Here is a 244,592-nt window from a genome sequence, read left to right as displayed (position 1 = left end):
AGATCAAAATCTGGGACAAAAATTCACCTGAAGGACAATGATCCAAAGCGCAAGGCCAAAAAGTGGCCTATAGTACGAATAAGAAAGTGAATGCCCTTTAGCGGCCCAGTCAAAGTCCTGACTTAGATCCTATTGAGAATCTGTGGAAAGACTTGAAAACAGCAGTTCTTAAGTGATCCTAAAGCAAATGAGAGGGATTGAACAAATCTGCTAAGAGGAAACGGCAACCTTGCACCAAGCTATTATGCAAAGCTGGAAGAAATGTACCTAAAAAGACTAAAAGCCTAAAGGTTCTTCCACCATTATATTGAGCCGACAGGCCTGAATGTTTATGTGACCAATGTATTTAATTTTTCTCTTCAGTTTTTGCTGGCATTTGCTGTAACTTATCTTATCCTTAGAATGTCGAATACTCTTCAATTTGAGCATTCAGGTATTGAATCAAATATTTTATTAATCAAATAAAAGTTTAACAGAGTGTTGTATTTCATTTTTATTCATTATATAGTTTCACAGAAATGCGACACCAAAGGAATGGTGTGAACACTTTTGCAAGGCACTGTAGTTCACATACAATTAAGATCTGATACACTAACCAAACAAGGATACTGTCTGACCTCTATTTTCTTCTCAAGCTTACAGCACCTCTGTCTTAAGAACCGCTCCACTGGTTTAATCAGACTTGGCCGGCACCAAAAGCTGCTTCAGAATTGCAGCTCACAAGTTGGGTTCATTTTCCCACCCTCATCAACTGTTTGGCAAGATGCTGCCTCTTACACAAACTGCTCCAGTTCCTCAACTGCTCGCCCATTAGCTCCACACATTGCAGGCATCGTTCTAATAAAAGCATCATTTCTAATATGGTGAAACAGCAAAAAAGAAGGAGGTCTGCCACTTTGTTCTCAAAATTCAAACTGCTGCTGTCTCAGAAACTGTTTAAACTTTGTCAGTCTTGTTGTACTGAAGGTTTCACCAGACTTTCAGCTCACATGTTTCAGTGACAATTTACATAGCTAAAGCAGCTTCATACCTGCTTGGTAGTACATGGCCCATGCTGCAATTTTCTGACTAATGAACTCCAATCTTATTGGGTCTCATATTAGTCCCCCCTTAGTTTAGTCCACTCGCACTGCTAAACTAAGTGGGTTGGGACTTGCTTAGAATCCCTCAAAACTGCTTGCCATTTTCTACTTTTTATTTGTACCACACTGCTGGGTATCTGATGAGATTAGAATGTGCAAGACATCAGTTAAGATGTTGCTTTAACACTGTGCAATCCTGCTCTTTCACATTTGTATTGTAAATTTATGTTGCCAGTCTCAGTTCATTACAATACAATGCAAACTAATAAAATACTCATATATTTACTGTTCCTTGCGTAAACCTAAAGCACAAGCCATCAAATGTATACTGTCAATTATAGCTATAGTTTGTTATGTGATTCACAGTAAAAAAAAAATAGGCATACACAATGTAATTATTTTTAATAGCAATTAAGATGTTCTGTTGGTTGTCAACTGAAAGTGGGGTACTTTAGGCCTATACTCTCTAAGAATACCATGATGTCACGGTCTATTAATACTAAACTTTACTTAAAGTAAAAAGTATTACTTAATTTGGAAAAACAATCTTTAAAAAAGAGCCATCATTGAGCCAAGCACATTTTCCAGTTTGGGAAAATCCTATCCAAATGCTTTAATTCCTTTAAATACATTGAATTTTTTAAATTCATTTCATTCAAATGCAACTACTCTCTTGCAGACAATACAAAACAGTCACAGGGGGGTATCTTTCTCAAATACGCAAGACTTTGAAAAGTGAAGATGTTGAAAAGCTAGCATCAGAGTGAAAATAAAGACTGAACAAAAGTGTCAGCTGTATTGTTACAGCAAAGGCCAGGCAGTGAAGCTGGCAAATGGTCCTGCAGCAGCAGTCAGGGGGAAATAAATATCCGAGTATCAATTTCATGTACAAATACCGGTCAATAACCGCATGAGTGCAAAGAACTGGAGCAGAAGAGGACAGCAGTCAGGTTCCAGCTTTTATACTGCAAGGAGCCCAATATAAATCATTGCTTTCATTACCATATTTGGACACTTCTGCATTCATCTGTTTAAGATCTGCTGTCTGTGTCTGTTCTTACTGCCCTGTCACCTCTCCATCAGCTTTTCCTATTGGCAAAAAAAGGAGAGAGCTAATCCTGATGGCCATCGAGATTTTAGATGGTATTGATTCACCCCCATTAATGACATTTGCCTTGCCTCCATTTAGCCATTAACCTTTGAAACCTGTACTGGATCTTGACAAAATAATGCAAGCACCGAAAGATCAAACAGCAGAAATGCTTTACACAGTTAGCCAAATAAATATTACTCATAGCTGCACAGTGGAAAAAAGATGAAGTAGTATTTGATGCTTATCCCAGGAGCAGTATGTTCTGCCTGTGGCAGCAATTAGCAATTAGGCATTGAATCAGCTAGTTACATCTTGTGTCACATTTTACTACATTGAGACTCTTTTAGCCCAGTTAGTCATTCTAGAGCTCCGTGAAGTTGCCCCCCCCCCGACAAACAGCACAAACGATTAAACCCCCCTCATCAACCGTTTGTGTCAGTTTTTGCAGTTGAAAGTAGAGTTTGTGCAGCTTTCATTTCCGAGATATAGCGCCTTGTTTTTTCAGGGTCATGACGTCACTCAGCCCCCCTACAACATCCTAGGGGAACCGGACCGTCTCACTTGTCAGTGCTGTGTTTGTGCCATATGAGGGGGGTTTTAATCGCTTGTGCTGTTTGTAGGGGCGCCAACTTCACGGAGCTTCATTCTAGTAGACCTGGGCTGTGACCATGCCCATCTAGGTGGCTGGGAGACCTGTAGACTTTTGCTGTTTCACCATTTTAGAAATCATGCTGTTATTAGAACGATGCCTGCAATGTGTGGAGCTAATGGGCGAGCAGTTGAGGAACTGGAGCAGTTTGTGTAAGAGGCAGCATCTTGCCAAACAGTTGATGAGGGTGGGAAAATGAACCCAACTTGTGAGCTGCAATTCTGAAGCAGCTTTTGGTGCCGGCCAAGTCTGATTAAACCAGTGGAGCGTTCTTAAGACAGAGGTGCCTGGAGAGGTGTAGGTGGTCTGTAGCTCAAGATGGTGTCAAGAGGCAGCTGTGAAGAAGTAAAATGTACCTCAAGCTGGTGAATTTCTGTACTTTGCATAAACTGTATGCATAAACCATGCACTGTATACACAAACCAGCTAATCTACTGGGATAATGTCTATTATTTTACGGGCTTACATTGCTTACTAGCATCTTAACTTGTATGATTTTTTTTTCTGTTTACACTGTTTTTTGTTTCTGAGAAAAATTATGAGAAACCCCCACCCCCCCAAAGATGAACCAGTTTGTACTGAAAAGAAGTGCAGTACTGAGAAGCCCAAATATGCGTTTCTAACACTGTTTGTATACCTGTGCATGAGTCTATGTAAATATACTACTTTATGTTTTCGTCTTTCCACCTTTCATCACCCCCTTTTGTGCTGGTTGCACAATGCAAACAATAAACCTTAAGTGCCAGCACTAGGACGGACAACTCAACCAAAACACTGAGTCCCACAGGCTCCCAGCCAGCTACAAAGAGTCACTGTTGCACAGCAAGCCAAGGATGCCCAATGCCAACTCCACCTCGCCCAATCCTGCAGAGATCAGCTGACCCGCGGAGCTCCCAGCTGACAGTGAAAAGGAAGGGTGTAGCTAGCACTCTCTTCGAGAGGTTAAATGTCACTGCTGCGGTTAGCATTGAATACAAATCCTCCCAATTATCTGATACAGAACCTAATATGATATTTCTTCCAGCACACATACTGTGTAAAGATTCATATGTGTATGATTTATATAAAAACATATTTACAGTATCTGCAATCAGGTGACAACTCCTTTTCCTGCGACCATGCGCTGATTGGCAAAGTATTGGCATGGACAGTGGCTCATGACAGTGAGAATATCTGTGCCCTTTGCCCGGCATTTCCGTGTCAGAACACTGGCAGGGCATTGTGATTCTTTTTGATCTCAAGCGAGCCTTTAATTGACTGTGGCTCTTTTCGGCAGTGGAATTTGGAGCATTTAGATGTTTTTTCCACCCCCGTCAGCTTGTGTTCACGCTGGGCAGCCCCTGAAACCAAAGGGGTCTGAAGAATTTGTGGGCACACTCAAATTGGCAAACGATCGCGGTGGTTCAAAATTCATGGAAACGCATTCTGGGGACACAATCTAGGCACTTACAGTACATGAGTAAATTGTACGGCAAAAAATGTTGCATAATTTGCCAGCAATATCGTCAGTGCCTTACAACTTAATTACATGAGCTCTGTAGTTCAAACATATGTGATATTCAAACACTCGTTTTTGTCTTCAGTGTCTGCAGTACCCAAAAGCACTACTTAAATCACAATCTCTTATGAGAACAAAAAATGTGGTGCAATTGTGAACCAATCCAGTTGGTGCAGACCCTGGGAGACGTTGGTTTGGTAATTAATGCTGCTCATGTTGTATTTTTACTTAAGTTGTCAAATTCTCTGGTCAAAGTCATTCTCTCTTTCTGTGAGTGAAGTTCACAGCCGGATATTCCATAACATTTTATTTGATAGTATTTTTTTACAGTCTTGGTTGTTTCTGATATACTTTCGGCTCTCTTACACATTGCAGGTACAATCAGCCAATTGTGTGCCAGAAGTCCTTCTTGTTACCTCTAAAGATAATGAGAAAAGAAAGAAGGCTGCCTTCTCACATTCTTTTTGGCACATTCCAAGCCATACCTCATTTAACTCATCCAAAACAGTTGGATTGTCTGCCTCTGCATACAAATAATTCTTACATGAAGTTTTCTAAATCCTCTAAAAGCACCTACAGTATTGAGGCAGCTGTTTTCAGTAAATACTCAACTGGCAACAATCCTGAATTGTTTGGATTTGCATCCTTCTCCATTATAACACAACTACACAGAGGCAGCTATCGTTCCGTCAAGACATCAGCAACAGGAGCTCAAAATATAACTGTGAATACCTACTGCTGGCCTGCACAAACATCATCTCAGTAATCCGGGAATTACTGGAGAAAATGCCTTGCAGCATTGTTTCTGGGTATGTGAGGGAAAAGTTGTCAAAACACTGGAGCTGTTGAAAGAAGTTTGCATGATAAAATAATTGTATGCACCATAATTGTGCCTTCTTTTTACATTTTTATTTTTATAATCAGCATCTGTTTTCAGTGTGTTCCATTGTGGCCTATCAAAACAGGCTTACGTTATGATTGAGTGATTCTAATTTTTCAAAAAAGCAAGATAAATGCACAGGGATTTTTGTTAATGTCTCAAGAAGTTGCTGGCTTATACAAATTTGTGTTGCATCTACATGCTTTACATGCTACATTACTCAGATATATTGACCTTTATCAACTGAATGGAGGCTAGCCAGCAACAGCAGTACCTCTTTGTGCCATTCAGTCCATTTCTGATATCCGAGCTATAATGTCTGGCTTGCATTCCTTTATCAGCCTCACATCAATGTACAGTATGTGCCAGGATGAAAAAGACATCAACTGCAATTGACATTGAGTTATAATGAAAATGCGAGGGTCTTGTCATTTGAATTTGGCTGATAGAGGATTCTTTAGTGAGGACAGGGTAGGGCACCTATCAGAAGAAGTCCTGAGTTAGCTGAGGTGGAATTGAGATACAGGGAGTGCTGTTAGTACACTATTAGAACACATCATCAGTGTTTAAATACTCCAGGCTTAAATTATGTTTATTCCTGAGCAATATACTCCAGAAATCCAATGGTGATACCTGCCAAAGAGGACTTCAATAAACATACTGTAGTTTGAAGAACTCATTTGATTAACTGTATCTTGCAGTGGCAAGTGCAAAGATAAATCACGTCAAAGCATTTTAATAGAACCATTGACTTTTTTCATCTTTTTGGATGTCTACCTACAAAACCATTAAACAGAACTTGATTTTTTTTTACAAAAATCAAACTGAATTAGGATTGTAGGACAGTATGTCCATGTGAAAGAAATGTGAACTTATTGTAACTTTTGCAACAAGCGAATGGAAAAAATGTTGCATAATTTGCCAAAAAATATCATCAATACCTTACATAATTACATATAAACAGAGAATTCATTGAAGTTTCTCCCTCCTCCTTCTACCTGATATTTTTTTATGTGACGACCTGACACATTCTTGGATGACAATTCAAAAGTTTTCCAGGTAACTTTCTTCATAAGTAAGCTCCCTCCAGAGCTCCATTAATAAAGTTATTTTTTCTTCGTTTTCTTCTAGGATAAGTTTGCTGGACTTCATTTTTTAATTGTTACACCATTTTTATAGGTCTGTGCAACCTGATACGTGCAATAATTTAAAAATGACTTCTGTATGGTACAAAATAGCTATAATTAGTAACGACTGCATTCAGGCTGTATATCTAGCATGACTTTCATGTCTGATGTGTTTATATCACAGTGAAATCAGATTTTCTTGAAGAGCCTTTGAAAATCAGGTGTGTAATAATGGCCGCCTTTTTTTTTGGGATTGTGTTGACAGGTTTGGCATGTCATCACACTGACAACATTCACTGTCCTGCTTTTTGTTTGAAATGTCGTCTGTAGTGATCAGCGACACCTGTCTAATTCTCCTCTCTTTTATATTATTAGGTATTCCATTTGTCATTGCAGGGAAAGGTGATTTAACCATTTTGGTAATAGAGACATAAGAAATCTAGACCGTTTGTTTTTTCAGTCACTCCTCGATTCAAGGATGTCATCTGGCTACTTCTCGAAAGAAGCCAGGGTTGAGGGCTGTAAAAATGTGACTGGGTATTTAGCCTATTACAACCCTCTGTGTAAAATGAAAAGATGAATTGGAAAATGCCTATTGCATTTTATGAAGGGGTTTTAGGGGTGTACTCATGATGAAGAATTAAGTGTTCGGTACATGCTTCCGACAGCTTTGATGTTGCCTCCTTGTAGGAAGTTACCTTCAATAGCAAATAATGAAACAGGGATGACCAGAATTAGCTGGAGCAGAGGTTAGGTATGGCAGGTACTGTAACTATCATTGCCAGAGGGAGATGACATGATTTTAAAAGCTACTGGGTAATCAATGTGTTTGTACTCGCATAATGTAGTCCAGGACATGGTTAAGTGATCTGTTGTTGGGAGTGTCTAAACACCCCTTACAAATACACCATCGGAAAAACCATGTGACATTTTGCAATATCATGATAGAAATTGATTTTATTGAGCAAAATATAAAAAACAAAACCATCTAACCATCTAATGGTAGGTTTTCAAAGAACTTTAGGGAAGGGAACATAATTTAACAGAACTATCAAAGGCTTAAACTAATCATGTTCTGCTTGTTTGCTAGGGAATGTCTGTCTGCAGGGATTGCAGAGATTATACCAGTCAGATGAAACTGTTGCACAGAATAAATTAAGTCTCGACCACTATTGTTCTGCGTCTGGGGCTTTGCATGTTGCTGGTTGTTAACGTCTTCCAACTCATTTAACAAAACCCTAATTCTCTTTACCATTTACACCATTGTACTTCGCCAACATTTGTACGTATACATTAAACACGAACTTACTAATGGCGGGCCTTCATGTTGTATTCAGATTTTATCACGGTTTTTCTCCTTAAAAACCATTAGCGTAGTCAGGAAATTAAAAGAACAGAAAAAGTTTACCAGGGCATGGAGAATGTAAAAAATCCCCCCAAAAGTAGAGGAAGCTGAAACATTAAACCTCTAAAAGCCCCATCTTTGTCCTTTTTTTCCACAGAGTGCTTTAAGACCCATGTGATACAGAGGTGTGAGGCTTTCCCAGTGCTAGCGCTGAAGGTATTTTCAGGTATCCATTTCCTTCTGAAATGCATTGGCCTGTTGCCTACTGCCCAGGTATTCAGGGAGCTCCGGGCACAATAGGGGGGTTGCGTGTAACGATCTCTTATAAAGTCCCTGCACTTCATTCTTTTCCCACATCCAGATATCGGCACACTATTCCTCTGCCTTTTTATGCACTGTGGGAGCTCGCTGTCTCCGGATAGTGTTCCAGCAGCATGAGAAAAGGAAACGCTTTTTTTATTTTGCCAAAGAGGAAACCAGAAAAAAAAAGAGTTTAACAATCGAAAACTCATAAAAACGTAAGAGCAGGCCATTGGGCCCTTTGAGCTCATTTGGTTGCTAGTGGCCGGAGGATCTCATCCAGTCGTTTAGTGAAAGGAAGCTGGGGGCGCCAAGCTTCAACTACTCCGCCGAGTACCTCGTTTCAGAATCTTGCGACGCTTTCAGGAGAAAACCAACTGCGGTTTTCAGTTTAAATCCCCCGTAAGGAAATTAACAGGAGCATATCTTGCATTTTCAAAAGGATCATTTAAAATGCTGATAGCTTTGTATCATCACATCTGTGCTTTCATTGTAAAAACGATTTTTCAAAACATAAGTAGGACAATATTGTAATTGCAATAATGCACATCTAGCCCTTGCAAAACCTGTAATGAGTATGTACACACTCTGAAAGAATATTCTTGTGAGCATCTGAGGGGATCACCCTTAGGGCTATCATCTACTGTAATCAGAAGTGATTTTTTTAGCTAAATATAGATGTGGTATAAAATGTATTTAACAGTTCTCACTTTGTATAAATCAAAACTAAAAGTGCTGAGATGTGGAGCATACCCATTTTTCCCAAGTGGTATTCTTATCAGTGTGTAAAATTTCAACTAATCAGAAATGAGTGCGAACTGTCATCTTTACTGTGAAAGTGTGCACGTTAGCAACGCAATAACCTGAATCCTTTTGAAAGGCACTCTTATATTCCTTTTAAACCCATCTTCTGTACAGTTGTAAGCAGCAGCTCCATCTACTGGAGTCTTCATACCTTTGATGGCACTTTTATTTAAACTGTACTACACGAGTGAAATAATTACCTTCAAAACCAGGATCAGGAAACCTATTATATAAATAACTCCCAAAGTGGAACGGGATTTTTATTTTAAACCTGTCGTATCGGTGTTGCAGACAATTTAAGTCAAAGCAGGAGTAAATTAAAGGAAACTTGTGCTGGTCAATTTTAAAGCGTGATTATAACCCACGCTTTAACCCAGGTACAGGATTTACCACTCCAATCATACCAAATGCACGAGGACGAAATGTTGCTTATTTTTATATAAACATTTGCATCACGTTACCTTTACAGCTGATTAAGAAACAACTACCCATATTTATAAATACGATGGTGAATTAATAATCTCATAAAATAGAACAAGACTTTTCAATGTTCTATTAAACTTGCAACACAAGTAAAAACGTACATTTTTACGCTTTATCTAGAACAAACCAAACGGTCTACGGAAATAACACTATTGGCCTAGAGGCGATCATGTGACGGTTGTATGCTTGTCCTGTAGTAGTCACGTGACAGGGGTGGGTGTACGATAGTTAATGCCTGTGGAGGATTGTGCTGGAGTTTCTGGTGTATTGTTTTGTGTTTTTGGGTCTGAATCATGTCCCTGGAGGTGGAATCGGCGGAGTAAGTTACTTAAAATCTGACCTGTTTTTTGGGGGGGAAATTAAGGCATTGTGATTTTAAGTTTAAAAATGTGTTTACACGGTAATCGTTACAGTGTTTGCAGTAAGGTTTTTAGGCCTAGCTAGACCGGTGCTTCAGAGGATACTGCATTGCTGGCAGTTTGTTTTAATGCCTTAATCTTTGATTGAAAAGTGTATAATCACACTTAAGGTTCGTTCTTGTTGCCTAATTTGTAGTGTTAATCCAAAGGCGAAATGCAACGGCGCGCATTAACGTACTAGTGCATCTATGGGTGTAACTTTACAGTCACAAAACGTGTGCTTATTGTAGGTGGATTTCCTTTGCTTGTTGAACTCCGACCTCCATGATAGCAGCTAAAATGTTGTCTATTTGATGGTTAACTGCAAAAACAGCTTGTTACAAACAAAAACACTCTTAACGGTATGATATTTTAATTAGTCGATGTGTAGTTCTTTCAGCACATCGTATAAGTATGTACTCACATCAGGAATGACAGCGAAATCCTGTGCAAGTATTTATACATGTTTGTAACTTGCGAATTGTAACTGCTAGGAATTCTAAGGGTACTTTTCATTTCTGTATTTGTAAAAGCTCCTTATGTGTTGTCTGAATAGGCTGCGTATTTTGAACGAAAAAATAATTAAGAAGCGAGGCAAAAAAAACAAAACCTTAACTATTGCCATACAATTTCTCACAAAGCATGGGTTCCAACTTAAACGAAATGTTTCAATAAGTCTGGTATTCTTATTTTTTCGTCAGTAATACTCTTTAAGTAGTACCTCTCCTTTATGATAATGGAGTCCTATGAAAGTGCTTTGCATTTCGAGTCTTCCATTTAAATTAGATTTTAGCATTTAAATTCCAGATGTGTAACCTCATTCCCCCTTTCTGCCTTATTAAAACAATAGCAATATGGATCCAGACAATGTATCAATTTATAGAGTTAAGATACCATAAGGGTTAAGACTTGAAAGAGCCAAGTGTACTTTCACCTGTGCGGTTGGACTTAACCTATTGCTAGAGCCTTTCCTTACCAGCAGTCATATCACCCTGCACTCACAACTGGCAGCCCACTGAAGCTAAGCAGGCGTGAGCCTGGTCTGTACCTGGATGGGAGACCTCCTGGGAAAAACTAAGGTTGCTGCTGGAGGAGGTGTTAGTGGGGCCAGCAGGGGGCACTCACCCTGTGGCTCATGTGGGTCCTAATGCCCCAGTGCAGTGACGGGGACACTATACTGTAAACAGGCGCCGTCCTTCGGATGAGATGTAAAACCGAGATCCTGACTCTCTGTGGTCACTAAAAATCCCAGGGCGTTCCTCGAAAAGAGTAGGGGTGTACTCCTGCGTCCTGGCCAAATTTCCCATCGGCCTTTATCAATCATGGCCTCCTAACAATCCCCCTCTATGAATTGGCTTCATTACTCTGCTCTCCTCCCCACTGATAGCTGATGTGTGGTGAGCATTTGGGCGCACTATGGTGGATGCTGTACATTGATGGTGGTGGAGGGGAGTCCCCATTACCTGTAAAGCGCTTTGAGTGGAGTGTCCAGAAAAGTGCTATATAAGTATATAATAATAATAATATATAAGTATATAATAATAATAATATTATTTCCTAGTGGTTTGCAAAGAACAGTTGTGTTTGAAATTGTTCGTGTTTGAGTTTAAAGGGTGGCTTGGTTCATTCATATAATTTTGCCTTAGTATTGCCAATTTCGGGCAAAAAGAAAAGACAATTGTGAAGTTGTCGTTACAATATAATTTTTTGATTAGTGTTAATTGTTCTATTAGTGTTTTCATTAACTGGGCGTTGAATGGCTTTTCAGCGTGATCCGCCTGATAATGCAGTATCTGAAGGAGAACAATCTTCACCGGACCCTGGCCACACTGCAAGAGGAGACCACGGTGTCACTCAATACAGTGGACAGCATTGAGAGCTTTGTGGCTGACATAAACAGTGGTCACTGGGACACTGTTTTACAGGCCATTCAGTCTCTTAAGCTGCCAGACAAGACACTTATTGATCTCTATGAGCAGGTACGTTTTTGCAGGTTGATGTATTTCTTAATTTCTTTTGTTTACATGTTTTCTTATGTTGTTTTATTTTTCAGTCAAGTTTACCATTAACTATTAACTATAAAGACATCCAAAAAGAGCAAGATGGGAAACAGGCCTGTGTGAGGAAAAACAAAACAGAGACACCTTCTTAACATCATTGAACCCGTCACTCTAGAAATGCTGTTAGAAACTACTTCGTCTCACAAAGAGTAGTTCTTCAGCTGTCTGATTCCCAACTACTCTGCCCCTAAACACTCGACACATTTAAAAAGGGCAGTCCCCACTCCTGAAATAAGAGGAGATCTGTAACGCTGACGGTACAAACACAGTATTCACATTCACACCTGAACCGGATCAAAGAAGACAAAGCAAGTAAAAAATTCTACTTATATTCATACAAGGCATGTGTGTGATATTGGAGGTATTTTTTTTATGGGGAATTGTTCTGTGTGAAAATTGCGTGAATTTTGAAGTGTTTGATGCTAATTAAGTCCCTCCTCCCTTATCTTGGTCTCTGTGTGGGAGTGAGCCAGGAGCCCACCTCATTACCCTGCCCTGTCATGAGGGGCTGTGGTGCCTTTCTGTCCTGTACCCAGGTTGCTTGTATGCTTGGAAGAATGGACTTTCGTTCCTTATCCTGAGTATATGAATAGCAGAATGTTATGAGTTTTTCATGACGCACAGTTTGCACTCACAACTGTGAAACCTTTTAAAACTTTCTAAAGCCAATACAGTCCAATAACACCGGCAGGTAGTGTGTGGCAAGTTAACCTCTAGATGAACCTCTTCCAACCCTGGGTCTTGCCGCTAACAGGTGGTGTTGGAGCTCATCGAGCTGCGAGAGCTGGGAGCGGCCAGATCCCTGCTGAGGCAAACGGACCCCATGATCATGCTGAAGCAGACTCAGCCAGAGCGGTACATCCACCTGGAGAACCTGCTGGCGAGGTCCTACTTCGACCCTCGAGAGGTGAGGAGCTGGGGTTGCTCTCGGGGAAGTGGAAATCAATCCTGAATTTGACCCTGCGGTCGTCGGTAACAGCAAGTGCTGAAATACGCGCAGGCCGCCGTGGGCCCAGCCTTTTCAAAGAGAACCCAGCCCGCCAGCTGACTCTGAACGGGGCAAAGTGAGAATTCTTGGCCTGAACGTCGCCAGGCAAGGTTCATGTTTGGAGCCAGGGTGAACAGATTTTGCGAGATTCAAGCTGTTGGTGTGTCTTGAGGAACACATCCTTGTGAGGTAAACGGCCGATCAGACTGTCTCACTCTGCCTCCGTCCGCTCAGGCCTACCCCGACGGCAGCAGCAAGGAGAAGCGGCGAGTGGCTATTGCCCAGGCGCTGGCCGGTGAGGTCAGCGTGGTCCCTCCCTCTCGTCTCATGGCTTTGCTGGCACAGGTGAGTGTGGTCTCTGATGCAGCGACTCCTCTGAGCTCATTAGGATCTGTCAACTCTTACACAGATTAGCCCACTGTGATGTAGTATCAGGGAGGTGGGGGGATATGTTCATAACGGCAGCCGCTCTGTGCCTGTTGATTTTTTTTCCGATCATATTAGCTTGGCCTTTTCAACGGAAGTGAAGTAGAACCTACTGTTCCAAGGCAAAGGAGGAGCACACCTGTCTTAGCTTAGCAGGCTGGCTGGATTGTTAAGTGCTAAATCCTATCTAACTGATGGAAATAGTTTATTCTCTGGTCTTAAAAATAGTAGGCCTAAATGCGTAAGGGTTCCATGCTGTGTTTCAGGTATTTGGATGATTTATAATAATAATAATAATAATAATAATAATAATTGCTTACACTTATATAGCGCTTTTCTGGACACTCCACTCAAAGCGCTTTACAGGTAATGGGGACTCCCCTCCACCACCACCAATGTGTAGCATCCACCTTACCAAAACGCTCACCACACATCAGCTATCGGTGGGGAGGAGAGCAGAGTAATGTAGCCAATTCATAGATGGTAATTATTAGGAGGCCATGATTGGTAAGGACCAATGGGAAATTTGGCCAGGACGCCGGGGTTACACCCCTACTCTTTTCGAGAAACACCCTGGGATTTTTAATGACCACAGAGAGTCAGGACCTCGGTTTTACGTCTCATCCGAACAGTATAGTGTCCCCGTCACTATACTGGGGCATTAGGACCCACACGGACTGCAGGGCGAGCGCCCCCTGCTGGCCCCACTAACACCTCTTCCAGCAGCAACCTTAGTTTTTCCCAGGAGGTCTCCCATCCAGGTACTGACCAGGCTCACACCTGCTTAGCTTCAGTGGGATGCCAGTTGTGAGTTGCGGGGTGATATGGCTGCTTATTTATGGCACGTTAGCACCTTTATGTTGTGAGATTTTGTCAATATTTAATTTTTTTCTTCAGTCTTAAATTGGCAGGATTTTAAATCCTAGTGGTGCAAAGCCTTCCTAAAACCATCCTTAAAAAGCTCCAGGAAAACGTGAGCATGACTGATCCTTGAATCTTTGTTGGTGAAACCCTTTCACTCACAGTCTCTGAAGTGGCAGCAACACCAGGGCTTGCTGCCCCCAGGCATGACCATCGACTTGTTCAGAGGCAAAGCCGCAGTGAAGGACGTGGAGGAGGAGAAGTTTCCCACGCAGCTCAGCAGGCACATCAAGGTATGCTCGGTAGCTCCGCTGCGTTTCGTCTTGCCGCGGTCATTGGGGGTGGCTCATTTCTGGCCAAATTATAGGTACTCCCCAACTTCAGTAAAGGTAAAATTCTCCTATAGCCTTTAAAAAGCTGAAATTCATGCAAGATGGAATGCACTCTTCTGCGGTGCACATGCACAACAATTATTATTACAGCCCTGCAATACAAAATTACACTTTATTATTGCACTATACAGTAGCTTAATAATGAAACTGTTCTTTTGCAAGGTGATTGTATGGTGCTTTTTTTGTAGCCCCGGCACTTGGTGTCCCCCAGGGCTCAATACTGGGCCCCTTGCTCTTCAGCATTTACATGTTCCCACTTGGTCAGCTTTTAAGATCACATAGCCTCAGCTTTCATTTTTACACTGACGATACTCAAATATATATCCATACCAAACCTGACACTGATGTGGCTGTCTCTATTCTATCTAATTGCATCTCTGACATAAAAATTTGGATGACTCAAAACTTCCTTCATCTTAACTGCGACAAGACTGAAGTCATGCTTATTGGTACCCCCCATCAACTTCGTAAAGCCAGTCCTGTAACCCTATCTGTAGATGGCTCTGTACTTGAGCTTCAATCAAAATTGAAAAACCTTGGGGTTATATTCGATTCTGGCTTAACATTTGACCCACATGTGCAGCATACTGTCAAAACATCTTTTTTTCACCTTGGAAATATCGCAAGACTACTGCCTATGCTATCATTAACTGTGGCTGAAAAGCTGATCAACATATTTGTTTTCTCTCGAATTGACTACTGCAATGCTTTACTCGCTGGGGTATCTAAATCTACTCTGAACAAACTGCAGTATGTCCAAAATTCAGCAGCCAGAATCCTGACCAGGTCTAGTGCAAGTGTTCACATTACTTCTATCCTGGAGTCCTTGTACTGGCTTCCAGTCAAATTCCGCGTAGACTTTAAAATCCTCATGCTCACCTATAAGCCTCTACATGGCTTGGCACCTCAATACCTGTCTGAACTATTATCGCCCTACTCCCCACCTCGCAACCTCCGCTCTTCAAATTCTGCCCTCCTTACTTTCCCCCAAGCCCGTCTACATTGTATGGGTGACAGGGCCTTCTCCTGTTATGCCCTCAAGTTCTGGAACTCTCTCCCCAAGGATATCAGAGAGTCACCTTCTCTAAACTCCTTCAGTTCCAGACTCAAAACCTTCTTCTTTAGAAGAGCCTTTACTTAACTGGTTCCATTCTTCACCCCTCTGCTCTTCTTAGTACCACCTTCCACGGTCTCCTCTGTTGTTATTGTTGTAATTGTAATTGTGTCTTATCTTGTGAATTCTTCTTATTTATTGTTGTATTCTTCTTATTTTTTGTTATTGTCATCCTGTAAAGCGCTTAGAGAAGCCACCTTTAAAGGCGCTCTATAAAATAAAGTTTATTATTATTATTATTATTATTATTATTATTATTATTATTTGTATATCACTAGAACACTTTTCAGCTAGTACTGAAAGGGTAGCATTGCAAACACACAGCAGGCGGTCTTCCACACAACACGCATGTAATTGCAGATACTCACATAAGGCAGTGCTGAACAAGACTGAGGCTGTACCTTTAGAATAATGGGAATTTTTTTAAGGGTTCACATAGTTCTCCTTTGTTTCGGAGCTAGTAAATATGGCCAAAGATTCAAAGGGTATAAAAACAGGTAATAATTGATCATTCAGGCCAAACTAATTCTTTATAAGTTCTGTTAGCTCTCTTAGAACATAAATATTAAATAGTGACCAGAGCCATTGTCATTGAGGTCATTAAGACAGTTTCAAGTCAGCAATAGGACATCAAACATACGGAGGGAACTAAGGGGAAAGAGCAAAGGACAGAGTGAGGAAGAGTCATAGAGTAAGACTGAAGGAGAGAGAGGACCTTTGTTCCACAGACTGTGTAACTGGAGCCCTGAAACAGTACTGGACTCGGGTTTAGTCCTGATTAGGATCCATGTTAATTGGGACACAGGTTCCCTTCTTGTCTTCATGGTTTTTATCAGTTACAGGGAGAATTCTGTGTTTCACAGCATTGGAAATATCTGTACATAGCTACAACGTCTGTGTGTGGTGTATTTTGTGGTGCATATCTGCATTATTATGTTTGCCACCTTTTTGTGAGTCTTTTATCAAACTGTACTGAAGAAAAACAAAATCAAGTGCTGTCACACTCGTTTTTTTTCCTTACCCTTATTCATAACGGCATCCATTATGACATTGTTTTGTAGCGTTACAATGCAATTGTAATATACTGTGGCACGTGCTAATTTTAGCATGTTTTTCAGGAATTGTAATCATTATTATAAGTGTATACATTATGCAGGCAGTGTTGTATATACATATACTTTGATGTAACGTATAGTTTCTTCCATCTGTTTTCACTGTCTTTTTGTAATCTTTCTTGGCTGACTGCCAGTCCAATCTCCATAACTATTCACAAAAGCATTTTAGTCCGAGTCCTGGAAAATAGAATGAACCAATTAACCACAAACCAAGAAATGCTTGTTTTTATTTTATCTGTAACAGTTTGGACAGAAGTCCCATGTTGAATGTGCACGCTTCTCTCCAGACGGGCAGTATCTGGTCACTGGTTCAGTGGATGGATTCATTGAGGTGTGGAATTTCACTACTGGCAAAATCCGAAAGGTAGGTTGATGTTAGCCAAGCTGCATAAAAGGTTTTTAGATCTTATGTTAATCTCGCTGGAATTCAAAGTTACGTGGCTTCTTGAGATTTTGAAATCAGTCCTGGTAAAACGTAAATGTAGGCTAAACCCAAAACTATGACTTTAAGTCCTCAGTAGTATCCTATACTTTCATAAGCAGTGAAACACTTTCAGGAATGCACACAGAGGTGTCATATAGTGAATTGTTGCTGTTCTTAAATCAAGCAAGAGAGTAGCTGTGTCAGTGTGCAGTACTGAAGCCTTGTTCCTAATCTCTGCCCTGTTCTAGTAGATAAGATCTGTTGCAGACGAGAGGAGACCTATTCCCCATCTTACTCGTTTGGTAGTTTAGTAGCTAAGTAACGGTGTGGTATCAAGGGACATTTCTCATCTTTTCTTTAGGATCTGAAGTACCAGGCCCAGGACAACTTCATGATGATGGACGACGCTGTGTTGTGTATGTGTTTCAGCCGGGACACCGAGATGTTGGCCACAGGCTCCCAGGATGGAAGGATAAAGGTGACGCTGAGAATTTTCTTTTCCCCAGTCATACGAACTCTAAGCTGCATGTAGTGTATTGTGTTTAGAGATTTGGAGCCTCATGTATAATGACAATTTCAACCAAACTTGTAATCCTTCTGAATATGTTCTGAGCCTGTGATTGTATGTTGTCAGTTTTTAACACTGACCAGCGTACAAAAGAATTTGGGAATTGTGTATCAAACCTGTACAGGTAACCTTTGTATTTAGTGCTACATAAGGTTTTGAAATCGTCCCATTAATGGGTGTTTATTCTGCGTCCAATGTGAGGATTAGTGGTTAGTGCTCTGGACTTCAGCCTAGAGGTTTGTGGGTTCAATCCTGAGTGGGACACTGTTTTTGAATTCTTGACTGAAGTACCTTGCTCAGATTTTTCCACTTAATGACTTGCTGTATAAATGAATACTCTCTGTGGGTCACTGTTTATTGTTTGTTTTTTCGCTTAAATTGATTGACCTAGTTTATATAAAAGAATCCATTCAAAAAGGTAATCTGATTTGGCAAGTTCTTTACCAAATACTAGTGGGTCAGATTGAAGGTAGTATGTTTCTTGAGTCTCCTAAGTACTTTTATGCCTTTATAACAGCTCATAAGTGTGTTATAGCTGCAGTGACCAGTGAAATGTGTGAATAAATGTGGCTCTATATTAAAATAATTAGGGGTGCCAATGGCTTCACGTCATAATGTATTGTGTATTTTATATTTTATTATAATTTAAACCTAATACCACAGTAATGTTGCCAATGCAGGAAATGTGCAGTCAATTAAAGGTAGCTGCAAGTGCAAGAACTGTCAAAGATGAGATGAGATAAAGCTATTCTAAAGATTCTGATCAGAATGTTTTTTGCAAGCTTTGTCATCTTGATCTTGACTCTGTAATCAGCATTTTCAGAGATGGACGTGCAGTTCTTCTTGAATTGATCACCTGTTTCAGTAAAGATGATTCCTCCAACTCCGTTTCCTCCTGAATCTCAGGTGTGGAAGATCCAGAGCGGCCAGTGTCTGAGGAGGTTTGAGAGGGCTCACAGCAAAGGAGTCACTTGTCTGAGCTTCTGTAAAGACAGCAGCCAGCTCCTCAGTGCCTCTTTTGATCAGACCATCAGGTATAACCACAGCTGTTTCTACCCCTCTACCAATACATGTTTTGCATATTCTATTCTCCTGAACATAACATTTCCGTTTTTCTTCTCATAAAGTCATCTTGACAGTAGGAGCCTAGTAGTGAATGTTTTATGAACTTGCACACACATGCCTGATTTCTTATAGATTCCACTTGAGTCCTCTGGTTCATGTTTCGCTGTATATTCTTACAAGATCTTACGAAATGAAATATGACTGTATCTGCTTCTTAAAAATTAGTATTAACAAAAATGAGCATCTTGACTTATCCCAAACTAAACCTTTTGTTTGTAGACCTCGGAGCTCAAAAAAGCATTAGTTTTTTAGTTTCGCGTTGAGCTTGAGATGCTGCTTTTGTGAAGGTCGAAGCTTTTAAAAAAAAAAAAATGGCATGCAATGTGTGTTTTTCAGAGTCCATGGGCTGAAGTCTGGCAAGACCCTGAAGGAGTTCCGTGGTCATTCGTCATTCGTGAACGAAGCCACTTTCACACAGGATGGGCATTACATAATCAGCGCTTCTTCTGATGGCACAGTTAAGGTAGAGTCACTAGTAGTTTGTCATTTCCCTGGGGCAAAGTAAGGGCTGTGTTCCGGGGGGGATCTTTAGACCAGGTATAGTCTAGAGTTTGAAGAGCTAGACCCTTATTACCCTTCAGTGAAATGCTGAAACTATACATCTCTTTTGTTCTTTAGTTGGTATATAATCGCATGCATTAAGTTGAGGTTGATTTGAAGGTTAAAGGTGGTTTGCAAAGCGTGTGTCATGATGGGCTAAGCTCCAAGAGCTTTTCTGTCAACGAGCAGTGACTCCCATCTCAGACATGGCAGATCTCTCAGACTCTGCATATCGGTCAGGAGTCGCTGGCTTCACAGGAGCATCTCTACTTTCTTCCTGCCTGCCTTTCCTGTTTGATGTAAGCTCAAACAGCAAAAAATGTGGAAACTTAGGTGAATGTTTTTGCAGGGCCACTGTAAACTTTCTCCTGCTCATTCAATACTGATGTGAGGGCGAATCGCCTTTCTTACGGTTCAATTTCATTACAAGAAGTACATTAAAATAATTTGCTGTAACTAATGCTTTTCTTGTATAAGACCTCCAAAATGCTCATAAGAACAATAAAATGATTGTTTTAAAAATAGCTTTTAATGTGTTCAGGCTGTAGAGAATGTCCAGTTAATTTTGCTTCCAGACTTGGTATATTATTGCTATATTTTAGCAGGAATTCTTACCCCGAGTTTCCCTATACGCAAGAGCAGGCAGAACTTTGGGATAGATGACAGAGGATATCATTTCAGAAACTGAGTGAAATCCAGTTCTTTTTTGCTGAGCATTGTCAGCCTATTTCTAACATTAGTTCTCATCCTCAGGTCTGGAACATGAAGACCACAGAGTGTGTCAATACTTTCAAGTCACTGGGCACTACAGCTGGCACTGACATCACTGTTAACAACGTCATCTTGCTGCCAAAGAACCCTGAACACTTTGTGGTGTGCAACAGGTCCAACACAGTGGTCATCATGAACATGCAGGGCCAGGTGAGACATCACAATATCCAGGAGAAAAGTAGAAGGAAACTTCAAATTCCTTCCTTAAAATTATTATATTTAATTTCATAGCTGCTGGTCTTGTTTTACAAATTGATGAATATGGTCCTTTTTGATTTATGAATTTCACACAGAGGCATACTGTATGTCTCATGGGCAGACATGGAACAGGGTTATTCCAATACTGGGGTGGGACAGCAGGAGTAGAGGGAAATGAGTAACTTTCAGATACTGACAGAATGAGTTGGGTAATTAGTGTCTTATGTGATAAACTCCCTACATATTACAGGTGGTCCCTGTTAAATGTTGCGATGGATAGCGAAACGATGTATGAAGGGAAATTGTTCCCTATAAGAACAACATGGAGGGTTCTGGACTGTAAGAGTGCAAGTTTTGCTAATGTGACTTAAAGTTACAGGTCTTTTAATTATGATGGGTGTGTGTTCCACTTGTAACCACATACAGTGCAGAGGGCCCTGTTGTAAGTCCAGGTTACATTCCTAAATAATGCAACCTAAGGGGAAATGGTTTTGGAGAATTAATATCCGTAAGGAGTAATTAGTCTTGAGGTATGTTCCCAACTAACTTCAGACGTGGGTATATACAATTAATGTACTTGTAACCCTTAAAAAAACTGAAGTAGATGGCATCACCAGCTGCCTTAGAATAGCTGTCTCATTGAAAACACCCATTTTGCTGCTTCATTGCAGATTTGTTCATCCATTCATAATGTTAGCGATCAAACCTTGATTCTTTGGTTAGATCAGCGACTTACTGCGTGGGGGTAAGAACTCTAACTTAATGTTAGGGTGTACTGATCCATAATGTAACCCAAGTGTTAACGGCTTTCTCTACAAGAAAAACATTTTATTAAGTGAGATTGTGCTCTTTGCAATTTTTTTCATTTCCTGGCCAAAATAATGCACACACCACCAACCATGCCTGCTTTTGGTACCTTGAAAAACTACACAAGAGTGGGAATTGAAGCTCGTCGATTCATAAACAACTTAAACGCGAAACGATGTAAAGCATGGTCACTTGTAGCGTCTCGGCAAGGCATTTTCCAGTGACGTGGGCTGTTCCTTTCTCCCAGATTGTAAGGAGCTTCAGCTCTGGTAAGAGGGAAGGTGGTGACTTTGTGTGCTGCACGCTGTCGCCTCGTGGAGAGTGGATCTACTGTGTGGGAGAGGACTTCGTGCTGTACTGCTTCAGCACTGTCACTGGGAAGCTGGAGAGAACTCTGACGGTAAGCGCCCCCCCTCTGCCGCCTGCGTCACGCGGAAGATGCTGTCTGTGTTGACATCAGCTGCACTGCAGTATACTTGGAAGCCAGAGGATAAAAGAGACCTCATCAGCACAGCATAGAGCAGTCACTCCAGCTACAGTTCTGCTTAGCCCTAATAAGTACAGTTTAACTTCATATGATTGGTGTTGAGCTCAGCGCTTAATGTTTTAAATGTTCTATACGTGATACTGAAATGTGACTATTGGGAAAGTACCACCGCAGTTCCAATCTGAGTTCATTTAATTACTGCTCGAAAACCAACTTCAGCCTTTCTGGTGGTGCCAAAAGAATTTGGCATTATCATTTGTTTGACATATGGTGAACGTTGTAGTGAAGTAAAAATGGTAAGGCTTGTGAAAACTAAAGAAATGGTCTTTTAGATGCTGTAGTGCTCAAGGCAGTGGTCATCATTCAGTCTGTGTGTATTGGCAGGTCCACGAGAAGGATGTCATTGGCATTGCGCACCACCCTCATCAGAACCTTATTGGCACATACAGTGAAGATGGGCTGCTGAAACTCTGGAAACCTTAGCTGGGCTCTTTCTCGGACTAGTGGCGGGTGGGGGGCCCTGCTTTATATTTTCATCTTTTTCTGTTTTTGTAGGATAAGATCTGGTTAGATGTTCTTCTGTTCCCACATAGGAGATGCATGACTATTTTATAACAGATATCAAAGGATGCATACAATCTCTTTGATTTTCATGTTTTTTTTACAAACCCATGTGTCCATTTCTCGCAAACTGATGGGGTAATGTTCCTCTTTTTGTTGTAATATATGAGCCGAAGTGCATGACTTTTTACAAGATAAAAATGACAGGATGTCTCAGTGGCTTCTTAAACTCTGTAACTCATTTCTCTGCCCATTCCAGAAATTCAGTTTTATTGATTCTTGCTTTAGTGTTGTAATGTGTGAAGCCTTTAAAGTTAACTTAAATTACCAACATTGTCATGCAATTAAAATCTGACCAGACGTATTTTAATGCTTTCAGAATGTGATTATTTTTCTCCTGCTCACAAACTACATTGCTGATAGATGTGTTAATTACTTCAGATTTACTTTAGTATACATTTCCGGAACACATGCTATAGAACATTTAAGGTTTAAAGAGCTGTTTAAGAGGCAGAATTAATTTTCTGATTGCCAAATGCTCAAGCTCTTAAAGCAGCAGGAAGTGTGGAGAATTACTTCAGTCAACCATGGTTTTGTTTTTCTAATGAGGACTGTGAGAAAGTTTAGTTGTGTAAGGCCTTATCTATTGTGACTTAAAACATGGAATTACGTTGGTACAGTTTTAGGTACTTTCAGATAATATGTACATTAGATAACCATATGTTTGTTGAATGTTCAATTTCTGGTACTTGACAAAATAACCTGAGTCTGAAATCTTTGTGTCTGAACAAGTATCCTTCCTATTTCAAGGGAAGGATACTATTTCTCTATTCCTCTTTTACCCTTTCCTATGCCTATTCAATATGCCCTTTCCCCAGCTCACTACTTGGTTTCCTGCTGGACGTGGAACTGTCCAGTTACTGTAACACATTAAGCTGAGACGGTGCTCTGGTATTTTTTTGCACTTAAAAGCTATTTGAGCAGTTCTAGGGGAAGTGGCTTATTTGTGGAACAGCAGTGGAATATAGCATATTAATCAGTGCATTTTCAGCAGAAGCTAAAACCAGTCATTAAAGCTCTTCCAATTTCATCTGAGTAATGCAAAGCAGGGAAATGCCCATGGATGCCTACCAACAGTTAGAAAAGGAATTAGGGGCTGAAGGTGACTTCCTTAAGCCACAACTTCAGAGCAGTGGATTATGTCCTCCAAATATTCTGTTCACAGAGCTGGTCAGGTGAGTTGTTCCTAGAAACCCTAGGTGCATCATTCTGCACTTAACACAGTAATTGTGATACCTCAGTAAACAGTTCTTTATGGCAATATGAGGGACAGCTTTTGAAATGTGTATCTATCAAGAAATATTTGTATTGAAGTTTGATCTGTGGTAGTCAAAAAAGAACACTGGAGGGTCAGATGCCAGATAAGTTTTCACAGTATCAACTGTTCAACTTGTACACCATGAGCTATAGTCCACAAAAAATTGAATTACTATATACACCCCATCCCTTCTCTGTGTATTAGGCAATGAGTGGCCTTATTTTACCACAGATGTCAGAAGTGTCAGCCAATTTACATGGGCATTAATATTTTCACTTTGTAAAAGACCAGACATGGAATAAACTGTGCTTAATTTTAATTAGAATTATATACAAATCCAAACAATGAAATACTCGGTCCTACCTAAAGCTGACAAATTCTGTGATACAGCAGAGCTTAGAAACAGTTCTTACTTATCAAGTAAGAATTCACAAGGCCATTCAAGCTGGTAAGATAAAACATTTTTGAACTGTAAGTTCAACTTCCACTCCAGTACTCCACAAATCAAGACCTGTTAGAAGTGATAAAGCACAATTCAGCACCTCCATTGCTTAAAGAAGAGACATTAACCTTACACCATTCATATTTCATGGAGAACAGTGTGTAAACTTGAAAAAATAACATTTAAAACCACTCAAGTCTAATTTACAAGGACAGAATAAAAATTAAGACCTGTTTCCAAGCACTCTATCACATATTCTTGAAGAAGTTAAGCATAATCTCAGACCCTGAAGCCTGCCACACATCTACTTTAAGACAAGGGCATCCACATCTGGACTAAAGATGGAAATAAAAGTACATAATTAAAATAAGTAATTTGTGTGACATACATATTACTCAAGGGGAGCAAAACTGAAAAGCTCTTAAATGATTAACTGTGATATCTATATTCTTAGTACAAAAAAGAGCATTTCCAGCTTAGTTTTACAAATGTAATTCTCACACTTATGCACATCTGACTGGCATTTTGCAATATGGTTAAAATAAAAAGTGTTATTGCATGAACAAAGATTTGGCACTAGATTTAGTACCCAAATGCATCCAATGGTTTAAGGAACAAGAATGTGATATTTAGAATAAATGCCTGCTAAAGTGTTACCTTGAAAAACCTAAAACAATGTCCACTATCCTTGGACTATACCGATAACCTCGGGCTCACATTAGATCTCACTTGCAAGATGAAATGGATTTATGACACAAGAATGTCTTATAAGAAATGCTTTCTGCCTGAAGCACACAATCATAGAGGCAGGGACAGTCCATTGTACAGCTTCAGCTCTACCTACCTTCCCCAGTTAATGGAACACGGGGCCCCATTCTTCTCCCTACCAAATAAGCAGCCAGGAGATTCTTATTGCAGCATTTCGTAGTCTACCCCAACATGTACCTTGTCTTGGGTATCAATCTTAGAAGTTACTTAAAAAGAATATGATGCATCCTGTTAGCTTAACCTACAGCAATACTCAGACATATGACTAAATTCCCATCAGGCATTTGAAACCAAGGTCAGGGACCTAACATGAATAAAATAATTGATTTTTTATGTCCATGGCAATTGATGGGACATCATACAGTGCAACTTCCACCATATGTAGTTTAAAAAAAAAATCTTAAAAAATGTGGTAACTCTGACTTATTTTCCTTTACAAAAAAGGTAGAAGTTACACATTCGTGCCATTTCTGCGACAATTATGTTATGTTTCATTTTGTCCTTCACTGAACATCCATAAAGTATAGCTGACAGGAGGGTTAAGCCAGTTCTCCAATGGCGGTCTTGACGTATGCCTCAAGAGGTTTGGCACTGCACACCTCCAGAGGAATGGTATTCATCGTCATCAAAGTGTGGCCTTTCTTGTGACAAATCACAGTCCTCCAGGTCTGCATAGATATAGAGATCGTCCATGTTCTCGGTGTCATCAGTCTCTTCCCTCTCAGGTAAATATCTCTCCAGCTGTGTCAGTTTGTCCAGTGGGAGAAAGTTCTCTTCTGGAAAGTTCACCTAATTTAAAACACCAGAAAGTAACACATACTGGATTCAAAATGTGGTATATATGCACAACACAATACAAATCATTTTAATATTGAAATTTCTCTTGACATTTGTTTGTAAGGTATTACTTGTATAGTAAATAAGGACTTGCATAAAACATGACAATGAGGTGTATTTTTATCCCATCTTTCCTGTTTGGTAGTTTAGCAGTTAAAGTTCATTTCAGAAAAGAGACTTAAGTTTTGCAATTAATGATGTGCCTGGGAAGCCTGTTTACTATAAAGACCTGTCCCCCCCCCCCCAATTCACCACTTTAATTTTTAATTATGATCCTTATGTCCATGGTTCACAACAGAAAATGAAATAGTTAATTTATACCCCCTAGGATCTTACTTTACTCAAAACATCTCTTCTAGATTGAAGTATACCAATCCCCTGAGAGCCGGGATCATTCTTGCTGCTCTGTTTTGAGCAAAGTAAGCAATTTGCATTACAAGATGCTTTGTAAGGGATGTGCATGATGATGATGATGATGCACAATTGGGGAAAAAAAGTCACCCCCATCAAATGCTAACCAATGCACACAGTGGTGCGATCTGCACCACTGGAGTTTGTATGTTTAATGCAGATAGCGCCACATCCATACAAATGGATGTTTATATTCACTATAGCTACCAATTAAGCTATAAACTGTGTCAAAGTCCAATACTAACAAGAATTGAAAGGTCAGCATTTGACTGTATTGCATATTTCTTGCACCTCTAGTTTTCTGTATTTTTTCCACATTGACTCAGGCAGCAACAAAGTTTAAAATTTTCACATACCGTGAAGAGAACAATGAGACGACCCTTCTCAAAAGGTCTGCGGTGAAATGGCATTCCCTCATTCATAATGCACTTGCGATCGCCAGGTCTAATTACCTCACCTGCAGATTGTGGGCAAGAAGTTGGCAAACATGGGTAATCGGTTTACATTCATCACATTTTGCAGCATACCCAATTTAGGGCTTTTCAGAAATGGGTACAAACACAATATCACAAAATCAATCTGAACTAGCTTGCAACTGGTTACAGAACAAAGGCTCTGAGGTTACATCTCAGCTACAGACATAGGAGTTAGAAAAACTGACAAAAACCATATCGACATCACACTGCAGCAAACGTACTGTTGGGCTGTCCAGGACACTGCTTTACTCGGAGCCAATGCTGGCTACTTGCCTAAGTAAAAGTTATGCAATGACTTCTCCCAACGAGGGATACATGACTTGGGGTCAAAACGTTACCTGTTGTTGAGGCTTGTTTTCCAGTGGCTAAGTGAATGTCAGCTATTTTTTTAAAGACTAATTCCATCAAACTGCGAGTGGAGGACGAAATGTCATCTTGTCTATTACTGCACAAAAGTAGTGACACACCCTGTTCTATCATTCTGAGCAGGCTCAACTCGAAATGGGTGAAGTAAACTAAGGAAACCTTGGCAATACCACTGTTAATTCAAAGCTTAGAACTACTAAATGGATTTCATGTCATCTGCCCCAGTATAAAAATGACAGTATGAGGAACATAACATGTTCAAAGTAAACTAAATAAGGTCAACTTAGCAATACCTCAAAGCTTTGTATTATTAAATATTCCATGAACAAAAGTTGAAATGAGGTGATGGAATAAACATTTGTTAAAACTTCGTACCTAAAATACATACAGTAGTCCAATGATATGTTTTACATAAGATGAGTTTTAAAAGTTAAAATTTTACTAACAATCGGATTTTATTCACCCTGGCAACTTCTCTCCACTTTGACGTGCTAGAGAATGAAACATCACCATTCTACATAGAATTGTTGGTAATTCCCTTTAATAATGTCCGCTCTGATGCGGACTTCAGAGAAGGTGATCATGAATACAAATTTAGAAATGGGACACCCCAAGCCCTTGCAGACTTAAATGGGAAAATGCATATGAAGGGCACAACATTGGATATTGCATATTGGGACACTGCTTCAGTTTTTCAGGTTTCTTCTGAGGCCGATTTACTGGTGTGACCTAAGCATTGAAGATTCTATCAACAGAATCACATTTTATATTAGCTAAATATGTGCAGTCAACTGTCATGTTCAAACTGGAATGACAGTGTTTGGGGGAATCAAATTGGAATCCCTGGCATCAGCAATCCTGACTAAAAAGGTTGGAATGCTTCCTTATTCCTTACATAAAAGGAACTGGATCTATTTTTTCTAGATTAGAAAATCTAGATACGCTTTCTAAAGTTCTTGACACCGTTGGGCCCCCATGGAACATGATCTTCAGTTCATCTTTTACCACTGTCAGCAATGGTTTGTAACAAATCAGTCATTAAGACGTAATCCAAAGTATTATCGTTTTTTTGCATAACTCTTTCACAAGAAAAGAACCTTAAGGAAGCAGTCTGGGAATCATAGAAAGTGCATATGTGGGAATGAGGACTCTGCTGCCACAGATAAGTGTGACCAACAGAAGCAACTGGCACTTACCTGGATGTGAGGTTAGTAGAAGAATTCTGTCATCTAGGGTTTTAATGGGTTTTTGGAAACCACAGAGTGCCTCTACTAACTTTATCTCAAGGTTCATGATCAAGTCTTCTCCTTGCCTGGAAACAGAAATATTTCTCACTCATAAAGCATGCTTAAAGACCAGCATCTTTCACATGAGTTGCGATAAGGTTACCCTGCAGTTTTCCCACTCCAGCTAAAGGGAAAACACACAAACAAGGTTCCTTTAAAAGGTTTAAGGTTTTTGTGATAGAGGATGCAACTAGGTTCCATTCTGGAAGTTCACAATTGTCCACCTGAAATGTAAACCAGGCCATCATTTCAAAACTGTGTATATACGGTATAGGGGTCAATACTATATTTTACAACTTGTTTGGAAACTGATGGCAGTTTTCAATGGATTCAAATGCTTCTTTCCTCCCATTTATCATGGCTAAAAAGACCCAATCTCTTCACAGGCATATGCATAGATCATTGAACTTGACAAAAATCTAAATCCTTCCTGCAAATAAAGGAAGTCAAGGAGGCTCACCATCTCTGAAGAGACAAGAACCTCAAATCATGCTTGTTATTTTGATAGCTTCAATGATGTCCCTTATGAAGTGCTCAGACATCAAAAGTATTGCACATTCAAGAGTATGAGTGATGAGAATGACATTCAAATCACCTCCAGTCACCTATTTACCTTGTATATACAGGGTGCACTTTCTGATCCAGGACAATGATGATGTCTCCTGGCTCCAACCCCGGCTCTTGATCGCCCTCCCCATGGAAGGTGATCTTCTGCCCATCCTTCATGCCTGTCAACAATAGCTCGTTATTAGTTAATCTGGGCTAAAGACTACTTTGCAGGTTGATTGGCAAGAAGGCTCCTGGAAAGACTGTATGGAACAGTGAATCAACAGAACAAGTACAAAACTAGAACCGAGCCTCCATTCCCAAATAATATAGCAGATCGTGTTCCTCTCCTTACTGCAAGCGTGAACAGCAGAAGTGATCGGATCTGCACCGAGGTTCACTACACTTGCCAGAATCCTGTGCGCTTTTTCTCAACCCAGCTCCAAAGAATTGCAAGGCTCATTTCCACAAAGGAGCTGGTGTTAAGAGACCAAGACCGATTGACTGGTCGGTTAACACTGGGACCCAATGCATAACAGGTTTGATTCCAGACCAGAGTGATGCTAGTGGTCCAGCAGGTATCCTCTGGGTTGCTACCACCCTTACCAGGGTGCTCACCAGTAGCTTTCTGACAATGGTCAGATTCAACTAGCACAGTTTAGATAAGGAGGGGGTTATTGTGGATCCTAGAGGAGGCTGGTGCATCAGAAGGATTTCATTCCAGCTCCAATCAGAACTGGAGTAACAGGACCAAAGCTTTATCAATATTTTCAGTTTTTCGGGTACTGCTGCTTTAAAGAAACTAGAAAATCTGCAAGCATACCAGCCCAACAGAACCAGGATTACCCAGCCTTGGTCCAAAATTTGGCAGGTACAACTACTCACACAATAATCAATTATCACTATGAATTACAAACAAAAAAAGTGACTGTTAAGACCACTACAGTAAAACATTTAAGCTTTTAATATACAGAGAAAAAATACCTTTGGCTTTTTAAAACTGAAGTCTAATGACCAATTGTGTTAAATGCAAGCTTTGTTTTCCAGATTACAGTGGAGACAAGTGAACAGAGTAACCACCAAAATCTGGTTTATACTACACCAGGCTCTGCACAAGCTGCTCAAATTGTATGATTCTGTGCTGCTACATTCCACACACAAGGCACTTTCCTTGGAATTCATTTTACAATAGTTAATGTCTCATCCTTTATGGCTATCAGAATTCACAGGTTGGACATGTCCATTTAAGATAAAGCTTATTTACTTAGATAAGATAAGACACCCAATTGCCAAAATACTAGACTACTTAAAGGTAAAAGAAGAGACAATAATGTTACACTTCCAACACCACTACTATACAAAACAATCCTCAGATCTCAGTACTACCAAGATGCAGTTCAGTGCTATGAATTATCACACGCTTCACCAAGGTAATCCTGCTAAAAAAAAAACACAAAACAACTACATTGCATACATTACAGAACCTCATGCAATGGATACCATAGCACATTCAAGCTGGTATTGCTGCTCAAAAAAACATTCAGTGATGGTTTCCAGCATTGTGGCCAGTGAGTACTTGGGTCTATTAAAATGGGAGCACTCATTGGAAAAGGATTTGTTTTACTAGCTTTCCCAAAACTTCTAAGCTTTATGATTAGTGATACTAAAATATTTTTTGCACACATTTACTTAATAAAAGGGGACATTAGGTCCCACTTCAACTATAAAAATTGAAGAGTTTAAATCTTAGTCTGAGTGTTACACTTCTTACTGCCACAACAAATTGTGGCAGATGTTTAAACAATGTTTAAGACTTGGACATAGGTTAGAAGGGTTGTTACACCCATTCAAGCAGATTCCAACGTTTTCAACACCAAAACACTAATGTGATGCAAGAGGACTAGTTACAGAGGTGTCAGTTGTTGAAGCATCCACTTTACTTATATTAATATTAGTAGAATGCAGCCACAAATTTCACATCTTAGCTATGCTGGATAAGCAACCCTGAAAGCTGTATCTAACTACTCTCCAACATAACGGAGGCTGGCAGGCGGGGTGGGGAAACCGCCATTTCTAAAATGTGTAACCAAGTTCTCCATCTGCAAAATAGATGAACAATTCACCTTTACCTTAGGGAACAACTGGAGCAGCTCTACTAGCATTTCCATCCACTGGCAGCAGGTAGGTCTGTCTGCTATTGGACGCTGACAAGGTCATAGGCTCTCCCATGTCATACTTTCAACACACCTTCCTTGCAATAAAAGACGCGCCTAAATGCAAGTTGCACTATATTATACAGGATAAAGGAAAGGATAAAATACAGACACAATTAGCACCCGTGTCTATAAAAGTGAAGAAAAGATTAGCTCAGAGGAGTAAACAACTCATGAGCCTATGTTGTTTGTGAAGTCAAAGAAAGCCTTCAGGTGCATGTTACATGACTCTCGGGTACAAGCTGCATCACACTATAAATTCACAGTAATCGTGAAAATCTGAAGACTCGATACCCTCAAGCTTCTACTCAAAGTCATACCTTTGTCGATGTGCACTTCCAGGATCTTCTTCTGCCGCACGATCTTCCTTGCATTGCAGGCCTTGCACCGGTCTTTCTGGCTGATGCGCTGGCCCTGGCCTTGGCAGCCCACACATATCGTGGAGATCTGCTGCACCATCCCTGGCCCAATCTGGTGGAGCCGCACCTGCATGCCTGACCCGCGGCACATGGGGCAGCACTCCACTACCCCTCTCCTGCCCCCGCGTCCTGAAACACAGAGCGGGACACACCAGTCCAACAGCTGGTCTGCACCATGCAAGAATCCCACACGTCCCACCGCGCCTGCCCAACGTGCGCCTACCTTCACATCTGTCACAGATGACATTCTTCTGCACAGCAAGCTTCCTTGTGGCTCCGTTATAGAGGTCTTCCAAAGAAACCGTCAGCTGATGAACCACATTTTTCCCTGTCAAGGTGAACAGTTAGCTTTAGCAACCCAACAGTGCAATCCTGACCCTTACAAATTCATTGAGAATTCACTTCAACTAAGCATCTGAGCACCATTGTTTCACCCATGACCGAAGGTACAAAGAAAGTATGCAATAAGTAAAAGGGCTTTAGGTGATAATTAGCTTTATATGATCTTCAGTCTTACATACTACATGGCAAGCAGCAACCCGAGACAAGTACCTCTCCTCTCCCTGTGCATTCTTCCGCCTCCCCCGAAGAACATGTCAAAGATGTCCATTGGCGAGCCGAATCCACCGCCGCCCATTCCTCCCTCTTTGATGGCCTGTTCACCTCCACGGTCATACAGCTCTCTCTTTTTGGAATCTGACAGAACTTCATATGCCTGGGAAATCTGTTTGAACTGTACAGATGCACACAAAAAAAAATGGCGACGACATCACTTTGTGCCTACCAATACAAATGTTTTTACTTTGTATTTCTACAAAGAAGGAACAGTTTGCTCATTCATTGACATTTGCCCTGACATTTTGATGTGTAATTACTTATGTAAACTAAATGGCAGCTAGAATCACAATAAGTATGGAACAACAGTACTGTAAAATATTGAGATACCAGGGACTCTTACTGCACCGACTGGCAGATGAACACTGGACTCCTTTTAAAACAGACTTAACTACCTCAGATCCTTAAAGTTCAGATTATTGCACTGGCAAAATCAGGACATCTAGTGGCCCTGCAATAGAAGTGTACTCTCAACCTAGGCCCCTTGGTACAGCAATCTGATCTCAGATTCAGCTGTTTGGAACAACTTGCAGCCATACTTTCTTCAAAGTTAAACAAAACAATATTATCTTTAATGAGCTTGACCTTGCATGTCCTGAAAATACAAGATTAGGTTGGGCAAACAGCCTGACATTACACGAGGAGACTCCACTGCAGTGCTTTAACATCTTCTGGAGGTTTGTGGGACACTCCCACACTTGAAATGGGCTGCAAACGGAGGCGCTTGCTGCCAATACCAGTCTTGGACAGCTGACTGGGACAAAGAATCTTCTGACAGATGGACAGCTAGCATCACTTTTCTAAGAGTCTTCAAGAAAAGTGTTTGTACATCACATCCACCCACCTTCTCTCCTTCGTTCGGGTTCTTATCTGGGTGATACTTCAGCGCCAGCTTCCTGTAGGCTTTTTTCAGCTCGTCAGCACTGGCATTGGGTTTAACACCCAGCACGTCATAATACCCGGTTTCTTTCACCATTGCTGCCTTACTGTGCAGGATCTGCAGAAGAGGAAAATGTGGCACATTTCCTGCATCAGAAATGTATATCAGTAGATTTATACAGCCCTTAAAAATGATTATTTCCACACTGTGTTATAAAAATGTGCAGTCTGGGATTTTCAACTATGTAAGCCCACATTTAGTGCATCAATCCAAATCCTAGCTACTGGTCTGTTATACAATTTGATAATACTGACAATGCACTGTATGGAGAAAACGTGCACAATAAAGTCTGCAGCGATTTAAATAATTAATCAACACTGATATCAAATAGTCTCCTAAACTGGATGTGGGATTTACAGTTGATTCTGCACACCTGTTCATCTTTATATACATGCAGGCAGGGTAGGAAGGTTTGTACCATGAAAACAAAAACTAACAAGAGCAGAATAAGCCCACCATGCAGACAATGAACACAGCCTTACTTCATATGCAAACAAACAGGGAGGAATCTGTTGCGAAACAATTTTCATAACCTCTCCAAGGCACATAACGAGCTCTTTGCTTTGCATTAGCAAATCTTCCAGATAACCACAAGTTTACTGTACATGGATAACCATGTGAGAGCACAATTCAACTCGGACTGTCCGCAGGTAGTTCGTCATCCCTGGGTTTCCTGACGACCTGGGTCTAGACTCCCATCAGCCGATGGAAATCTGGTGAATTCTACCCGTCGGGCAGTTACTAAGCGACAGTGACATATGTGACCTCGTACTGTATTTAAGATTTCTAGAGCCCGGAAGAAACAGCTTTCCACGCCTGGACATAACGCGCAACGCGAGAGAGGGGACTAATTTACCTTGAAAAACCTTCGAGAACCCTCTTGCGCAACAACATCAACCCCACCACCTCCACCTCCCACCCGGACCGCTCTCTCTAACCCGATTTGCTTAAAGACACCTAGGAGTTTAAAACGGACATTAAAATTCAAAATATGTACAACACTTGCGCTAAGAATAGAAGAAATTTAAACATTTTAGAAGAGGGCCATAAAGACACTAGCCATACACCCTGCCCATTTGTAATATTATTTTATTAAAATGTCATTAATACTGTAAATGTAATACTCACACTTAGAATTAAGCATATACAAAGAATATATGTCACTGTCATCTCAAATGTACCTACTGTAACTGCGAACGGAACAAGTATACTCACACTTTATAATTCAGGCACTTTTCCCAAGGAATCCAAAACGCGGAGCGTTACACCACACGTTTCCTATTAGAATATACACTTCAAGAAAACTGTACGTGCGCTATAAACCTTTGGTTTAATCGACTTACAAATTAAAGTTGGACTCTCCCCCCTCCTCCACCCTGGCAACGAAGTTCCAGAACCTTCTCCTTCCCTCCTTCCGCCGACACCCGGATTTTGTAACACAATGGTTCGTGACGTAACCGGCCGCACCGCCCACAACACGTAGGGGTCTGTGCTGATATGCTTGTGCCGGGCTCTGATTCTGCAGCAGTTTTTCATTTTAGTGTGTGCAGACATATCGTATAGCAATATCCAAGCCACTTTTGCTAGGTTATTTCGCTTTTAAATCATTGTGATCATTTTAGACCCTAAAACTACCCACCAATACTCACAACGCATCCTCCAACTGGGTGGCCCAGGCTCGATTTTTATGTCTGGTTTGTTCGTCATTAAATAAAATCGCAAACTTTTACTTTACTGACTGTAATTTTAGGTTGACCACGACTGCACTCCGCGTTCAAAGGGACATTTCGAATCAGGACGGGATTGTAAAAATGGATTGAAAACTAATGACGTGGACCTCAAAATTGTGCACTAAACGCTTTGGTGAGATGAATAATACCGTCGTTTACTAATCGTGTGCATTAAATTCACAACGCCTACCAGCAGCTACTAATTTGTTCTGGATAGTAACTAAGTTGACTCTTAAATACAATATTGCATGACTAAAGCTAAAGCTTTATCGTATTACTACAAATTATACAAGCAGTAAAAATAACATAAAATTTACAATAATATACTTCTGAAACATTTCTTCAGTTATTGTCCTTTGGTCAATTAAGGTAAAGTTTAAGTCTAGAAACCCATCCCAACCAGATGCGTACTATAGGAATGGAACTGTAATTAAGTAATGAGAAATAACTCTTAAGAGGGCTTTAACTTGTATTATCAGTACTATCGCTTCGACTACTGTAGTAGTGGATTTTAATTTCTGCACAAGCGTTGTCAGGTTGTTTTTAGTGTAGTTTGTCCTTCTTCGCGTGTTGTACATTGACGTCATCCGCGTTTGCTGACGTTGATTTGCAGTTCCAGTTTTCTCAGAGGAAAAAGTGCTACTCGTACATTAAAGGTATTTATTTTTTACTAAATCACTGTTATAGACAGTCTGTGAATGAATGTTTTATAAAATAGGAGAACATTATTCCGATTTTGCTTTTGAAGTGTTTAAAAATCCTCAGAAAATGATGATTTGGTAATGCCGTTCATGGTACCTGCTGAGGTTTAACTTGGTATCTTATGCTGTATAATGTATGCTGCTTCAAATATGTAAATAGTAGGGTAAAAATGACTAGGATGCTGTAGTGGTGGTTTCCAGTTACTTTGATGGATTTGGAAAGATACAATGGAGACCGATATTATTTATTCAATTTCAAACTACCACCGAAAATATTCGCCATTAATATTTAGTACAGAAACTTTTAGAAGAGTATCCAGCTCTCGCCTTAGTTTTACTGAAATGTTTTGTATACCATTTAAAATGGAATCAATCCGGTTTTGCTAGTTATTAACCTGTGTTTTAGATGCGATGCCAGTGTCAGATCAGCCGAAATACCCCATGTACAGTAAATTCTTAAATGCTGAGCTGCATTTTATGCAATAATGGGATCAACTAGAAAAAAGAACCCTAAAACATATGCAAGTTTGTAAAGAATGTCTGATATTCTTGAAGAATAATGACAGCATGTCTGATTGATGAGCACTGACAAAATATAAGTCCTTTGAAAATACTTATATGTAATGCTTATGTCATGTCATTTGCCAAACCGCTTTATAACACACGGTGTCGCGGGAAGCCGGAGCCTAACCAGCAGGCAACGAGCACAAGTCAGGGCACACCCTGCCCGGTGCGCCAGTCCATCGCAGGGCAGGTGCAAACCAATCACACATGGGGACACTTTGGAGGCATATAATAATAACAAACTTTAAAAAATGTAGTGATTAGCTTAACAAGACTTGCTTGCCAGTAGGATTCTATGGGACAATCAGAATTCTTTCAACACGTATAAGCAGAGCTGGACACAAACTAGGAATAAGATGTGTGTGTATATATATAGTATGTTTAGATTTAGAAGGAGTTTGAGAGTATTCTGCCAAAGAAGATATAATATATCATTATAAATCATATATCATATAAATATAACATTTAAATAGAAGGTTGTTTTATTAAAATTGTACAATACGCTAGTAAGATCTTATTTAGAATATTGTGAGTTTAACAGGTCCGCTTAGGTCTTCACAGCCCTCAGGTATTAAAAAGAAACCAAAGGTGTAGCAGATTGAAGGAATAGCAAGCAAGGGTCTCAGCAGTGCAGTAGCTGCTAAAATTACTGGGAGTCTTAAGAATAGTATCATAAGTGGTCACTGAGTCTCTTTGTGTACCACAGACCATGAATTGTCAGCATGTCTTACAGTTGTACATTTTTGTCACCCTCTCTAAAGGACAGGGAGATAATGCGGGTTTGCTGGCTTGTGAGGAAAGATGGATGCCACGCACCTATCAGATTGCCACATCTGCAAACGGTGATCCTAGGTCGGGGCCCAGAAACGACGATAGTAGACAAGAAATGCTCGAGAGAACAAGGTAACGTAAGTAACTCAAGCCGGCCTTTCCACTCTTCTTTCCCCGAATTCCACACCCATGATTTCAGTCAGCATGTTAATCAGATCAGTAAACGTAAACTTGCTGGTTTTGTGAATTTCACAGTGTGTTGTGTCAGCAGTTGTAGGGTAGTGTCGAGTCTATAGTCAGATCTGCCAAAGGCGGCAGACATCCAAGCACTGGATATATTGATCTCAAATGAGTGTTAACCCCATTTTTCTAAAAGACTGGCTCATTGAATGCTTTTTACACTGAGAGACATGATGTCAGCAAAGGTGTCCTGCTACAGTAGGGTGTTACGATGCACAGCCTCACACAGGACTGCCAAAATATCTTCCCTGTGCAACTGCTTTCCTCAAATCTAACCCAGAATTTGGCTTCTAACCCAATCCATTGGATGTGGTTGTTGCCATAGCTGTTCGGGAAAGTTGCAAATGAACAAAGAGGATAATCCTCCACTGAAAATGTTTCTTATTTTCGTCTGTCAACCCTCAGATAAGACATCAACAGTAAGCAAGTAAAAAACATTCTCCCCAATTTCTAATTATTCCACTTATTAGACGGAACGGTATATTAAATTAGTGATTCTTTTTGTAAATAATTTTAAAGATACTAAACAGCTGAAAATTTGCGTTATTACATTTATTTTGGGGGCTACTACCCAGAACAGAGTTAGATTGGTGTCTCCAAAGGCTCGGGTGTTTGTTTCTTATCATGGACACCTGGAGAGGTGAGACACAGACTTCCATCATTGTTTAGGTAGTCTAGTTCGTCAGGGGAAAAGAGCTACAGTCACAAGCTGAGTTGTATGTTGCTCATGATGTTGCAGATATAAAGTATTTCCCATCTGACATTATTTAAACTGTGCTTTCACATGGTGTGTAATGTCTTTTGAGTTATTAGGTATTTCTTGTTCCCCTGCATTCTATCACAAGGGAGATTTAAAACATGTTTTTCCTCTAAGAAATGCAGTTAGCAATCTGCTGACTGCATGAAAAGCTCTATCTGATATTACTCCCTCTTTAGTTTAGTTTGGGGAAACATTTTGTTTGATCTTTGTGAATTCAACTTTTGTTTTTCCATTTTTGTGTACTTTTAGTTCATCTCAGGGCAGATTACAACAAAGGATACATCACTGTGAAGCAGGTGGGTGCCTAACGTACAAGAGTGATTTAAAAGGTTTGACTAGTTGAAATGCCTTCTTCTTAGAAACTGATTGCTCCAAACCCACATGGAACAGTGGACTCATTGGGGATCATTTTCAAATTGAAGAAGCTTGATGTGACACTTCAGTTAAATAGAACTTGAAAGTTAATCCTGTATATTTCGCATGCCTCTGAAGTGTTTTCTACTGAATTGTAATAGTTGTGTTCCTCTATTGCTTGTTATCTCTTAAGTGTGTAGTATTTGTTTGGTTTATTCATTAGTGCATCTTGCTGTATGTGTGCAAGTATATTCACCTGTTTATGTGTGTTTTTATGTTGCTTCAAATACATGCTGGGGAATGACCAATGTCCAATACATAAGTATACTGGAATTTTATGTAAACCATGTGTACTTATGTGCCATCTCTGCACTTATTTATTTTATCCAACAAGAGACATCTTTCTTGAATATATTATAGTCTTTACCATGAGTGTTACCTTAATCACCTAAATAAACCTAATGAAAGGTAACAGGTAGGAGGAGGCTATGCAGCCAAATCGTTAGTAACTTGTTGATTTAAGGATCCAGCCGTGGCTTGAAATAAACCAGGGTATCAGCTTCAATAGCATGGCTGGTCAGCTTGTTCCATACCCCCACCACCCTCTGGGTAAAGAAGTGCTTCTTGTTCTTTGTTTTAAATGCGCAACCACGTAGTTTCAATTTGTGCTCTCTGGGTCTTGATTCAGTGCTCTTTCTTGGTTGACTTTTTCAGTGTCTTGCAGAATGTTGAGTACTTGAATTCAAATTCAAGTATCTGAACAGTGGTCCGTCATTAAGAATTCACTGCATTTCTGTGAATGGTCGCTTTTTTTTTACTAAAGCACTGATGCACAGCTCTGCTCCAGGGTTACTTTCTTTAGGTTTTATTTTTTCAAAAGCCATTGTCATTTATTTTAATTAAGGCATTTACTGTAATTAGAAGTGCAACTGGAACTGCCAACAGGAAGCACTGTAATCTGGGAGGATGAGAGCCGTTCACCACTGATAGTGGTGCTTGTACTCAGCATTTCTGTGCAGTGTCGTGGGGCGGATGGTCCTAGGGAGGTATAAATATTTCATTTTTTCATTTTCATTGTTTTCTCTTGCAGCTTGGTGTAAATCCCACTAGTGTGGACTTGGTGGAGGTGGGCAGAGGAAATGAGGTCAGTTTTCGGCCTGGGCAGCTACTGCACGTTGTCAATCAGCTGTACGCCTACACAGTGCAGTTCAGTAAGGAGACCTCAGACAGCACACCCTCTCCTGGCCCGGAGGGGACGTCAGGCTCGAAGAGGCCACACCAGCCTAGAGTAGAAAACAGAACCTCAGATGGCAGAGCCCCCAGCAGGAAGATTCCCAGGACAGGCGAGCCAGAGGAGAACTCTGATCCCAGCAGCTATGAGAGGCTGCATGTCTCGCCTGCTCCTAAAAACCCAGCTGACGCCCCAGAAAAGAAGGTGAATGTCCTTGTAGAGCCAGTGAAGAGGAGAACTGTCCAAGCAGTTCCTGAATTTACAGATGTAGAGGAGAGAGTGGATTCTGGGTCCGCTCCCAGCGAGAGAGTTGAACCCTGAGATAAAAGCAATTACATACGTTCATGTCAGATGATTATATAGTTGTACTAAAAGGCATTTTTCAACTAAATGTTTGTTAATGATGAATAATTTCAATTAGTAATTAAATTAGTAATTGTTATCAGTGGTCGTGCATATAAAATGCACAGCTCTTCAATCATGTTCCTCTCACTGAGCCTTTTCAATGCCATTTATTTTAAAGTCTAGTGACATTACCTATATCTTTTTTTCATTTTTTTAGGTTTTTAGTTGATTCTTATTTGTAGACTAATTTTTTTATTGAACTATTTTTTTGAATGAATTTAAATAAGCAAAGTTGTGCTCACAAATTATTTGCATTGAACATGCAGTTTTTGATGATATTCTTTTCCACTTGTTTTGGTTTAATTTTAGATTGTGTATAGTTTAAACACAAGGTACAGGCTGAGGCAAAGACCCTGTGTAGATTTGTGCAGTACACATGAGACGATGGGAGCTGAGTGGTAGGTGTCTCACTGTTTGAGACAGATGCATCGGTTACCCAAGCTCTACTAATATTCTCTGTACATAACTGGTATGTGAAGTGTATACTGTCTCGGACACACTGTCAAGCTACCTGTTGCTGGCCATGCCAAACTAATTTGTCTTAATTTTAGAAGCAGTATATATTACTGAGATGCGTTAAACCAAAAGCACACAAATTAAGAGCACAGAAATAGAGAGCAGCCTATACTGTTACTGATAAACTAAAGTATATTTGTGTATCCCAGGCTTTTCTCTTTAAACCCCCTGAAAAGTGTTCCTTGTAGGACCTGTTTCTAACTATAATTTTAGAGATGTGGTCTTTTAGACCTTTTAATATTTCTTTATTAAAGGCAAAAAAATAAATGATCGTGTCCCATTGAAATTTTACTGGGCTTGTTAGGGTGATGTCAATCAAATACTGTTAGCACAGAAATACATCACCTGACACTGTAGCATAATCACCAATTTTCATTTTTACAGCAGATTCAGGGACATTGGAGTCAAGGACTAAAAGCTTCCATGCAAGACCCAAAAATGCAGGTAATGCAATTAACCTAGATATTTACTTTTATATTGTTTTTTAGCAGATAATAAGCTTGTTACATACTCATGCAAAGTTGCTGTTAAAGCTGATGCTTGGGCTTCCTTCAAAAAAACAGCTGAATGAGATCCCTAAGTAACTAACTGCCAAACACATTGGATTGGCTGAATGGCCTACTCTTGCTTGTCACCTTTCTTAAGAATGGCAGCAGACAAGAGGAACCTGTGGGTGTAGAACATTGAAGCATCTGAAAAGGTTTGAAGCCCACTCGCTGACACAGCTCCCTGCTAGAATCAAATAATAAATATATAATACTGTATTTTCATAAGCCACAAAGAAATCTTACAAATAAGACTGACCTTTTTATGAAGCCATGTATACTATGTCCAAAAATCACTCTACCATATAATCCCGTGCTATATCACTGTTCGGTGTTGAGCTATTGAAATACGTGTTTGTTGCTGCAGGTGTACAAAGATGAGAAAGTGGTTGTCATAAAGGATAAATACCCTAAGGCCAGGTATCACTGGCTGGTGCTGCCCTGGGAGTCCATTTCTAGCCTGAAAGCCCTGAGGAGGGAGCACGCAGGTCTGCTGAGGCATATGCACAGCGTGGCAGAGAAGATGGTGCGGGACTGTCCCGACTCTGGCAGCCTGCAGTTTCGTCTGGGGTACCATGCTATTCCCAGTATGAGGTAAAGCTCTGGTGGAGAGTGATGTGCCACGCTTGGCAACACAACCAGCCTTTCACTGTCATTGAACAACTCGTGGGATTTGTTTTCAAAATGAAGTTTAATTGACGGCGTTGCGAACTATTACAGGAACAGAGAAACGTCTTTCGGCTATTCCAAAAGGCTCTGTAACTACTTCAGATTTGTACACTTCATTTGTAAATGTATCTCGGTGTATCTGAGCTGGACATGAGATTTTTTTAATATTATCTCAACTTGCTATAAATAATTTCTCACATTATTTTGTCAAGTCAGACTCTGGGAAAGCATATTTGTTGCTTCTCAAGGAATTAACCCCTTTACTGTTGTTTTACAGCCACGTTCACCTTCATGTAATTAGCCAAGACTTTGACTCCCCTTGCTTGAAAAACAAAAAACACTGGAATTCCTTTACAACTGCCTATTTTCTTGAATCCCAAGGTAAGATTGTTTCATATGTACTGTATAGCACACGCTGTAATGGATAGCCATTAAATGATATGCTATAAAGTACCGATTGCATCTGCCTAATTCCCAAGAAACTAGAAATGTAAATTTCATTTGTGCTATAAATTGTTTTATTTCAAACTGGACTAATTTGTTTTGAGTCTCCTGCTCTGCTCTTTTCATATCTTATATGGGGATGGAAGTTGAATACTTGCAAAAACTAACTGCAATTCTTATGAATCTGTCACATCCTTACTTATGTGATTAGGATGTTGTTTTATATTGATTGTTTAAGCAGGCGTTTGTCCAGCTAGATGGTTCAATTGAAGGGCACAGCTGCTGCCACTATGGTATGGTGAATGTGCCCCACATTATCAGTTCCTTTACGAAGCCACTCCTTTTGTCCTTCCCAATAGAAGGACATGGTATCCACTGGAGACAACTACATACAGAAGAGCTTTGCATTTGGTTGAATAAGTAAAGTAGCTGGAGGTGTCACAGAAGGAAAAAATATTTTTTTTAAAAAGGAGAGCTATCAAAAGGTCCAAGCTGGAAGGAGTTCTGCACGGGATGAGTGCAGCTCTCCTTGCCTCTGTGGGCTCGGAGCACATACAGGGGATAACTACACTGTCCAGATTTCAGAGGGGGTGGGGTCATCACTTCTGCACCTTGCTCAGTGCTCTGTTATACCACCGTCACTACACCATAGGACAGGACACTGAGACACAATTATACTTGATTTCATTACATTGTTTTTTTTTTGCTGAAGTTTAATTAGCAGAGGAAAAAAATGAGTATCAGCACTATTTGAAGTGCCTCTTCTGTAATGGCATTACTAAAACACGCCGTTCTCATCGGCTGTCTTAAATGCTTATTGGATTTTGTGCTGCAGCCGTCATGGAAATGCTGGAGCAGAATGGGACAGTAACAGTACAGGATGGGATCAGTGAGTTACTGAAACTGCCACTCCGGTGTCACGTCTGCCAGAAAGACATGCCTACAATCCCTCAGATGAAACTACACTTGAAATCTCACCTGCCCCGCTGAGCAGGGAAGGGATGGAGAAAGTACTGACACAGATGCGGGCAGTCACAGCAGCTGTGAGCCGGTGACTGCGGTGGAGACAAAGGAGACAGGGACTGTCCTTCTTCTAGGGTGTAAGCTGAGGCCTTAATCCCATGACTTGGAAGAGATCTTAGCATGTCTTACAGATGATGTTGGAAACTGTATGTTCTTCTGTCAAATGGAAATTTACAATAGTTCTGTATTACACAAACACAAAAGGCACTGGTTATGTGCGTGTTAACTGACTTTCAGGAAAGGAGGACTGCTTTTGATCACTTAAAGTTTCTGTTTGTGGTAGGTTCCCATTGTCTTCAGTTTTTTTTGTTTTTCTACCACTAGATGTTAAGAGGGAGCAGTCAATATATTCTGCTTTGGAAAACAAATATTGGTTATAAAACATTTGCAGAGTCCAAAATTGGTCTTTTTTGTCATTTGTCTCATTTTCCTGAATTCATCTGCATTGTAGCTACCAACATATTTCCTGTGCATATGACACAATCATATTTTCATGTAGTATAGTGCTCTGTATGAACTTAGATTTTTCTCTGGAATTTCTGGATAAGAAATTTATCAGGAACATCACATTTTGCCTGTATAAACCTAAATTAGGTAAAACGTATTAGGCAGTAATTGTGTGGTAACAAAATAGTTACACTTAACGGCTAATATAGATATCCTGCATACCAAGCTGTTTCTTCAGTACAGAAACCTGTTTCTGAAACATGTTTACGTTTTTGGCTGCAGTACTATTGCCATTACCTTGACTTGAATGACTTAAAATATAAAACATTTTAGTACTGTAAAATAGCAGTAACGTTACATGGGTCTTAAATTTGAGTGTGGGGCATATACAGTTTTCACATAGTGTAAAACAGTTTCCCAATTGTATTACAGTATATACTTATAGAAATTGTAAAAATGTAAAACAAAATTAACATAAATGTAATAAACAGTGATGTATAAGGAAAAAGTTGAACTCTTAACTGTCAGCTTTTATCCGTGGGAAACTCGCACAGCGTTTTAAAACAAACCCGCACAGCCTTATTGACCTCCATTGTTACATTGCACCAACGCAAATTTAATTCGTCATAAAGGATCATCATCTGTTGTATTGACAACCGTATTTATCTCAAATCTCGGTATGGATCAGATATTTACACATTGTGTGAAGCTTTAACTTCGAAGATGTAAAAATGTCGGAACTCGATCAAAGAGACGGCCTGATGGACCCTATTACTCCAACTAAAGGTCCTGCGAAAGTCGCTAAATTGATCAAGATAAATTCCAATGAAGGCCCAAGCGCTCCGGACAAACACCCAATACCCAAATCCCAACAACGCGTCGTCGTTAAGCGCACCAAGGCCGTGATCATAGATTTGGGAACAGGATACCTAAAGGCTGGCTTCGCAGGACAGCCCGGACCTTCCTGTGTGATTCCCAGTGCGGAGGGGGTAACGCGCCGGAGATCGGACGTGGCCGGGTTCAGCCGCCGAGAGAGCTTTGTTGGAAAGGAGCTCCTGCAGAGACCGGACTTGGAGTGGACGGCGCCTCTGCAGCACGGCATTGTGACCGACTGGGAGGCGGTTGAACGCCTGTGGGAGTATGTCTTCCAACAAGAGCTGCAGGTCCCATTCGAAGAGCATGCGGTGCTCGTTTCCGATCCCCCCCTGAGCCCCACAACCAACAGGGAGAAATTCGCAGAACTGATGTTCGAGACATTCAGCATTCCTGCTATTCACATTGCCTACCAGTCCGTATTGTCCGTGTACTCGTACGGCAGAACCACGGGCATCGTTTTAGAGAGCGGGCACGGCTGCTCTTACGCGGTTCCCATTCACGACGGCTATCACATGCCAAGCCACACCGGGCGAGTGGACTACGGCGGCCAGAGTCTCGACGCTTACCTGCTGAGCATGCTACAAGATTCGGGTAAGACGATCCCAGACAATCTACACAGCATTGTGGAAGATATCAAGAAGAAATGTTGCTATATCTCGCTTGACACAGACCACGAAATGTCTTTGGATAAAAATGATTGCGCAGTGGACTACGAGCTCCCAGACGGGCATTTAATTTCTATTGGCAAAGAGCGATTCGCTTGCCCAGAAGCCTTGTTTCAGCCCATCGCGTTAGGTTCCAGGGAACCCGGACTGCAGACAATGGTAATGAACTGCATCAACAAGTGTGACATTCAAATTAAGAAGGATTTGCTCAAGAATATTGTCGTCTGTGGCGGTTCAACAATGTTCCCGGGATTCCCCGAACGCCTGCAGTACGAACTTGACAAAATTGCTCCCAGAAGCGAAGCCGCGGTCGTGGCGGTACCTGAGCGCAATTACGCAGTGTGGAGAGGGGGCTCCATTCTCGCTTCGCTCCAGGCTTTTCAGTCACTCTGGGTTCGTAAGGAAGAGTACGAGGAGAGGGGACCTTTTATCATCTATCGAAAATGTTTTTAAAAGTTTCCACAAAATTGTATGGCGACAAGTTAAAGTTACAAAGTCTTTAGAGTTAAGTAAACGAGAAAGAAAAGAATGTCCAAGGACTTCATCTTAAAATTCGCTGAACAAAAACCAAATCGTTTCTTGTTACCCGTTATCGTTTGCTTTCAGTAGAGAAAAAAAAAACAACTTGGGCATCCATGTCCTACCAGGTAACAAGTTCATACCTTTTCTATACACTTTGAGTAGCTGGTTAATATAATGTATCAGCATAAGCCCTAATTAATTATACTGGAAAATGTCAAGCTAATGTAAAGTCAAGAAAAATGATAAATTGGTAAATCGACCTCCCGGGATTTAAAATAAATGTATTTAAAATTAAACAGGAAAGACTGAAAAGTATGTTTGTGCAGTATGTCACTTACTCCTTCATGCCATTTTCGTGATGCGTTTAGCGGTACAAAATAGTTTTTATTAAAAAGAAACGATAAAGACAAAAATTATATAGCAAGTGAAGCATGTTAATAGTGTTACAATATGTAGCACCACCTTTGACAAACATGACTCGCTTGCTACTTGAGGTAGCAATGGTTTATCATATTCACCAATAGCTGAGCATTCCAGAGAATATCAGATGTTTTTACTGTACTATAATACTTGCAGAATCGGCGGGATTAATGAGTTATTACTTAACCAGGGATCTCCAGCCTTGCTTCCGGAGATCCCCAATCCAGTTTATTTTACAGGACACCTAAATCACCTATTAATTAAAAATGAGAAACCCTCGTTTAACAAATTGATCATTTAAACAAGTAATGATTGAATGAAGGGAACACTGAGGGCTAACGGGTAGTCTGATTTTGTTATTGGTGATCTCTTAACTACATAAATTAACACGTCATCTTATTTATCTAATCATAGTTAAATTGTTTCAGGGCTTTGGAAGTTAATCATTTAAAATCTACCTATAAAATCCTCTGGACAAGCGCTGTCTTGTACCAGGGTTGGAGTCTGTACTTTTGAGTCAAGACTTCTGAGAAGCAACACTCAAAACAGTGAAACTTAAACGTTTATTGATGCTTTATTGTGCCTGGCGTTTTAAATACAAATGTGTCAATGTGGCCCTGTACAGGTAGTCTACTGCAGGAGATTAAGCTTCCATTTCATGTTCTTTTTCATTTTTGGAGGAAAAAAGATCTCTGCATCTAAAAAAAGAAAATATAAAATATGAGAGACCTACATTCAATGATGTGATGTATATTGTACACTAGCTTTTAAGAAGAAAAAGAGCAAACGCAAATCTACTGAGGCTGCACAATGGAATGACCTTAATGAAGCTTTTTAAACAGGACTCCCAAATAAATCTGTTACATATCTAACATAGATCCAGAACTGACTATACTGGAGATTGCAAGTCAGCCATGAGTTTCAAATTGTGTCTTACACAACACTGTATTTTTGTGTATACATGTCTATTAAATGTTTTGATCTAAATCTAAAGATGCATCTTGAAAGGCACTATTTCAAGATGCAGCATTATTAATCTTCCTTAAAAAACAACTTGGGACTGTAACAAGATATTTAAAATACCCTTTGGTAGGAGTTTGAAATAGAAGCTCCACAAATCCTGCTCGACTTCCTACTGCACATTCCTTCAAAACAAAGTGGTAATACATACCCTGATGTAATGGTGTGGATGCTCTCTGCTGCTGGTATGAAGCCATGATGCTGTTTGCTGTTGAATTAGGTCCCAGGACCTTAAAGCACAACATTTACATTTTCTTAGCATTTATCCATTGTGACGTACTGTACAATCACATCCAATCATGATAACAGCAGGGAAAAAAAAGAATGAAAACATAACTCAAAGACCGTGAGGATTCCTGCACTGCAAACTGACAAAAATATCAAAAAGCCTACACAAAGGAGGGCGTAATTCATCCTTCAAATATTGCCGACGAAGGAATGCAAAATTAAGTTATTTGGACAATAATTCTATAACTACTAAAAAGATGACAATATGAAAACATGAGAATCAATCACTCATAAAGGAAAGGCTGTGCCAACTCTAACAGGAGGCGGAAGAAAATAAGCAACTATTTTTAGGAAATTAAGTGCAAATCCTTGCAAGCCAGATATGGCAAGGCACAGCTTCCTAGCAAAAAGACTCTGGAAATGATCCTTCAGCACAGATCACAAGTATGCCATAGCCTATGTATGAATTCAGGACTGCACAACCTGTCACAATGGTCCTATATATGCTATTGCATTGCTGTGTCATTTTTCTTCTGCCTATTCCCCAGTCTTCCATCATTCTGAATGGTGAAACATGATGTGTTGTTTGAGTACAGACCTTCCCTTCACACAAGCAGCCAACACTTACAGAGAGTGAAAACCATGTTACTTAAATCACCATAATTCTAACCCATAACCACACTGGAAAATGTTAATAGTATAAAATGGAAAGGGGAGATGTATGATTATTGTTTTCATTATTTGAAACATCCAATAATAAAATATAATTCGATGCACTCTAATAATAGCAGGAAAACATTTATTACTGTGTGACAACTGCTGACTTCAACTACAATCATACCAACTACACCCACCCTTGCAGTCACAAGCTTGAGTTTTACTGCGGTGGGTGCTATTTATATGACAGAGGTGATAGCCATGAGAAATACTACCCACGTTTAGGATCGCATTCCTCTGCTCCTGCTCAAATCCAGTTTCTCTGATTTTTGTCCATGTACAGTAAGTGACCTCATCAACGAATCCTTGAAATTAGTACCTTGTACCTGCAAGCTTAAAGTCTGCTGTCCTTGTGTTGAAACAAATCTGGTCTGCACTCTGAAGTAATTAATAACCACTGTGCAAATTCCAATTAACCCTTTCCTGCTTAAACTGTGGGACAGATGAGTTCAGTTCAATTGCAATATCGTCTTGCATTTAATAACCTGGTGAACCTTTCTTCCTGGGTCAAGAACAAACTCTGTACTGAAACAGAGTATGATTTGCTGGTGAATAAAAATAAAGAATATTCTGGTCAGGTTAATTTTCTTCTCCTGTTCTAATGTGTAAATACTGATTCTATCAATCATGGTTATTTTATTGGAGCAAATGAAATACCTGAGAGTTACTGGCAAGTCCTTTTGATGTCTCTTATCGCAACAGACAATTTCTAAATCTTGGCTGTTTTCAGTCTGTTGATGTCCCAGTTAACCTGGGTGCTTAACCGGGTTCTCTGTGCTGGGACCTAAACTATTTAGCATTTACACATTGCCTCTAACTCGGATTATTCACCATCATCAGCTTGGATTACATTGGCAAACTGATGACACAGGGACGTATTAGCCAAATAAATCAGATACAACTGCTGTGGTTTCTTCAAATTACAGCTGCCTGTGATTAAGATATAGATGCTGAGCAATTTTTCTGTGATGCTGACACTTCTGAATTGGAACCCTTATCTGAAGTTACCTTAGTGTTTCCGACACTGTAGTGTCATTCAAATCCCTGAAATGGTAACAAAGAAAGAAAATCGAAAAAAGACGAATTCCTAATGCAAGAAACTGTATATGGCTAATAAAGTGATCTTATCTTATCTTACTTCCCAGTTGAGGTCTTTGTTCTGTGGGATGCTGAAAACCTGCTACAGGCTTTTATTTAATCATATCGATTACTTGATTACTGGAAAATCGAATCTCCATGGCTTCTGACTCTTGTGCACTGTGCTTATGTTATTGTTTTCACATTGCTGGTAATTTATATAAATTGCATCTCCAAAGTGTGTTATGATCTACTACTTATTGCGCAAATAACACAAGCTCTTTTTTTTTGTCAACAATATAGTACAGATACTATACTATGTAGCCAAATAATATATTCAATAGCTACTAAACACATGCCACACTGTAATCAATAAAATTTCCTTTTTAATTTCACATTATTACTGTCAGGTATATTATTAAATACAACACTCAAGCTGTGCATGGGCAGCGGATGAAATGGCAACAGTCAGATGCTGAGTTTTGAGGTATGGCCTTCTCTAGGCTGTGTCTGGGTGGTGTGATGCAGCTTCCACTACTTGATTATTGAGCCATCAGTGCTCACTGAGATATCCAAACACTTTGATGTTTTTTACCCTTTTCTTAACCTATGTATTCTAATCACTTTATCTCTGACTTCCTTAAAATACTCTTCATTTTCGTACATTTCCTTCAGATTCACTACCTTATCAATGATCCCTAAACTGGTGTTTTTATCCAGTAAATGTGACAGTCACTTCAATAGTGCATAGGCAGAAGCCAATGGTAAGGCACTTATATCCTTTTTAGGGCAAATTCTTTCACCTTTCTTCAGCTTAGAGCTACCAGAGCACAGGGGTCTGGATAATTACGCAAGCAGCCAATTTCAGTTTTTGACAAACTAATTCTGTCTTTAACATTTTTATGTTTGATCATGCAAATTTGTAATAAAAATCCTGACTGGAAAAAGATGTGTATACATATCACTTTTAATCCAACACCATTTAAATACTATTGCAAGGCACTGTACTGTATATTTAGTCCAGTACTGTGCCAAGAAACAGCGAACCCTTTAAGTTTGGTCTGTATTATTATTGATTTTAGACCTAAAATGTAATTATATCTTCATGAAAGTCTTAATAAAAGATTCAACCGTGTATTAATGTTAACCATTAGCCAGCTGTCAGAGGCATTCAATTTCTGGCACCAAACCTTGCAGTAGACAGCGCCAACTCAGGATCTCTCTCTCATGTCCCTGCAAGTCTACATGAGGTCACAGCAGTTACTGTCGCTTGCCAAAATCCACAAGTTCTGGTTGTCTCATGCCAGCCTAACCCTGGCCATCAGCTTTATTGTGTAGTGTCCCTTGGGGTGTCCTGGTTACAGCTGGTTAGGGTCATGACCCCGACTAAAACTGGTAACAGCAACCAGTGCTCGAAGCCAAGTAGCAAAGAATTCAGCTTTACGAACTGTGATCTCCCTGCCATGTGGTTTACTGAAGGCGTGTGACAAGACTGCGGGCTCACCGGAGTGCTGTCCTGCTGGAGACCCTCCCGCCAGATCTCGGGGATGGCTCTGTCCATCAGCTGCAGCGATTCTTCATACTCCTGCTGCAGCTTCATGGCCCTGTCATCATAGCCAAACAGGACCAGCACTTTCAGTAGGCTGTGCACTTCATCTGGACAGAAGCAACAGAAACCCAGCATGGATTAAATCAAAGTCACTGCACGGCTTTCATTGCAGTTAAAAATTGTGAGAAAACAAATAAGAGACGTACTGTAAGTTAAATTTTAAGCAAGGCTTCAGGTACTTTTTGCTCAGTTTAAATACTGTACATCCTATGCATGTGTGTTTTGAAAGCAGTATTTGAATTATGTGGAATTCACCCACACTACCAAGAATTATATGAGTACTGTTCACTTTCTGTACAAATCAGTCATAGCAACTTGATGGCATAAATAATTATAACATTAAAATATCAAAAAAAACTGTGGCCTATATGAAAAATACAGGTACAAAACATACAGTAAGTTAATATTTTATTTTTTAGATTTCAATAGATATGTTGAGTATAATCTTTTATAAAACTAAGCAAGAATACTGCATATACTTTGTGATCTGTACATGTAAATCAGAGATATCAATATCTTTTCCTGCGGCATTTGCCTTTGTAAGGCGATATATCTCTTACAGAAAACTACACAAACATCCATCTATTAAAAAATAGTTTCCTTCGGTTTTTAATTTACACAAGATCTCAGATGTGTTTTCATCAAAACTGTAACTGTACTTTCTAAGTACTTTTCTAACTGTACTAAGTTGTCATTTCTACATGTACCAAACTCTTCAGACTCACGATCAGACAGTTTTACAGTAATAAGCCATGATCTGACGTCCACGCCAGCTCATACACACCGCTGGGTGATGAAAAAAGAGCAAGCAAAGCGAAAAAAAAGGGGAGGAGGCAATATAAAGTCAAACATAAAACAACTATGTACAGCAAATGATACACGATCTAATGAATAAATGTCAAAATAAAAAATAGGGGTAACAAAAAACAAATCTGATTCATTGATTTGCTTTTTTCAACACGTATTTTTATTTCATTACATTTTTTTTCCCCGTTTATTCATTCGCCTACGTGCCTCTCCAGGACAGCTCACCTGTGAGCTTGTCCACAGCGTGGATGATCTCAGCCAGGGCGCGCAGCAGTGCCAGATCCTCCAGTGGGCTGCCCTCTTTCAGGCTGTGCTTCTTGCGTTCGGCTTTCCGGCGATTCTTAGAGGATCTCCTACAGACAGGCCGAGATGGATTCAAGCATACCAGGGCAGACTGTGGTTTGTCCACGGGTTCAACTCAAAGACTGCCTGCTTTGTGGCACGCCACTTCATAGGATTGTCCAGTATTCGCCAGTTTAGAGTTTCAAATGTTACGGACATTTAATTATATTGAGACAAGTGCTATCCTTTGATACTTTTTATAAAACCAGCTAACTTTTACTCCGGCTTGTAAATTTAATAGGTAGCTCAGCAGAAACAACATCAAAGAGGAGACACAAGTCAAGACATCGTCCATAAAAGAGTTCTTGGCACGTACGCAGAGATCCTGGAGTTGCTATGGGAGTATTTGGAGCTCAGGTTGCTAGCTGTCATCACACTGCTCGCCTCGGAGAACAGCTCTGCATCAGGGCAGTCGGGAGCTTCTTCATCTGAATTCAGCACAGATGACAGTCAGGATATTTAAACAGCATTTCTGGCCCGTTCAAGATCTAAGGTCATGGCAAACACACTGCTCCTGTCCTTCAACTTTGGAGCTGTTCAGTTCTGGCATGCACTGTATACATTAGGTATAGTAGATTAGATATAATACAAGACAGCAAAATATATATTTCACAGGATAAGACGCTTTCCAGATTATATGACTAGAAATGGTAAAACAATGTAAACCCAGCCATATCAGAAACAGTTCTTAGTCTGGAACTGTTTTCCAGACAATAATGCCAATCACTTTGTCAGAAATACCAGAAAAATTGTGCTCACAAACACAATACTTAAAATGAAAGTTCAACGCTAAATCTCAAGTATAACTTAAGCTCTCTTAAGCATCCATGCACAAAGGAGCCCTGGCCTCTGTATTTGAAGGGTTTACTTCTGAGGGGATTTTGATCATGTCTGCTTTGCAATAGTTTGTGAAAGACTGAAAATAATTTGGAAAAGGCATGACAAGTGTCAAAAGTAAATATTAGCAAATAATGAAGTGCTTGACAAGAAAGTGCATACAGGTATATTGCAAGAGCTGGCACTTTCTACAAACACAACAACAGAATTGTAATGCTTCCAAATATGTTAGTTATCTTAGTCTGTGCCCTTGTTAAATCAATAGGTAGAAATAGAAATATGTTTTAAATCGTATTTCCGGCCTGGTTTAACAAGGACTAGGTAAATATGGAACACCTTCAGTGAACAGAATAACTCAGACATCTTCATTTGGGTGTCATGAATCTGTGCCTTAAAGCAAACGCATCAGGATTGGATTGAATTACCCAGGAGCTCCAGCCTAGCCTTCTCTTTCAGTTCCCGTACGACAGCCAGGCGTGTTTGATGACGTATGAATAAGGACCTCTGAGACTCCAGGAAGGCCATCTGATTATTGTGAGCTGCAAGTTACATTCCCCCAAAACAGAGAAGAAATAAAATGATCAATATACTTTAGTTTTTATGCATATAGAGTATGTTTACCTATTACAGGATAAAAGAATAAAAGACATGCTACAGCAGTGCTGCAGTAAAGACTTGATCAGCAACTTCATGGGCTTTACCTTCCAGAAGAGCAGGCTTCAGATTTGTCTCCATCATGTCCAGTCTGTTATATAAATAAACCTACATTAAATGGAAATAATACGTTGTTTTTAAAATACAGTCAATACAATTGTTTTGAAGAGTTCAAAGTGCGTTTTGCTCAGAAAGAAAATGAAATGCCACACATTTTGCAACAATGTACAATACTGAACTGCAACTGTAACGACTTTGGCACCCACATGTGCAGTAACGCACTGCCACTGCTATTGATGAGCAAGTTATGTCTTAAGAAATCGTACCAGACATTTCTTAATTTTAACCTGTACAGCAAGCATACTTTTATTTGAGAAAATCGGAATAGCGATTTGGTGCGCTCAATTACAGGAAGAATGAACTTACAAAAACAGTCACAAGAGATGCTATTTCAGATTTCAGAAGAAAGGTGAGGAACTGTATAGTTTATAGAGGAATAAAGCTGGAGGTGAGAAACAGGAAAAGATCTAGTCAATTTCAGGCTGGAAGACTTTTGCACTCTGATAACACTCTTCCCAATGCAACGTATTAGAATGGACGTTTACAAAAATGGTCTCTGATGTTGCTGGCTGGGATAGGCTCCAGCTCCCCTGTCAGTTGGAAGGGTTATCCATGATAGTTTTCTTACCCTACAAAGCCAGAAAATGTGTGCTACTCAAAAAATACATCAAATAAACGGTTACCAGTCTCAGAGCCTCCTCCCAGGCTGCACCCTCAATTAGAGCAGAGATGGCTTCCTCACAGTCCTGAAACAACAGCAGGGAGCTCCATCAACAACAACCTTTCAGCCTTTTTTCCCACCCAATACAATACGATAGGGTCTGGGCATCTGGGAACTTAACATTCCCAAACTCACTTATTCACAATTTGGTTTCGTTGACGGGTCTTGGACGGAAGAAGGGAAAAACGGGATGTAATCGAGCTGAAGGTTGTTAACTGCCAAGATCAAATTCATGGCACCACAGTGTAGGACTGCGAGACAAATGTACTGTAGCTGAGTGAGCCTCTCCCTGCCCCCTGCCCAGAGTACCCACTACCCAGCACCCACATCTCAGCATGGACAGCTTTTTACTAGATTGTAACAAACACTCCTGGTCCTGAGTTGGGGTGAGGGGGACAGTTACTTATGTCTTTTTACAGCACGTACTTCACACATAGCAAGTAATGGTCCACGTTCTTTCAGTCAGTCTTAGTCAAGTTGATTAAAATCTCTATTAGATACAGCCACATCTTAGTAACATACATTTTAGTCAGTCTAGTCAAGTAAAATCACCCTTTTAGTTGACTAAAACTGAATTAGTTTTAGTTGCATTTTAGTTACGCAGATTCTTTTCATAATTGAAACATCTACCAAATAATTACTTGATTTCATTCACGTGATAACGGTCTATCAAAAAGCACAATGCAAAGTGCATTGATCCTCAAAGGTAAAGGTAAAATAGTATTTCTTGTATTTGATCTTACACAGATATTACACAAGTCTTTCCTTATAAGAACATCTATTTTGGCACTCTTAACATAATTCCTTTATATACTGTAAGTATTTTTATATAGGAATTTCAAAGCACTCAAAGCAATATTATTATTATAGTTAATTTATCCAGCAGAGGCCCCTGGCAATACTGGACTACAATAACAATAGGGAAATTACTGCATGAGTTTAAAGAATATAATAAAAACTGGACAGGACAAGCAATCCATATATCCCTTAGCTCACTGGCATTATTAATAACTAACCCTTTTGACTTTGTCTTATTTTATTTTAAAAACTTCCATAGTATAAGAGCAATTTTAACTGTCCTCTTGTCACCTATCCCTGTGGTCACTGTGTGATGTGTGATATGCTAGTGACGCTGTGCTGGCATCGTGCTGACAAAGTGACAGTCCTGTGCTTCAGGTCTTTCACAGCGCTTTCACTCCACAGACAATAGAAATAGAAATAGGAAGGAATGCCTGCATGTGCTACAGAATGTTGGCGTGACAATAATATTTTCCCATAAAACATCCAGCTACACAATCAAACTAAATGGAAATTACAAAACATTATTTTCTTATGACTATAATTCAAATTGTCTTTCTTCATGTACCCTGTAAATGGTCTCATTTAAAGTTGAACTGTAATGCAATTCTTGTATTTATATAAATATATATATGATATATATACACATATATACAGTATTTATAGATGTCATAGATTATATTTTGGTGTTATGAGTGCATCTCAAACCAGAACAAAAGTCACACCTCCAATTTACATAACAAAATAGACAAAATTTCCAGGTATGCAAAGCACCATGTTCTGTGATTCAGAACGAGGCAACAAAACTGGAGGTGACGTGAAGCAGCCCTATTACATTGTAAACAAGCACTTGTGAATACATCTTTTAACTATTTTTAACTCTTTTATCACTTTTAAATGGAACTTACAGTATGTTAACTCTACATGCAGATTGCTTTGGAAACTTACTGTGGTGAAATATTTGCTGCACAACCTGTACTTATTTGCTTGTACTGTACATCACGTTACATCAGTTATTACAGTGACTAGTGAGCAGGAAGGGCCACTCCACGTCACTATTTGTGGGAACTCCTGCTCTCGCCCATGGTGAGACCAGGGGTTTGAGACAACATGGCGACTTACAGTACTTTCACTAAGTTCATGATTTTGTGCTTAATTCGAAATTTGAGAATTTTTCTATACCGTCAATGAATTTATTGTGATACTGAGATTTAATAACCAGTCTGAGAAATAGGGACTGCAGTTCCCTTTAGGTGTAGATCCACACACTCGTTTAGAACCCATGTTGTAAAAAAAAAAAAACATTTGTCATCCCCTAATTGTTTTTAGATCCTCAGAGGCAGTCCAAGCTTTAATGAGATTTATCTGCTTTACATCATCACTCAGGGAGTTACGTCATACATCATACCTTTGCGTACTGCTCCAGCAGCAGGGCTGCCTCTGTGTGTCTGTGGAGCTCCAGCAGTTTCCCTGCAACAGGAAGGACACAGACCGGTCAGAGGCATTATCTTCCACCTAGTGAGATGGCACTTTATTCTATACGCCCTGCAGGGGAATATGGTGTTTCTCCTATTCTCATCACGGAATTTCTATTTGTGTCTTCTGCTCCTGAACTTTGTATTGAGCTTGAATTGGCAGTTTGTAAAGGATTTTCTCAACTGCAAACTTAGCAAATGTCACTATGTTGCAGTCAAACGGGACCCCGTGCTTTAAAATAGGATACACCCTTTCAGTTCTGCCTTTTTCCGTATTTGCCCTAATTTGCAGTGCCCAGAGTTGCGCTGTTCCTTTTGTGATGTGGGCACGCGTGCCATGTCCAGCTGCAGTTCAGAATTATTTTCAATTTTACGTCTCATCAAACAGACATATAGATCAATATTAACCTATAGTACACATTCCTGAGCATTTAGGATGTGGTATATCACAACAGGATAATTGTTTAATACATGGCTTTAGAAGAGACTATACTGTCCTCTTAGTGCTAGAGGACTATAATACGGATTTGAATACTAATCAAGGAAAGGCCCTAACAATAGTATACATATAGCTTAGTCTACTTATACCAGCCATTTTGGTTGCTGCTAGTTTAAAGAAACTAATAGGTTGGTTTAACAGGCTTAATCTTTTCTGAACTCAAATGTGTACAAATGTGACACTATTGAGGAATTCTCCATCTATATTCAGCAGTATATCAGAAACTCCACAAATTTAGTATAGCTAAACCTTTGTAAGAACTCACAAAGTGTGAAAGTTCATTATTACTTCTCTAAAAATGATTTCAAACCAGCACCTTAGCAAGGCAATAAAATCCATCAAAACTAAGGAGAACAGGACCGTCTCTGGCCCTGTGCTGTGCTCTGTACCTGCTAACGTGCGGGCCAGGCCAGCCAGCTGGTCGGGGGTGAACTGGAGCTGGGTGGCCATGCACAAGGCGTGCCGCCAACTGCTGCTGGACACAAAGGCCTCCAGCGCCCTCCGGGGCTGCCCGCAGCGGGAGAAGAGCAGGCCGGCCTGCTCGGGGAGCTGCTGCTCCAGGAGGTGCTCTGCGTAGGCCCAGCCCACTTCCTGCACGCGGGACACAGCGGTTAGTATCTCTGACTGCTGAGGCTCCACAACGACGAGCCCCGCCGACCCCTACCGCCTGCTCATACACACAGCGCTTTGCAAATGTAGAGCAAAGAAGAAGCGTAAAGCCAAGTGAAAACTGCCCCAGTTTTCCCAGTGAAGCTGGTACAGACGTATCCAAGAAGACTTGAATGCTTGGCTATAACTGCTGCCAATGGTGCTTGCCCCAGGCCCTGACTCCTGGGGGCGAACACTTACACAGTCAGCAGCAGAGTTTAGTGTCACATTGTTCTATGCAGTGTTTGCCGACTTCTTTTACTCACAGAAGTATTCCGTTTAGGGGCTCAGGTTCCGATTAAAAGCATTCGCTTCAACATGAGCATACATATTTGGAATTCAATAAAACTGAGTAGGCACTTCATGTGACACACACTTTCAGAGGAGCAATCCTCTGTTGGAAGACCCCACCCCACCTCCTTGTTACAGACCAACATCAAAATGTTTGAATAGGAAGAAAGACTGGTAATAACTGCTTGCTATGTCCTTCAAATGAGTGGGGTAACCTGGTATTAGAAAATAAGAAACAAAAATGCTGCACCTACCCTGTACTGCTGGCTGTCCAATGGATACAGCTTAAGAGCCTCACTGTACAACCTCTGGTCCTTCACCAGGTTTAAAAATTCGGCAAAGTGTTCTGGTCCTAGGATGTAATAGCAACAGGGGATTACAATTAAGCTAAGAAAGGCAGAGGATCCCATCCAACATGCTAGAAATACAAGAATTAAAATACAAGAATTAAAATAACCTGGCTTCTTTATTTTAGGAGCTTTACAGAAAAATCTCAGAATTCTGAATATGATTTTTCCCTCTTTAAGCCACACTATACTTTAAGCTCTGCGTGCTTTAACTGACATAAAACCAAATGATGTGTCTGTGGCTAAATCACCTGGGTGGATGAGTAGGGGTCACAAAACAGGCAAGAAGCAAACATGAAGTGCAAAACCTGTCACCGTTTAGTGATGTGCTCCTCTGCACAAACATACCCACACGCAGCAACCAAAGGTATAACAAAAATAACAAAACTGTGGTTTCTTCGGTGAATGTGTGTTTGTTCAAATCTATTTTTGTCCAATGCTAACACTTTTAGGAACACCAGGCCTACAACAAACCCCGCTGTGATACAGCACAGAGAGAAGGTTACACTAATTAGCCGGATCAAGAGATAAAGTGACTGTGACACTATGAGTGCCCCGGATAATATTCTGTCTAATCTCCACCCCGGACTCATCATGAAGGACAGGTAAGAATCCATGTACACCAGAGCTGAGTTGGAGCCAGTCAATAAAAAAGCCAAATAGATGTCTCTTCCTTCACATGTGTTGATAGATGACAACAAGAGGTCGAGCAACAGTGCTGTGTCACAGAGTCATGGCACAGATCTGTTGGACACAATCACATTTTATTTCAATAATGAAAGACAAGACTTGTCTTAATCACACAGTGATTCTGACATTTAGGAGAGCTGTAACAGTTGCAAAGAGGAAAAGGATAATGTGGCTCATTTTTCTCATTTATCACAATTAAGAGGGCACCCACTTGGTTGAACACTTGCCTTGCTTTACTTTTCTGCACTAATACATACATGATTATTTAAAGACCATCTAATTAACTATTAAAGTGCACACAGAGTTGACCCTTACCACACTTGCTGAGGTGTTGTAAAGCTTTTTTGTATCTTTTCAAATGCTTGTCTATTGTGTATCTCTGGTAGTTGGTTTCCATTCTCTTCAAAGTGTTCAGAAAAGGTAGATATTCCTTTGGATCCTTCAGCGGTAGAGAGATACTTAATGGTTAGAAGAATAATCAAAGTGAAAAAATAAAAGTCAATTCAATACAGGATTAAAGTGCTGTACTCTTCCCTCTTCTTCGGCTTTCGTCACTGTCTAAGCAGAAACTAACAAAAATAAATTGCAGACTACAAACAGAATTGGGACCTGACTACTCCCAAAAAAGATCAAAATCCATGTGACCTTTTCCTACACAGGATTAAAATATAGGAAAATAGACATCAATTCAATAATGTCCTCTGTCCTTCATCCTCATAGGCCGATAACATTAAATAACCAATAAAAAACACAAAATATTATATATGCTCTTGTCAAAGCTTTCAAAATACACAAACTGGCTAGTTAAAACCTAACGGGTCAAACAGAGACTCATAAAACAATATGAATCCTACATACTGGGACTTGCAGGACAAAAATCAAGGGAACTGATGACAGTGGGCACAGGAGCTAGCACTGCACATCATAAAAGCAATAGCAGGTGAGATAAGTCCTAAAGACAAAGCGTAGCGCATTCAATAAAACAAGAGGAAAGACAAGCCGTTAAAAATAATGACAAAGGAAATCAAAGCTGTGAAATGGAAAACGTTAGGCACAAAGAGGTCTTGCCGTATTGCGAGAGGCTAGGACAGCACCTAACTACTGCTGGGCCCCTCCCTACCCACCTTCTGGGACTTCTCCGCCACCATGAGCACCAAGTCGAAGTCGTAGGTCCCCAGGGAATGCTCGTACAGCTCGTTGACGTTCACCAGAAACAGCAGGTATTTCAGAGCCTCCTCCGCACTCACTGCACTGGCTATGCTGGGGGGGCTGACTGAGAACACAGGGAAGCAACTGGGATGGACTGCAAACCACATATTCCTACACCCACAAAACCAACTGTACCCCCCTCAATGCTCAAATCCTGAAGAGTTTATTACCACTTCAGGTCCACAGGAGGGGGTATAAGAGCTTCTTACTGATCCGCTCGGTTCAGTTTGGCTACAGATTGCATGACAGACTGAAGCGGTGATCATGCATGTGTCTTTTTATTTGATTATATCGGTACAGAAAAGGGCAGCATACAATTTGTGTTTGCATCATGAAAATAAAATTAGTATTTGAGGCAGTCCAGGAAAATTCAAATCAAATACAACACTGTATAAAAAAGCCCCTATCGGGCTGTTGAAACACAGAGGCAAAATAAGAACCAGCTTTTTGTCCTTTCTATTTGAGTTTCAAAAGAGAATATATTTACCTCGAAGCTCGTGGACTTTCTGTAGTGCAGTTTCCAGTTCTGGGACGCTTTTTTTCACATGTGAAGTTAGAATGGATAAATAGTACCTGTTGCAAAAATAAAATATAAACGATTAAAAAACTGGTGCGGTCAAAATTCATTCCACAACAGTGCAATAAAACAATCTGCAGAAATAAGAAGAATTGACTTGCTTGTTTGGATCAACACTCTCCATAGCCGCTCTCAAGGCATCACAGACAATGTCTACTTTCTTCCCACAGGCCCCTGAGGCAGTCTGAGGAGCACTGGATGAAGGAAAAGGGTACATGGTCTTTGTGGTGTCTTCTTCCCTGCAACAAACAGAGAACAGGTACATTTTTTAACACAGGCAATACACAAATGTCTTCATGTTTCACAAATACTTCCTATTGTGGTTTAAATGTTAGACATTACTAGTATTATTTGGGAATTCTTAGATCTTGCTTTAGATTTTTCCTAGACAAGGACTTCATACCCTGGAGACCAGCTTGTCAGCAAATCCCACCTTCACCACTACATGACAACAAAATGAACATAAAACACATTCAAAGTTCACTTTGAAAATTTTCCCTACAAGGGTGACAAGAGACACTCGACACTCTGAAAAAAGAAGGCACTACCTTCTCTGGAACGAAAGCATCTCAGACTCAACTTTGAACAAACGGTTTGGTTCTGCTGCGCCATGCTGGAGAGATGAGGGCTGAGTGACATCACATCCCCAGAGAAATGAGGCTCTGTGTTCCGGGAACTAAAGCACCACAAACGCCACATCTAACAGCACAAATGGAGCCCAAACAAATGTGGTGGGATTCATTGCGAGTGCTTTTTGCAGGGGGCGGAGGGGGCAGCTTCATGAAGCTCCAGATGATGACACATCGAGTTGAATATTTACTACATACAGTCCACACGTCTTACTGCAATTTAAAAATGAGCAGAGATTGTCTCACCTGAGCTCTGTCAAGAACAGGTTGATGTGGTTTACTGAGTCTATCTGCTTCAGGAACATCTCAACATTTTCCAGAAACACCTGATAAGGGAAATAGGAGCCTCTTAGAAAAGTGCTTATAAGCCTGTTTAAGAGCAACAAAGAACCAATAAGGCTGCATATTTCAAATGATCAGTGCTTATGGTTACAGCAAAGGGATGTGTTAAAGTTTGTGCTCCTAATACCTGTAACCCAGTATATTTGCCTTTATTTTTCTGAGAACTGCATTTCCCCACCACTTCACATGCTTAATAAGCATAATCACAGGTATGTACACAAAACAACAACACACACTAGACAGGAGTTGAATGCATTATTTTCTTTCAGTGTAAAAGTAAAAAGCACTAAAGCAGCTGACCAGTCTCAGCTACTGTAATACTTTGTGCTCTTAGGTCTGAAAGGCCCTCACACGTCAAACGATATGTAGCAATGCCTACAATTTTCCATGAAGTTACTGTCACGAAATAACTTGTAAATACAATGTAAAGATAAAAACAGGAACCTTGGGATTGTGGTCATACATCAGGTTGAGGTTAATTCTTAGTTTTCTCATGCACTCAAAGGCATCTTTGAACATTAGCCTGCAAAAAAAAGAACCTGCTTAAACACTAAAATGCAAACAACAAGCATCTTATAACAGAAATACCACAAATTATATATATATTCTTATTAGATTTATTGCTATATTAACATTTGTGTCTGAAAATACCACATCCCTATTTAATGTGAAGTGCCAACAACTGATGACAGTCTAAATTTAACGGACATCCCAACCTCGACCCAAAAAACTCAGTTCTAACCATCATCTGAAAACCTAACATAAACAGGTCCCAACATATTGTGATTGGGAATTGTGGAAAATGATCTATGCATGCAACCCTAACACACAAGTGATCACTAAAACTGCCTCTAAGACCAGCTCCAACACCATATTTAATCTCAGTTTATCATCAACCTAGCTTTGGAACTCCAAAACTAATCCATTACTGAATCTTAACACTAAGAGTACTTCAACACTGGGCACTAGGTGGGCAATAAACTGAATTGGGTGCCCCAGCTTTACCCTGGACAATACTACCATCGATTTGTGTTTATTTGTGCGTTCTCCTCTGTTATGTGTCCTAAGAGCACTTTCTGGGGCTCTCTTCTGTTTTAACCATGCAGTTAATCCCACAATGAGAACCTACCTGTCCAGCCACTTCCTGACCTGTGCCAGGACCAGCGCACGATGATGGATGGTTTCAAGGTTGCCCCGAGGCATCTATGGAGTTCCGGCAATTAAATGAGCAGAGGAAGGGAGTTTTGTCTTAGTAGCGGCATTATGTTTTCCCCAGAACATCAACAAAAAATACGCTGTACGTTAGCGGAAAGATTTGGCCTCTCTTCAGTTTAAGTTGTAACGGATTTCTTTTGAGCACCAAAAATACACCGTAAACCGCACATCCACTTTCAGTAAGAGAGTGGTTAAAGAACATCATGAACACAGTTCAACTTGAAATATGTAAAAAAAGATTTATTATACTATTCAACTGAACAGCGATTGTAAACACAAGCCTGCTGAAACACCTGAATACTATTAAGATCAATTTCTCTTTTTGATAATTAATAATAATTCCTTACACATATATATAGAGCTTTTCTGGAAACTCCACTCGTGCTTTAGAAGTAATGGGGGCTCCCCTCCACCACCACCAATGTGCAGCCCCATCTGGATGATGTGACGACAGCCATAGTGCACCAGTACACTCACCACACATAAGCTATCAGTGGGGAGAACAGAGTGAAGAAGCCAATTCGTAGATGGGGATTATTAGGAGGCCATGATTGGCAAAGGCCAGGGAGAAATTTGGGCAGGACAGTGGGGTAACACCTCTACTCTTCGAGAAACACCAGGGATTTTTAATGACCACAGAGAGCCAGAACCTCGGTTTTACGTCTCATCCAAAGGACAGCGCCTTTTTATAGTGTCCCCATCACTATACTGGGGCATTAGGACCCACACAGACCACAGGGTGAGCGCCACCGACTGGCCCAACTAACACCTCTTCCAGCAGCAACCTTACCTTTCCCAGGAGGTCTCCCATCCAGGTACTGAGCAGACTGACTGGATTGATGTCGGCACCTTAGATACTTCTCCAGCAATGAGTCCTGTATCCCTAACCTTCCAGTTCTAGTGTAGAGCTGTACGCACCACTCCGCGCCTGCAGCCCTTTAAAGCTGTGTGTGTAGTGGTGTCAAGTACAGAGATAGGGGCTGACTTGCCTGCAGGATGAGTTTTGTATCCTGGGGGACTACAGTGACAATGCGGGAGCCCCTCTCCACCCGGCGCAGTGTTTCATCGTTCTGCCCGGCCTCAGAGCTCAGCGCAGACTGCAGCCCTGAGAGACCACACACACACACAAAGATTATTTCTTTAAAAAATTATTTCATAATGAACTGTACAATAATAAAAAAAAAACATAAATTGTAACTCAATGAAAGAAACATTAATTTAATTTAATGTTGTAAATTAAAAACCCACTGTGGCCTACAAAGGATCATACTTCCATTTGTTTTTTTCTCATATCCACCTCCAGTTTAGGGAAGAGGTAGAATTTACAAGTGAAAGAATGGACGACAACCTGATATCAAAATATAACAGAATATGCCTTATAACATGTCATTCCCCCACCTTCAACATGAAATAATAACCAACCCATCTTAAATAGTTAAAAAAGGAGCCAATTTTACCTTTTACTGAGGTTTCGTGTAAATTGAAACACCTGCAGGTATGCGAGTGTGTTGTAAGCAGGAGAAAGTTGTCGTACAGAACAAAAGATGAGATATTTGAGGATATCTGGAAGAAAGGAATGAGCACAGACTCTAATCTCAATTTTCTGTGGTGTCAAAACACATTCAAGAATTCTCAAGATACGAAATTGATTATTTATAATCATCCCTAATCAAACTAATCATGTCCCATGTCCAAACAGTCTCCCTCCCACCCAAGGAAATCCCACGTGCACGAAACATGGATGGAATTATGCATGCACCATAATTAATTTTTAATTTAATTTCTGCATGCACCCAGAAGAAAAATAAAAGTTTAAGCAAATACTGAAAAAATTCTTTAATAAATATCACTAGGCAATTTCTATTGACATCCTTCTCTTTCCTGCATGCCTCGAGTTTACCTAAGCTTTCTATTCCATTTCACGTTTTGACATCTTGTTAACATTTGCAGCTCTTCTGAAGATGCCTTTAATATATTTGGCTGATGAGTTTAGCAATTTATATGGGAGGACTAGCTGAGCCACCCTGAACCTTGTTCAAGGGTACAGCAACGGTGTTCCAGATGGGATTTAAACCTGAAATCTAGAGCTCCAATAACTAAGCCACACTGCAACCTCTTGACTATGCTGCTTCCAGTAACAGTACTGAGAAATACTCTACCAATATCAATTGACCCGAAAAGAATAACAAGGTACACAATTACATTGGGCATGCAGTTCAGAAAACCCTACTCATTTCAATTACACGTGTCAGTCGTACTGAAGCTCGTAACTTCAGCCCTTCCTGTTTAACTGTACCCTGTGCATAAGACTGTGCTGAAAACAAAGAGAATAAAAAGTTAACTGCACCTCTGTATCACCGATGGAAAAACGTGACCTGTCACTGAGTCCCAATAATTGCTCCTGTGAAAACATGGCACCAAATATAAGCACGTTTCCCTATGAATTAACAAAAACACTCCATATTTGCTTGGAGACAGAATTCCTTGAGAAAGGGCAATTCGTCAATTGACAGTACATGATTTGTAGGTCATAGTTATACAGTGAAAGAGTTGCACTTGTATAACCGAAATAAGGTTTATCATTAAATGATATATGTAGCATTTATAATACCCACATGCACCTAGTGTTTAAAAATTCATTAGTTGGGTAATATTCTCAGAAGTTACAGTATGTTGGGATAGATATATCTTAACTACTTGATCAGTACTGCAAGCACAGTATTTACATACCTCCCCAGCAATGGTGCACAAGGCTGTCTGCACACAGGGCTGAGGGAACCGCAGGGCACCGCCACTGGAGGTTTGCCATTCCCCGACACAAGGATCTGAGGACTCTGCACACAACACAAACAAGTTAAAACCCCTTTTGCCACATTCATGATCTGTTTTCTGCTTTGTGTTTATACTGCCAATTCCTTTGATCTTTTTGGCAGTTCCATTTCCTTACTACACGGCTAACATGGTTGAAGTTCGAACATGGCCCCCTTGATAATTTTTCCAAGAAGAATATAAATAATGCGACATGATCTGGGCCTGACTGACCCCAGAGGAACCTCTTGATCTGGCCGTCCTCCAGCTGCAGGGCCACAGTCTCACTCTTCTGGCTGGGACACACGCTGATCACATGTCCTTCCACAAGGACGGAGCACCTGGGGATCAGCAACAAGCTGTGAATTCCCTGTGCCTTGCTTCCTTTAAATTCACAATCACCGGTGACCTTTGCTTGTTTTATCCCCCACCTGCTATCCTATTTAGATACAAGTTGATATTTAATTGATACCTAAATATCAACTTGTGCGCCAACTTGGGAGTAATGGAGACAACACATATACTTTGACTTATAATCCACACTAAGTTCTCTGTTGTTACACAGAAATTGTTTTGAAGGATCACATCTGAACATTCTAAATTGTACACAGATATCCATCCAAGATCACCAAGCTCTTTATCGGCCTGCTTGGGATATCAGTCCATCACACACACGTGCATGCAAACACACGCACGCATCCATTCACACAGAGATGCCAGTTAAAGCCAACAGCATGTCTCTGGACCGTGAGCAGACACCAGAGACCCTCTGAGACTCAAATTCCAACACAAAACTCTGGAGCTGTGAAGCAACAGCACTGACCACTGTGGCACCCTGGTTTTATAATCAAAATTAAAATTTGATGGGTCTTGGCCTCCCCCTTCACAGTTGTACCAAAAATGTTATTTATACATTTTGGCTTACACAAAATGTCCTTCTGGACTTTCCAGTCCTGCAGGCTAAAGGGAAGCGAACGGCATCATGCCCACACCTCTTTTTTGCCACCTTAGAAGGCTTAAACAGCAATATTTAAACATCACAGGAAATGGTCAGATTAGAATACAATTTGCAAAAACTGCCTTCATCTGGATTAATGCGGAAGTACTCTGACAGGGAACATGTGCCAGTGGGAGAGATTACTGTAGGACAGCAAGGAGAGAAAGCAGGATGGTTCAGGCCAGAGGCTCGGCCGCAGTACCTGGTCTTCAGGCTGTGTGGCGGGCTCTCCTCCCCTGCAGGAGCCAGCATGAGCAGGCGGGACTGAGAGGGCCGTTCCCCACCACTCACCACCAGGAAAGTGTCGTCCCTCAGCCAGGTGAGCAGCCGCAGGCCGAGGGGCTGCAGGTCCTCCCCCAGCGCCACGCTGCACGGGAACAAGGGGGCACATGAAGTCACCTGTACCGACTTCCGGAATACTAGGAGGACACTGAATGAGTCAACACACCTGAGCGAGTTAATGAGGTTAGAAAGAATCAACATTGATGAGTGCATTTCAAACCACATTAACAGTAAAATGTACACAGTGACTTGTAAAACCCCCAATTTACATGACAAAACAGATGAAATCTCCAGGTATGCCCAGCACCATATTCTGAGATTCAGAACAAGGCAACAAAACTTGAGGTTATGTGCTGCAGCGCTATGACACTGTAAACAAGCAGGCTTGTGAATACATCTCTTTTATTCCAATACAAATATTGCTCTCAATTTCGAGATGGTTTTGCTGAGAAAAACTACCTGTGAAATATCTGCTGCACAACCTTAACTTATTCGCTCATACTTGCATTATATTAGTCATTACAGTGACTAGTGAGCAGGAAGGGCCACATCACATTCGTGGGAACTCTTGCTCTCGACTGTGGAGAGACCAGGGGTTTGCGACATCGTGGCGACTTACAGCACTTTCACAGAGTACACGATTGTGTCTTTAATTAAAAAACCATCCAATTTTTCTATAAACACAATGAATTAATGACATCAATGATTTTGAGATTAAATAACCGGTCTGAGAAATTGGAGCTGCAGTTCCCCTTTAAACACGCTGGTATTTTGTATATGTCAGAAAAAAATGCTGTCTGGGTAGAAATTGATTAAATCTAAGACAACGCCCTCACTAATAGTGTATACACATGGACATGTGGACATGTGAAATTTCACTCATCCATCACACAGCCAGAAATCATGGGGAAGTAGATACAGGAGATAGACTGCTTGCCAATTTCATTGTCTGGTCCTTTGATACGTTCTGAGACCAGCAAATCAGGCTCTCTGTGAGCAGGAATGACGGCAGAAAGCCAGCTGCCTTTCCAAGCAACTCATACTTCCAACATAATGTGGTTTATAAAGACTTTTCATGAGTTCTTTATTTGTTTGAGTTTGGTAGTATGTCAGATATATACAAATGTTTCATTAGTGCAAACAACAAGACAGCTTTGAATGTGTAGTGGGCAACAATTTTAAGATAAGAGAGATCACTTTATTGACCATATACAATTTCCAATTTCCTGTATTAGAAATTTGTCTTTTCGCATACCCCAACTTGCTCTCCATAAGACACACGGACAGAGAGAGAAGCTTGGGGTCAGAGCACAGGGTCAGCTATTTATACGGCACCCCTAGAGCAGTTGGGCCTTGCGCAGGGGCCCAACAGAGTAGGATTCCTCTGCCGGCCGTGGGATACGAACCGGCAACTTTCCAGCCACAGGCGCAGATCCTTAGCCACAGAGCCACCACACCGTAATTTACAGCCTGTCCATTCAAGGCAATTCCAGTCTTTTGCTCGATAGTTCAGATGTCGAGACACAGACCTTAAACCCTGTGATACTGTAAAGCCAAAGTCATCTGGTAAGAGAAGTGAACACTTTTCAAGCAAGGGGATGGTACTTTCATCCTTCTCAGTGATATACATCCTGAAAACAAGGTTTAGCACCTAAATCTTTACTTTTTGGTAAACAATGGAATGAAACCCACTCAGAACTTCAAAAACAAACCCAACATGGAAAAAAAGAGAAAGATGGCAAGGCAAGAGGAAATGGCAAGTAACACAATTCTGACCTGCTATTTAGCGCTATTTGGAAAAACTGGTGTCAAATGACCATGTGTGGAGTTCAACCACTCCTAGTTTCTTTTATATTGAAGGCTAAACATAGGAAACTGCAGCGTTTGATCTCTGTATGTGAAAGGCTTCATTCTAAATTTAGTTAAGATCAGGAAAATTGATTATGCTGAAGACAACTGATAGATACCTGTTGTGTTAAATGTTCTGAAAGAATATCTGACATTTCAGAGCAAATTGAAGGCAAGGACAAGTGTTTCAAGCATATGGCAATTTTCATGTGTAGTCTAAATACATACGTAAGAATCTAATTGTCCTAAACACAATATTTATTGTAACAGAAAAGACTGATCAGGGGTGTACACATATCAAAACCCTTTGACAATGACTGTATTCAGAGTGTAGCAAGCAAACACTGGTGGTTTGTTCTTATTTTCTCTGTAAAGTCCTTTCGACATGAAATAAACACATTTCAAAAGTTCACCAACCTGTCCGAGACTTCTTGCATCCCTACAAAATACAGCCTCCACTACTATTACAACTTCTCCTACACGCAATTATAACAATTATTCAAACTGCACCTGTATGTTTTCTTCAGCGCAGGTGTCTGTGCAGTAACTTTAAACCCTGGGCCTCCAACCGCCCCAACTTTAACTGTTGGATCCTCATGGCTGGCAGCCCCTACAAGGAAGCACAAACCTTTTTTTAATCACACCTAGAAAATACTGCTGGGATATGAGTTATGAACATAGGACTGGACAAGACAGAACAGGGCTCCATGATCAATCTCGGGCTTTGATTACAATTACAAAGTCAGATGGGACTAAAAACTCTTCCAGAAATTGCACTTACAGAAACATGACATAACATGACATTATTCTTCATGAATAATATTCATAAGAACTAAACAATATGTACTTTTATATTAATGTATGTGGCTACACTCATTAAATGGAGATTTAGTACTTCAAAATGCTTTAAAAAAGAGTTTGCACACAGAAATCTAATGAAAACTGGGGGAGGGCTCACCTTGGCTGTAGATTGAGATGTGGCCACTGGCGGTGAGAACAGCCAGGTCATTGGTCTTCCCTGGCTCGGGGTGAAAGGTCACCTGATTGGCAGCAGTGGGCAGCTGAAGCTGGTATGTGCACATGGGTGGGGGCACCACACCATGCCGGAAGGTGGTCACCAGAACCCTGTCTGAAAAACACAAGAGGTAGCCACATTAACATTTTTTCCCCACACTTTACAGCGGACACCAGGAGGGGGCCAGAAACAGCAAACAGAACATCTCCTTCTCATCTGTGTCCTCTTTAACAGACAGGCAGCTCTGTCAGGGGCGACATGTCCGTCTCTCGCATGACCTTACCTCCATCAATGACCGCCACATTGGCAGTATCCCGCGAGTCCGCCCCCGCGCTGCGATCCACGCTCCAGGTCCAGTCATAGCACAGGTACCGCCACCCCTGGCACAGGGCATGCAGCCGGAGAGGCAGCTCTGGGTCCCAGGCCACGCACACTGGCGCCTTGAGCGGGTCGTCGCCGAAGTGCAGGCTCTGCTTCAGGTACCAGTGATAGTTCCCCACGGTCCACAGCTGAACTGCAAAAGCACGAACCCAGGATCCGACATGAAACCAGGGACACAGGCCTCTCCTTCCAGGAGCTGCCGCTTTCTCTTCAAAACAAACTTTTGAATGCTTTGGTGACAATAAATAACCGACCGGTAGAAAGAAGCAATATGGCAAGTTGGTCTCTAAGTCACAACGGGAAAGTGTCCATGGCTCTTCTTCAGAAACTACTTTTCGTAGTCTTACTAGAATACAAGAACTTCGGCAAAATGGAGCTGAAGTACATTGCAAGTTGGCTGGACAGGAGCCGCCAGGAGGAAAGTTCTTAATTCAAGGGTACACCGCCCATGTCCACTCTGGGGTCTCAATCCACCATCTTCCTGGAACAACTCCAGAGCCCTAACTCTCACATGTTACACTGCTGAATGAACAGTGAACACTGCTGTTCACCGACTACTTCCAGAAGACAAATACAGTCCCAAACTTTAAATCTGTTCTGTCGCTTTCACACAAGTACTGGGTTTGTCTTGTGTCTTATTAAGTAGTTGAAAGTCAGACAAATGTAAACTTATGGAGAAGGCAGGTCAATTCTTGTCTAGCTGCTTGTATTATTGTAACTGGGCGTCTGCTGCACCTTGTAACTGTGTGTCTGATGTACAGAACATGGCATTTTTTATCACTTTTCTTAGAAGGGGCAACACCTCTCAAATTATTCATAAGGAAATCTCAGTTCATCTGGCAAAAGCAGCTACAGTTCTCATAAGCTACATAAATCAGAGAGTTCAGAACAAACTAAGACAAAAACAAATAAAAAACCTATTTCCATACATGTACTTAACTTAATGTCACAGATGCATCACGATCTCCCTGTGATATTCAAATCTTCCAAAAAGACACCATGATATATGCTAAAGGTCATCCTATCGTCTGAGAGTTAGAGAGTGGACACTAGAGAGTGCTGTAAAAATTGCCTGCTGTTGAAACGATGGATACACTAGAGTGCATCAGTGCTGAGGTAACAAGAGAAAGGCTCATACTGTAGGTGTTGGGCTGGTGGTCTCCATCAGAGATTATGTCCTCCAGCCAGACAGCCAGCACGGTGGAGTCAGCGTTCCAGAGCAGCTCCTTCACCTGCGAGCAGAGGAACAGAAGCATGAAAACTCACCCACAACTTTGGACTCCTAGTCACAGAGTCTGCACGTAACTTCAATGATTGAGCTTTTTGGAAATTGACTAAATTGACTAAGTCTCTTTGCATTTATCTACAACAACTGCAACCCTTAAGAGTGAACTGGACCAAAGAATTCTAACAAAAAACTGAAAGGCCTTTTCTTTAGCATTGTTCTTTAAAAGTGATACTACTAACATTTGAATCTAGGTTTTGATTTAACACACGAGCTCCATAACACAATTTATAAAGTTAGTATTTTTTGGATGTATTACAGTCTTCACCGGTGCAACCTTCTGAGCAGAGCATTCTTGAATTATGGGGTATCACAGTAACAATGTTGTTCTCTCATGTTTAAAGCACAGAAATCTTAAGCACATACTGAACCTGGAGGACACCAGTTTGGGTCTCGAGGACATTTTATAGGACCAGGGAGTCTCAAAGGCATGAAGTGCTCGAATTCTCTCTCGCCTACCTTGACCTTCTCCGGTTTGAAGGGTAGAGAGAACTCTCCATGCAGGAGCCCATTTTTCTCCAGAAAAACCACATCATGTTTGTTGGGCTTCCTCTGCGTCGATGCAATCAAACTTCCCGAGGGTCTGAAACAGGACACACTGGTCAAACGGCCTAATTTCAAGCTCTTTCGCACTCTGGGGACAAAGAAAATTGCTGCTGCTGAAAGCACATCTTGCTGTTTAATCAGTTTTTATCCCAAGGCCATTGGGGTGTTTCTTATAAACTACAACATCCTGTATCACGCAGTCTCACCATCAGTACTGCTCTCTGTATCGGAATTGCTGATGAGGGCTGACCCGACCTTGCATCTGATTTTAAAGGGTCACTGAACGTTAGCTCATAGAACTTATTCATGTTATATTAAAACAAACCATGTTTTCCTTAACATTAGAACGGTTGTATGTCACTTGTTTGCTTTATCACGTTCTGAAACTCCATTTTAAAAAATAGGAATGTCTGAAAAGTGTCTAAATGGTATACAATCTCTTTGAGCTTTGTGAACAGGACTCTATCTGTTTCTCTTCACGTTACACTCACACACTTTAATGTCGCATTTAAAGCTCTCCTAGAAACACAGGTTTATATTAGCGGTTTCTGTAAGAGGTACTGCTGTGTACGTGGCCATGACAGAACAACAGGGTCCATTTTCCATTCCTGCTCATAAGCAGGCCTGTAGAGAGATTTGTTTAGGGCCTAGGGCAAGAATCGGTACTTGTAAAGGTAAAAAATCATGGCTTTAAGTCTGGTGGTTGTTTAATTTCAGAAACAGGCTTGAGGAAGTCTATACAGTAAATTACATAATTAACCCATCGTAAAAACTGATTCCAATCCAGTGTCAAGAAAACATTTTTGAATACTGTAGGTTGATCCATATTCTGTTATATTTTACACATAAAGTTTAATATAGGATTTCACTTACTTCATATAGACTGATTCTTAATTATTCATGTTTTACAAGGGTGAGACGTGCTATTTGCATTGGTAAATATAAACCCTTTCTTGTTAGAAATTAATCTTCAGAACATGATAAAACAAACTTCACCGTACCCTAAATACTGGTAGGTTAAATGAAAATATTAAACATTTAATATTAAACACAACAAGTGTTTAATGTCCAAAAAGTACACAAGTACAGTTCAGAAAGGCAGCTTACTTCCAACAGAGAGCTTGCTCTAGGCCATTAACCACCTCACTGGTTGACTGCAAGACACACTCTCTGTTCCACACTCTCACCTTCCTGGCACCTGAAACAACACAGAATAACACAACGTAATTTTCCTGTCACTCCCAAAATCCCCATCTCCCTCTGGCACATAGTTCACACAAGTCAAAACGGGAAACCTGAGCCAAGAGGAAAAAAAAAAGGTCTCACATTTGTGCATAGCACATGGTTATGTAATGTAACAGAAGAATGTGACAGAAGATTAAATGGCATAAACACTGACAAGAGGCAAAGGGAATGGGGAGGAAACTTAATGATGACCAAGTTTCAGATAACAATGCATTCTGTAGTTCAGGCTTTTATTTCAGTAAACTGAAAGCTTTAACTTTTAGCTAACCCAGAAAGCTGACTATGCCTCTCTTGACAGAACACCAGAACTAAGTAAATAGATTAAAGCAGAGAGCTAACTAACACCAACCCTAGCCCTCCATGTCTTTACAGTCATGATAGTTTAGATTTAATTTAAGCCATAAACCAGGCTTCTACTGTATAAACTTCTAGCGATATTACAAAGTATTTGAGGGGACATCATATCAGGCAGAAATTGATTTAGATTTTTTCCCAGAAGTGTTAAAGATATCCATGTGATTTATTGTCTCAATTCAGAGAAAGCTGACAAAGTGTGCAACTGACTATTTTGCAGTTATTAAAGATCATACTAAAAAAAATATTTCAATCTTTCATACAGTATCTAGAAAAATAAAGGTCCTAACACTGCAATGTTCATCAAAGAAAAAGGAAATTATTTGGTCTGTAGAGACAAAACATTTATCTTCACACTACGGCCAGGTCCACAGTACGTAATGAGCCGCTGCCTTTCCAAGTTCAGCTTTCTAAGGGAGAAACAACAGGGCTCCCTGTGCTCAGCGTCCTTCTTCATGCAGGCTTGTCTCGGTCCCTGGCCAACATTCAGGTTCTGGGAATAATCGTTCTCAGTAATAAAACTGAATGAGGAGCCTGTCTCTTACCTGTCAGTGGACACACTGCACTCACGGCAAAGAACTGCCCGTCCCCCCTCCATGAGATCCGGGGCCGGCGATCATCCCAGGACACAGCAGGCTGCACCTCCTTGCACAAAGAGGGAACATGATGAATTTGTTGCTCAGGAACCCCACGTGAACAGCACAGCACTTACAGCATGACTTACTGCTGTCTTGCGCCGAGCAGCCTGCTTCCCTTCTGAACCATGGAACTGGGTCTCCTTCTTTCCCCACCCCACAGTGATGAACTTCCCTGAAAGAGATCGGTGAAGCCTGGGTGAGACAGTGGGACACTACAAGTCCACAATTAAACACAAGCTGCTGTCTATGGCTGTACATGCTTTGAGGGGAAATACTAACTACAGTAGAGTCTTGATTATCCGACCTTCGACTCTCCGACATAGCCAATCAACATGCCATATATTGTAGGCGTGCGCATGCATAATATTGTAGCGCCGGATGCTTTAGAGGGGCACCGTCCCCAGCCTGCCGTGTTTGTGCATAGCTAAGGGACGATGCAGCCACTAAAGCATTTGGCAAGGGCGCTTCAATATGTTGCCCAATCCCACGCTGCTTTGTCTCTCAGTGCGTCACAAACTGCCATTGAAGTAGCTTTGCTTGCTCGTTTGCGCTCGTGATTCATTTTTGTACTGTAAATACAGTGATTGTGTTTTATTTTTCCTACTGTATTTTCCCTTAATATAATCATATTATTTGAGAAACATGACAAGTGACAAGATTAATAAACCAGATTTTATACATATACTGCACTTCCATTAATCTACGATTTGTCTATTCAGTTTCCGCATTATCTGACATTTCCGATTATCCGACATACTGTACTATCGGTCCCGTTTAGGTCAGATAATCGGGAGTCTACTGTACCTGATTGTAAATTGTCCTAGATCCAAACAAATGTTAACCTGAAACATTCTTATTCTCAGCATTTATCCAAATCGGCTGTAATAGCCAAAGATGTAATAGGCGCTTTAGGTTAACGCAAGTCAACACATACTCCTGTTGAATGTATGTTCTCTAGTGTGTCCTAGCTGTACACAACCACCTAGAAACAATCACTGTCATACTGTCTGAAGTGGAACAAAATTGTATTGTCCCATATAAGGGACACACATTTCTGAATCAGCTCAGGCTAATTCAAAAAGCAAGACAAAAATGTTCATAGGTCGCCATGGCACGCGAGTACATACCTTCGCCGAAGTCGTCCTGGTGGATATTGATTTCAGTTATTGGTTCAAAGTCCTTTGTCATCATGATGAGAGTCTCCTGTCCTGCAGTCACACAATTTACACACAACTTGACACAGGACACGTCATGTCTGTCTTAACATTTAAGAATGGCATGTCTACCAAGTTATAAAATAAAAATTAGTTTACGCAAATAATGACCTTAGACAGGTTTTTTTTCAACCTAAAATGTTGCATCTCTTAAGACAGTGTGGGACAGTATGACATGCCTGCAAGCACATGGGAGGCCACAGGGGCACTGTTTCAAAGAGAGCCCAGTCCTAACTAATCACAGCCTTCCCACTGCAGTTTGGAGACTTTCTATAGCATTTATGGAAGAGAGGCAGACACAAAGGGGATCCTGACTGCTTGTCTTAAAAAAAAATTATCAAATGAGAAAAGTGCCTTGAAGATCCCTCGGGAGGGGGATCAGAATACCTCCTGGGTATCCCTGCCTGTCGTAAGAGGTGACTAAAAGGGTTGCATCAGTCAGGGCATCCGACGTAAAACCATCTTGCCAAAACCATGGTTGCAAAGAACACAAAGCACATAACAGATTGGTCGGGGGCCAGGGTTAACAAAGGCCGCCATTAGTGCTGTGTCCCAACAGGGTACTATTGGAAATTATGCTACTGTGGGGAAAACTGTAGAGTGGGGGCTACATAAAAGAAACAAGGTGAAGGGGCCTGGAAGGAATGTTAAGTCTATGAGAGTGGGGAGTTGGAATGTTGGTACCATGACAGGGAGAGGGAGAGAATTGGTTGAAACTATGGCAAGGAGAAAACTGGAGATCTTGTGTGTGAAAGAAACCAAGTGGAAAGGAAACAGCTCAAGACACCTAGGAGACGGATACAAGATTCTATACGCTGGAAAGAGTACAAAAATGAATGGAGTGGGTGTGATAGTGTGCAAAAACCTAGCAGACAAGATAGTGAGGGTGGTTAGACACTCAGACAGGATTATCAATGTACAGGTGGCTTTTGAGAGTGGGTTGTGGAATATCATCTCTGTATATGCACCACAGGTAGGAAGACCACAGGAGGAAAAGGATAGCTTCTTGGAAGATCTCGAAGAAGTTGTTAGCAGAATCCCAAGAAATGAAATGTTGGTAATTGGAGGAGACTTCAGTGCACATTTAGGAGAGAAATGCCCAGATTATCCAGATGAACATGGTCAGAGAGGGCTAGGAGAGAGAAATGAAGAAGGAGGAAGGCTACTAGAAACACTCCCAGCTCTTAAATTGTTTGCAGTGAACACAGGGTTCACGAAGAATTATGAGCAAAAGGTGACATACAGGAGTGGAGGCCATGATACCCAAATAGACTACATATTAGTGAGAAGAATTGATAGAGCGAAAGTCCAAGATGCTAAAGTCCTGCCCTATGAGGCTGTTACCAGAAAACACAGGCTACTGGTGATGGACATCACAATATTGAAGGAGCGAAGAATAAGGCAGAGGAAACACCCAGCACGAACAGAAGTGTTGAAAATGAGAGAAAACAAAGTAGATTTCAACAGGCTGGTGAGGGAAATGAAAAACAACACAGAGGAAACAGAGGAGCCTTCAGTTGAAGAAGAGTGGACTGAGATGAGCCACATCCTAGAAGAGGCTGCTACCAGGGTTTGTGGAAAGACAAGAGGAGGCAGACCGAGGGAAAATGAAGAGTGGTGGTGGGATATGGAAGTTCAGGAAACACTGAAGGAAAAGAAAAAAGCATACAAGGCACTGAAAGATGGGACTGGAGAATTACAAGAATATAAGAGACTAAAGAAGGTAGCAAAAAGAAGTGTAGCAAGAGCAAAGGAAAGAGCCTGGAAAGAATGGTATGAGAAACTTGAAACAAAGGAAGGAGAGGACCAAATCTACAAGATTGCTAAACATAGAGCAAGACAGAAAAAAGATATTATCCGGGTGGCAGTACTCAAGGATGGAGGAGGCAGAGTCTTGATTAAAGAAGAACACATCAAGCAAAGATGGCTGGAGTACTTCAAAAATCTGTTAAATGTAGAAAATGAGAGGGAGAACCTAGTGGAGGCAGACATGGTGTGTGGACCAATCCAAGAAATTTCAGTAAAGGAAGTGACAGAAGCTATCAAAGAGATGAAAGTGGGCAAAGCAACTGGACCATCAGGAATAGCAGCAGAACACTTTAAGAACCTCGATGAAGAGGGGATTCAGTGGCTGACGAGATTGCTAAACAATATTGGAAAGGAAGAGAGAATTCCAGAAGAATGGACAAAAAGCAGTATGGTTACCATCTACAAGGAGAAAGGAGACCCAATGGAGTGTAAAAACTATAGAGGAATAAAACGTCTGGAACATGGATTGAAAATCCTGGAAAGAATTCTGGACAAGAGACTCAGAAAGATAGCCAGGATCCACAACTCACAATTTGGATTCTCAGTGGGGAAAAGCACAACAGATGCCATTTTTGTGATGAGACAGTTACAGGAGAAGACACTAGAGTAAGGGAAAAAGCTGTATGTGGCCTTTCTGGACTTGGAGAAGGCATATGACCGTGTGCCCAGAGAGGTGGTGTATTGGTGCTTGAGGAAGAAAGGAGTACCAGAAAGCATGGTGAAGTTAGTTCAAGCAACCTATAGAGATGCAACTATGAAGATGATAACACAACTGGGAGAGACAAAAGAGTTTGAAATCACAGTTGAAATACACCAAGGATCAGCACTAAGTCCTTTTCTTTTCATAAACATTATTGACACACTGACAGAGGAGGTAAGAACAGAAGTGCCTTGGGAACTCATCTTTGCTGATGATGTGGCACTGATGGCAGATTCAGAAGTAGAACTACAGGAGAAAGTGTTCAAATGGCAGAGGACTCTGGAAAAGGGTGGACTGAAAATGAATGCAGAAAAATCTGAAATAATGGTAATGGAGAGAAGAGGAGATACTATGACCAATGTTGAGGAGACAAATGGAGGAAAACTGAAACAAGTTGATGGCTTTAAATACCTTGGATCAAAACTGGTAAAGGGAGGAGAAACACTGGAGGCAGTAAAACAGAGTGAAAGCTGGATGGAACAAGAAATAACTGAGAAATAACTGGAATAATCTGTGACAGGAAAATTCCTAGAAAGTTAAAGTGCAAAATGTACAAGACTGTGATTAGACCTGTACTACTATATGGAGCTGAATGCTTGGCAGTTGGAAAGAGAACTTGATGAGAAGAACTGAAATGAGGATGTTGAGATGGATTCTGCAGATTTCAATGAAGGATAAGATCAGAAATGAAGAAATCCGTAGATGATGTAGGGTGGTGGATGTGGTTGAGAAGATGCAAGAGGCGAGATTACGGTGGTATGGACATATCATGAGGAGGGATGTTGAGGAAGTAACAAAGAGGGTAATGGAATTTGAGGTGGAAGGTAACAGAGGAAGAGGCAGGCCTAGAAAGAGATGGATAGATTGTGTGAAAAAAGATATGGAGGTATGTGAAGTGAGTGAGGAAGATGTGCTCGACAGAGACAAGGGGAGAAGAGCAACCAAAGCAGCTGAACCCAGGACAGTCTGGAACTAAGGCTGTGAAAAAGAAGAAGAAGAAGACAAGCGCCTTGAACACTTTGCTGCTGGTATAGAGATCGGATGCTCACTGTAAGCTTAAAATTAACCACTGTGACAGGATGGGCGAGATATGAAAGAGAACTATTTACTTTATCAATTTACTGTCAGTAAATTCCGAATCTACTAACCTGTGGAGAGGGCAACGAGCTCCTGGTCTGGACTCCAGCTCATTCCTGTTAGTCCACTGTCCACACTGCCAACACACTCCAGCTGACAAACACACACAAGCAGAGCTCCAGCTTACAAGACAAATTCTATGTACGCATTTCCATGCACTGAAGACAGAGTGCAAGCAGTTCATTTGCGATGTTTTAATTTTTTTCACATTACCAAATACCCTTAAAAATCAGACAAAGAACTTGAACTTGAACTTTACTGCCATATGTAACCAGTACATGTACTGGTACAATGGAATTCTTACTTACAGAAAGTCTCTCGATTGTTAAAACAAGTGTAAAAACACAAAGTGCAGACAGTGCATCAAGACAAAATACAAACAAACAGTAGACAATGTAGAAGTAAACAGTTTAAATGTAAACAATGCAGATGTGTAAAGAATGACTGGAGATACGCAATAAATATGAAATCATGATGAGGTAGAGGGTGTCGGTGTGGTCCGAGGGGCATGGCTAAATGTGTTCACCAATCGCACTGCTTGTGGATAGAAGCTATTGAAGAATCTAGTGGTCAGTGTCCGTATGTTCTTGGTTTCTTTAACGTACTGTAACATGTTCTTCCATTTGTTGTTTTTAATTAAAAAACGGGAAGAATTCACAGATTTCACAGGACAGCACTAACTTTTGAAGCCCTGCAGACATCTCCGGTGAACACATTCAAAGAAAGCCGTTTTGCTCCTGGAGAGGCACAGCTGGTGGCACTGCAGTTACCTGGTTAGCGCTGAGGTTATACAAAACAACATCACCACTTGCTGTTGCCACACACACAGACTCCTGGTCAGGTAAGTCCTGGATGCCCACAATGGAGCCACTGCCATCTTCAGGGAGGTAGTTATCGGAAGTCAGCGAAACCTCATTCACGAACTGCACATGGAGAAAACAGGCGGGATAAAACACACATTACATAACTTAGGTACCTTTACTAGGATAAAGCAAGCAGAAAGTTTTCATTATCCCAGTCATGTTACTCTTATTTTATAAGTCCAATGTTTAATGGTAAGGCTAATGTGATCCTCATTAAGAAAATGGTTTGCTAATCACTCTGTTAACAGACAGTCAGGCGCAGTTTCCATCATTTTTTTTGTCTTTCTGAGAAACGGCCGAGGCCAGCAAGCGATTCTTGGGGTGTACCTGTCTCCCCCGGGGGTCAAGCTCTGTGACGGCCTGGTCTGACCCCAGGAACACCGTGCCTGTGTCTGTCCGTACTGACAAGCACTGCGGCCGGCCCTTTCCCTGCAGCTCCGAGCAACACAGGCTCCTCAACAGCTTCAGGTTTCTCATGTCGCCTGCAAAGCAAACACCAGGAAGTGAATCCAGACGCTGACAGCTCTCCAGGGGGCTGCTGTCTCATCAAGGAATGAACTTTCTTCAGTGTGGGAACTGTTAAGCACAATGACAGCTAATTAGGCTGTTAGAAGCAGAAATAAAATCTGTCAGAATGCTGGTTGCAAACAATCGGTAATATTTCAGCCATCGAGCAAGATCCCAAAATGTCCAAATTCTGACTAAAAATTCCCTTCTTGACCCAACAAGTCTGCACGGAAGAGTGTGCTTTACAACTAAGCTAATGTGATTTTTAGGTTTTATTACTAAAGTCTGTCATGGTGTGGATTTTTGCTGCTAGGTCACACTGTTTAGAAATGTTCCACGTTTTTGGAAGCACTATGCCCGTTTTTCTCAGAACTGAAAAGGGTGTCACATCCAAAACAATCTTATACAGACTTTCACCAAAATCCGATAAGTATGGACACATTGTCACAAAAGTGCGGTTTTGATTTGACACTGTATAGCTTTTCACAGTAACATGCAAGATCCGGTAACTAAACTTATTAAAATGTAACAAAATCGGTCTCAGGAAGGCAATATGCAACAGCGGGAAGAACTAAAAACAAAATCAAGGACACTGTGAACCAATAACGATCCAATTCCATGTCCAAAACACAATAGGTTTTACACCATACTTTCTGTATGCTTTGTGAAAGCTTGCCTGCGACTGTTTACATTCATACGCCGTTAATATAGCATATGATGAAATGATTATTTAAAACAGAGAGCACTTTTATATAAAAAAGGGTTGTAAAAGCACCTGGGTAACCAATTGTACTGTCAAAGATGATACCCTCGCTTATTTCAAGAAGAAACTGATGAGTGAGACCATCCGATCAATTAGGAACTACCAAAGGAACTATAGTACATCGGTGAAATGGCTTCTTCTCGTTTGTACCCTCTTGTAGTCTTCAAATATATACAATCGTTCTGTGTCTTTGGTAAAAATGTACAGTTTATATAATGCATGATGTCTTGTGATATAAATAAATGATTAGGTACAAGAGAGAAACTATTTACAAACTACTCAGAACATTCTTATTTTTAAAACGTCAGTCGTCTTAGGTGTCAGATTTGTTAATGTTATAGATCTAAATATGCAGGACAATATAAACAATGGAAATACCCAGCCCTATGATCTTTTAATAAATCGCACACTTCAAGCAGAGAACAATCCAGTAAACTTTCTACGATAAACACTCATGTAAAGCAGCATTACTAATATAAAGCTGGACAATAAAATACAAATATTCTCCATTTGACATACAGCTCTATTATTTTTCCAGCTTTTACACCAGATGCTAATTCGTCTCCTAAACAACAATCCATACCTGAAATTTTAATATAATTCCTTTAAACGTAGACCACCACCTCATAACACAACAACCACGCTGACAACCTCACTGACTATGAACTCTAACCTTTTCGTGACGTAAGGAAAATCTCTTAAGGGAAAGGCTAAAAGTGTGCAATAGCTCCCTCACTTGTCTGGAGGTGAAAATCAAGTCGCTCTGGATGTACTGTAGGGTCTGCGCCTGTTGTTAATCGTGTTTTTAAAATATCGTGATGCGGATTAAAGTCATAGAGAGGCAGCGTCAGTCCTTTATTGTTCATTTTTATATTATTATTATTATTATTATTATTATTATTATTATTATTATAAAAAATGAAGAGAGCCAATACCGAAATAATGCATACTGGATACTGCAGACAGATTAACTGCATTATTACGTTTTCAATTATGTCTGTTGTGCTTGTTTGCTAGCATTTGCGTAGTTAGATCAAACTGTAAAAAACGAAACTCGCATCCCGGAAACATTACGAGCTATTAAAGAAAGATCAAAGTCTTTATGTTAATTACCCAAGAGTCCGTAAGAAAGATAACAGAAATTATGTACAAACCCAACTATAAACAATTCTGTGGATGGCATTGTGAAACTGGAAAAAAAAACCTGGATGGTTCTGTTTTTATCTAACAAAACAACGATTATTTAAAAATGAAAAGTTTTTTTTTTTAAAAAACAGAACATTTGTCGTGCTTTAAAAGACACCATGCTGCAGACATATTTAAAAGAACACTGTTTACAGTACATAGTTAAAGTGGCGACGGAATATGTTTCAAGTTCAAACAATTTTTCTTCGGGTAGTTACTGTACCAGACTAATAGGAACTGAACCCAAGAAGTTCAAATATCAATTAACCAACATCTTCACGTTGCCACATTATTATTTTTCATAATCTTGGGAGTTTCAAGCATGACTTAAAAACACGTAACTTTGTACTTGTAGAAAACAGAGGAGGTTGGTTTAACAGTTATGTATTTAAAGTGTCAGATAGCTATCCAAGAGTTAACAAATTATGCAATCACTAAGGCATAAATATAAAGATCTGTAGTCTTTCCAAGAGAGTACATGACAAATTTCCACTTCTTTAAAGAAGCAACTTTTGTTAATGTGTTATAGTGTGAATCAAAGACCGAAACCCATGAAACAAATCAAAATCCAGACTGTAAACATATGGAGAGGCAAGTAAAGGTTTATTCCATGCTGAAAAGAGAATAAAAGAAACACAACGTTGTGTTTCTTTTCTTCTCCTTTCAGCATGAAATAAACCTTTACTTGTTCCTTTGCAGCCTACGCAAGCTGATGCAGCTACCTACTTGAAGTACTGTAAACATGTGGGCTTTAATGATCTTTTCATATCTTATATGCTGAGCAGATCTATCCAGACCATATAGATTGGATGATTTGTAACTATTACAAATAGTAGATTTAAATAAAAAAGGCCCATAACACATACAATGAACAAAAAAATCAATAGCATCATGAGCCATAATATTAATATTATAATTCATCACATAACAAAACCGCTTCTCACGAAAGTCTGAAGGCAGGCGGTTAGGGAGTAATTGAGCTGGGGAAGTGTGCCTTAGTGCTATGAGTTCTAATTCATTCGTACCACTTTTAAACCATTGAGCAATATTAATTTGCTTCCCCGTGAAAGGCTTCACGTGTTCTGTAGATGCACATCATTACACAAGTTGCGTTTTGCCGGACTTGTTTAAACAGCGCGCAAAACAATATAAGACATTCTTTCAGACGGTACCAAGAGTATAAGAATGCCTGGGAAGTTTATTATCGGGTAAATATTCTTTTTTCTCTCTTCGGTTAAGTGATGTTGTAATAAAAATATAGATTTTGCCGGTACTGATTAATACAACTGATTAAAGAGTCCCAACCTTATCGTATAATCGTTTTAAAACTAAATTAATGTTTACTTTTTGTACCGGGGCTTAAAAATCGTTTAGCAATCAATGTTTTTGTCAACGTTATTATAGTTGTTCTACTCTGATTTTTTAAGTGTAGAATGTTATCAATAAAACTGCCTGCATACTCTTTCCTAACCCAACTACATTTTTCTCAAAAACAGTTTACATTGAGAAAACGTTTTTTAAAACACGTGTTTTTCTCATACAATCTGATTGTCTATTCTTGGAAAGTACAGCTCAACAGCTTCTTGGCCTGCGTCCCATAGCTAAGTACTCAAAGAAAAGCTTCGCTTCTTGTATCACTTTAGAAGCAAACCTGTGGTGACTTTCTCTTTACGATGGCTGAGCAAACATGGACTAAAGCTAAAATATGCGCCGCAGTCGGCCGGTTGACATTTCGTTAACATTACATTTACTATAGTTAGTAAATCACATGAAGTTCGGTCACAAGCTGGTGGAGGTGTGTACGACGGGGAGAGCAAACCACTCTCTCTCTCCTGACGGGTGAACTGAGGTGTTCAGCGAAGGCGGTCTTCTGATCAGCCAGTGCAAACCTGGCGACTCAGGTTTCTGGAGTACAGCCCGCTTCGTAGCGCACTTCAGTGCAAGTCGGCAAGACAGGAGGAATGGACTTGTAGCCAATGTAGTCAGAAGCTGCTTTTAGTGTTAATTTTGAGATCGTCAGCGGCGAAGTCCGTTCCGAAACCCACCCCGAGCCCATTGAGTGCGGAATAAAGACGGGCAGAAGCTGAGAAATTATCAATTTGCCTCTGATGTTTGAGAAACTGCTGGGAAATTCCGGCTTTTCCTCCTTTTGACTAGCTGCAGTGGGATTAGCAGCACAATGCGACCGCAACTGGGAAGTTACAAATTAGGCGATTCAGGTAAGATCCACCGATTATTGTGTGGTGTAGCTTCTCGAGGGGGAAATGTAAAGTTGTTTTTTGGAAAGGTGAGTTAAAGGAGTGCTCTACACACGAGCGTTATTTTAGAGGTGGACCATCGTTTGAGTGTGACATTGTACGTAAACGTAATTAAGTGATCACAATTTTACTGTTCGTTGATAGTAAAGTGCTGAATGTGCCTTTGCCTTTATGGAACAACTGCGATCTGAAGTTATGTTATTCCTAAACATACATTATAAACATATTTGCATATCAAATGCAAATACGCATTTGGTATGAATATTTGGTAAATAGCATAGGCGAGTACTGCATTTTATCTTACCGGACAATAAATGGGTATTCATTTAGTATAGTACAAGTAAATTATTTTATAGTCTGCTGTGAATAGAAATAATCAAAAGTAGTCCGTTTTTTAATTAATTGAATTTGTATATTTTATGAGTGTATTTATAATTTTGCAACTTCTTAAATGTTGGCAATTAGAAAAGGATTTCGAAAATGGAGAGTGAACCTACAGAATATAATTTAAAATATATTTATACTTTGGAAATATATTCCTGACAGGAATACCTATACCTGTTATGCCTATATATAATTTTATAGAAATAGGCTGCTCGATATTGTACAAAAGTAACCACATTAGGCTAACAGGGAAGTACAATGTAGTTGTCTGTTTATCTGGTAGCACTGCTAGAAGATTATCACAGAGGAACTGTGACATGGGTTACACATAAGACATTAGAATAAAACTTGTGTAAGTTTGTTCCTGAAACCTGAAATATTTCTACAGGAAACATGTGTATTGTGCACTAATTCAAGTGGTTTTGCTGTGTTGGTAAATAAGTAAAATAAACGTTTTTATTTTCAACTTTTTAGCCAAACAATATTAAAAGCCAAGCACGCGTCGGGACTTGACTGTTGATATTTCTTTGCTGTGATTTATGTGATCATGCTGTGTCATTAACAGATCCACATTGTTCAAACAAGTGTGCAGGGCCAACCGCCAAGGGAATACTAGGGATGTGTCTTCAAATCGGTTGATCGAATCCCAACATTTTAAACTGAATTTCTAGAAGCAGTCAAAAAGTGAGCACGACGATATGAAAGGTATTCAAAGGAGGGAGTGAATGTAGGATGGCAGCTTTAGACAGCAGGTTTCTCCACTGTCTGTTCTTGTACGTTTCTTGCTGTCTCAAGTTGAGGCCTGACAGCTTCCATGCCTTCTCATTGTGGACGTAAAGCTGCTCTCTCTTCAAAAAGCTCCTCGTCATCTGCTGTCCTCTCTTGCTTAGCCCGTGCCTTGCCGTGATGGGTGACAAAGTGGAAGCGCGCCACCGCGGCTCTGCCTTGGTCGGTCCCGATGGGATTTCCGCTGGCGGGGCCGAAGGTGATGCCGAGGAAGGAGGTCGGCGCTCCCCGCCGAGGGGCCAGGGCATCGACGGTGTTCCGGAAACAGACGCTGTTACTCAGGAGGGCAGCTCCACCAAGCTGTGCGGATACCTCCACAAGCTGGGCGGGCCTCTCAGAGCCTGGAAGTCCCGCTGGTTTGCCTACGAGGACAAGAAGTGCCAGCTGTACTACTACCGAACTCCCCAGGACATAAACCCTCTCGGCAGCATAGACCTGACCAGCGCCACCTACAGGTACCCTCTCCGGGCGGAGGAAGGCACTTTCCACATCCAAACCCCGGAGAAGCTTTTTGTGCTGAAGGTAAACTTTGTGTCAGTGTGTTACTTAATAATCACCATTGTTATTTCATATAGAGCCCTCACAAGTGGCTTCTCAAAGCACTTTACTGTAAGGAAAAAAGCACACAAGGAGAAGAAACAGCAGAATTATATAGCTACAGCAAAGGGTTTGGAATGAAGAAGGAAAACAAAGGTGCAGACACAGAACCAGTAAAATGAAGGAGCTTGGGGAAGGTGACTCCTTCATATCCTTAGGGATAGAGTTCCAGAGCTTTGGGGCACAGCAGGAGAAGGCCCTGTCACCCATAGAGTTTAGATTGGATTGGGGAGCAGACAGGAGACCAGAATTAGACAAATGAAGACTGCGAGGTGGGGAGTAGGATTATCGTAAATCAGACAGGTACTGAGGTGCTAAAACATTTAGAGCCTTATAGGTGAGCATGAAGTCCACACAAAACCTGATAGGAAGCCAGTGCAATGTCTCCATGACAGAAGTAATGCAACCACGGGCACAAGACCTTATCATGATTCTGGCTGCTGAATTCTGGACATACTGGATAGGTCTCTCAGGCTCAGGATTTGAAGATACCTAGCTTCTGAAGCATGCAGCTTTATAGTTCTTCAAAATCAGAATGTCACTACTGTAGGCCAATTTGAAAGCTCTGCAGTTTTACTGGAAATCTGGGAAATATTTAGACAAAAAAAACTGGATCTGAAAAAAATAAAAATAGGATTCAAACAAAAAATGGATTCAAAAACATCACTTCCAACATCACTTTTCTATAGTTTACGCTCCTATTTGGTTATTTTTAGTTAGCCTGTATTATGTAACACAAGGGAATTTCCCTGTTTTTTAATGTTAAATGCTTTTCAGATTTCACTGCTCTCCTAAAGATCTCCTAAAGGACAGGCATATCACAATGACTGGCAAGAAAGTGTGTCACACTTGCAACAATACTTCTGCTGTGATTAACTCTTTTTAATACATGTTTTTCAATTGAATACTTCATGCCGGAAGTTCAGTGCTCACTGAATAATGTACCCTTGGTTTTATTCATTTACACTGGCTATTTATTATATACAGAGGTTATTTCCTGTCCATAAATTCTAAAACAAAATCCTAAATCTTTTGAACTAGTTTAGAAGGTTCCATAAGGACTACAACTTTTAAAAAAGATGTTCCATGCTGTGAGATGCAGGCTCCTGTGGAAAGAGATTCAAGTGTTTTTTTTACTGGATTGAAAAATAACAGAGCTAATAAAATCCCCAGAAAAGAGCCAGCAGGAAGTGCCACACGTATCAAAGCCATTGAAACAGATATTGCACAACTCTGGGAAATTCTGTCCTATATACCCTATTGCTTAATTCAGCCAGAAGATTGCAGTGTTGTAATGAGATTTCATGCTTCATTCACACTTTGTTTGATCTCAGTGTATTAGCGTATAAGTAGGTCAATATCCTATCATTCCACTGCTGCTGCTGCAGAAAGGTTAAGTGGCAGTGATGGCCAAGAGAGTGATAAAGATTAGTGAACTGACGGGTAAGGACCTAACTTCACCTGTGTGAGTAGTAGGTTGAGTGTTGTAGAGTGTGGTCATTCCTATGAATATGTTACCTGAAGGAATGGAGGGCATATATAGCAGGGGTGGCCAGCTCTTATCGCAGAGAGACACAGCGCAGTGGGTTTTATAGCTCACCCTATAGCAGGTGATTTGTTTACTTAAGTATATATCCTTTAAACCCAGATGCCACAAGCTAGTCCTATGGTGCTCATCAAACTTGTTTGTCTTTTTGTTAGCTAACTGAATCTTAATTTCTTCAAGAGCCTCACCCAGCTGGTTGGGATCCCTGTTCTGTACAGTATGTCCTCAACAACTTTGTGTGGATAATAATAATTCCCTTTTATTTTCCAGTCGTAACCTTGTTTCACTCCTGAAACCTGAGAACTGCCCTGGAATGGCACTTTTGATATCTTTTAGGCTTTCTTGCCCTTGGATTAAATCTCCTTTGTTCTAGGTAGAAGAGATGTCTCTACTTTACACAGTTTGTATCTATCCATCCCCTGAGACCAGGAATAATTCTAGTTTCTCTCTTTGAAAGCTTTCTAAGGAAGTATTATCCTGTTTGTGGTGTTGTGAATCACGAATTGCATCCAAGTTTCAGAGCTGAACACAAGAGCAGTTACAGAGCAGGACAATCTGCACGGGACCTTCCATGCAGCTTCTTCCTCGGGGTGACGGCACTAATGAGCAGGGTTGATGGGCATGGAAGAACACATTTTGAAAGAGTGGCAATGTCACAGAAGTGAACAGAGTTGGGCTTGGTGGTTATATTTTATTATAGAATAGTATATAGTAATGTACAAATAAAATATTATGGTTTGCACAACACTGTTCCAATAAATGCATATTATGGTGTTCAAATATTATTGCGAGCACCACCATGTATAAGCACTGTAAACTGTAAAATCTGTAAAATCCATTGTGAAAGAAATGCACATCTTTTCCACCTAAAGGAAAGCAACAAAGCACCAGGACAACCACTCCACCCTGGAAAGGAAAATGTTAATTCCACCACACCCAGAATGCTTTGCACCGAGTGCCAGCCAGGAACACACCCTGGGCAGTCGTACAGAGACACAGACACAAACTCGCGCACACTCGCGCACCAGGGCCAGTTTTCCTAGAAGCCAGTTAACCTACTGTACCTGTATGTAGTTGGACTGTAGGAAGAAACTAGGGCCGAGGAAACCCTTGCGAACACAAGGAAAACAAACTCCATGGAGAAAGCACCCCAAGTCTGGAATTGAACACAGTTTTCTATGATACAAACAAATTCCTATGAAACAAACTGTGATCTGTTATATACTGTATGAAGTACACAGTACACTTAATCATCATTGTACTGTGCTGCTCAGTCTTCTAGCCACTTTAATGAGATTTTAACATTTTCATGTGTAACATAATAAATCTGTTATTTTTTACTATACCACTTTATAAAGTTGCCCTGATATCTTTTATGGGTTGACTTAAAATTCCGTGACCCAGGATTTCTAATGAGAGAAGTGAAAACAGGACTTTTTCATGCAAGTACAAGAGGAAGGTATTCTGAGCAGGATCCCCTGACTTTTCTCTTGGCTCACTCCATAGAGATCTGTGAGGCGACAAGATCACTTAATCCAGTTGTTCCTGTTGAGCAGTACAGTACCATACCAAGCTGCAGTCCTGAAAAACTTTCTTCATTTGTTTGGCGAAACATTTCTCGTCTTTCTTGTTTTTCTGTATGCCTGCCTTTGCAGCATGACTGGGTTCCTTTTTTCTGCCGACTTTACTCACTTTTATTTTCTCTTTCATTACTTCATTCGCTCTTTGATACCTATTAGGAAAGTGTTTTGAAATGTTATATTTCCCACAATCATGGGGACCCATTTTGCAAATGTGCCTTCTTGCTCCTCATTCTCCGAGCCGACGTCTGAGGAACATTTTCCCATTTTCATAGTTTCTGTTACGGTCACCTTATGTTGACATTTTCCCTTTCATTCCAGTTGTGAAATTTTTTTTTTGTGTGATCAACAGCGCATATCGTTGCCGGAAAGAAAAAATATGAAAATATCAGGAAGACGTGGAACTGCTGTGTACAATATACGCAAGAGCTCATTAATGAATACAGGAAATGAATACAATTATTTCATGTTTCTTAAAATAGTTCTGTGTACAACTTTGTGTATTTGTGTGTCTGAATTAAAAGTACATTAATGAGTGTGTCAGACGAAAATATCATGGTAGTTGGATATCCAAAATGACATCTAAAGCACCCAATTCTTTTTAAAACATAGGATTGTTTGTTAGTATTTATCCGTTGGCATTAAAGCATAAGCAAGCCCAGCCAATTACTCAGAGAATAAAAAGTGCAAACTAAATGATTTAGGTTTTCGCCTGCACATTCCTAAACAGACTGCAAGTATGACCAATAATTCAAGCCCTGACCTATCCTGGCAAGCAACGGGCTCAAGGCAGCAAATTTATCTGTATGACATGACTGTTTGACATGACTTCGTGCTCTTCAGGATCGTTTCTGGGGTATACTGTAGGAACTCCCTGTCCCAGGCCTGACCTCTGTCCCAGCTGTGCTGAAGTCTCAATGGAGGCTTTTGTCTTTGTAGGCATTGAACCGCGAGGCCATGATGTACTGGCTGCAACAGCTGCAGCTGAGACGCTTGCAGCACAGTGGCAAACTCACCAGAGAGCCCGCCAAGCTGTCTGAGGTCCCACTGCCGGACAGCGAGCCACATGTCCTGTCAAACAGCGGAGGTAAGCCGGGCAAATAGGAACAGCGCTGTCTGTGACTTCACTTTATCACGAGACTAAGACAAAGTGCAGTAAGAGGCAAAACAGCTGCATGGACAAATGACATTATCACGTCTTACATGGCACAGGGCAGTCTACACATTTAATGCTTGCACAGTGGCTGTCGTGTCCTTTCCTTTTTAGGTTTTTCATTCAAATCCAATGAAACAGCACAACAGTTAGATGGTAGATTGTGGATGGCTACAATTTATAGTAGTTCTGTTTGTTGAAGCAGTGCCATATGGGAAAGGGTTAATATAAGATAAGTTCACTTTATTAGCCATATACAATTTCTTGCATTAGGAATTTGTTTTTTTGCATACCCCAGCTTGCTCTCCATGAGACACACAGACACAAGAGACAGGGAGAGAAGCTTGGGGTCAGAGCACAGGGTCAGCCATTTATACTGCACCCCTGGAGCAGTTGGGGTTGAGGGCCTTGCTCAAGGGCCCAACGGAGTAGGATTCCTCTGCTGGCTGTGGGATTTGAACCAGCAACCTCTGCCCCGACTATAAGGAGTAATTTTGAACTACCCACACATTAGAGGGTTGATAAGTTGGGGGCGGTGCCGTGGGCGGGGGGATGGGGTGTTAGCATGATGAATTCTGTATGAAAAGTTGGGGTTTAAAGTCCTATATTTACATCCTACAGTACCGGTGAGTGCTAGGAATTGGGGTTTCGTCCAGGTCCTGTACTTTTAGTAAGAACATAAGGTTACAAACAAGAGGAGGCCATTAGGCCCACCTAGCCTGTTTCGTAGTTAGTATCTACTTGATCCAAAAATCTCAACTAGCTGTTTCATGAAGGGAATTAAGGTGCCTCTTATTCTGAGCTCTAGTAATGCGGAGTTCTTAGATAATGTATATATATATAGCTAGTTGAATGTAAAGCATTTTTTATTTAATTGGATGCTTTTTCAGTTGCATTTCCGACATCGCAGTTGAGGATTCAATCAGATTTTCTCATTCGAGTGGTGTAGTCACTTTCATGGTTTAACAAATAGCTTTTCTTAGGACTGTGACAAACTAGACAGATGTGGAAAAAATGTGAAACCTTCGTGGTTCGTGTCATACGTTTCAGGTTTCTGGTAGTCGATTTCAAAGGGAATAGCCATATCTATTTTAGCAGACCTTAGTGTGAAAAATACGAAGTACTTTGTAATATTGCACGTAGTTTAAATTGCTATGGTTATAGCATCGGATCAGTAACAGGTTAGATCTTGTGTTGTGAGGGATAGACAGGTTGACACACTCATTTGAGAGTCTACAGATTACATAAAAGAAGCAGCTTTTGATGTCTGCGTGTTTAAACAGGGTAAGTGATTCAGGCAGGAAAAGGGAATATTTTTCCTTTTCTTCTTAAGCTAAAACTCTCTGAGTTTGAAATATCTGAATTCAGGGAACAAGTAAAAGAACAAAAAAGGTTTCACCAACGATACCCAGTAATATTTATTGGTTATTATTCTCTTTTGTATTTTTGTACCAAACATAAGAATAAATATATCCCCACTTTCTTATGTTTTTAGTAGACTTGATGCACAAACATACTTGTTATAATTCAGATGGTAGGCTTAAAAAATCTAGAGCTGTCTATAAATGAAATTGTACAGGAATTGTACTTTTAATAAACACATATATAAGGAATAGACAGATTTGTCAAATTGATTTCCATCCCTTATATGACATTTTCTAATTTGTGTATATTAAAAAGACTGTCAATAAATAGTAAACATATTATTTTCTTTTTTTCAAAGATTGAACTTTTTAAGCAATATAATCTGATACATAGTTCCATTTTTTAAATTTTGAATAGTGCTGAATAGTGGTATTTTGAATAGCCTCATCTCAAAGTACTTAACAAGACGTAGAAAATGAACAGTTCAAGTGTTGTAACCTAATGAAATTTCAAATAAACTAAAATCATACAAACAATTTTCAGCTAACAAACCATGTTATAAATGCTCAGTGTTTGTAAATTGTTTCTAAAAAATGAAAAAAGGCTGAAATGTGTGAACAAGGTCTCCTTCATTTTCACAGTTTGGGATGATTTACAAGGAGAGAATGGCTTACAAGAAGTGATCAGATACAGTCTAGAGAACAAGTCTAAACACTGACATTAGAAGAACCTGCCTTATCTGGACGACACATGAACACTTACTTTGTTGAACAGCCATATGAAAGCCAGTTGTGCTAGACAGCATTAATATTGCTGGATTTGATCCCTGCTATGCTTTGTCTCAAGCATGGCATGCACATTCCAGATTTTCAAACTGTGTCTCTATCAGATTTCAACATGCCTGTCTCTTTACATGTGTTGTTTTAATAACTTAGGAAATGTACTGTATTAGCACACCACTGAAGTGGGAAACAGCTTCATCTTTTAAAACTTTCTACAAAAAGGGGGGTTTCATGCTATAACTGTTCCATGTAATATGTCCATGCTTTCATATACTCATATATACAGTATAGAGCAGCTTGTACAGTATATATCGTGATTATTAAACGAATATAAAAAAACAGATGCTGACAATAGTTTGTTATGCAAGCAAATTATAAAGATTAATAATTTCACACCGAAACAAAACCAAGCAGTTTTTTTTTATTTTCTGGTATACCTTAATAATATGGTAATAATCAGGATCAAACATAGACAATCCAAATATCTCCTAATAATAATATACATACAGTATCTTTACAACTAGTTCAGGTGGGTAGCTGGGTCAGCATGCGTAGGCTGCAAAGGAACAAGTAATAGGTTTATTCCTTACAACTATATACAGGAGACCTAGAATATTACAGAATTCTGTCCTATAACTAAATATACAATACCATAAAACTCCTTAATAGGTCAACAGGCCTATGTCCTAATGAAAATGGGTCTTACCTAGTAGTAAATCTCCCATTTAAACCACAGACACAAATTCCCCTGTTTTCACAATATAGGAAATTAAAATTTCCTAACATAATTAGCAAGATGAGGTGCTTGGTGTCCGACAGAATGTGGTCGTAAGACTGTTGGACTGATTGGGGAAAAAAGAATTCTCCCACGTCTCAGCTTTGGTGTTTTGATGATTTGATGATTTGATGAAGGATGTTTCTCCTTCACCCTTTTTCCTTTTCTGTTCTTTCTCCCTAATACTGTATCTCTTCTCCTGTGCTTATGCTGTGGTCCAGTCTTATGGAGGCTGGCTTAATAACCAGTGGCGACCATTGAACATTTATTATTTAAAATGGTGGTCTTAATAATTTACCTGAGTAGTTAAGAACTCCCTTCTCATCTGGTCTTCTTCCATGTTTACTTTCCACTTGGCCCACGAATGGGTATATAAATATTAAAATATTGCAACACAATATTCATTGTTACCAGCCCTCTGCGTAAGATAGTCAAGTTTCAACTTTGCTGAAACTCAGCAGCCTCCCCCCCAGTCACGATAATATTGTATTTTTTCAAAGGAAAGCTTTGTAGGTGTACTTTTCCTAGGCTTAAACCAATGTATTCCAACATTTGAGACATTGCTGAATATACTTGCAATTTAACATAGACTTCTACTGTTCTATTTAAAAATGTTTGGCATAAAACACTGTGTTATGTAATGGAACCATTATGCATTCTACTCTTACTGTTCCATTTAAGGTTTTAAATGTCAGCCTGCTATTTCGTCACTGTGACCCATTCTATCTACTTCCTTTTGTATAGGAAGTATTTTATGTAATAATCACAGTAGGTGAAATCTGGTTAGAGAGGTTAGTGAGAGGTAGTAAATATACACACACAGATAAATGCAGTTCTTGTGAATGTGGCTTTGATGACCACAATGGTAGATCTAGTGTGAGACATATGACTTTGGCCTGTGCAAGTGCATTTTAGTACCAGCTTCCCTGTTAATTTCTAACACCTCCTTGCATATGAATAGTGTGCGTGTGATGGGTGCATCCTTTGCTGTAAAATACTGTTCAGAACTTCCTGAGAGCAGTTACAATGTAATAAAGCCTCAATGAGCCTCACGGGTCAGCCCCCATCCCACAGCTACTTCTCCCTAATTAACAATTTCAAAGAGTGTTCAGGCAGTGTTCTAACATTGTTTGTGAAGAGTGTTTAGAGCAGTAATGATTAGAATCCCCTTCCATGCTTTTTCATGTTACCGTAGGTGATCTATGTGTTTCTCTGGAATTCTGCATTTGTTGTGACAAAGGATTACAGGCAACACATACCCCTCTAGGCCCATGTCTGTTCAAAGACTTGGCATGACAAGATGGATTGCTGCATTTGAGCTGCATTAGAAAGAAGGTATTCTCCAGCAGTGTGGACACCAGCTGTACAGAACATGACCAACAAAACCTTACCTCTGGCAGAGTCTTTCAATTTGAGTATGTTACATTCCTGGTCTCTTGGCCTGCTGCTAGAACATTATTCTGTCATCTCTTCAATTGGTTCTAAAGACTTCTTTGATCTCACTAGAAAGACCGAAGCATGATCCAAGACCTATCACTAAGGGACTTGTGACCTGTTCAAAGGTGTCATGGTGGCATTTTTTTACACTGCTGAAGTTACCATATACAATACACTGATCTTCTGTTTTCAGTCACAGCAGGCAGGACATGCTGGATGTACAGTCCACATAATTTTGAGGATATCTGGATATGTGTGGCACAATACATTGTATGACGTTTCATAAGAGCATTTTATTTTTGTTATTTTAGAAAATTTAAATTCCAGAAATTCCGATTTTTGTGCAGATTAGTTAATAATCCAATATTTTATTGTGCTTTTGTACAGTTTAGAATTTAGTTTCTGGAGTGGTAATAATATGGTTCCTGTGTGGCTGATCTGGAAATGCAGAGCTCAGGACCCAGGTGGGGTGTTACAGTCCAGAGATTGGTGTTTGAACCATGGCTGTGTCAAGTGCTGGTTTGAATCCTATGCGAGGCGGTAGTATTGTAGGTCCTTTCCCAGAAGGGTTCCATTAAGTACAAAAGTATCCAAGTCCGAAAAACGATAAGCGAAGCCGTAGTCGAGGGATAGACCAAGAGTTTCAAGAGCCAAAAAGTCGATTAGAAGACTAGTGTCTTTCCAAAAAGGTAGGTCACAGGTTGAGCTCGGGAGAGGTTACCTCAATAGTGAGCGGAGACTGAGTGGAGTGAGAGGGTATAAATAGGGAAGATCGTGTGGAATGATAATTGATTATTTAGTGTGTGACTCTCTATGGTGAGAGGTGCTCATGGCTATACGGTGACATCTAATTGCCTGCATGCGGTTTGTGACAGGCTATCCATAGTTGGCCGACTGTGACTGGACCATGGCTGTCCGTAGTTGGCCGACTGTGACTGGACCATGGCTGTCCGTAGTTGGCCGACTGAGACTGGACCATGGCTGTCCGTAGTTGGCCGACTGAGACTGGACCGTGGCTGTCCGTAGTTGGCCGACTGTGACTGGACCGTGGCTGTCCGTAGTTGGCCGACTGTGACTGGACCATGGCTGTCCGTAGTTAGCCGACTGGCACTCCTACAGTAACATCACTCAATTAACTGAACTCTGGAATTTGGTGGGCTTTGTTTAATGGGCTCCTCCTCCTGCCAAGCAACAGCTTTCTTATTGCATCTGATTTCCATTCAGCACTAGCTCTGCTGTAGGCAATGTGAGGCTTTCAGAGTGAGAAGAAAGAATGTGAGCACGCAGCCTTCATCATTCCCATGCTCACAGGAAGGCAGGACCTCCAAGAGGGATGGTGCTCCATCCCTCGGGTTTGGCTGCTCGGGTTTACTTAGAAGCATGAGATATCACTGCCAAGCCTGCCTTCCTTTCCACTTGCAGTTTGCCAGCATGTTTCTGATGTCAGAAATGACTTGCAGTCCCAAAAGAACACTGGGAATGCCACTGGCATCTTCGCTGAATGTTGAAAATCATACCTGTGTGACTGACCTGAATTCACTTTATTTTTTATTATAGAGGTGGTATGGTAGCCCAGTGGTTAGCATTGCTGCCTCACAGTGCAATTCTGGATCTGGGGTGCTGTGGGTGTGAATTTTGTATGTTTTCCCCAGGTTTTGCGTGTCTTTCCTCCTGGTGCTCCGGTTTCCTCCCACAGTCTAAAGACATACTGTCAGATTAATTGGCTTCTGGGAAAATTGGCCCATTGCTTGTTGGGATAGGCTGCACCTCCACCAAAACACTTAATTGGATAAAGGGGTTAGCCTTTATTTTTATTATATTTTAAAACACTCCTAGGTGTTTTGTGATCAGCTGATACTTGTGTAATTCAGTGGTTGTAAAGCAAGGATTTCTCCAAATTATTGATTGCCATTTTGTCAATATAGGGAATTAATGTTATTTAAAATTTGTCTTTTTCTTTCATTCCTATATCTTTCTTTTAAAATTGTAGACATTCTAAAAAAAACATTTGATTTTGTAATTTATGGGCTAAAGTACTTCTTTTTTATTGCCTTGTGGTGTACAGTAGATAAATCTAATTCTTGTGGTGTAGATAAATCTAATTCTGGATATTATTATACGAAAAGATCATGACTGAGTTAAAGAAGTCTGGAATCTATTTATGAACATAAATAGTTTTTCCTTCCATTGTTGGATTTATTTTCAGCAACATCCTAGAATAGCCGGTAGTTTTGAAAACCCAAAGTTTACTTTAAATAAATATGGCACAAAAGAGTTTGAACAATAGACGCCTAGCTCGTAGTAGGGTGGAGCTGTGGTTGGTTATACAGCTGAGTACTTGACTTGTATGACCTACAATATTTTAATGGAACACTAAGACATTGGTAAAAGAAAAAGTTATTAATAAAGTAAAATGACATGCTTCTTAGCACTGTTATTTTCAGACAGTAACTTACAGTATATGGTGCATTGCTGTTCCATCATGATCATTAGAAAGTTTAACAAGAGCAGGTTGAGCACTACGTAATTTTATAAAGCCAGATTCAAATGGTTTAAAAAAAAAAAGTCTGAACCAGTGAGAAATAGCTTTAAATCGCTGCCAGGGCAGCACTGCACTGCAGTGGTGAATGAAATGGGTGATCCCCACCAATATGTAAAGCACTTTGGAATACAAACCCTATATAAATTCAATGAATTATTAACATTATTAATAATAATTAATATTACATGCCTACTTATCCTCACAGTAGTACACTCTCATGCCATGCACTTCTTTTCACACTCTTAGTCCTACAATCAACAGAGGTAAGGCATCACGTAGAGAAGATAACACTGCATGCCAGATCGGCTTCAGATCTGAAATGTTTGGAGAAACATAAAACCATAAGAAAAGAAGAGGAGAGGTGGGCCCTTCTAGCCCCGTTGATAGTCAGCAGTAAATCGATCTCATCCAGCTGTTTCTTGAAGTGAGCTATCCTGGACCTCAACAGCACACGACCCTTTTGGTGAAGAAGCGCTTTCCGTTCCCTGTTTCAAATGTGCTCTTCCACTTCGCCCTCTGCTTTGCGTTTCACTGTGAATTCCGAAGAAATTCCCTCTGCTAATTGTATGGATTTCAGTCAGAAAACAAGCAATCGCAGTAATGAATAGAAATGGAGATTTTCAGAAAGCTTCTAATAAAGTTTCTTTGAATTGTTTTTAAGTTTTAATTCTAAAACTGCAGTCACATACTGTACGTTAAAATTAAGACATGCATTCAAACTGAGAACTTGTTAAGGGATAGCAAACAATGTGTACTGGTAAGGGGTAACTTCTCAAACTAATGTGATACGATTAGCAGATTACGACAGGGATCCCTACACAATACAGATGATAACTTATCTTAATTTCTATCAATGAGCTCGATTCTGGTATAGTTGAAAAATTTTGCGGATGTTACCAAAACAGGAAAATTAGCAAACTCCCTAGGATGTAAGATGTTTGAGAAGATTTAAATAGAATGTAAGACTGTGATAAACATCAAAAACTTTTAAAAAACAGCATTTTGGATACATGTAGAAAACACATAAACTATATATGAGATGTCAGGATGTGACATGAGTTAAAATAAGGATTCTATTGAAAATGCATTAAGTTGTTAAGCCTCTCATGTTGAGCGGGAATAGAATAATAATTAAACACCTCCATATATAGAAAGAATGTATATTCAGCAATAGCGGGGAATTAATTTTTTAGGTACCATATACAATTAAATGAATACAGTGTAAATTTCATTATATAAAAAAGACTTATTTTGAGGATTTAAGTTAAAAGATAAAACCAATGAAAAACAGGAAATCTAATTGTTTTTTTAATGGCGATTTCTGTAAAAAAACGTTATTGTGCCTCTTAATAGATTGGGTGATTGCAGTGGGTGTTAACCTGCAGAGCTGGTGCACACCTCAGACTTCCTCACAGTGTCACAGCAGAGTGTCATCTCCTTTAGCAGTGAAGCAACAGAAGGGATTGAGGAGGAGACATTTTCTATGACTACTGTGCAGTTTTTCACTCATTACACGGTTTATACAGCTTGAGAAAAAGTTAGTGAATCATCTGTATTCCTTAATTGCTCCTAAAGTGTGATTTTCATCAAATTCATAATAATAGATCAACACAATCTGATTAAACAAATAGTACAAAAACAATTGTTGTTTTTCTCGTCTACATTGAACACAATGTTTAAACATTCACTGTCTAAGCTGGAAAAGTATGTGAACTTCTAAGATAATGACCTCTATTAAAGGTGGTAATTGGATTCAGGAATCCCATTTAAGAGATGATTTTCAGGTGTGAATATAAAAAAACCCACAAAGTTTGGTTACCAGCAGAGTATGCTCTTTACAACACTGATTTGTTGAAGTGAAACATGTCCCAATTAAAAGAGCTTTCAGAGGACCTCACAAGAAGAGTTGCCAATGCTCATAGAGCTGGAAAGAGTTACAAAAGAATTTCTAAAGACTTAGAAATACCACAGTCAAGCAGATAGTGTACAAATTGAAGACATTCTGTAGCATGGCTATTCTCCCTAGGTGTGGTCATCCAACAAAAATCGCTGCAAGAGCGAGCTCTACATTGCTCAAGGAGGTGACGAAGAACCCAGGGTAACAGCTAAGGATCTGCAGGCGTCTTTTCACTGACTAACGTCTGTGTCATGAGGCCTCAATAAGAAAAACATTGAATGAGGGTGGTGGCCATGGAAGGGCGACGCCACAGAGGAAACTGCTGCTCTACAAAAAAACATTGCTGCCCATCTGAAGTTTGCCAAAGCTGGAAAAATCCTCTGTGGAAAGATAAAACAAAGTTGGGTGAAGCAAAACACTGCATACCAAAACAAAAACCTCTTCCTAACTGTGAATCATGGTGGAGGGAGCCACATGGTTTGGGGCAGCTTTGCTGTGCCTCAGGGCCCAGTCACATCACACTTTATAGGAACATTTAATGCTGGAATAATGATAATTCAATCCTTTTCTTACAACTGTATGCCAATTATATCTGTGTTTGCTAAATAAGAAGCACTCTGACAGTGTAACAAAGTCAACAAAGTGGGTCAGAGTGCTTCGTACAGACAAACCTAAGGACACAAGTGGCAACAAAGTGGAAGTTTGGGACTGAAAAGGGGAGGCACTTTTTTAACCAGAAAGGATGGTGGGAGGTGCAACAAGCTAATCAGACCCATAGTTGATGCCGATGCCCTGGCTTCTTTCAAGAAACAGCTGTATGAGATCCTTTGGATCAATTGACTCCTAACTGCCACAAAGTCTAGAAGGTCAAAATGGCTTCTTCCTGTTCTTATGTAACCTAACAACACAGCCTGTTTAGTGTCACTGAACTAGTACAAATCTACACAGAAGCCAGTGTGCAAAGAAAAAAAACAGAACAAGAAACACACCCCACCCATTACAGTGTAACATTCCAGGGTGATGTGACTGGAGTTCATGGTGGTCTGGAAAATCTTACTCTAGTGTTTGACTTGCTATTGTATTCCCATACACTTAGAAAGTATGAGAAACCATTGTCTAAGATTGTACATCAGTGTTTTCCGTCATCATTGAGGATCAGCTTTCACCTCAGAATTTAGTGCCATCGTTACTCCTGATGGTTATCAGGGTTCAATCCTGGACACTCTTCTGCTGGAGCTGGAGCTACTGAGCAAGTTCCAATCCAGTAGGATAGACAGTGGACCCAGTATACCTTCCTCTTGTAGGAAGGAATCTACACAACTGTATTTACAATGCATTGTTTACCATTCATGTTTCAGTGAAAGAAAAATGTGTAAAACAACATACAAAGTCTCTGAATTGTGTGTTGTTTAAGGTCAATTTGTCATTATGGCCCAAAATACTGTTGGAATAAGGCTAGTAACAATTAAATTGTTGCTGTAGATTTTAATATTGTAACGCAACGGGGGCTCAGGCGGGCGCCCTTGCCGCATTAGGTCGGCCCCTGCACCGTCCGGGGCTCGAACCCGGGACTTCCGCGTCTCTCTGCAGCGACCTAGCCCCGTGAGCTAAAGAGAGATCTCTCTACAGCCCAGTAGCTGTGGTCCTGCTATCACAGGGAAGGGCGGTGACGTCACCCGCTCTGGTACGCCGGCTCTTACACAGTGCCTGTCGGCCGTAAGCGTTACAATATATTTATTCATTTATGAAGCACTGGTCCATCATACAAGATGCATCTACTCTTTTTGTGTTCATAAATTTATATTTAGAAATACTACATCGCCTGCACAAGTACTTGTGTATTTGAATATGTCTTACTCATCCTGTTATCATGCAATCTTTTACATTTTGGTAACGTTGCATGCCCCTTCAATACTGGTGGCAGGAAACAGTATCTGGTAAGAGGTCTTCTTTCTATTGAGCGCTGTTTCCCCCTTGCTCAGCACCAGTGTCTTATTTTCAAGCCTCTTAACCTGGGAAGCGTTGTCACATTCTGCCTACTCCAGAACAAATTTCCATATCTCTGTTTCATGTAATTCTGCAGCAGCAAAAAAAAAACACCTGGAAGGAACTTTAGGGCATTGCAGCATCTCTATAAACTTTCAGCACCAGTTAAAAATAAATTTCAACCTGCTAAAAAAACATCTCAGACGGCAGTACTCCGTCTACCTACGCAGTCCAGAGTGTTCCACAGCAGTGCGCACTGAAAAGTCAGCACCAACCGTCAAGACAAGCCAGGATTAGCACCGTGAATGTTTAACTTGTGTGTGGAAGCAGAGTCACTTTACTGGCATGAGAGGGTTAATGAGCTGAGAACCAGGTGGCATTTGATTGCTCTAAGGCAGCCTTGTATTTTTAGCTCACAGTTACAGCACTGCTTGGCAAAAACAGTGCTAGGGATTTTGTTTCCACACAGACTGACAAACAGACAAGCACTTCTGTGCCAGAAGTTTAGCTTTATTTTTGTAAAAGTGACAGTCTCATCAAATGCATTTTGTTTGCACTAAACGTGGGATGTTTGCTTGTTTGTGTTTTAAAAAAAAACAGTTTTATCAGGGTAGATTTATAAATTAACCATGGCAGTGGTATTTATATGGAAGTGATTTCCGTCACATTTATTGAGGAGCGTATTGTGATTTTTAAGGTAATTGACGCACTGAGCTATAGTTTCAGATGTTACCCATCATGGTGAAGTTGAAAAAGAATTCGATACAAACCATAAGCCCAGATCGTCGGCCTTTGCATTAAATATAAAGTTTGAGGTATGATTATGAATTTAAATTCTTTAGACAGTGTATTAAAGAAGGAAATAAACATTCTAAGAAATATAATAATTCTGCAGGCAGTATCGCATTGTAAACACAGGTATATTTTTGCGTAGTCTGTGGCTCTGAACCTCTGTTAGAATGCACACTTTTAAACTTTCTTTCAATTTCTCTGTGGGATGACTTTTTCTTACTTGTGTCATCCATGCTGACTCATTCGCTAATTATTTTGTGTCACCAGCATAGCAAACCTCTCCCTTAAGGCAGGGAAATATTGAGTAATTGCTCTGCACTGTTAAGCAGTTGTTTGGACCTGTCTTTCCAGAAACAAACGTGTAAACCAGTCTCAAACGAATACTTCACAGACGATTTTATATTCAGAGTTTTTTAGGAGCTTAGAATGGGGGACTAGGCCTGACTTATTTTAACTAATAAAAACTGTATAACCTGCCACTTTACTTTGCAAGCTCAGAATATTTAATATTTTAGTCTTTGGTGGCCAAACCTGACGTGATGTCAAATTGACACACAGTAAGATATGCAAGTCTAGGGAAAACAGATACACAAGTGCCTTGCAAAAGGATTCAGGCTCCTCTAAATGTCTCATATTGTGAAATGACATATATATTTTTATAAACTTAATATTTTATTTGAAATCTGAATGCCCAAGCTGAAGACTTTCAATGGTAAGATAAGTGACAGTAGAACTGAAGATAACTCAGCAAAGACTAAAGAGAATAATCTGAAATATGTTGAGAGCATAACTATTCAGGCCTGTGAACTCCATTTTGAGGGAAGCATCTTTGGCAGCAATTACAGCCACAAGTCTTTTTGTCATGGATTGTACCAACTTTATACACCAGTTTGGTGTGATTTCTGCAAGATAAAACACTGCTCTGCATTGTAGGAATTGGGCAAAACACAAACACAGATGAAACAAAACCCTAACTCTTGAGCTCTAACTAAATTTATCTTGTAAATGTTTTGAATAGCTTGAGAGGTAAGCTGCTTACTGCCTCCAAAAAACCTACCTGACTGAGGGATGTTACAGAGTATTTCATTTTGAAATATTGAGAACCACTGTTATTGCAGAAAAGCGGAGGCGACTACTTACTATACAAATTTGTGTAGCTTCATTTAGGTTTGTAGCATAGCAAATGGGGTTGAGTCTATTTATGTAATCGGTGTATTATAGTTTTTCCTGACATTTAACCCCACATCTGGATGATGTGACAGCAGCCATAGTGCACCAGAATGCTCACCACACATCAGCTGTCAGTGAGGAGGAGAACAGAGTGATGAAGACAGTTCAGAGATGGGGATTATTTGGAGGCCATGACTGGTAAAGGACAATGGGGTAATACACCAATGTGGCCAGGACGCTGGGGTAATACACCTACTCTTTTTGAAAAGCTCCCTGGAATTTTTAATGACCACAGAATCAGGACTTCGGTTTTACATCTCATCTGAAGGATGGCACCTTTTTACAGTATAGTGTCCCTGTCACTATACTAGGGCATTAGGGCCCACATAGACCCTACTGGCCCCTCTAATACCTCATCCAGCAGCAACCTTAGTGTTTCCCAGGAGGTCTCCTGTCCAGGCACCTGTTTAGCTTCAGTTGTGAGTTGCAGGGTGATATGCCTGTTGAGTTAATTCAACAGAAATGAGTCAAAGACTTCCTAAAGGGGAGGAAAGTAAAAGAAAGAAATCAGTTATATAAAAAATCCTTCTGTGCATTTTAAAATTGAATTATGTATCTGTTTTGCATTTGCTGTACAGTTGACAACTTATTTTCTGTTTCTGTTCTGTATTTTTTTGCTGTTTTAATGACATAAAGTTGTTTTCGCTGTTTTGTTTAGAAACAATAAAATGTACAACACAAAAGAATAAATGTATGCACCCCGTACTGTATGTAACAGAAAAAGTGCTTGTACAGAAACAAAGTGCAAATACACATGAAGGTTTTGAATTTCTTTTTTGTTATAGTGTTGTAGCTAGAAACATTTCTGTTCTGGCAAATGAGTAAAGGCTGCAGAATCATACAGTATTTTCCCTCTCAACAGATTTTATCAGAGTTTGCTCCATCTGCACTTAAAAACAATAGTAACTGTAAATTAACATGATGGAGTGTGGTTTTAATTGCAGAGATGCACTGCAACGGTTTGTCAGCAGCATTGAAAATCAAGGGCACCTACTCTGCGTTGTCTTCCTGAAATAACCTCACTGCATGTCATCACTTTGCATAACTGCTTGGTTTATAATCTTTCAGTAGTTCGAAACATTAGTGAGCAGATGTAACCCTTATAGAGAAGGCTTCTTAGAAATAATTAAGTAGAAATAATTACAAGTACCATAAAATCACTTTTAATTATTTTTTGTGGAAAATGTCAGTTCTAGAGCATTAACTCCAAATAAGCAGTGGAATCATATAGGCTCACTGTGCATTTCTCCAGTTTGTCATATGTAGTACAGTAGGCTGGCATGTCCTCCTCTTTCGTATTTAATACGCAGTCTGTTGAAATCCGCCACTTTTTTTCCCCCAGAACAATCTGATGACTTCTTACCAGCAGTAAAAACCCCTGTGGGCCTTGTGGGAGAGGAAGCAGCCTGCCTCCCAGATCCATGGCAACAAACAACCCTGCAAAAACTCTCCCTGAAACACCCTCTGACAGAGCTGCAGTAAGTACGCCAGCCACCCCCCGCAGGCCAGGCTCTGGCCCAGGACTGTGAAGGGATGTCAAGTGAACTTTTGTTCTTTACTCAGAGGACACAGAACAGTGTTTGGGGTATCCTAAAGTGCCCCCCCCACCAATCCACATACACCAAAAACACATTCTATGAACATTCTCAAATTAAGATACAAAAATGACATTGAATGAAAGGATTTTAGCAGCAAGGTTGAAATGCTTTATTAATTCAGGTGGGTAGCTGCGTCAGCATGCGTAGGCTGCAAAGGAACAAGTAATAGGTTTATTCCATGCTGAAAAAAAGAAGAAAGAGAACACAACGTTCTGACACCTGAAGAAGGCTCCACGGCCGAAACGTTGTGTTCTCTTTCTTCTTTTTTTCAGCATGGAATAAACCTATTACTTGTTCCTTTGCATGCTTTATTAATGTTCATGAGAAAAGAATTGCTATCTAAAACTCTTTATAAGGGATGATGTTTGGCAATGAAAGTAGCGAGATAAAAGCAGGCCCTTATTCGGGGCCTCTATTCAGGTGAAGTCAAATAGTTAAAGTGGACAGGAAACCAGATACGTTTGGAGCATCGACTGTATTAAAAATAGTTTGATTCGTTTGCATCTGTGCTCAGGTACCCGTCATCTTTCTCCACAGGTTCTGACCTGGCTTAAATTAAATTACACGGGGGAGAAATCATACATTCAATTCAGATTAAACTTAGTGTGTATTTATGGTTGCTGTTAAGCCATTTTCCAGATTAAGATTTATTTCTTACAGTATTTATATTCAACCATAGAGCATTAAAGGAACATATTTTGCTTTAAAATCATGAAAGCAATCATTCATCTAACACTTGTCTTACAAGTTAATCAATTCCTTTGGTTACGTGATGTTCCACCTCTTATAGGATTTTCATATACTGTATAGTACACAATGCAAAAAACAATAGTTGCATCCCAGTGAAGTAATTAGGTCACACGGCTGCAGATCTGGTGCTTTCTCTGGTGGTTGACATGACTACAAAGGAAATATTTGATGAGAGTGATGAAATTAGTAGCAATAGCATTGCAGGGACAATTCAAACACTTAACAAACAGGAACTCCCCTTTATTTTAAGACTCAGCCTTTACCAAATTGCATCTGATAGTGTATTTATATCTGTTAACTTCTCATGGTTAATCTTATTGTGATTAATTTGCCACATTCAATGTTTGGAGCCATTAAGATCATTTTCAACTGTACATCGCTCTGGATCAAAGCATCAGACAAATTAGTAATCATGATGATAAACAATTTTGTATACTAGTATGATGAAAGTCAAATCAATTGTTGCGATACATTTAATTATATATATATAATTGCATTCACCTCCTTCTTGTGATGTCCCATTTGGAGCACTTTCATGGTTGAAAGAAATGAAATGTTTGTAAAACTTACAAAGAAAACTAGGGAGGAAAATTGAAATCACCAGATCTGTTATCAGTTGATCTTAACTGCCGCTGTTCATGGTAAAGTTGAATTGTTCTCTTTATGTCAGTGGGGGAAATAAAGGTTGACTGTCTTTTTGAAAATAGAAAAATACCCATTTGACCCAAAAGGAAGTTTGTCTTTCAGGCATTAATTTTACAGTGTGTGGTATATTTAAACAAGACAACGACAGATGTGGGACTTCCTGTAAATGAGAATATTGATCATACATCTGTTGCTGTGATAAACGAATACTTAACTCTGCTCAGATTCCTCAATTTGGACTTTGAAGAACTAGAAAAAATGAAGGAATACAGTAAATGTACACATGTGCTAGATATAAATAATAATATTCTATCGTTAGAGCATTTTAAATTCATTTGAAATTATAGTTACTAACCTACAGTAAATCTTACACATACTTCATTGCTTTCATAGTCCCACCTCTGTGAAAAGGAGTGAATATGGAGATTATCATGGATAAAGATCTCAAACATCCAATAACAGGAGTCAATTTCAGTTTTCATTTATATTGTAACGAACACATAGTTCCTAGGAACTGCTGAGGGTTATAATGTTTTTTTCACTTTCTTAAGAAAGTTTCCCCTTTGTTTTTTTTATGTGACCATATCTTTCCGGCTGACACTTCTTGCCGGTTTGAAATGCTAGCCCACGTTTTCACTCAGGTCCTCTCCTCAAAATGGGCCCTTTTAGCGAAATGGAAGGTTGGCAACATCATTGATTATCCACAGGCCTCTGGGAGCCTCTTTGAAAACATAATAGAGAAGTTGCAGTGTGTTCTCTGATGTAGGTATTGTCCAATTGACACAGCCCATCAGCTTCCACAAATGCTGAAATAGATAAAAAAACAGAAGTAAACCTGCTTTGCTTTATCTTCCCGTGGATTGCAGCAGACACTTGCCAGGCAGGTGTTCCAGCTTCCTGTTTTCTTCTCATGCCCCCTGACAGTGAGGTTCAGGGGCTGTGTTTTGGCCCATTTACTCATTATTGTGTTGTATTTGTGACACACAGAAATGCAGTGGTTAGATGTTGCTTTTAAAAATTAATTGTCCTTTCTAACTTTAATCCCAAGCCAGACAATTTGACGGGGGTTAATTAAGTTAAGGTTCTTAAAAAAATTAAATACAACAGAGATGGCTTTATGTTGTTAAACAGTCAAAAATTATCCAGACCATAGTCTATAGCAAGAACTGTCCACTCCAGAGAAAGGTGGCAGAAGTAACAAATCAAATCCTCTTGCCTGGTCAAAATATAGGAGCAAAGACACAAAAATGAATTTACCTCAGTCACAAATGTTGAATGACTAATTATACAGGGTAAATACTCAATATCTGACTCTTGTCTTGAGTATTTACTTGCACTTAACGAAGGCACCAACGTATTCCCTCATACAGTATGTAATGTTTTATTTATTGTCTTATTTTACAATCATATTAAATCTTGGAAACAAAAGGTAATTGTTTTCCTCCCTGATGTTTGAATCCCTGAGGGGTTGTTTGTGCTGCTATACTGTATATAAGTGATTCTCACTGGTCCTGGAGAGACTCAGCCCTGCAGGTTTTATAGGGGAGTCAGACTCCTGCAAGATTAGAGGCTTATAACTGGTTCAATGAAGTCATTCAGAACTCAAGTGGATTGAGGGAGATGGAAAAAGACGCTTTGACTCTCTGGGGCCAAGAGTGAGAATCACTTGCATCTTGTTGAGCGTCTTGTCCTCAGCCATTGGTCTGTGTGTGTTGCTACTGCTCTGACAGAAACCAGGTGCAGAGTATTCGAATCAGTCGATCGTCCCACGATTTCGGATGTAGTGTCTTCCATGTTGAAGAGCCTCAGCTGCCTCCCACCCCATCCAATAAGGAGCTTCTCCCACCAAGGACCGAGGAAAATGCAGGTTCGTCCTTTCCATGTCCATTTTATAGTGTCCATCCCTGGGAAGCTGGAGCCCTGAGTCTTCTTAGAAAAGTGAACACGGCACTCCATAGTTCTCAGGATGCTTTGAAAGTTGAGGTTAATTCCATGCTGATAAGGAGAAACACAATGTTTCAGCTGTTGAACCTTCGTCAGGAGTTAGTATCGGCCAAAGCATCAAGCCCTTTTTTTTATTTCTTCGCAAAACCTGGTGCCACTGTAGTGGTGGCGCAGCGGTTAAGGCTCTTGACAGGACGGTCATGGGACCAGGTCCCGGCTGGGACTCTGCTGTTGTACCCTTTTGCAAGGCGCTTCACTCAGATTGCGCCAGTGAATTCCCTGACTATCCTGGCCGTCTCCATAAATGCAAATTTGTCTTGAATTAACATATCTGATTAAAATAAACGATATAGCCATTCTAAATATTTATGCAAGTAGAAGAGTGGGCAGTGCTGTAATGATCTGTGTCTTTAACCACAGAGTGCCTAGAAGTGAGTCATAAAATGTCATAACCTTTTCTCAGTAGACAGCTCTTACAGCTCTGTTCAGTGTGTCAGGTTGGAGCAATTCAAATGGTAAGCTAAACAGGATACGTGCAGAGCATTATTATACATTATCAGCTGGTTTTCATGACCATAGGCTCACATGTTTCCAGTAGGTAGCTGCGTCAGCATGCATAGGCTGCAAAGGAACAAGTAAAGGTTTATTCCATGCTGAAAAGAGCCGAAAAGAAATGCAACGTTTCGGCTGTGGGGCCTTCTTCGGGTGTCACGTGAAACGTTTTGGGTGCCGAAGCATTGTGTTTCTTTTCTTCTCTTTTCAGCATGGAATAAACCTTTACTTGTTGCTTCACAAATGTTTCTTTTTGAAGTGATGGGCTTTGCTATCATTTGTTATGACGTTTTCTATAAAATTGGTTGGTGTTCACGATAAACGTGAGAGAAGGAGACACCTCTTGGCTCACGCAGCGGCTGTGCTGCAGGGTCTTGTGTAGCACAGAAATCACAATGGGCTCGTGAAAATGCTGGATTTAGGACAAGAACGGGGATATGGAGTGTGAAGAGTCTCTCTGTGACCTGCCCCCCCTCCAGTGCCTGCCGTGACCCCTGACCCCCGCCCACTCTCCGCCGTGTTGTTGCTGCCTGAGGCAGGGCAGGAGGCCCAGCTGGGGGGCAGGAGGTCCCCATGCGACAACTCCCGGAAGAAGGAGAAGAAGATGAGCATCCCGCTCACACTCCCCTCTGAGAGGAAGGAGGCCGGTGCCAGCGAGAGAGCTTCTCGGCTGCAGCAGGAGGTCCTCACCCTCACCAAGGAGCTTAAGTCACAGAAGGTAGAGCTCTGTGCCGGGCTTCGTTTGCCCATCATACCTTGTTTCTCCTATTGTAGCTCTCCGAAATTGAGTCTTTAAAGCCACCTGGACCCATGACCAGGGCCTTCAAGATAATGAGTCCTCTCCAGATTTTCTAGAAAATGGAAAACAAGTAAGCTGGTTTCAGGTAAACCAGCGATTATCTGTAGAAGCCGCCTTCAAAATTTGAATTTTGTGAATGATAAATAAAACTGACGTTTTTCAGCACATGCAGATGTTACCAGAATTTTGCAAGAAAAGAGTGCAACTGTGGTGTGGCAATTAGTGATGCTGTAGGATTTGTTGAATATAATAACATAGTTCTCAAGTTCTCTTTGCTGAAAGAATATTTGAACGGATGTGTACAGTATTTGCAAAGGGTATTCCATTGTTAAGTTTGTCTCTGTTAATAATATTGATTTGGCAACGCATCCTTTCTCACCTGAAGCTTCCATTTATCACCCTTTCTTGGGTTGTGTTTTTTTACCTCTTGCTTTTGAATGAAAAATCCTTTAGATTTTGCAGGCAAACCACAGCCTGGCTTTCACATCTGCGTGAGCCCTATCAGATTAGCTTTTCATGCAGGGCAGGGGACTTTTTTTTTTCTCTGTGCAGAGGAAACTGAAAAAAAAACATTTTCCTGTTTTATACCCAAAGCCTTTGTAGAACATGTAGCAGTTTGACACCAAATTTCAACTCGTGCATCTAGAAATCTGCCGTTGTACTGCGGTGGTACAACGGCAGTTATGACGAAGGGCTGCAGCAGTGGGGATATTTCTTCAGCTTGAGCTAGTACTGGTGTATTAGCGGAGCTTCTAAAAAAAATACCTTTCTCTTCTCCAGAGGGTCCAAGAAACCTCTTATGGGCCCTTGCGATGAGCAGATAATCTAGTGCCACCTCTATAAAATGTACTGCATGTATTTAAAACCAACAGGTCCAGAAATGCACTCAAGAGGTAGCAGATAAATTCACAAAAAGGCTATTTTCCAGAAGTTTTTCAGGGTTTTCAGGGCCCTGCAAAGGTCTCCTCTCACTCTGTGGGGCACATACGGTCCGATCCCGAGTTCGCCCAGCATCCTCAGGCGAGCCCCGCGCCTCCCGCTGAGCATGTGGCCTGTCTGTCGCCCTTGTCCACCCCAGGAGCTGGTGGGGCTGCTGCACAAGGCCCTGGAGGCCGCCCAGCAGGAGAAGCGGACCTGCGCGCAGTTCCTGTCGGCCGGGGGGGAGCAGAAGCGGCTGGAGCTGCTGCGGCACCAGGAGCGGCGCGCGGCCGACCTGGAGGGGCGGCTGCAGGCCCTGCAGCGGGAGAAGGAGGAGCTGGAGCAGCGGCTGGCCCAGCAGGACGGCCACGTGGCCGAGCTCCAGCAGCACGTGCAGCTGATGATGGAGAAGAACCACGCCAAGCAGGAGGTCATCCTCAAGCTCTCGGAGCAGGTGTCGGCCTGCATGGCCGACCCCCACTGTGCCACCCTTAACAGCGTGAGCGCCGAGACCTTCCGCCAGCTGCAGGAGCAAGCGGAGAACCTGAAGGTCTGTGCGTTCTCGCTGCGTTAGGGGGTCATCGCACTCCAAGGTTTTAAATCCAGGAATGGGACTTTTGTCATTCAGTACCTGATACTGATAGGTGAATTGGCTTCCTGGGAAATTGGCCCTGGTTTGAGTGTGAGCGTGTTTGTGTATTCTCTGCGATGGACTTGCGTACCCCACGTTGTGCCCATTGATTGCTGGGATAGACTTCAGCTCCACTGTGACCCTAAATTGGATGAAATGGTCAGAAAATGGAAGGATGGATGTATTAAAAATGCAGCAATTTGCATTGAAGGGAAGTGGACTGTTTTATATTTGTCACTCACAACAATAAGCAAGGAAGCAGGGCAAGAAAAGGCATTATGAAAGTATTCCAGCACCAGGAAACCATCCTATTAGTTTGTGGCTTTGTTCTAGTTAGGCATTTGAATCTGAGTCAATACTAAATTCCTGTTTATTTGTTTTTCACTCTGGTGTATATTTGAAACCCCCAGTTCAACTTTTATCTACTGCTGCAGTAATGTGCTTCCCATACTGTAGCTCCTGAATTATGTTCTGGTTTACTTTTGAGAATGCTAGCTGTGAATGACAGCTGTTCATTATGATCTATAGCTGAAATAAGACTGCATCTAAATTGTGTGAATAGGTGAAAATTATTTTTCTCAGAGAAAGAAGTATTTTTTTTAATTGATGAGGAACATCCACTGTTTCAAGATTACAAGATTAAATACTAGGATCTAACTGTGCTTTACAGTGGAAATCTCCAGTGAAATTCTGTAACTATTCATCTCTGAGCACCCTTAGTAGTTTCTTTATCAACCTCATTCATTTATTGCTTACTTTCCCTAGGATGATATTGAGGCATACAAAATCCAAAACAAGTTCCTAAACTCGGAAATCTACCAGCTTACCAAACTGTGGAGGAACAGTTCAGAGCAGGAGAAGAGCCTGATGATGAAGGTGAGAGCTGGAGGCCTCATCTATGAGGACATGTCACGACACCAGCTATGTATAAGAAGTAAATCAGAACTGGTCACAAAATAGTTTGTCCACATAAACATTAGGCAAAGCTTTATCATGCGCACAATAGTAACCATTTATTTTAGGAGTCTCCTGTAATTCCTGTAGATTGGTGTTGCACGGAAGACAGACAAGGTCAATGAATTTCCCCCATTTTCAAGGGAAATATCAGTGCTTATATAGAATTAAGAGTGATATGGGTAATTCACACTGTAATTTTCCCTTTAGATAATAAAATGAAACATAAAATAAAACATATTATAGCGTACTTGAGAAGTTCAGAGGAATCAATGTAGGCTTCCTAAAATAGATGAGTTGATGTAAATTCTGAAAGTCTTACTCTGTAACAATGGCCCACCACAAAACCACAGTGAGGCAAGAGAGCCCAGATATATCGCTGTCCACACAGCCAAAACCACAGCTAGCAACACTTCTCTTCAGTAGCAGCTACAGTGCATAACACAGTAAGAGAATGGAACATGAATGGACAAGTCTAGCACCTATCTGCCCATATTTAGCAAGGGTATATTTTTCTAAAGAATGCTTCCATTTTATATTGTTCTTATTATTTAAAAGCAAAGACTCAGTTCCCTACCAACATCCTTGAAAGTGTAATAAAGGCATGTTTAGAACAGTTACAACACTGTTGTTTCTCTGGTACACTGGGCCTCTCTTAAGGAAGTACTTATTGACTGCGGGTGAACCATAATGGACCATAGGGTCTGTTCTCGTGTTACTAATAGTGCTGCAAATTGATCAATGGAAGATCTCAACCTGACCTACTGTACATGTCCCAAGCTGTCGCTCAGCTTTAAGCATCTTTCTGTTTCTGCCACAGTGCGCCTACCTGGAGGCCAGGTACTGTCAGATGGAGAGCAAGTATCTGCTTCGTCTTCGCAAGCTTCAGGAGATCAAGGGTCTGGGCACTAAGCAGCAGGAGGAGCTCAAGAAGCTGATTGAAGACGCACTGAAGGAAGACATGAAAGATGTGCCCAAGGTCAACCCCATCAGGTATGCAAGTCCAAATGCACTGAGGTCTCGCTCTCGGGTTTCTTGACATAGACAGCCAAACACTGTGCCCAACTCTCATACTGCAGAAGTTACCCTTTATTATCATATGAAATTGAATCAGAGCTTGTGAGTTTTTTTTATTGTCCGGGAGAACCTGAGTCAAGGTGGTGAGTGGAGAATACAAATATCATCCATTCTCTTTAGTAACAATTTCTAGTTCTCTAAACTTGGGCGTCATTTATAATTCAACAAAATGGAACATTGTTGGAAGGAGGTGACTCCTTTTACAAGGCCCTGTGAGTAGTCAACTTGAATAATGGCAAAGTTTAAGCAGCATTGATGGGCATACAGATGGCATACAGATGTTAGGTGCTGTCCAGTGATCAGACAAGGATCCCAAGGAACTGAGATCACTTTCTTCTCAGCTTCATAACCATCTGAAGCCGCCCTTGCCTTCTTTTGCCCGGTTCAGGGAGCACGATGAGTACGGCTTCAAGATCGTCCCAGACTATGAGGTAGAGGACATGCAGTTGCTCGCCAAGATCCAGGCCCTGGAGATCCGCTCCCATAACCTGCTGCACCAGGACATGGTGGACAAGCCCCTGCTGGGCCGCTGGGCGCACTACATGGGCGGGCGTCCCTCCGGCAAGCTGGTGCCTTCGCCGGAGCTGAAGGGGCTGATCCGCTGCGGCGTGCCAAGAGAGTACCGGCCGCAGGTGTGGCGCTGGATCGTCAGGACCCGCACCCAGGGCCTGCGGGAGTCCCACCCACAGCGCTACCAGGAGTTGTGCAGGAAGGGCGAGGCCCTGCAGCACCCAGTCTCCCGCCAGATTCAGCTGGACCTGCACCGCACCCTCACCAGCAACAAGTCCTTCGCCTCCCCCACCAGCCCCGCCGTGCAGCAGCTGCGCCGGGTCCTGCTGGCCTTCTCCTGGCAAAACCCCGCCATCGGCTACTGCCAGGGCCTCAACAGGTCAGCTGACTTCCGCTCTCCGCTCCTCCCCTTGGCCTCGGGTGAAGGGCTCTGTAAAATGCCTTTTCACTCCTAACAATTCAGAATATACTGCGCGGTTTCTAAAAAAAGTCAGTACATATAGTGGATATGCAATGTGGGGACTCCAGAGTGGTTTTTCTTGTAGCAGCGTGGTCACCCTCTAGCCTGATCTCCTCAGATCTGAGAAGCTCAGCGAGGCTGGGATAGGGCAGTACTGGGATGGGGGGACATGTGAGGGGAACCAGGAGACTGCTGTAAAAGTGGTGTTGGTGGAGCAGTAGGTGGCACTCTTCCCACCTGGACCAGAATTTCAAAACCATTGGTCTAGTACAGTGGACAGGGACAGCTGTGGTATGCCCTGCCCTCCTTCAGATGAGATAAAGAATGCTCATTCGTCGTTAGCAGTCTCTGGCACCTAGGGTGTTAATCAGAGAAGCAGTGTCTCTACTCCATCTGATCTGCTGGGTCGTGGGGCTGATTCTGCAGAATGGCAGCCGACAGCCCGCAGGTGAGCGCAGCACTTCACTGGTGAATGGAAAGGGTGTGTCCCAACTGCGGAGTGGTTTTGTATACTTGGGATGACGCTATAAAAATTATTATTAGTATACTGAAAACTCTTCTCACACGACGAATCCTTTTGACTACCTGGAGATGGGTTGAGATTGTATTTTCCATTCTGAACTTGAGAGCACAGAATTAAAAAAACATTCATTTAAAAATATAATCGGGAAATATTATGATTATATTTGCAATGAAATTGTTCCAGTACAGTACAATTCTGAATAAATTGTTTAAATGTAGTATCTTATAATACTATGTTCTACAAAGGCTTTAAGGTAATTTCTAATTTATTAAATTTTCAGTATATATCATGTAGCATGGAATATGTAGTTAGTTGCTAGTGATGTTAATCTCATTGAATTATACAATTTCTGACTGTTTTATTAAGAAGCACAGCATATAAAGAACAGCTTTTGTCTCAAGGTTGTAACTACCAGATGACCACCCAATGATGGTGATGGTTATTAATGTAATTTGGGAAGCACAAGGGAAACACAGCCACCTAGTGGATCTCTAATTGTAATCTTGAGACATATAAAGAACTGTGACACACTTGAGGCTTGGGGAGTTGTAAAAAATCTTTTAATAGGTGTGTCCTTAGAAAACAGACATAAACACAGCCATAAGGTATAAAAATAGTGCTCTTCATTTACAGTGTGAGGAAAACTGCAATTAAATCCCCAAACCAGAATAAAGGTTTAAGGTCCTCTTTCAGCTACAACCTAACATTTCTTAATGTTCGTCTTTAATAGAAACCAGGCAGCCGAGCTGCTTCCTGACTTCAAAAACACTCACGTCACACAGACTCACAGCCCTGCACTTTGCCCTCTGTTCGGTTGTTCTTTCATTCTTCTCTCCAAGTGCCCTTCTCCTCCTTCCTGGTTTTTAAGTCAACTGTCTTGTAGCATCTGGTCAGGTGACTGAGGGGACCAGGACTTTCCAGGGAGATTTGTGGGAAATGTAGTTCAGACCACAGAACTTTACATCCCTTCACAGAATGTTAAAAGAAAAGTGCTTGGATATAAGTAGTTGGATATAAATGTTTGTACTGCCCAGCAGATTTGAACCCAGGTTTCGTCCAGGAAATCTGAGCACTGAAAGAGTACTCTTCATAAAAAGGGGTTTGGTGTCTTATTTATTTGAGGGTACTGAATGAACCTTCGGTGGATTAAGTGGGTCAGAATGGCTGAATGGCCCCTATTTCATAGGGACAGAATTCCAGGTTTTTGATGTCTGGATTAAGTAGGAATCTGAAACTCAGTATCGGTATCCGTTATAGTGTCTACAGTATATAACAGTAAATCATAGTGTGTGGTGTATTTGTGTCATTTATTGTAATAAGTTTCTCTTCAGCCCGTCTAGATTAGGCTGCCTGGTCAATATTCTGTTATCAAGCTACAGTATACTGGAGTATAAAGAAACTGTGCTGTGATCATTTGACATTCCCCGATTTTAAGTGGTGAAACTAGAATTTTCTCACATAGCATGCTGGTCTCGGGGCCTGTGTTTTAATTATTGATTTGATTACAGTCTTATCATTCCATCAGCGCCCTTATTTACCCTGGAGGGGAGATACCCAGGGATCTGTGTGACCCTGACACGTCTCGGGTGCAGCATGCGTGCAGAGAGGAGTGTGACTGTAACTCATCTCTCCTAGGCTGGCAGCAATCGCGCTCCTAGTCCTGGAGAACGAGGAGGACGCTTTCTGGTGTTTGGTGGCCATAGTAGATTACATAATGCCTCAAGACTACTACAGCAAGACGCTCACCGCCTCCCAGGTACTCTTCCACCTCCACATGTCCTTCGGTGAACTCATGCAGCACTGCCGCCTTGTAAAGAAATCATAAATTAACTTTTCCTCACACAGTTTAAAAAAAAGGACGACCATTCAACAATTTTCTAACATCATTGTGTTCCCTCATCTCAGCATAATTAACGGACGTTATTTCTGATCTCCCCTAGCTGAGTAACTCATGTTTTATATGAATCTTTCCTTTTCCGTGTATGTGCAATGACTGTTTTCCCCTTCGTCACTTGCAGGCTGACCAGAGAGTGCTGAAGGACTTCATGGCTGAGAAGATGCCGCGCCTGATGGCTCACTTTGAAGAGCACGACATTGACATCTCCCTCATCACCTTTAACTGGTTCCTGGTGGTGTTTGTGGAGAGTCTAGCCAGTGACATCCTGTTGCGTGTGTGGGATGCCTTCCTGTATGAGGGAACCAAGGTAGGGTGGAGATTCAAAGGCTTCTTCTGGATTGCTGCCTCTTTTTTTAGCTTTATTTTGAAATAATGGCCCCATTTTAAACCTAACTTGAAGTCACAAAACATAGCGTTGTTATTAAATGTAAATTATTAAAAGTAAAACTGCAGGCTTGCAGTTCGACAGCGTGCTTTGCTAATCTCATGAATCCCATTCTTCTCTGTTGTACTGCTTTCATTAATAAAGTAAAATTTTCTACTATGTTGAATTTGCTCAATTCTAAAAGTATGTGGTTCATTTCTGAAGATTCCCAAATAACCCAGCATGAGGAAGAGTTATCTGTGGTGTAAAAAAATGCCAGAACATTAAAGAAAACTTTGGGTCCCATCAGCCAAACATATGTAATCAAAGAAGAACCAGTGAACAGGCCTTTTCTGTTAGACATGGCTACTTAGTTCTATAAATTAATTAATCACAAAGAAACCCTGTGCTTCCCTTCACTGTAGCTCAATCTACTTAAGATTCAGCACGACCCTCTGTTCTAGTCTATATTCTGAGCTTTAAATTAAGACTTAATTCTGACTTTTTGAAGAATCTCAAGGCCCCAGTCAAATGTCTTTATTGAATGATAGAAAACATTTTTTTAATCTATCCATGTATAACGTGCAGATATAGGAAGGTTCCAGGTCATCGAGTTTGCTCCTATTCAAGCCTCTGTTTGGCATGTATGGCCATTATTGATGGCCATGGCTAAGCACAAAATTCGTATTGGTTATTGTTTTAGGGGATTACCCGTTTCCGAAATATTAACCTCTTTTGATTGCACAAAGTAGCCCTTTTATACAAATCTTTAAAAAATTGAGAAAAAGTAAAGTGGCACATCATCTTAATTGCTAAGCTTATAATGCTAAATTCAAATATGTTTGGACCTGTGAACATTAGAATAGTTTAGATTAGAAAGAGGCCCTTGATCCATCAATCTTGTGCCTTATTTTTTTTAATCAGGTGAGATTTAGACATCTTTTCTCTCTACTCACAGATCATGGAATATCTTTTCATCGGGTATAAAACTGAGGCTTAGCTACAATCAAGGGTCTATGATCTATGCTTACTGTTGTCTGTGGAGTATCTTCTTTATTTCTCCTTTTGTTTTTGACATTACTGTGATTCATAGGATTTTGTTTCTTCTTGAAGATGTACTGCTTTTTTCACAATGAATTTTCTCTTGCTGCTGGCAGGAATAATACTGTACTTTTTGAAGTAATTCAATCTAGACAAAAGTTTAAAGATCAAGAGTTTAGATTTTTTTACTAATGTGGAAGTGACTTTCACTGCCCTTAGCATATAAAGAAAATGACCTTTAATAGAGCACTTGCTCGGTAAATCGAGGTAATTGAGTTCAGAGCAGATATTCCCCATACTGAGTGAAGAAGCACAGTGAAAAAGGAGACAACTTCAAATGAGAAGTTACCAGCTGTAAGTGAACACAATTGCTTTCGTCTCCGGCACACACATCATTAGACTTCCATTTTTCCCTAAGGACGTGGTACAGGAAGAGGTAATTACTTTTGAAGGGCGTAGACTAATGGGAATATGGCTTTCAAGTGGGGCCTCAGCTATAGTGGATTAATGTAATAGTGGATTCAATCTCATTATACTACATCCTCACCATTCAGAATAAACAAGCTAAACAAGAATCACAATGATCGCAGGCGCAATTCCTATCCCATCTGAGTGTTGTTTATTATGTAGTATCTGAGATATCAGTCATTCCATTCTCGATATGGAGAATCATTCCTGGTCACTGTTGTGGAAAACAAGAGCTATGGATGTTTCAATAAACGTTATTGCACAATGTGCAATGGCAAATTTTTTAACTGAAATGTTCAAAGTGCTTTCATTTATATTTTTTAGGTGATATTTCGCTATGCACTAGCCCTCTTTAAGTATAAAGAAGAGGACATCTTAAAGATTCAAGGCAATGTGGAGATCTACCAGTACCTAAGGTTCTTCACCAGGACTGTCTCTGATGGAAGGTAAGACCTACGCCCACTAAGAGATGCGCAGCTTCAGGGATACCGACAGGAATCTGGGGTGGAGATTTCAGGTTGAGCACATTGACATGTCTACCAAATGTGTTCTTTTTAACTGTTCTTATGACAGAAGTCACCTCCTTCTTCTTATATATTCATCCATCCATTTTGTCACCCCTTAATCCAATTGCCAGAGCCTATTCTGGCAAGGCGAGCAGCGGGCACAAGACAGGGTACACCCTGGAAGGGACGCCAGTCCATCACAGGCTGACGTATAGACACAGACACGCACACTCTCAAGCCCAGGGCCAGTTTTCCTAGAAGCCATTGACCTCACCAGTATGTTTTTAGATTGTGGGAGGAACTCCATACGAACATGGAGAAAACGTAAAAAATCCACACAAATAGCATCCCAGGTCCAGAATTGATCCCAGGGCCCCAGCAATGCTAACCACTCGTTTACTTCCTCATGAGCAAGACAAAGTTTGATTATAAAAGAGGAAACATGTCTGAAACTTTAATTTCAGAGCCATTAAAAGCACACATTCATTAAATGCTTTATCTGTTGCATTTTACTCATTTGCAAATAAGAACCTATGGAAAAGAAGCAAAAGCTGTTTGCTTCAATTTTATGTGGCTATACATGCAGTTACAATTACTGACTGCACACTTCCGAAGTCCCCGCTGTAATTATAGCCAGTACCGAATAAATCTATATGCAGAATAAATCCATACAGAACACTCAATGCTCAGTCTTTAAAAAAAACATATCTTAAAATAAACATTTGAAAATAATATTCTGGATTGTTTTCATAATAAATATTAAGAAAAATATTTTTTCATATTTGTTGTTTTCCTGTCTTTCATGGGCTCCTTGAGATGTCTATAAGGGATAGTGCTGAGCTTACTTCATTGCAAAGGCCTGAAAGATGCATCTGAAGTACATTTACCCTCTGCGTTTCAAATATGAAACATCTCTCTTGCTGTTTTCATTTTTATGATCGGCTCTGAGAAATCTTTCAAGGTCTTATGATGCAGTAGTTAAACTACTTTGAGATCAAGGTTACGGGCATAATCACCAAACTGAGAACACACATAAGAGGGCACAATGTTTAGTAATATCAGTATCTTTCTTACAACAGAGAAGTGACTTTGGCCCTGCAATAGGCAAAGCTTGGTTCAGCACAAAATTCAACACAAGGCTGTTGCTAACTTTCTTCTTCCTCCCCTCTGGCCACAGGAAGCTGATGAACATCGCGTTTTACAGCATGAATCCCTTCCCGATGAAGCTCCTGAGGAGCCGACGCGATTTCCACAAGGAGAAGCTGCAGGCGGAGCTGCGGGAGCTGGAGAGGATCCAGAAGGAGTTTGTGACGGAGACCGTGGAACGCAAGGACAAGGACTTGGACGTCGGCATGAGTGAGGATGACGAGGACATGTAGGCCCGCTCTCTGGTCAGCCCAAGGACCACGCCCAGCCAAACTGTACTCTCAGGAGTCAAGGCTTCGACTCTGTGGAGGGACCGTACCTTTCAGTCATATAATAGGTTCTTCCTGTCTTCAGGTGAAGACTACACTGGAGCTACACCTGCCAGACTGTGTGGCAGCTCCACGACTTTCTCTTGCTTCCAGCTGCGTCAAACCCAACCCTGATTTCAGCCAGAGAGAACTGTGCTGTCTGCAAACCTTGACTTGCAGAACCAAGAGAAAATGTTTACCCAAGTCATGAGCGTGTTTTATTGAGATGTACTGAGATCTAAAATATACACAGCCTCATTTTCAAATAAGTCACCCGAGTGTTCGTTTTTCACTGGCTTAGTCACAGCCGTGCACAGACAGCTAGTTCACCAGGGCTGTGAAGCATCACTGGAGGCACTCAGAGGAAATGTCCAACTGACTGTGGATCAGTAGAGAGGGGGTAGTACCACTTTAAAACACTGAACAGATTCACCCCAGAAGTAAATCAAGGTCTGAAAAGCAGTAGTCAAAAGGGCTTAATGTTCTTGGGACACCTTAATAGTGATTCCGAACAGGCTGTAGTGACACAGACCGTGAATACCAGCCTTATCTACACAATCTCTCCTAGATAAGGTAAAAGGGCAGCACCGAGAAAACAACTTCATTAATATACTGCGAGTGCTGTGTGTGGGTCCAGTTAAATAGCTTCACAGGCAATCTTGAATATATACAGTCCGTCACATTGCAGGTAATGGAGTATACATGCTCTATGTAAAATAACGAACACAACTTGAGGCATAGCCACATTTGTTTCCTGTCTCTTATCAGTGCCTTTTCTATTGATTTTAAACATCTTCTTTAAGTAATAAGAAAAAGAAAGCAGTCTTTTTTGTGATGACCATCTATCTGGAAATAGGTCTGTAGTACAGATGTTCAGCTTTAGCAGTTTTTTAATGCAAGTGATTGCTACATGCTCTTTTTTCGACAGCCACAAAATTTTGAGCAAATGTATTCAGATATATCCTCATATTTGAAAGTCCTCGAGTATAGATTGATGTGCGCTCTAATGAAATGCTAAGGTCTGCTTACTAGGTTGCAAATGAGGCACTGGATTTTGTTTTGTCAATGTTATAAATGGTTTGTCTGTAAAATGTTTTTCACACACCCATTTGTGGTTATGAACCAAATCTAATGAGGTGTTTTCTCATGCAATCTGTTTGTTCGCAGGAAAAACTGTCTACAAGTTTGCCAGTATGTTGCCTTGACAGTTTATAGGATTGTTTTCCATAGCTGTGACGACCATTTCAAGGGTTCAAGTTCTTACACTAAACTTACTGTGCTAAAAACTTTTACAAGAAATGTGTTCACATTTTAGCTTTATGTACTGTGTACTGTATTTAGTTTTATTCTAATAGTGTGAGTCAACTTTAGAAATGTTATTGTAAAAACTAGGACAGTTTTTCACCATTCTTTCCCTCTATAAATCTACTGCATTACTGAGAACAGCATCACTGCACTTTTCATCTTCTTACACAGTACCCAGGAATTGAATAAATAATCTGAAAATTATTCATGTTCATTATTCAGTCAAGTCCAGCATACCCGTGTTAAAAAAGTTACATTGCCTAGTTCTTTCACAAATTTTCTTCAAACTGAGAGGTGTTCTGCACTTAACACAAACCAGAAAATAGACCAAATAGTCTAGTAAATGTTTGGCCTCTCCAATAAAAAAAACAAAGCTCTTGTCTTACTTTGTTTAACGTATTTTCGTAACAGAATAAGCAAGTACATTTTTATTCAAAGTACACACCACATTTGTAAATTTTATGAAATAAGGGAACACATTTCTAAACTCTATATTGTTCTTTCTTGTCAAGACAGCTGTTGCTTTACCTACACATCAAGGAGAAAGATACAAAAATGAATCACAAAAAGACTATGAAGACAGTCGTTGTTAACCTCCATCAGGCTTTTTGTCCCTTAACTTCAAACATTAAATTTCCCCCCAAAAAAAGCATAGCTTTTTTTAGTTTTTGTAAACCACTGTTTAGCAGTTTTTAATAAAAGGGAAACCACAGTGAACAATTTAAAACTGAAAGTGAAAATTAAAAATGAGGTTTGCATAACTAGGGGATTTAAAGCTCTGAAGTCTGAGTCTTAGGAGTATTTTGTTTAAGGGGTGGTTATAGGAACAGTGGGTATTTAGTTCAAAATAGTGTATTGATTTTTTTCCCAAAAAATTCTTTTTAAAAAGAGCACTAAAAAGTCAAAGTGAATCTATTTTGTTGTTCATTGTTTTTCTTTCTTACATTAGTGTTAAAGCCAGTGCTGTGTAAAGAATAGCCTTGCTCTACTGAGGCAACCTTTTAATGATTCTTTAAAAGGTTGAGCTGTGCGTTTCAGGAAATGTGCCCTGAAGGCCAGAGTCACAAATTCTTGTCAGTAATTGTAAACCTTTCATGGCGGGGAAAGAAAAAAGATCCCAAAACAGATAGTTTTGTTTACGTGCACAACTTATAGTGCAGCATAATAATGGCAAATTATTTATACGGAAAACAGCCAATGACCCATTATTGACATTATGTATCTTGTTACATTTTTGAACATTTGTAAAATGTTCTTCATTTCATTCTCTAAGATCACAAATACCTTCCGACACATGTAACAGTAGTAAGAAGACAACTCTTATTCAGACTTCGTTAAAAAAAGTGCACATACAGTAGAAAAAGAGGAAAACATTTCCATTTACCATGAAAAATGCTGATTAGGGAAACCCCTATACAAAATTAAAAAACTATTTCTATCAGCATGACACGTGTAGTTGTCTGTGGTCAAACAAAAATTCCAAATCTTGTAGCTGTAAAAATGAAATTTCATTTTAAAAAGACACTGCACACGATATGTTAAAGTTTTCATTTTATTATTTTTTAAAAAAGAGATACATAAGAAATAATATAAAAAACAAAATTTAGTTCAATTTTACAAACAATTACTGCAATTAGGAGCTAAAAGCTATTATTACACCAGACTAGTAACCAATTTCATTTTAATATTTTCTAGTAACCGTTCATCCCAAGTGATTTCTGCACAATAAAACCTCAAATTCACAAATAAAATAAAGGGAATCACGTCTTGCAACAGTAGATTTAGAGCTGTGTAAAGCTTTTGATCCATTTTATAGATCGTACTTAGTCTGATGATTTTACTGCATTCGATTTTACAACTTATGTAGATGGAGTCCATACTTGTTTGAAAAAAAATGCAAATCTTACATGTCCTTTAGATAATTGTGGAAGTACCCAGATTTTTGCAATGGTTATCATGGAACATTTGTGTAAGTCTGACTTTCAGAGAAAAGTTCAACATGAGGAGACTAAACAACACCATTGTTGCTGATCTAAGCTTAGAAATCAACAATAATCACACACAGGCCTTTACATTATCATTACATTGTACAGATTAGGAAATCATTTCTATTGATTGGAATCGGTAAAAGTCACACTTTGGCAAACAATGCCTGGCTACATCTGACCCATTGGTTTGGAACCACAGAGAGACCAGGTAGCAGATTCTCTATGGATGACAGTAGCTGCATATAACACTGTACCTCACTGTCACTCACTGTGTACTGTTATCCTGAGAAAGACTCAAACTGGTATTCCGACTGCTACTAAAATTTGAATCCCGATCATTATAGCACATCCTAAATTGTTTGTAAGGTTTTAAGGACATCAATGACTTTTAAGCAACAAGTTCATATTGATTTCTTTGGTCTTATTTTTCTTCCTATCTAGTTTTCTGAGTAATATAATATGTAGGTAAGAGACATGTAAATTAGCAGGAAGCTTAAACTACGTTTACAGCTACCTTTCATATTTAATCAAAATTTAAACATTTGGCTTTAATAATTTCTAAAGAAGCATTTTACCGTTGTTAACACGCTTTGCATTACAAAGCACAACAAAAATGTGTATCATTAGTGTAGTCCCATTTGAAATAGCCTGCATAACATGCTTTTATACTAAAATAATGATCACAAAAGTAAGTTTTGCACAGAGCATATAAGCATTCAAACTATCTCTACTGAGAGCTGTTTGTCACTTACTGTAAGTTTTACACACAATTTTTTGTTGTTGGTAGTTCAGTTTTGACCAATGAATTCTGCTATGAATCCAGTTCATTGAAAGATAAGAATGGATATATTCTGGTTTATCCATTCCCATGCTATCAAAGCAATATTTAACTGTGCATTAATGGCCCTTATATACCATGTATGCATCACTGAAATCATTGAGCTGTATAAACAGGAAACGCTGCAATGTCAGTTCAAAAGGACAAAATGCTAATCCAGTTTGAATCATTTACAAATCATCACTCAGTATTAAATTTCCCAGAATCTGCCATGATCATTGCATTCACAAAAATGTAATTTTCCAACTTTTTATGATGTTCATTTAAACACACCTAGATTTTATCAGGAAAACCAGACCCTTATTTTTTTTGGCTTTGTCAAAACATTTTAAACGCTTCTTGGAAAAGGGGTTTACCTTTCCAAGGGTGGAAAAACCCCGGAATAAGAACAAGTTAGTGTTTTGGTCCGATCGGACTGCTTAACGTTGAATGGGAAACAATCGACCTTCAAAGCCGGAACTTTTAAAGACAAACCAAACTACAAAAACAGCTATTATCCATCTGCAGTCAAGTGACCATTCTAGGATTCAACATTATAGACCGGATACAGAAATGACGAGATCCAGCAGGAACCAAGGCCTACTGAACCAGTTAAGGCAAGGTGCAAGACGATTTGTACTCCCTCCATTTGTCTTAAAATAAGATCTATTGCACACCTGGAAAACTCTTAATTACAGAAGAGTTAGAAAACTGTCACCATAAACATTTTTAAACAGTTTTAAGAATTTTAGTGCAAGCAGGAAGACTTTTCCCCCCCCCCAAGATCATCATCGCTATTCTGTTATTGCTCGTCCTCTCTAGCTTCAGGGTTCTCCACGGCCTTTAATGACATCGGATTTGACATGGAGCAGATTTCTCATCACACTAAGAATCTGGGCAGCATTGTGACTTTCCTGTCGTCAGTGATACGAATGAGTGTCCGCGGCTATCAGTCCGTTTGACACGGTCAAACTCTCATAAGCAGATTATATGGCTGTCATTTCAGTTTGTAGGGGTCAGCTGCCCAAACTCTTCTCATGTGATCGCATGTGATCGTACAAGCGCGAACAGTGGAGGACCCTGAGCTTGTAGCAATGTGAAATGAGCACAGTCAAGTCTGATGGTCAGGATAGTCTGAGCCTATCATTGCCCTGTTATCGGCAGTCTTCCACTACCTGCCGTGTAAACTAGAATGACTTACACCGGTACTGACTGTTCTCTCCTTAACAGTCTTGAGAACGTTTTTTTTTTTCTAACAGTAAATAAATGTCACTGTTAATGGTGAGTAACATTAGTAACAACTCATTAGTGAAAAAACTAAAACTACAGAAACGTGCCCCTAAAGCTATTCCCCTCCCTTTAAAAAAAGATGCACAGAATTTGCTGCATTTAAAAAGCAGCTCTAATTCTGATCATGTTCATACACTTTGTGTTTCTTTAGAGGAAAAAAAAAGTATTCAAGCAATGCTATACAAATTCAGTTACAATGCTTGTTATTTGTAATTTGAACAAGATGAACAAAATCTAAAAACTTAATGAAAACTGGCATGATGAATTACTTTTCAGTCAAAACTGGACATTTTAGTGCTGCATTTATCTAGACGACATTTTAGTCAAATATAAAAAGGACATCACTACTAAAATGCATCAGTAGTTAAAATACACGGCGCTTTCATATAAAGTGCTTCATTACTTGAGTTATTTTACAGTTTCTTATTAAAATATTGTATTCCCTGGAGTGAAACCATAGTAAACATGTTACACATTGGTAAAAATAAACATTTGGAATGTTTAAAAAAAGTTCCATTAGGTGATTTTGGTCAAGCTGAACTTGCTCCAGGAGCCTAGAAAACAAAGTGATTGAGTCTTACTCCAAACAGTCACAAGCAATCACTGAGGGCACTGTGTGCACACACATTTTATAATCCCTTAAAGACTGAGCTCTGAACGGTATGGAGGTTCACTGGAATGTTAGAAATGATTTCACAGAAGACAAAGTAAACAGATAATGGCTGGAAAGTGACACAGAAACACAAACAAACAGCACTAAGCAGAAACAGTATCCCACGCTGAGTAAAGTCAAAAGCTTCAAAGAAAGCATGCTTGTTTCGGTGCTTCAATGCACAACGTGTAAAGTGTTGATATATTGAAATTAAAGAGGTTTTAAATTCTTGTGGCTACTTCGTTCAAGGCTAGAAGAAACATACATGCAAAGATGTCAAAGACATTCAGCTGTGAAGAGCTTGTGACATTTCATTTTGAGACCACTGAGGAACTGCTAATGTACTGCACCACGAGAAAAAAAAATCACAGCCATCACCCTTTCCGACAGACACATCTCGGTGTGTAACTAGATTCTGGACAGTTGAGGATAAACATTAAAGTAGTGCTGTTAGGTGCCTTTTCAATTTGGAAATGGCAAAATGAGCTATAAACTGGTCCCCAAATAAGATCCTTTAGTCATTGCCCTAAGCAGTCTATTAAAAAATACTAGGCTTTCAAATTTGAGAACCACAGTCAACATGAAGAGAGTAAATTACTTTAAAGGTGAGAGGAAAAATCCCATTATTTCTGGCATAAAATGAAATTAGAAAAGAAACAAAGACGGCAACCTGCTGCTGTAAAGAACTTGTAACAGTTTTTAAATAAGGGGTACGGCCATTTGAAATATTCTCCAGGAAATGTTTCATACATAAAAAAGCATCAAAAGAAGCTTATCACTTATAACTGCAACTTCAAAATACATCAGACAGTAACACTTAGTAGGAAGCGACATATCAAATTAGCCTTAACCATCAACAGGGAGATTATTGTGAATGTTCAAAGGTAGTAGCATCTCTGGCCACCAAAGGAAACAATGTAAGCTGTCAACTTTGACATATTATTGAATAAAAAATGTCTTAATTATGCAAAAACATCCCAGCATACTTAGGGCCATGTATAAAAAATGTGAGGCAGGTCTGGCTGCAAGTAGACACCTCAGTGACTTTGAAAGACTAGTGATTGTTCGGACGCAATTGGCAAGAGCTTCAGTGACCAAGACTGCTCGACTCGTTTATGTTTCAGGAGTATGTCAGCAAAGGGCAAGAGTGGGGCAGAAGCACATACTTCAAGACTGTGACACCCATGTATTAATACAAAGTGCAGGGCAAAATGGGCGTGCACATTCTGATCGAATGACATGGGCTGTTTTCACTCAGTTTAATCAAAAACAGTCCACCGAGAGCTCCATAGACCAAGATACGATACTCGGGTTTCACTGCACAAACCACTCAGCACACATGGGGATTCGTGCTTGCTAGTCCTGAGGACAGGCAAACAGCACAGACAATGGATACTGCCAGATTAATCATCTTTCACCATGACAAGTACATGTGCTCTACAGCTTTGTGTGCTTGGTTCCGACAGTGAAAGTCCATGATGTTGTGGGGTTTATTTCTCTGGCATGGTTTGTGCCCACACATTCCCTTAGAAGACCAGGTCAATGCTACTTACAACTTGATGGTACTGAGTGATCATTATCACCACATGTTGCAGTATTTCTTTCCTGCTGGGAGAGGTGTATTCCAGAATGACATTGACCAATCCACAGAGCACATACAGTTGCCAATGGTTTGATGAGCACGACACTGATGGTACCTACTGTATGTCATGGCCTTCTAAATCCAAGTCCAAGTCTCATATTTTAATCCAATCGAGCATTTATAATATATTCCGAGTTGACTGATTTTCTTGTAGAAGAACGGTGCCACGTTCCTCCTGTCTAATTCGAGACCCTGGTAGACTATGCCACAGAGCACAAAGGCCATGCTGGAATCACTTGGTGGCCTCATGCCCTATTAAGTGACTTTATATTGGAGTTTCCATCTATCCATTGCATCTCTGTCTTATATTACAGACTGAACAAGCACATATCATCATGTCTCATTCCCCATCTTTTCAGTGGGGCTCAAGTTTGGCAAGCATATAGCATAATTGCCTCTTTCTCACCTTGCAGGAGAGATGTTGCTGCATGAGCAGCATGAAGACATGCCTTGTCTTGGTAAAATGTTGACTTCAGGATAAGGCCACAGGAAGAGCAGCAAGTGAGGTCCTAAGACTTAACCGATGTAGTGTCTTGCAGAGAGGCCAACATCAATCACAGAATTCTGCAGCTACTAGTTATTCCTACCCAGTGCAGGTTACTTGGAAGAGTCACCGACAGATTGTTTGGCTGTAATATCTCGCAAGTTACTTAACTAAATCGACAACCAAAGAAACTCCAAGATATTCAAGGCTAAGTTGTGAAATTGCATAACTAAAATGTGAATTAAACAGATTCCGAGATTAGTGATCAGTGTGACACATACTCTGCTAAAGGGAATGAGGCAAAACACTCAGCTGCAGTCATTTTAATTGAAAAGCAGCTAATTTTGCTTCATAATATTGCCGATGTCACAGTTTTTCATTTGCAGTGTTTTTTAATTGTTTTTTTAAATCCCAAGTTAACATTGAACATGGAAGCTTAAAATGTGTATGCAATCAGAATTTATTTTTCAGCTTAAAAAAATTAAGTACTTTTTAAAAAGAGTTAATGATATTTTTTAGTTTAGAATTTAATAAAAATATATTCCTTTAATCTTTTCTCAACTACATTTGCAATATTACTCTCCCCAGAGAGTAGAATATATATAAAACCTAATACTTATTACTACACAGAATAATCATACAACCACTGCGTACATCTAGTTTTTACCCAATTGTAGTTTTAAACCTTCTTGATGTCTCAATACTTCTCATTTTAAACACTTTGCCAATATCTGGAATACCGAATGAACAACTGCTTGTTTGTAAAGTAGTATCTTCTCTAGAGTCAACAATTTTCATGTTTTGTCATAGTTAAAATGGATAAGCTCATAGGTTGCAAAAAATATATTACACTTGATCACCTTAAATGCTCTAACAACTTTGGATGAACAGCTCATAAACAAGTCTAGCAAAGTGTAGACTAGCACTGATGACAGACAACTGTGCATTTTAACTTTCAAATGTGATTTAAAATGTCATCTGGCATTTTTGTGCATTACTGCTTCTAGAAAACAGTGGAGTACTGTTGTTAGAACTGGGATAGTTTTTAATATACTATTTTGAATGACCCCAAAACAGCACGAGTCCTAAATTTGATTATACATTATTAGACTCAACTTTGTTTTACTTTGAGAAACTGGACCTCATATGTGTCTCCCTGTGTAAAAGCAGGGATAAATATTCAAACATTCTTAGGGCTATGTTTATAGAGTTCCAAGTCAGCCAGGTAGGAAGCAAGTGCCATCTCCAATTGGCCAATTATATTGCCTGACCACGGTGTGCACTACTTTAAGGGATAAGCATTTGTACAAAAGAGGTGTTCTCACAGGATCAGCAGATCCTGCTTAAAGTGCACTGTGATAATAAGGCAACAACTACAGACTTGAGTTCTTAAAGAAGAACAGGAACTATTGGCACATTACATAATGGAATCAAGCTGATCAGAAGAGCAGTGGTCTAAAAATACTGTCTATATGTACAGCGGGATACTGTTTCGGCTAACTTGCCAGAACAGGAGATGACTGAAACAATGAGAAGAACTGAAACAGTGAAGTAATGGGGAGGTACAGAAACAGAAAGAGCATCATGTCGACAGTGAGACACAGCACAAAAGCTTGTTCAGAGAAAGCCCAGTCTACGAAGACAGAGATGAAGAGGTAATAGAAGTGAAACTCCTGGAGGATGTCGGACTCGGTAGGGCCACTCACCATGGGCTTCGCCTCCCTGCTGTCGGTTGAGTGGGGCCTGCCCCTGCTCCGCTCTTTCATCGGCTTCTTGCTGCTCTCCACAAACTCCTGCGACAGCAGAGAAACACAAGTCAAGTCCGTCAGCAAGGAAGCACACGATCATTTCGGCAACCAGGGTCAGGAGGCTGCCTGTCCGTCTGTACAAAACAAGCGAGATCTACAAAGTGTAACGCCCTTGCCGCAATAGGTCGGCCCCCCACTGTCGGGGGCTCGAACCCGGGATTCCCGTTTCACTCAACAGGGACCTAGCCCGGTGACCCAAAGAGAGATCTCTCTACAGCCCAGTAGCTGTAGCCCTGCTATCACAGGGAATGGTGGCGACGTTACCGCTCTGGTAAGCCAGCTCTTACAAACCCTGATGGCCGTATGCGTTACACTCTCCCCCGCTTATCTCGCCGTCCCCCGAAGAGATCTCTCTTTGGCTCACCGGGCTGGGACCCTGTTGAGTGACGCGGGAATCCCGGGTTCGAGCCCCCGACGGTGGGGGGCCGACCTAATGCGGCAAGGGTGTCCGCCTTAACCCCCGTTGCGTTACATTGGTGTCAGAGTAGGATACCTCCTGGGAAAAACTAAGGTTGCTGCTGAAAGAGGTGTTAGTGGGGCCAGCAGGGGGTGCTCACCCTGCAGTCTGTGTGGGTCCTAATGCCCCAGTATAGTGACTGGGACACTATACTGTAAACAGGCGCTGTCCTTCGGATGAGACATAAAACCGAGGTCCTGACACTCTGTGGTCATTAAAAATCCAAGGGCGTTTTCTCGAAAAGAGTAGGGGTGTTACCCCGGCTTCCTGGCCAAATTTCCCATTGGCCCTTACCAACCATTGCCTCCTAATAATCCCCCATCTATGAACGGGCTTCATTACTCTGCTCTCCTCCCCACTGATAGCTGATGTGTGGTGAGCGTTCTGGCGCACTATGGCTGCCGTCGCATCATCCAGGTGGATGCTGCACATTGGTGGTGGTGGTGGAGGGGAGTCCCCATTACCTGTAAAGTGCTTCGAGTGGAGTGTCCAGAAAAGCGCTATATAAGTGTAAGCAATTATTATAATTATTATTACAAAGATGTGTGGTGGCCCCGAAAGACATGCGATGTACAGAAAATAATAATAGAAATACGCACTGTTTCTCAATAAGAATAACAATCATATTTCAGCAAACACTGTTGTTCTACATTGAACATTTAAAGTACAATAAACACAAAAGTTTTTGTGTTTCACAAAATGTGATTTAAGGACAATATAACCTTTAAAGTTGTTTTTCTTTAAATGAATTTACATGGCAAATATGTCAAATAAATTCTGATGAATAAGATTTCAAGGACTGTAGGAATAAATTTACACTTATAAAGGGGACAAAAGCAATTTCTGTGATGGATTACATGAATAACCAAATTACATTTCTTAAGATTACAATAAAGCAATAACTCTAAGAGTAACAATGTAATTTACATGGTGGCTTCCAAATACATTTTCAACTTTTCTTCAAATCCTTCTAATTTCACTGCCTTAACTTCAATCACCTTGATAAGGAAAAAACTTTATGGCTCACCAAGAGAAAAATCAGGACTCAAAAAGTGAGAGTGAAAACCTACAGATCCCAACATCTCTTCAAATTGGTGAGTAAGCAGTTATCATTCGTGACAAACTTCATTTGTTCCCATGAAAACCTTTATTATTTTTGTGCAGTGAAGTTACAACCATTCCTTGAATTGCCACGGAACTAATGATCCGATTATCAGAAGTATTCAGTAAAAGAAAACCTTTGGTGGTCCTTAAGACAACGTACAGACCGTTCCTGAATTAACCTGTAGCTCCCCATCACAAGGTAGAATAATAAGTCGACGCAAAATCAAGGAATAAGGGTCCTTACACATGAAATGACTATCCTCTTTGCACAAGTTATTTTGTTAAATAAAAGGTTCCGTTGTGAAATCAGCAGATCATGACAAAAATAGATGAAGATGTATATGAATATAATCTCATCCCAGCCACACTCAATGAGCCCAAAAATGTCTTACCATAAGAGCCTTGTCCATGAAGTACTCTTTCCCAGGACTCCCGTCATTGTACGTGGTATCGATGGCAAAGCACAAGAAGAGGACATCCACAACTATTTCATATATGGAGAGGAAGCAGTGGGCAACCAGGAAGGCGAAGAGGCACACGATGATCAGAGGGAGGACCCACACTGTATAATCCCGCTGGTAGTTCAGAGCCAGTACGCCCACAAAGGCTGTGCTGGAAACTATCAGGACCTGGAAACAGACACACAGTAGCTTCCTGTTAGAAGCCAGTCTATTCCTCTTCTTACTTACTGCCTGGGAATATTTGATTACAAATTTCTAAAAGCCTTAAGAACACCCCAAGACATGTAAAACCCAGGAAGGTATAGAAAACTACTTATACTAACATTTCCACAAATTTCCTTAGAATCTAGAGGTATTAAGTTTTAAATGGATAAAGTTCAATACTTCAGTGGACATCAGAACCGTTGACCACTCGTGTAAAGTGAGGCTTTCTTTTTTTCTGCAATTTATTTTTTAGACTCATATGCATCATCCACGTGAAGAATTTGTTACATGTTATTCATTGCCAAGTTTGACCAAAATAAAAAGCTTTGCTTTAAAGCTGCTCCACCATAGCTCTCAAACAGCTTCACAAGCACAATCTGTGACAGACGATGAAACAGGAACATAGGAATCATTTCACTGGTTGATGGCTCTATATACAAACCGCTCTTATCTTTGAAGACCTGGCCTGGAAATTAACAGGCTTATCAAGCCGCTGGCTTCCTGTGAATGACACAATCTACAGAAGCATCTTTAAAGAGGGCCTAAAACTGTTAGTTCAATTTGGATACTGTGTCAAGGTAAAAACTAACAGCAAATAAAAATGAAAATCTAAAAAGCCTAATAACTTACCTTAATCGGTGCTTTGATCATTTCTTTTGATTTTTCTTCCAAAGCCTAAGGGGTGATTGTTCTATGCTAAAGCAAGATAATTTATAGCTGAAAGTAGGGCTTGAGCTCTCTTTGTATTGCAACATTTGGTAATTAACTTCAAGACTGAATATTTTGCACAAATTTCTAAAGGAAATATCTGCTACTGGCACAAGCATTGTGGAACAAAACAAAGGCCTTCAGAGAGACCTCAAAAATACATGCTCACTGTTTCTCTTTTCTATGTTGCACAACCATACTGCTGATTTCTATTTACTATTACAGATTATTGTGTCTTCCTGATTCTACTCCTCTTTAACAGTCTCAAAGAGATTTAAAACTAAAGAGACATCAAATATTAAGCTGCTCTACAGTAAGCAGAGCTGAACACCTAACCTACTGCATACATTATATCTACCTACAGCTATAAGAAATTTGTTTATGACTTACTGTAAAATGGCTTTACAATTAACAATTCTGTCTCGGGTCTTGTCTGAGATTGACATTTATAATACTCAGAAAGAAGACACATTTGTTTGTCATTTTGTATTCTCATATCCCCTGATGAATACTGTTGCTTATTCGTTTGTAACGAAAACCCACTCATTCCCTAATCACAATTTTATCAAATTAATCATGAACCTCCACAGAATGATTTTTGTTTCAAACATAGGTGCTTTCTCTTTTCAGCACTGATTACTGAAGGTTAATTTTTGTAACCTTGCGTGATGACTGCATGAAAGCATCTCCCTAGTACAAGATTCGTGACTCTTTGATTACAGCCCTGAAGAATGTAGACCAGTTTTAATTTAAAAAAAGCCTCAGTGCTACTGATCTATATAGAAGCCATACCTTCCCAAGAAACAAAACAAAATCTCCAACGGTGTTGATCGTGGCAACTCTCAAAGCATTCTCCACCAGAATCACAAAGGCATCCTTTGCAGATGTGCAGAAGTTGGTGCTGTTGATAGCTGTAGCTGCATATGCATTCTGCAACAAAAAAAATATCAAACATTTTAAACCTTTTTTTTTTAAATCATTCTTTTATACATCTCACACTATTTGCAACTCTTGCTAGTTCTCAATCTGTAAGGGTTATTTGTATATCAGTGCAACCAAAACACAAAAAAGAAATCTACTGACACAAACAAGCCATGGTTATCTCAAACATAGATAGCTGAGTTTACAACGGGCTGAATCTCAAGATAATTATTTCTTGCTTTTGGGTGCACAGTATTCTTGACATCATTTAAAAAATATTACATTTTGAATTGCCACAAAGTATATATATATAGCCTGACCTTCAAAATCATGCATCTGACCTAACAGAGAAGAAAATACCTGATTCAGATAATTTAGGCACTTCTCCAGACACCACAAGCAGCAAATACAGGCTTTCAACATGCACCGAGCACAAGCATTTTCCTGAGGGATGGAAAAGAAATTTAAAATAATTACCATAATAGCAACACTATGTTTCAATTGCCTACCATTTCATGAATTCCTTATGTAACACTGCAGACGTCATTTATCTTTTAATAATGGGAAATTTCATTCTGCTGCTTCCTAATCACCGATATCAAAGGATCTCACTGCAGCAAAAGCATTAATGTTCTAGTTTCAGAGTAGAAAGTAGAGATACTGCAATATACAGTTAGAAAATTGATACCAAGACTAATATTTCAACATTTAGATTTCAATGTTACTTCTCCGTGGCTTGGACAGACAACACATGGTCACCTCTGTAAACAAAATACTTACACACTGTTGTTGCAACCAATTACCTTTTCTCCTTACCTTTCCTTTCAGTTGATTATGAATGTACATGAGGATCAATCGAGGGATCTTCACAAGTGTAATGATGAAGGATCCCTTCGCCACAGTACCGAGATGGTACCGGATAAGACGATATACGGATGACAGTATAGGAGTAAGTGGTAATTTGGACTTATCCCTACAACAAAAGAAACAATCATTTCTGAGTGACAGCTGCGTATTCCTCTTTATTATAATCTATAAGTTAACAGCTGGCAGTAGTAACCGAAAAATGGGCCTAAAACATGTTTTGGTAAACAAGAGTGATTCTGCAAAGTGATTTTAGCACGTCCCTCTTTAAGTCCAGATTCCAGACTCTGCTGTGCAGAGACTTGTCTTGAAAGAATGAGCAAGGTAAGCATACATCTTCAGGTTTACCAATTTCATGTAGGAAGCCTCTTACCTTGTAAAATAATAAGTGACAACAGCACCAGCAACAGTCATCTGCTGACACGCAAGAATAAACTCGCTGATCCAGATCAAGCCAACTGCGTGATACCAGGTCATGTACTGCAAAGGGCTCGACATTCGGAATTCCACCAAACCCTTGTCATTTTGTGTTGGATTGCCTGTGAACATCAAAAATACATTTTTCAACAACAGCTGCTGCAGCATTACAACAGGCATCAGATTAACATGACAAGCACAGTGGTGAGGAGTACACGGAGTGTAACCAAATTGTTCAGGGTAACAAACGTAGTAAGTGGTAGAGCCAGGGCTTGAACCACGAACTATTTTAAACAGAAGATATATTAAAGACAGATGTAACTGGTTTTCTTGTGTTATTTAAAATGGACATAATGCAATAAAATAAACAAGCCCACGTTTTATGGTAGGAATTGGAATCGCAATGCTACTCACACTAAGCATCTTTAAGTACTTTAACAGATCTTTGTGTAGGGAAATGATGAAGCTCTCCTTTCTTTCAAAATGTTCTAAAAGGACTGCAACAGAACATTTAGAAGATGGCAGCTTGCAGAATGGCAATTTCAAAACCTATAGACAGTGAAGCAGCTGGCTCACACTGCTTGCCGTTAGCACAGGCCACACAGGGCTGCAGAACCATATCGGCCACCACTGCACCTTACCTGCTGTGCCCAGGAATAGCAAAACCATTATCCAGTACATCCAGAACAACATCAGAGCCAGAAACGTCCAGAAGGGCTGGAAGACGAGCAGCGGCAGGTGGATGAACACTTTACCCGCCACATGAAATAGGGCGATTGTCAGAGCCACTCTTTTCCGCATAAAAAACATGAGCAGGAGCAGGATCACCTAAGTAAAGGGAAAAAACAAAAAATGGCCTCAGACATCTCTTTAATAAAATTAGGAAAAGAATTAAAAATTTCTGAAGCTTAGCAAAAAAAAAGCACTTTGAAACCCAGCAGAAACCCTTCAACCATCCGTGACCAGAAAGCTGCTCACCCTGTAGAGGGTGGCCTAAAGGCAGGTCTTACCCCAGCAGCACAGGTCACAAAGAGGGTCTGACAGCACACTGCTCCTAGCCTGGATGGGACCGATTTTACGATGTCTCAATTAATCGGAAAAGTGCTTGTAAACAACAGTTAACAAAACAGGGGCCTGTCAGGTGGCTCAACGGGTGAAGGCACTTGGCTGAGTTCAGGTCTAGGACATCTTACTAGCCAGCTGGGACTGGGATTCCCCACACAGTGGTGCACAACTGTCTAAGCAGTGCCGAGAGGGGGATGGGAGCAGTTGGCCAAGGTTTTCACGGCTCGCAGGCGCACCATGACCTCTGTGGGCTCCCAGGCACTTGGCGTGGGACGTGGCTCTTCTCAAATCAGCCTCAAAGTGTTAAAAAATGTTAAAAGATCAGTGACCTGAAGGAGAATGGGTGAGAGAAATCTGCCGAAATCTTAATCCTCCCCTGTGTGCAGTTGTGGTGTTTGTAGCCTGTTAATCTTACATTTATATATCAAAGCACTGGGGCTCTGGGTTCAGTTCCTCAATTGCTACCTTCTATCAGATCTTCCAGTTCACCATACTTGGTCATTAGATTGGAAATTCTGGTTCAGAGAGCCTGGATTCAATTCCAGACCTTGGGCACTTTCTGTGAAGAGTGTGTATGTTCTCCCCACGTCCACATGGGTTTCCTCTGGGTGCTCTGGTTTCCTCCCACAGTCCAAAGCCATACAGGTAGGTTAAATTGGCTTCTAGGAAAATCGGCCCTGGTGTGAGTGTGTGCATTCTGTTTCTGTCTGTGTGCCCCCTGCAATGGACTGGTGTCCCAGCTAGGATGTATCCTGACTTGTGCCTGTTGCTTGCCGGCATAGGCTCAGGCTCCCCCACAAACCTGTACTGGATAAAGCAGTTAGAAAATATATTAATGGATGGGTACAGCAGCGATATTAAAACAGCTATAAATGCAGATCTCCCCAGGTCCTCCAATATTTGTATGTTGGCTCATATAACACTTTCAACATTTTTGAGTTTCTCCCATGTCTTGCTAATCTTGCTTATTTGTGAATTTGTCAACTTTCACTGCAGAGAAACACCAATAAAACAGTTCCTGGAAAAAAGCAGCTTTTATTGTTGACCACAAAAACTAAATTGCTCTAGCCTTAGTAGCCGACACAACAACACATTGCTTACAAGACTAAAAGTTGTCTCAAAATGCATGTTGAAAAAAGAGTGAAAGGACCATGATAGTGGGTCAAAGAATTAATTGTTTACTAGACGTACAAACAGTTCCTGGAACCAGTGAAAATTACATAAGCGAAAAGAAAGACATGAGACAGCAAAGGTTGAAAAAACAAAGTGCACATTGAAATCATCGTTATGAATGAGGCTCATGCAGTGCACATACAATGGCTCCAGTACGCACTTGGACATCTGTTGCAGAAACACTTACTGGAGAAAAGTATGAAAGGGTAACATGCTGAAGAAAGATATAAGATGTGAAACAAGGGTAAACCGATTTCTTTCTACACAAAGACTTCTTTTGGTACAAAGTGTAAGTGAAAGTGTATCTTTCCCTAACTATGGAAAGATAAGACCGGCCATTCAGTGTTCAAGGTCTTGGGAATGTACAAACTCAAGTGACCTCCCCTCCATTACCATGGTAGCAATTTGCCTCAAAAATGGCTGAAGTCTCCTACATAAACTGGAACTTTACAACAATTCTCTGAACAATTATTCTCTTGATCTTATTGTTCCTTGCATGCAATAAACTCAGTTGATTTAGCTCATTTCAGGGTCCAGAACTTGTTTGTCTGTTACAACGATGTCTAAAGCTTTAGGTCCAGTGTACCTTGGATGTGAGCTATGAACCAAATTTGTGATGCAAGCTGTAGTTTCACTAAATTAGAGTTTTTCCCAAAAAGTGCAAAACTGGCCTTAGGCTTCCCAGTTGGAGGAAAAAAAAAAATCAAATGTGCATGACTCTCTCCCTGAAAGGGCACAGTGAGGCCTTACAATCAATAATCCTGGGCTCAGGAGTTTAGAAAAGGCTTTGAGGATACAGGTCAAGTATAAAATACTGGATGACATTTTCAGACCTTAAGCCCTCCCAGACTGCCACCTTATACAGAAATGACAAAATTAAATTGCGTCCAAAGAATTAAAACGGAATTTTGTGTTATACTTTCCCTGGAAAAAAAAACCAAACTGTAACAAATGCAGAACAGAACTGCTCTCAAAGGACATGGATGTAGTCATTTAGAAGCTGTAACCACTTGAAACAACAGGAACGTAAGGAACCTACCGTGAAAATGGTAGCAGCTATAGCATAGACCATGAGAGCCTGGACATTGTCTTTGGCTACTTCTAACTGATCTGCTGGCAGCGTAACATTCAGCGACTTCTTGTGATCTGCATAAAGCCACCACAGAACACCTGTGCCCCCTGCAAGCAGCAAAATAGGTTTTACAATTATTGTCAAATTAGCATTTTATTTTATAGCCCCTTATGTCATATTTAATTCAGCAAGCCTGAAGAAACTGTGATCATGATCAAGGGAAAAAGTCACACCTAAGACTACCGTGATTATCAAGATTACCATGACCTTTATATGATCATATGAATAATAAATATACATCTCAACATATGAATATATAAGCACAGTGTGTATTTGTCAAATGTAAACTTCATACAAGCCCCCACCAAAATGGCGATCGCCAAAAAACAGGTATAAGCTAATTCATTCGAAAGTATTTTTCACAATTGTGGACAGGCAATTCATTGACCATGTGTCCTGAAATCAAATCTGTAGAATCAGGCTGACAAGAATGAGGCTTTAATTAAATGTTGTTCTTCATGATCAAGAATTTAAAAGTGATGACTTCACAGGTATGGCCTGCTGAACAAGGGTATTAGGAGATGGGAGCCCTGTCTTTCACCTGTGTCTATGCCTGTAATTAGAGACTGTATATGAATGCATTATTGGAAAACACTACTTGATTATTTTTGCCCTCTCAGAAGCTCAGTAAACTGGTTTCACTAAACAAGACATATTATACTTGCTTTGAAAGGAGATGCTGGCCTAGAAGTACACCATCTTGCTTTGAAAGTCTATCTTGAAAAACTACAGCAACATATTCAAGGGAAATAAATAAAAACATGCTGAATACAAGCAGGTCTACCAGCATATCAAAAATAACTTTGATGGGTCAACCACTCAAAGGTGCCTTTGTATTAATATTTAAATATGGAAAAAAATGTTTTTGCATTTAGCAACAAAGTCTTGAAACCCTGCTTCAGGCAAACTCACCCAGTGACCCCAGAACCACTAATCCAGTGAGGATCCAGACAAGCACTGTGGAGATGTATCGTATGATGACCATCAAAATCATGGAAAGCACTGCAAAAAAAGACAGGAAGCACCTCAGTACAATCCACTGAGCTTCCTAGCCACTGAATGGATCAAAATAAATCTTTCAGTAGCAAAATGTTGTTTGTAGCTGCATTTTCCCGGGATGTCATTAAACTTCATTATTGCCTTCCTGGGTTTCCCTACGTTACTCAGTGTTTCCGTTTCCACTTCACTAAAATTTTGCAACAAATTCCAGGAAAATGGCTTCTCAAACATTCTTAACAATAATTGTTTGGACATTCAAAAAGAAACCCATAAAATATAAGGGAACAAAAAATGCTTATTGATACCAATTTTGCCAATAAAGCATTTTTTAATGAAAGTACTAAAAAGTCATACACTAGTAAAAGTGTCCAATACAAAAAGGAAAGCCATTATTCACAGTAGTGAAATTAGGTGGCTGTGATCCTACAGGCTATACCGATCCTCGCAGATGATTTCAAAGACAAGGACATTGTTTTTACTCAAGACAGCTGTGCATAATTCTGAAGGGCTCCCAGTACCTAGAGCAAGCACACAAAGGCCCATGATGATTTCTTTGCTGGTCATCACACCGGTGATTAACCTCTGAAGCACACTGTTGTCACTGACGAAGGTGATCAGGGCTTCAGCAAACTTGGCATAACAGGAGATATCCACAGGGATGCAGCGATGGAATACCGGAATTGACTTACTATCAAGAAACAGAATAAAGTACAAGATGAAGGAAGAACGTGAATAATGCAAATGTCTCTTTAATGTCATTTTGGCAATGTAGACAAATCACTTTTCATTTAACTGAATATTAAAACAAAAAGCCATACATATACAATGAGCAAGTGATTTAATATATTAAGACAGCAGAAACCGTCCTTAGTAAGGAAGTTGAGGGGCAAGTTCAGTTCTGTTTTCAATGCTAAAAGGAGAAGTTGCTAACAGATACACAATTTCAGTAACAGTGTTAGTTTTCTTTACCAATGTTTCAAAAACTCCAATTTTTGTTCTGCATCAGCCTTAGCAAAACCTACAGAGGGAGACTAAATGTTTTGGTTGTCCATGAATAAACCAATGTTTTATGTAACAAAGCATGACTGTGTAAACATGTTCATGGTTTACTGTTATAAGCATATATTTGTTTTTAAAATAAACATGGTGAGAATGTTCTAAATTGAGCACCTAGCGATGTTCATTTAAGATCTACATACCTTGGTGGCACAGGAAGCTTGGGGCACAGAGTATCTTTTTGTTTATGACTGGTATATTCAGTAGGCTTTAACTGATAGGAGCAAAGGGCAGACCCTAACAGGAGAGAAAGATACAAGCAGTTCAGCTCACTGGACAGAAAGGATCCATATGAAGATGACCTTAGAATCAACGTAGAGGAGATTAAAGAATGTAACTAAATACCCAGAATGGAAATGTTAACTCACATTTCAAAGATTCCAGTAAAAAATAAGGGGAATAGAATTCTCAAACATCTTCAGAAATCCTTGTGTATATAGAGCTACATATCAGTGATGTGCAAATTGGTTTACTGTTCTTCATCAAGAGACTTTATTACAAGATTAAATCTTATTCATTAAAAGATTATGAACTAATGGCAGTCTGAAAATGACTTTCATTCAACATATATGAGCACCAAATACTTGAAATAATGTGTTGAACTGTAAGACAATTGCACAAACATTGCATGAACACTGATGAACATGCTCTTAAGTGTGTGGAAGGCACATAGCCACACTGTTACTGGCCAAAGCCTGGGTCTGTGTTTTTAACAGAACTGTATTGTTTCATCTGGTGGCAGGACATGACACAGGCAATGACCTAATACATGCAGTATATGAGACAATGCAGTGAAATAATTTAAACTTTAAAGCTACTGATAACACAACACTAAGACAAACTGAAAACTACTAGCTGCCTAAATGCAAAGTTATATGTAGGCTGACTGAAACATTCAAGTAAGAATTGTTAATATGTGATGAAAACTAAATAAATGGGCAAATATGAAGCAGAAAAATTTCTTATGCCCATTTCCTCTTTTGATTTAATGGCAATGAGGTCTGTAAATTACCTCTACAAAGTGGGGTCCTTGATAATGTAGCTCTCACAATCTGAATCCAAGGTAAAGTAACTATCATTACACTGCAGTGACTATAATTACGATACATGTGAGGGACCACAGTTTGCAAATTTTCTTTTGTAAGAGTGTGAAGCTTATTAAAAAGCAAACGTGTTATCAGACAGCATTTTGTATAGCACATGGAGGTTTTGATCCAGACCATGTGGGAAGTTCAATGTTGGACATAAACTGCAGATGGGAAATATTTCCCAGTGCGGAAAAGAAACAATGAACGACAGGACACTGTGCTGACACAGGCAGGCATTCAACTGATTGTTAAACTACAGAACTCACTACAATATTGTGGCTACTGCTTACTATGATTAATAAACTAACAAACAACTAACTAGCATATTAAGTGCAAGTTTTCTTTCTCCATGTTATTGACACTGTGCCTACACGGAACCAAAGGGACCGTCAAAGAGCCCGAGGGTTTTACACTGCATATTAACAGTCTGACTGAACTCCCAATAAAGACATTCCTAAATATCTAAAACAGTAATGTCTTTGGTCTTACCGTTTGTCTGTGCAAATTTCCTGATATCGTTGTAAGTCTTTAGCTCCACACTCGGACATGATGTGACGCAGAGAGCCATAGACTTGATTTTCCTGTTAATGATGTCAATATTGCATGGATCCAAAAAAAAGACGTACCTACAACAGAATAAAGAGCAGAAAATGCAATATATACTGCAGAAATACCTTTGAAACAGCACAAACGTACCATGCCAGCTGTACACCTGGTCTAGGAAAGTGAGGTTAACTACGTAGATAAGAAAACAAGTGTCGAAAAAAAGTTACAATTTTAAGGTAAAGCAGGGATAAAGGTCTTTTGTCTTAACTGAGCTCTTTACCTTGCGGTTGTACAACCTGAAAGTTCTAGAAAAACCTAATATACGAAAAATATTCAAATTCAATATCACCGCAGCTCCACTACTTACTTTCTATATCAGTGAACATAAGAGACAGGTTATAAATGAGAAGATTCTGAAACAGCTAAGCTTCCCAATGCAAAGAGAAATATGAAGTTCCTACTTGTCCAAACATGAGATGATGAACTTGCAACAAAGCACCTTTCAAAGACATTACAGAAATGGGGCAAACAACTACACAGGTTGGCCAGCAAAAGAAAAAATCTCTTTTAATCATTAATAACCAGGTGAATATGGAATAAATGGAGCCAAACATTGCAAATCTGTTATTTCTATCTATTTGTATGCTCTGTATTCTCTGTATCCATGTGGATTTGTTATTGAAATGAATCTGAACATCGAGATGGTGCCTTTGACTTGCCATCTCATTAGGTGATGTCATAATGGGAATGTTTATGGGAAGTGCAACTATGTTAAACATTTACCTGAACACTGATTAAGGCCCCTAGCCTTGGGAGTGCCTGCTACTGGCCCAATATTCCATTGTCAACCACTGGTACCCCTTAATTAGCACATATAGAAAAAACTACAAAGAAACACGGATACATTTGAAGCTATCCCAACCATTAAGAAAAAGTACCATTAAAGAAATGTACAAATTTTCAAGCAATATTAAATCATCCACGCAGTATCAGAAATTATGAATCAAACAAACCATTGACGCTGATTTCAACACCCTTTTGGTCCGTTTAACTTTACCGTGCAAACATTTTTAATGGCTTTTGTTAATGAAACAAAGGACTGCTCAGCTATTATTACCACACTTTTGCAAATTAATTACAATAAATGTCCTTATTATATACTTGTCAATGCAGTAAAGCAGATACGAGAGGAATTCAGCATGGGTGGACGTTTTGGCAAAATTCAGCGATGTAATTTCAGATCAGTGAAACCCAGCATCAACCCCAGTAATTGGTAATGGACACCATCGAAGAGGAAAAAGGCACCTCCGTTTTTTTTTTTTAAAGTACTCTCAAACATTAGCCACAGCAAAATACTCACAGCCTAACTTAGAACCTTCATATCTGTGTGAAATTTGTTTAGTAAACTGACAAACTCGAGAGCAGTTTTAGTGGTAAGTCTAATCCTGACAGACCACAAGTCACTGGTTTCGAGAGCTCCTGTAACATCCTTAAGAACTGCTTTCCGTATGTTCTAATAGATTGTTTTTAAAATGATGATCCTGTTTTCTTTAAAATATGGCATTATATGACACGCAGTTCACAGCAGCTTTTACACATTGTAATTCCAGAACGTCTGTTCTGAATGCCGGTGCAGTGAAGCACTGCAGCTCCTTCAGTGTTTCAGGCTGGACTATTGCGCTCTTTGCTACATAACTTGTGTCATAATCACTGGAACACCCCAACATAACCAGGGGTTCCACGCGGGAAGATTTACCTGCACTGCCCTTATAACCCAAAGCTGAGAAACAGATGCATTTTGTACTGAAATATAAAGAGCTTATCATGGTAGGGGAAAAAATACATTATAATCTGCTTTCCCTGGAGCAGGATCTCTGAACAAACAATGGAGCGTGAAATGGTCTGGAGCAATCTGCTTCATGTTTGGATTTCACTTAAGTTTCCTTTTAGCCAGCAGTTTCTGAATAATGGCAAAGTGTGTGAATGTTTACATTTTTTAAACTGATTAAACATATTCCAAAATCCTCCAACAAGTCATGTACGCTACAGTTGCGTCTAAACCTGAAGTTTGGATCCAATTCACACAGAACAATGTACTGTAAAAAACAGATGTCGGTGCAACATCTCCTTTTTGTTTTTGTCTGCATGAACAGTGTATAAGATCAGTAGCATGACAGTACATATTTTACATCACATTTACCACAACTGAAAACCAACACACAATGATTAAAGTTAATGAAAGGGAAAAAATGCTAACCTTTCCTGACAAGTATTATACAAAATCCATGTCACTTAATAGAATTAAGAAATGTTATAGCATTTAAAAAAAGCTTCATTCAATGCAGGTGCACTACAACAGCAGGAGCATGGCTCCTCTAAGTCACTGAAGATGGCAGATATTTACTGTAGTTCCTTTTGATAGAGACTGCTATTTCTAAAGATGAGACATTCATGCAGTGATGGGAATTATCTGCTGCTGTGAGATATTAAAAACCAGAAAGCACATTTAAAATAAAAGTTCTGCAGCTGTCACATTTAAGTAGATCTGAAGACAAAACTAGAAACCAAGTAGATGAAATAGGTGAAGCAACAGTTTTCACTATACTGCCAGATTTGTCTGTTCAAATTACTAAAACCCATTAAAAACAAGACAGAGAGATCACACACTGTCTATCCTTTACATTGTTACACATTGTCGGGGCAAGATGGACCAAGACATATAAGCATGATGTGGCTTTTGTATAGTACATTTAAGATCATGAAAGCCATTTTCCATAACTGTACTAAAAGGTTATATAAATGTCTTTTTGCACCTGTTCTTCACACTTCTAGTCAATATAATACCAGACTCATTGTATAAGCAAATAAATAACCTACGATTCGCCAAAGTGTTGCATTTAGAGATGGACAAAGGATTCCTCAGTTTTTAACCTCTGTTCATTTAAACATTTTGGCAACTGGCCAGACTCAGAAAAAGAGCTCCCTGTTTGCACATCTCAACTATTCTCCGATACAATGAAGACATTGTTTGTCTTCTGGAGCACAGCAACAACCACAGGCCCTCTCTGTAGCCTGAAAGATTCTCCATTTATGAAGTCATATTAGTTATGATATTTCAGAGATTAAAAACACAGTTATTGCAGGTATAGTCCAACGTCTGTCATATCTACACATGGCAGTGTTTTGCCTTTATGAAGACTGATTTTGGATGAAGGCATTTCTATGAAGCTGAACATTACAGGGTTTCCTTGTCATAACTTCACAAGGGGGCTCACCTCTCCCTAAAGATTTGCTCAAAGTAAAACCATCCTAAAGGGAGCAATCAATAAAGTATGATTCATGTCGTTCTGTAAAAGACCTGTCAAGACCTGTTTTATACAAGTCTGTGTTGTATTTTTAGGCCACTCTTTAGAAGCACTTCTTTATTAAACATTAAACAGAAAAAGGACTATCTCCACTCCAAAAAGGGAAGTGTTCCGTTCTACGAGATGTTACTTCAATCCATAAAGTGAAACTTTTAGAAGAAGGCAGGCCTTAGAATATGATACTCACTTTTTGTCAGTTTGGTCCAGTCCGCTCAGTTCTATACCTTCTATCTGGGAGTTTTTCTGGCCACAGGTGTTGCCATAGCTGTCATATCCATGCACCAGCCTGGACGCTGCTCCAGTGGCAATAGCAAAGCCACAGATGCAACCCTATGAGAAGCACATGCACTCATAAGAATGGTGAGGAGAGAAATACACCACAGTTCTATTTAATTGTGCATCAAAGATGCACTGCAAAGTCTTACTGATCCAGAAGAGACAGCAGGTTTTAGTATGCATTACATAGTTTGGTCACCATGGCCCCCCAGTGCACCCAGTCATTTTTCCATGAACTTTCACAAGCCCATTTGTGAAGATTTCAACAGAATATTAAACATCTGAAATAACATGGTTTAAGATTTAGCCAGGGCCTGTAACTGTGCTGTTGTTTTGTTTTTAAAGGAGCCTTTTAAACCGAGTAAGGGACGCTTCGTTTCTGCTTTATGAGCAATGTACCAAACACCTTATCATCTTCCTCGCAAACATGATGTATTCTTTGTGGATCAGTTTAAAATAAAATTAAACTCTCATTATATACACAAAGTTACCTTTTCTTCAAAACACAACTATTCAGAAAAATGCTTTAAAAAGTTAAGGTAAATGTGCCATAAGACTCTTCTCTTTAATATACGATTAAATAGGTTATCCCAAACATTCCACATTCTCATTACAAACGTAGCATTTTCAATAGGACACACCCTTGAACCGGAGCAGAGCACTTACTCGATTTCCCACTCCTGGAGCACATATCCAGACACAAGATGAATTACTTTCATTCTTTTTTGCATGCAATCGCAATGCTGCTAAAATTCTGGAACTGAAACATCAATCTCTAATCTCAACACAACGTTCATCAATTGTACAACTGTGTACGAACTACCACAGCAAAAAAAACAAAAAAAATCCCCCAAACAGAAGAAGGAGCAAATGCACTTAACTTCCCCAACACCTATACTTACCATGCCGATGCAGAAAGCAATAAATATCAGGAGCCATGGAATGTCAGTACAGTTCCGTTCTTCCAGGGGTCTCCAGTCCCGCTTAGACCTCTGTAAGGAAACAGCAGAATTGCTAGGCATCATAAACCTTGCTCCCAAAGCCTCAGCTGCGTGGAAACAATTTAATGTCCAGCTGTCGGTTCACAGTGGCAGTATATGGAGGTATAGCCGAGTATCCACGTCACTACCATGAAGTAGGCAGGACATCAAGTCGTGCACAAAAATGCGATAAAAGACTCCCTTTTTTCCCCCAATTACGATGTAAAACAATCACACATTGTGCAGAAGAATCGTTGCTCTTCCCTGAATGCCCTTCATTTAAAAACCCCTGAAGAAGAGCACAAAAACGAGGTCAGAATTATTTACCGCTCAAGACAGAGCTGCTTCAGATTGTTATGTAAATACTGATTGTACACTTTTTTTTATTCAGCACAAGCTTTACAGATTACACGTCCAAGGCAAACTTGTGTCGAAAACGAGACGCCAATAGAAGCACAACTGCCATTACTATCAAGCTACGGCTTCGTCTAGCTCGACCTTGCGGTCGGGCAACATTTTACAAATTGGATTAAAGTGTTGTAAAGAAGGTCACTCCAATGGAGAAAGAAACAAGCCCACAGCCTCCACCAAAACAACACGGTGCAAATCTTACAACAAACAAGGAGAGTTCAAGAGAATAAAGCACAGGAAAAAAAAACTATACTACGGTACTGCTGTATTGTTTACGATTTTTGGACATAATATATTCCAGGAGACGTGGAACTATCTTCTCACCTCCGCGCAACCGCAGCATCCCATTGTAGGAAACACTTAGAATCGCACAGAACTTGCAGCACCACACGAAAACAAAAAGCAAAACTTAGCAGGGAGTTGACTGTGCGTGCGTATCCTGCATGAACTGCTCTGTCTCTCGCCGAAAGATGATATACGAAACAAAACTCCCACCACCGGACAGCCCCTTCTTTCAGCGCATCATTATTTCCTGACTTCTTCCCCCAGGTAAAAAGGATTAACTTTAGGATTTATCACCCCACACACTTCCTGATAATCTCAGGTGTAGCCGGAAAAAGAACTCTAGCCGATCCTCCTAAACTCTCTGGTCCAAGCCACAGCGCAGAGGAGAATGGGAATGTGGGGGTTTCCGAGGCGTTAGACAATGTGGCAGGAGTGGTGAAGTGCGGGAAAATTCAACTATGGTTGATTCTTCCGCTTTTCTGAACGGTCCCGGGGACACAGACATGATAAAAATGATTGGATATTTATCTTTTTCTCAGTAGTTAAACATATACCTATATTTATACTACAGGGCTTAAACTAATATTTATTATAAACCCTTCTACACCCTCACAAATCGTTGTGGGACATTCCAGTCTGTTGGTACGAGATTTCAGCGCGTTCTGCAGAAGAGAAGAGCGCGCTAAAATTACAGTGCTCGTACTGTAGCTATACTCTGTCCAATATATAATAAACCCAACACCAATATAGGCTATATGATATAGAAGATGAGTTGACATATTCAAGTATTGTGCCGTATGAGAGAAATAATAACTTTATTTAGCCTTTAGAATATATAGCCTAAATGTAAATTGAATGAAAAGTAAAAGTAAGGACTAGAAGGAATACAAGAATTAAAAAGTAGTTGTTTTATTTAAAAACTGAATAATTCACCCTAATAATAAATAATATTGTCACAGTGTAAACAAAAGGCAGGACCTGTATTGACTATCTGTTCTTGAGCTTCTGATTGATCATAGACCCTCCCAGCACAGACACTTATTACCAACAGTTCAGACTGGGGGGGAGACTGGATTACACAATGCATCGTTACACCTGGGGTCCTCTGCCAGTTGATCAATGAACCCCAAGCAGTTAACTCTGGCCTCTTACCGTAGATATCAAAGGGACAATTAGTAATAATAATTGCTTACAAATGTATAGTACTTTTCTGGATGCTCCACAGGTAATGAGGACTCCCCTCCACCACCACCACCAATGTGCAGTATTTATCTGGATGATGCGACAGCAGCCATAGTGCTCCAGTACGCTCCCCACACACCAGCTATGAGTGGGGAGGAAAGAGAGTGATGAAGCCAATTCATAGATGGGGATTATTAGAAGGCCATGACTGTTAAGGGCCAATGGGAAATGTTTTCGAGAAACACCCTGGGATTTTTAATGACCACAAAGAGTCAGCACCTCAGTTTTACTTCTCATCTGTAGGACAGTGCCTTTTTACAATATAGTGTCCCAATCACTATACTGGGGCATTAGGACCCACACAGACTGCAGGGTGAGCACCCCCTGCTGGCCACACAAACACCTCTTCCAGCAGCAACCTTAGCTTTTCCCAGGTTTCCCATCCAAGTACTGGTCAGGCTCACACCTGCCGAGCTTCAGTGGGCTGCCAGTTGTGAGTTGCAGAGTGAAATGGTTGCAAGCTGGGACACTTCCATCCCTCCACCCAGGATGAGTTGTAGTCAGGAGAGTTCAAGGGAATTGGAGAAGGAAGAGCTTGCAGTGTTGGAAGCAGGAGAGGACTCGGACACAAGGTTCTAGTAATTCCGTGAGTACATGGATAAGTTGTTTTATATATGTGCTGTGTAGACAGTTTTAGAACCTGCTGTGTCATGGGTCCTGTCTCTTGGAGAGGCAGAGGTACTGTAATAAAAGGTGTAAATATGTAGAATGAGGAATCTATAAAGCTCCCGGCTGCCCCTGAATCAGTAAAGGCCAGGAGTGGAAGAAGGGTATTTCCCTGGGTGATCGTGGCGGGGACAAAAAGTCCTTCATGGGCGTAAATGCTGAGAAGAGTTTCATTCACTGGAGCATCCTTCTTTGCTAGGAAGTGTTGGATGTGTTGTTGTTTAGCAGGACAGTGGGTTCGAAAATACCTGTGAGACCCACAGTAGAGGCAACAGCCTTCCCTTCGGCACCTTTCTTTCTCCTCAGGCGTTAATCGAGCATGGCCAAGACCCATTGGGTGGTCTGAAAATGGAAAGGTGTTTTCCTAGAACGGGGTTGTACGTAGTGATGCTCTAGATCAGTCCCGACGTCATTCCCTGACTCAATAGTTGATGTCAATAGCCTGCGTGACAACCTGCTCCAGAGTTTGTCCTTTTAGGGGCACTACAGTGATATGATCCTTAATGTCCTCTGCTAACCCTTGGTGAAAAAGGGAGATAAGAACCTCATCATTCCAGGTAGTTTCTGCCACGATAACATGAAACTCAGTGGAGTATTCTGCTGTGGAGCGCGGGGAAGCGGCATCTTTTCCGTGAGCAGAGTGGTGAAAAATGGTTTTTAGTTGCTCCTGGAATAGTTCAAAATCAGATATCTCCAAGGCATCCCAATCCAGTGCGTGACCGGTTAACAAGGAGATTATGAAGGAGGTCTTCTCACGGAAGGTGGGATAATCCGTTGGGTGTAACTTAAACACGAGGCTAAAAAACCATGGCATTTAGTTGGGTTACCATCATACCTCTCTGGGGTGATCAGAGGCAGTGACTGAGGGGAGGCAGCAGCAGAAGGTATCTGGGATGCCAGGGGAGTTAATGTTGCCGCCAGGTTAGAGAGATGTTCCGAGAGTTGCTGGATTGTGGATTGCAGCTGGGTCAGTGCCAAAGAGTGCTGAGACAGCACTGGCCGAATTTCATTTGAATCCGCGGGGTCCATGTGGGTGGCTCAGTATTTCATTATGTGGCCAAGCAGCTACTTGCAAAGGGATGGACCCTATGCAGGTTAGGGGTCACAAAATAATTAGTTTACAGAGAAATCCGAGGTCTAAGTAAAAAAACTAGCAGAGGTCAAGGAGCTAAAAGGAAACAAAGCTGAAAGTATCCAAGACAACTTCCAAAATCATGATCTAAGGCAAGCAAAAAAAATCCAATAGCCAAAAGGGAGTTGAAGGGAAATCTCAGTCACAGAAAAGTGTAGCTCTCAAGGTCAAAAACCAATACTGAGCACAGATGGGGCAGGGAATATGGCTTAAGTAGGCTGGAGATGAGGCGTGATGATGGGTTTGATTAACCTACGCCTCCCTAGAGTGGGTGAGGCGCATACTCTGGGTTTGGGTGCCCCCTGGTGGCCGGATGTTGGTACTGTAACATTGGGTCCATTTTATTTGTCAAAAAAGATAGTGTTTTTCTAATAATATTGTCTAAAAAGGACTGAATGTGTATCTTCAAGAAAAGTCCTAACCTCTCCACTGAGTGCTAATTTCAAAGATAAGAGTCCTTTGTGGATTTTTGAGAGTTTCACATGAAACATCTTTCTTTAACCTTTTGCCAAACAGGCGTGATGGGTTATATGTCCTCATTGTTTATGTTGTTATGTTAAATTCTTAAGCAGAAATTACGAAATCATTAGCACATTTAAATTCTGCGTAGGGCACTGTTTCCCTCTTGTGGCTTCAGACAGAACTAGCATCCTGGTTTGATGCTACTTAAGCACAAAAGTAAGTAAAATTCAGGACTAGACTGCAGCGAGTTGATATAGAAGTCTTTTATATCAAGTTGCACATATTTACAGTCAGCGCAGTGTTTCAAACCAAAGGCAAAGCCCCTACAGTTGTGACTGAAGGTGATATAACTGGATTCCTCCAGGAAGCTCCTTGATCAAGTTCTTGGCTCCAGATACACCAAAAACAATTGGAGCAACAATGTGATGAACAGCCTCCTCTCATGTTTATATCCATACTTACTTTCAAAGCAAATGCACATTTTCAAATTACTCTATCAAATACTGGACTCCAGTTACTATATGGTAGCTGGAGGTAAAACCTATGAAGAAGAGAGATAGGAGACTTAACAACTTGAATTTGTGATGACTGGCTTTGCAGACTTAATCACTACAACATACTGTAGGAACATGAGGAACCATATGCCACCCAATTCACAGTCTCACATTAAGGTATATATAAAAAAAACACATTATCTACACTGCAGTTGACTCAAAGATTTTGTGCTCTATGTGTGTACAACATCAAACATCACTGAAACATTTAGCAGCCATATCACCCTGCAACTCACAACTGGCAACCCACTGAAGCTACGCAGCTGTGAGCCTAGTCAGTACCTGGTCAGTACCTGGATGGGAGACCTCCTGGGAAAAACTAAGGTTGCTGCTGGAGAAGGTGTTAGTGGGGCCAGCAGGGGGCGCTCACCCTGTGGCTCATGTGGGTCCTAATGCCCCAGTGCAGTGACGGGGACACTATACTGTAAAACAGGCGCTGTCCTTCGGATGAGATGTAAAACCGAGGTCCTGACTCTCTGTGGTCATTAAAAATCCCAGGGCGTTTCTCGAAAAGAGTAGGGGTGTAAACCCGGCGTCCTGGCCAAATTTCCCATCAGCCTTTATCAATCATGGCCTCCTAACAATCCCCCTCTATAAATTGGTTTCATTACGCTGCTCTCCTTCCCACTGATCGCTGATGTGTGGTGAGCGTTCTGGCGCAGGTGGATGCTGCACATTGGTGGTGGTGGTGGAGGGGAGTCCCCATTACCTGTAAAGCGCTTTGAGTGGAGTGTCCAGAAAAGCGCTATATAAGTGTAAGCTATTATTATTATTATTATTATTATTATTATTATTATTATTATTATTATACATTTAACCCCCTCTTTTAATTATTTTGTATAATCAGTTTTTATGAAGAAGGCATCTGGAGGGCACAGTGACATTACATTAATTATATTCTATTGTATTATATTATAAATTGTGTTGACCTCTGTCTTGTATTCCAGACTGTTTCTGTAACTGTCATGAAGACTTACAAAAAGAGCTCCATCTGCTTGTGTTCATGAGGTAGCTGAGATCACGTGACACTCACAACACACAATACAGTACATACCATCTCACAATACAAAGCAAAGTAAACTGCAGATTTCACTGGGCACTACATAATCATGAAAGCTAAAATAAAGTTGTCTCCTCACATTTGTTTCTGGGTATAGAAGTAACATTTAGACATGTTGGAAAATGTTATTTCAAAAAAAAGTCTGGATTGGAACACACCCTGTAAAATGCATTTTCACATTTTTTAGAACAAAACAGCATATCAGAAGATAAACATAAGTGACCTCGACCACCTCTCTTTTCAGCATGTATCACAGGGTTGTGCAATAGCTTAATAATAGGAAAAATGATTTTGTTGACTTCCAAATGTACATCCAACAGAAACATGTGGTATTTTGGAACAAGTGAGGAACGAACCCAATGTTGAAATCCCAAAACAATTTTCTGTATGCTTTGGACATTCAGGCACTATTCCAAATACTTTCTTTACACCATATTCAAAATCAATAAAAACCTTAAAAAACAAATGAATGATCTCAGATTTTTACTGGTGGTTAAAATGCTGAAGGAATTACTAAACTACATGTGAATTTAGCAAGGTCATTATATAACAATATACACAAAGTGCTAATCTCACATTGCTTGAAATATTTTAAGATCTGGATTAGAATTGTTTTTTATGTGCAAGTTAATATCAGTATCTTCTGTGTGAGCAGGAAAATTAAATTTGTCACGAATATCATACCCTAATCAGAAGAGTTGCGAGTGTAGTCTTAAACACTGGCAAACAATTGCATGATCTTACAAAGAGGCTTTAACGAGCACGTCTTAATACTTGGTAAACTTTTAAACCGTTGCAGGGTTGCTCTGTCTGTCACTCTATACAAAAACAGCATGGTCACGACCACCAGATCTTTCAATTGTGATCTTTTGATCAGTTGACCCCAGTTACTATGTTAGTTCATTGGGCTATGTGTTTTCTCTTTTAATTTTTAACCATATTCTCGAAAATGTATTGCTTTTATTGGTGAAGAGACACGGTTGCTGTATCCTGACAACACCAGTTTCCAAATTACCGTTGGTACAACACGAGTGCCCATACTTACATTTTTAGGTATTAGTTTCAAGATCGACATAATTTAACAATAAAAAATAAAATTGAAAGCACAAGCGTAATGATAAAATGACCATAAACTTTACATTTATATTTATTTTCTATTATATTAAAGCAACTAATGCAAATAAATGGCAAGGGTAAATGTAATTTTGTCAGTATAAAGCGATTACACACAGATATATAGCACACAGATATATAACACTCTGCTCAAAGCGCTTTAGAAGTAACAGGGACTCCCCTCCACTACCACCAATGTCCAGCCCCACCTGGATGATGCGACGGCAGCCATAGTGCACCAGTGCGCTAGTAGGACCCACACAGACCGCAGGGTGAGCGCCCCCTACTTGTCCCACTAACACCTCTTCCAGCACCAACCTTGGCTTTCCCAGTAGGTCATGCATTCAGGTACTGACCAGGCCCACACCCGCTGAGCTGCAGCTGCATCACTGTATCACCCTGCAGTTGTGAGCTGCAGGGTGATCCAGCTGCTGGCTATAAGTATGCTGCCTTATGTATGTGTGATATGACATGATTATGCATCTGCATGTATATATGCAAGATGTAATGTTGTGTGATGTATTCAGATGTACAGAAGCGCTGTGTGTTCATGAAAATGTTTCCCCACGGGACAATAATGTTGATCTTATTTTATATGCAGTAGTTGTACACATTTCTTATTCGACTACCACCCCCGACCACTAGAGGGAGCAGTAACACCACTTAACAAACGGCGCGCCGACCTGTGCGTATTGATTCTTGTTAACGTAAATACAAGACTGTTTAAATAAAACCCAGAATGTCAGAATCCTTTTCTGGGATTAATCTGAAACTGAGTGACAGCATATTTTTTCAAGTACAGTCGTTTATTTTTCCATATATGTGTAGGTATTTCTTCCAACGATATCTCTTTTTTACTGTAGTTCTAAGAAGGAAATGTCGTTGAATTTTAATTTCCCTTCAGAAAACCCACAAAGTTTGGTGATGTTTAAGAAATTGTCTTATCCTAAGACATGTTGATAAAAGGTCTACATTAACAACAACCTGAACAGAAAACTCCTGTTGCTTGCCGGGATAATCTCCGGGTCCCCCGCGACCCTGATTGGAAGATACTGTTAGAAAATGAATGAATAAAACACAGCAGGAATTTTGATATTATCACTTAACTATGAAAGTCCAGCGCAAACCCTGTTCAGCTTGTTTGTGCATATCTGGGAGATGGCTGTGTTGAAATCTTTCTTCCCATTATTCCTGGGCAGAAACTGTAGGAGGGTATTTACAGGAACGTGTAGTTATGAAATGAATGTGGGTGGAAGATATCACTGTTTCTTTTGGGAGGGGGGTTGGATCATGACTTTTGGAAAACAGCTCTTGTAATATATCTATGGCTACTTGTTACCACAATGTACTATGTACTCTTGAAATAATAATACATAAAAGAATATGGTTTTGTAAGTATAAAGTATGTTAAATCGTAATACCTATGTGGGAGTGTGTAGTTAAAGCCTGGTATACTATAAAAACTGCTACAAGAAAGGGTTGTGAAACAAATGTCACAGTTGGGTCTTGTTGATAATTGAAATAGAAGCATATTTGAGCCAATTATGATAACTGAGAATAAAAATACACAGTGTAGGTAACAGCAAACTCCCCACAGTAGTTGTTACATGCCAGGATTTAATGGAATCCCAGTAGGAACTAAGTGAAATACAATAAAAATAATATACTCTGAGACATGCAATATTGGTGTTCTTAAACAGTAAGAAAAAAAAGTTGTGCAGGTAATAGCAGTAGCTACAGTATATCATCAGTACCTGGATGGGAGACCTCCTAGAAAAAACTAAGGTTGCTGCTAGAAAAGGTGTTAGTGAAACCAGTAGGAGGTGCTCACCCCAAGGTCTGAGACTCTCAGACATAGAACTGAGGTCCTGACTCTCTGTGGTCATTAAAAATCCTAGGGTTTTTTTTTCCAAAAAGAACAAAGGTGTTACTTCAATATCCTTGCCAAATTTCTCATTGGCCTCCTAACAACACCCAATATAAATTGGCTTTATCACTCCATTCTCCTCCCCAGTGTTAGCTGGTGTGTGGTGAGCGTATTGGCACACTTTGGCTGCTGTTGCATCATCCAGGTGGTGCTATACATTGCCTGTAAAGTGGTTTGAGTGGAGAGTCCAGAAAAGTGCTATATACTGTACGTGTTTGGAATGTATTATTATTTTGTTATCATTATTATAGTTATAGGTGGCAACCTTAATGTTTGAAGTGTTAAATGGACCTGTGTAAGTGTTTTTCTTTGACTCCAAAGAACAAAAGTAGAATGAATGTTCCTTTAGCTGTTGGCTGCCTACAGGACAGGGCAGTGTCAGCAATTGCTGTATCCACAGCAGGGTTGTGCTCCAGGACCATGATATGAACAAAACAGAAGGCTCTGTGTTGGGCCCGGCTCACAACTGCAACACCCATGTGCTGTCTACCTCTCGCGCTGTTGCTACCAGACAACCCAAAATAATGGGGAGCAATAGACTAATGAGAAGAATTTAAATTGATAAATTAATTTAATATTTGGTTTATTAAAACGTTCTTTGTTTTTTTGAATGCTTAGGTGATAATTAGTGTTATCCTTTGTCTTTCTTTCAACAGCTAAGTAAACACTGTGTATGCCTACTTTCCCATCTGGTGAGAAAGCAAAAGGCAGTTGTTTTGTTAGCTTTCTAACTGCTGTGCAAAAGACAAAGACTAGCTCCTGGATAAACAGAACTTCCCTTAGGGAAGTGAAGGGAAAAGTTACTTTCCCTTCACATCACATTCAGTATGAATTTCACTCTTTCTAGAACTTTGATAATAATAATTCCTTACACTTATATAGCGCTTTTCTGGACACTCCACTCAGAGTGTTTTACAGGTAATGGGGACACCCCTCCACCACTACCAATGTGCAGCTTTGAAAATATGCTACGAAACTAAGCTTTTTGTAAAAAAGCTGTCAACCAACAAAAAAGGTCTGGATGTATAAAGGCACACTACACTAACCTAAAATATACAATGTTAAAAAGTACATTTTAAAGACAATGTTCAAAAACACAGGGGTATTCTGTGTCAACTCTACCAGAGAGTCTCGTGATTTTTATTTTGCTACTATTTTAGCGTAATGGAAGTCAGAGGTTAGGTATGACACAAGGTTTCAACAATGAGGGACTGGGTTAAGTTGAACAATGAAGATCTGCTGAGTTATCACTCTCTTGTGATGTAGAAGTGGTGGTGTGGGGTTTCATGTTTGAAATGTGTCGCAGTTCGGAGCTGCATTGAGAATATAAAAAAGATATAACATATCAGTAGCTCTTTGAATGATTCTGTACAGCTAGGCAGGTCAAACGTGGCTTCCACATAACCTCATTGTATTTGAGAATGAGATATTGTTTAATTACATGCTCATTTTCCTTACTTTCAAAAGAGTCACAAACTGTGTGTTTTATGTTAAAAAAATTGTAAAACGCTGAGTTTACTTCTGTGTAAAGATCCCTATTGTACAAATACAATCAGGCTAGACCACAAAGGTATTTGTTGCAGGTGTTTTGTCTTGTAATATGCAGTTTCACTCAAAATTATGTATTAAGCCTTAATTGTATTAAAGGAGAGTTACAGTTATGGAAGGTATGGAAATACTTCAGGATTTGCATGCAGTTTCCAGTTTCAGTGGTTATTTTCAACAGTCTGTAGAGAGAGCATAATGTCATGAGAGTTTAACATAAGGAAGTGAAAAAAAACGACCTTGCTGACTTAAAGAAACCTTTAGTGACATGAAGAAATAGTCATGAAAAGTGGAAACTAAAACATTTTAAAAGATTTTCAGAACTCGTAATCGTCGCATGGCATTAAAGTTACTGTAGTTAAAATGTTATGTTCACAAGGAGTTTGTCCTATTATAAAACGTAGATACAGCATTGTTTTTTGCTAACTAAAAAGATACATGGACATTAATGACTGTATGGACTCATTAACTTCTAAGCACGTTTTAAGGTTTTTACCTTGTCTCAATTCTCTTTAAAGTAGTAACTGAGCAGCACACCTGCGACAGTTTTCGAATAATGGGGAAAACTTACAATCTAAACACCTAGAAGACCCTTAATTTAAAGACTACGGATAGTGATTAAACTGCTTTAAAAATGTTTCTTCGTCTAGAAAAGCTTCTCTGAGTTTAAACAAGAAAACAAAAAGAGAAGGTTTAGTACGCTGCGACGGCGCCATCTGTCAGGGCTTTTCCAAGCGTTGTTTTGAGGAAGCTGACGCAGCACGACAACAGAGCTCTCAGGGCCCCCATGAAAATCTGCAGTTCCTGTTATGTCCCGGCGCATCCTTCTCAGCAAAACCAGGCGACCTTTCACCCACATTTGGACATCTGCCAAAGCATTTGACCCGATTCGAGCCTTCTCGCGAGCATGTGTTCAACACCTGAAAATCGAGTTTATTTTTTGCGTTAAACGTGTGCTGTACGTCGGTTATTTTAGCACATAGTATTGGAGCTCCAATGTTTAAACAAAGTTCTCTAACCCCTCTACTCTTTTTCTGTGTTTCCACATGCGTATAAATAAATGTCACCCTGTCGAGTTATTTATTTTATATACCCTTCCTTTGGGTTCTATTAAAATCTTTTTTGACTGTTGTTGATCCAAATTTTTGATTGATGAGACAGTGTGGTGGTGTGGCACTTCGGTCTTGGGTTTAGTTCTGGACCTGAGTGCTATCTGTGTGGAGTTTGCATGCTCTCCCTATGTTCCTATGGGTTTCTTCCAGGATGTCCAGTTTCCCCCCAGTGTCCAAAAACGTACTGGTAAGTTAATTGGCTACTGGGAAAATTGTACCTGATGTGCATTCATGTGTCTGCCCTGCAATGGATTAGCGTCCCATCCTGGATGCATCCCACCTTGTCCCTGTTACTTGCTGGATTCATACATTTTTAAAATTTTGATATTAAAGTAATTCTGCTTTTTCAAGAGCTTGTCAGAGAATTTGCAAACTATTATTACAGAATTAACAAAACATCACATACGCAGTGGCTTGTCGGGAGCTTTCAAAATGTAAAAACTATAAAACTTCCACATTTGTTTCTTTTTTTATGGTGATAACCAAAGCTAACAGAAATGTGAAGTTATCTTTGTTTTTCAAAGCAAAAATTCACATTAATCATGATTTTCAATAAGATAGTGTAAGAACTTCATCTCACTGAAAATAAAAAAAGATCCATCACCATAATTCACAGACAAAACCATGTGTAATCTGAATCATGTTTAGGATGAACAAGTAAAAAATGTCTTTTTTGGGAGTTAATATTGTTAGAAGAAATTCATCCTTTCCGGTTTCTGTTTTGATTCGACTGAACTGTTAATGTTTAGAGATGTTAATTATGAAGGCGTTTTACAATTTAAAAGGAACACTTCTTAGCCTACTGTACAACATATTTTAAATACTGTTTATAGTACCATATACAGTATATACTGTATGTATACTGTATATTGTGCACTCCAATAGAAGTGTTCTAGTTGCCTCTAGCAACAGCAATGTCAACCAAATGAAAAGCATGCCTTATGGTTTAGTGCACAGTATTGTGAAGATCGGCTTTGAATACAGAACACAACCTTTAGCATTAGACGCAAGGTAGTGAATGACCAATGAGACTTCTATCATCCAATAGAGGCGCTTACACAGTGTCCTGCACCACCTTAGGTTAACACTCTTGCCCAGTGGTTAGGATTAAAAAAATAGTTCTGTGTACTATAACAGAAGAGACAAAATCGACCAGTCAAAGCAAGCTCTTACTGACATACTGACATAGGGCTCAGAAAAGCCCTAACCTGTGCCAGAATACTGGCCTGCTAGAAAACTGCTTACTGAGCAACAGGAAGTGGAAGGTCACAAAGACCTGGAATTGTAGGCAGGCTCTGAGAACTCTACCATCCACAACTCAATAACTGTGTTTTTGTGAGAGGCACATTCAAGTATAAGGATCTAATTGCAATGGATTTTTTTTACTCTAGGATCTTCCTCAGCCTTATAACACTGCAGTATCCCTGGCAGTCTGTAGTGCCATTAGAGTGGAGGAAAAAAACTTATCTCGGGTGAGTATGATACCATCCATCCATTTTCTAACCACTTTTATCCAATTCAGTGTCACAAAGGACCCAGAGTCTATCCCGGTAAGTAATGGGTGCAAGGCAGGATACACCTTGGAGAGGATACCAGCCCATTGCAGGGCACAGACTGAGACCAACCCAGACACACACTCACTCACACCTGGGCCAATTTTCCCAGAAGTGAATTCACCTACCATTATGACTTAGGACTGTGGGAGGAAACCGGAGCAGGGTATGATATCTTCCATGTTAAAGGCTTGTTCTTCTATCTATTCACCGGATTCCTTTTGCATGTTATCTAGTATTGATAAAACTCACAAAGGAATGGATTTAAATGAGTGAATTTGAAAACAATGAGGATTCAATCATGCAGATGGTTGGCTAGTGTCCACTTCCTGTGCTCTTCTATGTTTTACTGGGGGCTTGAGTGGGATATCATGATCTGCTGTCTGAAGGATTCATTCCACCAGCTGGGAAGTTTTGACTTTCATGTTGAGACTGTATATTAAAAATGTTCCACGAAAGTGTCCTTATGAAAGTTTTGCGTAAAGATTTTAATTTAAAAAGCTTTACTGACATGATGAATTAGTGTTGCCAAAGCAGAAACATTAACAGTAAAAACATATTATTGGACATTTACAGACATCACATAAAACACTGCTGTGGGACAGACTGACTATCTGTTCCTCAGGCTGTGACAGGAGATCACTCTCTGAGCTTCCAGCTCTGTTGAGGTTCCTCCTCTCTCCCCTAGTAGGATTGGAAACTCTTCTGGCTGTGACAGGTGTGGGAATCTTGAGATTATTTTAGGAAAGAATGTTTGTCTAATCCCAGAGTATTTCTTGCAGTGCAGCAGGAAGTGCATCTCTCTTTTTCATCCCATCCATTCATCCATTTTCTAACCACTTCTTCCAGTTCAGGGTCACTGGTGAGCCAGAGTCTATCCTAGCAAGTGACGGGAGCAAGGTAGGATACACCCTTGAGGAGACGACAGTCCACCACAGGATACATTCAGACACTCCCAAAAGCCAAGTAACCTACCAGTATGTCTTTGGAGTCAGGAAACCAGAGCACCTGGAAACCCACGTGAACATGGGGAGAACATACAAACTCCACACAGACAGCACACCCAGTCAAGACTTGAACCAGGGCCCCAGCACTGCAGGCAGCAATGCTAATCACTGCACCACCCTACTGCCCACCTATTTCTCACTGAGTGGAAATAACACTTGTTTTGTTGTTGGATTAACACATGGACTTTTCTTTGTCCCTGTGATTAGTTAATTTGAATATAAAATCAAACTGTTTATTATCAAACTTTATTTTCTATTATATTAAGAAACACTCACACTTTCCGGGTGAAATATAAGACCCACAACAGCAGATAGGATGAAGAGCAAATCTTGATTTGGTCCAAACCTAGTGTCTAGAGTGAAAGCAAAACTATCACATTTTGCATGATTTGAGAAACACCTTTTAAATTAACAATGCAAATACTGGAAAACAGGATGAGCTCTTCTCGAACTGGACTATCTGGTAAAGTAAGTGTTGCAACCTCAGCAGAATTCAAAGCTTAGTCTTTGAGCATAATATGTTTTTGTTTACTGTATTTTGAATTGTACTTGAAAAGATGAAAAATGTACATTTCTTTTGTTGCCTGATTAAGTTGTAAATACTTTTCCCCCTCATTTATATAATTGCTGTGGTGTGCAAGGGAACAGAAAAAGCTAGCAGTAAACCACAAAACAACTTCATCCCCACCTGTTTCCTAACAATAAAACAATTAAGTGTATATATATATACGCTTGAATTTGTAATGCCAAAGTAAATGTGAAAAACTTCTAATTTCTATAATGTTATACATACGATTATTTGATTCTTTTGTTATATTTTCTTTTTTGATGTCCACAAAGTGGATTTGGGATTCAAAAACTTAACTACATGGATAGACTGAAAAGTCATTTTGTTAATTTGCAATAGAGTACTCATGGTGCACAGGTTGTTTTTATTTTTGACAAAGTAAAGGAGATGTAGATATAGAGGCTGAACTCACTCTGTTTTGCAGTTGACTTGTTTTTTAAATTCACTTGCAGTTTAAATCATACCATTGTAAAATTATCATATGAAACGTGATCCGTACAAGGATAGAAAAATATCTCTTACTTTTTTTCCAAGTTACAGTGGCAAACAACAAAGCAGTTTGATTACACAATCCTGGTTTACAAATACATTCAGGGGTCTGAAGAGCTGGTACAGATCAAGATGATCCAGAACTGAACATTTATTTGTCAATGGGATGAAGGTCAGCACTGCTGCTTCATAGCTCTTAGGTCATGGGTTCAGTTCCAGACTGGGGCAACTTCCAAAAATATGCTGGCTATGTTAATCGATGTCTACATAGTCCATGCTAGTGTTCAGCCATGGGCTGGAGTCCACTCCGGGGTATGTCCTGTTCTGTGCTTCCAGGAATGGCACTAGGTTGCCGAAAACATTGTCAGTAATAAGTGGCGTTCAGATTGTGGATTGATTCATTGTCATTGGAAAAGGTATTATATAAATTAATGTAAGCCGTGACCCCACAGGACTGGGGGAGGTTACTTCTGTATTCAATTTATCCACAAAACCACTGATTCCAGACAAGAATCACAGCAATCCATAAGAAGCCCACAGGGAAAGTTAGAAGCACCATGTGTTTAGACATGTAAAGACATGTATGTCTTTAGGAAGGTTTGAGTAAAGGCCTCAACCAAACAAAGTAGTAAACGCTGGGAGAAAAGCAACACCTGGCATAAACCTATCTGAACAAAAGAAGAACATGCAGACTCTACACATACTGTAATAATATGCAGCTCTTGTTGCTAACCTCCATCCCATACCTATTGCTTTCTTAGTGGAAATAGGTGTCCATTCCTTAGCTTGAATTCCTCTTCACAACATCCAAATGCACGCTAAAACCCTAAAATCCTGAACTTTAAATTTGTTTATAATATTTACTTTTTTCTCTTTGGTTATCTCCACATGAGAAGCTTATCTTTTCTTTTTTTTACCACCCTTGGAGGATATGTCCTTCATTTCACAGACAACTGTTTATGATAGAAATGGCTGGAAGGACAAAATGAAGTGGCCAGTGTTATTGAATCCTTTGGTTTATTGTTGTTTGTGTTGAGCTTGTTATGGTGCCCAGGCCATATGAGATATGAGTGAAAAGGCAAGCAAATACAGAATAAAATATAGAAATTGAACAGCATTTTTTTCACAGTCAAACAAAAGCACTCAGACTTTCATCTTTGAGGTTTCAGTACATAAACCGCATCATTAAAATGGGAGGCTTGTCTTTTCTCAGTAACCAACTGTCTAACAGCCCCAACAATTGTTAATCAGAGGATAATTTAGTATTGTCCATCCATCTTCTAATAACTTTATTCAGTATAGGGTCACAAGGGAGTCGGAGCCTTTCCCAGCAAGCAATGGGTGCAAGACAGGACATTTATCTACTGTTTAGATAAAGAAGACTGTAAGTCTGAGACAAGGGAAATGCACCTGATATATTACATCATAATAAATACAATTCAGAGTTAACTTTATATATTTGAAGAAAAACAGACATCTACACCTCATAAATGTTGTAGTCAAGATTTTGTACAAGTTATTACACTTCAGCAAACCCAAATACAAGATTTTATTTTATATTCATGTGTATTTTAGGTCTGACGTTGATTTCTTGGAAAATATAATTTATGAGCTTTCATATTTTTCTCAAATGTAAATGTCACTAGATTGCAACTTAAGTGTTTCAATCTTTAACCCCCTGTAGAGCAATTTGCAACACTTAACCTATAGTTAATATTTTTATGGTTTTGGTAATTGACCCTTTTCACATATCTGAAATAAAAAACTATGATTTATAAACTTAAATGGTGACCATTGTGGGGTTATAATAAATTGCATAGAGTTGCATACGTACTAAGAATTTGTGCCTATTTTCAAGTTTGTAATACCAATCAAGGCAAGCGGTGGCTCTGTTTTTAGCATTGCTGCCTTGCAGTACTGAGGCAAAGCTTTCCTTTCCTGGGGTGCTATCTACAGTACATGGAGTTGGTAAGTTCTCCACATATTTGGGTTTCTCCCACAGTCCATATACAGTACTGGTGGGTTAATTGGCTCCTGGGTAACTTGGCCCTGGTGTGAGTGAGTGCATGTCTGTTTGTCCTTTGATGGTCTGGCGTCCTGTATTCTGCCTGGAGCCTATTGCTTATTGGGACCCTTGTGACCCTGTACTGGATAAATCTGTTCAAAAATGGATTACCAAGCAACAATTCTTAATGTTATTTTGTTCTTTCCATGGTTAGTGACTTTCAACAGCTTGAGCAACACAGTGTTAGAAGCATTTTGTCCAAGGATTGACAAATTCTGTAAGGCAGATACATCAACATGTGAATGCTGTAATAAGGGAGTATAAACACTGCAGAGAATTTACTGAGGATGCATTTTGGAATGGCCAGCACTCAGACATGAACATCCGTAAGCTATTTCTACTGTGAAAAGAATGATAATATTTTGATCGCTGACTCAAAGTTGCAGAATTTGCAAAGAAGTTTGGCATTTCTTTTGGAGCACTAAAACCATCACCTTCTGTATTAGCATTAGGGCATGTTCATGTTTCATACCACCTGGGGGCTGTGAAACCTCAGTTTGTAGAACTGTCAATATTGCCCATAATCTAACCAACAATTAGGTACACATAAGTAAGCCTTATTTTTTAAAACCTTATTTAGGACACTGTGCACAACTTTGGTTACCATGTTACAAAATAGATATTGCTGCTCTGGAATGAATCCAGAGAAGAGCAATCGGATTAAATGAGTGCCCTACACTGACAGGCTAAAAAAGCTCAACATTTTTAACCTCATGCAGAGAAGACTATGAGGGGACCTGATCAAGTGTTCAAAATAACAGCTGTTAGTAAATTTTGTTGGGTTATGCAATAGAAATATGCAGGTTACAATTTTTTATGCAAATATATTTTCTCTAATACTTCAAAATGCAGTCCTTCTCTTGCATATGATTTTTACAGCTTCTATCTGATGAATCATCACAAGATGGATTAATGTAAGCTCTTTTGTGCAATATGGGTGGATCATTTTTACCCTGACATACGGTCTTCCATGACTGCAACAACCAATGCTCTAGTTCAGAATTTTTCTGAGACATCTCAGAGACAGTTACAGCCACACTGTACCCATATAGACCTTTAGAATGTACAACACAGGAACAAACTGAAAGGAACATTTGTGGGATTATATTGCATGAAATGATAGGGGCAATGTTAATTACATTTAATTCCTAATTTGCCAAAGCAATTTTTTTCAATTCAGTCTATTCACTCTATAAAGCTGAAACAGAAAAGGGTGTACATAAAAACCTTTCCGTGTGTACTGCTTTGGAAACGATACTGAAGCGATGCAGTGTGAAATGTACAATAATAAAATCAAAACTCAGCAATTTGCTGGTGAACAGTAATGACTTTGAGAATTTAATGTACACAGTAAAACTGCCATTTAGCTTATAGAAAACAAAAACTGGCTTGTATTGCAACAAAGTCCTTGATTTGTATTACAACAAGAGCCACCCAATTTAGCCTCTCCAATGAAGTCCTCCTCGTTTTTATTGCAACAAGAACCACACCATTCAGCTTCTAAAATGAAGTTCTTGGTTTGTATAGCAGAAAGGACAACACTATTCAGCCTCAACAGCACAGACCTTAGTTTGTAACAAGAACCGTCTCATTAGCTTCTACAGCAGGGGTTCTTATCCTTTACTGCAGCTTGTACCCCTTTGGTTCTTAAAATCTGTTCTCGCACCCCTTATCAAAAACCATTGGAGTAGATCAGTTCTTTAAACCTAAGACATATCAACTATAGAATGAAAAATAGTATTATAGACTTATTTTAATTTCACAGTAAAATTAATATGTGAAAAATTACACTAGGTGTGAAGAAACAAAGAGGTTGTACTTACACACTTATGTTTAATTTGTGTTTCCAATGTTTTACTGTAGCCTCTTAAAACATTTGACATATGTTGGACACCCAGGGGGTGCAGACACCCCAGGTTAAGAACCACAGCTCTACAGCAAAGTCCTCGCTTTGTCTCAACAAGAATTTGTTTTATAACAAGAACTGCACCACTCTCTACAGCATTATCATTAGTTTGCAGTGTGAAACGAACCATACCATACACCTCATAGAGCAACCACGGGTTTTCATCTTTATACTGAAAACAAAAAAAACAACAGCATGAGAATTTATTGGAAAAACGTTTTTTGACAATATACAACTTCCCAGTTTTTTTTATTTCACCACAAACATTAATACTTTTGGGACAGAAATGTGTTTTATCATCAAACACAATGTGTTGTGATCGCCTCGCTTCACTGGGAGTTTATTCATTCCTAATTCCCATTAAACTGTTTTAAAAGATAAAAATTCAACCTCCACACGCTGCTCTGGCAATAATGCCATTTCTGTAACCTGCAATGAACTTTCTGAATTATCTGGCAAACTTCACAGACGTCCTAAAACGTTTTGGAAACAGACCCTCTTCACATCACTGTGCATCTTTTGCTTGAATCATTCAAAATGCTCAACGATGCTCCTCCGTGCTAACGAGTTCACCCAAATCTAAACCCTATAATCCACAGGTCCCAGACGCCCAGAGACGAATTCAGCCACGTCCTGGAGGCTGGTTGTTAAATGGTGGGGGGAGGGGTTTTAGTTTGATCCGCAGGTACGGGGTACACGAGTGCCTGTTGTTTAGACCTCTGTGTATTTAAAAAAAGGCAGTTACGCTCGTTTATTCCCATTTACACTACACCATGTACACTGTTCGCTGCCAAGTAAATATAAATTCAAGTATTTCCTTGTTACAAAGGGATCGAGATTCACGTCTGCGTTTATCTCAATGTATTTGAACCGGTTCCGTTTTTTTGGTTTTCTGTACCGTGACACATCTACTGTATACATAATAGATGTCTCCATGTACATATTGACATCTGAAAATAAGATGCGCTATGATGTTTCTGCTTCCTACCACCGCGGAATGGCATCACGTTGCCTTTCACCTAGTTTCTGCAGCGCTGCAGTGAGGTTACTTTCGGTCATCGGTACCTATTCGCAGGGAACGGCTTGGAAAAGAGTTACCCTGGCGGTGTCAGAGAAGAATGTGTTTTTGTTGTTATGAAATATTCTTACAATTCTTGCGTCCTTTCTCTCTATTTATGTTAGCATTAAAACCTGACTCAAAATCCCTTGTTGGTGTATAATACTGAACACTCCCCTCACTCAGATTCCTAACGAAATTAGGCGCAAGTGTCTTTTGCATCATATCTATTATATTGTAACGCTTACGGCCGACAAGCAGTGTGTGCAGACCAGATGCGGCAAGGGCGCCTGCCTGAGCCCCCGTTGCGTTACAATATCCTTATACCACGTCTATTTAAAATAAATTTAATCAAATTACGTCGCACATACATATTCTAATTTAGGATGTTTTAGCACTTCTTCACTGGAGTTTTAGTCCTATCGGTGTTGCGCAAAGACAATTTTCAGTAATTTAAGAAGCGTCAAAATACAATTGTTTAATGAGTGTCCTAGGCACTCGTTTAGCTAGCATGCAGGACGCAAGAGAAAGACTTCAGTTCGCGTCGAGGTTACTTTCGGTCAAAACAGCCTTAACCACTGCAAGCTGCCAAGTAAGCGTGCAGTGGGCTCAAGGGACGAAACATAAAATACCGGTGCATTGCTTTGTTCCTGCGTGTTCATTGCATGGTCCTTCCCTGAGTTACTGTCAAACATTAGTAGAAGAAAATCTGAAGCTGGAGGTGAAACTCAGTTCAGGTTCTGTTCTGGGGTTACTTCAGTTCATTAGCATTGCTCTAATTCCTCTGCCTTCACACAGACGTTATCTAAATGTCTAGGTATAAAATAAACATAAAATATCGTTAAAATACACTTTTTATGGAATTGTAACTCGTAATTCGTAACGTATAATATTGGTAGAGAAACGATTCATCAGTTTTTAACTTGAACAGGAGACACAAGCCGGGAGAACAATAACACTGCTGTTCAGTGCTTCTGAAAAAAAAAACCTGCACACGTCACCCAAGTCCGATTAGTTTCCGTCTGTTTTAGCACTGGGCCCTGCAAGTCCACACACGCTGTCAGCCAGCCTATAGGTCAGAAATCGGAATGGTACATTATTTTTCAGGCGCTTTACAGCTGACAGAGAAGGCTGGCCGGAGTATGCTGTTATCTCGTTTACAGCCGTGCAGTATCTCCTGAAAAGTCTCAATCAAATCTCTTGATGCGGAAGCGCTTGAAGTACTGTACAGTATGTCGCTGCTGCTATACGATGTGATGGATATCATGCTTTGTTTGGTACCGTACTGTGTTCTACAGACAGGGTTCAACGAGGCAGTAAATTATACACACCAATACTAAACTTAAACGTAACACGTATAAATGCTTTTCTTGTTCCTTGTGAGGTTTGCATTTAGGGTTATTTTTAGATTTTACGGTAAAGTTTTACTACTAGTTTTTCTACGATGCATTTATTTAAAAAGATGAAAACACTGCCTTAATTCCATCACTCACAATGCAAGAATTACATAGGTTTATTAACTACCTTTATAAGGAGATGCTTAAAATATAATTACTAATCCAATATTGTGATAATTCATGAAGGGTGGCAAAAGCATTGGAAATTAGGATGGTTATTATTATGATGATTAACATTGTCATTTGAAAACAATGTAGTGTTCGAGTACGTTTGTGTTTTAACTTTTTTCTAGTTTTTATTCAAAAACGTTACCGAAAAGCTGTCGCCAAAATCACGTGAAATTGTATCTCTTCCTCAATTCAGACCGCATAATGCCTACATCTCCCACAAAGCACTTGGTCATATAGGGAGCTCGAACTTAAATGGGCAACAGCACGCGTGGACGTGTGACAAAGGCATGTTCTTTTCCAGAAAGATCTGGGCCCACAGTTGTCGTCTGTTCTGAACCTTGATTGAGACTCTCAGTATTCCTCACTTTAACGAATAGTTTTGGAATGGTGGCATGGCAAAATGATATTTCTACCTGTGTTTCTTAAGCAGTTACGTGACACAAGTGCTCTTATTTTGAAACTTACTCCCATATAGCATTGTTAAACACTCACATAAAGACTACGCAAATAGTGGTTTGGGGGAATACTGTACGCATTGTGCTAGTCTTAAATTATTCCAAAGATGTTATTTGAATGTAAGCGGTTGCACTTCAAGTTAAATGAACTTGAACTCTATCATAAGTTTTTTTTTCTGTACACAAATCTTTTAACTGAATATCTGCAGTGGTTCTTCCCCCAGAATTAACATCATAGTTGCAGAATTAAGTAACTAAGAATAACGGTAAATATTTTCAAAGTGATTTAGAAAACAGAATGATGTAAGATTAGTGTATTGCTCTAATAACTTAGTTGTTGCAGTGTTGCAATAGTACAGTTGCTAATATTGCATTCATTATCGCTGTATTTTAACCAACAATGTAAAATAATGTTACTATTTGAATCATTTGCCAATCTTCAAATTGCCATAAAGATTGTTAACGTTTCTATGATAATTTTACTAATTATGTAATTTTACTAGTGAAAGGAAAACAAACTATTATCACAACCCTGATTCTGTTTAACAATACACTTTGAAAAAGATTCATGTTGGTAAATTGCTGTAAGGTTAAACACATTTATCACAAATTGTGTGGCTATATATATACGGACTATAAATTGCAAATACGTTATGCTGTCGAAAGAAAAACATATACTTTGTTTTAAAAGTTAAACATCAGTTTAACAAAACATTCCCAGTATAATAATAATAACAACAACAATAACAACAACAACAATAATAATAATAATAATAATAATAATAATAATAATAATAATAATAACATCAATGATAATAATACATTTTGCAGTTGTAATTTGTTGACATAATTTTAAAAAGCAAACCATCAAGACAAAGCATTTTAGAATGTGCTGTATAGCTTTAATAAACCTAACTGGTTTTGGTAGTAGTTTTGTATTGGTGTATATTTGTGTCCTGCAATGGACTGGTGTTCTGTCCAGGATATGTCCTGCCTTGTGCCCAATGCTTTCTGATTAGGCTGTGGACAACTCTGATCCTGAACTGGATAAGTGGTTATTGAAAGTGATGTTATGTGAAACTGTTTAATGTCTTATATAACAGTAAGTCTCTTGTAAATAATTAGGTGATTTTCAAAAAAGCTGATAGAATTCCAAATATCAGGATCAGTCTTGTGTTCCAGTGGTTACATCCTTCTTGAGACGTGTGAGTGGAGGTGGTGTTTCTAAGGGTTTTGTGAAATATTAACTTTTTTTTAAAAGAGGAAGATTAAACAGCAGCTCGACTCTTAACTTAATCATTGCTGTTCCCTGTGGCTATGTCTGTACGATTTAACACTCTGGTTTAAAGTGTGTTGCAAGAAAAATTAAGATAGGTTATCTCTTACCCAATAAGGTTAAATACAGTATATAAGAAAAACCTAGGAGGCCTAGGAACAAGAAGAGGTCATTCAGCCCATCTAGTTTGCTTGGGTGTTAGAAGTTAGCTAGATGCCTTTTTTATTGTACTGAAGATTAAGTATAATTTAGTAGTGGTTATTCATCACCTTAGGAATTGTGGGGATCTCAGAATCGTATTGTTGTGGGAACAACCATTATTTTCAGTAGTTTTTCACAACACAATTGCACCCATCAAAGCTGACATGAAAGATTTTTACTTACAACACCCAAACAAAAGGAAAGGATGAAACCTTAATTGAGCTGGTTTTCAACCAAAATGTCAAGGCTATTTCACAGATACATTTTGCTGCCCAAACACCACAGCCAGACTCCAGACACTTTTCCACATTGACAAAAGCAGACTCACTGATTCTCATGGGTTAACTGATGGCTGGGTCACCTGCCCTTAGGTGACAACATTACCTATTGTTCCAGCTGGACAGGTTAAAAGCCTGAGGGAAAAGTCCAGTCTTCATACATTTTTAATCCACATCTTCTTCAAGCACGTAGAATTGTGAATGATGCTTTTGTTTTTCCGGACTTTGGCCCCGTGTGAGATAAGACAGTCGCAATGTAGCTTTAGAATTGTTCAGCCATCACCTCTAGATTCAGAAAGCCTGTTCACTGTATACTCGAGGATTAAAACACAGCTTCCAAGACCAGTTCTACCACCCCATAGCTTCCTTATTTTAGACTAATGGTGTTCACTAACTCTCCAATGGACAAAGTTCAAGCCCGCGAAAGCTGCAGTGCGTGTTTTCTGCAAGCAGACCACTATCTGTCCTTGATTCAGTTTATGCACATTGGCCTACCATCAATAGAGACTTAGGTCTCACAAATGAAAGGTTTACAATTATTATAATGTACTACTGTGAACAAATGTTTATTCAGGCCATTCTGTGCTTTAAGCTGGCGTCACACTGCATGGCTTAACACAACTTCTAGTCGGGGAACATGTACAATTTAACGACTGCAGTCGCTGAATCTTGCTACCTTTTCTGTCCTAGAGGGTGTCAAATTACACGTCAAGGAATCGCAGGGGGCGACTAATTACACGATTCCCTCATGACTTTTCATCACGGTTCCAAACCTCGTATTGCGCCGTGAAAGTACCGCGAGGTCGCCTAATTCTGGCAGCCAATCAACGTGGAGCACACCGGAATAAAGGAGCACTGCACGAAAGTAAAAAGACAACATAGAGAACAAGCAAGCAGTGGTCACCTTCGCTGTAGCCTGTGCTCTGCTTTGTGACGAGAAAAAAAAAAGAGGATACGCTGAAGAATTTGGAGTAGACCACATTTGTTTGGTCATGGTACTTCTGGTTGAGTGCTCATTGGCTGTTGACTGTCACAGACGCAAGAGCCCAACTCTACGACCTGCGACTCGCTATGAGAAAATCAAAACTGTTTCCTGCGGCTGAAACATAAAACCGAGGTCCTGACTCTCTGCGCACATTAAAATCCCAGGGTGTTTCTCGAAAAGAGTAGGGGTGTTACCACGGCGTCCTGGCCAAATTTCTAATTCTTTTACCAATCATGGTCTCTTAATAAGCAGCCATGTCACCCTGCAACTCACAACTGGCAGCCCACTGAAACTAAGCAAGTGTAAGCCTGGTCAGTACCTGGATGGGAGACTTCCTGGGAAAAATTAAGGTTGCTGCTGGAAAAGGTATTAGATGGAGGCGCTCACCCTGTGGTCTCTGTGGTTCCTAATGCCCTAGTATAGTGACAAGGACACTATACTGTAAAAAGGCGCTGTCCTTCCGATGAGACGTAAAACTGAGGTCCCGACTCTCTGTGGTCAATCCCCCCTGGCATTTACCAATCATGGGCTCAAATAATCCCCATCTATGAATTGGCTTCATCACTCTGCTCTCCTCCCCACTGATAGCTGATGTGTGGTGAGTATACTGGTGCACTATGGCTGCTGTCTCATCATCCAGGTGGGTCTACACATTGGTGGTGGTGGAGGGGTGTTCCCATTACCTGTACAGCAATTTGAGTGGAGTGTCCAGAAAAGCACTATATAATTGTAAGGAATTATTGTTATAACATAACGAGATGCCTTCACGTCCCTTATGTCTTTTAGACAAAATCACTGCGACTTGCTGTTCCCATGTTCTTTGTATTGTATTCCCCTTTTATGTCTTTGATGAAATCTTGGCTTTAGTAATCTATTCTGCTAGACTACTGTAATATTCATGTTTCTGATCAGATTAGCTTCATGGTTTTACTTTAAACCATATTCCGAAATATGTTAAAAAGCTTTTTCTACACTACATGAATTACAAAGTCCACCGACTAGCGTCATTTCTAAATAAAGTTTGTAGCTACACACACATACTTATTTTTGTGTGTTATGTATTGGCTATTGTGCAAATCTATGGTTTGGGCTTGTTAACAGCTCCTCTTTAATATGCTAAAATATATGTTTTTAATTGATTAATGTGTGCATATGGATGTATAAGAATAAATAGCAACAAGAACAAAGTAAAAACACACCATTTATGAGCCTCACTTAGAAAAAAACTACTGTAGACTGCAGTTGCTAAACCTATAATCTTTTCTAGTCTGTGTTTTCTTATGTACCTTCATCTAGAAATGCTTCCGACATGCGTTCAAGGTAATTTTTATCTATGTAAATACACACTGATGTAAGGCAAAAAGGCAAATAAAAAAACAATGAAGAAATCTAGCACAAATGACTTGGAGGTGGGACAGTTCCAACTTTCTGTTACACCAAGGGCAAATCTACTGCATATACAGTTTAAGAGCTGAAGAGGTTCTGTTGTTCAGCCTCTAAAAAAGCAGATCGCTCTAGACTTGGCACAGCTGGGGTGGTTGCATTATCTCAGTTAAGTATGAACATTTAGTATGCTTTGCCTTATCCAGGCCCTGACCAGTTTAAAAGTGTAGAAACATTAAAAAATTACATTAGTGCATAATTAAAATGAATATCATGCAAAATATCTTTAATATGTTTTCACCTACTAAAGAGGAAGGATGTTTTTTCAACAGATAAAATGGATCGTTAATATAAAAAGAATGCCTAGTTTGCCTAGAATAATGAATGAGTAAAGAGGCTGACCTGGTGTCATTACTTCAGAATGGTATCCTGGTATCCGGGTTTAACTACTAAAGGGAACCTATCTGACCATGAAAGATCATTTGGCTAAGCTTGTACTCACTGCCATACTCTGACATCTACCTAGAACATTACAAAAAAAAAAAAATAATGCCATGACAAGAGAGATCCACTCCATCCTGCTTGTTTCAGTCTGGAAATAGTATTTTCTCTGAACCTGCCTGTCCCACTCAGCTTAAAGAAGGTATTTTCAAGTCAGTTGCAGACATTTTGTGTGAGTGGGGAGTTCTGTTTACAACTCAAAAGTAAACATTTTTAAACTATCAGTATAGGTAGGGGTTTTATCAGTCGTCTGGGACACTGCAAACACACTTTATGCTTACCTATGAACAAGAAGAGGGACAAAATGGACAAAGCAATTGTCAGCCAACCTGTCATTTTTGAAAACAAAGATGGAGTTTTGTTTTGTATTAACATTGCAAGTCAACAGGTTTTCAAAAAGGAGGTGTCTTGTTTGTTAATTAGACTTCTTCCAAGATCCAGCCACAACATGGCATAAGAACAAACTTTCTTTTGACAATTCTAACACAACCCCTCAACAGGGCAGATCAAGGCTTGGTCAATCGGCAGTAATTCTGAGTTGGATAAGCAGTCAGTGGAGGATCTTACAGAGTAGTATAGGACAGCCAGACAATTTTTATTGCTCTATCATAACCAAAACTGGGGCATTTGGCAAATACTTCAGATTTCTGTATTAAGCTGCACTCTATGTGTCCCAGCTGAAGCTCATATAGGGCGACCTGACTTTCCTGGTGAGTATTAATTATAATTACTTACACTTACATAGATCTTTTTTGAACACTCCACTACAGCTGATAGAGACTCTCCTCCACCACCATGTGCAGCCCCCACCTAAATGATGCAGCAGTAGCCGTAGTGCACCAGTATGTTCACCACACACCAGCTATCAGTGGGGAGGAGAACAGAGTGATGAAGCCAGTTCAGAGATGGGGATTATAAGGAAGCCGTGATTGGTAGATCAGGGGAAAATTTGGTCAGGATGCCAGGGCAACACCCCCACTGTTTTTGAGAATTTCAAAAACTCTGGGATTTTTAATGACCACAGAGATTCAGGACCTCAGCTTTATTCATCCATCTCAGGACGGCATCTTTTTACAGTATAGTGTCCTCTTCACTGTACTGGGGCATTAGAAAGATAAGATAAGATCACTGTATTAGCCATATACAATTTCTTGCATTAGGAATTTGTCTTTTCGCATACCTCAGCTTGCTCTCCATGAGACACACAGGCACACAGACAGGGAGAGGGATGCCTGAGGTCAGTGCGAAGGGTCAGCCATTTATACGGCACCCCTGGAGCAGCTGGGGTTAAGGGCCTTGCTCAGGGGCCCAACGGAGTAGGATTCCTCTACCGGCCGTGGGATTTGAACTGGCAGATCCTTAGGTCCAGATTCTCAGCCATAGTGCCACCACTCCGCCCAACAGACAGTACTCACACAGATTGCTGGGTGAGTGCCCCCTACTGGTCTCACTAACACCTTTTCCAGTAGGACCCTTTCCCAGTAGGTCTCCCGTCCAGGCACTGAACAAGCCCACCCCTGCTGAATTTTAGTGGGCTGCCAGTTGTGAGTTTCTGGGTGATCTAGCTGCTGACCAATCAGTAGATGAAAGGAAACAAATTCTGCTTCCCAGTACAAGATGCATGGCGCCAGTAACAGTAACAATGGCATGACCTAGCAAGAGTGCTGCACGGCCAGAAACCAAGGTGTGACTCAGAGAGAGATGATCAAGCCAGACCGGGAGAACATGACAGGCTGTGGGAAAGCCCAGTGTGACAGAGGTGTGGAGAGGAAGGGTAAGCAGTCAGGACGATGCTAGCCCACAGTGACATGAGGAGGTCCAGTGTCAGAGCCAGGACAAGCAAGCCAGGTTCCCCCAAAAGCAGATGACAGAAGGAGACCAGCTAAAAGAAAGGTTCCTTTTTAGTTCAACACGTCCAGGAAAGGCAGCTGCTTTTATCAGTCCAGGTGATTACCACATCTGCTGTGTGGGTGTGAAAGATGGACAGCTCTTGTCTGTGCTGGCACAGGTGAAGTGAGCACAGCTGCTGTCCCTCTTGCGAATTTGAGACTTATGGTGCAGGCAGGGGTTGAAAGGTCGAAGACTGTACAGACTCTACGAATTGTCCCTCATGTAAGCAAGGACAGAACAGTCGAAATCTGGACTCGAAGCCTGCACTTCCCTCACAGACTTCGTTATTGCGTGGCCTCTTACCTTAATAAAATCGATTTTAATTGCTCATAGATCCTCACATATGCCTTGGGAAATTTGTTTCCCTCTATAGGAGTTAAATCCTGTTTTCAACGCTGGGATTCTTCATTTTCATTTGGGACCTCTTTGATTGTGAGGAATAAAACTCACATTTCTTGAGCGTTCATAGCTTAATTTTCTCTTGCGAAACGAATAGTTTTTTCTTTATTTGTCGCGTTGGAAGGCAGAAGGACAAAACACAATGGCAGGGTAGCCCTTTTAAGAGCTGTTTTGACTCTACACGTGCTTCGCTTGCAATGACTGAGCCACACAAACACAGCGGAGACTGGGATCTACTCGACCGAGAGTAACCCTGCCTCCTCAGCGCAGTGTACAGAGAGCGCTATAAAAACAGCTAAAGGTTAAAAACGGCAGTTTCACAGACCGAGACCGCACGGTTCACAGCGCAGAGAGAAGATACAACAAAAAGGAATCTTTTGCTTCGTTTACTTTAAAGGATTTAGCATTTATGCATAAAGACACATAAAGACTGCGCGAGATAATAGGTAAGTGTCGATTTTTTTTAATCGTTATGTCATTTGTGGCTTTGGCATGTTATGGCATGTACTGTATCAAAAGTTTAGCTCTAACTTTTATTTTTATGACGGCATATTTGTAATCCCACGTTTGTATCGGTTTTTCAGTACAATCCACATTCGTGTCTTTTGAAAATGTGAATGCAAAATTACATTATATTCAGAAGAAACGATGAGCTGTCTTTTCTTTGTTTTAGACACAAAGGTTTTTCTTTTTGCTAATAATTTTATCCATTGGTGATCGTCAATTAAAAATCTTTACGTGTTAAATTTCTCTGTCTTTGCCAAAGTAGCCCTGTTTTGTTATATTGCTCAAAGTGAACGCCTTTGTTAGGAAGTGTTTTTGACGGGACACTTTGTAGTGTTCTTTTTTCATAGCCACGCATCTGCCGCTATCGTAGACTAGAAGCACTGTAGAGAAATGACCGACAGTAACCTCTCTGCTGTGAAACACAGCTGATGCGAGTTCTTAAGCAAGACTTTTTTTCCGCTATGTTAATTTAGAAACACGAAAAAGTACGGTAAATACCGATCTTCACTAGCATTGTGATTTTATTTCCTTTTGCTTTTATTGTTTTACCGAAAATGAAGAAAACAAATATACAAGTGCCTGAGGGAAATCTTGTGTGGAAATCTGGTTTTAGGGATTTGAAATTTTATCACTAGGGACAATAAGTGCAAAATGGTGAGGTATTTTTTTTTGAAAAACGATTGTTTGCACCACGGATACGGTACCGAACGCATGAAAGGTGAACTGAATTTTATTGATTTTATGTAAAAGCAAATCGATTAATTATAATTCGATGAAAAGCGATATACGATTAAAAACAAACAAACCACGATTAAACAAAAATATATATAAAATAACGGAGCCAAAGCTGTCATTCTAATTGAGATAAACAAGAAATACCTCTAAATATGAAAGAGTAAAATAGTTGTTTTTTGCGACGCTAGGGGCGCTATAGACATACTCATTTTCACAAAACGTGGCTGCAGATTATGCAGCGATGTTCCGTGATTACCCTCAACAGTACCAGCGGACGATAAAATGGATGGATATACGACTGAAATCTCAGAACAGTACACAGTAGTTTTCCGATATGTGTCAATATTTTTTAATTAATGTAACAAAAAGTATTTTAACAGGTAATTCGATTAACTTCAATTTGGGAGGGGGGTGAATTTTAATTAAAATTTAAGTTAATTGTATCTTAATGCTGTTAGAACAAAAATAAAACACGATATTAACTGAAGTTCAGCAAATTCTGTTTCTCTTTTTTATTTCTGGTTCTCATCAATGGGCCATTTTCAATAAAGGAGCACAATTAAGGGATGGCACAGAGGTGCAGCGATTAGCATTGTTGCCTTGCAGTACTGGGGCCCTGGGTTCAATTATGAACTTGGGGCAGCTACAGTATCTGCACAGAGTTTGTATGTTCCCTCTGGGTGCTCCTGTTTCCTCCTACGGTTCAAAGACATACTGGTAGGTTGATTATCTTCTCGGAAACTGGGAAGCGTGTCTGTTTGCCCTGCAGTGAATTGGTCTCCTGTCCAGGGGGTACCCTGCCTTGCACCTGTTGCTTGCCGGTGTAGGCTCTGGCTCCAGATCCTCTGCAGCCCTGAATTGGATGAGGCAGTTAGACAATGGATGGGTCTGTGGAAGAACAATTAATAGTATTTCTTTTTGTATGTATTCCTGTTTATGTAAGAACTTAGGGCTATAGTTAATCAACTGTGCTCAGTGTTTACTGGTTATCCGAGGACTTGCAGAATGTCCATATTACATAATGAAGAAAGCTTTGAGGTTTAACTTCTGGAGCACAATAAGTAGAGATCTTTTGATGGAACAGTAAGTAGACAACTTTTAGATTAAGAAAACTGTAGTGCATCTCTTTCTCTTTGGGAGTACAGTAAACCTTCAATATATAAAGTTTGAATATGTGCTTAAATATAAGCTACACGCAAGGTTTCCTAATTAATTGAACATTTCCACTGCTTTTCTTCATAAAAACTGTTACAGATTGTCCTGACTTTTATAAACCCTCTATTTGTACAAGTTAGGTGGTACAGAATCAGATGTACACTTAATAAAAGACTGGCAATATTTTTTTAATTGAAATCCTGAATGTTCCAGTCTATGTTTGCAATTTTAAATTGTCACTTTTTTAATCAAGTGAAACATTGGGTTAATTTACTGTACAGGATGGCCTTAGAGAGATATTGAGAATAATAGTGTGGCACCAATCCATAAAAGGGGGGCAGAACTAAGCAAAGTAGCCTAATTATAGGCCAAAAAGTCTCACCTCTGTTACTGTACACATAATGTAATGAAAACTATAATTAGCAGATGAACAGAGGATTGTTAGTATATCAGTACAGTACTACTGGAAGTCAATGTGGATTTAGAAAATGAAGGTCTTGCTTAACAAACATGTTAAGAGTTGTTGTAGCGAGCAACAACAGTATTATGTAAAGAATATACAATACTAGTGAATGGTATATTTAGGTTTTCAAAAGGCTTCTGATAAAGTTCCTCATAGAAGACTAATAGATTAGCAGAGATCACAAATACAGGATGAGTACTCAAATTGGGGTGCAGTACAGCAGGGGTCTGTACAAGGACCTCTGTTATTGTTCATTTATATAAATGATTTAGACTTTTGTATTGTTAATAAAAAAGCTCAAGTTTATGTCCATCCTTCCAATTTGTGCTTTATCCAATTCAGGATCACTGGGAGACTATCCCAGCAAGCAATGGGTGCAAGGCAGGATCAAGTTCACCTATGAAACCAAAATAGAGGGATTACAAATAACAGTAGAAGTTGTAAATGAAATTATTTTTCATGAAGACACTCCTTCACCTTTATTGCCAACTCTCTAAATTAAATATGCCTGAAATGTATAGAGGTACTTAAATACTTTCGTGTATAGTGTTTGAAATCTATTCCAAAACTCATAATAGCTAAATTCTGATGACATTAAGATATCAAAATGCTGCTTATGAACAGAGCGAAGAAAACCCTTCTTAGTCCATGTTTGTTCTGTGAATTATGTACCTTAATAAGTTTGCTTATTAAGTTTTAATAAGTTTGCCGACTGTAAAATAAATCCCCAATTTTTATTCTGAGACACAACAACCCTTGAATTTTTATATGTTTTACATACAGTAAGGCTGTGGCTATTCATTTGATAAAGAAGAGATTGCCTCAGTTTCGGAATGCCAAATTCACTTTTAGAACTTTTTCAGCTCCCCTCAATTCCTTCTCTTTTGGTAGCAGTTCCTTCATAATTGGTGCAGTTGCGGCAATATCAGATAACTGAGAGCACTTTGATCAGAACCTTTGAACTATGTGTTGGCCGGATTTCATTCTCTATAGCTTCGTTCCCCTGTGCTTGCTTTCAGTCGAGCGCCGGAGTCTGTGAGCTGGAACTCCTGAGGAAAGATGTCCATCTTTACTCAGCTGGGTTTGCTCCTGTGGAAGAACTTCACCTACAGAAGAAGGCAAACAGTAAGACTGTCTTATCTGGCCCTGTGATCATTTTCCTTGCTTGTGTGCTTGGAACCTACTGCTCATAGCTATTACTGTATACGATGATGAGATCATGTCTTGCCATCATAATTCCTGGTCTTCCTACAGGAGAGAGTATTCTGTTTTGACACCAGAGAAAGCAAAGAAGAAGCAGATAGAGAGAAAGGCGGCACATTTACAAGTGCAGCAGGTTTAGGAAAAATGAAAATCAAGCATGTCGAGAGGAATAGCCACATACTGTAGGAGTATATATATTTCACGACCCTCCCAAGCTACGCTGGCAGGGCACACAATCATATTTTCTTGCACAGTCTTCTGCAGTCTATAATGCAAAAAAGGCCCATTTGAACCCAGTTGTGTGCATTAACTGTAATTAGAGGGCCTATGATTTGCATATTTAGAGCTTTAGATAGAATTTGTACAGTACATTGAAACGGCTATTTTCTGAAGGAAAGCTTCAGACAATAATAAAAGGCTTGGTTTTGAGTTTATTTAACATGGAGGAGGATAAAAACGTATTTGTTATGAAAAACAAGTATCAGTTTTTTTAAATTGAAGACAGACTCGATTGTGTGACACAGTTTTGAATATTTTTTAAAAAAAAATTCTGAAAGTTGAATGATTACAGTTTTTAAAATTGGGCACCTTTAGGCTGTCCTCCCAATTTTATTGTGTAAGAGTATTGTTTTTAAAAAAGGGATTCTTAAAAGTTGTATTGATCTTGCCAGTGCTGATTTAAAGTTCAGGCATTGGGTTGAAGTGCTTGAATTTGAAGTGCCTCTTTGAGACGTTGATTCTACGGTTTGGGACAAAAAAGACGGTGTTTCGCTGTGAGGAGAGCCAGTTTTTCACTTACTGTCTTCTGGCAAAGATGAGACACAAAAGGCAAGTTCTTTGCAATGTCTGTTTCTCAAGCGTGAGCAGCAGTGCAATGTAGAAGCTGTAAGAAAATTAGTTCTGCATGAACAAATAGTTGTGAATTGTGTTAGATAACACAGCTACGTGTGCTACAGTATAGCCCAGATGGAACATCCATGGCTAAATCAAGTACTCACAGTTTACAGTTAGGTTAGCCAGGGAAGGTGAAATGGAATAAAATCTTGTTTAATTCAATAGATCCAGAGTTTTTCTTTGTGTCTGACCGTTTGTTTTCACTATGCACTTCAGAGAACATGCAAATGAAAAAAGGCAGCTCGGGGGCAAAGTTGGAGGATAGAGAAAACATGGAGTGATATTACCAGTATTTCACCCACACGGTTCTCTTTCCTGTTTTAAGAAAATGTCTGTTGAAAGCAAACATTATTCTGGGAAGTAGTTTAAATATTAGAGTCTTCATTTATTCAAGTAGCCCTGATAAGTGCAGATAATACTGGAAAAATATTTTTAACATAAAATGTATCGAGCATTGATTTGCCAGCATCCATAACAATAAAACTACATTTTCAGTTTCCTAAACTCTCGCATTAGCTGAATTGCAGAATACAGCAGATGTAATTTCATTGTGTGATACTGATTACATACCATCGCACGAGTGAACCAGCTCTGACTGGAGCTGAAACGCCCAGTTACAGAGCTGCAGCCATTATATGCAATTATGGTCTGGACAGCCTTAATCACCTGTAAATATTTAAATTTTTAACCAGATTTTTTATTTTCTGGACTGAGGTTACGGAACCGCTTGTATTATTCCCTCAAGCTACAGAACGTTTTATTTTAATGATGTTTCATTGAAAACTACAGTTTGTTTGCTTTTTAGAATAAGATCTTCGTACTAGGAAGTACTTTGTACTTCACCCAGGAAATTCAAGATGGTATCTTGATAGTGTCTCAAAATTATATAGAACTGAAAGAAATGGAAAGCTACTTGACACTATATGAAATAAAATACAGTACGCATATATAATCCTGAAAGTGAATATTATTAAGGTAAAAAGTTTAATTTTAAAAGCATAGTTTCTCAGAATTTCTGTATATCATCAACTCATTTCTGTGCTTTATAATATTGGGCATTCTTTGATTTTAAAATGAAAATTTTTCAGGCAACATTTCTTGTTTTGATTAAGTAATGAAAGTTAGATTAACATTGTAGAAGCAGTTTGTGGCTAAAAAATCCTTTTGAGAACAGCAAGTGATTGGCCTTTTCACAAAACTGGTTAAGCTGGCCTTGCTTTCTTTCTGCTTGCTTCTGGTGGACCGATGTTATTGCCTGACAAGGAGATGCAGCTAATTAACAAATTCAGAACATTTTCACATTTCTAAATACATAAGGGCCTGCGGACTTTCCCATGGTCATGAAGTGAGGTGATTCACATCAGAGCTCACGTCTTTTGAAACCAGCCTCTCACCAGTGACGTGCTATTTGGCCAAATTAAACCATTGCTTAATTTGCGTGCTTTAGATTTGTTTAAAGACATGCATCATCATTATTAATTGTTAAAGACTCTGGCATGCATTGTTAACGAATGCCTCTGATAAAAAAAGAGTAAATTGAGTCATTGGTAATTTTCTTCTTAAATGTATGACATTGGAAAACTGTGCTGTAGTTGACCAGCTCTTGAAAGCTTTTAAATTGTTCAAACAAAGCCTACGACTGAAACTCAGACTTTTTTCACTGAGGCTTGTGAAAAAAAGCCAGTATTGTGCTCTGCAGCTTTACAGTGTCGATCTCTCTTGTTTTGTTTTCAGCTCCAACTTCTAATCGAGATAGCCTGGCCGCTCTTCATCTTTTTCATCTTGATATCTGTGAGGCTTTCGTACCCTCCGTATGAGCAACATGAATGTAAGTACAGAAGATCCTTTTTGGATAACGCTAGCGACACTAGCAAGGTCATGGCAAACACCAATGGACTGATACTCTCATTCTCCTCGCAGTTCCCAAGCCACACTAGTCTCAGCTGCACAATGAAGAACTTCAGTTTGACTTTTTTGAGGTCACCATAATGCCTATGACCGTGCGAGACAAAAATAAATTAAGAAGGGTAAAAAACTTAAGATGGTTCTATGTTTTTTGGTATGAGAGTAATAATTGTGTTGGACGGGCATGTGCCCTGTTGTTCACTTCACACAACAGAAACCAGGATAAGACCTGGCCTTGTGAGATGATGTAGCTCTTAGAGCAGGAGGTTCCCACCTGCCTTTAGTCTAATAAGAAAATAAAAGTATTTTGTCTTTGCTCCCCAGTGGTTGGCTACACTCTATATGATCCCGTAAATAAAAGTTCGCGTATGTATTCTCACTGTAAAATGGTGTATGCATTCATAAAAATGTTCTAGACTCATATGTTTTTTTCTTTTAAACTTTTGTTTAAATGCTGGGAATGGTGTATTTCAGATGGCCAGCGTATTTCTTTAGTTTTTTCTGCTGTAGATACAGTATGTAGAGCTCTAGTGAACTATTTCACTAGTAATGTCTGGGTCTTAGATTCCAGAGCACAAATATTACAAATGGGTCTTTTCTGTTTAAAAGTTTTCACTGTGTTATTATCTGCCTGTGATATGAATAAAACCTTTAAACAATGCAAGAATATGTTTTTTATACTTAATTGAGGAAGGTTCTAATATTTTTCAAAGGCAACAGGCCAAAATACGGACCAACTGCCCAGAGGAAAGAGAATGATAGGAAAGTTTTCTAAGCTTCTAGTCTGGCTCACTGTTTTTTCCATTTATTCTGCCCCCATAATCCAACACATTCCAAATCTTTTGTAAAGTAAAAGAAAAACATGGATTAATGGTCTCCTTTTCGACACCTATGTAATCTCCTGTTAGATTTGCACTTTATGAGTACCTTGTGCAAAATGGTAAAAATCTCAAGCCATTGCCAGAATACACAATCGGCATTTATGTAAAATTTGACTGCGAGCAGGAATCCCCCATTAAGTCTCACTTGCCTTTTCCAGGAGTGTTATTTGTAATGATTTTATGATTTTAATTGCCTTCCTTATCTGTCTGTTAGTTCAAGTTGGATGGAAGTAATTGCAATCTGTAGTGTTGGAGAGGCTGGTGCTGTTCATAAACATCTATCAGGTGGACTTTTGTAACAGGTCAGGATGCCCCAGTTACAGCTGCTGTTATCAAGACACACATTTGGGATGACATTCTCAGAAAACACCAACCTTTACCACCCATAAGCTAAAGGTGTGACGACAGACCAGTGTTCCATTTTCTGTATAAAACAAACAATCCTGCTAGGGTTAGAGAAAAGTCCAGTTACCACAATTTTTCTCATTCTTTATAATACAAGGCCACAGCACTTACAGCCAAGGGATCACATAACGGGTCTGCCTGGATGTGTGCCGAAATAAATAAGTAAATGCAGTAGTCTTACCCCCACAGGTTCACAGTTTTGGTAACAAGGTTTTAATCACTGATTATACGTAAGCACCCTTAAATTTTAATCACCGATTACATGTAATTATCCTGTATCCTTGTAATGATCTCTAAGTTGAAAAATATACCTGTCTTTCACAGTGGTTTTCACTGTGACTGGTAATGTGAACTCCTTCCTTTGGCATTACAGACACAAGAGATGGAAAAACAGTCATTCACACAAAGCGGTGAATATTATTCACTTGAAAAGTTTTATCATCTCCAGATTATGAAGGCTGTTTAATTGGAATGTAGAAAATAAATTGACAATGGTAGTAAAACTTTAAAATGTGCTTAGGGGGCAACAAACGCAACAGTACTTTGTGAGAGTGCAGTCATACTGTGATCAGTTCTGTGTCTTATGAAATAAACTGGTGTGCAGTAAAATATCAATACTGATATTGATACTGAACATGTTTAGAAGGGAAGCGAATAGTCTATTTTATAAAAGGATGGGAGCTAACTAAAAGCATTCAGAAGCAAATTGTTTTATGAAATCATAAAAAATACAAAAAATGTAGGAAATTAAGATCTAAGTTCGGAAATGTTTGTTCAAAGAAAGGTCTTGTAATAGCAGGTTGTAGCTTACTGTGCGTGTGGAACCGATGCTGGATTTAGTGCCTGTGGCCAATTGAAGAGAACATATTCTTTGAAATGAAGGATTATCTTTAGTTAAAGACTGAATTTACAAGTCCGACAGGTGAATCATCTTGTCACAAAGCCAATTTAATACTGACCCTGCAGGCAGCATGTGTGTTCTTCCTCTTTGTCCATGTCTGATGTACACTAGTTTCCTTCCATTATCATGAAGAACATTGGGTGATGAAAGGCATCCCAAATTCAGACTCATTCAAGCCATTCACCATTCCTCATGCAAAGGGAAAGTGATGCACAAACTAGTACATTGTTCAGTGGTTCTGCTTAAAATCCTAGTTTAGAAGTAAGACAGGATTTATGTAATCTGTTGTGAAGCTGACATGTGAATGTGGACATGTTGCAACTTGTTTGTCTCTCAGGCAAACAGGTCTCGTGAGCTGGGATGAGGTTGTTCTTTGTGCAAAATACCTACTCTGTTCTCTTCATGCGTGTATCCTTGAACTGATTTCAGTGTTTTCAAATCTTCTTTATGTCATAAATTGACGCACACAGGCCTTTTAATTTCTTTCAATCGTCTGGGACAAAGAAGATGACTTTCTTCACTGCCTGGTGTGTCTTGGATATGTTGATTCTTTGGCTCCCTGAAAGAAACATCTGTTGATCATGTTGTGGTTTTTTATGGCTTTTGGCAAAAATATTTGGCATTAGCATGTTAACTGAATGTCCGTCCATCTAAAATGAGAAAGCTTCTCATCCTAACCTCATCTTATTTAGAGCCTTTATATACACATACTGTGTATACACACATGGGCAATTTAGACACACCAGTTGACCAAGCAAGCGCTTATTTAGAAGGTGGGAAGAAACAGGAGCATCAGAAGAAAGCACTCAGTTGTGGGGATATCATACAAGCTTCATATAGAAGGTGCCTTAGACCAGAGAACGCCCCGACACACGTTTATATTTTATGAAGCTGTAGTAATGAGGTGCAGATTACACGTTTATCTTTCTTGGCCAAAGACAGATATCTATGTCTTTTATGAGGTAAAATCTGCAAACTCCTGTCTAAATGATTTATCTTATCAGTTTCATTGAGCACAGCATAACTGGCAGTCTAAAGTTAACTGATAATACTGCTGCTTTTTGACTTGTCATACAAATGATTACAGGCTTTGAGAAGAAAAGCAGCCTAGTGCAAGGGTCATGTTCTATGCTGAGACAATCATTTTGGAGTGATTTTATTAAATCATATTATTTTGGACAGTATTTGTTCTGCCAAGTTATATCCACTTCATTAGAAATTCAACTTTTTATATGTCAATCTATTTAGCTGCATAATAAAGCTGCATGATAAAGTTTACAAATATTACAGAATGTTTTTAAAAAAGAAAAAATCAAAGGACATTTCTGTGATATTAATCTTGAAAAAAACGTTCTGATCTTTTATGAATCTGTACGTCCAAAAACCTTAAGAAGAGGTTTATAGCTCCCTTTTCACAGCTTTTTAGTGAAAGCACAATTAACTATACTTATTGACAATTAATTATTGTCTTGAGTAAGATATCTCAGAGAAATCTATTAATTTAATCTCTGTCTAAATTAAAAAAAACAAGCACAACTGAGTGACTAATGGTATATTATGCCTCTATCCTATTTAATTTCAAGCTGTCATGTGACATGAGTTGTTCGGAGTTCACTTCTGCTTTCTGTGCAGAAATTGTATCTTGCTGGTTTGAAACTGACGCTGTAGAAAAGACAGCTGGTTGAGAAAGTTTTGAAGCCAATTCCCAGACACTGCGTCGGAAAAGCAAATCGGAATGCAGCAGGAGAAGTTGTCCTGCGCTTCCTCTCATTCAGGCAGACCTTGCAGACAGCCCTTCAATTTTGGACTGGCTTTTCAGCTCAGAAAATAACATGCAGCTTAAGCCGGAAGAGCAATGGGGAATTGAAGACAATGCATAAGATGTAGGATAAGCAATGAGTCAGAACTGAATAACAGGAGAAGTGTAAAAGATGGAAACGAATCTTTGTAATAAGTGTGATGGTTTGTAACTGCACTTGTATTAGCAAGCTAATTCTTGCTGTGTGAAGATTACATTTTGTTACAATGTATGCAATTTTTAACATGGTTATTTATGTATTACTCTTTAATTAGGTTTTATATTTTCATTCACTTTCTTGAGAGTTTGTAATTAAGGACCACTGTGATTTCTGAATATTTTCTAAATACCTACAGAATATTATCTCAGTATCTAATAACTAACTTTATAGAGATTTATACAGATAGAATAATATTCAACCATGAGACTTCCTCCCTCTATTGACCATAAAAAATATTTAGGGACCAACAAAAACCTACAAATTTCTAGCATTATTATCACAAAATGACTAAATTTGTGTTTTTCTGACTAGAGCGATAAAATGGTGCAGACAGGTCCTGGATCTTTGAAATAAAGAGAATTACGATTGACAAAACTAGAGTAACCTAGAGTTTTTGCAGTCATAACACTGATATGTACAGTATTGGTAGTTCCTAATACTTTTCTTACTTGTAGATTAAAGAGAAAAGCGTTGTGGTAAGAAGCTCTGTCAATGTTGTACTATGTATAAGTGCAGTCTTGAGTATCGCGGGGTTCTGTATTCATGTAGACAGGTTGTTTAGGTTTGTGCTCTGTTTTGTGTTTTGTAGGTCACTTTCCAAACAAAGCTATGCCCTCTGCTGGGACGCTGCCATGGGTTCAAGGGATCATCTGCAATGCCAACAATCCCTGTTTCCGCTACCCTACGCCAGGAGAATCCCCTGGAGTTGTGGGCAATTTCAACAAGTCCATGTGAGTTTGTCTGCCAACTTTCAACTGTGCTTGGCAAAATTCGGGGGGCCATGTGTCAATTTTTCATTTAAAGCTTGTCAGAGCATGGCAGGAGATCAGGGCAATCCACGTGCATGTCATCAGATTGTCCAAAAAGTGTCCTTTGAAATGGGAAAAGACGAATGTCTGATTAATTTGTTTGTAGAACTTCCAAAGGGAGTTTTTTGGCAGAAATTTGGGAGGAAGGTCAGATCCTGATCTCATCCACTTCTGCTTTCCTGTGTATACATATCTTCCTCCTAAACTTTCCTTTGCGCATTTGTCTGGCATCTCTCTCATCACCCGATATACAGTACACCCTTTCAGCAGCTCCCTCGCTCATTCCTCCTTACAGTCAGGCTGCTGTTCCCTCAGCCAGGCCAGTTCAAATTAGCCACTTATTCAAATCTGACCAAACTACTGAATGAGTGTTTGTGTTCCAGAGGCTTGAGGACATTTGGGACGTACAGTTACAATGTAGAAGTATTTTTTAAATAGATATTGTTTTTGTAATTACAGTGGGGTATCCTGCCACCCAGAGCTATGTTTGCAGTTCATTTACTGTTATCACAGTGTTGCCTTTTTTGTGTGTTTTCCACAGTATCTCTCGCCTGTTTTTGGATGCCAAGAAAATCCTCTTGTACAGTCAGAATGACAAAAGCCTGAGTGGATTCAAGGACCTCATTCAAGCCCTGAAGAACATGCAGAAGTCTAGCTCAGGTACATGGAGGCTGTTTACCTCAATTAGGAGAGACTTTCAGAGACGAGTGCAAGTACTGATCTGAGTCTGGTATGTTTTAGGAACTAGTTCTGTATGCACTATTCATCTACAACTACATGGGATTGTAAGAAAGGTAATATGTATTTACCGTGTCCAGAGTGCTTCGGCAAAATTGTAGTCTTGGCAGTATGTGTTCATTTTGCTCACCTTAATAGTGGACCACAGTCAACAGGTTTTTTTTATAGAGAAGATCACATATCATTTTGAGCGATGTTAAGATTACACTGTAGTTCTTGGAGCCACACATTTAGAAACAAAGCTTTAAGAGCACATTGAAATAGAAATAAATGATTTCACATCTGCCAAAATAAACAGTTCAATGTGGAACAGTGCTTCTCTGAAGCATTGATTGCTCTGCACTTTGTGTCTGAGCTTAATTGGCACATAGCAGTTGAGCAAGACAGAAGCAGTTCAGTGAGGCTGTGTGTTCATCCTCAGGTGAATTCAGATGACTGGGGAAATTAGGATACACAGTATAAATTGTGGATTTTCATAATCAGCTCTTTAGTAGTCCTGCATCTGCTAGCAGGGCAGCAAGCTGGTCTATCAGCTCCAGACAGGCTAGGGAGGTGACTAGAATATTTAGTGCAAAGATAAATTACAGGAAGGCATTCCAGCACACCCTTCATAACAGGATACAGATCTTAACTGAACCAAGAGTGCTGCAGAAGTTCTCTTTAGTTCGCATTCTGAAGAGACAAACTCTTTTTTCTCAACTTTCACATTTTTCTGATTGCTGCTTTATAGGTGATATATAGGTGCTTCATAAGTGCAAAATATCCACAATTTATTTTGAAATCCTCACATTGAAAGGAGGTTGTGCCTATATTTTCTCCTAATCTCGTTGTCTTTCAAAATCCATTTTATGATGATGAATCTACAGTAACTGGAAATATGGTTATGATACCTGGCTTCTAGTCATGAATACTTGGATTACGGTGATTTACTACAGTATATCATGATTTAAATATCTAGTCACATTTAGAGATCTGCCAGTATTCGGAAAGTTATGTCGTTGCAGTTATGCAGTGTGTTCATTTAATGTTTATGGAGAAAATGACTTTTGAAAAGCTGATAATTCAGTAAAGAATTCTTAGAGTTCTTGATTGTATTAGAATAAAGGTACACGATATTAGTAGGTTCTGAACAGTGCTAACATCCCTATGTTTAAGTAAAAATCTAAAATAATTTTGAAATTAATATATTCTTTTAAGTATTTATTTCTCAAATAGGGGACAAAATAAGTCTTGTAGATCAGGTATTTTTAAAGCTAGGTGGCTGATTCTGTCATTCCAAACACCCACTGCAAATGTTGTAACTTTTCCTTGAACACAGTGTACAGAAATTGATTATTTGAGCAAATACCTGAAGAGTAAAGGGTAATTTTCCCAAAAGCACAAGTAACAGAGTTACTTAGTAACTAAGGTGCTGTACCAGGTATGGGCCACACGTAGATTTTTAACATGACAGATAGGAGCTTCTGAATATGTTAGCATTTACTGTAGATTTTTGCCAAGTTATGTAACAGGCAAAATGTACATAATTTGCAAAGTGAACTTTATATAAATATTTTAATTTGTAGTAAATAAATTGAGGCAATTGGTCATTGTACAGCATTTCCCAGGACAGACTGATTTTAAAACTTTAAAAAAAATATTATTATTATTACTACTACTATTTTAAAACTTAAAAAAAATATTATTATTATTACTACTACTTTATTACTATTACTACTACTACCACGTTTCGAGTTGTGTATGAGTACTGTATATACAGTATAACATATACTTTGCTAAATAACATATTTATCACACTCGGTAAAGGCACTGCGGAATAATCAAATTAATAATTTTGTGTATCTAATATTTAATAACTAATGTAATTGTAAAATTGGGTAAATTTACAACCGGGAAAATAATAGTAGTATCTGTGCATCAGCATATATAATATCTATTTAATGGAAAGTCACATTGGCTAGAGGCACTGGAACAATAATAGTATCAAGAGTTATGTAAGATGTGCATAGACATACAGTATACTGTATATAGCTTTTTGAAAGGAAGCCCTGACTCAGCTGTATCCAGTCCATCTGTGTTCATGTGTTCAGCTGTAGCGCTATCACTGGCTGACTCTTCAAATATTGAATTTACTGCACAGGTTATCAGAGGGCATCAGTGGTGCGATTTGCTTTATCAGTTTGCAGGTCCCTAAGGTTTTGCCTTCTGATTGCCCTTGTACAGGAAAAGTAAAATTTCATTCTAACCTTCCAACCGCTAGATGCATTACCCTCTGTTACAGCAGGAGTTTATTTATTTTTATTTCCAACATTTCTTAAGAGTCTATAGGTTCCTGTGTCAGTTACCATTAAGAGAGCAGTAGAGTTACAGGTATCTGTTAACCTTCAAAGTCAATTAGTGATGTGAAGTGCGCAGTAGGAAAACTTTAAATTAGGCTTAGCACAATGAAAGAATTCTTAAATCATACAATTTAGATGCAATTTTTCTGGTTATAGACATACTAGGTGTACTACCTGGCAGTGCCTGGGTGTCTGAATAAATGGTTTGAAAAAAAATAGGTTCTTGACAGCGCTACATTTCAGCAGTTGCTGCTGTGGGAATAAGGGAGATGATGCTGTTGATTGTAGAGCACCTTAAATGAGAATTGTGCTGAAGCAACAGACCTCCTTTACACCAGTTCTTGACAGTGTCATTGCCTGTTCCAGACATGTGAAGAGAGTTCCACGTTAAAACTTACATTTGTTTCTGTTTAAAAGAAATGTCTGGTAAATATTTCGTTTTTAACTTCATGAGTTAATTTCTAGAGCAAAAACAGGAAACATCCACAAATTCATGTGCACTGTATTCCTGAAGTCAGCATGTTTCTTCAGATCAACAAGGACTAGGTGGATGAGGACAGACAGTTTTTTTAAGAAAGTTTAGTTGATGGAATTTGGGTCAAACTTGGAAGTGGCTAAAGCTCAGTTTGATGAGATGTGTGTGAGGGATTATTAAATGATGAGTGAGACACCAAGCCTGAGCGCAATAGTGGAAACTACACAGAAGCAAAAACACAAGGCATATCTTTATTCATAGGGTTGTGGGAGTATGAAACAGGCTGTCCAGACATTTTTCGAAGTTGATAAACTAGACTCTTTCAAAAAACTGCCAGTGATCCTTGGATCAAGTAGCTACTAACTACTAAGAATTTAGATTTAGAAAGGAAATTTACATCTGTGCTTATGGTATGGTAACTTAAAGTTCCAGACAGCCACAGTTTCACATACTGGTGAAAGAATTTAAGTATGGGATTAGCAGCAGTGGTCAGTCTGAAATGCAGCCGTTCTAAGGTAGGCTAAAGAGCAATGACCTGTAGTAACCTTATAAAAAAATGCAGCCTTCGGTTTAGTCAGGGCTGATGCTGTGTTGGAATGTTCTGCCAAAGTGAGTACAAAAGGCTTGCAGTGAATCTCGCAGGCAGCTTAGCATTCATACTGTTGGAGCCTAGTGGAACATATCTCCTTACTGTTCATATGTTGTACCTTTGGTGTCACTGGGAAGTTGCCCAGGAGCCAATAATGTACAACCTTTCACATTTGTAATATGTACAATACATACCCCTTCAGCAACGTGGACGTTTATATTTATCGTTCTTTACATACCTTGCAAAAATCAGTGGGGTTTTTTTTTAACGTGACAAAGAATATCTTGCTATTTCGTTTTTTCCCCAAATGTAAAATGTAGTCAATTTTATTTTCCAGAATTGCAGTGTTTTGCTATTTTGTACCCTGCATGCTGCTGAATTACCTGAAGTTTCTCCCTTCCATCTGCCCATTTTTTTTAACCTGATTCTTGAGTTAATTGTCTACTGCCTTTTCATTTTAATGGAATGAGGATATACATTAGTTACTTTATATTCTAAATAAAAGCTGAGGTGAACTACGGAGAGCGGGGTGTGGAGATCCCATTGGAAAGGTTTATGTAGGCACATAAATGGGGTTGTGTTGTTCACAATTTCATTTATTTCAGTATTCTAAAATTACATTCATGAATTAGCTAGCATTAGCAAGATCTATGGTTAAATTTTTTAACATTTCCTGGGCATTCTGTAGTTCTACCTGTGGGCAACTGTTTGAAGTCCCTTCTGTGTTTTGATTACAAAGTTCTTTATTTTGGAATTTTCTGCCTTTCAATGTATGGGAGGAAATGTAATGTGGCAGCTGACATATGACAACATAGTGTCTGCAGTTTTTCACTTGGAACTGCAGTGAATTATTTTTTTCACTATGTCAGCAGGGAGTGTGAATGTGTTTAAGAGATTTCCTTTCTGTGCAAAGATCTTATTTCATTGGGGCTTCACATTCTAACATCATTTTTTGTTGTAGGTTTCAAGCTGAAAGACTTCCTCGTTGATAATGAGACCTTGTCAACATTCCTTGAGAGAAATGCCTCACTCCCTGAATATGCAGTCCGAGAGATAGTGGAAGCTGGTGTGAACTTGGAACAAGTACGTTTGCAATCTGCTATAGAATTAAAAGTGGAAAGATTGTAAAACATAGGACTGAAGATGAAGGAGTCTGAGAAGAACAGTTTTATTTTGTACTGAAGGAGAGTTTGGGCACAAGTCATTGTTTGTGGGGAGCGAGGGGTTAACAGAAGTATTCCAATTCCTAGCAAGGTTTTTGAAAATGTTAACCTAGTTGACTACAATCACAATTAACAATAAAATCCAGGGGGAGGAGGCAAAAAGAGAAATTAAAATTCTTTTTTTACAGACTTGACTTTTTGTCTCCAAAGAGACAAACGTCATTCATCCATTGTCAAGCTAAGTGAGTGGTGGTTAAGATCGTTTCTGAAGAATCTGTTTTCTGATTCCACTTCTGTAGCTGCTTGTGCACTTTCCTGTATTTTAGGCTAAAAGGCCAGAGGTGCCCCGAACAGTTTTTAAACAAGTTCAAGTTCTAAAACTTCAAATATTCCATAGTGAAGCCAAGTCCAGCCTCTCAGTGTGGCAAAACTAGTGTCTTTCTTCAGTACCAGAATTTAAGGTTTTTGCTCAAGCTGTTTAAATGGCCGTGTCTTACTGTCTGTTCTTGCATCCTCACTTCATTTTTTTCTGTTGTCTTTTCAGGTGCTGATGAGAGGTTTTGGTGTTCACTTAAGAGACCTTTGCAACTCCACCAAGCTGGGAGACTTCGTCAACATGTCTGATACAGCGTTATCACTCTCTCAACACATCATCTGTACCTCCTCTAAAGAATGGCTCAACCAGGCTGAAGAGCACTTCCTGTCTAACCTGGATTTTCTGAAACCAATACAGGTGAGGGTTCCGACACTTGACATAAATCTGTCCTGCTCTATATCTTTGTGTAAATTCCTGTGCTCTGTTTGTGTTATAGCTTTTTATTACTTCACCCTTATTTTTACCAACTAAAAGATGCTTCTCTGATGTTTTAATTGATAGTAAAGCATTTACTGAAACATAAATATACTTGGAAACTTGTGTAACCAGCCAAGTTATTTCCTGCTCCATTAGGTTCTAGTTGTTTAATGATCTGTGAAAGTGCCACTCTAGGCTAAGAATGGAAAATTAAAAAAGTTAGGCCAAACTGTGAAATTTAGCGAGTCTGAAACTAACAAGGAAGTATTAGCAGTCTATGAGGTTCTTAGTAAAGGTGAAGAGTCTTTAATAATGTTTAGTGTGGTTGTCATTTCGAAACAAAAGTGTGTGAAGAAAAGCCTTCAGGCTTGTAACAGAAGTGCTTTCAGTTTTAGATGATGGCAGATGTCCATGATGGCATGTAAATTAACCGTGTAAAGACTCTTAATGTAGGAACCATGTGCAACTCTACAAAATGTCAGAAAAAACGGGAATTATTAATAAGATGTTTTGTAGACTATAAAAAGTATACTATAAGTGTTTTTTTTTCTGAGAACACCTCTGAAAGGTAGTGTATGCTGATCATGGGAACAAAGATTTATTATGAGCTGTGCTACAGATCTGCTTAATGTCGGTTTTGGAAGCTTCAGGACAGAACTGGAATCAAGAGATTCAGCAATGCAGTTTGCTTAGTGCAGGTGAAAGCAAGCTTCACCTTGCGTTAATTTTAAATACAATTATTGTCTCCATTTAATTGGAGAAATCCAGATAAAGGGTGGTGGCAAATATTCTGTTTCTTCTTCATCTCACATATTTAAAAGGCCATCATTGTGCCTGTGGGATCTGCTGAGTCTCAGGTGGTTATGTAGTGAACAATGAGTCCTCTCTTTCTGGTGGGTTATGGAGGTATGAACAAGCATGAATGTACCTTGTCACACATAATGTGGAAAAATGAAACTGGATACAGGATTATCTTAAAAGTACAAGAACTTAAAAATTTGAGTAGAGAAATAGAAAAGGGAAACTATGAATATTAAAGGCAAATGTAGTGAGGTATTGTTGGTATCTGGGTAATATAACATAATGAAGAAATTAAAAGTGGCTGTATTATAATTGGCATGATATGTTAATTGTTTAATCCTCAGCTCTTTTGTTAATTGCAAATCAAATGTCTTGATAAGAAGAGTGGCTTAAAAAAATGCAGAAGCCTTAACTATATAGTTTATGGCAATGTATGCTTATCCTTGTCAGACGATTCATACCAAAAACTTCCTCAAAGATTCATGGGAAAAAAGTGTACACAATGGAGTGTAATAAACTCTGTGATAAGGTTAAAAATTAGTTCCGGGAAGGCAGAGAATGTCAATGCGTGTATTTAAAGGTCTGTGAAAATCAGAGCAGCTTTAAACCAGTTTTTTTCCTGTTATTATTTTCCTTTAGAGACATACACATACTGTACATTTTGATGTATAAAATCATGAAAACTTAAACAGCACTAGTGATGCATTTATGTTTTATGTCATAGAAACTAGACTTTTCTTAATGTATGCATACTGATATTTGGTCTGTCGCAACAAAATTAAAATACCTACAAACTTAGCAGCGCTTTAAAAGAAACTCAGATCATGAAGTGTTTAAATGCAACTTAAATTACCCTTTTAAGACACAACAGTTGCACTTCAAGAGCTTGTCCACGTCTGTCAGAATTCAGATAGTCCTACAACAGTTGTATTCTGATGCAATTCTGTATCTGTATATGTAGCAGAATGAGGGAAGGAAGCAGACAAAGTCTTACAAAAAATGGGAGAAAATGCTCCCCATTTAACTGGGTGCAGCCAGTTTGAATGCAACCTCAATATAATCAAAATACAGCTCTACTGTACTTTGTAAATCCTGTGTTGTGAAAGAAAGTCTGGAACATCAGCCATGGGCTAATCAAGAATCACTCCCTGATGTTCTAATGTTTTCCTTTTTTCACCTTTTGTAGAAAACAGTGAAGACGGACCCTCAAAATGTTCAGGAGGTTTCAGAGGCTACAGATAACCTCCTTCAGAGTCTGGCAGCATTGGCTGCAGAGGTAAGTTAGAAACATTTCCTATGAAGCATATCAGGCAACCCAATAACACATTTCTACCAGTTTTAATGTCAGAAAGCGTTGCGACAGCTGAGGACGTTGGTTCGTTACTATGGACCAGGAGGAGTTTGCCCCCAGTCATCAGCATCATGTCCAGCAACAACCTGATTTCTTCCTAGTTGTCTCCCGTTCGGTACTGTACAATATCCAATCTTGTTTAGCTTCTGAAATCTGATTAGATGGATCTTCAGACTTCAACTTAGTCTTTGCACTCTTCTCATGACATATTGTCAATATCTGAACTCCCGAGAAAAGTGATTCACTGATGCCAACCAATTATAGTCAGAAAGTCTTTAGTGTACTGATGTTAGCTGTAAATGAATGTTGCTTGCCCTTTCAATTTTGATATATGTTTTAGAGAACGTTGCTCTTGTGATTAGTAAATAATTTTGCAACTCAGAAGAACTAGTTTTATTATTTTTAATTAATTTTAATTAATTACATTTCTATAGTGTTTTTCCCAAGTTGTCATAGTGGGGCTTTGGTTTGGATTGTCTGGTTCATAACACAGAGCGCTACCTGCTGGTTTGACCTCACCACTTGCAGCAGCAACCTGGTATCCCATCCCAGCCTTGCTCTGCTTCCAAACTCTAGAACACAGGAAAGTGGATGTGAATTGTGTCATATTTTTGTACAGAGTTTCCAAAGTGTAAACGCAGAGTAGGCATCACCTCTTTTTAACAAAAAAATGTTGTTAAATTGTGAGAACTTCATTGTGGAAGAAGAAGAAACCTGAGCCTTTGATTTTTCAAAGGTTTAGCTTTTAGTTTAAAGCTCTAATAATTTAATAGCTGCAGAGTGAACAAAAGCTCTTTGAAACTGTGAGGCTGAAGTGTAAAAAAAGCCTAAAAACTAAAGTGAGGTGCATGTTTAGTCTTTATTGTCTATCTGCTGTCACAGCTTTGGATGGCTGACAAGTGTTAGGAACCCTTTGGCATTTGTTTGTGCCAAAGGTAGACAAAGGCCAGTAAGTTATTTTGCAGGCCTGACCAGAGAAACATTATGGTCAGAACTCAGTCACGAGACTTTGAGTTTCCGGGGTTTCTGACTGGGACATGAATGCACAGCCAAGAAACAGCTGAATAAGCAGAAAAATAAACATGAGGTTAGAAAACAGTCAGTCCTCACTAATAAAAAAGCACAGATTGCCAACAATTGATATCTCAAAATGTACTCGTATTGAGAGATTTGTACAAAAGAATTTCAACTTTGTCGAGGAATCATAGAAGAAGTACGTCCGTCTTAAAGAGAGTTCTTTATTTAAAAACTGCAACTAACACCTCCCCCACTCACTCTTAAGCTGCCTTTGTTCCTCATTTGAAAAATAAGACTTGCAGTGTGGTTCAGTGGTGAACTATAGTAACCTTTTCTGTTACTGTGGGAGGGGAGGCACTTGAGTATATTCTTCTTCTCAGATTACTGAACCGGTCCAGATTCTTCAGGGTTTCCATTCTGAAAGGTCTTGTAAGGGACTTTACGATGCTGTCAGAATAGTGAAGAAAAGTGTGCTTTCTTTACACAAGGCCTCAATTTTTGGGCTTATTTTTTGTGTCTGTGTATGGTTCGCACGAGAAGCAGTGGCTGCTTCCCTTTACCTCACCCTCGGCTCGTCTCTCTGTAGTGTAAAAGATAATTGATACCATGTGACAGCCCGTGTGCTGATGTGGCTGACTAATTCCTGTGCTGAAACAGCTAGCAATTTGGACAACAGTTTAAGACATATCTCCTGGAGACTCACCAGTTTCTGTAACCTCCCTCTTATTTGTAACATGACCGATAGTAACTTTAGCTCTTGCAGATGTTTTTTTTTCGTTGTTCTTCCTACTCAGAACATATTGAAGAAAAAAATCCCAGCTTGGTTCACTATGGTGCAACTGCCACACAAAGAGCCTATGTTTTGCTAAATTGTGCTCGCACAATGCATCTAACAAGATTATACAGCGAGTATAATACCTTTTATCGCCATTCCCATTTCCCAAAATTCCACATTCACTGGGTTTCACACATTATGGAGATAAACTTTCCAGCTGGTATATGAAATGAAGTCCCTTTGCTTACATTCTTTCCCCTTCTGCTATTTATAATGTTGGTGTGTTATTTAATGCTGTATATAAAATCTAAATCTGTATTTAGTCATGACTTTAGTCACATAACAGTGTTTTAGTAAGAAAAAAACAAAGAGTGAAAACCCATTTCATCCAGGATAATTCTTTAAAAATTGACCTAAATGGCTTGTCCTAATGAAACATAGTTATGGAATTGATGTAAATGACTACAGTTTTTTTATTCTTTCCATGTGTTTTATTTATTTTATTTTAATTTCCAGCTTGTGGTATAAGGATCAAGCACAGTGTAGCATCAAAGCTAAACATTGCTCTTGTCTCACACCTGGGAAAACGGCAAGCACAGTCACATGAAGCATACCAGAAAGAACCATTCAAGTTTAAGAAGCTGGACTTCATAGGAAGAGAAGGAGACCTGTTGTAACACGCGCTTGACTTTTCTGTTTCACGTTCTGCAGCTTGCCAGCATGAAAAGCTGGAGTGACCTGAGGAATGAAATTTTATTCCTGACCGAGAACGCCACAGGCTCCCCCAGTCACATATACCAGGCGGTGTCCAGGATTGTGTGTGGACACCCTGAGGGTGGAGGCCTCAAGATCAAGTCCCTCAACTGGTACGAAGACAATAACTACAAGGCCCTGTTCGGCCACAACAGCACTGAGGACGACACTGTCGTCTACGACAACTCCTCCAGTAAGTAGGCCTAGACTCTGGACTTGCTTCTAAAGGGAGCGCCTGAGTTATAAAAACCTACCACATGCATTTTTGTCATGATTTCCTTTGTCGTTTTGATTTCTTGGGTTTTTTTTATCTTGGTTGTACAAATTGCGGAAGGAAGAGAAAGCAGTTGCCTAGAAACAGGAGAGAGGTGATAATTTATGAGTCTGGCACTAGGGGACAGTAGAGATGTTGGGGATGGGGGCTGGGGTGGGCAAAGAACATGTAGTCCTGCAGTTGTGTCAGAAATGGTTTTTGTGTATGTTGGTGGAAAATATTAGTGACTAAACTATCCCTTTTGACATCTTTCCGCACCTTATAAATGCATTGCAACTAACTGACTGCCTGCTTGTTACAGCTGAAGTAGGTATTAGGCTGTCTGTTGTAAAATTCCATGCAGAACCCAGGACAGTCTCCTCAGAGTGCGTGCCAGATGTTTTGGTCTTTTAAAAGAGAACTTTTGTAAAGGTTGTTTAAGTAGCGTGGGAGAGAGGACTTTGAAAATAAGGTCCCGTTGCTCTGCACATAATGAACAATGTGTTCTCTCTAGCTCCATACTGCAATGAGCTGATGAAGAATTTGGAGTCCAGCCCCATTTCTAGAATGATCTGGAGGGCACTGAAGCCACTGCTCATGGGCAAGATCCTGTATACTCCAGACACCCCAGCCACACAGAGGATTATTAAAGAGGTAACTGCATCCCAAAGAGCCTTCACAGCTAGATGTAGGAGCTGAAGGGTGTCCACCTCTGAAAACGGGAACAGCCTTTTCTGTTATTCTTGTTGAATTCATCTTGCTTTGCTGGATATAATTTTAATTTAACGAATAGGATCCATCTTAATTGGAGTGATGTGTGGTTAAAGCACAATTTGTACCACTTTGGCCAAGGAAGAGCACCCAGTGGAAATTACAGATCTCATGAACTTGGAACACATTGATTATACAGCAGTAAAATATGCAAAAGTCAGGTTTTTCAAATGTTTTATACTCGCCCCCCAAAAATGTAGACTCGTCATAAAATGTGTGACAGGACATACATTTTTAAAAGATTTCTTTGTAAAGAATTGGTAAATGCATTTCTAATTTCTAATTCTGTTACAGATTAACTGAACAATTCACTGTAAAATTTCTAACTGAGGTTTCTATGTGTTAGAATGCATAATTGAGAAATGTTATTTATCGCTTTTCTCTATAGGGGATTTTAAAATTTAGGCCTAAATGTACAAATACTTATAGGAGCCACTAGATTTATACTCCAAGCCACAGTACTACCAGAATTAAATTTCTCAGTTGTTTTCTGTCCACATAATTTGTAGTTTTTTAGGGTTTCTCTAAACTCTTTAACGTCTCTCATTTAGGCCAGTGTAAATCCGGTAGCATAAATGAAGGGTTTCCATAAAAAGCAATCTTAAGTCTTGTTGAAATTAGTAGCCTTGTGTTTTAAGATGCAAAATCCAATCAAAAACATGGGAGAAATCTTCATTTAGTCATGGTTTTAGACGCATGTAAGAAAAAAGTAAAGAGAGCAAACCACACCAGAGTTTCATCCAGGATAATTCTTAAATGAGAATGAGAAAAATGGATTGTCATTATGAAACACAGGAGAAGTAGCTACATTAGCTTAAAGCGGACAATAAACAGTTGTCAAAGTAAAGGCAGTATTTTTCTATTCATACAGGACCTCAAAATGACAGGTTTGTGGATGTTTACTGTTTTGTTAAGAGGAAAGTGTGATTTCTGCCTGGCTTTGAAGAAGCCTGAACACGAAACCATGGGCCAGGCAATGCAAATAAATGGGAGAACAGGAAAGAGACAGGAACGAAAAAGAAAGGAGAAGTTTGAAGAGGCCTGAGGGAGGCTCTTCAGATAGAGAAGGAAGGGCTGCCAGATCGCACTAGATCAGTGCTCATTAACTACTGTATATCCAACTCCATTCAGGTTGGAGGGATAACGTGATCTCCTTGACCCATTATCTGTGAGACGGTGGGGCTGCATGGGTCTGATAGCAGGAATCTTCGAGCCATAGTCTCTAACAAAGAGGCACAGGCCAGTTCATTCAATTGGCATTAATGTTAGTAGCGTCATCAGGGACTACCGTATGTCAGATAGGCCTCTGGCAGGGTTTGGTTCAATATGTTTACCACAAATGTGAAAGCGTCTTTCGTGTGTAACCATAATAGTTGTTTTTTTTTAAGCACACATGAGAGGTTTCTTTCTACCCTGCAATTGCTGGGATGATGATGGGAAGGAAGCTGAAATGAGATGTTTCTATTTGGAAGTGAACTCCAGTCGTCACGTCTTTGCCACTGGTAACAAAGCCTCTTCGGTTCTTTCAGGTTAACAAGACGTTTCAGGAGCTGGGCATATTTCGGGATTTGGGAGGCATGTGGGATGAACTGAAACCCAAGATCTGGAATTTCATGGAGAACAGTGAGGAAATGGATTTAGTTCGGGTAGGTGAAATGGCTCAGTAAATTACTTATTCCAAAAAAACTATTTTGGTTCAATTAAAAAATGTGCATTATTGTTACCAAACATCCATTCATATTTATTTTCATTTCCTTTTTACAGTAAATATAATATTTATATATAATATATAATATGGTATCAAGCATATGAGATCAGTAACAGCAATAATTAATCCATTTGGTCTGAGCACTACCAAAAAGTGAAAAGGGTTCATCTTTTTTCGTTCGAACCTTACATCCCTTTTTCTGTGTTTTTGACCAGGGTTTAATACCAGTTAGGCATGGTGGTGTAGAGGGCATGATAGCCGCCTCACAGCTCTTGGGCCAGTGTTTGATTCTGGAGAGGTCTGGTTTACATGGTCTCCCCAAAGCCATTCTGCATATCTTAACTGCTATCCCAAATGCTTGTGTGTGTGTGTCCAGTGATGGACTTGCTTCTTGCCCAGTTTGCAGTCCCACCTTGAACCTTGTGAATAAGCTCTAGCCTTACCAAGAATAAGCGGTTTTCTGATAATGTTGGCATTATGAAAGTATATTTAGGAAGTGGGGAGAGAGCTGTGGCCAAACTCTAGATTAATGTGGTACATGTTAGTTACTCTTTAAGTATCTAAAAGGTTTTCCTTAAGAGCTAAATATTTGTGGATTCCCAAACACCAGATTGCATCAATCTTCCAGTCCATAAACATGGAGAAAGGCAGTGTGACAGTACTCTGCAAAAGGGCCCATTGTCAGGATCCAGAAAAGAGGCCAAACAGTCAGGGGTCTTGCTAGATAATCCCCTGTGTGGAAGTGAATTTATGATGCTTGAGAGTCCTCATTTTCTGGATATTGAATTAGTGCTGGGAGTTCGGGTTGTTCCACGTAATATTATATACCAAGAAAGCCTAACAACAAAGAGTCTGTTGTTAGTCTCTTTCACGTTTTTGTTGTCCACATAGCGGGTCCTTGCCCTACTGACTTATTTACTTAAGTTGTTTTCTTAAAGCTGACTAAAATAGTTCTCTTTTCAAGTACGTGTAATCATATTAAAGGCCGCTGAAACATGTTGCAAGCTGATTTATTTGTTAAACGTTATTTTGTTCCTTTTCTTTAAAGCATAAAGTCAAGGAGAGCTGTAACACTTTAACTTCCTGCTCTCTAAATTGTATTACTTATAATTTAATTCTATTTTGATCAATATTATATAGGCTCTAAAAACTCTTTAAATATTCAAGATAATTAAACCCTGTTAGATTTTCGAAGGACTAAAGTATGACAAAATGCATTTTTCATTTATTCTGAGAAATTAGCTTCAAAAACAGTTGATGATTATTAGAATAGTATTGCATAATGCATTATCTAGTTCCTTCTTTTAAAGTGCGAAATATGTATTCAAGGTGAACTTTTTGAGTTTCAATATTACTTTTCCTGTTTGGTTAGCCACAGAGTGGTACACTGCCACCTTGTGGAATGCTTACGTATAGCTCCCATATATATTCTACCGTACTTGGCTAGATCTTGCTTTACTTGACAAACGATTATCTGGTAATTTGAATGGCTATGTTTGACGTGAAATATGTGTTACCACACGTTTACAACCCCTGTATGGATCAATCAAAGCTTACTACTTCCAGAATAAAATTGTGGCTTATGTCTTCTGAATCCGTGCTGTTTAAAACCTTGCTTTTAGACTATTTCCGTTCTACTTTTCTGCTCTTCGGTTTTTCACATTTGTGAAGAATGACTTTCATTTTGTAATAAATAATGTTAAAAATTGTAGTCCTAGGCAATGAATGGCTCTGAATTAATTTCCAAAACACAGCTGCGTGATCTTAATTTGGAATAACTTTCTAAAGCCTGCATAAGAACCACCATTTCATAGTATGGTACACCTCGGGGCTTAAATTCTTCATTGTCAATTGGGAAATGATTAGCGATTTGTCAGAAATATTACAACTAGAATTGCCAAGGGTCTTTGTTATGGAATTGTGAAAACAAAAGTGAAATGGGGAAAGTTTTTTTTATGAAACAGACCTCTTAACCTTCATCTACTCAGCTCTGTGGTTTTCAAATGGAACAAACAGCCTTGTAATGCTGGCGGATTTCTTTGTTCCATGCAGACTCTCCTTCAGAACAACGCGAGTGCCAGCTTCTTTCATGCCCAGTTAAATGACACGGACTTGAGAGTTGAAGACGTGTCGAGTTTCTTATCCAAACAGTCGGAGGACACTCGTCCCCGGGGAACAGCGTACACATGGAGAGACATCTTCAATGAGACAGACCAGGCAGTGCAGAGCATCTCTCAATTCATGGAGGTCAGTGTCTCTATTCAGCAACGGATTTAGAAGTCGAATTTTCTAAATTCAGCACCCTTCTCCTTTATTACTCCTCCCTGCAAGGCCTTAATTCTGTTGTGCGTCCCAAGTGTGCCCAAAAAGATCAACACTGAGTCTCAAAACCTCTGTGTTAGGACACAATGTTAGTGATTCTGTACAGCATGTAAAGAGAAAATACCTGCATATGGAATTCGGGTTTGGATGTGTCTGTCTTATCTTGTTTCGTGACCATGAAGAAACAGCATCTTGCATGTATCTTGAAAACAGCGAAACGGCTCCTTTCAGTAAGACAGCACGTCTTGTGATATGAGGATGTGTGAAGGTCATGTACAGAGAATTTAATCTTGAAAAGTCAAAGATAGGTTTCCGCATCAAATAAAGACAGAATTAAATCTGCCTGATTGACATTGCATTTTAAATGACTGGTCATTCTGATATAGAGTATAGCAGTGACAAAACAATTGCACTTAACGATTCTAACTAGTGTACTGCTGTAATGTTCTCGGATGGACTGCTTTGAACACGTAACTCTCAGCGGGGTTCAGAGAGGTATCTCTGCTTACCAACAGTGGAAATAATGGCCTTTTCTATTGGCACCTGCAGAAAGTTACATTGATAACATCTGTGTTAAACAGGGCTGCTGAATAATGTTTCTGAACCTTGCATATTTGGGATAAAAGAGTTACAAGCATTTCATATTACAATGAAAACTGTCCATACAAACAGTACAAATAGCTCCGTGACTGTGCCCGTGTTTTTATTTTCTTCTTGGAATGTGTTTTAAATTAGACACTTGTTCCTGTAAATCAAATTTGATGTCTGAACAAAACCTGAACTGTTAATGCTGGTTTCATAACAAGACAATTTGATTGAACTCTAGCTGTACAGGAGGTCAGTGAACTACGTACCCTTCCAGACCTGGGATCAGATGTTTTACAGTGCAACAGTTTGGCAGCTATTTCTAATAAACACACACAAATAAAATTTTGTTCACCTTATGTAAACTTTTATTTTATTGAAATTGATTATTTTATTCACCAGCTTACACAGAATTTAACTCTATTGAAGGATTTAAAGACAAACATACCAAACAGTACTTCCTCCTTTATGTAATGCTTAATGGTAAAACTTTACTGTTGCCACTCAAACAATATGATTTTACCCTAGAGGTAAGAAATATACATATTTCTAGAGATGTCTAGAGTTTTCTTGGTGAATTGAGATCACTATAAATCTCACAAAAGACATTAGAAAATCTGAAAATCAGGAATGTCTGAATGTTGGTAACTATTCTGTTCAATAAATTCCATAAAAATACTCCTAGAAGATGTTGTCTTCTAGTGAGACATCTCTTTGTTGAAAGGGGTGACTTATTTGGATTTTTTTTAAAGTGTGTCAACTTAGACAAGCTGGAGCCGGTAGCGACTGAGGAACGACTCATTAACAAGTCCATGAAGCTACTGGATGACCGGAAGTTCTGGGCTGGAATCGTGTTTCCGGGAATTGAGACCAATAGCTCAGATTTGCCAACAAAAGTTGACTACAAGATCCGCATGGACATTGACAACGTGGAAAGGACCAACAAGATCAAAGACGGGTAAGTAGGTTTATTTTTTTCTGGAGTTTCTCCAGAAACAGACACCAAATGAGTAATGAAAACCACTCACAGAGGCCTTCCTGCCAGTCCCTTTTTCAAAGGTTAGATTTGTGTTTTGGAAAGGTACTGGGATCCTGGTCCTAGAGCTGACCCGTTTGAAGACTTGCGCTACATCTGGGGCGGATTCTCCTACCTCCAGGACGTAATCGAGCACAGCATCATCCGAGCTGTCACGGGCACCAAGGAGAGGATAGGAGTCTATATCCAGCAGATGCCTTACCCCTGCTACGTGGATGACATGTGAGATAAAGCAAACTCCTTATACCGACAAATGATAAGAGTGCTTTCCTCTAAGCAGTATGGCATTCACAGTTCCAGTTTGGCAGTGCCAGAGCCTGTGGCCTACTTGAATGTTCCCTGCCACTGTCTGGATATAAATGTTTGGTGAAAGCTGGAGTTAAAGCATGATATCAGTGAATTGGATTTTTAATATTAATTTGCCTTGACGGCATTGTGCATTTTTTTTGCGGTTCAGTAAATTTTAATAGAAGTATAGGAAAGTTCTTGGGGGTTTGGGTTTTGGGGCTCACGGGGAAATTTCCAGATTGTTGACGCCGCGCACTTTTGTCTCGCCCACTGCAGCTTTTTACGTGTGATGAGCCGCTCGCTGCCGCTGTTCATGACGCTGGCCTGGATCTACTCGGTGGCCATCATCATCAAGGGCATCGTGTATGAGAAGGAGGCCCGCCTCAAGGAGACCATGAGGATCATGGGGCTGGACAACGGTATCCTGTGGTTCAGCTGGTTCATCAGCAGCCTCATCCCACTCCTCATGAGCGCCGCATTGCTCGTACTGATTCTGAAGGTACATCTTCCTTTCCTTGATAAAGGGGCCTGGAAACCGTGCCTGTCAGTGAAAGGCAGGATGAACCGCAGGGTGGCTAATAGCAGTTACAGCCCTTTGTCCTGAAGTTAAAAGCTTCCACTGACCAAATTATTAAAAAAGTTACAGCTTTACGACCTAAAATCCAAGAGAAGGCAAAACCAAAGAGAAGGATTCTTCTTGTACTGAAATAAAGACGTCGTACTGAATGAAAACAGTAGAAAAAAATGACTTGCATTCGCATCAAGTCAAGATGCAAAGGCTGCAGATAAACAGTAACATAAAACAACAATAATCTGCAGAAACCAGTAAGCACAGTATTAATTAAATGCTATGATGCTGCATAAAGCTAAGGAGTTTCAGTGCTGTTTGACAGACAGGATGTAGTTGCATAATCCGAGCCTTGTAATGTTTCATGCAGACACAAGCACACTTTAGCTGAGACTTGACATGCTTTGGAGCACACTTTGAAAAATAAACAGTTAATAATTCTGTGCAAGTGGAGCAAATATTGTTCTGGATCTTTCCCCCACAAGAAGTTATCATCTTTTCAGACACGCCAACACTTTGGCACCTTGGCAATTTAGAGACAGCACATTTGAGATCCGGAGCATGAGGGCTGAAGGATGTTCTGATTTTTGTTCCAAACGATCTCTAAATTGCTGAGTTGTACTCTCCACCTGTTTAATTAATCACAGTGAAATTGTTTCGGTCTTTTCTTTGACATTTGTTTTTTAAACAAATGCCTATAAACCCTGCCGGACTGGAGCTTCAGCTGTCTGCGGTGGTGAGTGGTGGGGCGCGAAGCTCTGGCTCTGGTGACACCTGCCGTTTCTCCCCTTGACCCCGCAGAAGGGAAACCTGCTGCCCTACAGTGACCCCGGGGTGGTTTTCCTGTTCCTGGCCTCCTTTGCCGTGGTGACCATCCTGCAGTGTTTCCTCATCAGCACCCTGTTCTCCCGCGCCAACCTGGCTGCCGCCTGTGGCGGCATCATCTACTTCACCCTCTACCTCCCCTACGTCCTGTGCGTCGCCTGGCAGGACTACGTGGGCTTCGGAGTGAAGGTCTTCGCTGTGAGTAAACCCGCGTCACCCGTTTCTGTAGGAGCCTGTAACTCAAGATGTTGGAAGCACTGTGTTTTCTGGGAACATTATAAATAACAGTCATTATGTTTAATTTGGTGTCTCCTTCAAAGCAGTCACAGGAGGATTAGCACTGCCGTCATAAGATGGCATTAAATGTTCTTTTTGCCTTAGTGTCGGGCTGAGTATTTGGCTGAAGAAAATGCTTGTCAAATTGCTGCCAGTGTACTTGGAAAATCATATGTTTATTATGTTGAATCCCAGAGAAACACATTGAAGAAGTAAATAAACACAATTGATTGACTCGTTAAGGAATATCCCACACAAGTGACCGGTAAGAATGTAAGAAAGGCTACAGACAGCCATTCGACCCACTTCAGCTCATAGTGTTTATTATTACTAGTCTGAGGGTCTTGTCCAGCTGTTCAGTGTGAATTACTGACACGGCATCTCATTTTAAAAAGGACCGCTAAGCACCTTTGTCATGGTAAATGTACATACCATTCTCATGTTCTTGTGTGTTTTGACAACCTCTTTATTTCAAACTTCATTATGCACTGACTAAATCAAGCAGTAGAGGTCTGAAGAATTTAAATAAGACCAAATAGACACCACTTGTGCTGTTGAGAATTGTATGAATTGCCACTGCTCCTTTCAACAAGAGGAACCCAATGGCCTGTATCCTCAGTAATGTGGTCTGTCTCTTCTTGTGGACTTCCTCAGAAATTCCTGACGCTTGTGTGTTCTTGTCCCATTGTGTTTTTTTGTGATAGAGCTTGTTGTCCCCAGTAGCATTTGGGTTTGGATGTGAGTATTTTGCACTATTTGAAGAGCAGGGGGTTGGCATTCAGTGGAACAACCTTGTTTCCAGTCCCCTAGAAGAAGACAACTATAATCTCACCACTTCCATCATCATCATGTATTTCGATGCCTTCCTTTATGGAGTGATGACCTGGTACATCGAAACTGTCTTCCCAGGTAGGTGTAGCAGAGGGTTGTTTATAAGGATGGCAGACTTTTCTGAACAGAAATGTCTGGGCAGGTTATGTTAAATTGTTTTGACTTTGTCCTAGTGTTGTTTAGAAATTAACCAGAAACAGTGGCTTTGGAAGTTTGGAAACATGGAAGAAAAAAAACATTGTTTTTTTCATTTAAAAATAGATACACATGCATCATTGTGTTTTGTTTTTTAGAATATTTGGAGGTAAACCGATTATAAAAAGGCCTTTGTGAATCTCTCCTCACTCTTTGTGCTCAATAACACCCTTGTCTTCAACAGGGCAGTACGGGATACCCAGACCCTGGTATTTCCCCTTTACTAAGTCCTACTGGTTTGGTGAAGCTGAGGACAAGAAACATAGCACAGCATCAAACAAGAAAGGCAATGTGGGAGGTAGGAGCTTTATTTTAACCTGTGTATTTAACAGTCATTTTAAAGAGCCAGTTCACAGTTTTGGCAGAATAAAGTATCCTAACTGAATATTGATTTTAATGTTTGCATGACCTGAAACTCATTTGAATCTGGAAAAAAATATATTGTTCAGCTGTAATATAAGAATGAAACCACAGCCAAACATATTAATTCTTGGTAAATTTAGTGATGGTTCTTCTTTGGCAGAGTAAAGAGCTGTAAGTTACTCTGTTACTAATGTGACATTATTATCTGAGCTACTGTAGTCTCCAAAGACAGAGACTTATTCAGCAAAAGCAAATGGCAAATGATGGCCACACAACAAGATGAACACAGAACTTGTTAATCTTTCTTGTTGTCTGACGCTGTGGCATCAGTTGAGTGTTGTTTAAAAGGCTTTGGTGTGTGGCTGCCATTCATCTCACTGCAATTACGCAGTAGATATTCCATCAGTAATTGTAGGGAACTGGGATTCTAATTGCATTAAGCACCACAACCACAAGAATGTAATTGATCTTCCCAAACACAGCTCTAGGTGTCTTCAATCTGCAGCATTTGCATAAACTCTTGGGTTGCAAGGCTTGGTGTTGTAGTTCAAAAATACACATGTTGTGAACATTGAAATGTGAGCAAGAGGACACATGTGGAAACTGTACAGAGGGGCATAAAACAGAAAAGATCTTTTGCTCAAAGGGTTGTAGGAGTAACAGGCTGCCCATACTTTTTGTTAAAACTGATACCCTGGCTTCTTTCAAACAACAACTAAATGGGCCAAATGACCGCCTCTGGTCTGTAAACACTCTTATATCAGTAGATGAAAGACTGCAGGTCGTCAAAGTCCTTGTTTCACACAGTAACTTCCCACATACTGGAGCAGTTAGGCTGCCCTTGTCCTGACCTGTTTTGGGCTTAAATAAAATTACGTTTTCATTGCTGTTACTTGGTTCAAGATCTGGTGTCTGAGAGAGCTTAAGAGCCTAAGAAAACCAGCAAATGGCTGAAAATCTCTGGCACTTGTAAGCTACAGAGGAGATGAGGATCTGGAAATGTGTCCGTCTTATCCTTCGAGTTTCATTTTGATTTGCTTTTTTCAGTGTGTGTTGAGGAAGAGCCGGCACATCTCCAACCAGGAGTGTACATCCAAAACCTGGTGAAGGTGTACCCTGATGGAAACAAGGTGGCGGTGGACGGGCTGAATCTGGGTTTTTATGAAGGGCAGATCACCTCCTTCCTGGGACACAATGGAGCTGGGAAGACAACCACCATGTAAGAGCTTTGTTGAGTCGGATTTGATTTTTGCTCTGTAATGGGTATGATTGACATGGGTATGAATGACTTATCTCCAGCCTTTGTTACAAGGCCGCAAGAAAGAGGGACTGCATCATTCGTGACTCAAACAAGCTAAATTTAGTTCATGGAAAAAAGTTCCAAAAACTTGCTTGAAGGTTTGAAGGTTGAGGAAATTCTGATTGGTAAAATTGAAAATCATTTTGTATATCTGAATATTTTTTTGTATTTTTTTTATATTATTGTTGAAGGAATGTGACCCTCAAAAGTAGGGTTTGTATTGTGGAGTTATTTTTCATAACACACAAGTATTTAAGAAAATTATTTGTATGTATAGTATGTTTGATATTTTAAAAAATGGCAGTTTTTGTAAAGTGTATTGACCTGCTTTTTTCATGTCTTATGTGAGTGTAGGTCAATCCTTACTGGGCTATTTCCTCCCACCTCTGGTACTGCTTACATCCTGGGGAAAGACATCCGTTCTGAGCTCAGCAGCATCCGGAAAAACCTCGGAGTGTGTCCACAGCACAACGTTCTGTTTGATCAGTATGTTCCCTTCCTGGAAATCTCTCCTTTCCTTTGCTGCATTGCTCTAAATTCTCTCTAGATGTTGCAGGTGTCAATGTAAATAGGAAGCTAACGTGTCCCAATGAGTAGCATGAGTAATTGTCCAAATCTGGCTTAGTTCCTAGATTTAAGTGAAAGCTCTGGTTACTGTTTTTATCCGTATCGTTTGGTATTCAATACTGCTTTGTGTTGAAAAGGCTGACAGTGGAAGAGCACATCTGGTTCTACGCCCGTCTGAAAGGCCTGTCGGAGAAGGAAGTGAAAGCAGAAATGGAGCAGATTGTCGGAGACGTTGGCCTACCTCAGAAACGCAAGGCGAAAACAAGTCAGCTGTCCGGTGAGAGACCACTTCTCGGTTGAAGTGCTCATTGTTCGTGACCAAAAAGCTCTAGTTCCTTTAAAACATTTGCAGCTCTTTTGTTCAACACAACTGAAATGAATACATTGGCATTCCTAGTGGCTCTACCATTTTAGAAGCCCTTTCTATGAGTATCATTACGTCATTCGCTTGATAACCATTTCCCAAGTGGAGCTCGGTTGCCTGTGCTGTTGGATTGGGTGTGTTTATATTAATTAGGACTAACTAATTAAGTCAGCTCACAACACAAAGGTGATCACAGAGATTGGCCTGCTTCTGATGGGTTTGCCATTGAAAGTGGTGACTAACTTGCAAGGAACTATAGGGCTAACAGCGTCAAATGGTGATTTGTGATTTAATTTAGACACAAAAGCAACTGGCATTTCCAAACTTAAAATTATTTTTTCATGCTTTCCGAGGAAAAAACCTGTTACAAAAAAACGCTGGATACATTTTTTGTGAATGTGTAACTTATGCTTTTAAAGGAGGTTCAGCAGCATTATGATATGTTGTTTTATCCATTTTAGGAGGTATGCAGAGGAAGCTGTCAGTGGCTTTGGCATTTGTTGGAGGGTCAAAGGTCGTTATTCTGGATGAGCCTACTGCTGGTGTGGACCCTTATGCCCGCAGAGGCATCTGGGATCTTCTGCTGAAGTATCGCCAAGGTAACTGTTGTCTCCCAGTTCTGCCATTTTATTGGCTTTAGTTCCAAGGATAGGAAAACAAGTAAAAGACTAGGCTTTGTCCTGATGTCCTCACATTTTTTTGTTTGCTGTAGGCCGCACCATCATTCTCTCAACGCATCATATGGATGAAGCTGACATTCTTGGGGACAGAATTGCTATCATCTCTCATGGCAAGCTGTGCTGTGTTGGATCATCGCTGTTCTTGAAGAATCAGCTGGGCACAGGCTACTACTTGACCCTGGTGAAGAAAGACCTGGATTCCTCCCTGAGCTCCTGCAGGAACAGCAGCAGCACGGTGTCTTACATCAAAAAGGTGAGCTTGGGTTCAAGCAAAACCCTAGAAAAAGCACAATGACAAAACAAAGTCAGATTTGTATCTTGGCTTTTAATTGTCTGCATATCTCTTGTCTCTTACCTGATTGGAACAGTAAATTATACTTTTCCTTTCATAAAGTAGTCAATTGAATTAAACAGTCAATAGATGCATGAGCAGTACAGTATTTTTTTTCGATCTTCTCCGTTCCTCAGCATACTCACATAAATCTAAACATTTTGCTGAGCACTGTCCCTCTCCTAGCAGACGTTGGACACCCTCAAGCACATTATTATTATTTATATAAACAAAACTTTTTAAAATGCACAGTCACCTTATTCTGGCAGGAACTGATGACAGGTTAGTCTTGCTTAGTCTCTTTAGTCTCATAGTTTCAGTGTGTGGCCTCTGTCTGTACAACAAACGTGCAGCATAAGACTTACATTACATTATAAGTAAAATAGTGTGGAAAACAAGAAATGTAAATGGAAGACAGTAAGCAGTAAAAGCCTGTGTTCCTGTTTTAGGAGGACAGTGTTTCACAGAGCAGCTCCGATGCCGGACTTGGAAGTGACCAGGAAAGTGACACAACCGTTATTGGTAAGTGAGTGGAAACCTGTGGACCGAGGAGACGCAGAGGCCTTTATGCAGCCTTGCCTGAACTCTGTGTTGTGCTCAGTGTTCCCAAATTTGAAGTGCAGCCTATGATGCGTACACAGTTAACAGCTTGTGAAAGACAAGTCGTGGTGAAAAGTGACGGCGAACTGTCAGACAAGTCATAACTGTTCACGTCTTTCCCTTCCTAGACGTGGCGCTCATCTCCGGCGTGATTCTGAAGCACGTCCCCAAGGCCCGGCTGGTGGAAGACTTCGGTCACGAGCTGAGCTATGTGCTGCCTTATGAGGCGGCCAAGGAAGGGGCCTTCGTGGAGCTGTTCCACGAGATTGACGATCGACTCTCAGACTTGGGCATCTCCAGCTACGGCATATCAGACACCACACTGGAGGAGGTAATGCTGCTGTGGCCTGCGGGAATGGGGGTGGATGTCTCTGTGACCTGCAGAATTGATCCGTTCAGTATGACAGTACCATTTAACACTGTTTCCCTTGTTTTTAGATATTCCTAAAAGTGGCAGAAGACAGCGGAGTCGATGCAGAGGTTTCAGGTAAAATACGTGCCTCGTTCATAAGAACTTGGGGAAAAAAAGAATAGTTCTTCACACGAAACTATGTTCTTGTGAACTGATGGAAACAGATTTCTTTGTCAGGTATCAATGTAGAAGCTTGAAGTGTGTTTTCCCAAATTCATTGTGCCTCCACTTTAATCAGTCTGAATTCAAGAAACCATACTAAAGACCGTGCAAAACACATTACTAGTTCAAGATGCTAATAAAATCAGAATTTACTTGTTTATTACCCATTTTCATTTTGTTTTAGAAAGAGAGGAAAAATTATATTTTTTTGTAGACTTACAAAGACAAGTACAAGATTGCTCTTAGGACTTCTGCAGAGGTTCTCAAAGTTTGAGGGTGGATACTGTCACAAGCTTTATTAAATCCACTTTCCGAGTGTCCTGTGGCTTTATTAATTTCTGCACTCATTCAGATGGGACCATCCCAGCTCGGAGGAACCGCAGACATGCCTTTGGAGACAGACAGAGCTGCTTGAGGCCTTTTACTGAGGATGACGCCTTCGATTGTAATGACTCTGAGGGTGATCCAGGTAATGAAACTGCACAGCCCCAGAACAGACCTTCCCGCCAGCAGTTACATCAACAGTAGTGCTGTTCGATTTGTCTTGTCTGCTTGTCTCTGGCAGTATCCCTCTAAGAGCTGAAGTGCCATTTCAAATAACAGGGAATGAGAGCAGCCCACCTTTATCTTCTCTGCCCTGCTCCTACACTACGACACTGCTCTTAGCGTTTGCTCTGTTGCCTTTCTGCGATGTGCAGTAATGTTATGCTCAGTGCAAGCACTTTGTCGTGCTGTAAAGCTCAGTGTTCTGTGTTTGACTGTTTCAGAATCCAGAGAGACGGACTGGCTCAGTGGAATGGATGGGAAGGGCTCGTATCAAGTGAAAGGCTGGAGCCTTAAGAGACAGCAGTTCGTGGCCTTGCTGTGGAAAAGATTTCTGTACGCACGTCGATCCAGGAAGGGCTTCTTTGCACAGGTAAACTCGTTGTGGTAGTTTTAGAGATACGTGCAAGGAAACACTTAAAATATTTTGTAATGATTGGTATTTTATTAGTATAGGTGAATGTGTTTGATTGTTGGAAGCATATATTAAATATAACAAATGGAAGCATTTGACTTTGGGCAAGAAATAGAAACTCTGTAAAAATGCTGAGAATTTGATCCTGTCTGCTTTGTATCCTTTGCATGTGTTAAACAAGACTTTCATTTCAGATTGTGCTACCGGCTGTGTTTGTGTGCATTGCCCTCGTCTTCAGCCTAATTGTTCCTCCTTTTGGAAAATATCCAAGCCTGGAGCTACAGCCCTGGATGTATGATGAGCAGTTCACCTTTATAAGGTAAAGAGTATGTGCACATTTGAACTAAAAACCAATAATTAAGGAATACTACAGAGAATAAAACTGTCCTGCTGTTTTTGTTTACTGTTAATTTGCATACTAAAATAAATTGGCCTGTTGTTGTCAAGCCATGGCTGTAAACTATTTCAAATAAAATAGTTATTGAAAAGGCTCCTGTGAGGCTGATTGGTGGTAAATATAAGGGGAGGAAATCAGTATTTCTGTGTTGCACAATGGTGATTTGCTTATCGGTTTAGGTTACACTGTGCAATACTGACATGCCACATGTACTTATTTTTTAATGTGTGAAAACATGAACTCTAAAAAGACTCTAAAAGATTATGTCTCCTTTAATTTGAATGTTTATAAAGTTCTCTTTGTGGTAGTTCCCAGATCTATGGCATTCTTTGCTATTTTTCTGCCTCTCCTCTTCCCAACACTAATTTCATGATGGGAACTCCAGGTAGATGAGAAAGACAAAAGATGGGTAATGTAATGCATTAGCGCTCTGAAGGTTGATTCGCTGGTTTGTTACAGCAACGATGCCCCTGAAGATGCCAACACACAGAAGTTACTGGGTTCTCTGACCAGCAGTCCAGGATTCGGCACCAGGTGCATGAAAGGAAATCCTATTCCGTAAGTATTCCTTCAGGAAGAGCAGCCATATCAGACACACATGGGAGCACTGACACATTGCCCTCACTTGTGTACATAAAGTGGACTGAAACTGGACTCTGCATTGACTGTTTCAAATCTTAATTGTTTAAATTTGCGCAAAAAGATGAAGGAAAATGTTCTTCACTAATATTGCCGAGGACGAAACATCCAACTCCAAGTAAGAACATTAAGGAGGAATTAAGGAGCTTATAGAAAAGTTGATTTAATGTATATTAAAATCTATCATTAGCACTACCTACAGTAGTTTGATGAAGCCGCTTGTTTTTTCAGTTGTATGACACTGTCAAATTCAGAGAGTGGGTATCACAAATTCCCACACAAAGAATGAAAAATGTTAGTATGTTCATGGTTGTGAAAGTGAAAGTGGTAACTCCAGAAACGGCAGGGCTGATAAATACTCCTTTCCAGAGATACCCCGTGCTTGGTGGGGGACAACGAGTGGGTGACGCCAGAAGTGCCGGACAGCGTGACGGATCTCTTCCTGAAAGGGAACTGGACAATGGAGAAGCCATCTCCCTGCTGTGAGTGCAGCAGTGAAGGCCGGAAGAAAATGCTCCCCGACTGCCCAGCGGGAGCCGGCGGACTGCCCCCGCCTCAGGTAACAAGGCCCAAACCGCCAAAGCTGCACCAGGCCTCAACCTCAGGGCCTAACCCGACACTGTTATCAAGGATCCAGGCTAACAGGAACATTTGTTGCACAGCCACTCTGAACACTCAGAGTTTCAATATTAAAGGGCTGTAATCGGACCATGAATTTGCCAAGGTTTAGTTCACCAGCTTTTTCATTCTTTCCAAACTCATCATTACCTTTACAAAGTCTGGGGAGATTGGAGTTTTAAGTGTCTTTTTTTCTGTTTTTTTTTTCTCATAGATGAAACTAAGTACAGGAGACACCCTGCAAAACCTCACTGGCAGAAATATATCTGACTACCTGGTGAAAACATACGCACAGATCATCGGCAAAAGGTGAAGTTCTGCCATCAAACAGCCTGAATTTGAACAACTCAGTAGTTAACAAAGTTAATTCAAGTTCCAAGTTTTTTCTTTTGGATTTCATTGAAAACCGGTGGAATTGTATAAACAGGTCAACAGCATGTGTAAAAATCCATGATTGGAAATGGTTTAAGCTGATATTAATATTGAATTACTTATAATTTATGTTTGACACTCATTGTAAGACTTAATTAACTTAAAATGAGGCATAATACATTTATTCAAGCAAGACATTTATTTTTTACAGCCTGAGGAACAAGATTTGGGTCAACGAATTCAGGTATTCTACTTTTTTTCTTTTTGATTTTTAATAAACTGACAAATGTAGTGCAGTGCAATTCAATGCTGTCAATACTTTTAAATATATTATAAAATTTCAGTGCCTACAAATTGCCATACAGTATAGTGCCTTTTGTTTTTAATTACAAATGTTTTCATGCATGCATGGAAAACCAGTGTGGTACTTTGAACTAGCGGCACCCTATATCACATATCATTGTTGTTAAGTGAAGTTAAGAAGGTTACAGAGTTTTAATTGATAATAATCCAGGGTAACATTGCATATTTTGTAATGTTTGAAAAGTGAAAATGCAGATAACATTGAAGTGCATTAATGCATTTTCTAATATACAAAAGTATTTTCTAATTTCCCTAAAGAAAGTATAGTTTGCCATCATGCCCTAAGAGACTGGTAATTGTTTTCAGGTATGGTGGATTCTCTCTGGGGGCAAGCAGTTCTGAGATCCTCCCACCTGGCGATGAAATTAACGATGCCATATTTCGAATCAGAAAGCTTTTCAACTTGGAAAAGGTAAATTCTCAATCTGTTAAATTACAGTACAATTCTCAATCTCTTAGGTTACAGTGTAAAGTCAGAGGACTTGACCTTATTTCTAACATGTCTGGATTTTTTCATCAGGGAGCAGCAGCCGATCGATTCTTGGGAAGTTTATCTGGATTCATGAAGGGACTGGATGCAAAAGATAATGTGAAGGTTAGTTCTTATTGTCCCGTCCCGTCCCGAAAGACCCACAAACCCATTTTTGATGCTGCTCAGTTTTGTATGGCTGTTACCTGTTTCTACATTCACACAGGAAAATCATTCATCACTGATTCATGCATGTTTCTGTTACATCTTTTGAATAACCAAGAACATGATCAAGCACTCTCACAGCCTTCTTTCAGTTTTCTTCTAATTTCTGTCAGTAATCAGAAGAGATATTAGAGTACAAGGCACCCTGCTTGTTTAAGTGTATTTTAAGAGTATTAAGTATTCTTTCGGCTCTGATGGCAGGGGAGTGACTCTGGTGACCATACCGGATTTTTTCCATTGCTGACCTTGGCAGTAATCATTTTTTGTTTCCAAGCTTCATAGTAATCTTCTGCTAGGATTCCGTCTGTTTTCTGTGCCAGGGTAGATAGCACCAGGGACTCATGTCTGATAGTCTGTAAGTCAGTTGGTTTCTCACACAAAATAACTTGCTTTTAAGCATTTTTTACACAAAATATCCAGTACTAAGGAGGCTTTGTCCTTGGGGGAAAAATGAAAACATATAAATGGATATTTTGTCTGTATTGACCTTCTTAATGATTCAAAATGATGCAGATTCAATGAGCAAGAGAGAGACACTTTTTGACAACTTCATAGCAAGCAGAATTGCCCTTATGATTAGTCTTTGCACTTTCTGTTGGCCCCAGTTTCTTGTCGGGTGGAGGTTCAGTAGTTAAAAAACTACTGGAATAGTAGGTGGAATTTTCTTTTTACACTTAGTTTCCCATGTCCTCTTAACTAATTTTTATGAAATGGTTATTTTATGTCATCCAGCAAGAATGAACAAAAATAATAGGGAGGGTGTGATCTTGACTTCATTGACAGAAGGAAAAGGATTGATTCTTGATTCTTGATTCTTGATATTGAAGAAAGGGGGTCTGACTCCTGTTTCGAAGTTCCCACCTTATTTTGGAGCATTTCATTTTAATTTAAATGTAAACATGTTAGCAGAATTCGAGTGAGACCTCCCCCACTTCTCTTTCAGATCTGGTTTAATAATAAAGGCTGGCACAGCATTGGCACCTTCCTGAATGTGATGAACAATGGGATCCTTCGCGCCAATCTACCCGAAGGGGAAGATCCCAGTGTGTATGGGATCAGCGCCTTTAACCACCCTCTGAACCTCACAAAGGAGCAGCTCTCACAGGTGGCCCTGTAAGTTCAGACAGAGGACGTCTGAGGAAACCTTTGAATCTAAGACAATAACATAAAATGGCATTTTTATATTCAGGGCAAATTTAAACCTGATCTATGAAGCAGAAAAGAACCTTGAGGTCGTTTCCTTTGGATTTTTTTCAAAGCTAAATATAGTAGACAAGTAGCAGAGCTTTTGGAAATCGAATGTGGAAAAAGAGTATTTGAAATGCCGTGTTTCTCCCTAGGATGACCACCTCAGTGGACGTTCTGGTGTCTATCTGCGTGATCTTCGCCATGTCCTTCGTGCCGGCCAGTTTCGTAGTGTTCCTGATCCAGGAGAGAGTGAGCAAGTCAAAGCACATGCAGTTCATCAGTGGAGTCCAGCCCGGACTTTACTGGTTGGCCAACTTTGTCTGGGATATGGTGAGTCATGTGCCCTTCACTCCTCAAATATTTAATGATGCTGGTGACAACTTACGCAAGACTGTCATAAGCCTGATGATGTAACTGCAGCTGTTTTAGGAATGTGTTTGTGTATGTGTGTTTTCAGTAACTCAGTGGAAGATTTTTTTTTAATGTATTCCAGTGCAACTACATTGTGCCTGCGACACTTGTCATCATCATTTTCGTCTGCTTTCAACAAAAGTCCTATGTCTCCTCTGCCAACCTGCCTGTCCTGGCTCTTCTGCTGCTCCTCTATGGGTAGGTTTTACAAACATGATCTTTAGAAAGGGCTGCAGGGAAGCTTAGTATGCCTCTAGCTGTGGTATGGTTCATTGCATGCTAGATGTTTTCTCACAATGTATTTTTTCTGGAGCGTTCTAATCAGATTGTTAGGAGGAAAAAATAGCTGTTGGTTAATTAAAGCTTAGTTGATAATGAAAAGTTGAAATGCAGATTGCTCCATTTGGTGTAGCGTTCAGCAAAGACGTTTTACTGTGTCACAGAGGTTTAATATTAAAGGCAGGGGTAAGGGCTCGTGTGGGAGGAGTTACAGTACCAGCGAATTGATTTTTGACAAAAGAAGATGACAAAAGAAGCCATGTTTGCGTTTCATTATTTTCCCTAAACAACGGCAAAAAAACACAAAAATGCATCAGACGCCCCCGCCACTCCTGCGAGAAGCAGAAAAGTTGCAAAGGAGGCATCACAAACCCACCCCCAGCAGCAAGATGTATTATCTCTGGCGAAGTTGCTTTGACTGAAAAAAAATCCTCTCCTTCATAATGACTCTATACTGATGTGTGCGGAACTGTTACCTTGGTAACATACTGTAGCTACATAATAAAGCACTCCTCAGTGAAATAGAAAAAAAGGAATATGAGAAGAGTATAGGGTACAATTGCTCAAGGAAGCACATTGTAGATTACTGAATCCTCAAAAGCCACAGTGATGAACAGTGATTAGTATCTGTGACAAGTGTACTATCCTTTGTTATCTTTTGTGAGACCTACCAGTTAATCAGTATTCCCTACTGTAAAAACAACCATTATCTCACTTTTCTAATGTCCGTGTTTTCATTAAAGGTGGTCAATCACCCCCTTGATGTATCCTGCCTCCTTCTTCTTCAAAATCCCCAGCACGGCATATGTGGTTCTCACCAGTGTTAATCTGTTCATTGGGATCAACGGGAGTGTTTCCACTTTTGTACTTGAACTGTTTACCAACCATGTAAGTCGTGTTCCGTTTGTGTAAGTCTCTTTAGTGAAAATGTGTTTTTATAGGGCAGGGATCCCCAATAGGGTTTGTCTGCAGGTTTTCTGTCCAGCTGGATCAGCTCGTTAATTGATTAATGGGACCAGTTTAACAGCTCTTCGCCCAGCTCTTCGTGTTCTGCTGCTTCAAAAAGATTTAGAAAAGCTGCAAACACCCTACATTCTTAAAAAAACAAATGTTTGGAAAATTTGTAGAAAGGTTGTAGCTTGGTGAATAAGATGTCTTGAAAATGAAGGACACACGTTACTTTAGAAAAGACGTGAGGATTAAGCACAGTGTGAATCTCTGATAACCCAGGGCTTTTTTCACGAGCACAATCTCATCTTTTCGCGGTCTGTTTTATCACCAGAGCCTTGGTGGAGTGAATGAGATTCTGAAGCGAGTTTTCCTCATCTTCCCACACTTCTGTCTGGGACGAGGTTTGATCGACATGGTGAAAAATCAGGCTATGGCTGACGCCCTGGAGAGATTTGGTAAGGGTCTTGACGAAAACCGTTTGTTTTAATCATTTAGGACTAGTTAAAACGGGACATGATTTCAGTAATCATACCTACCACAACAAGGATTATGAGTCTAAAACGGAATCATTATTATTATTCTGAGGAGGTTTTGCTATACTGTTTTTAGGTGAGGATTACTACGTCAGTGCTAAGGCTTTTGTCATCAATAAATAGGAATGTAAGCAGGATTTAAAAGGTTCCGTCTGACTTTGGGCCTGTGTCCGGGCCTTCCTCTGAGCAGAGTGCTGTCGTTGCAGGGGAGAATCGCTTCAGGTCGCCCCTGTCCTGGGACATGGTTGGCAGGAACCTCTTCGCGATGGCAGTGGAGGGCGTGGTGTTCTTCTGTATTACAGTGCTCATCCAGTACAGATTCTGCATCAAGCCAAGGTACGACCAAAAGCTGCACCTCTGCACGTCAGACATCAGATTTCTTGGACATCGCCATCATTCACTGGTTGTTAATAAAGTGAAATCCAGCAGAAATGCCTCATTTAGTCCAGTTTTATCATTTAATAACACATGGACATCGTTAATTTTGCCAGATGTCAGCAGCACAACTAGATGGCATTCCTGAGAACCCTTTTATGTGTAGGAACTTTTCTTGTGTTGATTAGAAGAGGTTTTGCCTTTTGTACTAATTCCTTCAGCCATAGCAAAGCTAGATATTGAATTGAACACGGTCCTGCCACATCTGCTCCAAATGAGCTCAGAGCTGCATTTTGAAAACATTTTGTTGCTGCTCTTCAGGGCAGTGTCTCCCAAACTTCAGCCTATCAGTGATGAAGATGAAGATGTGGCACGCGAGAGGCAGAGGATTATGAGTGGTGGCGGCCAGACTGACATCCTGGAGCTCAGGGAGTTGACGAAGGTGAGAGGGCACTGCCAGTGAATAGCATGTCTCTAAGCTGACCTTCTGCAGAGCAGAAGCTGCCATTTTTTTACTCGATTTAACATTGGTGCTGTATCTCATGTGTAAACAGCGTTTGTGGCTGGTGCTGATCAGGACAGGGAAGTCTTCAAATAAGACCTTGATATATTGTATTTTTGTAATGCAGGTGTACAGAATGAAACGGAAGCCCGCTGTGGATCGTCTTTGTGTGGGAATCCCACCAGGGGAGGTATTGCCAGATGTTTCATGAGACTTTGTTAGAATTACAGTAAGCTTTTCGTGCAAATTTAAGGAAGATGCATACACACAGTATCTAAAGCAGTGCTCTTGTGTGCTTCGTCAGTGTTTTGGCCTGCTGGGTGTAAACGGTGCTGGAAAGACGACCACCTTCAAGATGCTGTCGGGTGATACAGACGTAACTCGTGGGGAGGCCTTCCTAAGTGGAAAGAGGTGAGAGTGGATCTCAGACAGCCTGCTCTGGAGTTGATATTCGTCATTCTGCAAAGCACTAGCACTTTCAGTTCTTTGCGAATCCTCCTTTTCTTTAGACTCCAGTTTTTGGACTAGCCACTTACTAATGCATAGCAGAACTATTCCAAACAAGCATCATGCACAACAGGGTTATTATGACAACATTTCAGAAAATAAAAGGAATTCAGAAATATGTTGAAAGGCATTAAAAAAGCAACAAATGTTATTGGTTCTAATACTCATTTGCGTGGTCCTGATTTCTCTAGGGTACAAAAGAAGCAACCAGGTGAAGTGACCACACTGACCATAAAACAAGTGATCCTTGAATATGGGTTACGGTCCTCAAATTGATTTTTTGGATTGTGTCACTTCTCTATATACAGTACTCATCCTGTTTTGCAACACTTGCATTTTAGTGACTCACAAGTTTCGCCCGTTAGATGTTTGTTTCTGCTGGCTGAGCATATTTACTTCGCCCAGTGGACTGGATGACCGCTGGTAATTCATTGTCATCTGTTGGATGTCTAAACAAGAGCAAACTGGATACGGCTGGCTGTAGGAAGGATGTGGTTCCGAGTAGCGTGACCAAGAAGGACAGTCAGTGCGTGATAACATAAGAGTGTTCGCAAATGAGTGGAAGCCATTGAAAAGGAAGGAGGCAGTTCTGCACGTGCAGCTCATTTGGTTTTCAGTAGCTTATTGATCCCAGGCTCTCATTCTGCCAGCTTGTGCAAGAACAAGGGTTTTGGCTTTGGCAACGTGGCTAGCTAGACTCCTGCCACTGTGTGGTGAAAGAAGCACCTCCACTTCTCAGATTTTAATATACTTCCCCGGAGTTTCAACTAGTGTCCGGTGGTTTGTGTTTCACTGTTGATTCTGTAGTCCACTGACTTTATCAAAGACTCCAGGATCAGGTTGCTTTGTAGCTGTGGCTTAATACAGCACATAGAAACCTTTTACCAGGACAAGATCAAGTAACGTGTGAGCTACTAGAGTGTATTTCCAAAAGGGGAGCTACAGTATATAAAGTACAATACGTGACACCAGGGTACCTTTAGTTTTTGGAAAATGCTGAGGAACTTCAGTATCCATTAGTTATTGAAAAAACTCTAAACAAATCCTTCAAATATCAAGCTTTAAATGTCCAAAGTTAACCCAGACAAAGTTATAGCATTAAATCTTTTATCTTGACTTTTTTTCCATCTTTTGAATGCAGTATACCCCTGCTTCCCTTTCTAAAGTGCACAATGAATCTGTGAATGGGGGTCCATCGAGTGCTGTTCCACAGAGGAGTTAACATTTTCCAGCTCTTGTGTAATCCTAGGGTTTCTTGTCTTGCCAGTGTCCTGAGAGAGATCCACGAGGTGCACCAGAACATGGGCTACTGCCCTCAGTTCGATGCCATCAATGACCTGTTGACTGGAAGAGAGCACCTGGAGTTCTACGCTATTTTGCGTGGAGTACCAGAGAAAGAAGTCTGCAAGGTAGGAATACCATGGACAGTTCTCCTACATTCAGAAGGCCTCAGGGTTCAAATCTAAAAAAAATGCATTTTAAACAAGATTCTAAGGAAAATCCTGACCTTTTTAATAACCATGAATGGCATTTTGACATTATTAATGTTTTGTAACTCAACCTTTAAATGTGCAGTTTCCTTAATGACCTCACAATTTGTTATCTCCTTTATAATCTGGGGTGTTTGACTTGGAGGCAGAGTAGATGACAGTTATGTTCTGGAATATTTCAGTGGCTCTAAACAGACGGTGTTGTGCTGATTCTTCTTCAGAAGTGTGAAAGACGACTGAAAGAAGTTAGAAGCCCTCTCCTGTATGATAGCTCTTATAATGACGTCACTAGCTTTCATGTTTTGAGAAATACCTAAAATTGGCATTACGTTGAAACTTCTAAAACCTCAACCATCCTGTTGGAGCCCTGGCTGTGTGTGTGGTTTCTGATGATTTCAATCGCTCCCACAGGTAGCGGAGTGGGGGATTCGGAAACTGGGCCTGGTGAAGTATGTGGACAAAGGCGCTGGGAGTTACAGTGGAGGCAACATGCGCAAACTCTCCACTGCGATGGCTTTGATTGGAGGACCTCCTGTGGTGTTCCTGGTGAGCGTGCAGTGATCAGTAGCTGTTCACAACAGGGGATACCTAGAACCTACCATTCAGGGTTCGGGAATTCAAATGTAACTCAGAGCCGATTCATTGGGAAGAAAACATGAGCAATATTGCACCCACCCACTCAGGATGTAGCTGCTCCTGACCTTCCCAGCAGGGTGGCACATAGTTGTGTTAGATTAACTGGTGTCTAAGCCGGCACTTGTTTCGTTACATGGTTTTTCAGTTCTCACATTTCTTTTAGCCAACCATGCTTAACTAGGGGTTTCTTCTCAAGGATAACCTTACCAGAGGCCCTTGTGAATTCTGTCTTGTTAACAGTATTCAGCCAAAGAATGCCTCCTTTACTTCTATAGTATGTAGAAGGTTTAGGAGCAAACCACATTCAAAGAGGAATATAACAAATTATTGATGATTATATGGTGTGTCCGAGCCTTAAGGCTCATAAATAAATGAACAAGCATTCTAGCATTGGCTTAATGTCTCAGAAGTCCAGTAGCTTAAATGTGCCTTTTTTAGATGATCCGTAAAGGCAGACACACTTGTATTATTTTGTCCATAGGGAATATCAGAGTATTTTTCTGCATGATGTACTTAATAATGCTGTAATGCTTCCGACAGGACGAGCCCACCACTGGAATGGACCCTAAAGCTCGGAGAGCCCTCTGGAACTGTATCCTCGGCATTATCAAAGAAGGACGCTCTGTAGTGCTCACCTCACACAGGTACACCACTCACACATTTATTGCTGCTATTACAGATTACTCTTGATTAGTGCAGATGTTTTAATATCTTTTATTATCTTTTGTTTTTTCTATTGTGAAGTGTTTTGAGATGTCTTTTGTAAAAGGATCCATATAAAATAAAGATGACTGCTGTGATTTTTTTTAAAGTCTTAATATTGTTAAGAGTGCTGTTAATTAAAAATAAAATGGCCACTTGTGCTTTTTAAGCACCACATTTGAGTACAAACAATATGATCACTATCCTGGAACTATACAAGGAGGAACTGGGTTGAAGTACATTTAAAACTGAGACCAAGGGTTTTTTACTCAAAGTGCTGTGGGAGTGTGGAACAAGGTACCCAGCCTTGTTGTTAAATGAGATATCCTTGTTTTTTTCATGAAACAGCTGGATGAGTTCTTTGAATAAATTAGCTTAACTGACAAACAAGCTAGATAGGCCCAAAGGCCTCCTCCTGTTTGCAATCACTGTTATATTCTTACTGTAAAAGCTCATAAAATGTCTCATACTGTATTTTTCCATAATTTAAAGTATTTGAGTTTATTAAATTTAGTTCAGAGAGCTGATGTATCATTACAAGAGTCCTGGATGATACACAAGCCTACATGGATGAATGTGTGACCGTTTTTTTTTTGTCTCCACAGTATGGAGGAGTGTGAAGCCCTCTGTACACGAATGGCGATAATGGTTAATGGCAGGTTCCGGTGCCTAGGCAGTGTTCAGCATTTAAAGAACAGGTAATAATGAAGACTTCTTTTTCTGCCTGAAACCCCCTTGCCTACAATCTGTACTGTGCGCAGCTGCTGCTCAGGCAGTGGGAATTCTACCGAGATAAAAAAGGGGTACAGAGAATTTAGGACCCAGTAATCACAACTGTGTCTTTTACTGGGCTATACATTTTATGGTGTCAGGAGATACATGAATACATGAATCCATATTCAAATTTAAATTTTTTAACAGGATGTGACCCAATTTAATTTTCAGTTTATAATTGACGTTTATTATAAATTTACTTGGCTGACACTTTTATCTAAGTAATACGTTTATATACAGCAGTTGGGTTTCCTGAGTCAGAATACTGGATTTGAACCCATAACATTCTGGTCAGGCGGGCTAGAGTCCAGACCCTTACCACTGTTCCACACTGCATTTTTTTACTGGGTTAATATTTCCAAAAGAAGGTCTTGGTAAGGTGAAGGGGAGTTGGCTCTGCCGACAGAAACCTCACTGTGGTTTGTCTGTTGTTTCTTTGTCTCACTTTGTTGGTTCTTTTTGTCAGGTTTGGAGATGGGTACACCATTATCCTGCGGGTGGCAGGCACCAATCCAGAGCTGGAGCCCGTGATGAAGTTCATCGAGAACGAGCTGCAGGGTAGCGTGCTGAAGGAGAAGCACAGGAACATGCTGCAGTATCAGCTGCCCTCCTCCCTTACCTCCCTCGCCAGGATATTCAGTATCCTGTCCAAGAACAAGCAGCAGCTCAGGATAGAGGACTATTCGGTGTCGCAGACTACTCTTGACCAAGTAAGCCTTTTGCATTCTTTTTAACTTTAGAATTACAAATGATTTTTGTTAGATTTGTCACCCAATTTGAAGTAGCCATCTTGGCTATCGGCTACAAACCCTGTGACCGTTCATGGGGAGTAGAAAGTGTAGGCCAACTGCTCCGCTCTGCCCAACTTGAAGACACTCGTTTTTTTAACACATTATAGGCAACACAATCCCTTACTGGAGGCTTGGTGCCGATTTGTGGAGAGGCATGGAGATAGGTTTGGAGGGGTTGCAAGCACCTATGAGGCTGCAGAGGGCTGCTTCTGAGAGCAGAGAGAGCCCTGGCTGATCTCCCCCTTGGCAGTACTCAGCCAGTTATGCTCTGAATGCTGGTCAGCTAATTCAGCGACTCCCTGAGGCCCTGCACTCATAGAGCTCTAGTGCACTTCAGCTGAGGTGCTAGGAAGGCCCCACTTTGGTGCTGTTGTGCAATCTGGTGTAGTAGTAACCTTTTAAATGTTCAGATTGTCCAACGTGAATCTGCCTGTGTAGAAGTCTTTGTAGATTGTTATTGTCAAGCAAACACATTAATTCTTATTGTTCAAGAACTGTGTCAGAAAGAATTACTCTGGTTCAACGTTCAAGAGGTAATGACAATGGCCTAGTGGTCATGTTATCCCAAAATAATAGTGCGCAGATACTTACAAAAAGGGTATGAAAGTGCTTTACTACACGACCATAGTGCCCCCTGGTGGTCATTCCACCAAAGCTTTGTGTTAATTAATTGGTCATTCATTGAACAAATTAAAACCATTTCTCCTAAAAAGTTAAGTAAACCGTACCCAACTGAGCAAATAATGAGGCTGGAAAGAGTGTCTCTGGGATCCAAGTCTGAGCTTTTTGAACTCCGGCCTTAAGAGTTTTCAGTAGGTGCTGACACTCTCTGTAATAAAAGACAGGATATAACAGCAGGGATGTTGCTGCAAGAGATGCAGTTTTGAAAGGCTATGGTGTGTAACAGCCCGAACTGATAACTCCATCTGTCTTCTTTTCCAGGTGTTCGTGAATTTTGCAAAGGACCAAAGTGACGAGGACCATTCAAAAGACATTTCTTTGAACAGAAAAGAAGCTGCGTTAGATATGGCGCAGCTGACTTCCTTTCTGAAAGACCAAAAGATGAGAGAAAGCTACGTGTGATTTCTTTTTTTTTTTGTCATTTCAAACTGGAACTGCCGAGGCAACTCTTGAAAAGCAGTTTTTTATTTCAGTAGGAGCTGTGAAAGAAGACCAAGTGCAAGAACTGAAACTGAACACACTACTGAAATTACGCAATGCAAGTCAATGCAAGTCAATGCAAAAATTCCACTTCTGTTCACAAGGCAGTGCCTTGTGCTCTTCATTAGTTTTAAGCATAGCAAGTGCAAAAACTTGAATATAGTTAGATTTGTTTTTACAGCTATAGCATTGAGGATGCTGAAGTTCTGTTTTTTTTTTCCTAGAATGTGCGACATTTTTTATAAAATCCATGTAATTCCAATCCCTCGCTATCAATAATAACAGGGGAATCAGGGTCTGCTCACTTTGAAACCACAGTTTTTCTTACAGTATCCGAATGTCTATGGCTTCTCAGAAGAATTTAGATTTTCTAAGTATATTTACAAATGTTGTACTATAGTAGTTGTTTCTAATGTGGCATTATTTATATATCTTTCTCAGCACAGTGCCTGCTAAAGTATAGTCTCACTTTAAAATACTCCCTCCAGGATCTATAAGTACAAAATACAAAATTGAACTAAGAAATGTACTGTACTGACAAAGCATTTATCTGTGTGACGGTTCGTCCCTCGTTTTTCTTAAAGCAACCAATCATGTTGTTGTATTTCAATCACAGAGCTTGAAAATACCTCAGGAGATTAAGAGCCCACTTAAAACAAATCATCCTAGGTTACAAAAAATCATAAGCTCTGTGGTGAAGGGTTTTATGAATAGACTTCTATCTAATGAGTGCTACATTGATTCTACACTGAAGTTTGTTACCAGCTTTTTTAGATGTCTGAAGATATGGCATATGGTCCTGGCTACCAGCATCAGGTTAATGAGCAGGACTTGAGGAGCTCTAGCAGTATTCCAGCTAAATTGCAAGGGATTTGTTGATGTGATTATAGTTCAAGAATGTCCATCTGTTATTACTCTGTGGAGGTTTTGTATAGTTTCCTAAATTTTATGTGTAGTCCAGTGGAATCATTTTGATAGATCTCTTTATACACCAAAAACATCTTCAAAAGCAAAAAAAGAGCATTTAAATGTTTCATGCCACCAGCATTTGTGAGTGATCATCACGATATCAAAGGTGTCATGGAGGATCAGCTTCATAAACCCTGCATCAGGATTACCTGCCTTTAAATCATAGAATATTGCTGCTGACATTTGTTACATTACAGTGGCCTTGCAGCTACATAACATGATAATTATAATCCAATCCAGAATCATTAATATACAGAAATGAGTCTAGTGTTTGGAATTAAGTGAACATAAACTCTCTAGAACAGACATTTTCATTCACCATTGATGTTATCATTGCACAAGTGCCATATCCTGCGATTACAATAGCATCCTTGTACCAAAATGTGCCAATAGTGTCTACTGAACTATATTTAAGCAGTATAACCATTTGCAAGAGAAAGGTGGTGATCCTTATTATTACTCAATTATATCTGTTTCTTGTTGGTTCATAAATTGTTGGTTCTCAATCTTTTGTACAAAGTATTTTTAGACACATATACAGTAGTTCATGTTAGGAAGTTGATAAAGACTAAATTCATAACAGCAGTTTCATTTCTAAATTGCCACTGCTCTGACGAGAGGAAGCAGAAATTTTTTATTTTGACCAGATATGATCAGGTAAGAAGATGCTCACAATAAGGAATCCTGTTGGGGAAAATACACAGTTAATTGTTTTGATTCGACACAGGAGGGCAGTATTGTTGGTCCTTCATTCCAAGCACTTTATACTGTTTTTTTGTTGGGTTTTATTGCACTGGACTATCCACAGACTTTATAAAAACAGACTTTTGTGATGAAAACATTTGTTCTAAGATGGTCAATTTTTTCTGTTTAATATCAATATCTGTTTACATCAAAAGTATTAAGAAAGGCTGTATGGGAATATCTATGTTACTTGTCATTCACATTACTTATTTACAAAATAAAACTTGACAAATTTTCACTTGCTGCAATGATTTAATTGTTCTAATGAACATTAAGGTAACATTTCACAAACTGTTGTCTTCATAAGTCGGTCTTGTCCTGTTTTTATTTTTCTGATTAATGTAATCATAAATTGAATATACGATATGCAGAGTTTTTTGAAAGTTTTCTTCCTGAAATTCAGCAAAAAATGACTGGCGTTTTTAGATGAATAATTGACCGATCCTGACAACAGTGGATAGAATTAATGAGCACGTCAGCAGGGCAGATGAGGCAGCGCTGGCATGAAAAGATTGTTTCTATTCCAAATTAATTTAATTAAATCAAACATGGCACACTCCTTAAGAAAATGACATACTGTACAAATACATCAAATTCGCTTACAGTCCCTTCAGTGGTCTTAATTTACCTTTATACATTACCAACAGGCATGACAGAAAAGCAACATCACTGTTGAATAAGATTACCATCTACAGAAGAGTGCTCTTCTTAAAGTGTAAAACAAAGTCAGACGTGTTGCAACAATATATTAAATTTGAAATATATACTTCAACCCTATCCAGGAAAAGTAAATTGCAAATAGAGATGGAGGGATATATTATCTTTATTTTAAATTGAAAAACATGATTATATTTCAGAACTGAAGTTCAAGAACCAAATACATGAACTGACAAAAGTACAACAAGAGTTTTTGTAACGGCATTATCACAAAGAGTATATAAAAACAAGCATTTGTGTTGCAAAAAGCAAAACTATTTAGACTGATCAACTTTATAATTATACAGTACATGACTGACATTATTCAATACTTTCCAGGTCTTCAAATCAGTCTTCAGGCAAGATGAATGGTCTATCAAATTAAAAATTTTAATCTCTTAAGTAGCACAAAATCTCATAAATGAACCTGTTGATAACGAAGGGCACAAACCGGTTAACTGCAGGCACGTTTGTTTTACATTACGCCTTGGCACTCTGGAGTCTTTTAAAGTCATTTAAGTGGAGAAAAAGCCATAGGAATTAATAGTTTGTTCCTCTGGGAATCCAGGTATGACACACTCTCTCTCACTGTAGGAACAAGAGCAATCTTTAAAACAGGTTTACATTTTATTTTCCTTTTATTTCTGTTTCACCAACAGTATTCATAATAGTTAAGCAGCATAGAGCAGCACTGTTAAAGCTTCCAAGAAATGAAAAATAGACACAATGTGACCCACAAAATAAACAATATGTGAGTCTTACTACAAAACTCAGTGACCAAGAAAAGACTTAAGTGGATTTTGTTTAATCTTTTCAGAAAACAAGGACACCTCAAGAGTTTTAAGCCCTTATAATAAACATACCTATAAGAAACTTCCATCTCACTTATTTGAATTAATCTCTAACATTTGTATTATGTATTGTGTCCATTCATCTTTAAGAATTTAATGCTGTGTGTCTTTTGTGGGTTTTGACAGATTTAAATTAGACTAATGAAGAGAAAAAAGTGAAAAAAAGTATTTTTGGCCAGCACATTATATATTTATGAGCCCAATATGTTTATGGGTTCAATGTCTGCAGACTCTGGACAACCACTTTGGAAATTTAATAATAACCAGCATTATTAACCAGATTTTTTGCACCCATTTCCCTTCGTGGCTTTAAAAATATAGCAACATCATAAGAAATGTACAGACAGTTGCAAACGAGGAGGCCATTTGCTCCATCAAGCTCGTTTGTGGCTAGAAGCTAATTAATCGGAGAAAATTGGCTATCAGCTTCGACAACAAGGCTGGGTAGCTTCTTCCATACTCCCACAATCCTCTGGGTAAAGAAGTGCCTCCTGTTCTTGGTTTTCAATGCAGTTATGCATAGTTTACACTTGTGTGCTAAGGTTCATTTGTCACTGTTCATTTAAAAACATCTCCCTCACGTCTCATCAAACCTAGTTTAATTAACCCATTTCCAGATTTAACAAAAATCAGACCAACTTCAGCTTCTTTGTACTTACAATTGGTACTATATGTTTTAGTACTTGCTGGATTTGCCCTGTTAGTTTCAGCCCTGCTACCACAATGGATGAATGAATACCAGAACAAGCCCCGAGTGAGGTCAGCGTGGTACAAAACCCAGGAGCTGTCACCTTACCTGCTGCAACCACCCTGGCATCCTGGTGGGCTACGCGTCTCGTCGCTGCCCGGCGGTCTGCGTCCTCATACCACCACAAAGCGTGCACTGCCAAACAGCAACCGGTAAGGGAATCAGTCTCGCTCACACAGATTCACTGAGGGTCACATTTACCGGACACCTGGACAAGCTTACTGAAACACAACCTGGAGGAAGAATTGGTACGGACTGTACCGTTTTATACGATAATGCACCGTTTCTTGAAAGAAAGGATCTGTCCTGAAGTCTTTCAAATACCATCCTAAGCAAAATGTTTCATATGCAGCTTGAAATCTACAACTTTTAAGCCAACAGCAGCCAAATGTATTTAACAACTAACCAGAATCTCCACTTATATTTCTATTAAAATATACAATATAAAATAAAATATTATATGATACTGTACAAAAAGTCCTTCACTGCAAGAGGTAATAAGTTGAGAAAGGGTATAATTGAAGCTAATCTTTTTCAAATGCCCTGTTACAGTTCATTTATTCCATTCTGGGGAGGCCCATACCTCGGTTTAAAAGCCCAAACTCGCTGTGGAAGACTCCGACGAGGTGGGCGTAGCCGGCCTTGGCGTGGGTGCTGACTGCTGCTCGGAAAGCTTTGCCCCACACAGCCGGGCCTCCCGGCTTCATCTGGAACGTCACCAGCTCGTAGACACCTGCGTCCACCCAGGAAGATGTGACCACAGCGCTTGAGACCACACCGTTACCGGAAACGAAGAAACTGACAAAGCTTACATGCTGACACGAGCTGGATTCTCACTTCTTGGTTTTTTTTCCTTCACTTACATTTGCCAATTGTTGCTCTACCCACCTGATTTGGAACACCCATGCTGCGTTTTTTTAAATCACAGCTCACAGCTACGAGCTCTGCAACCGCACACGGGAAAACTGGAAATGTGTTGGCAGACTCCTCCCAACCGCCTGCTCTCCAGCCACTTGTGCTCAAAATGGCCCAGGCAACATTGCCCTGTACCAAAGGTTCAGAGTCGACTGCAGGAGAGGTGTGTCCCCCACTGACAGCACCGCGTTGAGTATAAAAAGAGATTTCTAAAAATAATTTATGAACCAAGGGAATTATGTGTTACTGGAAGCACATTAGGCTGACTCCATCATTCACAAACTGCTCTCAGCAGTCAGTGGAACCAGTGGAAACATCAATTGAACAAGCTGCCGTACTAATATAACAACTGTTAAAAACCCTGGAATTAAGAACAGAAGACACTCCAGGCCCTTAAGTGCCCGGGAGGAAGCAGGGTTCCTGGAGTCAGCACAAGGGATACCTGGGAGGTCAACCCCTTGGTGCTCAGCCAATTGTGACCCAATTCACCAAACAGCATTGCACAACTGGATAGCGTCATAACCCAGGCTCCCAGCCATGATCACAGAGCTCAACCCGCGGTCGAACGAGTGCCATCGCTGCTTGAACCACTCAGAGGGCCCCAGAAATCCTCTGTTCAAGATGCGTGAATAACCTAACTGACTGCTCTTTCCATACAGTATTTTAGTACGAGTAGACTCTAACATGCCAGACACAAGCCTTTTAACAGCATATTTAGTAGAGTGATGCAAAATAAAAATTTTCAAAGATGTATTTTCATTCATTCACAAAATGTATTTTGTATTTGGAATAGTGTCTGGCCTACAAGACAAAATTTAACCTAAAAGCAAAGAGGGAAAACTTAATTTCTTAACAGCAAGAGGAAAACAGCCTAAAGATATTTATGAGATTGCTCCACAGATCCAATGTACATGGGCCAAGAATTGCATCAACATCGAGTTTTGTTTCCTGCTGTGAATTGCGGTTCGCCTTTGGCACCGTGACGCACTGCATGAATCACACGAGTTCAGCTTTGGTTTCTTAAAAAACATCAGCATTAAAAAATGCAATAAGATAATTGTTTTTCCCCGACACTGAATGATAATACTTTGCCCCTGTGCTCTCTGTACACACTTATCCGGCAATGAACATTTCTGAAGATCTGATGCAAGTTCATTTTTATATTAGCAAAAAGGTCAGGAACTTCATGGGGCAAGCTTGTTGACCAATCAGTTTGCAGGTCAATTCCTAAGTCAGCTGTGTTTGGGCACAGTAAGTGATCAGAGGTGCCCCTTTTCCGTTCTGTTTAGGCAGAGGCAGCAGTGTGTTCCAGAGAAGGAAGGAAGCTCACCTTCCTTGGACGGCTTGTCGATCTCACACCATGGCACCAGGTACGTGACTTCGCTGTCCTGAGAGGAGAGCAAAGGCAAGGCCTTTGAGATGTACTGGTTCTGCCACTCTGGGTCCTGGGCCAGAGCAGCCCGCACTGCGGCCCTCTGGGCATAGCTCTCTGGTAGGGGGAAGTGAACAAATTCTGTTACACTTCGCATCCTTCAGTTGTGTGAACCTGAGTAATACTAACTCTACGTTTTTCAACATCTCACCATATTTCCAGATATGAAAGACCTCATTGAGGCCACCATACTCCACGCTCCAGTAGCCCAGGAGCTCGGAATGAGCTGTGCGCAGTTGGATTTTTTCATTTGTAAGCTTCAGGAAGGCGCTGTTGTGTTCAGGTTTGATGCAGTAGGTACGCAGCTCATAGAAAGTTCCATTTTGTTGTTGAGGCCCAGTTGAGAGTGACGCATGGAGCTGCAGTAATAAGACACAACACAAAAAAAAACAGCAGGCACTTAAAACATGCTGAAGAAATGTTTCTGGGCCTCATTTAATGGGAAATCAAGTATCACAATTACTTACAAAAACTATGACTCAAGTTTTATTTTGTGACAGAGTATTATAACTATGACACATGAGGGTTATTAAGGAGGATGTTCGGTCTCTTTATGTTAAAGGTCATCTGACAAGAGAGGGCAATATTTTATTTTAGTACCATGGTTGTTGGGTGCAGTAGGATAAACTATTACACCAAGTACTGTAAACAGACCATTCTCTGCTCAGGAAATGACTGACTCAATTTTAACGTTTTTTTCCTGCTTAACTCTGTCCACAAATTCCCATTCATTTTCATAGGTTACACCTAATTTAGATTTCGCAATTATTAATCCACTCAGCCTCCCACTCAGCAAAGAGGAGAAGTGAGAAAGAGCCCTGTGTACACAACGCTCCTTCCTCCTTCCTCAAGCCCTCGCTCTTGGCTGTGACAGTGGGGAATTACAAGAACACTTATCCAGACTTACTCTACCTACCGTTTCATTTTAAGGCACAGTCCTTTCAAAACTTCACTTTTACCTACAGGAGGATCAGAAAATAGGAATGTGCCTTCATCCCATGTGTGTGACAGCTCAGGACGGAACCAAGGACAATATACAATTCCACTTTTCATTCTCCTTGCGGTACAGATTCTACACAAGCTCTGTATCACACAAGCAAATATTTTAAGTAGGAAAAAAAAAGACCTCCATGCTTTTTTTCTCAACAGAACAATGAAACTTTAGCAAGCTATTAAACCGTGCAGTAAAACATTGATCACTTTTAAAATACCAACACTGAATTTAATCTTAACTGTTAATGACTGCTTTCCACTATGAATACTGATCTACAGGCTTATCCCACAGTCGGGAAATGTGACTCCTCCTCTACAATAGGACCCTCACTTATGCTAGAGTTAAAGTTAAACTTATTCAGAAAGAAAACAAGGTTCCAGTACCTTGGAAAAAGTTAATGTTTCAACCAACTCATGAGTTCAAGAAAAAAAGAGAAACTGCGAACCAACAAATGCACTAATGGTAATGAGTAGGGATATTAATTATTCTTAAATTGTCTTGAGGATTAAGAGTTTAAATGTTGAAGCCATTCACAACCAGCCGCCTATTTAGGAACATGTTAGTGAGGTAGTATGAAGTCTGTAAAATTACAACTCAATTCTAGTACAGAAGAAAACCCCTTTATAGTTTTGTGTACTCAAATCTACATCATGAGTGATGCACCTCCCAGCCTCACTATCAGCTCTGAAGGGTTTTTTTCTGTGGATCTTTGATACAATCAGGCTACTCATACAAGTACATGGGGTTGCTGGGAAGGCACACTTCACAACAAAAAAAGAATGAATAATAGCTTGCTCTCCTTTAAATAACTGCAGAGCAACACCTGCCACATAGCAGCTCTGGTTGCCTTTATTATTAAACATACTTGACTTTTACTGTTACCCTGTCACCCTATAAAAATCCTGTCACAAACCTCTTCACACACCACAGTAGGACACACTGGAGGTCAGTGAGACAACAGAGGATAAAAACCTGGAGTATTCATTATAGTGCCCAAGACATGCTTGCTTGTTCTGTTAGCCTATCCAAACTGTAGATTTATGCATATTGAAAAGGGGGCGTTTTTATCTTTCCATTACTTTTACAGTATATCAGTTGCACTCCTTGAAGCATTTTTATGACTTGTTTTATTAAAGCCTGTAATCGACTACAAGTTGACACTTGACTGCAAAGCTACAGTATTTCAACTGCCTGTTAAGGTAGGCAATTGTCAACAATATGCATCTCACTGCAAACACAATAAACTGCTACACTACATTATGTTTCAGATCGGTGAAAGGACAACTTCAAACACACATTTGTCGCATTGATGGAAGATAAAAATTCCAAACGATATGAAGCATAATGACAAACCTTTTCTCTGGTCCTTATTAATTCAGTTCGTAAAACTCCACAGACCTACGTAAACTCAAGAAAGTTACAGGATTTAAATATTTGATGAATATATCATCCCCGAGCAGAATGCTTCGGACTGAGAGATCAATGATTGTAAACGATTTAAAGATGTTGGCTTGTTCAATTCAACGAAGTTTTAAAAATCTGAGTTAAACACCAACTCCAATCATTTGCACAGATGCCAAGTGTAATTTGTAGACGTGCAACTGAGCAGGGAGCTGTGTAACAGTGCAATTTCTAATATATTCTGGTTTCTGCATTTTAATTTTTTCTTGCATATCAAAAGTATGGTATTAAGCTATTATTGTGGCTGATTTTAAGAAGACGAAAGGGCTTGTTTCTTACTAGTGATTTTATAAATACCCACGTATAAATAAGGGCGAGTAAAATAAATGTACTCACCTTAGGCGTAATCTTTAACTTAATCTTGTCTGGGAGGGTAAAAGCTTTTCGAATCGCATTTCTAACAGAAAACATTGCCCGTTAAACTTGTTTTAAAAGCTATTGCTAAAAACACAAATGAAGACGCTTTATCACAATCAACGATTTCTGCGCTTGCTCTGCTTTTCTTATTTGCGATCGTTAAGTACGGAAGCCGAGAAGCCAGTCGCGGCCCTTTGTAACTTTAACCCTCAGGGTAGAGTCCTTTCCAAATACAAGCTGCACTGTCTAGTCTTAATAGGGACATCTGAGGTAGTTCCTCTGCTGTAACGTGTATGAAATGCAACTGCTGCTGACAAATGGAGCGAACAACTTTAACCCGTTATAACTCTATGCTAAGTCCAATGTGAGTTTTATAAGAATATGTATTTTCATTTTGTTTTTGTGTGGCACTGAATAACAACAAAAATAATTGCATTCACGTAGCTCTTTACATCCATAAAACTGTACATACAACAGGGAACACACTTTCTGCACCCATGGTTGGCATGCAGTGCCCACTATTGACTGACAGCTCCAATACACATCAGATGGGGTGGGGAAATAAGAAATTGTTTAACCAATTCAATTTAGGTGGAATTATAGGCAGGACAGACTGCAAACAATTCATGCTGAATCCAGGTATCTGGGGTTAACTGCCTATGCTTATGAATAGTGATATACTGTAAGATGTTTTTTGAGTACATACTAATGCCTTCAGTATAATGCCACTACCTTGGTTTTCTGGAAATGTGAGTTGACCAACACCACTTGCGATAGATAGCAAACCTGGTTTTTCTTGAAGATCTCCTATCCTCCTATTCACCAGGCCCCGCCTTGCTTAGCGTCTGAGCCCAGATGAGATCAGGGGGAAGTTTTACATCTCCCTATTGCACTTTTTCTTGTACAAATAACAAAAATTCTCATTTTACTGTACTTGCTATTGCTTGTTATCTTATCTTTTGTTTTCTTTTGTACCTGCAATAATGAACAACATTGTAAAACAGTGTAAATCACCCGGTATAAGGGCTGCTAAGTATAATTATCTGCTAAGCAAATAATAAGAATAAGGATAAGCTGTATTTTCTGTGCTTGCAGCCTATTCTCTACTTTTTTTCAGCCTTACTTCCAGTCTACCGTTAGCAGAACTCTGCATCATGCTGTACATGTGTTTACTGTCTGCTCAGATTTGGTTGCTGGTATTTTCGTCACAAGAGCTCAATAAAGAAGTTAAACAATGACCTGTCTCTGCTGCACAGCTGCTGGTGCTCATTACAAAACAGTCACAACTAGGCACAGACTTCATAAAGTCATAATCATGAGTCAGTTGGGCATCTGCTTCAGAAGAGAATAACATGACATCTCTACAATGCACCACCTGACCTGTGTCAAGGGCTGGCAAAACAGCAATAATGAAATTAATAGTTTTGTGTGTCTTGTCTGTAACGTGATGTTGTGAATAAATGGAGGCCGCAAAGTGAGCTACGGAGTACTGTATATCCGCTTTCATCACACAATAGAAGAACAATTGCATTTTCATATCAATTGAGATACTAGCAACAAAATGAACTGAATGGCTTCTATTTCTAGGAATCTTTTGGAAGACCTAGTGCCCTGTACAGTAGACGGGGTACTTTTTATTATACAGTATGTTTGAGCTCATGTAACAATGCCAGGAGCCTTTTTGTCCCTCGGACACCACCAGTGTGGTGACTGTCCATGGGGGAGTGTGTCTTTATCTATCCTCCATTTTCTAACCACTTCATCCAATACAGGGGTGTGTCCTTATGTCATATTTTAACTTAGTCATTGAATGACAAAGTCTGTTTAAATACTAGGCACTCAGATTGAGTTATTAAAAAGAATGAAATTATGTAGCTACTTGTGGTTGAAACTGGCATTTTCTAGAGCCAAAGCTGAACCAAAATCGAATCATAGAAAGTGAATCATTGCTGTGAAAGAAAGTGACAGTGATTTAATTCACTAAGTGGAGATTCATTTGTTTAGCTTTTAGTGTGTGTATTTTGTGTTTGCTATTAAAAGTTAAAAGGTCCGGCATGCTAACAGTTGGTTTTGTTTCAGCTCTGTATCTCTGATCCCCTGTTGGCTTAATGTCCTGTCGCACTCCTTGCTAACGTGATGATGAAGCTCCTACTGTATATTGTCATGCCAGGCCAGTGAGTATCAGACAGCAGCGCAAGCAGCAACACGACCAGCAGTGGAAACCGATCTTTTTATAGCCTGAAGTGGCCATGGCCATACCCAGCAGGCATTGCAAATGAGGATAAAGGCTTTTGAAGTGACCACTACCCCAAGAGCTCTGAATTAAAGGCACAGAGGTTTAACTTTGCAACTAATTAAGACATTTCTAGTACTTTATTAATTAAATAACTTTATTAATTCTGCCTTTTGCTGAAAGGTCACGTTATATGCTCTATGAGTATCAAAACTTCATATGGACTTGTAATTCTTTAGGTTTACTGCTTTGGAAAAGTAATGAAAAGTAGAATGAAACATAACACCAAATAATGAAAATCCAACAAGAAACTTTAGGATCTTAAACTTTTACCATAGCTATTGCTCATTTATCTGTTTGAACAGTTGTCTGTTTTAGACAGAGATCAAGAAATGGGCAGCCTTTGTTTTTCCCTAGAGACACACACTATATTTAGATAAGATTGAATTCTGAAATGTGCAGGAACTGCAGAGGGTTAAACAGTCTAATGCAGGTAGTCATACAGATCTTGAAAATACACTACAAACACTGTAATATTTTAGAGGCCAGGAGCATAAAAAACACAGCATATCAAAGGTCAGTTAAGGAGCGATAAGAGAGATTGCTGTAGTTTTCAACAATGATCATCAGCAGCTGCGTATAGATACAATCTTCAGTCAGGTGTGAGAATTCCCAGAGAGCTGAGCAAAACAGGTCTGGCAAGTTCTATTTGTACCATATTTGCTTCTATTTGTGAAACAACATGGCTTCAAAAATACTTCTGCTGTTTCTGGTCGTTCTCCTCTCCACGGGTGAGCTGGTCATTTTTCAGTCATTTCTCATTATTCACCACGGCCTCTGTAGCTCAGTTCAGTTTGTATTCAACAAATGTTTTTTTAAAAGTGGAGGGCAAAACCAAACTGTGGTGATCTGTATTTAAAGGTTACAGATTAAAGACCTCATTCAAGAGTGACATGTTTTAAGTCAGTATGGAGATTTAGTGCATAATTCAGAAGAAAGAATATATACTTCAAAACCTTTTATGAGAAGCAATGGTAAGACATAATACATTTTTGGACAAATTTCAGCAGTTTTGCCTATTTTTTTCAGATTTCACAGAGCAATCTGGGCAGCAAAGAAAGGTAAGCTATGAGTAATTTCTTATCAGAAGTACTGCAATTCTAAATGTCCTTAAACCCAACCACCAAAACACTGACTTTTTGCTTGTTTTAACAGCCTGCCTGTGAGGGCTTTGTTGCTGACAATGCTTGTCCTCTGAATTATTTCCCAGTCTGTGGGACAGATGGATTCACCTATCCAAATGAGTGCGCGCTCTGTGCCAAGAGACTGTAAGCAGATTGTTTCATCTTCCTCCGTTTCCCGAGAGCAAACTGATTTTTGCAATGCTTTCCTTTCTGTTTTTCTAAAACAGAATCTGAATGCACAGAGTTTCCATGCATTGCTAGCTCTGCATGCAGACACATACAGTAAGCTTTGAGAGAGGAGAAAGACAGGAGAAACAAAGCCCGCAATATGATTCAGTGTAAGTGTGCACATTCATGCGAAGAGACAACAGCTACAGTGAGGAGACATTCCCTGCTTCATGCTTCTCAGATTCCTTATCCAGTCAGAGCATAGAGGATGTAACTCTTTTCTGCATCATGCTTAAGACTTGAATGTCTGGCATGTCTCATCATGTTGTCTCAATAATACACAATTAACTAATCAGATCATACCGTTTGTGTACTGTATTTCCACCCCCGAGCTGCTATTAAATCTAATTTTACTGATATTGACTTCCATAACAATGAGAAGGCTAATACGATTACTATGACATATCATAATGGTCAAACTTGCTATTTGGCAAAGGCTTTTGTCACCTAAAAACCCTTTTTTTATGAATAGAATAGAATCTTTATAGCCACATGACCAAGGCCAGTGGAAATTGTTGGTACAGCTTTGCTACAGACATTTGACATGTGTCAATAACATACAGAAAAAAAATACCGGACCTGAATGCACAATATACAACACAGATTATTTAAATACAGGAGAGACCGTACATAATACAGAACATACTGTAAAAATTCATTCTATATTCAAATATGCAAAAACAAAAATGCCACGTTGATGCCCTGCAATGTAAGCATAGACAAATGTAAACGTAGGCAAATCAATCCAATTTAAATGTGATACAGGTCATAAAGCACTAATACTTGTTGCGCAGCCTTACAGCAGTCAGGAAGAAGCTGTTCTTGAAACGGATGTTTAGGATGTCAGTGATCTGAAACGTGTACCACAGGGGAGCAGCTGAAATAAGTCGTGCGCGGGGTGAGATGGATCCACAATAATCCTGTTAGCGCGCATGGTGGTATGTTGGGTGTACAAAGATTCAACTTAGGAGAGAGCAGTTGCAGAAGAGGCCTTCGTAACAATGCGTTGAAGTCTTCTCCTTGTTAGGATGTCCGTGCTTCCGTAACACACAGAGATAGAAGATGTCAGAATGCTGTCTATAATGGCTGTGTAGAATCGGACAAGGAGGTGTTGACTGACTCCAAACTTTCCCTTAATTGTCTGAGAAAGTACAATCTCTGATGTGCCTTCATGATGAGATGGTTTGTGTTGATGTGCCATTTTAGAGAGCTACTGTACAGATATAGGTGCCCAGTTCATATGAGTCAGTTATGGCTATTTATTGACCATTGATGGAGATGGGGGATTTGAGATCCTGTGAGTGCCTGAAGTCCACAATTACCTCAAAGGTTTTGGGTGTGTTATAATCAGGTTATATGCATGAAGACATAAGATTAATAGTGCATATAAAATAAAAACAACATTTTTTCATATTTGTTCATTAGTAAGACAAGTCTTCTTCTGGTCAATTTGTAAAAACTATGTATGGACATGTCAACCTTGCTCTTTGGTCATTTGTAACCACCGCAACAATGATGCCTGGATCCAATGTGTGATAAATGTTTAATATAGTGTGTTAATATAGTGTGATATAGGCCACACTGCCTTTCTAAGCACGCATTGTATGTGTAACACTTTTAAAGAATGTGTAAAATAAAGACTAGGTGTGAAATCAGCTGATACACTGTGTTAGCCATATTTATATATGTTTCATGTTCTTGTATCTCCAGGCTGACCAAGGCGGACATCTTAATCGCCAAGGATGGGACATGCTGAGGAATGGTCAGTGTCCTTTCACCTCGAGGAGAAAAACCCTTGTATGTGTCTTGATATTAATACTAATAAAACCCGATTTCTGCATCCTTCCTTTGTGTTTGTGGTGAACTTGGAGGGGTGGGAAGGTGTTGCTTATGAATAGATTTTAAACAATTCGGACTTAAAAATGATCAGCCTCAGAGAATCTACTTGATCCTCTAGTATCTTTTGACCCACATGTGAAAAATTTGATTAAGACATCTTTCTTTCACCTTAGAAACATTTCCCGCATTAGGCAATTTTTATCAATGTCCAATGCTGAGTGCCTGATTCATGCATTCATAACATCAAGGCTTTATTCCTGCAACTCGTTACTATATGGGCTCTCTAACCCTCTTCTTAACAAGTTGCAATGCAGTATGTTAAAAACTTGGCAGCTAGGCTACTAACTCACACCAGGCTCTGGCAGCATACTGTATCACTCCTACACTTAAGTCTTTGCATTGGTTGCCTATACAGTTCCGTATTCAATACAAGATCTTGTTGTTGATTTTGTAGGCTCTAAACAATCTGTCTCCATCGTACCTCTCTGAAATCCTCCATGTTTTCACTCCCCCCCTGTAGACTCCATTCAGTTGAGGCCTGACATTTACTCACTGTCACCAGGACTAAATCACAGACTTTTGGTGACCGTGCCCTATCTGCAGCTACTCCAATGTTGTGGAATGGCCTTCCCCAGACTTTTGCGAGAGACAACATCTTTTAACTCTCTTCAAATCTAAACTTATAACTTACCTTTACTATTAGGTCTATGTCTGATTGCCTACAGTCAGTTTGTAAAAACCTGTGTGCTTTTGTTTTTTTTTCATTTACTTTTATTGTACTTTTCTTGTCTTTTTCTTTATTCATGATGTGCAGCATCCTTTGGATTGGAAAGGCACTTTATAAATAAAAGTTATTATTATCAGTCAATGGTAATAAAAGCCAGGTCTAAATGCACACGAAAAAGGTGATTAATCGATGACTCAAAACTGAAAATCTTTTGGAGTTATAATTGTTGTCTTCAAACCATTAAGCGAAAATGTAAATAAGCATAGAAATCCATTACAATGTGATTTCGTAGCGGCCAAAAAATGTATAGTACCAGTCACTGTGCTACGGAGGAGCTCAGCCAAAACATCTAATGGCAAGACATCGTGAATGTAAATAGAAGATCTTGGATACAGTAGCTTTATAAAAGACTGTCTAATCTGGTAGATATGATCTTTCTAAAATGAAGCGTTTTAGTTTTAAAAGAGTCTCAGGGAAAGACAGTATTAAATAATGCAGCCTTGCAGTCACAAAGAAACTAAACTTTGACCTGCTCTGAACTCATATTTACTTAATACTAAACCTTTTTTAAAATGTACTGTATGTATACCTAATGTAAATTTACAATCATACTTTTTTCTGTTTACTCTTAAATTGCCCAACTCCAATATTACTTCATCGCTGTAACCACTCTTATAAACAGAAAGGAATGAAGCCTCAGGTTTCTGCAGATAAGGGAGTTGTTACATTTACTGCCCTGAATTATCTAGCCAACCTTTTCACACTTTGTTGCTCTCAAACTCCTCTCTTTACCTCCCTGGAACCTGGATCGCTCTGTGATTCAGCTTCAAAGAGGAAAACCTAGCACTGCTATGCTCCAAGACTCTTTTTCGCATTTTTGAAGAAAGTTTCCATTCTGCCTAAAAATCTCTTTGCATTCAACGACCTTTACTGTTGTTTGACTGGATTTTCTCAACAGCTGGAACCTGTTCATTGAGGAAAGCTTAAATGTAGCTACTGTAGGTGTCGAATTCTTTGTGGTCATAGGCCTGTCAGCATCAATAGATCTCATAAACCCATAAGAATAATTACGGATTAGTGAAGGCCATTCAGCCTCTTTAGTAGGGATGGAGTCTTGTGTTGCCCAGGAATCAAACCCAGGCCAATTGACAATTCAGCTTGTCTACACCCAGTTATGAACTGAGGACCTTTTCTGTGTTAGGTGAACATATCCACTACATTATACTCAGCTAAATTATTTAATTCCTTTATTGTCCCATCTGGCATGTTTACACTGCGGGCAGGTACAAGACATAACACAGAACATAGCTTTTTACTAAAGGCCCATGGAGGGCACACCAAGTACTGAACCTTGATCTGTATTGTGGTTTAAGAACGAATGTGGAAAATTTAAAATCATCTTTAGATTTAGAAGTGTAGTGTGTGTGAATTTGATCTTATAGTATAAGGTTTGAGATTAGACACATTTAACTTATATACAAATATGGAGAGAATTGTATTAAGAAGTATTTAAAAGCACAAGCAGAATCCCAAATAATATGTCATTCAATACATATTAGTTGACTTTCAGTTTTAAGCAGTGGATTCAATTGCATGCTATACTCCTTGTTTAACGATAAATCTGAGTGTTCTTATGGTTATAATGATTGTGTTTACATTAGGTACAAATTAGTAACTACATTGTATCT

General features: G+C 39.8%; 10 protein-coding genes across 25 annotated transcripts; 6 read left to right on the top strand and 4 right to left on the bottom strand.

Annotated features, from left to right (window-relative positions):
- The first annotated feature begins 9,458 nt into the window (after positions 1-9,458).
- Positions 9,459-22,460, top strand: LOC102694930 (SMU1 DNA replication regulator and spliceosomal factor). The gene is made up of 12 exons (XM_069189450.1): positions 9,459-9,580; positions 11,428-11,638; positions 12,474-12,626; positions 12,942-13,052; positions 14,159-14,287; positions 16,860-16,979; positions 17,401-17,517; positions 18,514-18,641; positions 19,069-19,195; positions 20,026-20,193; positions 21,296-21,448; positions 21,920-22,460. The coding sequence occupies exons 1-12, from the start codon at positions 9,555-9,557 to the stop codon at positions 22,016-22,018; spliced, it is 1,542 nt and encodes a 513-aa protein (XP_069045551.1). The 5' UTR covers positions 9,459-9,554; the 3' UTR covers positions 22,019-22,460.
- Positions 22,461-23,713: 1,253 nt separating this feature from the next.
- Positions 23,714-34,160, bottom strand: dnaja1 (DnaJ heat shock protein family (Hsp40) member A1). Of its 4 annotated transcripts, XM_015345068.2 has the most exons (10): positions 33,949-34,137; positions 33,590-33,690; positions 32,638-32,790; positions 31,731-31,911; positions 31,402-31,506; positions 31,080-31,307; positions 28,614-28,728; positions 27,911-28,026; positions 26,229-26,329; positions 23,714-25,413 (listed from the first exon to the last, which is right to left on the bottom strand). In XM_015345068.2, the coding sequence occupies exons 3-10, from the start codon at positions 32,767-32,769 to the stop codon at positions 25,201-25,203; spliced, it is 1,191 nt and encodes a 396-aa protein (XP_015200554.1). In that variant the 5' UTR covers positions 32,770-32,790; positions 33,590-33,690; positions 33,949-34,137; the 3' UTR covers positions 23,714-25,200. The 4 variants fall into 4 exon arrangements, with proteins under 4 accessions (XP_015200554.1, XP_015200556.1, XP_015200553.1 ...); XM_015345070.2 differs by lacking the exon at positions 33,590-33,690 and having other exon boundaries at positions 34,077-34,160; XM_015345067.2 differs by lacking the exon at positions 33,590-33,690.
- A 64-nt stretch (positions 34,161-34,224) lies between these two features.
- aptx (aprataxin) lies at positions 34,225-43,086 on the top strand. 6 transcript variants are annotated; one of them, XM_015345071.2, is made up of 9 exons: positions 34,225-34,596; positions 35,077-35,119; positions 36,490-36,631; positions 37,749-37,795; positions 38,944-39,288; positions 40,390-40,449; positions 40,918-41,144; positions 41,497-41,600; positions 42,499-43,086. In XM_015345071.2, exons 3-9 carry the CDS (start codon positions 36,502-36,504, stop codon positions 42,651-42,653), a joined length of 1,068 nt encoding a protein of 355 aa, XP_015200557.2. In that variant the 5' UTR covers positions 34,225-34,596; positions 35,077-35,119; positions 36,490-36,501; the 3' UTR covers positions 42,654-43,086. The 6 variants fall into 6 exon arrangements, with proteins under 6 accessions (XP_015200557.2, XP_015200558.2, XP_015200559.2 ...); XM_015345072.2 differs by lacking the exon at positions 35,077-35,119; XM_015345073.2 differs by lacking the exon at positions 34,225-34,596 and having other exon boundaries at positions 34,829-35,119; positions 40,393-40,449.
- A 695-nt stretch (positions 43,087-43,781) lies between these two features.
- Positions 43,782-45,511, top strand: LOC102694736 (actin-like protein 7A). Its single transcript, XM_006629763.3, has one exon. It carries the CDS (start codon positions 43,865-43,867, stop codon positions 45,125-45,127), a length of 1,263 nt encoding a protein of 420 aa, XP_006629826.2. The 5' UTR covers positions 43,782-43,864; the 3' UTR covers positions 45,128-45,511.
- Positions 45,512-46,171: 660 nt separating this feature from the next.
- On the bottom strand, positions 46,172-81,535 carry elp1 (elongator acetyltransferase complex subunit 1). Of its 3 annotated transcripts, none has more exons than XM_069189446.1 (37): positions 81,474-81,535; positions 79,858-80,012; positions 79,438-79,590; positions 78,679-78,760; positions 74,935-75,015; positions 73,894-73,979; positions 73,715-73,814; positions 72,678-72,768; positions 71,484-71,607; positions 70,878-70,971; positions 69,642-69,872; positions 69,302-69,472; positions 68,854-68,953; positions 66,416-66,580; positions 65,451-65,557; positions 65,139-65,242; positions 64,756-64,809; positions 63,866-63,971; positions 63,398-63,513; positions 62,323-62,396; positions 61,638-61,716; positions 61,098-61,177; positions 60,324-60,461; positions 60,133-60,218; positions 59,561-59,709; positions 58,752-58,875; positions 57,654-57,751; positions 56,850-57,051; positions 55,895-55,956; positions 53,651-53,713; positions 52,955-53,015; positions 52,679-52,792; positions 51,733-51,844; positions 51,300-51,427; positions 50,163-50,314; positions 46,788-46,866; positions 46,172-46,314 (listed from the first exon to the last, which is right to left on the bottom strand). In XM_069189446.1, exons 2-37 carry the CDS (start codon positions 80,005-80,007, stop codon positions 46,247-46,249), a joined length of 3,984 nt encoding a protein of 1,327 aa, XP_069045547.1. In that variant the 5' UTR covers positions 80,008-80,012; positions 81,474-81,535; the 3' UTR covers positions 46,172-46,246. The 3 variants fall into 3 exon arrangements, with proteins under 3 accessions (XP_069045547.1, XP_069045545.1, XP_069045549.1); XM_069189444.1 differs by lacking the exon at positions 81,474-81,535 and adding an exon at positions 81,384-81,467; XM_069189448.1 differs by lacking the exons at positions 46,172-46,314; positions 46,788-46,866; positions 50,163-50,314; ... (1 more) ...; positions 51,733-51,844; positions 81,474-81,535 and adding an exon at positions 81,384-81,467 and having other exon boundaries at positions 52,699-52,792; positions 52,955-52,998.
- A 1,550-nt stretch (positions 81,536-83,085) lies between these two features.
- On the top strand, positions 83,086-121,869 carry tbc1d2 (TBC1 domain family, member 2). Of its 4 annotated transcripts, XM_069189443.1 has the most exons (15): positions 83,627-84,204; positions 85,193-85,332; positions 85,518-85,935; positions 90,076-90,223; positions 104,438-104,573; positions 107,819-107,955; positions 109,064-109,302; positions 110,462-110,851; positions 111,698-111,808; positions 112,707-112,879; positions 113,352-113,852; positions 116,092-116,212; positions 116,475-116,660; positions 118,551-118,672; positions 119,910-121,869. In XM_069189443.1, exons 3-15 carry the CDS (start codon positions 85,534-85,536, stop codon positions 120,109-120,111), a joined length of 2,868 nt encoding a protein of 955 aa, XP_069045544.1. In that variant the 5' UTR covers positions 83,627-84,204; positions 85,193-85,332; positions 85,518-85,533; the 3' UTR covers positions 120,112-121,869. The 4 variants fall into 4 exon arrangements, with proteins under 4 accessions (XP_006629824.3, XP_069045544.1, XP_015200608.2 ...); XM_006629761.3 differs by lacking the exons at positions 83,627-84,204; positions 85,193-85,332 and adding an exon at positions 83,086-83,193; XM_015345122.2 differs by lacking the exon at positions 85,193-85,332.
- Positions 121,870-123,029: 1,160 nt separating this feature from the next.
- On the bottom strand, positions 123,030-148,053 carry LOC102694143 (choline transporter-like protein 1). Of its 2 annotated transcripts, XM_006629760.3 has the most exons (16): positions 147,724-148,053; positions 146,911-147,000; positions 145,920-146,062; positions 142,311-142,447; positions 140,877-140,970; positions 140,196-140,365; positions 139,591-139,680; positions 138,586-138,725; positions 135,950-136,136; positions 135,265-135,430; positions 134,844-135,000; positions 134,388-134,471; positions 133,899-134,036; positions 132,126-132,362; positions 130,071-130,157; positions 123,030-126,140 (listed from the first exon to the last, which is right to left on the bottom strand). In XM_006629760.3, exons 1-16 carry the CDS (start codon positions 147,745-147,747, stop codon positions 126,117-126,119), a joined length of 1,968 nt encoding a protein of 655 aa, XP_006629823.2. In that variant the 5' UTR covers positions 147,748-148,053; the 3' UTR covers positions 123,030-126,116. The 2 variants fall into 2 exon arrangements, with proteins under 2 accessions (XP_006629823.2, XP_015200599.1); XM_015345113.2 differs by lacking the exon at positions 147,724-148,053 and having other exon boundaries at positions 146,911-147,385.
- Positions 148,054-176,325: 28,272 nt separating this feature from the next.
- On the top strand, positions 176,326-229,477 carry abca1b (ATP-binding cassette, sub-family A (ABC1), member 1B). The gene is made up of 50 exons (XM_006629740.3): positions 176,326-176,524; positions 179,958-180,063; positions 182,770-182,863; positions 187,735-187,876; positions 188,496-188,614; positions 193,057-193,178; positions 193,803-193,991; positions 196,039-196,128; positions 198,707-198,941; positions 199,516-199,655; positions 201,302-201,418; positions 203,533-203,727; positions 205,140-205,345; positions 205,469-205,645; positions 205,988-206,210; positions 207,081-207,302; positions 208,085-208,289; positions 208,591-208,704; positions 209,817-209,988; positions 210,424-210,555; positions 210,774-210,913; positions 211,462-211,599; positions 211,713-211,933; positions 212,461-212,533; positions 212,740-212,942; positions 213,050-213,098; positions 213,538-213,654; positions 213,953-214,101; positions 214,338-214,462; positions 215,000-215,098; positions 215,549-215,738; positions 216,012-216,106; positions 216,381-216,413; positions 216,839-216,944; positions 217,053-217,127; positions 218,170-218,339; positions 218,567-218,744; positions 218,908-219,023; positions 219,848-219,992; positions 220,387-220,510; positions 220,795-220,924; positions 221,285-221,405; positions 221,593-221,655; positions 221,770-221,876; positions 223,240-223,381; positions 223,874-224,008; positions 224,639-224,742; positions 225,406-225,498; positions 226,041-226,284; positions 227,308-229,477. Exons 2-50 carry the CDS (start codon positions 179,998-180,000, stop codon positions 227,446-227,448), a joined length of 6,786 nt encoding a protein of 2,261 aa, XP_006629803.2. The 5' UTR covers positions 176,326-176,524; positions 179,958-179,997; the 3' UTR covers positions 227,449-229,477.
- Positions 229,478-230,044: 567 nt separating this feature from the next.
- nipsnap3a (nipsnap homolog 3A (C. elegans)) lies at positions 230,045-236,876 on the bottom strand. Its single transcript, XM_015345085.2, has 6 exons — positions 236,673-236,876; positions 234,033-234,240; positions 233,780-233,938; positions 232,118-232,267; positions 231,583-231,669; positions 230,045-230,523 (listed from the first exon to the last, which is right to left on the bottom strand). The coding sequence occupies exons 1-6, from the start codon at positions 236,745-236,747 to the stop codon at positions 230,447-230,449; spliced, it is 756 nt and encodes a 251-aa protein (XP_015200571.1). The 5' UTR covers positions 236,748-236,876; the 3' UTR covers positions 230,045-230,446.
- On the top strand, positions 233,736-242,180 carry LOC107077120 (serine peptidase inhibitor Kazal type 4). Of its 2 annotated transcripts, none has more exons than XM_069189437.1 (4): positions 233,736-233,819; positions 240,016-240,047; positions 240,142-240,254; positions 242,049-242,180. In XM_069189437.1, exons 1-4 carry the CDS (start codon positions 233,810-233,812, stop codon positions 242,092-242,094), a joined length of 201 nt encoding a protein of 66 aa, XP_069045538.1. In that variant the 5' UTR covers positions 233,736-233,809; the 3' UTR covers positions 242,095-242,180. The 2 variants fall into 2 exon arrangements, with proteins under 2 accessions (XP_069045538.1, XP_015200572.1); XM_015345086.2 differs by lacking the exon at positions 233,736-233,819 and adding an exon at positions 239,564-239,717.
- Positions 242,181-244,592: the final 2,412 nt, after the last annotated feature.

This window comes from Lepisosteus oculatus, chromosome 1, assembly GCF_040954835.1.
Source record: "Lepisosteus oculatus isolate fLepOcu1 chromosome 1, fLepOcu1.hap2, whole genome shotgun sequence".
Lineage (NCBI taxonomy): Eukaryota > Metazoa > Chordata > Actinopteri > Semionotiformes > Lepisosteidae > Lepisosteus > Lepisosteus oculatus.
The sequence above is the reverse complement of the archived record's forward strand: the minus strand, read 5'-3'. Positions and strand labels throughout refer to the sequence as shown.

Coding starts and splice junctions, on each gene's coding strand:
- LOC102694930 (XM_069189450.1), top strand. CDS start 9,555: ATGTCCCTGGAGGTGGAATCGGCGGA. Junction 11,639..12,473: donor TTATTGATCTCTATGAGCAG/GTACGTTTTTGC, acceptor TGCCGCTAACAG/GTGGTGTTGGAGCTCATCGA. Junction 17,518..18,513: donor CCCAGGATGGAAGGATAAAG/GTGACGCTGAGA, acceptor CCTGAATCTCAG/GTGTGGAAGATCCAGAGCGG.
- dnaja1 (XM_006629741.3), bottom strand. CDS start 33,302: ATGCAAAGCAAAGAGCTCGTTATGTGCCTTGGAGAGGTTATGAAAATT. Junction 28,027..28,613: donor GTGCACCCTGTATATACAAG/GTAAATAGGTGA, acceptor TTCTGTTTCCAG/GCAAGGAGAAGACTTGATCA. Junction 26,330..27,910: donor TCTACTAACCTCACATCCAG/GTAAGTGCCAGT, acceptor CACAATCTGCAG/GTGAGGTAATTAGACCTGGC.
- aptx (XM_015345072.2), top strand. CDS start 36,502: ATGCGGGTTTGCTGGCTTGTGAGGAAAGATGGATGCCACGCACCTATC. Junction 39,289..40,389: donor CTGACGCCCCAGAAAAGAAG/GTGAATGTCCTT, acceptor TCATTTTTACAG/CAGATTCAGGGACATTGGAG. Junction 41,601..42,498: donor CTATTTTCTTGAATCCCAAG/GTAAGATTGTTT, acceptor TTTGTGCTGCAG/CCGTCATGGAAATGCTGGAG.
- LOC102694736 (XM_006629763.3), top strand. CDS start 43,865: ATGTCGGAACTCGATCAAAGAGACGGCCTGATGGACCCTATTACTCCA.
- elp1 (XM_069189446.1), bottom strand. CDS start 80,007: ATGAGAAACCTGAAGCTGTTGAGGAGCCTGTGTTGCTCGGAGCTGCAG. Junction 75,016..78,678: donor GCTCGTTGCCCTCTCCACAG/GTTAGTAGATTC, acceptor GTGTGACTGCAG/GACAGGAGACTCTCATCATG. Junction 46,867..50,162: donor TCCAGCAGGACAGCACTCCG/GTGAGCCCGCAG, acceptor TTGTGCTTTAAG/GTCCTGGGACCTAATTCAAC.
- tbc1d2 (XM_006629761.3), top strand. CDS start 83,171: ATGCCTGGGAAGTTTATTATCGG. Junction 111,809..112,706: donor AGAAGAGCCTGATGATGAAG/GTGAGAGCTGGA, acceptor TTTCTGCCACAG/TGCGCCTACCTGGAGGCCAG. Junction 116,661..118,550: donor TCCTGTATGAGGGAACCAAG/GTAGGGTGGAGA, acceptor TATATTTTTTAG/GTGATATTTCGCTATGCACT.
- LOC102694143 (XM_015345113.2), bottom strand. CDS start 147,033: ATGATGCCTAGCAATTCTGCTGTTTCCTTACAGAGGTCTAAGCGGGAC. Junction 146,063..146,910: donor TTGCTTTCTGCATCGGCATG/GTAAGTATAGGT, acceptor TGCTTCTCATAG/GGTTGCATCTGTGGCTTTGC. Junction 139,681..140,195: donor CCTTTGTGTGCTTGCTCTAG/GTACTGGGAGCC, acceptor CTTTTTTTGCAG/TGCTTTCCATGATTTTGATG.
- abca1b (XM_006629740.3), top strand. CDS start 179,998: ATGTCCATCTTTACTCAGCTGGGTTTGCTCCTGTGGAAGAACTTCACC. Junction 188,615..193,056: donor CATGCAGAAGTCTAGCTCAG/GTACATGGAGGC, acceptor TTTTTGTTGTAG/GTTTCAAGCTGAAAGACTTC. Junction 214,463..214,999: donor GAGCAGTTCACCTTTATAAG/GTAAAGAGTATG, acceptor GGTTTGTTACAG/CAACGATGCCCCTGAAGATG.
- nipsnap3a (XM_015345085.2), bottom strand. CDS start 236,747: ATGTTTTCTGTTAGAAATGCGATTCGAAAAGCTTTTACCCTCCCAGAC. Junction 234,241..236,672: donor AGTTAAAGATTACGCCTAAG/GTGAGTACATTT, acceptor TTATTACTGCAG/CTCCATGCGTCACTCTCAAC. Junction 230,524..231,582: donor TGCCAGGGTGGTTGCAGCAG/GTAAGGTGACAG, acceptor TTGTTCCTACAG/TGAGAGAGAGTGTGTCATAC.
- LOC107077120 (XM_015345086.2), top strand. CDS start 239,669: ATGGCTTCAAAAATACTTCTGCTGTTTCTGGTCGTTCTCCTCTCCACG. Junction 239,718..240,015: donor GGTCGTTCTCCTCTCCACGG/GTGAGCTGGTCA, acceptor TATTTTTTTCAG/ATTTCACAGAGCAATCTGGG. Junction 240,048..240,141: donor AATCTGGGCAGCAAAGAAAG/GTAAGCTATGAG, acceptor TTGTTTTAACAG/CCTGCCTGTGAGGGCTTTGT.